The sequence below is a fragment of the Artibeus jamaicensis genome, unplaced genomic scaffold (assembly GCF_021234435.1).
Source record: "Artibeus jamaicensis isolate MK-2021 breed Jamaican fruit bat unplaced genomic scaffold, CSHL_Jam_final contig_387, whole genome shotgun sequence".
In the NCBI taxonomy this organism is placed as follows: Eukaryota; Metazoa; Chordata; class Mammalia; order Chiroptera; family Phyllostomidae; genus Artibeus; species Artibeus jamaicensis.
In genome coordinates, this window is record NW_026521812.1 from 22,663,085 (window position 1) to 22,907,321 (window position 244,237).

A 244,237-nucleotide genomic window follows, 5' to 3' on the forward strand; every position below is an offset into this window, starting at 1 on the left:
CTCACAGGGGGAGGACCATTGCCAAACGGCTCTTACTGTCTGGTTCATGGACACTGAGTTGTTTCCTGCTCCCCTACAACCCCCTGCCCAGGTTTCAGCTGTTGTGTGTGTGTGTGGGGGGGAAGCTGCTATGAACATTCTTGTATAAGCATTTTTTTAAATGGATATGTGCTTTCACTTTTTTTGGAATGGAACCGCTGAGTGAAAGTGCAGCTCTCCATGAATTGTATGGCATGGTCGAGCCATTTTCCAGCGTGGCCGTACCACTCTGTGGTCAACGAACAGCACAGGGGAGCCCCAGGTGCCCCGTGTCCTTGCTAACATTCCGCTTTATCAGTCTTCTACATTTTAGTCCTTCTGGTGCCTCTTTGTGGTTTTAATTTTCATTTCCTTGAGGGCTAATGAGGTTGAGCTCGTTTGTTCAAATGTGTTGCCTTTTGAAACAAATTTGGTTATTCATTTTTTATTGTGAAGTTGGAGGAGTTATTTTATATATTCTGACACAAGATCTTTGTCAGATACACATTTCGTGAATATTTTCTAGTCTGCACTTTGTCTGCTCATTTTACTAATAATGTCTTTTGACAAGCAGAATATTTAATGAAGGCTAATGTGATAATTATTTTCTTTTATGGTTATTACTTTCTGTGACCTGAGCAGTTTTTGTCAAATCCAAGGATGTAAAATATTATCCTGTGTTTACTTGTACATGCTTTGTGGTTTTAGCTTTGGTTTATATCTATAGTCCATCTCAAAGTAATTTTTGTGTATTATGTGAGGTCAAGGTCTGTTTTTAAAATGTGCACATCCAGTTATGCCAGCACCATTTTAAAAATTCTTTCCAGTTCTCATTGAATTACTGCAGCATCTTTGTGAAAAATTAGGAGACTGTACCTGTGGAGCTCTATTTCTGGATTCTGTTTTAATTGTTATGTCTGCCTTTATGCGAATACCATGCTGTTTTTATTACTGTAGCTTTACAGTGTATGTTTTTTACAGTGGCTACAGGAGATTCCTAAAGCTACCACAAGCTACCATAGCAAATTGCCACAAACTTAATGGCTTAAAAGCAACACACTTACTCACTGAGTTTTCTGCAGATGAGAAGTCTGAGGCAAGTGTTAAGGGGCTAAAATCAGAGTGTTGTCAGGACTGCTTCCGCCGGAGGCTCCAAAGGAGAATCCATTTCTTGCTCTTGCAGCTTTTAAAGGCTGTGGGCATTCATGGGCTATGGCACTGTGCTCTCTGCTTCTGACATCACATCAGCTTCTCTGACTCTAACCCTACTGCCCCTCCTGTAAGGACCCTCATATTCACCCTGCCAGCGGATTGTTGAGTTAAAATTTCTTCTGTCTTATAATCATGAAATATATTGATCTTCAGCTTTCTTTTCTGCTAGTGCCTTTGTCAAATTTTGGTATCAGGGTTAATGTTGTCCGCCTGAACGAAGATTTGAAGTAGTATTTCTTTTTCCTCTTTTTCATAAAGGATTTTGTCTAAGGTTGGTGCTAATCTCCAGAAACTATGTATATGTTCCCTTATTTGGCCAAAGAGACTTTGCAAGTAAATTTAGGGTCTTGAGATGGGAGAATATCCTGGGTTACTCTGGCAGGATTTCAGCCACCCCTGAGCAGCGCGCAGGCTGGGAAGTTATCTAAAGCAAAACGCTGCTGCAAATAGCAGGCCTCACCAGGGTAGATTCTTGTCTAGTTTCTCTTGGCCTTTGCTTATTCTTCAGTGCTTTCTAATAGCCACTTCTATTAAATTTTTTTTCTCTAGATAGCATAGTTATTATTTGGGAAAGCTTGTCCAACCAAAGTATTCTCTTGCTGTTGGCTATTATTTTAACATACTTTCAAGAGATTGGGAATTATATATCGAGAAACTCAACATCACCTGGATGCTCATATCTGGAAACTAGCTGTGCACAGGACAACGTACAGCACCCTTTGGCTTCAGCACAAAAATGGTGCATGGAGTCTATGCACCTTCACAAGGGGCCCCCCTTCACAGCTGCGGCTGACACTTCACTCCCATCCACAAGTGACACAGGACAAAGCAGTCTGTGGCAGGTGGCGTGGGCCATAGAACTTTGGAGGGGTGAGCAGTGTGTTCCCCACATCTAACCCCTTGGCACGGCCAGCCAGCCACCAGCTCAGAGCCTCCATGAGGAGACAACACATTCAGGAGTGATGTCCGTGGTGGCTGGGTTGGGAATGATACATGCGCATACACCAGAAGCAGGCGGGGTGGGCAGAGCAGTGCTTTTAAGGACATAGAATTCCAAGCACGAAACCAGTGTTAACCAAGTTTACATTTGACATAAGAGGGAGGGTGAGTGATAGAAACAGAGGGAAGAGGAAGTATTCCTATTACTTTCATGTCCAAATTTCCTAAAATAACTTCTATTGTTAGTCCCCTTTATGAATTAAGATTCAGGCTTAGAGAGGCAACTGGCTTAAGTAACTCCAGCATGTTTCATGTACCACCACGATGATATTATAAATCACAGGTGGCAAACACAAGGCCCGAGGGCCGAGTCCAGCCCTCCACCTTGTTTTATCCCTACGGCTCCTTGTTTCCACCTTGCAGCAGTGCCGAGCTCCTTGCCCCTAGTTAAGGAGTAGTTACATTTATACAGTCCTAAAATTGTATTTGGCCCTTTGAAGGCAACCGCAAAGCTGATGTGGCCTCTGGTGAAAATGAGTTTGCCACCCCTGTTATACATTTTCAGAAGTGAGAGGTCAGGTAGTTAAACCCTTTGCCTTTGATGGATGATAAAGTCGTCACTGAAGACATACAAGGGACACAGAGAAGCTGCCGTTGTTTGAAAACTCTAACTCTCCTCTACACGCTCACTCAGAATCTATTAATCAATCAATCCTCCAGTCAGTTAATTAGAGTTTTAAGTGGGTTAAAAAGCCACTCTTAAAAAAATAAAGCCTATTTCTGGGAGGCTTATATATCAGTCATGCACATCATTGTATTAATTATTTTACTTCCATGGCTTTCCTCCTAATGGCTATTTGAGAGAGAAATGTGTCATATTGTTTCTTTCTTCGGAAAGGGAAGAGAGGCGCCTGTAGAGCCAGGGGACTCGGCCGAGGACCCTGGGGGAGGCAGGGTGGGCTTTAGGAACCTGAGAATATCATGGTTTCTGGAAGGCAGGAAGAGGAAAGATGCCAATTTTCAAGAATATATCAAAGCCTCTTTTGCCTGTTGGGACCTTCCAAGGTCCTCTGTGGGGGGCACCTCTGACCACTGTGACCGCCTCTGCCTGGCCCGCCGGGGGCGCTGCTGCCGCGGAGGACTTCTCTGCTGGGCCTGCCTTCCTGCCAAAGCTATGGGTCCACTGAGGAGAATAACTCGGTTTGCAATACATACGAATATCAAATCAATATGTTGTATGCCTGAAACTAACATAATATGTCAATGATACTTCAGTGAAAAGTCACTATAAAAAAAGAGGAAGAGTGGGCATTGTGCTTGCAGACAGCTGAGCCACAGCCCTGACCTTGGGTTCTCTGGTGTGCTAGGCTTCGAACACGGGCGGCTACCCCAGCAGGCGCAGGGCTAATCCTAAACAGAGAGAGCGACGGAGATGCGGGGCTCAATATCTGGGATGCGACACTAAGGGACTAGGTTTTGATGTCAAACGCGCTGGGAAATTGGCAGGCAATTGTGTTCCCTTCTTAGCTTGGGTCCCCAGGAAGCTCACATCCAAACTCAGAAGTTCAAGACTTTCTGCCATGCATTTCTGTGCGCTGACTTTATCCTCGTCCTTATCGTACTGCCCCACCCATGTTTTTGCCCTGTCAGTGTTTGTGTTTTGTTTGCTACATTGTGTAGATTTCTACAAAGCCAACTCAAACCCCTCTGGGAGTACGGTAGTGAAATAAATAAGCAAGGCCCCTTTCAGATTATCTTTCAATAACAGCCTGAGTGTGCCTCAATATTTGGCCAGCCCTGGAGCTGTTTGCTGACCTTTTCAAATGAGTTATGGAGAAGTCACAGCCGGGCTTTTAAGAAGGAAAATACAGTTTTTAAATGTGCCCAGTGGTCGAGTCTCCTTTCTTTCTTTCTTTCTTTTTTTTTTTTTTCTTCGCTCCCTCCTATCCAGGCCAGACTGGTCTGCTAGACTTTTTACAAATTCTGATTTAATAACTCTCCAAGTTTATAAATAGTGTCAACTAGCTTCTAACTTTATGAAAGTTAAAATTGGAGAAAATAAGGAAAATTGATGAAACATTGTACCCCAGTTTGACAAAATAATTAAGGCTGAAAACAAAAAAGAAGTGATGAGATTAAAAAGTGGGCTTATCTGTTAGGTGGTGGAATTCTGATCTCCGTGGCTTACACAAGTACACAGACAACTTCCACAAACATTTTTGGCATAATTCTCTTATCATTGTCATTACAAAAAATTTGACCCACCATCAAGTAACAAATTTATCAAGTGCTCAAGATGTTATTCTTCACACCCGAGAGATTGCAGAGATAAGGAACCCCAGTTCTTGCCCGCCAAGAGCCCACTAAGAGACTAGGAGGTGGTGTGTGTGGAGGCATAGACAGCCAGTGAGTAAATACATGTTCTGTGAGATAATGAATGGACACCACGAAGAGGGACGAACATTTATGAATGCAGAAGAGGGTCTGGTGTGGGGGCCAAGATGAGTGCTGGCTTCCCAGAAGAAGGTTGTTTCCAAATGGGGAACCATGAGAAAGGGCAAGGGAGGCCCCCCGAGAGCTGCCATAGTGATCCTTGTAGTCAGGGTAGAGCTGTTTCTTCTCAGTTTTGCAGGAAGGGAGGAGAGGACCGAAGATCTGCTACTGGAGAGCGGTATGTTTAATCTGACAGCAGAGAAATCTCTATTTCATTTTATTCAGACACCAGATTGGGTTTTGTGACAAAACCATAAAACTACTAAAAAAAAAAGTGGAATGAAAAGTGTAAGTCCTGACTTTATACTCCTGCCAACTGATAATGAACCACTTTCTCCCTGAGCTATCACAACCTTGTTTTGATTTTACAAGGTACATAAATAGCTTGAATCACAGAGAGAAGTAACCAGAAGTCAAATAGCATGCTCGGGAGGGCAGTTCCTCTGAGCCAGGCACCGTGACATTTTAACCTCCCTTCTTTCATTTGGATCGCCTTGGGTCCGCCTCCAAGATGGGTGCTGACATTTTAATAGGATCCTTACACAACAAGCTTCCTTTGATTTTGCCGAATTTTCCCTCTGACTTGCAGCTTCCCTGGCAAGACCAAATTCCCTGTCAGGAACAGCCCTTGAACTGACTTGCTTCCTTCACTTCTCCAGCTCCTAAAGTTGAAGAAATGAGATACCTCTAGTTTCTCTTTTTGGTTTTCATTCTCGAGTTAAATCTTCTGCTCTTGTCATATTACTGATGCAGCATTTTATGTCCCCCAAATGCCTGCATGGCTTGCTCGTAAAATAATGCCTCTATTAGCAAAAAGGGTCATTTCAAGGACAGTTTCCTCAGCAGACGTTTTATTAGGAAAGGGAAAAATAACAGAGAGGTAGAGGGGAGATAAGCTATGGAACTAAGGCCAGGAAGCTTGGTGGAGAGAAATCATTAAATGAGATCTAAAATGTTGTCACTTGTATAATAATATATATATCCAGGAGTCTCAAGGTCAAAGACAGGCAAGGCAGGGACAGATGTGAGGAGGAAAAGGAGGTGGTCTGCCTGTGGCTCCGGAAGTGAGAGCCTGAAAAAGAGGCACAAGTTCTTCCTCTCATTTCTCTGGCTCTTTCGGGCCAGGCCCAGTCCTGCTGGACCACCCTGATTGCAGGAGCAGAGGACTCCTGGGCTGGGGCTCCCTGTCCCAGGGTTTCCAACGGGCCAACCTCAGCACAGGCCTAGACTCTGGAACGGGAACAACTGCTCCCTTACCTACTGAGACCTACAACCCTGTGAAGGAGAGAAAAGCCTTTCATTCTGGGTAATGATAGGAGGCGTACAATACAAAGCGTGGCACGGAAACATTTTTGGTGAAGACTGGTGAATATGCCTTCCTACAGCCAAAGGGGGCTTCAGGGAACTGGAGACTCATAGAGGTGGGCTATTATTGAGTGAGAGGGGGAGAGAGAGGGTGAAGGGGGAGGAAAGAGAGCGAGCGAAGGAGCACTTGGAAACTGGAGAGTCTACAGCAGAAGAGAGACCTGGAAGGCTTCGTGACTTTGGGGAGTCACCCTGTTACCTTCAGTGACACCAAGACAGAGCAAGCTATACCTGGACTAGCCCGAGAAAGGCAGTGCTGGGTCACATGGCCCCTCTTTGCTTTGTCACATGAGGTCACCCATTTATTACAGCTGGCAGTGTTTCAGCGGGGGAGGTTCCACTGGTCTTTCAATCCTCCAGTGCTCTGAGGGCTGACCACTGTGCTGGTGGAAATGAGGATGTCGGCCCGGGCACCATCGACCGCTCTTTCATGCGGGTTTCCCCACGCCAGAGCCCACATCTTGTCTCTTCACCTTGATTTTGCCACAGAAGAATCGAGTGTACTTGACATGCAAGCAGAGTTCAGATTTCTTCACCATTTTTCTGAGAGAGGCACCATAACCAGTCCCAAATCTGCTGGCCATCCAGATCTTCTGGTGTGTTCAGCCACATCCCTGCAAGCAGACTCCAAGCCCAGAGGAAGTGACCCCCTTCATTGTAATGTTGACCGATTATTGTATAAATTGACTTCATCGCCGGGAGATTAATTAAGCTAACATACAATTTGTTATTTTTTAAATCACTTATCGGCCAGAGAGTGATATTTCAATCATTGAAATAATATCAAACTGGGTATGAAAAGGCAGAAACTGGGCACATGTCCATTTCAGGGTACTGAATGTGGGCAGGGTCAGGATGAGAATTCTCACTTCTATTCAAGATGCAGGCATAGGTAAACACAGCTTGCCTCCTCACACAACCACATCAGAATTACAACTAAAGTATAGAACAACCATCACTCAGAACCATCAGAAATAAAATTGAATGGAAGTCTCACAACTATGGAATTAAAGGAACCACATCCATTCAGACTGGTAGGAGGGGCAGAGATGTGGAATGGGTTGGTCCCACATCCATGTATGGTAGACACAAATTTGGAAGGGATGTCCTGAGAGCTAGGAGTCCCAGCCCCACACCAGGACTCCCCACCCAGGATTCCAGTACCAGGAAGATAAGTCCCCTTATGGTCTGGCTGCAAAACACAGTAGGGATTGAGTCAGCAGAAGAAACTTCTGGAGTCCCAAGCAGTTCCTCTTAAAAAACCTACACATGGACTTATTCAGACTCACTCCCTCTGAGCTCCAGCACCAAGGTAGCAGCTTGAAAGCCACCAGTGGCATCCAGGGAAGAACTGAAGTCTCTGGCATCAAGGCCAGAGCTGGGGGACAGCTTTCTCTCAGACAGAAAGGCAGGCAGATGCCATTGTCCCTTTGTTGAACCCTCCCCCACACAGTGCCAGCAGGTGGGTGCCATATCTTAAATTCCATCAGCTTGGCTAACATTGTTTGCCTCACCCTAGAGATCCCCTGAGGCTCCATCCCACCCAACATACAGGTCCACCCAGCTGTTAACAGTGGCTTTTCCAGCTGTATGAATGGCTGGTCTTGGCTCATGCTTCACAACTTCCTAAATCCTATCAAACAAGCAACAGCCAGCCTCACTGAGTCTCCAGCACCTGTACCTCCTGTTAAGTGATCCAGCCCTGGCACTAGCAGTAGCCAGCCTAGGTTCACAGCATGGATTTGCCTGTGTATCTCCAAGCCCAGCACCAGTAGAAGCCATCTCAGATTGCTTTATAACTCATGCAGGGGGACTCAGGAAAAACATGGGTGGGGACTGACCTTGGCCTGCACCACTTGGGAAACCCAGAGCCTATGTACCCAGTGGACAGCTATAGACCACAGGGGAGCACCACCAATCTGGCCCTGCCAGCTGATCCTCCATGGAAGAAAAGGGCAGAGGTTGGTGGTCAGTGGTCACAGGCAGTCCTTGCAGCTGACTGGCCTGGGTAAATCCCTCCCATTGATCTGCCAACAGCAATCAAGGCTCAGCTAGTAAAGGAGGGTGTGCTCATCCCACATGAAGGAGGCTCCCCAAGTACCCAGTGTGGGTGATAGGGGAAGCTGTTCCACAGGACCCTATAGGACACCTACTACATTAGGACACACTACCAAGACAGGAAGTTCTAGAAGTTCTACCTAATACACAGAAACAAACACAGGGAGGCTGCCAAAAGGAGGAGACAAAGAAACATGGCCCAAATGAAAGAACAGATCAAAACTCCAGAAAAGAACTAAACAAAATGGAGACAAGCAGTCTATCAGGTGCAGAGTTCAAAACACTGGTTATAAGGATGCTTAAGGAACTTAGTGAGGACCTCAGCAGCATGAAAGAGACCCGGTCGGAAACGAAGGATGCACAGTTGAAATAAAGAACAATTTACAGGGAAACGACAGAAGAGTGGACAAAGCCGAGAATCAAATCTATGATTTGGAACATAAGGAAGCAAAAAACAACCAGTCAGAACAACAAGAAGATGAAAGAATCCAAAAAAAAAAAACACCAAGGATAAGCAGCTTCTGGGACTACTTCAAACATTCCAACATTCACATCACTGGGGTGCCTGAAGGAGAAGAGAAAGAACAAGAAACTGGAAATCTACTTGAAAAAATAATGAAAGAGAACTTCCCTAATTTGGTGAAGGAAATAGACATGCGAGTCCAGGAAGCACAGAGAGTTCCAAACAAGATGGGTACAAAGAGGCCCACTCCAAGACACATCATAATTATAATGCCAAAGATTAAAAATAAAGAGAGGATCTTAAAAGCAGCAAGAGTAGTTACTTACCTACAGGGGAGTTCCCATAAGACTGTCAGCTGATTTCTCAAAGGAAACTTTGTAGGCTAGAAGAGATTGGCAAGAAATATTCAAAGTCATGAAAAGCAGAGACCTACAGCCAAGCTTGCTCTGCCCAGGGAAGATATCATTTAGAATGGAGGGGCAGATAGAAAGCTTCTTGGACAAGGAAAAACTAAAGGAGTTCATCATCACCAAACCATTATTATATGAAACGTTAAAGGGACTTACTTAAGAAAAGGATAAAAACTATGAACAATGAAATGGCAATAAATACATATTTATCAAATGAATCTAAAAAACAAACCAAGCAAACAAGAACAGAGACAGAATCATGGATACTGAGAGCATTTTGATATTTGCCAGACAGGAGGGGTGTTGGGGGGATGAAGAGGTGAAGGGATTAAGAAGTACAAATAGGTGGTCACAAAATAGCCCTGGGGACGTAAACTGCAGTATGGAAATGGAGTAGCCAAAGAACTTACGTGCATGACTGGTGGATATGAACAATGGTGTCTGGATTGCCTGAGGGAGTGGGGGGTGCTGGGTGGAAGGGGGAATTGGGGGAATTGGGGGAAACGGGGGAAATGGGGAAAATGAGGAAAAATGGAACAATGATAATCAGTAAAATATAATTTTTTAAAAAGACGAGAATTCTCAAGGAGCAATCCCTGCACCTTCTGTTTCATCAGCCCAAAATCCTGCTTTCTTCTACATACCAGCTTTCCTGCCTCAAAGTAGGAGTCTTGCACTTTTCGGGAAATCTCACTCACTCTCACGGCATCTCTGCGCGGTGTGTGTTGTCCTGGTTAGGCAGAGGTCAAGACCCTGGCCTGAAGCCACACCACCGTTGAGTACAGGGCTGGGGATGGAGCTGGGCCTGTAAGACTGGGGAGACCACACTTCTGACCACAGTACACACCCCAGGACCTCCCCTGTTCCTCCAGGGCCTGAAGAGCAGCATAGCCATCTCTGGGAGAAGTCTACCCCACCCCACAACACTCCCAGCAAGTTTAAGGCACCAGCAGAGAGAGGGTCAGGCTTGCATCTTGAATATCATTTGTTTCCCTGAGCTGAGAGATTTCCCAAAATCCTCATGTGTCTGAGGGCAAAGTAGCCCTGCAGCCAAGCCTGTAGTGGGAACAGGCTGGCTGGGGCTGAGAGGGAGATGGGGCAGGCACTCAGAGATGTCTGTGATGAGAGAGGCAAAGGGGAGCTCAGATACACAGGGAGGTGCAGTGGGCCCCCAAATAGGCTAAGAAAGAGGACATGAGGAGTCCATAGGCATCTGAGAACAGCTGAACACCAAACCAGCCCAACCATTGCTTGGGGGTTGAGAAGAGCATTCACACACACACAGACCAGCATGAGGCTCGGGGCCCTTTCCCCCTCCCGCCTGCCATGACATCCTGCCACCCCATCCACTGGACACCTTCTAAGAGAGAAGGGAGCAGGGACCTCTGAAAGACTGAGCAACTGAACCATGGAAACTGAAGTCACTTCTGTCATAAACTGGCTGGACTCATTCTGGCTTCTTTTTATCACCATCCAGTGGATTGGGGACCGTGACAGGCATTTAGTTTGCACCTGTGAGTGTACTTAGTAAATCAAAAGTCCTGCTACTCATTGCATTTGCTCCTTGGGCACCACTGAAGCTACACTTGGCAACCTTGGGTCTTGTTTATTTTCCATAAACTATGTCACATGCCTCTCCTAAAGGGGGCCAAGCTGACATCTGGGATACTGTGTGGGTTATCAGGTCTTCCTTGGTGCCATCTTCAGGATTGGGGTGGATGCCAAATTCTCTCAGGGTCCTTATGCTTCCCCTTTACCAGATTATATTTTCAACATGTGGCCTCATCTGAGGCACTAAGGCTGCTCAGTTTACCCACCACCTGGGTTTCAACAGGGCTAGAGTGGAGGGTGGAGAACAACTCCAGGTTTCAAGGCAATTAGCTGTAGGAGGCACAGAGCACCAAGAATTCCAGACCTGGAGACCTGCAGACTGAGAACTCATCTAGTCCAACCCCCACGGTCTGAGGAAACAGGAAACGAAATCAAATCCCGAAGCCCATGTTGGAGACTCCCTGTCCTCTGCAGCTCTCCTGGGGTACAAGACGGAGCAAGGGTGGTGGCCCCTGAGGGGGGTCACGTGGAGGAGACTAATTCTTCTCAACTTTCACTTTCCTTCAGGTCATCCTTGACAGTGAGACTCACTCAACTGTTTCCATTTTGTTCATTTGTTAAATTGAGTTCATGAGGGTGACATTGTTTTAAAAAATCATATAAGTTTCAGGGATAGAATTCTGAAACACATCGTCTGGGTACTGTATTGTGTCTTCACCACCCCAAGTCAAGTTTCCTCCCATCACCATTTATCCCCTTTACCCTCTTCTTCCTACCCGCCCACCCCTTTTTTTTTTTGGTAATCACCATCCTGTTGTCTGTATCCATGATGGGTTTTTTGTTTGGGGTTTTTTTTTTTGCTTAATCCCTTCACCTTGTTCACCCAGCCTCTCAACCTCCCTCCCTGCTGACAGCTGTCAGTCTCTTCTCTGTATCTATGAGTCCATTTCTGTTATGTTTGTTAGTATATTTTGTTCATTAGATTCCACATATAAGTGAAATCATAGTGTATTTGTCTTTCTCTGACTGGCTTATTTCACTAAGCATAACATTCTTCAGGTCTATCCATGTTGTCCCAAAATTTAAGGTTTCCTTCTCTTTTTCACAGCTGACTAGTTATTCCATTGTCCACAGCTTTTTTTTTTTTAATCTACTCATCTACTGGTGGCACTTGGGCTGCTTCCAGATCTTAGATTTTGTAAATAACACAGCAATGAACATAAGGGTGTTTATATTCTTTCAAATCAGTGTTTTTGGTTCCTTCAGATATATTCCCAGAAGTGGAATCTTCGGGTCATAAGGCAGCTTCATTTTTAATTTTTTGAGGAAACTCTGTCCTATTTTCCACAGTGGCTGCACCAGTCTGCATTCCTACCAACAGTGTACAAGGGTTCCCTTTTCTCCACAGCCTCACCAACATTGTTGATTTATTGATGGCGGCCATTCTGACAGGTGTGAGGTGATATCTCATTGTGGTTTTAATTTGCATTTCCTTGACGGTTAATGACATTGGGTATCTTTTCATATATCTATTGGACATCTGTATGTCCTCTTTGCAGAAGTGTCTATTCAGGTCCTCCATCCATTTTTTAATTAAATTGATTTTTTTTGGTGTTGAGTTGTGTAAGTTATTTATAAATTTTGGATATTAACCCCTTATCAAATGTATAATTGTCAAATGTTCTCATACTCAGTGGGTTGTATTTTTCTTTTGTTGACAGTTTCCTTTGATAAGTAAAACTTTTTACTTCGATGTATTCCTATTCTTTTATTTTTTCTTTGTTTCCTTTGCTTGAGGAAATATATCAGAAAAAATACTACTATGAGTAATGTCCAAGATTTTACTGCCTATCTTTTCTTCCATGATTTTTATGGTTTTGAGTCTTAAATTTAAGTCTTTAATCCATTTTGAGTTTATTCTTGCATATGGTATTAAAAAGTGATCTAATTTCATTTTTTTGCATGTATCTGTCCAATTTTTCCAAAACCATTTATTAAAGAGACTACCTTTATCCCATTGTATGTTTTTGCCTCCTTTGTCAAAAGAATGTATACTATGCTGCTTTGGGGTGAAATGCTCTGAAAATATCAATTAAATTCATCTGATCTAATGTGTTCTTCAAGGCCATGTTTTCCTTGTTGATTTTCTATCTGGAAGATCTATACGCTGATATCAATGGGCTGTTAAAACCCCTGCTATGACTGTATTACTGTCAATCTCTCCCTTTACCTCCATTAAGATTTGCTTCATATATTTAGGTGCCCCTATGTTTACTGCAGAAATGTTTATAAGGGTTATATACTCTTGTTGAATTACTCCCTGTATCATTATGTAGTGTTTTTCTGTGTCTCTTACTAAGCCTTTGTTTTAAAATCTATTTAGTCAGATATGAGTACTACTACCCCAATCTTTTTCATTTCATTTGCACGAAATCTATTTTTCCATCCCTTTCTAGTCTGTGTATCTTTTGTTCTGAGGTGGGTGTCTTATAGACAGCATATATATGGGCCTTGTTTTCTTATCCATTCTGCTACTCTGTGTGCTTTGATTGCAGCATTTAAGCCATTTGCATTTAAAGTGATTATTGATAGGTATGCATTTATTGCCATAGTATTCTTTATAACTATGTTATTGCTGTTGTTGTTCTTCTTCTCCTTTTTCTCCTCCTACACCTCCTATTCCTCCTCCCCCTCCTCCTCTTCCTCCTTCTCCTCCTCCTCCACCTCCTCCTCCTTCTTCTTCTTCAAGATGACCTTTTAGCATTCTTTGTAATACTGGTTTGGTGGCAATGTACTCCGTTAGTTTCTTATTGTCTAGGGAGCTTTTTACTTGTCCTTCAATTTTAAATGATAGCCTTACTGGGTAAAGTGGTTTTGCTTGGTTTTCATCACTGAATATTTCATGCCAATCCCTTCTAGCCTGCAAAGTTTCTTTTGAAAAATCAGCTGACAGTCTTGTGGGAGCCTCCTTGTAGGTAACTGACTCCTGTAGCTTTTAAGATTCTCTCTTTTTTTTCCCCTGCTAAGATGGAGGCGTAGGTGGAAACACTTTGCATCCTCGCACAACCAAATCTAAAAACAATAAAGTTTTAACAACAATAAACGCAACCAAACCACACAGAAAATTGAACAATACAGAGTCCAAAAACAAGGAACCACTCAGCTAAACCGGTGAGAGGAGTGAAGCCAGCAGCGGAGCGGGTCAGGCAAAAAAGATCCCCGACCCGGACCCAGGCGGTGTGCAGGCAGCCAAGGGCGAGGATCCCAGGTGCGGGCTAGCTACAGGCGGAACCCAAGGAAGAGGCGTGGCTAGCTGTCTGCGGTTGGTCGGTCGTGCATTTGCGCACAGATAAACCAGTGAAGAGGCGAGCATTGAGACAGATCATGCAGGCTCCGGTGGTGCAGGGCAGCGGGCTCGCACATTTGCGCTCAGATAAACAGGTGGGGGCAAGTGGTGAGGCGGACTGGGCAAGCAGACAGGACCGCCATTGCTCCCTCTCTGACCTCGCACCCACATACAGCATCACGAACAGCAACCTGGGTGGTTCCGCCCTGGCGAACATCTAAGGCACCTCTCCTCATACGTAACAGGCACAAACAGATCAAAACATGGCTCAAGAATAACTCAGAGCCCCAGAGCCAATGAATCTAAGCGATGAAGAAATAGCCAAACTTTCAGATGCACAGTTCAAAACACTGGTGATCAGAATGCTCACAGAACTGGTTGATTTTAGTCACAAATTAGAGGAACATATAAAGGCTAAACTAATTGCAATGAAGGGAAATGCACAGGAAACCAATAGTAATGGAAAGGAAACTGGGACTCAAATCAAGGGAGCAGACCAGAAGGAAGGAAAAAAATGACCAAACAGAAAAATATGAAGAAACAAGAATTCAAAAACATGAGGAGAGGCTTAGGAACATCCAGGACATCTTTAAATACTCTAACATCTGAATTATAGGGGTACCAGAAGGGGAAGAGGAACAGTCACTAGTGGAAACCTTATTTGAACAAATAATAAAAGAGAACTTCCCCATTCTGGCAAAGGAAATAGACTTCCAGGAAATCCAGGAAGCTCAGAGAGTCCCAAAGAAGTTGGACCCAAGAAGGAACACACCAAGGTACATCATCATTATATTACCCAAGATTAAAATGAAGGAGAGAATCCTAGAAGCAGCAAGAGATAAGGGGACAGTCACCTACAAAGGAGTTCCCATCAGACTGTCAGCGGATTTCTCAAAAGAGACCTTACAGGCAAGAAGGGGCTGGAAAGAGGTATTCCAAGTCATGAAATCCAAAGACCTACAACCAAGATTGCTCCATCCAGCAAAGTTTTCATTTAGAATGGAAGGACAGATAAAGTGCTTCTCAGATAAGACCAAATTCAAGGAGTTCATCATTACCAAGCCCTTCTTCTATGAAATGTTAAATGGATTTACCTAAGAAAAAGAAGATAAAAAAGATGAACAGTGAAAGGACAGCAAACACACAGTTATCAACAACCACACCTAAAACAAAAGCAAATTAAGAGGACAGCTAGATCAGGAGTGAACCATAGAGATGAAGATCACGTGGAGGATTAGCAACAGGGGAGTGGGAGAAGGATAAGGGGGGAGAAGGTACAGAAAATAAGTAGCATAGACAGTAGATAGAAAATAGATAGGGGGAGGGAAAGAATAGTAGGGGAAATACAGAATCTAAAGAACTTGAGACACATGTTCATGAACTAAAGGGAGGGAATGATGGGGGAGGGGTGTGCAGGGTGTAGGAGAATGGAGGGGGGAATAGAACAAATGTAATGGCATAATCAATAAAATAAAAATATATATATTAAAAAAAGAAGAAGAAGATACAAATAAATGAAAGGTTATAACTTGAAAAAAAAGATTCTACTCTTTTTCTTGAACCTTTGACATTTTAATTATGGTATGACTTGTTGTGGGCCTATTTTGGTTCATCTTGTTGGGGGCTCTCTGCACTTCCCGAGCTTGTGTCTTTTTTTCTTTCACTAGGTTAGGGCAGTTTTCAGTTATTACTTCTTCAAATAGGTTCTTGATTCCTTTCTCTCCTCTCCATCTAGTACCCCTAATATGTGGATATTGTTACATTGTATGTTGTTCTAAAGGTCCCTTAAACTATCCTCATTTTTAAAAATCCTTTTTACTTTATGCTGCTCTAATTCGGTGTTTTCTGCTACCTTGTTTTCCAAATCATTGATGATTCAATCCTCTGCTTCATCCAACCAAGTGTTTTTTCCTTGAAGTGTATCATTTCAGATATTGTATTTTTCATTTCTAATTGGTTTTCACTTATGGTTTCTATGTCCATTTCTATGCTTGCTGGCTCTTTGTTGAAATTCTAAGTTCCTTGATGTTCTTTTTTATTTAAGGAAAACTTAAAATGAACTTTACAATGCTAATTAACCTTTTCCAGTGTTTGGCATCATCCTAGTTCCTATGCTCTGTATTTCCCTTACGACAGTTCATTCTGTTTGCCTATTGATCGCCTGTAAATCAAACCTTTTACAGCTTATTAAATCATACCAGATCGACAAGGTTGTTTCCACAAAGTCAGCATTTTGGACAAACATTGTTTTTCCTTCTTGTCCGTCAGCCTCAGAGAGGGGAAAGATTTCCCCATGGAGGGTTGTGGACATCAGAGATGACCATGTTTAAGGTTCCAGGCTAAATTTAGCCCTCCAAGCTAGTTGTTATTCCAGAACTAAGTGTGGGCTTACCCAGCTGAATTTTAAGCTGAGCCCCAAATTTCCCTCTGTTTGGTTTTATGTTCAGAAGGATTTGGTTCAGTCACCAAAATTATAAAGAATTTTCTTGTGGTCTTTCAAGTAAGTATGTTTTAACCAGTGAGGGTGAGGACAAACTGCCTTGCGTGGATGAACATGGGAATTTGTGATTTGAAGGGACCTGCTTGGCTAGTAGAGGACATCCTCTGACCACCCAAGTTAATCTTCTGAGACCAAGAAAGAAGGAAGGCCATTACTACTTTGCATTTAGAAAGCTTATTACTGTTTTATGTCATTTATTCTTCAATAAAACTAAATTTTTAAAAAAGCCTACAGTTCAGAAGCACTTTCAAAATTTGCAAAACTCTGTGCTTAAGTACAAAACAGTATACGTAGTATGCTACCATCTATGTGGGAAAATAGAAAATATGTTTGTATTTGCAATTATATTTCCAGAAACATTTACAAGGACTGGCAATGCTAATTGCCTCTGGAGAGAAAAACTGAAGGGCTGAAGGCCAAAGGATCATGCTAGAGTTTGTTCCTTTGTACTGGGATTACTTACAATTTTTATGTTTTAAAAATGTTTTATTTGGACAGTGCATCTTGTACATTGACATGTAAAATCATGGCTTCATTATTCCATTATTACCAGAGCAGTTTGTAATGTAATACCTTCCTACTCAGAAACACCAGGGAAGAACAATCAAAGAGCCCCAAATGCATGAGAAGTTATCCACAGTGAGTTCACAGTGTGCACATGTGCACACACTGACACACTTCATATTTTTAGCATAGAAGTGCACCAGTTTAGTTTTAAAAACAGAGTATTAAGTTAAAAGGCTGGAAGCAAATAAGCCAAAATATTAATAGAACTTAATTTTACACTGTGGGAATAGGTGTCATTGCGGTTTTCTTTTATATATTCATGTGGAATTAAAAAATTTGAGTTTGAAGTTTTCTCTTAAAAGTAGATTCTAACCATGCATTTTTAAAAGAAGTATCTTGAGACTTCTGGTCAAAATGGCAGCATAGGTAAATACAGCTAACTTCCTCATACAACCACATCAAAATTACAACTAAAGTATAGAACAACCATCACTCAGAACCATCAGAAATAAAATTGAATGGAAGTCTCACAACTATGGAATTAAAGGAACCACATCCATTCAGACTGGTAGGAGGGGCAGAGATGTGGAATGGGTTGGTCCCACATCCATGTGTGGTAGACACAAATTTGGAAGGGATGTCCTGAGAGCTAGGAGTCCCAGCCCCACACCAGGACTCCCCACCCAGGATTCCAGTACCAGGAAGATAAGTCCCCTTATGGTCTGGCTGCAAAACACAGTAGGGATTGAGTCAGTAGAAGAAACTTCTGGAGTCCCAAGCAGTTCCTCTTAAAAAACCTACACATGGACTTATTCAGACTCACTCCCTCTGAGCTCCAGCACCAAGGTAGCAGCTTGAAAGCCACCAGTGGCATCCAGGGAAGAACTGAAGTCTCTGGCATCAAGGCCAGAGCTGGGGGACAGCTTTCTCTCAGACAGAAAGGCAGGCAGATGCCATTGTCCCTTTGTTGAACCCTCCCCCACACAGTGCCAGCAGGTGGGTGCCATATCTTAAATTCCATCAGCTTGGCTAACATTGTTTGCCTCACCCTAGAGATCCCCTGAGGCTCCATCCCACCCAACATACAGGTCTACCCAGCTGTTAACAGTGGCTTTTCCAGCTGTATGAATGGCTGGTCTTGGCTCATGCTTCACAACTTCCTAAATCCTATCAAACAAGCAACAGCCAGCCTCATTGAGTCTCCAGCACCTGTACCTCCTGTTAAGTGATCCAGCCCTGGCACTAGCAGTATCCAGCCTAGGTTCACAGCATGGATTTGCCTGTGTATCTCCAAGCCCAGCACCAGTAGAAGCCATCTCAGATTGCTTTATAACTCATGCAGGGGGACTCAGGAAAAACATGGGTGGGGACTGACCTTGGCCTGCACCACTTGGGAAACCCAGAGCCTATGTACCCAGTGGACAGCTATAGACCACAGGGGAGCACCACCAATCTGGCCCTGCCAGCTGATCCTCCATGGAAGAAAAGGGCAGAGGTTGGTGGTCAGTGGCCACAGGCAGTCCTTGCAGCTGACTGGCCTGGGTAAATTCCTCCCATTGATCTGCCAACAGCAATCAAGGCTCAGCTAGTAAAGGAGGGTGTGCTCATCCCACATGAAGGAGGCTCCCTGAGTACCCAGTGTGGGTGATAGGGGAAGCTGTTCCACAGGACCCTATAGGACACCTACTACATTAGGACACACTACCAAGACAGGAAGTTCTAGAAGTTCTACCTAATACACAGAAACAAACACAGGGAGGCTGCCAAAAGGAGGAGACAAAGAAACATGGCCCAAATGAAAGAACAGATCAAAACTCCAGAAAAGAACTAAACAAAATGGAGACAAGCAGTCTATCAGGTGCAGAGTTCAAAACACTGGTTATAAGGATGCTTAAGGAACTTAGTGAGGACCTCGGCAGCATGAAAGAGACCCGGTCGGAAACGAAGGATACACAGTTGAAATAAAGAACAATTTACAGGGAAACAACAGAAGAGTGGACGAAGCCGAGAATCAAATCTATGATTTGGAACATAAGGAAGCAAAAAACAACCAGTCAGAACACCAAGAAGAAGAATCCAAAAAAAAAAAAAAAACCACCAAGGACAGGATAAGCAGCTTCTGGGACTACTTCAAACATTCCAACATTCACATCACTGGGGTGCCTGAAGGAGAAGAGAAAGAACAAGAAACTGGAAATCTACTTGAAAAAATAATGAAAGAGAACTTCCCTAATTTGGTGAAGGAAATAGACATGCAAGTCCAGGAAGCACATAGAGTTCCAAACAAGATGGGTGCAAAGAGGCCCACTCCAAGACACATCATAATTATAACGCCAAAGATTAAAAATAAAGAGAGGATCTTAAAAGCAGCAAGAGAAAAGAAGTTACTTACCTACAGGGGAGTTCCCATAAGACTGTCAGCTGATTTCTCAAAGGAAACTTTGTAGGCTAGAAGAGATTGGCAAGAAATATTTAAAGTCATGAAAAGCAGAGACCTACAGCCAAGCTTGCTCTGGCCAGGGAAGATATCATTTAGAATGGAAGGGCAGATAGAAAGCTTCTTGGACAAGGAAAAACTAAAGGAGTTCATCATCACCAAACCATTATTATATGAAATGTTAAAGGAACTTACTTAAGAAAAAAAAGATCAAAACTATAAACAATGAAATGGCAATAAATACATATTTATCAAATGAATCTAAAAAACAAACCAAGCAAACAAGAACAGAGACAGAATCACGGATACTGCAAGTATTTTGATGGTTGCCAGATAAGAAGAGGGTGTGCAGGAATGGATGAAGAGGTGAGAGATTTAAGAAGCACAAACAGGTAATCACAGAAGAGCCTTGGGGATGTAAAGTACAGTATAGTAAATGGAGTAGCCAAAGAGCTCATACGCATGACCCTTGGACATGAATAATGGTTTTAGATTGCCTGAGGGAGTAGGGAACTGCTGAATGGAGGGGGGCAAAGTGGGGAAAACTGTAATAGCATAATCAGTAAAGTATAATTAAAAAATAAAAAGCAGTATTTAATACAGGAAGATGGTAAAGGAATAACATAGCAGCAATTCTCTGTGTTTTATATGCAGCCTCTTATAAGGAGCTTTGGGAATTCTCCTTGTTTTCACATATAGTCATGTATCCCATAGGACATTTTAGTCAGTAATGGATCACACATACAATGGTGGTCCCTTTAGGTTATAATAGAGCTGAAAAATTCTTATGTCCTAGTGAGCTCACAGTAAAATTACTGTACAATGCGTTAGCTCACGTTAACTCCTGTTTGTTGTGATGCTGGAGTTAAGAAATCCACTGTAGTGCCAGTCCTAAACAAGGACGGCACGTACCATCACGTACAGTATATGCCACTTGATGATGATAACAACCAACAGTGTTACTGGTTCATGTATTTACTCTATTGTACTTGTCATAGTTGCTTTACAGTGTGCTTTCTACTTATAAGAAAAGAACTTGCCATAAAAGAGTAGATGTACTTCATCACCAGCAACCTCATACATCTTGTGTTTTCCATGTCTCTCAACAGCATCGTTTTTCTTGTGCTTGATTTAATCTCATGTTGTTTTGTACAGCAACGCACTGTACAGGCTTGTAGCCTAGGAGTGGCTGTACCATATTCCTTCAGTGTGTAGTAGGCTGGACCATCTAGGTCTGTGTACATGCACTCTATGATGTTTCCACAACGATGAAATTGCCTAAACATTTCTCAGAACGTATTCCAGTGCTAAGAGGCACATGACTTATTTGACATCATTAAGCAATGACTCATATTTGCTCATGTCTCTTCTTTAGATAAGCTCATTTCAACTCAACAAATTCTTACTGAATGCATAGTATGGGCCTTTAATGGGCTGGGTGCCAGGGGTACCAAGATAGATGAAACCTTCATAGCTCTGTTTGTGTGGAAAATACTACCCTTTCTCCAAGAGTTTTCGGAAGCACGAAGACTTTTACATCGACTCAGTGCTTTAAATAAAATACTTCTCAGTTGTCAGCGTTTCATGCTGACTCCTTCTGAAGTCTTCCTACACAGGATTATTATTGCTGGTACCTCGCTGGAAGGAAGGCAGTTGGACAGGACAACCTTCAAAGGCCGTGAGGCCTTTCTCTTTTATTGGTCTAGCCCTATTCAACAGCATAATACCAAGACCAAGTGACGGCATGGTAAAGAAAAAGACAACCGTTAATCTAGGAGGCTGACAATCAAATTCCTTAACAAACTAAGCACAGCATTTTCTACTTCAGCATGTTAACCTCCAAGGTCAGTGCATTGACTGTCAGCAACTCACTTTAAACTGTATCTATAATGGGACTAACCAACAAAAGGAACTTGGTAAACACAGTCTGGGGTAGAGGATGGGGATAGACACAGGTGAGAGAGGAAGCGTTGATGAGAGCCATTCACAGAAAATGTTTGAAGGCAGGGAGGGGAGCTTGGGGCCTCTGTGGGGGGGATCCAGGCTTCACAGAAAGAGCTTCTGTTTCACAGTGTCCCCATTGAGGCTGTCTGGAAGCCCTGTTGGAACCTGTCCCTTCATCTTGGCAGAACGCTGGCCTTCACAGAGCCAGGCCAACTCTGACTTAGTTTGGGTAGTTGGTAAAGCAGGAATGTGGAAGTAGAAAATAGAAAAATGACTCTGAGTCACTTGAGTGGTTTTCTTTTTACCTGTACTATACAGACCCCAACCTTTAACACACCCTTTTAATGCACTCTTGACCATGACCTTTAAATACACCCAAGCCTGGGCCAATCCCTCCATCCACTGGTTCTCAGATTGAAAACAGGGCACCATCTATTGCTGGAGCAACTCATTTAACTGCCCACTGGCTCCACATCAAACCCACACTCTGCAGTCTGTCTGAGCCCTCAGGGCTGTTGAGGAGTCACCTGCTCAACCTATGAGCTCCCTCTCCTCGTGACAAACACTTTTCCCCCACATCCTCCATTTTGGCTCCTTCTCTCTCAAGGGGTGAGCCCATCTCCTTTTTCACTGGGGCAGGGGCCATCTGCTGTGTTTTGGCTCCCTCAGTTTCCCTACTTTGTATTCAGGAGTGGTCATTTCTTCCATTTCCTTTTGTCACTAGTAGATTCTAGGTTGACTTCCAGTAATTCCTGCCTCCTCGTATTCGGATCCTTGTGGAATCTTCTCTCCTTGGGTGTGAGAGGGGCCTGTGACTTGTTTCTAACCCACATAATATGGCAAAGGAGATACCAGTCCTGTGATCACATGACATGTAACTTCAGTCTTGCTAGCAGGTTTCCTTTACTGACTCTCTCCCTTTCTGGCTGATGGAATAACCCACCGCTTGGAGAGGCCTACTGGGCAAGAAACTTGGGGAAGGCTCCAGCTGACAGCTGACAGGCAGCAGGGGAGTGAGACCCTTCGTCTGATAATCCACAAGACACGAATCCTGCCAACAATAAAGGAGCGAGGCTCATCCAAGCCTCAGACGAGGCCCCAGTTCTGACCAGCTAACTCCTCGACTGCAGCCTTGGGAGAGACCGTGGAACAGAGGACTCACTAAGCCATGCCCAGATTCCTGACCCACAGAAACAGTGAGAATGAAGGTGTTTGTCTTCAGTTTCCACGTGTATGGTAATTTTTACACAGCAGAAGATAGCTAATACACTCATTCTCTCCTTCCTCCAAAATCATAAACGTCTCTCCAATCCCCTTCCAGGTCCCTATTCCCTCCACACCTGTGCTTGATCCTACTTCTTTCTCTCTTTCAGGTTATTTCTCCAGGTTCTGAGTTCTTCAAATCCACATCTCCACCCATGCTGCACACGCATGCCCACAGTGGGGACTAATACACAGCTCTGCTGATCATTTTACTTAAATGCATTACCACTGAACATAAGTGCTGGCCTGATGTTCCGAGTATGTTTTTCTAGTCTCCTTATTCTCCTAGGTCTTGTGTTCCGCATGTTTTCCTCTCTCCTTAAACCTTCAGTGTCCCTTCCCCCATTCTATCTTTGAGCTGATGTTCTTTGCTTCCTTTTTCCCCCTCTGGGAAATGAAAAATATCAGTAGAGAACATACACACATAACACCCACTGCACTCCCACCACTGCATCTGCCAACTTACCTGCACCTGTGTCCACACACTCTGTTCCCCATCTTGTTTCTCTGAGCTACGGACTGGAATGGTATCTAAGATCAGTCTCTCTCTGTGTGCAGGCGATCCTGCTTCTTTCACCTGTCCATGTCCAGAGCACCAACATCCCTGTTATTTCTCCTGTGTCATCAATTTGCCCTTCTAACGGATTCTTTCCAGCAGTATAGAAACATTATAATTTCTTCTATATTAAAAAGGTAAGATAGAAAATATTTTCTTGGACTCATATCTCTCTCTAGTTACCACTGCACGCTTCCTACTCTTTACCACAAAGTTGCTCCCAACAGTTGCTTAAACCCACTGTCTCTGATTCCTCTCACCTAATTCTCCTTCGAACCTCCTCAGCCAGGCGGTGCCACCTGCTCCCCACCCCCAGGACACTGCTCTCGTCAGGTCGCCCATGCCCTGGCTAAACCCAATGAATGATCCTCACCTCACTTGACCCTGCAGTAGCAGGTCTTCCTCCTTTGAAACACTTGCATCATCTATCTTTGGGACACTGCTCACCTCTGCTTCTCTTCCTGCTTTCTCACTGACCACTTATTCATTCTCCTGTACTGAGTGACCCTTTTCTCCCTTGCTTTAAATGTTGGGAGTTGGGGTGCACCAGAGCTCAGTCCCCAGACTCTTTTTCTCTCTGCATTTAAATTCCCATGCAATTTCCTCCTTATTCACTACTGATTTGCTGAGAATGCTCAAAGTATGCATTCAGCCTGGATCACTCCCCTGGGCTCCAAGCTTGCAATCCTAGCCAACTATGCTACATTTCCACTTGGGTATCTAAGGGCATCTTAAAGTTGTCATGTCTAAAAGTGACCTCCTAACTTCTGACTCCAAACTGCTCCTCTTGTATGGCTCCCTTTCAGCAACATCCAGTTTTTAACCCCCAAAGCCATGATGTTTCCTTGACTCCTCTCTTGCTCTCTTATATCACGTGAAATTCATGAGTACATTATGTTGGCTGCACCTGCAAAACATAGCAGGCTCCAACTTCTTCTCATCTCCTCCACTACCATCATTCCAGCCCGAATCGTCCATCCCTATTACTGAAATAACCTCCATAATGTTCTCCCAGCTTCTGCCTTTGCCTTTCATTTATCCATTATCAATATAGTAACCACATTGGTCAGTTTACATTATACCTCTAATCATTCATTTATCCATTTGTCCATTCATTTATCCATTATCAATATAGTAACCACATAGGTCAGTTTACATTACACCTCTAATCAAACTTTAGGGGCTTCCTGTGTCACTTAGAATGAAAGTCGAAGTCTGCCGATGAGGCCTTACGTGATCTGCCCACCACCCCCGTACCTCTCATTACCCCTCTGAACCTTTCTACCACTGACCCCCAACTCATTCTGCCCCGGCCGCACTGACCTCCTTGCCATTCCTCCAAACACAAGCATGTTTCTACCTCTAGGCCTCTGCTCTTTCCACTTTCTCTGTCTGGACTGTTCCTCCCCTGTAGTCACAGCTATCTCGTACCTCTTTAAGGACTTATGCTCACATGTCCTGTCCTCGGCAAGGCCTACCTTGACTTACCCTGTTGAAAATCCCAACACCCAAAGCCAAGCATTTGTTTACCTTCTTCCATGTTTTATTTTTCTCTTTATAACTATAGGATACACTCTTTATTTTACTTATTTGTTTTGTTACTTGGTTGTTGTCTGCCTCCCACCTTAAAATATAAACTACTTGAGGGCAGAGATATCTGAACACTTCTTGTTCACTCCTATACCATTAGTGCCTGGCACATAGTAAGTGCTCAATAAGTAATTGTGGAATGAATGTTATTCTTGAAAAGTACTTAGCCTTGGTTTGGAGGTGACAGTTAGGGGTGGCGGGGACAAGAGGGAACCAGAGAGCCCATGCTGCCACTCCCCACCCATAGATGGGACCAATAACCTTTATTTGAATGAGCTCCACATTTATAGCTCTGATTTCCAACTTCATATTTCTGGTGCCCAATTAATGTGTCTATGAGAAACACAGAATGCCCACATTCTGAGTTTACGTTCCATGTAGTCCTCTTTTTGTTTTTCTCATCTTCCGAACTACCGGTCGTCCAGATGAGAAACTGTGATGGATTCCACTGTGCTAACACGGGCTGAGGACCAGTCCTGTGCCGCCCAGAAGGCCAGGTGCTCATCTCTCAGGGCAAGGCATGTGGCCCCTTCCCTCCAGGAGCCAAGTTTGGTGCAACGAGCACTGTGATAGAGAAGTGCAGGGCCTGCTGTTTGGAATTTTTTTCCAAAGGGCAAATGTCTATTTTTTATGATTATTAAAATGTTATACATGTATTATAAAAATTTGATTAAGTAAATAAATGAAGTAGGAAATGAAAATTACCCATAACCTCACATTCAAGAGAGAACTGTTTTTTTGAACAAACAAAACAAAAACAGACTTGTGGAAACAGAGGCTAAAGGGATGGTTGCCAGAGGGGCGAGGTGTGGGTGAGGGGTAGGCTGGCGAAGGGGAACATAGTCATAGTGCTGTGATAAGGTCGTGTGGGAAATACTGGAATTAGTGGGGTGAGTACGCTGTGAGATATAGAAGTGTCAAATCATGATACTGCACACCTGAAACTAATAGAACCAGTAACATTCTGTACCAACTATACTTAAATTTAAAATAAAAAAAGAACTGTTTTAACAGGTTGGTGTGTATTCCTCCAGACATTTTTCTATGCAGATTTAAAGATAGCTAACATTTCTTGAACTCTATCTATCGACTAGATACCCTGCAGTGTGCTTTAAAATCAATAAATTTTAACCTTGCAGTGATCCTCTGAGGTAGGTACAATTAATATCCCTATTTTATAGACAAGGAAACTGGGGCTAAAAGAGGTCAAATAAAACCCCACTGGTTATAAGGCATCTATCATCACTCCAGGCAGGCTGACTTAGGCTACAGTGCCAACATCAGGGGCTGGCAACAACGGAGGTCTGCTTCTTGCTTGCACCAATGGACTACGTCAGCCTGCGGCTCTGCTCCACGGTGTCTGTGTTCCAGGGCCAAGCCGAAGCCCGAGGAGCAGCCTCGGTCTGGGAGCGAGCCGACCACCCAAAAACGAGGAAAAGAGAACATGGCAGAAGCCAACGATGGCTCCTGAACCATCTACTCAGAAGGGGCAAACCTTATTCCTGCTTTGGTTTTCTTAGCCAAGCAGGTCACATGAGCAGCCTGGTGTCAATGAACAGGAAAGAATAACCTTCCCTAGGAAGAGACAGTGAATATTTTCAAGAATAACACAATCCACTGGGAGTGCTAAGCTCAGATTTTTAACCCAGTCTGCATTTAGAACCTAAAAGCTCAACTACTGTGTGTGTGTGTGTGTGTGTGTGTGTGTGTGTGTGTGTGTGTGTGTATTTAAAGGTAGGAACTCTGCTTACATGGTCAAATAACCTCCTCTTAAATTATATATATACATATATATGTATATATATATACACACACACAATTTATTTATTTTTAGAGAGAAGGGAAGGGAGGAAAGAAATATCAATCAATGTAAGAGAGAGCCCCAACCAGGCACTGAACCCGCAATCCATGCAAGTCCCCCAACTGGGAATCAAACCAGCAACCTTCTGCTTTACGTGACAACATCTAATCAACTGAGCCACACCAGTCAGGGCCAAACAACCTCTTTTTAATGTAATCTACATTGGACATCTTCTTCTGTTTGTTCAAACAGACTTAGAGTCTTCTTCTTCTTCTTTTTAAGGTCACGGGCTCTCGTATGGGATATCCACCATTCCACCTGTTGAAATCCTCCTCATCCCAAAGGTCCAGCTTGGAGGCCTCACCTGGGGAAGGACTGCACCTCTCAACACTCTGGGTGCATTTGGCAGACGCCTCCCTTCTGTGCTGTACGTGCCTTGTCTCGCAAGTGCTTGTGTGCATGCCCACTTCGTTCCCAGGTTTTGAGCACCTTGCAGCAGGGATCACGTCCACCAAGAGATAAAGATTTTTGCCCTCCCATGCCTGGGCGTGCTTGACAGAGGTGAGATACTGCCTGCTGATTGGGCAATATTGTGGAATTATCCTCTTTTCTCTCTCTGTCACGTTTGTTACCTGTGCCGGTTCTTTTGTATTATTTACATTTAGTGACCCCTTCAGAATTCGTGCAGCATTTGTTGGTTAAAGGGGTCCTCAAATGGTTCTGCCTTCTCACACTTGTTAAAATTCCAGCAGCAATAACAACGTTAAGGAAACAAAATGGCAAATAGATGTTCATACTGCCCTTCTTCTTCATTAAAGGAAAACTATTAGAGTAGAAACACAACCCAAATATAATAATTGTTCCAAATTCTTATCATCACCAAATTTTCCCCTCTGCTCTCTACAGCAAAAGTTACTGAATGAATGGCAGTCTTTAAAAGGGAGCTGTCGAAACCATGCTGGGCGCAGGCCGAAAGCAGCGCCCAGGTGCCAGGGGCATTTGCTCATTATCAGAGAAGAGGGTCTTGCCATATGTACAAACATGCACGGCACTCTCTGGGTTGAAAGGCTCCCTTTCTGGTGCCCAGAATGTTTATTTTTTAAGAGTGGCAAGTCAAAACAGATTCCTAATCTGCATGGCAAACAGGGGGCACCAGACTTTGAAGGAGGGCCCTTCCCTGAGACAAAGGCCATGGCCATCTGGAAGAAAAGCCACCCTGCGAAGCAGATCCGCCGCGGGTTCTACCACACTGGAGTGGATTTGCCCGGAAACAGGCATCTTGCCATTATTAACTTACTCTGTCATTAGCAGTAATCAGTGTGTCCTCTTCATCTAATTCTTATTGAGCACCTGTGTAAGTGGCACTGCACAGCCTCTCCACGAGAGAGCCTAAGGACAAACTGCAGCCCTTCCCGTCCCCAAGCCAGCTTTGTCTACGGGAGGTGCTTTGGAGAGGGTGTGAGCAGAGCCCCAAAAAAACAAGACTGACACAATTTTTAAAAACATGATAAGAGTTCAGGTGGACTGCCAAGTCCTTCGTGGTAAGAAGGTGCTCTCGGGGGCCTCACCCACCTTCCTCATGGTCTGTCCCCTCCCCAGGCCCCTCAAAGGCATGACCAGATTTCCGTTGTCACCCTGCATTCTGTAAGGCTCCCCAGCCTCGGTGCTCAGAGGCTCCTACCCCAGGGACTCAGGCTCGGCTGTGACAAGCTCTCTGCCCGGCCTCAGGGGCCCTTATCACCACTCGGCATGCCACTTCCTGTCACGCATCCTGTGCCAGTGCTGTGTCAAGCCCATCGGACATTTTTCAAAATGTCTTTAGCATCATTTCCTGAGTCTGAACATTTGCTCGTGCTGCAAAACGGCATCCAAGCTGAGAACGCTCTGTACAAGTTTCCCGCAGGGTTATTGGAACCCCAGACTTACAGAGGCAGAAGCTAACGCTTTTCTCTTATCAGTGGGAGAGAGACCGCCCAGCTTTCCTGTGGAACCCAGCAGTTTGCAAACCAGAGCCGGTCTGTGTGTTTTTATCTAAGTAGAAACCTACTCTTCCAGTAAAAAGAAAAAAAATCATGTAAGAATTACCCTCTCCCCACATAACTTAGCATCAGATTATTGTGCACAGCCATTCCTCCTTTCTCAAGGGCTGGGAGGGGGCAAAGTAGACGCACTAGGAGTTTGGCCCAGGGCACAGGTCGTGGGTTCATCAGTCTCTGCTTAGCCTCAGCCCAGGTCTCTGCATAATGCTGCCCGACAAGATTGCTCCTTCCTTCAGCTTTTTTCCTAACCCTTTCAAGCCTCACTTGCTTACATCATCCTGGTTGGATTTAAATAGCTAACTGTGCCATGTTCTCCTGGATACAAACCACCCATTGGCCACCGCCCCACCTGGCCTCTACCTACTGAAAGGCAGGAGGTAGAGCTTTGGGGCCAATGGCTGCCAGAGCTCAGCTGCTGCTGGAGTCCAATGGGTTTTCTGTCACTACGGAAGGGAAAAAATGCAGAGGCACGAGAGGTCTGTCCTGTGCATGGCAGGGTTTGCCTGCCTGGGCAATAAACTGCACTGTGCTAATTTTCACTATGACCTGGGCATAAAAGGAAACAATAGTGCACATCCTTTGTTCCCACTTGTTGAACTGCAAGCAAATTATAAAATCAAACTCAGTGGCTAACTAATGGAGTCATTTTAACTCAAAGAAAAAAAGAATTAAAAGACAGATATGAGATCTCTGGAAACTGCAGTCTTTCCCTTTTCATTTTAAGGGCACGTTACCTGCATCCTTGGGGCAGTGGGATGTGGTATAAATAATTAGGCTGGGTTGAGCTACATCGTGTGCAGCACCTAACACTTAATTATTCTAGTGGTTTTTTTAAAGTAATAAATTATGAGTTTAGCAGTCTGCTAGGCTGCAGTCATCTTCAATAAAAACTCTTATAAGAAAAAGGATCTAAGAGAAAACTGAGGAAGGTAAGAGTGAGACTAATGTAACCCACTGGAATCATATCATTCTAGAATTTTAAGTAAGTAAGTGCACTGGAAACCCATCTACACAAACAGCAGGCTAAAACTCACTAGGCTATGGTTAATACTAAAATCAGTGTTCAAAGGAGAACTGGAAAACCGTATGTGTGCAACCAGCAAAGAAAGGGAGCCGCTGGGAGCAGGCTCTGGAACAGAGAGAACCCTGGCTTCCTGTTCAGAAAAGCATTACCAAAATTTTTGCAGAAGGTATGAAGTCTGTGATAAAGTGCAACAGAGATTATACATACACATATCATACACACACATGCCTTTATAAAGAGATTAAGCCGCCATCAACTTAGAGTTAAGAATACAACTGAACGCTCATTCCACTGTATAAGAAACAAAACATAGCCCTGTGAAGTCACTTACTCACACGGCTGGATACTTGGGGTGGACTCCACGTGGTTTGGGCACTCGCTTTTTAGCCAGCTCACCTCTCTTTCCAGCTCTCACACCTTTTCAGGCCAGACCTGGGTACTCTCATTGTTTAGGGTCAAGCATGCCAAACAGTTACCATATTTTGCTGTGTATAATGCACACCTTTCTGGCCCCATTAAAAAAAGATTTTATTTACTTATTTTTAGAGAGAGGGTAAGAGGGAGAAAGAGAAGTAAAGAAACATTAATGTGTAGTTGCCTCTCATGCACTTCCCACTGGGGACCTGGCTCAAAACCCAGGCATGTGCCCTGACTGGGAATCGAACCCTCAACCCTTTGATTCACAAGTCGGCACTCAATCCACTGAGCCACACCAGCAGCCAGGGCAGCCCAAATTTTTTAGGGGAAAATAAGAATGCACATTATACATGGGTAGTACTAATTCTGTATCTATATGAATATTTTTTAATTCTTTTACTTATGCATTAAAAGTGTAACTCTAAAAGGCAATAACAATATCTGTATGCAAAATAATACCCTAGAATACGATAATACGAAAAACAATTATCTAAATATAAATTACTAAAACATTGAATTAAAAAATTTAAATGAAAGATTTTTTTCCCTGAAAGTTTGGACCCAAAATGTGGGTGCACATTATATGTGGCAAAATATGGTATATTCAGGAACACACAGTGAGGGGTTAGAAGAACAATCCACCTGGACCTCACTGAGCCCACTAGATACTACACCTTACAGTTCTGGCAGCATTTGAATTCAGGCTCCCATGTCTTAAAGTAAAATTAGATAACCTCCTTATTCCAGATGGTTAGTACATAGACGAATGAGCAACGTTACATGTTAATGCTTCCTAAATGAAATGATTGTCCTTGTGGAGGTGTGCTAATGCTGGGTACAGTGCTACTTACGTTATTCTTTATACTTTTGGTTTATTTAAGCTATTTCACATCTTTTTAAAAAATTATTTATTTATTTTTAGAGAGAGGGGAAGGGAAGAAGAAAGCATGGGAGAGAAACATCAATGTGTGGTTGCCTCTCATGTGTCCCCTACTGGGGACCTGGCCTGCAACCCAGGCATGTGCCCTGACTGAGAATCAAACCAGCAACCCTTTGCTTCACAGGCCCATGTTCAATCCACTGAGCTACACCAGTCAGGGCTTATTTCATATCTTTTAAAGTGTGCATACCATTTGACCCAATGATCCTACTCACGTAGAAATTTATTCTCTAGCTATGCTTCCATACAAGCATTGTTTGAAACAAAGAAGACTGCAAACAACCTGAAAGTTGTTTAAAAAGGACTGGTGTGGACAGCACGCCATGGCCACGCGGGGAAACTAGGCTGCTCATCAAGAGAAACAGGCAGCGCGGACGGGAGCAGACTTGTCTGGCTCCAAACACATCATTAGGAGACAAAGCAAGGAGCAGAGCTGAGTGTCCAAAATTCTGCCATCTCTCCTTTTTTTTTTAAGTTTATACACAGCATGCAGGAGGTTATCTCTGGACGGCTACACCCCACTCACTCCCTCATTCCGCCCTTCAAATAAAAGGCAAGGTGGTGACCTCCAGAGAGGGTCGGAGTGGCTGGAGGATGGGAATTGCTTTTAGTACCATAACCAGTGTTTTCCGGTTTAAGTCAGCTTTACTGACATACCATTTGATGAGTTTTGATAAATGGATGTTATACTCTTTGATTCTGTGCATGTATTACAAAAATAATTTAAGAAAAAATACCTTCTTGAGCAAATTCTTCAGAAGTTTATGGAGTAAAGTATTAATGTAAGATACCTCCTTTGGTCTAGGAGCCAGTAGCAGGAGGTGGCCACTTTGGGAAGATGAGTTATTCTGATCTTTCCTGAAGGTAAATGCCCCCCTTCGTAGTAAACTGCCTGGAGAGATATGAAGGCCCAGTCTGCGGGTGAGGGAGGGAAGTGACCAGGAGAAGAGAGAGCCAGGGGTCTGAATGCTTTTACTTCCAGAAGCTAAGACACCCTCATCTGTGCTATGATCTGAGTGGTTGTTTTCCAAAATTCTCCCATCAAAACCTAAGCCCCAAAGTGACGGTATCAGGAAGTGGGGCACGTAAGAGGTGATTGGGTGTCCAGGAGGTAGTGGGGGTGGAGTCCTGTGATAGGATTGGTGGCCTTATAAGAAGACACACCAGAGCTTCCTCTCTCTGTTAAGCATGAGGACACAGCAAGGAGGTGACCATCTGCAACCAGGAGGAGAGCCCTCACCGGAACCCAACCAAGCTGGCACCCAGACCTCAGATTTCCCACCCAGCAGAGCTATGAGAAATTAATTCTGTTGTTTAAGCCTCCCAGTCTATGGGACTCCGCCATGACAGCCTGAACAGACCACATCAACATTCTGAAATGCTGAAATGCTGGCTTATGGGCCAATGTTTTCAGACTCCTCCTAAGGTGTTAATTTATAAGAATTAGTGTGTGTACTTTAATGTATAACTCATGAATTAATAACATTAAAAGCCAATTTAATGTTCTGATTGTACCTCTGTCCCCCTAGGAGGTAGGTTTTCATTTCACCCCAAGTAGTGTGAAGTTTATGATGTCAACTTGGTCAGAGTACCTTGGCCCTACTCACCTAGGAGGCCTTATGAGGTACAAGCAGCAAAGTAGGGAGGACAGTGGCAGAGTCAAGGCAATGAACTGGGAAGGCCACAGAGTGGGGATGTGGTGTGTTAACTCCATCAGAGAGAGGCCGGCTAGAAGCCAACTGTGTGTGAAGAAGAGGCCAAAGACACTGAAGTGGAAGGAAAGAAGGAAGGAAGGAAGAGGGGAGGGAGGGGGAGGGCAAAACTATTGCCTAAGTGCCAGTGGGATTGTTAAAGTAAGTAAAAGGCAAGGTAAACATAAAATTTAAATTAAGCAGAGCTAACATTTATTTAATACGAGCCTTTTGACAGTATATTTAGAAGCATTACATGCTAGGCAGATGGGCAGGAGTGCTGCTCCAGGAATTAGTGAGCACAGAGAGGACAGCCCTCCGCACCTTCGGAGGTCTCCTCCCATTCACAAGGCGAAGGTCAGCGACTTTCCTGGCGAATCCAGTTCCACCACCACCTAGCTGTGCACCCGTGGGCACTTAACTCCTTCTGCTTCGTTTTCCTCAACTATAAAATAGGTCTAATCGAGTTCCTCCCTCACAGAGTTACTGTGAAAACTGAATTTCATATTTATTATATGCATGTGTTAATAATACACAGTAATATCAGGCACACAGAAACCATATAGTATATATTAACTATATTAACTATAGTAATTATTAATATCACTCAACTACCTAAGGTTTCCCTACAGCTTCCCTAAGCCTTCCCCATTTAAAGTAGGGAAACCTTAAATTGTTGAGCAATGTGAACAATGGGATCACCATTTTGCCAATGACTCCAGCATTCTCTGCTCTGGGGAGTGAAGACAGGTACGATGGTGCGTTGCAGATAATAGAGTAATTATAATAATGATGGGATTTGTTCTACATTCTGGTGGCTGTTCAGTGAAGAAGCTTATCCGTGGAAATGCCTGAATACACTACACATACAGGGATACCGGTCACTAAATGTGCTTACAGGAGAAAGTCCCATTTCCTGTCACAATTACCACTAGAGAACAGATTCGTGAGAACGTCCTGGCAAGAGCAACGCATGCCGTCACGCCCCAAGCCTGAGGCACCTCCACCCTTAGGAGACAGAGTGTCCCCACCAAAGGCAGGGTCATTCTGCATCGATGCACTAAATTCTTCCAATGAACTCATCTATCTTATGTGAATTCAATTTAGAGGATTCTGCCAGACAGAATTAAATATATTTGTTTGAAAAATTACAAGGGGCAGGGGAGGCTGGGATGGGAAAAATAGACAAAAAACTACTTGAAAAAATAACTAAATAAAATTTAAAAATAAATAAATAAATAAATAAATAAATAAATAAATAAAAATCCACCTTAAAAAAAAAAAAAAAAGAAAAATTACAGAGAGGGCGTATTTAAAACAGTTCCATTTTGGTTGAATCCATTTTCTAAGCCTTTATCTTTTAAGAGTTCTAGAGTCTGCATTACAGGATATGCCTCCCAGATATACTTTGCATTATAGTATCTGTTGCAGGAAAGGATCCCAAAATGTTTTATTTGGGACCTCTGATAGCTGTCCAAGGGGACCTCTGTGGAAGAAAAGTATGTGAAAAATCACCACAAACATTCCCGCAAGCAATTGTTCCATCCCCTACCTGGAGGATTTTTTAATCTGTGTACTCTAGGGATATCAAAGCTACAGCAAAGGGATTGTGAGGGGACCTCACCATGAAGAGACCTCAGATACTATATAGGGATAATGGACGTGATGTCTTCAGTACTGATTAAGATTCTTATGCAGGAAATGACTGTCCCTTATGAAACACCTGCCACTGGTCAGACTTTGCACAAGGCACTTCACGTACACCATATCACTGGTTCTGGCTGTCAGCGTTGAGGGGTTTACTTTTATAGGTGATGAAATTAGGATGCAGAGAGATTCAGTGAGGTTAAAGTAAGGTGCCCAGGTCATAACTGGTTAATGGCAAAGCTGACATTTGAACGCAAATCTGGTTGACCTCCAAATACATGCTTTTGTATCCTAATGACCTGTCAGTGCCAACAGGTAAAAGTGTGATGCATGTGGTCTTTACCCCACCACCTTTTTCAGAGATATTTCCTTAGCATAAATCCAATAATTAAAAAAATACTTATTTAAAAAAACCATCACCACCTTAGAGATCATCCTCTACTTTTAAAGGATATGATTAGAGAAGGCATTTTTTTGTGGAAATTTTTCCCCTAGATGAAATCTCAGTCCTCCTTTTGAGATTTAATGTTCTTTATGAGAAGAGTTAACTCCCTTACTTTATATGAGAGTAGAAGGTGAGGGTGGGTAGGGTGGGGGAGAGTAATGGGGGAAAATTGGAGATAACTGTATTTGAACAACAATAAACAAACAAAAAATAATTTTTTAAAAGAAAGAAACCCACCAGTATAAAGGAAGATGATCTGGAAACATGCAGACTGTTCTTATGTTGGATATTTGACTGATAAAATTCTCTCCATAAACTTTTACAGAATTCTTCAAGAAGAAAAAGCAATAATCGCAACAATGAACTAGACTATAGGGTGGAAGAACAGTCAAAATAAGATTTCACAATAAGATTTTTTTAATGACAGAAAATAAAGAGAATAAAAAAATAAAATAACAAAGTATAATATTTACAGAAGTTCTAGAAAAAATACTAGAGCGAATCAATATTCAACTAGGTAATAGCTGAAAATAATCTAAAATTAACAAAAAAACCCCAAATCCTCTGATTGAAGAGGCACAACAAACATCGACTAGAATAAATCAAACGAACCTCAGATATACATGATAAAACCATGTAACCTCAAAAATAAACTTTAGAACAACTTAAAAACAACCTGTAAAAAAAAGGCACATTGTCTGCAAGGAAAATTTGACTGAGAGTTGACATCTCAACTGCAAAAATTGAGGCCAAAATAAAATATAAAACTTTAGATAAGAGACTATCTTAAAAACTGCTGGCCTACAGTTATATACCCAGTTCAATGCTCATTCATCAATAAGAGTGAAATGAAGACACTTTTGGACAGGAACTGAGAGAGTTTCCCACTCACAGACCTTTATGGAAGAAGTACAAAGGGATGTACTTCAGGAAATAGGAAAAGTGAGAAAGAATTTATGAAGGAATAAATTAGCAAAGAACAATCTGAAAATAAAATTAGAAAAACAATTACATTTATTACATTTACTAGCATAAAATAATAAACTACTTAAGAATAAATTTAACAAAAGTACAGAGCTTGTACTCTAAGGATTACAAGACATTATTAAAGGAAATTAAAGAATTCCTAAATAAATAAAAAGACATCCCATGCTCATGGATTGAAAGACCTAATATTGTTAAGATGGCAATACTCCCAAAATCATCTAGATTCAGTGCAATGCCTGTCAAAATCGCAGCTGACTTTTTGTGCAGAAATTGAGAAGACAATACCAAAACTCATATGTAAATACGAGAGACCCAAAGGAGCAATCTTGAACAAGAAGGACAAAGTTGGATGGCTTACACTGCCAGATCTCAGTTTATTACACAATTACAATAATAAAGACAGTGTAATACTGGATTAAGAACAGACATATAAATCAAGGGAACAGAGCCCAAAATTAAATCCTACATTTATGTTCAATCTTTTTAAAATATTTTATTTATTTATTTTTAGAGAGAGGGAAAGGGAGGGAGAAAGGGAGAGAAATATCAATGTGTAGTTGCTCTCTCATGCCCCCTACTGGGGACCTGGCCTGCAACCCAGGCATGTGTCCTGACAAAGAATTGAACCTGCAAACACTTTGGTTCACAGGCTGGTACTCAATCCACTGAGCCACACCAAACAGGGCTAAAAATATTATGTTAAATGAAAGAAGCCAGTCACAAAAAAGTATATTATGAGACAATCTCATATCTATGAATGTCCAGAATAGATAAATCAATGGATATAAAAGCAGACTAGTGATGACCTAGGGCTGGTAGGATCGGAGGAAAACAGGGAATGATTGCTAATGGGTATGAGGTTTCTTTTGGGGGTCATGGAAACGTTCAGAAGTTGATTTGGTTAGTGGTTACACTACTCTGTAAATACATGGAAAATCATTGAGTTATAAACTTTAAATGGGTGAACTGTATAGATGTGAATTATGTCTTAATACAGGTGTTTAGAAAAGAAGCAATGGAGAGTAAAGAATTTGATAAATATATAGTCGAATTGAAACAAACATTGAATGTGTGAAATAATAGGACTAACAGGAGTTATGAAATAAGATGGAACTAAATAAAATACTAGAAATTATATGTGGCAAGAGAGAATGAATGATTACAAAGTATCCCACGGTCCTTATTCTCTTTAAAAAGAAAGCAAGGGATTGATTAATCTAGGAGACTGTTGAATGGTACGCTTACTAAATTTAAAAGTAAATATGCAAAAATAGAAAGATAATCATTTGAAGAAAGAATATTGATCAGTTCTATAAAAGGAAAAAAGAAGAAAAAAAGAGCAACATGGTGAATGGAAAGCCTAAAATAAGATTAAAGAATAAATTCACCACAGAATGTAATTACTATAATGGAAATAGACTAAATTCACCAGTTAAAAGGCTGAGACTTGGATTTAATTTAAATAAATCTAACTATATGTAGAGTTTTTTTTTAATTGCACTTTCTAACCATTTGTTCCTGGTATTTAGGATGAAATTGCACTTGAATATTTTTCATTGTCTTTTTCCTGACTTTAAATGGGATGTTTTTAGGCATTCTGTTATTATGAATAAGATTTAGGGCTTTAAATAGATACTCTTTTATAGATTATGGATTTTTTCCTTCTATTCCTAGGTCACTAAGAAAAAATATATTCAGAATGTTAAGGGAAAATAGCTGTCAACTTAGAATTCTGTACACAGTTAAACTATCATTCAAGAGTAAGGATGAAATAAAGGATACAGCATTTACTACACTATGAAAAAAAACTATATGATACTCAGAAATAAATCTAACAAAAGATGTGAAAAACTTTCATGAAGAAAATTCTAAAGCTTTATTGAAAGACATAAAAGATAACCTGAAAAAATGAAGAGATATAACATGTTCATATGTGGGAAAACAATAGCTTACCAGTAATTTTCCTACATTTATACTACACATTTCATAAATCCTATTAAAAAGCCCTGGGGAGTTTTTCACTGACTTGGATAAGCAAACCACAAAACCCATTTGGAAGAGTAAAGGGCCAAGAATAGCTAAAAACTATTTTGAAACAGAAAAAGAATTGACTGTTTCAGGTATCAAGCCTTTTCACAAAGTTATAGTAATTAAAATACTCTGGTATTGGCATTTGGTAAATAGATCAATGAGACAGATTTCCTGAAAAACCTCAAAACTCTAACCCATAAACAGAAACATAACATATGACAGAGGTGATATTACAAATCAACAGGAAAAAGTGACTACTTCATAAATGGCACTGCGGCTATTTGTCAATAATACTTTCCAAGGGAAACATTAGATTCATACCTCATAGGATGAACAAAAATAAATCTCCAACATACTAGTGGAAAGCTGTAAGCATTTAGAAAGACTATAGGAATATATATATATATATATATATATATATATATATTCATCATATATATATATGACATCCTAGAGAGCACAAAGCAAAAGATTATTATGGAAAAGCAAAAAATTGAACTGCATAATTTTGTTAAACTCCTCAATGACAAATAAAATCAATTAACAAAGTAAAAAGACGATCCATGCTTGAAGAAAATATCTGCTACCTACATTTCCAACCAAAGAAAAATCCAGAATACACAGTAAGTTCCTAAAAATAAGGGAAAAAAAAGGGGGGGGGAAGCAACCAAACAGCAAAGAATATGAAAAAGTAATTAGCAGAAGAGAACTTTTAATGGTCAATAGAAACATGAAAATGTGGCTGACTTTACAAATAGGGAGATGCGGATTAAACACAAAGATACTATTTCACACTTATTAGAGTAAAATGAAAATATTAACTCTGACAATACCAACATTTGGTGAAAAGGGAGAAATGGAAACTTTCATCTGCTGCTAAGGGGGAGTGTGAAATGATACACCCACTCAGAGAGCATTTAGCAATGCCTGGTAAAATTACTGCATAACCTACGAGCAACACTTTCTCCCTATGTGTCGAGAAGTTCCTAAGAGATACAAAAAGAATGTTCTTTCCAACACTCCCTGTAATAGCTGAAAAGTGAAAACAAGCTAGCTGAACTTAGGAGTAAAATGGGCAAAGAAAACTGTGGCTTATTTTGGATAAAATCCAAAACACATAGTGATAAGCTAAAAGGCTGCAAAGGAAATATTTATACATGTTATCTACAATATATAAAATTTAAAATAAATGAAACAATAGTACATATTATTTACTAATACTTTAAAAACACCCAGATCTTCCTAGTTATGATTACACTTCCAAGGTGTAGAGAGAGTCTCCTAATCCAGATGTCCTAATACTACAACATCTAGCGAGTTCCTTGAACTTATGTGTCATAAAGGATAACAGAATTTTCTGAGAATGATCGAGCCACTAATGAGAACTCAGAACCATTCACGTGCTGTGTACGAAGAACCCTAGACATCGGGTGTGTTCTGCTATCAGGGCCTCGCTCCTCCTCACTAAGGAACTGATGACAATGACCCTCCACCATGGAGCTAAGAGAATGGTTCTGGCCCAGCCCTCTCCTTCTGCAGGTCTCAGGTTGTCCTCCCTCACCCAGCCCTCTGTGCACTGAGAAATCCCTTTCTGCTCCAGATGTGTACATTCCTGTGCTTCCTTGGGCACTCACTGGAAGTGCGGGCTAGCACCCCAAGTTTAATCAGCTGATTTCTGTAAGAGCCTCTGCAGCCCAGCTCTGCCTCTCTGATCCATGCCCGGGGCCTGTCCTTGTGCCAATTCAGGGGGTGCTGCTGCCCTGAGTGGGCTGAGCTTTTCTCTGGGAGCCGCACTATCGGACAGGAGGCCTTCAAACTCCATCTGGCTTAGAGTTACAGAACCATAATCCTTCCACACACACACACATATGTACACAAGCACACACATTTTATATACACACATTTATATGCACATACATACACATGCACAAACTTGGACACACAGAAACACACACCTACATCGCTCTCCTTTTCTGAAATAGGAATCAGGGCTGTTTTATCACACGAAATCCAATATTGTGTGGCAGATCTGATTTTATAGTGGAAGGCAGTGGGAATAACTGAATTTGCTATGCACAAACACATAGACCTCAAACAGCAAAGGACAAGTGTGTGACACTGTTGGAACCACTATAACATAACAAACCCTCTCACCCAAGTTCAAGTCCCCTGAGTTCTTTTTCACTTTGGGAGCATGGTTGATTCCATTATCCTCTTCAGTTCTTATGCAATTACCCCTCTCTAGTTTGTTTCACTTTATTATAATAATTTCCCCCATTGTGCCTGATTCCACTCTCATTCCCCCGCCCTCCCACTGCTCACGGGCTTTCGCTGTAATGTGTTTGATATCCGCCTGATCATCATTTATCCCGCTGTGTCTTGACGAGGGTAGCACAGCAAATGGTGTTTGTCTCTGATTCATTACGCTGATTCACTCTTATTAAGCAGCCGTAATAGATTAGGTGTCATGTGGGACTGGCACCTGCTGGAGCACCTAGCAGACAAATGATGTGAACATCTGTTTGGTGGGACGGCGGGTCCAGAGGCGTCTGTCATATTACTTTCTTTGTACAAAGAACTTGGCTCATAAGATTGCACTCTAATGAGGGAAAACGTTCTGTCAGTTGGGAAAATGCTCATTTGTCATGAATGTGTTGAGTGTGTCTGTAGGTGACTGACCCACAAAGACTCCTTCAACGCCGAGACTGCGTCTGGCTGGCTGGACCCCACCTGCGGGCGCCCCTGGAACCTGGCCCATAGGTGGCAGTCTCCCTTCATCATTCCTGGACCGCAGGCCTCAGAAGGACAGCCTGTCATTTCGGTTTCTTTTGTTCTTTTCTTTAGGTTTCCTAACATCTAATGTCCACAGGCAGGGTAGAGGCCACCTTACAGGGGTGGGCGAAGGGCACAGCAAACTTTGTCTGGAGTCAGAGTCAGAGGGCCCAGATGTGCCGCCTCCAGGCTCTGTAAGTGGCCAGGAGAACAGTCTTTAACTCTAAACAGGAATAAAAGCCTTTGCAAACTGTCGTGTTTTTCAAAGGCAATGATGCAAGTATTTCTCCTCTGGTCCTGTCTTGCCCCACTCCTCTCTGCTAATGCGTACCCCCAGATTTGGGGTTGATCTCTGGGAGTGGATTGTCGTTGGACCTTCTCCCCCAGAGGTGCCCCAGCCCTCACACAGCCCCTCACACAGCCTATTCGAAAAGTCAGGCAGAGGGACGCGTGTGCATGAGACACGTGTGCGTGTGCATGTGTGCGTGTGAGAATCCTCCTGCTCGCTTCTGTGCAGAGAACTCTAGATGGGGAGTCAGAGGAAACAAGAGATCCAGAAAGGAGGCACCACCTTCCTCCCCTGCCTCCCCCTCCCCCCAGCTCCTGCACTCAAGGACAGAAGGCAGGTGGAACAGGAACTCACCCGGGCCCCTTGGGAAAGCCTGCCCAATGGGCTTCTAATCCGCCAGCGCTGCACGGCTGCCCGCCCCCCCCCCCATTTATGGAGCCAAAGGGAGCTCCACAGGGTCAGACTGCACGAGGACTCTGCTGGACTGTGATGCCAAATGGAGTGGTTCATTAGCGACTGCAAAAACCGCCTCAACCAAAACTGTCAAATCCAGTGCTCTGGGTAGGTTTTGTGTATTCCACTCGAATTAGCAAGTAGAATACCTTTCTAATCTTGTTAACTCCTGGATTCTGAAAAGCACTTCCACTAAAAAAAAAGGGGCTTCCTTGTCTGTGCTGAAAGGAGGCTTTCCCTGCTTCTACGTGCTTCTCTGTCCCAGAGCAGAGACCTAACTAGATGTCCTGTCCCTCTTATTTCTCCAGAGGTGGGTAGGGCTCAGAGCCTGTGGCTCAGGCTTCGGGACAACAAAGACAGAGGATGTCCCTCAGAGGTAACCAGTGGTCAGCCTCTTTAAGAGGGGGCCAAATTCATGTTTCTCCAAAGGACCAGAGCCTAGGGTAGACGGACTGTGAGTGTGCGAGGGGGAGGGGAGCAGCGGGTGGTAGAGGAGGGGGTGGAAAGGAGGGAATGGATGCGAAGGGGGTGGTGGGGATGGGGGCGGGGTGAGAGAGAAGAGGGAAGGTAGAAGAGACCTGGCAAACACCTGGTTCAAGCTGGAACTTTACAGAACAGTGACCCTGACGGGCAAGCCTCTGCCACCACAAGGAGACTTCTGTTGTGACACTGTCTGGGGTGTTTGCCACTCTGTGGCACACACCTGGAGCCACTGGGTGTGTTTCTGAGGAGCCACAGCTGATGTCTTCTTGCTAGGCTGACTTGAGGGGAGACAGGCCCTCCGGTCCAGCTGGGTGGTACGCAGATGCGCCTAGTGGTGGGGAGCCTGTGAGGGGGCAGGCAGCGGGGAGCACACACCCACGAGGGAGCTGAGGTCACCTCACCTTCAACCCTAGTTATTTCTGAGGTGGGAAGCCCTGGTCACTCATGAGACACACTCTACCAGAAAGGTCTCAGTGGCCATGTTAATTTAAGACCCAGGAATCATTAGTTGAAACCAATATTGTAAAGATGCTGCATTGTAAAGAAACAGGATTTCGAGTTAATTTCTGTCAAGCGGATCTTAGTTGATTAGAATTCTGGGATAATGGCCATTCTGGATCTCCCGCTGTATACCAACATGGGGGATGGATGCAGAGGGTCTGACATCTTTCTTCTCTGTAGGCCCTTTCCCTCAGAAAGCTCTACAAATTCAGATTTCCTTTTCTCATGTGGAAGAAAAAAAACAACAAAACCCTGCTTAAAAGCACCACTAGGTCCTAAAATCTAGAAAATAAAGCCTCAGCAGGACGTTTAAATTCTTCTGGAACAGGAGCCCAGCAGCCCTTCCCACTCATCTCCCACCACTGACATTTCATTAGACTCGACCCCCTTCTTCTCGAAAGACAAAGAGTCTCTGCCGTCCTTCAGCCCGCGTGTCCTCCTGTCCGGCTCCTCTTGTCCAGATCCTGCATACTCCCCACGGCCTGTCTCAGATTTCACTTCCAGAGGCCCGATCCATCTAGAATCAGTTACCCAGCCCCGCTCTGTGCCCTCAGGGCCCTGTGAACCTCCGAGGCACCTTCAGCACACACAGCCCTTCAGCGGGCTGGCCGGGCCTGGGCCTGCCTTTCTCCTCCACAGCCTTCAGCTTCCCACGAGCGTCAGCCGTGCCTCAGTGTGTCTCCTTGTGCTGCTGTGCTGCCCAATTAGTTGGTCTCAACTTCAGTTGATAGAACCTGCAGTCAACTGTCAGCTTGTAAAAATAAACACAAATGTCAGAGCTAATCCAACCCCATTCAGTGTAAGAGGTACCACAGATTTACTTTTAACAGAAAAAAAGTAGTAATTTAAAACTGGAAGTGAATTAGCTAATTAAGAGAAAGACAAAGAATGTTCAGCCTCTCTGGAATTCAAAGAGTTGTTTGTGAAAATAAGGAAACGCCAAATTTGGCAAATCAAATTAACAAATTTAGAAGAAATTACAATGGTCATTGTTGCCAGAGTCACAGTGAGACACAGTCCCTAGGGCTGCTGGCAATGCAATCAGGGTGGCCTCCCTCAAAGCAATTTCACAAAATGTCTCAGGAGCCTTAAAACCTCCATTCACTTTGATTCGGTAACTCCAGCAAAACTGCAAGGACACAAGCTGTGATGCAAATGAAGAGCTGTGCTTATTACTGCATTCATTGCAGCCGGCATGATTTCCGATGCTGCAAAGCTAATCATAACCTAAATATCTAACAACATGGAAATGGTTCAATAAATAACGGTGGATCTGTAGAACAGTTGCCATGCATAAGGATGACTTTTAAAAATATTTATTATCATGGGAAAATGCATGGTATATTAACTGAAAAATAAGTTCTAAAACTGAATATGTATTGAGATCTCAGATGTGATGTTACATACACCTGTATGTGTACACACATATATATGTATGTACCTTTATATGTGTATATGACCTGTTCTATCTAATATGACAGCCACTAACCGCATGTAGCAATTGAGTACTTGAAATGTGTGGCTTGTCCAAAGTGAAATATGCTGTAAGTGTGAAAAATACATCAGGTTTTAAAATATTGATTACATATGGAATAATATTTTAGACATATTTGGTTAAATAAATTATATTGTTAAAATTAATCTCACCCGTTTCTTTTTACTTTAAAATGTTGCTACCAGAAATTTTAAAATTGCAGATGTGACTCACATTCTATTTCTATTGGACAGTGCTGTATTAGGCAATTGTATTTAAAAAAGAAGAGGAAGAAATTGCTAGTTGAGGTTATTCCAGGGTTTTAGAATTACAGGTGATTCTAGTTTTGTTCTTCAAAGTCCTCTGTGCTCTCTGTTGTCTCAATGAGCGGATGTGTCCAGCATTTCCCTTCTTGGGGAGAGCCTGCTCCAGCTCCCGGCCTGGTGTGAGTGGTATTCATGGCTCCCTACGCTTTTCTCCATCACATGCAGAGGCTGAAACTACATGCGGTCTGCTCTTTCGATTCATGTGCGCCTGCTCAGCAGACCAGAAGGTCCATAAGTCTGGGACCAGTGACTTTATTGCTCACCTTTGTGTCTCCAGCACTTAGCTAAATACATAGTATATAACTAAGTATTTCGTAAATACTGGTTGTATGAATGAGTAAACAACTTCAGAAAAAGGACTTTTCAAACCCAGAAAAGTCCAAATCACTACAGCTATAAAAGCAAAGTAAGTCATCACGTGAGAGAAGCCGTTGCAAACTTTGCTACAGGGAGGGTCAGGAGAGATGTTGCAGTTGCTGCAGTCCACGGGATCTGAGGCAGGGAGTGCCGCTGATCTAAAGCCTCAGCAGCCTGGCTCTGAATCCTTCCAGTCGGGAGGCTGACTCTCCAGCTCTGCTGCCGCTAACCTCTGCAGAGAGAGTAAGGCACACCCATTCCCTCTGGAGGCAGGACTCTTCTGACTGGCGGCATTAGCTGGAGGACTCTTATTGGCCTTGTGCGAACTCACTTCCCTCTCTTCTTCTCAGGGGTCAATAGTCAGCAGCACCTGAGGGCTCTCCCTCCTGCCTGGGGCTCCCTCCCCATTGTCCCCAGTAAATCACTTGTTTTCCTACTCTTGTCTTGGGGCTTGCTTCTCAGGAAACCCAAACAACACATTTGCTTCCAAAATTTAAAAATATATACATTACTTACTTTTTGGAGGGGCATTGCGTGCATCCTGTACAAAATTCAAACAGGACATTTTAAAGGAGGAAGGATTATCAAAGAAGAGTTGCTCTCACATCTTTTTCCTCCAGGCATTCAATTACCTTCCAAATTCCCGTTTCTCTCCCAGAGGTCAATCTCTGTTTTGCTCTTCTATTTTATGTATATGTTGTTCTCCTACAGGGTTTTTGCTGCCTAAGAGTATGTCTTGTCTAGACTTCCACGACTATATACATTATGCCTCCTTCTTGTTACTGCTCTTAGCAGTCCTTTCTATTTGACTGCTTCTGCACTGGTGAACATTTAGGTCCTTCCGATCTTCTGCCATGGTTATTGTGCCATTGTATGTTGTCTCCTGATTCATGGACAAGTGCATCTGTCCATGAACTCCTAGAACAGGACTTACAGGGTCAAAGTGTTGCAGGAAAATGAAGCAACCAGACACCGAGGGTTTCTGGAATACGAGGTTTTATTAACGTGTATGGGCCCAGAGGAATCAGTATCCAAATTCTGAGCCCCGAAAAAAGGATTCTTGGGGGGTTATATAGCTTAGGGGTCTTCCTATCTACGTGACAAAAGCGGGATACACAAGCAGAATGTGATAATTGGTTCTATCAGCGGCGGTGCTAGTCCCAGTCCTACTGACTATCCAGCTATTTGCTTTCTCAGACGGCCTTATCATTCTCCTATGGCGCCTGGGGTCTTAGGTGAACAAAGGTTTTCCAAAGCTTCCCACATTAAAAGGGTTGAGCGATGTTAGATAGTCCTGCTGAAACAGACTTTGTAGAAGTTCAAGCTGTTTGCACCCCCACTGGTGTGACCTCACACACTTGGAAAAACAACGTCTCGTTGGTCTTTTCTTCTTTGCCTATCAATAAATTAAAAATTCATTGCTCTTATTATAAGCCAAGTCAAGAATTGTTCATACTTTTAAGAATCATTTTATTCCTTTTCTGTGAACATCCTTTGCTCATTATGCTATTGGATGCATTTGCTCTTTCCAAATTGTAAGAGTCCTCTACACTTCAGGGAACTGACCCTTTGGTTGCGATGTCGTTGTATTGATGTGTTAGAAATTTCCCACTTCCAATGTGACTTTGACCTTACTCTGTTATGGTGTTTTGTCAGAAAGAATTTTTTAATTTTAAAATTAAATTTATCATTCTTAATAGCATCTACATTTTGAGTCATTTATACAGACCTTCATTCTGAGATTTTTAAAAATACTTTCAAAGATATTTCTGAAAAATATTTTTTACTTTTTAAATATTTAAAAATATATCTCCCATATTTTCTTCTGCCTGCTGTCCTTCCTTTTTTTTTTTAAAAAAAAGTTACTCTTTCTTCTTCTATAATTAATTTTGGTGCAAGATGTGAGTCAGAAATTTGTGGGAGAGACTGACTAGTTATTAACCAAAACCACTTCTCCCTCCTCTTGGACACACAGCTGGACTGTACTTCCCTCTTTCCTGGCAGTTAGGTGTGGACATAGGATTGAGTTCTGACTGATGACATGTGATGGAGGGTAACACGACCCTCCTGGCCAATCTCTGCCAGTCTGTTCACCACGAAGAAGACTCTGGGATCTGGAGCAATGCTGTCCAATAGAAATAAATATGAGCCATAACAGCCACACATATATAAGTCATTTTAAATGTTCTAGTGGCTGTGTTAAGAAAAAGGAAAAAAAGGTGAAATTATTGGTATTAATAAACTTTAACCTGCTATATAGAAAATATTATCATTTTAACAAGTTAACACTATAAAATGTATTAATGAGATGTTTACATGCTTCATGCTATATCTGTGAAATCTGATGTGCATTTTATACTTACAGCCCAGCGTTTTTGCACTGGCCAGATTCCAGGTGCTCAGTCACCATGTGGGAACAGTGGCCAATGTATTAGACAGTACAGCTCTAGAGAATTTCAAGATGAATAGAGTTAATGTTCATCAATGAACATGAGAAAGATCGTACAACCAGTATCAGCCAATTGTATTTTTTTTACAGTTTGAACTTCCTATTTTTAAAAAATATATTTTATTGATTATGCCATTACAGTTGTCCCATTTCCCCCTCTTCATTCTCCTCCACCCTGCACACCCCCTCCCCTACCATTCCCCCCCTTTAGTTTATGTCCATGTGTCACAGGTTCTTTAGATTCTGTATTTCCCCTACTATTCTTGTCTTTCCCCCTATTTTCTACCTACCGTCTATGCTACTTATTCTCTGTACCTTCGCCCCCCTTATCCTCCTCCCACTCCCCTGTTGCTAACCCTCCATGTGATCTTCATTTCTATGGCTCTGCTCCTGATCTAGCTGTCCTCTTAGTTTGGTTTTGTTTTAGGTGTGGTTGTTAATAACTGTGAGTTTGCTGTCCTTTCACTGTTCATCTTTTCTATCTTCTTTTTCTTAAGTAAGTCCCTTTAACATTTCATATAATAAGGGCTTGGTGATGATGAACTCCTTGAATTTGACCTTTCTGAGAAGCACTTTATCTCTCCTTCCATTCTAAATGAAAGCTTTGCTAGATAGATCAATCTTGGATGTAGGTCTTTGGATTTCATGAGTTGGAATACTTCTTTCCAGCCCCTTCTTGCCTGCAAGGTCTCTTTTGAGAAATCAGCTGACAGTCTGATGGGAACTCCTTTGTAGGTGACTGTCCCCTTATCTCTTGCTGCTTCCAGAATTCTCCCCTTCATTTTAATCTTGGCTAATATAATGATGATGTGCCTTGGTGTGTTCCTTCTTGGGTGCAACTTCTTTGGGACTCTCTGAGCTTCCTGGATTTCCTGCAAATCTATTTCCTCTGCCAGATTGGGGAAATTCTCCTTTATTATTTGTTCAAATAAGTTTCACACTCGTGGCTGTTCCTTTCCCCTTCTGGTACCCCTATAATTCAGATGTTGGAGCATTTAAAAATATCCTGGATGTTCCTAAGCCTCTCCTCATTTTTTAAAATTCTTGTTTCTTCATTCTTTTCTGTTTGGTAATTTTTTTCTTCCTCTAGTAACAAAAACACAACTAAAACACAAAAAATTGAACTGCATGGAAGTCTGACAACAACAAACCATTCATCCAGACCAGTAAGAGGGGCAGAGTCAGCAGCTGGTGGAGTGGGGTCATGCAGAAAAAAGTGGCCAGACCAACCCAGGCACGCAGGCAGTGGTTGGCAGATCCCAGGTACGTGGTGGCGATGGGCAGGCCCAGTGAGGGTGCAAGGCAGCTGGCTGACCAAAGTCATACATTCGCCTACAGATAAACCAGGCAAAGGAGTGAGCAGTGAGACAGACCACACAACCCAGGGCCCTAGTGCTGGGAAATAAAGCCTAACAGCACCAGTTGGAAAAACTTTCAGGGGGTTGAGGTGCCGGGAGAGGCTCCCAGGCTCACAGAGAGTTCATTGGAGAGACCCACAAGGTCCTGGAGGGTGCACAAGCCCACACATCCGGGAACCAGCACCAGAAGGGCCAAATTTGCTTGCGGGAAGCAGCAGAGGGGACTGAAATTCAAGAGAGAGCTTGGAACAAGCGCCTTTGCCCCTCTCTGACCCTGCCCCCACATACAGAGTCACAACCCAGTGACTGGGTTGCCCCGTCCTGGTGAACACCTGAGGCTCCGCCCCTCATATGTAACAGGTGTGAACAGACCAAAACATTATGGCTCAAGAAGAAGAGCTCAAAGTCCCAGAGCCCATACTTCTAGGCGACCAAGAGATAGCCAACCTATCAGATGCACAGTTCAATACACTGGTGACCAGGATGCTCACAGGACTGGTTGATTTTAGTCACAAATTAGAGGAACAAATGAAGGCTAAACTAAGCGAAATGAAAGGAAATGCACAGGAAACCAATAGTGATGGGAAGGAAAGTGGGACTCAAATCAATGGAATGAGCAAACTGTATTTAACATACACAAGAATCAACCTTAACTGTTTTAAATCATTGAGAATTTGGGGGTTATTTGTTAGAGCATTTGGCATGACTATGTATAACAGATATAGGTTCCTACTCTACTCTTTTCAGATGGCTTTAGTCCCCTTACACCCCTCCCCCTCACCACACTGTTGTCTGTGTCCATGAGTCCTTTGTCCTTTTTGCTCCATCCCTCCTCCCCTCACCTCCCCACCTCCAGCGCTCATCCTGCTCTCCATCTATGAGTCTGTCCCCATTTTCCTTGTTAGTTCAGTTTTTTCATTAGATTCCATATATGAGTAAAATCATGTTACCTCTATATAGCAAGTTTTTAAAATAAATTTTTATTACTTATAATAGATTTTAGTTGAATCTCTTAAATTTTTCAGAAAAACAATATTATCTTAAAAAAGTAATTTTAACCTTTGAAGTTTTTATGAATCTCTAGTATTTCCAATACATTATGAAATAATATTGTTAACAATACATATTATTATCTATTTTCAGACTTTAATAGAATTGTTTCTTTTATCCTGAATTAATATATCAATATTCAGAGCTAATACTGGGCTATGATTTGACTCACTTTTGATGCCATTTTTGCTGGGTTTTAACATCAATGTTATTCTGGTTTCATAAAATAAATTCATACTTTTTTTCTTTATTCTAAGATAATTTAAATAGCATTAAAGTTACAAGTTTCTTAAAAATTTTGCAAAATTTGAGAAACTATTTAGGCCTTTTGTTACTGGGGGATTAGCTCATTAATAACATTTTCTAATTGCTTTATGTTAATCGGTCTGTTTAGATTTTCATTCTGTTCTAACCAATTTTGGCAATTTATATTTCCAAAGAAAATACGTGTTTCACCATTTATTTCCATAGGCATAAGAAAAGCAGCCATTTCTGATTCAATTTTATTTTTCTCCAAATGTGTGGCCTCATGGTGTCAGGATGGCTCCTGACATCACATCTCTGTCTCAGGGAAGGAAGAAAAGAGGAGAAAACAAAACACTAGACTCAGAACTCCCCCATAGACTTCTGTTTATATCTCACCAGTAATGACTGTGTCATGTGCCTCCCCTCCCTCCAATTACAAGGGACACAGAGAAAGTGAATGTCTAGAATTTCCTGGCCTCAAAGTAGACTTCAGAGCAGCAGGAAGAAGAGAACACCTGAGTGAGGACTTGCAGGGGTTGGAAGAGCTGCATGTGTGTCCTGGAGAGGACGGGAGTACAGCATGTGACAGTGTGAAGGGACAGGGTCACAGTGCCAGAAGCAGGGCCCCTGATGTAGCCTTGGAAGACCAGAGCAAGAACCATGCTCTTATGAGTAAGTTGGGTAGTTATTACCCAACTTACCAAGATCCGAGATTGGTGTGGCCAGGGAAGTGAACACTTATTCTTCTAGTTGTCTAGCATCTGTTCTCTTTCCTCATGGTAACCACGCCCCAACTCCCTGTTTAGGAGCTACTACTAACCCTGTTCTCCATCTGTGGATTTCCGGAGGAGCTGAATCTGCCCTGGCCCTCAGGAATCGGGAACCTGGCCTGGGCCTAAGCTAATCACTTCATTAAATTTCCCTAGGCAACGTGATTGGTTTAGGAATAGGCAGCAACCCAATTAGAGCCAATGACATTTTCCCAGGTATTCCAGGACAAAGACACTCTCTTCTTCGGGGTATGGACCTGGAAGGTATACAGTCCCGAGAGCTGCTAACAGTCATCTGAGGGTCATGAGCCTATTTAAGAATGGCTTCAAAATTCAACAACTTAAATTTCCCTTCACAGAAGAAGTAACAGAAGGCATAGCAGTTACTTTTGCAGATGGTATTGATTGGAGTAGGGGCATGAAAAAGCTCAGTGTGCTAAAAATGTTCCACGTCTTTTTCTAGGAGGTGGCTACATGGGTATAGACCATATGTAAATTTCACTGAGCTGTACACTTAAGTTTTGTGCACTTTGTTATATATGTATTATATAATAACTTATTTTTCAAAAATAAAAAGCAAATATCCATATGGAAGAAGGCTTGCATATAGGGTACTCAAAACTGTTCAGTGGGGTCTAATTTATATATATACAGGTTGGGAACAAATATTCATTGAAGCTGGATAGCCTGTAAACTAATCTGGCCCTTCTGTTAGAAAGGTACTGTTCAGTTCAATGTGGATGGTATTTTGCTGAGCATCTGCAATGCATTATGACGTTATGCGAGGTGCTAGGGATACTAAAATGACAAAGCTGCAGTTTGTGCCTCAAAGAACTTACAGTCTATCTGGGAGACAAGCTACCAAATAACATGTATGATGAGGTTAAGGGTGAGGGTACCACAGGAGCACAGATTGGGACGTCTGACCCTCTCTGGTGTGTGGTAGACTGCAACAGGTCACAGCAATCCAGTGTTCTCTTCTGCCTGCTATCCGGAAGTCTTAGCAAGGGTAGGGGCAGGAGTAGCAGGAGAATGAGATGGATTTCATTTCCTCCTCCTCATTTTCCTTTCCTCTCATTACCCCGTTAATAGGACAAGAGTCAGATGATCAGACTTAGCTTTTTAACTTGACCATGTACTGCTGTGATTTTGAAAAAGTCTCTTCACCACTCTGAGTCTCAATTTCTGCAACTGCAGATGGGGCTTACAATGCCCACCTTACCCTCTTCCAGGCAATACCTCTTTCAGAAATTGTATAAGAGAGAGAGGTGGGAGGATGGACGGCCTGGAGGCTGCATCTTTTTGGATGGCTGTTGAATGGCTGCTGAGGTTCTGCTAGAGAAATCTTAAAATGTAGGCGGGGCTGAGGGGGGCGAGTTTCCAAGCATTTCAATGATTGTGAAGGTTAAGTAAAATATTTTGGAAGTGTTTATAGAATCTGAAGCTCTCAAGAGATGCTGAATTGTATTTGGGGACCCAGACAGATCATTGTAAAGCTCTTGTTTGACTGCAAGTGTTGTTTGTATATAACATTCTTTGAGGGTTTCCACCCTAGAGAACAAAAGCACAAAAGTTTCACTGAAGTCATCTGGTTTAATCCTCTTAAGAGTTATTGAAGCCTCTTTGAATTGATCCAGAAGTACTCAAGTACCTCCTTAAAACTGGAGGCCCTTTCAAATTTTCTTTCTATTTCTTGTTCTGACAAACCCACTCAAGCATTCCTGCTACCCATCGCTACTGCCCATACGGCAGCTAGAGCCAGAGATTTTGTCCAAGATTACAGGGCCAGAAGTGGCCGGACAAGGATTTTGCCAGAATGTGCCCTAACTCCACATGGCCAGAGGGCGCTAAGACTGCACAATCACGATGAAGACAGGCTGTAAAGCACATGAAAAACACAGATTTTGATTGCATCCTGCAGAAAGAAGAGGATAGTGTCTGAGTAAGGACTAGACACATAAGAAGTGGCAGGCTCGGAAAGGGAATCGGGAAGATCAGCTCTTAGACTGGTGCTGGTGCATAACCCAGGACTGAACTCCTGAGACTGAACGCCTCGATGACCTTTGCCTATGCAGAGACCATAAGCGCATGCCTGACTTAGTGGATGTTGAGCTGGGCTGATGGTTGGGGCGGAAAGGAACAGATAGACTTAAGAGATGACCTGGATATGAGGCAAATAAAATTTGTGAGTGGTTGAATGTGAAGCATGAAGGGTAAAAAAAGAGTCAACTATGGCTTTGAGTCTGGGGAACTGGCAGACAAAGGGACATTCGGGTGGGATGATTAGGAGTTCAGTGTATAGTTTAGTTGGAAGCCATAGTAGGTCAGCCATAGAGACCCTATTAGAGATTTTATAGTGTGATGTGATTTCTTAATCAAAAATGTATGGGAAATTCTAATAGAATTTCCCCATAAAATGTAAGCCAGTAGAATGTTTCTCACAGAAACATTCCTTTAGACATAGAACATAGGCTACTACACACCTTTCCCCACTTTTTCCTTACGAATGGATCTCTAATTTCGTCCGCGGCAGCAGTGAACTAGGCTCAGTATTTCCATATTTCCACCTCCCCTGCCAGATGAGCGTGGAATGAAATCTAGCCAATGAGACATAAGTGGAAGCTGTTGGGTGGGACCCAGCTAACTGGCACGCACATTTTGCTCTTGGCCCTTCTGCTTTTCCACTTGCAGTGTCGACCTGATGGCTAGAGTTCCTACAGCCATCTGATGACCATGAGGATGGAAACCACATGCTAAGGATGGCAGATGGAAGAAACCTGGGCCCCTCGTGGCACTGTGAAGCCACCACACCAAGCCTTGGATGCCATCCTAAGATTTCTGTGCAGGATGAGAAATAAAGCTTCTAATATTTGTTTCTGTCTCTTTTCAGGCTTCTGTTATTCACAGCCAAATGCAATTCCTTGTTGATTCACCATCATCTTAAAAACTATGAAAAGACCTTCAATATCAGAATAAGTTTGAGTTTCACAAAAGAAATAGCAAGAATAAGGCATTAATCCCTGATTCAAAATAATAAGCACCAACCCTATAAGCATGTCTATCATTTAAAAACCTGAAAGGAAGCCTTTAGGAGCCTTGTGACACTCGTCACTTCTAACACAGCCCCTGGCCTGCTTGAACCTCTTTTCTAAAAGGGCAAGAGAACAGCAGGACTATCAGTTTGAACTTAAAACTACCTACACATACTTTTAGTGCCAAAAACTCTTAAGAAATTCAAAGAACATCTGGGGTTGTGGTGAAATTCTGTGAGAACACACTAATTCTTAGCAATCATATCCTAAGAAAATCATAGTTGCCGAGGGGAAGGAAGAAGGTACTAGGTGCCCATGTCTACATCAAGCTCCCTCTTAGTTCTCATAGCTGTTTGATTGAAAGCTCATGTCAGAAAATGGATGTTTCAATCCTGGCTCCACCCTCAAGCCCAGCTAGAGCCAATGACCTGACTGGCCGGGCCTAATGCCATTTTCCATGAAATAGTCTCTGATTGGTCCAGCCCAATTTCTAGGTGGGTTCTTCCCCCACCCCCTCTAAGGGATGAATCAGAGTTTTTCCTGGGGGGTGGAGGATTTTGTTTATTTTTTAAATTTTTTTTGAATGGTTCAACATATTTCTTTACTTATTTTTTCATACATTTCTTTTTGGTTCAGGAGTGCACCCCTATAGGTTTGGCGGGGACAGTAGCAATTCTTGGAGCGAAGGAGACTGGGCTGGATGAGGGGAAGGAATCAAGATGAAACCCAGCTGTGGACTATTAGGAACACATGGACCAGGTGTGTAGGCCAGAGCTATTTTCCTAACAAATTGCAAATGCACCCTTCGTGAAGGTACCTCAGTCAGAAGCCTATCTGGTTTCATCCCAGAAGATTTGGGCCTCATTTTTACACTATTCTTGGCCTAAGAGGACAGTTTCATTTGCCAATAATTTTTATTGATTACCTGACTAGTTGTTTGAAGGAGAAATTTCTTTTCTCCAGGTTAGTTCAGCTAATCTATTAGATAACTGACAAAGTGGGGAAAAAAACCTCAAAAAAGAAAAAAAGAGAGAGAAAAACCTCAACCTTTAATTCTACGGCTCCCTTGAAGAAAAAAAAAATACCATCCCCCCTCCAAAGGCAAGCTCAGAAAGCCGCAGCTCATCTGACGCCCCTGAACAGACCGCAGGCTCAAAGGTGGGCCCTTTTGGAAGCTGCCTCTGAATTTCTTCCCCACCCTAGAGTCTTTGGTACTTCCATGTCCTCAGTTGTGAAATGGAAATAAAACACACTCAAAGTCTTGGCAAAGCAACATCCTTATCTCCAGGCACATTCAGAGGGAGAGTGGAGCCTAGAGACAGACCCGAAGTCTGGTAAAGAAAGAGTGCAGACAGACAGACCCTTGTGCCCCTACCTGGGGTCGGTGGACAGTGTGTGCTGATGACATTCCTTTTACGAAGCATTTAGAGTCCACCTCACACACATTCTCTCATTTCCTAGATTGCTGGTATCGGTCAGGTGACCTGCCTCAGCTCCAGTCCCTGCCAGGAGTTCAGGCTGCTGTGCATCCAATGAGAAGTCACTCACCACCTCTCAAGGCCTCCCGTTCCCACTTCCACAACTTAATTCTGCGTCCCTTAGTCCCACTCATGGGCCGAGGCTCTGGCTTGACAGCTCTCCATGTAGGTTATGCACTTTCTTGTCCTCCTGACAATTACGTAAAGATCACCATTATGTTCCCCCACTGAGTAGTCAGTCCCCTTACAGCCCATACAAATGACTTCCCCACCACTTACCCTGGCTCCAGTTCGTCAGTGACCCTCTGAAAGAGCACCCTCGTGAGTCCAAGGCTCACATGGCCGTGCATGCAAACTCAAGGCAGGTCCCTCCAGGCCCCGCACCTCTGTCGGTAGAGCCCATTCTTGCAGTAACTTTTCTGTCAACCCCTAGACATACTGAGCCTCCAGAAAACTAAAACTCATAAATCTTTTCTGGCCCAAACATGTATCTTTAGTGTTTCCAAACTCTTTACAAGAGTAAGAAAGATGTCAATCAATAACTAGTGCTGCCACTGGTCCAATTATTGGTAAACCCAAGTCCAAGTCTGTCCACTTACCTTAGAGGTTGCATTCCAATGTTCCAACCAGTTTCAAGACCTTCTAGAAATCTGTTCTGTCATTTGTCATAATTAGCTACACTCTCCAACTTTGTGGCATCCACAGACTTAATAGGCCAGCTTTGTATTTCTTTATTCCAATCACTGCTACATTGCAATAAAAGTCAGCTGTGTATACCAGGAGTTGAGCAGATGTGATCAAATCTGTCTTATGAAGGGTTTGTTCAAGGTCACATGACAGACTTATGTAGTGGAGCTGGCACTGAAAGCCCAGTCCCCTGAAGCCCAGGGTGGAGATTTTCCCACAGTGCCGTGGGGCTGCTGCCTGGAATGCTTGCCTCCCCCAGGGCCTGCCACACCCAAATGATGTTCACTGCCCACTCCGCAGGCAGGGTCTCTACACAATTTTCAGGGTGAAAGACTGTTTATTATTTTGTGTTGACTGACACAGAGGACTGTAGTTGCTTTCCACTCATTTTCACTTCTAGACTTCAAGGGTCTTTGATTGAACCCAGCTAGATCCTCCCCCTCCACGGACCTCCCTATGCCTGCCCAGCTCACCACAATGGGACAGACCTGGTCTGACCCCGGCATTATGAGACTCAGGCCTTCATGCCCCTTCCAATATGTTTAATTCTTCCACCTGCTTTGACAAGCCATTCGGCTTCCCAGAGCCTCAGCTCTCTCACCTAAAATGCGGACGATGCCACCCTAACTTACAGGGTTGACTTTACCACCAAAGAGGAGAATGAGTATAAAGAATTTGTGAGAATTCTCCAAAGCTTAGTGGAGCACATTAGTATTATAATGGGTACAGAAAACTCCAAAATGTGTCAGTACCTAAAACTTATTTTTAAAGGAGCTCATTGTATCCTAACTTATTTATTTGTTTCTCTTTCTTTTACATAAAGTCCCAACAAAAACCAAATATTAAGAATGTTTGTAGGGAGAGCACTGAATACAAATTAACTATGCAATGTTCTTTAGTCACTTTGGCTGGGAAGTGATACACCTATTAAAACACACCAGTCAGGGCAGGCACGTACTCTGCTGATAACCCCAGCAGGCAACGACCTTGGCACCATTACAAGGGCAATATTTTCAAATGGATGAACTATTCCTGAACAAAGTGTCCAGTGTACTAGGAATAAACAGGCTTTTCATCAACCAAGCCTGTGTGTTTTCTACTTCCAACAACCTTTCCCCAAGACATTGTTGGGTGGAGCAGGGGACCAGGAAACAGCACCTCCCAGTGACCTGCCCTGTCTTGCTCATCCCTCCTTAAGAATCCTGTGACTGAACAGACCTACAAACCTCCACGAATTCTTCTAAAGATTTCTTGATTTCTTGCCTGCACTTCTTCAAAAGTAGAACCCAATGCCACCCGTTGCTGTCCTGGTCACACCTCAGGGCGTTCCTGGTAGAAGAGCCAGTGCAGGGGGGTCAGATTTTCCCACTGTGTGGAACAGAGCTCTGGGGCCTCACGAGCAAGAACCTGTGCTGGAAACTCAGGTACAACATCACCCGGTGTCTGCAAGGCCAGCTCTGTAAGAGGGTGGACGAGTGTCCTCACACAGTCCCAAATAGGGTGCATGAGAGGCTCTGAAGACAAAATTCTTTGGCAGAGCAGGAGAGGACTAGATTCACCAGAAATGAAGTGTGCATGCAAGAATCAGCGGGTGAGACCTGCTCCCTAACCAGGGCCAAGGAGCCTCAGTTGGCCCATTTAGGGAACCATTCTTTCACTCATTCTACAGATGTTTTGTTTTTTATTGAATTTATTGGGGTGACACTGGTTAACAAAACATACAGGTTTCAGGTGTGCAGTTCTACGACACCTCATCTGTACACGTCATTCCAGCGATGTTTGATTGAGCACTTGGTGTGTGCCTAACATTGTTCTATGTTCCTCAGACACAGAACAAACATGACAAAGTCCCTGCCCTCCTTACATTCTGGTAGAATTAGGCAAACAATACGCAAACAGGTAAGTAAACAGATAGCGTGCCAGCTGGTGATAAGTGCTGAGAGGCAGAGGGAGTGAAGATGCAGGTGAGGCTGGGTTTCTATTAGGGAAGGCCACACTGTGTTAAATAAGTTTGACCAGAGGTCTGAAGGAAGTATTTAAGAGGGGAAGCTACTCCTTTCTGGGCAAGTGTGCTCCAGGCAACAGCAGGCCTGAAACAGCAAAGGAGACAGTATTTGCAGGAAGGGTGCAAGCCCAGGAGAGAGTCAGAGGAGACAGAGTCAGAGAGGTATTGGGGATCCAGCTTATGTAGGGCCTGAGAGCCATTTGAAGGAGTTTGGTTCAATTCTGAATGATCTAGGAAAATACTGTGTGTTGGCAGGAACTGGGGGCCTGGAAAAATGAAGTGTTGGCAAGAAGAGCAAGATAATCTGATTTCCGTGTGTAAAGATCTGGCTGTTTACTGAGGACAGAATGTAGGCAGGAAAGAATGTGAGCAGGAAGGCTGTTGGGAGGAAAAGGCAATAATCTAAGCAGGAGACGGTAGTGTGGCTGGGACCACGGCAGTAGCCATGAAAGGGTAAGATGAGGATCTGGATATCTGCAAGGCAAGACCTATGAGTATGATAACAACAGCATGTGGGAAATAAAATACAGAGTCAATATGAGTCCATGGTTTTGACTTAAGCAATTGGAAGGATGGGAAAGATTAATACTTTTCTGAGATGGTAAAGATTACAGGTGAAGCAGAATTAAAGGCATTGGAAGTATAGTTTGGCTATACTAAGTTTGAGATGACTGTTAGATGCCAGGTGGAGGTGTCTAGTAGACGATGGACAAGCAAATCTTGGGTCCAGGCTAAAGATGTAACCTTGGGAATCACCACTGTACAGAGGCATTTAAAGCCAAGAGCGAGGATGATGTTAGCAGAGGGGTGAGTGCTAATAAGAAGGGATGCAAGGGCTGAGCCCTGGAAAGAGCTAACACAAAGGAGAATTAGCAAAGTATATTACACCAAGTTTAAGAATTAAAAAAATAAATAAAAGAAGCCTAAAGAATGTATGAAGAAGAAGAACAAACTCCCTGGGCTGGAAGTCTGGCTCTAAACTGAGCTTCAGTTTCCTCACCTGGAGCACAGCTATTCTCCAGCGATGCTTTTTTTCTCCTCCCACGGTATTCCCAGTATTTTGTGACATAAAACAGTGGTAGTTGTCATATCATGTTAACTGTGTATTGGTTAGCTGAGTGGTATGCTATGATTTGATTCTGTTTTTATATGTTTTTTATTTGCTTTTCTCAGAATTACAAATTTGATGTTAAAAAAAAAAAGAATGTGTGAAGAAAATGTCTCAAGAAGGAGCCATCAATCAACTTTGCCCAACACTGCTGTTTGGTCACATGTGGTAACAACTGAGAATTCACTACTGGGTTTAGAAATGGGGAGGTCACTGGTAGTTTAAGTAGGTAGACTTAGTTCTGTAACAACCCCCACATCACTGACTTCACACAATAAAAAGCTTGTTTCTCACTCATGCCACAGTCTAATCGAGTGTTTGGTGGACAGACTTCCATGTGGCACTGGAGGTACTCCCCCTCTTTCCATCCTCAGTGTGTGGCTGCCATGGGCACCTTGGAAAGGAAAGGGACAGTCGCCCTGAAGCACACCCGCACGCCCTTCCTCAAACGCCCAGCCTGCTGGTGGCATATTACCCCCTTCATGTTCCTATGGCAAGAACTAGCCCCATGGTCTCATTTATATGTAAAGAAATTGAGAAATGTCATAACGTTGTTTGCCCAGAAGAGGAACATCTGGTACCACCTGGCCAATTTCTGCCATGACAGAGGGAGCAAAAGACTGATTGAGGGGGTTTAAGACACAAAGGGACGGAGAAGATGGTAGCTAAAGGGAGATTTGGAATCAAGAGATTTTTTTGTTTTGTCTCCAGTTAGTTTGTATGACAATGAAAATGTTATCCAGTGGGGTGGGGGGAGTGTGATGATGCAGAAGAGTGAGGGGACAACCCCTGGAGAGGTGTCCTTGGGTTGGGGAGGGAGAGGGGATCTAGCTCAGAGCATCCTAACTTCACGGTGCATAAGAATGACTTGGAAAGCTGATTGAAACCTAGGTGCCCAGGCCCTCCCTGAGATTCCGATCCAGCAGGTCTGGAGTGGGGCTGCAGGATGTGCGTTTCTGATCATCTTCTGAGCGATATTGCTGCTGCCAGTCAGAACTGAGGACCACACTTTGAGTAGTGCTCATGGAGGCCTGGGAAATTCATCCTGCACCGAGGGAAGGAAGAATGGATAGGCATGGATGAGGGTGGGCAGTGGGTATGGTGATGGAGACACAAAACATGTCAGCTGGTTGTTCTATCATCTCAGGGAATCAGGAACCAAGATCATCGGCCGAGAGTGAGGGTGGAGGGGGAGTTGACAGTTTGAGCGGGGAGGAGGAAATAAGAAGTCATTGTCTTGGAGAGTGGGAAGGTAAGTGGAGTAGGAAAGTGAACTAAAAATGGTAGGCCCACCTGGCAGCCATGATATGAACTTGAAGTAAGAATGGGCAGCCACACCCAGCTGTGCTGGTGCAGACAGAGTGAATAGGGCATAGATGCAGCAGGGGCCACAGGGGCCAGGGAAGTGCAATGAAGGGAAGGGTCTCGGGGAGCAGTCCTAACTGGCAGGAGGATAACAAGGGGCCATAGAATCTAAGTGGGTAAGAAGTGCAGTAAGGACTTGAGGGTGGGTGGGTGAGGAACAGCGAAAAGGTGGTAGATCAGTTGACTGTAGATCTCAGTGAGGTTGACGAATCATTGGAGAGAACAGAACACTGAGCTGGAAAAAGGAATTGTGACCGAAAAGTGGGGTCTTTGAAATTGGGATTATGGAGAGAGCATGATTTTTGGTATCACAAGCAAAGTCAAGAGCATAACCATGGGTATAAATGCCCAAGATGCCATAAAGGACAAGATCACTGGAGCAGAGGAAGCTGAGGGACTGGATGGCTGCATGTGCAAAGGGTCATGTTTGTGGATGGTGAAATTACCAAGGATTATCATCAGGAGTGTTGTTGAAAGCTTACTGAGAGCTCTTGTTTCCAGACTCTCCTTATAGAATCTAATGCTCCAAGGAGGGTGAGATATTCTGAAATATAAATTCTGGCCCCCAAGCAAAAATTTCCCCACAAGTCTCCTTCTGGCACTAATTGCAAAATAAACAGATAAAGCAGCAGGGGCTGCTGGGGAAGAGGCTGAGCCAGCAGAGAGGAGCCTCACACGGGCGGCTGGTGTCAGCCTCAAAAGCGCCCAGCTCTCCCCGGCTCTTTCCCTGCCTAACTTGAGAAATTAAGTGTGACGGCGAGATGCTGAGACACCTGAGGTGACTCATCACGGCCCATGGATGCTCATGTCTCTCCACACGTTGGATATAGACTAGGAGGCTGCTAGTTTACGGTGCCTTAGATTTCATATCTAACTACTGTGAGTGTTCTAGTGCAGAAAGACTAAATACAGACTGAGAGTTAGGAAATCTAGAAAGAATACCAGAGCAGCATCAACGGTTAGGGCTGGAGGAGCCGTGAATTGGAGTGGGGGACACTGGGGCAAGAGGATGGTACCTTAGCCTGAGGACCCCACTCCGTCACGGGGGTGTGTCAAGGGAGAAAACAGCCACTTCAATACATGACTGGGAACAAATACCCTTGTTCCATCACTTGCCTGAGCAGAGTGGCGGTTCTCTGCGTCCTCGCTGTGTGGGAGCCACAGTGACTTCTACCCGCACCACGGACTGGCTCCTCTCTCCCCTGTGTCAGGCCCGCTCCTGACGCAGAAGGGGGACCAGACCCCCAGCTGTCTGCTCCCTGCTGTCTGCTCCGTTTACCCTCCAGGCCTGAGGATCCAAACACAAAATGTGACCACTTCCCGTGTGTGAGCAATCACTGCACATCAGCGTGGGGGCGGGCGCAGGGGTGGGGAGATGGGTCAATACTCTGGCCACATGAATCCCGTCTGGGACCTTCCACTGGGGTATGTAGCTGTGTATGAAACAAGAGCTAGAGAAAGAAAGGAAGGAAGAAGATTTATATCCAAAGCGGTCTGTAATTATCTCTGGGGAGTTGGGTTATGGATGACTTTTCCATATTCTATTTTCTCATCTGTATTTTCTAAAAGGAGTATGTGTGACTAATATATGTGAAAAACTCCTAATAAATGTGCTTTGTTGTTAATAACACTTAGTTGGATGGGTTTGCCTTGATGGTGGGGTGGGGCAGGGCGGGGGGCCACACAACCATACAAGACCAGTCCAGGCAAAGAGCTAGAGACTCACCCTGCACAATTAGAGTGAAAACCCAGCACTTGGGGTGCAACAATGAAAAGTTAAGAGTTTGGTGACTCATTGGTGACATCGCCTGACAGGCACGCCCTTCCACTTGCCCACTTACAGCAGCCAGAGCCCTAAAACCGAGAGGATGGAGAAGACAAAGTGTGGACAGAGGTGGTGGTATTCTCGGAGGGACAAGACACTTCATGTCCCCTCCAGTCTGTGATTCTCCATCTGGCCCAGACTGTGTGGACTGGAGCGTCCTCATGAGATTGACCTGTTTATGAGCCAAGGGCACATTCCACCGCAGCTGGCCCCAAGGGGGGACTTGGGCCACCTTGCCTGAAGCGGATTTCATTTTGCCCACCTGGTCTGGGTTGTCTAATTCCTGAGCAATACCCTGAATGCCACATTAGCTTTGACCAAAGGTTTGAGGTCAGGTTCAAAGTCCTGTGGTCTAGAATAAATACACAATGACTTCAGTTCAAGGGCAGGCCCTAGATTAAATTGTTAAATGAATAAAATGCATCTTTGGATATCTCCCTAAAAGGGAAAAGTGGCTACTTTGTACCAGGGCACCTCACTTTGTAGGGTCCCCCGGGCAGGTACCACTGCAGTCCTTCCCCACCGAGGTGCCATCCCACAGGCTCACTCCCTGGACAGGCTCCCTAGTCTGGGCGACTCACACACATGCTGAACTCAATGTGCACACACCTCTCACCATGTGGAAACTGTTTAAACTTGGGCCTCTTTCTAGAAAGGCATGGCCTTACCAAATAAACAAGATGCTAATGAGAAATTTTAGATTGGCCTGTAAGATACTAGTAGAGGAGAATTTGGGGTGTAGGATGGAGGTCAGGAGGCCCCCTTAAGTAATGATACCTTAATTATACTTTAAATGTGTATCTTTCAACAAGAGTATTGACTTACTGGAATAATAAGCTACCTTAAATCCTTTATGGAGCAACAAGAAATTTTTTAATGAAAAGAACAAAGGCAGGAAGAGAAAATAAGGAATTAGTAGAATGAAGGACTGATTCTTAGAACACATATCCATAGTCTTTCATGTGCTTTTCTTCCTTTGTCCTTTACAAGGGGGAAGATGATATTTAGCCCCACAAAAATGTGCTTCAAGTCTTAGTTTTAAAATATGATTTTCTAGGACAGCAGTTCTGAAAGTATATTCCAGGGAACCCTCAGGTTGGGAATGGGGGCTTCAAGACCATTTTAGGTGATCCTTGAGGTCAAAACTATGTTCACAGTAACAAGACACAATTTGTCTTTTCCACCCAGGTGACATGACTGTATCAAAGAAACTTCTGTGGTCTAAAAACCTTAGCAAATGCTTTTAGACTCTTAGAGAATTTATAATGCCTATTAGTATATTAAAGGATCTGGGAAATTCTGTAGTAAAAAAGAAAAGAAAAACTGTTTAACTTGGTTTAATACAACATTGCAAATTTATTTGACCATGGAATTTATTTTTGTTTTGATTAGTCTATTTAACACCTGTTGCTATCAGGTTTGGGGAAGTGTTTTTCCAGGGGTAAGATATTAAGCCAGTAATCCTCTGGCCAAGGAATTTATTGGAGATTCCTCAGCTGGACCCGAAGTAAATAGTCAAGGACAGGTGTTAGTATGCAGTATTGTGTAGCAGTCAAGAAGAGAGCCAGACTGAGTTCAAATCCTGGGCTCTGCTGTTTACTAGCTGTGACTTTAGGCAGGTTACTTAACCTCTCTGTGCCTCCTAATCCTCATGCATAACATGGGAAAGATTATACACACCCATACCATACATTGATGCCTTACACATGGTAATCACTATATAGGAATTAGTTATCATCTACTACTGTGCCGAACGTGCTGGCCAAGGGTCAGGACCTAAAGCTAGGCCACCAGCTCGTGATACAACCTGAGGCAGGTCACCTCTCTGCCGAAGACTTCAGTTTGCCCACGGCTGAAACAGAAAGTGACACGAGGCAGTCTCTGAAGCCCCTGCCTGGTAGGGCTGAGAGTCTCTGATTTCACACATCCCTGGTGGACGGTGGCACTAACCTGGAGCACAAGAGAAAAATAGGAAGGTAAAGGGCGGTGGGTCTAAGAGCCCTCCGGTTCTGGGTAATATCAACGGGGTGAAAAGACCCCCCAAACAGAACGGTTGACTGTGGAGGGCAGGGTTATCTGCTCCGGAGCTCTGCCTCCCACCGACCCAGCCTCTTACTCCTCCCGGGTGGGAAGGAGAAAGAAAGTGGGGGCTGCTGTTCATACCACCACCACCTCCAAGTGCCCCTCTCCCACTGCACTGGCTGCTTGAATGAGGGCCTGGCTACAGAGAAGCACAGGCTCCTTAAAAGAGGTTAAGAGCACATGAGGCTCTCAGCTCAATGGGCAGTTTTTTCTGCCCTCTACTTAGGACCCTCTTCATCACCCCAGCCCCAGAGAAACCTTTTGGATACCTACCCCTGATCAGGGGTAGGCTGATCACGGTGGCTGCCTCTGTAAAAATTCCTCCAATGCGACTTCACCACGGTTGGGAATGAAGAGAGTGCACAGTCTTAAAAAGCGGAAAATGTCTATACAAGAGAGAGCTTTGAATTGCTGGCAGCTGTCGGCCAAGGTAGACGCGCCCAACATACTGCTTATGAGGCTAAATTGGGAACATTTGAAGGCTTGGTTTTGTGCTTAAAAAAGCAAGTAGCAGCTCAACTGCCAGATGTTGGAGTACTTGAATACGTGGCTTGCGGACCTGGTATCAGCAATGCCTTTGCAGGTGACCGCACATCAAAGGGAGTGATGACTGGCTTTCCTAAAACTGCTTCTCCGGAGGGAGCCCAGTGACTTTCGTGTTCCACTCGCACTGAAGAAGTTAAATTTGGGAATACCAGAAAAGATCTCTCCTAACTCAGAAAAGAATGACTCTGGGGCATGTCAGCAAAAAAGAATTTCTGAGAACTGGGGTTTCATAAGAGCTTGGCTCCCTGTAACTAAGGCCTTTGAGTAATCCCTGGACTTCTTTCTAATACCTGCTTTCTAATTTGGTGTATCAGAAATTGCTTTTGGTTACTAGTCACAGAGAACTGACCATAGTGGCTTAAATGTGGAGGTTTTGTTTGTGTGTTTGTTATGAGAAATGTGCACACGGGTAAATACCAGCCTTTGTTCAGTGGCTCAAGTAGTTAATGAGAATCAAGAAAATCAGGGCCGAGTCTTTGTGATTCCTCTAGTCTTTTCTTCATGGCCTCAACATGGCTGCCGTGGCCCCAGCTATCACACACATCCATACCCCAAACCACAGAAGGCAGGCAGGGTGGAATGGCAAAGAGGGCTTTTGCAGAAGTATCATCCAACAATGTCTGCTTTTGTCTTCTGTAAGACAGGCATGGAAACATAGTCTTATCACGGGATCCATGCCACCTAGAATAACACTGGAACTCTCTTACTGAAAGACAATGGATGTCGAAGAGGAAACTAGCCCAGTCTGTTTGGGACTTTAGAGAGATGTGTTTAGACAAGAAGATGCTGCCTAGACTGGTCCTTCTGGGAGAGCTCGTTATATGAAAGAGCAGACATCTGAGGAAGCCTCTGCTGACCCCTGACACTGACTTCTGAACCTCTCTCTCAGAGGGGCAAAGCTGGCTTCCATTCCAGCAGTGCCCCTAGCTCCCAGCACAACTTCGTTAGGCAGGGAGAGCTTCAGAAAACAGGGACATCTCAAAGGCAGCAGGTTCTTTTGGGGATCAAAGGCAGTGTGCTCAGCACCGGGCACTCACACCTGAGTGTGTGCACTAACCTGGGAGGCACTCGGCCACCACTTGGTGGTGGAGTTGTGGGGGGCAGCAAATGAAGAAACATGGGAACTTGACAGTCAGAGAAGCTGCTATTTGCATTGCCCCCCAAATTCTTATGTTGAAACCTAGTCTCCTTATGTGGGGAGGTGGGGCCTCTGTGAGGCCTTGTGATTAGGTCACAAGGGTTGAGCCCTCAGGAATGAGATTAGTGCCCCTGTGAAAAAAGAGCTCTCCCTCCGCCCCTCCGCCGAGGGAGGACACAGCAGGGGGACAGCTGTCCAGGGGCCAGAAAACGGCTCTCGCCAGACGGGGATTCTGCTGGCACCCTCATCTTGGACTTTCCAGCCTCTGAAACTGTGAGAACAATTTTCTGTTGTTTGTAAGCCACCCAGTCTGTGGTGTTTTTGTTATAGCAGCCTGAACAGACTGACGCAGAGGCTTGGGGAGACAGCACCAGGCACAGAGAAGGAAGTGGTCGCCACCACCAGGACATATGGGATGTGTTGGACATTCCATAGCTGAGAACCAAAATACCAACTTCTATCACAGCAGGGGAAAACTCTCCCACCGATGTATGGGGAGAAGTTGAAGAGAGAGGGGTATTTTGCCCCGGCCTTTCTTCTCAGGCTGTCTTTAGGTGTGGGAGCCAAGTGGCTAGCAGGACAGCTGCACCCTAGAGGTTGCAGGAGAGGGAGACGCAGAGGGCGGGAGAACAACAGTGGCTTGTTTTGTCCTTAGGTCCACACGTTTGTCCTGTGCTTCCTGCAGTTACCGTGTGCTCACAGATTTTAAAATCATAATAAACACCAGGCTGAGCTGCCGTGAAAGAACACTCACTTTGCTCATTTTCCGGCGCTCCCCATCAGACTGCTCTCTCCCCTGCACGTCAAGGCCACGGCCGCTCTGCATCAGTGCAGTGAGCAGAGCCAGATTCACTCTCGTGGGAAGCTGGAAGAATTGCAGACTGACCACTGAGCTTTGGGTAGGTGGTGAAAGTTTTAGTCAGGAAAGTTACTTTTTCCAATGGTTAGATCTTTAAACTACTGCCTCTGTCTAGGGGCATCTTTTAATCATGCAGATTATCACAGGCAAACCAGAGCAAAGACCAATTCCATCCTGTCCTCAGAAGAGGCCGATAAACCTGAGAAGGGATGCGTGCAGTGAGGCTGGACGCAGGCGATCTGAGGGCAAACCCCGCTGCTGCCACTTATTCATGGTGTGAAACTGGGCATGTTGTTTAACCAGTCTGTGCCTCGATTTTCTCATTGGTGAAATGGAGCTAATAACACGGAGGTGTTATTATGAGGGGTCTACCTCAGTGTTATAACCCTGGAAGGATTCAATGAATTGACCACCGTAAACTGGTTAGTGCCAGGACCAGATGCCAATTATCATAATTAAATAACGCCGTGAACATAATCGTGTACTTGTTTGCCCATGTGGTTTTTAAGCATTGATCCTCACAGGCTAAGTCCTGCAGGGACCTGCATTGTGTTTGCCCCGTTAGCTGCTGGGCGAACAAGAGGCCTGGGGCGCCGCATACTTCTCTCTGCCCTGCGCTGGGCCTGCCCCAGTGGGCATCCTCTCCAGCACACAGAGCAGGTGTGCTGGCCAGAGCGCAGGCCCTGGCTCACCTGCGCCCAACAGGAGAGGACGAAGAGAGACCAAAGGACAGCACAGAACTGAAGGGGACAAAAGATGTGTCCTCAGCGTGGAGCTTCTCTTTTTACTTTTGGGCGAGCCTGGTGGGGTAACCTGACACCGCGGCAGTCTGTCCGAGTCATCCAATTATTTGTGCATCTGTTTGAAAAGCAGCCTGCTCTTGGGGACAGAGACGAGCGAGCGGGGCTGGCCCAGTTCCTCATGACACCAAACAAGCTAGCACTGCTTTTGGGAGCCCTGCCCAGCGGTCTGGCCTTGGAGGAGCTGCCAGCTACCCAGAGAGAGCTGGCTCTTTTCCATGTAATGAGATTGACCGAAAAAGAACAAAGTTGCTCTCGACACCTGCTCACCCTCTCACAGCTATGAAGGCCAAGAGGGGAATGGGTAACTGCAGACCACAGACAATGAAAGAAAAAGGGAAAAACATCAGCAGCCCTTAGTGCAGCATCTTCCCCACTGTCTTTTCACAGGAGGAGGTCAGTGCAGAGGGTCTCCCCAGTGGAGGGTGGGGCGGGGGCGGAGGGGCACCGGGAAGCAGTGGGATGGCTCAAGGGGCGGCCGGTGGGGAAGGATGGAGGGGTCTGGGAAAGCAGCCCCACAGCAATCTCCCTTTTGTCTGATCTAGCTTAAAATGGGTTGCTATGACTTGCACTCATTCTCATTGGTAATACATTTTGTGAGAAATGCAGTATGAACCCCTCTGCACAAGCAGAGTAACCTGGTCACATTTCAGAAGAGCTGCAAGGTGGCTTCAGGGCCCCCCATGGCAACTCACTGGCCTAGCTCACAGTCGATGGGGCCCTCTTTATCTACTCTGTGTGGCCTGAATGCCCAGCCAGGGCCAGCTTCCACAGAGCTGACGTGGAAGAAGTTACGGAAGCAAAAAAGACAGGGATACTGTAAAAAGAGGTTCTTATGATCACGCCTGACTCTTCATTCACTGTTGTAATCACATCACTAGAGGCTGTCATGATATTTGTAGGAGGCGCTTCTCTGGGTACCTGCCCCGCTCAGTCCCACAGGGATGGACAAAGGATGGCTGAGTTCGCCCTGTGTGCCCACCCACATTCATGACTCATCAGACCAGGGGTGACCCCTGGCCCAGGCCGAACCCATCTGATTCAGGACCGAAGAGAAAAGTCTGGGCTCCTGGCTTGAATGGAGGGATTGTAATCACAGTGGTCATGGGTGTCACGTGTGGTCCGCAAGCCAGAATGACAGAAGGCAGACTGCAGGCAGAGGGAAAATCAGAACAGGTAGATATTCAGAGAAACCCAACGGCAGCTGCTGCCCAGGGTCCCGGCTCTTCAGACACCATTTCTGGATCCAGCCTTCCTTCCTGCTCCTGGTTTCTGAGAGGTTTCAGCTCGGTGCCTTCCTCGCCGCTCACTTACTGGGTCTCTATTACAGGCATGCAGAAGAGCTTCTGCGAAGGCAGTGATTCACAGTTTACTGAACGCTTTCACATGTTTTCCCGGTCGGATTTTGTTTCTCACACCGCTCTAGGAAGAACGCGAGGGAGGTATCATCATCTACATTTTACGGCCGAAGGAGCCCAGGCGATGACCAGTGCATGACGGGTCAAGGTCTCCCAGGCAGAGAGGCAGTCTGACCTAGACCCAGCTTTGCCTCCACCCTGCCCCCTTGAATTGGAGGGGTGCTTCCAGGAAAAGGACCTCTGGCCCAGGTATAAGCACAAGCAATCTGCTGCATTCCTAAGCACAATCAGATATTTGAAGAGGAAAATAGAATTTCTGCTTGATCATTAGTTGCCACACCTTCGAGCCTCTGTTAGCAGAGCTAGCCGTGCGCCTACCTTTGAAAACAAATGACACACAGAAAGCAGAACCCAGAATGAACTTTTTGGTGGAGAATCCTCCCTGTAAAAACATATGAAGCCTGAGCTATTATATTATTTTGACATTTATTGTACTGTACTTCCTTCTCTCTTATTCTGTAAACAATGGGCAGATGCATTACGTTTCTCTTCCTTGCCCTTGTCTAGTCCTCACTCTGACGTTTTCCACCCAAAGGAGAGTAACTTGGAAACTGGCAGTATCCCCTGATGGCATGCATGTGGGCATGCAAACACACACATGCCTCATGAATGCCATTTTTAAAAACAGTTTTACTGAGCTATTCAGACACCATACAGTTCACCTGTTAAAATTTACAATTTAAACATCATGGTACTGGCATAAAAACAGACACATAGATCAATGGAACAGAACAGAAAGCCCAGGAATAAACCCAAGTCTACGCAGTCAACTAACATTTGACAAAGGAGACAAGAACACACAGTGGGAGGAGCACAGTCTATTCGATACATAATTTGGGGGGAAATCGGACAGATCTGTGCAAAAAAAGTGAAATTAGACCACCTTCTTATACCATATATAAGAATAAACTCAAAATGAGTTAAAGACTTAAATATAAGACTCAATATTATAAACATTCTAGAAGAGACCACAGGCAGTAAAATCTCAAACATTTCTCATAACTATCTTTTTTCTCCTCAGGCAAGGGGAACAAGAAAAAATTTTAAAATGGGACTATCCTGAACTGAAGTTTTTGTTCAGCAAAATAAGCCATCAACAAAATGAAAAGATAACCCACTAAATGGGAAAATATATTCACCAATGATACACCTGATAAGGAATTAATATCCAAAGTTTACAAAGGTCTCATACAACTCAACACCAAAATAACTAAACAATCCAATTGACAAATGGGCAGAGGACGTGAACAGACATTTCTCCAAAGTGGACATAGAAACGGCCAATAGACACGTGAAAAGATGCTTAACGTCACTAATCATCAGAGAAATGCAAATTAAAAGCCACAGTATCACTTCACCTGTATCAGAATGGCTATTGTCAATAAATCAACAAATGACAAGTATTGGCTAGAATGTGGAGAAAAAGGAACCCACCCCTTAGCACTGTTGGTGGGAATGCAGACTGGGGCAGCCACTGTGGAAAGCAGTGTGGAGATTCCTCAAAAAATTAATAATAGAACTGCCTTAGAACCCAGCAATTCCATTCTGAGTATATATCCAAAGAAACCCGAAACACTAATTCAGAAGAATATATGCACCCCTATGTCTATTGCAGTGTTATTTATAATCATCAAAACAGGGAAGTAGCCTAAAGTGCCCAGTGATAGACGACTAGATAAAGAAGATGTGGTGCATGTACGCACTGGAATATTACTTGGCCATAGAAAAAGAACTGAATCTCACCCATTGTGACAGCACGGATGGATCTGGAAGTCATTATACTATGTGAAATAAGTTAATCAGAGAAAGACGAACACCATATTGTTTCACTTATACATGGAATCTAATGAATAAAATTAATGAACAGACAAAACAGAAATAGCCTCATAGATACAGAAAACAGATTGATGGTTGCCAAATGGGAGGCAGGTTGTGGATCTGGTGAAAAAGGTGAGGGGATCGAGGAGCACAGATTGGCAGCTACAGAACAGTCACGGGAAGTAAAGTGCAGCGTAGGGAACACAGTCGGCCATGTTGTGGTGCCAGTTGGGTACTGGAAATATCAGGAGGGTCACCTTGTACAGTAGTTACTTGTCTAACCAATATACTGTATACCTGGAATGAATAATATTGAATGTAAACTGTAATTGGAACATTTTTTAAAAAGAATAAACAAATAAAATGTACAGTTTAGTGGTTTTTGGTACAGTATACTTTTTTAAAACTGTGGTAATATATATATATAATATAAAATTTGCCATTTACCCATCACTGCGTATAAAATTCAGTAGCCCTAAGTCCATCCACTGTGTCGTCCCATCATCACCCCTGTCTATTTTTCACGGACACCATTTTTTTAACATCCTCCCCCTCTCCCTCTCTCCCTTCTTCCTTCCCTCCCCCCTTCTTTCTTTTTTGAGTTGAAGGAGACAGGGAAGCTTCCTCCCACCGCCGCCAGCCCGGTCCTCCCCATGCAAGCAAGTCCCCTCATTGCCTCACTTCACAGCCCTGTTTAGACGACATGAGCCAAACCTCAGAGGCAAGATATTCACTTGATCACATGTGCACCTCTGCCTGCTCTCAGGTCTCCACATCACAGAGAAACATCCTCTTCTGGGAGGTTCCCCGGTTGCCAAGCTCGCCTGCTGAAAGGGGGGCTGCCTGAAGGCGGGGCTGTGTGAGCTCAGTCTGAGCCCCTGACCTGGCTGCCAGGCTCGCAGGTCCGCAGATGCCCTTGGGCCCTGCAGCTCTCCCCAGCCCTGGCCCGGGCACAAGCACTCACTCCTCCAGCCACTTCTCCTCAGCTGAAGGTTGAATTCCAAATATTTTCTTCCTTCTTGATCACTTTCGCTGCCTCCTGGTACTTCTTACTTGTCCTAACTGGCGCGAGAAGAAAACCTTCTGGAAATTCAATCTAATTGGATGTTAACATGGACTTGGCATTTTGATGCTCTCCCTTACAGCCGGGGAGGGGGTAAGGTGGGTCCTGAATGGGTGTTAAGTGCTGGATCCTTATTTCTAGGCACTGGCAGCAGGTACCCCTTCCTATAATCCACTCAGGGAAGAAGAAAAGGAGGAAGGATGGTGGGTTTCCAGAAGGGAAGACACAATTCTCAAGTGAAGCCTTAGGCTGTCTCTATGCAGGACTGACTTATGAACCTGTCTGGCAACTGCCAATAAGCCCCATCTCCTCCCTGACCAAAGCCACCCTTTGGGGATGTCATCACTGTCATTCACTGTGCTTGTGGACAAACAACAGCTGAGTCTCCTTGTGAGGATCTTTATGGAATTAAATATATAAGCCTGACAGCCCCCCGAAGGGGAGGTCATCTCCCCTGGGTGTAGAATGGCTTTTCTCCAGCTCTGAGTGATGGCAGTACTGTTGCTAGGTGCCTATTTTTTGCCTTTCAAATGCTAAGTAACAAATACGGCACATCTCATAACACATCTGCAAATATGTAGCTATTCTCATACTTCAATGGCCTTTGAAATATTATCTGCCAGCACGTGGACTATGTGCTAGTATGCAAATTAGGCAAAGTAAAGGGAGTTTTTTGCTCTTGAAAAGTTGTGTTTATAAGGTTAACGAAATGGATATATTACAGCAGGGAACCAAGGTTAGAATGCAAGACTTTCAATGTAAGACTTGGCAGCGATGAAGATTCTCTGGTGTTTTCCCCGCACGAGATCAAAACTTTCATCTGTGCTGAGGTTACTGAGATGAAAAGAATTCCCGCAAAATCAAAACAATAGAATCCAACTTCAGGAACAAGGCAGACATTGCAAGTTGAACGTTTTTGATTGGTAGCGACAAGAGCAGGAGCAATGTTTTAAAAACACTTTGCATTTAAAAAAATCAAGTTCAATTAAGTATTTCAGTGAGTTATCCATTTAAGCTAGGAAAGTGGGCACTTTTATTTGGAGGATAAGATGGAAAAGACCAGAAAAATTTACTCTAATAAAGGAAAACACACAAACAACGGGAAACACACACACACACACATGCATCTACACCCTTTCTAGAATTATGAACTACTCCATAAACAGACAGGAAAATAGTTGAACCCAGTCTGGTCAAAAACTGAGGTGTCAGGAGTTAGCAACCATTGTGATTGTAGGGTACCACCCCGATCCTATGGCGCGTGCCTATTACTAAAATAGAAGCAGAACTAAGTTTGTACTTGCTAAAGAATCAGATATCAGCAAAATATATTCAATACTAAGACACTTACAATGATTAAGCTATCAATAATGACACCAAGGGCACATTAGGATCTTGCACAACTTGGGAGCCCTGTCACAAACATGAAGTGATAACTGTCTTCATAGCCATGCACCAGTGCTGAACGGCAGAGTTCCAACGGAAAGGTTGTCTGATGAGGCAAATTTGGATGTTCTGGGGAAGTTTCAGGAGGCCGGCCTCGGAGGGCCCACCCAGCACACCGAGAAGAGGGCTGAGCCCAGGCCAGTTTGGCTTCACCCTGGGCACACCTGCGCGTGGTCCTGGGTATGAGGCACATGCTGGGGAAGTGTTTGCTGAATAAATATTGTGACTGAATAACAAAGTTAAACTGAATTTTGTCTGTTAATAACTTCTGCTGATGCCCAAAGCTGAGATGAGCAACAAGCAGTCTCGTGTTCTGAAGAAAGATGCAGCTTCCATCCCAACAAGACTTGTGGAGAACTGGTCAAATCAAGAGCTATAAATATAGATTTGGATGGATTGTATTGAATTTCTACCCAGTAGTGTGCATTTACTTTCCTTTCCTCTCACTGGGGGAGTGCTTCTCAGACCGATGGGAACGGCTCCGAGAGTACCGCTGTGGGGGGTGGGGGCGGGGGGGGGGGGGGAGGGGGAGTCGGCCGGGCCACAGGTCTTGCTGGTCTGCTTTGAGGCCGCTGCCTTGGGGAACAAAGCTCTTGGGCAAGACCTGCACTTCCGGAGCCTGCAGGACAATGGACCCACACGGCCCCTGAGGATGGGAGCTGGGCTTGGGTGTTCTTGACAGGACCAACCGAGGGCCCTGACTGCTAGGGAAAAGTGATCTTATGATAATTGCCATGGGGGTATCCCATTGGCACTGGAGCTGAAGGAGGGTCGTAAGAGTCAGCCAGAGAGGGCATCATTCCAAGTCCAGGCTCTGCAAGGCCCTGGCCTGGGTTGGGTGGGTGGGGTCCGAGGAACCCGCTGAAGCCCCTTACAAGACAAAGAACCAGTGCCTGAGCATCTGCATTCAGAGGACACTGAAGGCTAGATTCCAGCAGACCTGGCTAAGTAAAGACTTTGGCTTCTTGCTCTCTTCCATCCTGCCTTAGGGAGTCAGAAGCAGCTAGTGAAAGGCAAGAAATACAATAATAAAAGACGGTAGTTCGATCTTTTCGTGTTTGGGTCAGGCCTGAGCTGCAAGGAGTGGATTAGCTTTGCACTTGATGGGAAATAATTTTAAATGTATTTTGGAGTGAGCTTTTTTTAATACTCCAAGATGAGGACAGTCCCTGAAAGGGGCTGAATAGTTATGGGATCTGCCTGAGATGTTGACCAGCGAAAGATCGGGTAGAGCAGTGCAGAAGGGCAGTAATGAGAGAAAGGAGGAGGGAAAAATAAGCTATTTCCTGGCTAGGTTGCACCAGGCCCAGCTGAATGAGAGAACGCATGCGTGCACGAATGGATGAAGGAAATCGCTTCTGTAGAACTGGTTGGCAATGTGGCCACCGATTCAGGGCCCCCTGCTTACCCTACCTATGACAAGAGTTCAGATGACATCCTCCCCTTAGCTGCAGGCAGGTGAGACCTCTCCACCAGCTTTGGGGTGCGGCTGGGCAGGTCACTGGGTCAGTGAGTCAGGGGAGGCTGACCTGCCACTCCTGACTTCTCCCAGGTGTGCTGTGGGTTGATCATTCATCATCACCTTATCAAACACTGTAAATGCTAAATGTTACTTTGGCCCCAGTAAGTAACGACTTTCAGTGGGCAAGTGCCCAGATGTGACACCGCCCTATGTCTGGGGTGCTTTGGGCTGCTCAGGGCACTCCCTGGACGATTGGCTGAGAAGACAGTAAGAAGTATAGAATGTCTCCTCCTGGGGTTCTGTGTGTCATGGAGACCGAGCCTGTGGGGAAAGGGTGAATGGTTTCTGCTCTGACCATTTCTCCCCAGATGAGCGCAGTGCGGGTTCTTGCAGCGGGGCCAGTGAGATTCACTTGGCAAGATCCCTTAAAATCCTGCCCTCCGAGTGGAGGGCTCACAGCGCTTCCCACAGCAGCATCCCTGTTTTTCTTTTGTAACCCAATTGCATTGCCCTAGAGCTGACCCATCACTTGTCTGTCTCTTCTGCTAGGGCAGGAGTTTTCTTTTATTGGTGATTCTACCTAAGTTCTGGGCAAAAGAGACTCAACAAATGCTGGCTCGGTGAATGAACTTGATTGGCTCTGATGGTGCTTCCTACAACAGGTGGACTTAGGTAGCAGACCATTTTCCAGAGGGACCCCTGGGGTACAGACCGGTAGGGTGGCTGAGCCATGGTCCCAGGTGAAGGAGGGTGAGGGGCCTCTAGAAATAACCACGAAGCCACATATCTCTGCAAACACAACCACAAGCTAGTTGCCTGGAGGCCAGGGCAGCCTCTCAGAGCACAGGGCCCCAGACCATCATCAGGCCACCACCTCCGCTTCATGGCATTTATAGATTGCCAGATGGTTTCCCAGCCATCAGCTCTCTTACCCTTCAAGGCAAGCCAGAGGGAGGTGGAGCAGTCATTACCGTCCATATTTCACAGGTCCAGAGAAGTTAAATGACGTTCCCAAGGGTGCCCAGCTACTCAAGGGGGGTGTATGATGACTTCAGGTCATGTGACCCCCCAGCTCTGTGAGTTTCCCACCAAACCTGGTCAGACCTACCAAATAAGAGCACACAGGACCCCCTTTTAGTTGCAGTGCAGTGTGAAGAGAGATGTATCTCCATTTGCATGCATCCTGTTGAGGTTCCTTCAATTCTGCCCTGTAAGGGCTCACAGGGGTTGGCAGTGCTCTCACTCCCAGGAAGAGCCATGCCATAGTCCGTCCCGCTGAGTCCCCATGGTGGCCTGAAAGCCTGTTGCAGAATCCAGTTCCAGGTGGGCCTCCACAGCTTGTGCTGCACCTGGGCAGGACAGATTGCTGAGGGTGGAGGTGGTTCTGGAGCCAACACACTTGCCGCATGGGAGAGGCTGCTGGGCCAACACTGTCACGCTCCACGGCATCAGCTGCTAAGTGAGACCGGCTGCACTCTTCCCTTGGGCCTCTGACCCTCGGTCTATCGTTTCCACAGGCCACAGCCAATCTATTCGTTCTCTTTGGGGGTGCATCTCAGCACAAACAAACAAGGCTTGTGAAATTTGGCATGCTGGGGGTCTGATTTGCAAAGTTGGGAACAGAAGACAGAACAACGTTCAAGGATGTGTTCAGATCATTAAAAGAAATGCCACAAGACGTCTTTCTAACGTTTAGTTGGCATCACCTTTTAATGTCGACACCAGCTGGGTGCTGAAGGTAACAGGCAGCGCACTGTCAGATCTTGCCCAGTTAATTTCTGAAAGGAAATTTAGGGGCAGGGCCTGAAATTACTTTTCTTTTTAATGACAGAGCTATTTAGACAGACTAAATGTGGCAAAAAATAAGTAAATATAAGTTCAGAGACTTTGATTTACCAAAACTCATTTTCAAAGCAAGAGGAGACATGAAAGGCAAAAAAATTCTACTAAAATTCAAATAGTTTCCAAGGAAAATTCCTGTAACCTTGAAGAATAATAAAGGCCCATGGATATATTTGGAATTTCTGAATGGTAGGACTGTTTCCCGAGAGCATTTTAAACATCCCAAGTGAAAAATGAGAACAAGGCTGAAATTGTTTGGTAAAGAGCAAAGAAGCCCTTGGTTTAAGAAAAAGCAAGGGAGACACTAAGAGTCAAAAACACTGTTGGGGGCTGGAGTTTCACATGAAATATGAACAACGGTAGCTTTTTGCCAGAAAACTCTTTACTCAATGTCATACGCAAAGAATATATACTATGATCATCTATTTTTATTTTATTATATTAATCCTCACCTGAGCATATGTTTTTATTGATTTTAGAGAAAAAGGAAGGGAGAGAGAGACATCAATGGGAGAGAAAAGCATCAATCAGTTGCCTCCCATACACGCTTTCACCGGGGTTGAAACTCACAGCCCAGGTATACACCCCGATTGGGAACCAAACTTGCAACCTTTTGATTTATGGTCCGATACTCCAACCTACTGAGCAACCCAACCAGGGCTATAATCATCTATTTTTAAAATCCATTTCATGCTGTCTTGCAACCTACGAGTTTTCCCTTTGCATTTTGGACCTGCACCAGGTGTCGGGGTGGGGGTTCAGCCCGCCGGGCACGCAGAGCCCAGCGCCTCCTGAGTTCGCAGGCCTCCAGGCATCATGGTAAACAGCCCCGTCTCTGCCCAGATCCCTGCCAGTCTTGAGGCAGTTGGGTGTCTCTGCCATTATTATTAATTCCCTCTGGCATTTCCTAAACCCCCTCAGACCTCAAAACTGGACATTCCCCTGCACCCTATGGGGGAATACGTGTAGGAGTGAGGTACCTGCCTGTCCTCGAGTTGCTTAGACTCCATTGGTGTGGACAAATGTTACGTGGACAGATGTCAGGTGGAGGCACAATAATAGCCAGTACCGTCCAACAAATATAACAAAGTCCAAGCACTTTGTAAAATGCTAAGGAGAGAATGTTCACTTCTATCCGAGAGGGCTGGGGGAGACCTCATTCATACCGAGGCAGTGCAAGGGAAAGGTGAGGGCCGAACTGGGGATTGAGGGAGAGAGAAGCAGACACGAGGGACGCAGGCCCTGGAGCCCGGCGCCCAGGACCTCCCCCACCCCCACATTCTCTGCTCCTGGGACCAAATGTGCACTGCGAGAAGGGGTTGAACACCATCCTGAGGACTCAGACTTGACTCTGGAAGTGAAGGGGGAACAAACCACTGGGAGCGATGAAATTATGCAGTGTTCAGGGACCCATGGATGGGCTCGAGGGGCCCAAGAAGCCTCTGAAATTGCATATATTCCTGTGCTCTGGAACAGTATGTGTGGGCGAGCACATCTGTAGCTTTTTCTAGTTTCTCAAAAAGCCTCTTGGCTCTGAGGCCAAGTTCAGAGGCCATGCTGGAGAAGAGTTTCACTGGCGCCCTTCTCCCACCTCCCCATCTACATCCCACACACGGCACCAAAGACGCCTCGAACACTCCGTCTCCTGGACACAAACCAGCCATGAGAACAGAGACCCGGGGGTCTCAGCCTTGTGGGCCCCCTGGTGCTCTTCTGGGACCTCCTTGTGTTATTGAATTTCCAAATTATCCAGGGTTGTTTATTTATACCACATTTTAATGTCAGATGAACAGAGAATTGCCGAGAAACTGCTGCAACAAGGTTCAGATTTCGAAATCTCCCCCTTTGGCAACATCACCTCAATTGTTTAAAGCAAAGCAGCAAACTCTACTCACGGTTTTCCGGTTACGCAGGCTCCCCCAGTGGCTCTGGACCAGACCCCGGCCCTTTATCCCATGTTCTCACTCTCACCACCACCAACCAGCTATCGCGAGAACTCCACCAGACCTTCCCAATTTTGTATTTAGTGAGAGTCAATGTGGCCTCCTCCCCTTCGCCTCGCTCCTCTCACACTTTCCTTAGTGGGCCAAGCTGCAGGGCCCTTGGCTCTATAGACTGACAGCAGCGATGGAGTTTTCCAAAACAAAGCCCAGGCTCCACCTGAGCTTAATTTTACAATCCCTGCTTTATCACAACCACTATGGCTGTGGCAAGGCCCCTCGGGCTGCTCGTGAGAAGCCCTGTGCCTCTGGAGCCAGGGTGCTGGGTCTCCTCCACAGGGGCTTCTGGGAGTGGGAACCACGGAATCTGGGGGAGGAGAGGGGAGCATTTGTTGGATCCGATCCAAGCCCCTTGTGAAGACTGGAGAGAGAAGGGCCACACATAATACAGCTTCCAGAGCAGTTTGGCTAGTTTTAGAAGTATGGAGTCTAAAAAACCCAAAACACCACTCAAATGAGTCTTTCTTGGATTTAAAACACAGAAACTCTACCAACAAGCATTTCTTACTGTGCTCTGAGTGCTGGGTCAGACTCAGAGACTCAGTAATGTGTGCCATCTGTATACCTTCGTCACCTGCACCTCACTTCCGCTTGCACCCCAGTAGCTGCCTTTCCTCTCCGTCACCTGACTGTGACCTTGTGAGGCGTGGGTACCCCAGTCACCTGTGGATGTCCCTCTCCCACACACACGCTCACGTGCTGGCTATGGGTCTCGCGTATAGAGCGTGTTCCTGACTGCGTGCTAAAGAGAATTTCTTGTTCAAATGTTTGTTGAACTCTCATTATGTATTAGACTCTACATCAAGCCCTGAAGACAGGCTTGGATAAACGAAGCCAGGTCCCGTAGTCCAGAGGACTTTATAGTCACCACAGGCATGAAGGGAAGAGCTCACATTTAGGGGAAATGACCTCAGAACTAAACAAAGAAGGAAGTAAACAAAGGAACAGGCATAGAGTGGGTCTGGCAAAACTAGGCTTGACTGGCAGGGCAAAACGATTCAGGCCACCTGGGACTTGGGCAAGGACTCGTTCTACTTACTTCCTCCCCTTTTGGTAGCACCAAAGGGAAAAGAAAATGACATTTTGCCCTGCACCCCACCTTCACCCCCACTACCCGCAGAAGGAGAATGTGCCTGGAAACTAGCCCCTGACCCTCTTCTCTCCCATTTCATCCCATCTCTGGCAGCTGGGATGCTCACCACCGTGGCTTTGTGCAAGAAAACAGAAAGGCCAGGACACCCCAGCACTAACACAGGGGGCGGGTGACTTGCAGGGAACATTCAGAGGTACAACAGCTAGTTTTCAGAACTTTCCAAAAGTTACACACACACACACACACACACACACACACACACACACACACACAGTCTATTTATCTATCTACCCAGCTGTCCATGTATCTATTTGCCCACCTACCTATTGCCTTTTCCACTTTGCTTTTAGAAGTAAAAATAAAGAAAAAGGAGGAGTTACGATTTATGGGATGAGAGGAATTGGGCACAGTGGGGCGGGAAAGGGGGTGAGTGATGGGGTTCCTGTTTTAATACAAACTGTAAGCCAAGCACCATAGCTCTCTCTCCTCACATTCTTTCTGGGAGTAAACCCCACTTTGCTCTGCTTACAAATGCCCCTGGGTTTCATGAGAAAAAGAAAACAAAACACATATTACAAAATCTGTATAATTCCATCTAATTTGAGTTTGAGTAACTCATCAGTCCTACACTCATTGCCACGCTCCCCCCCCCCCCCCGCTTCTAATTTTAGACTAAGAGCATGGAACTCGACACCGGACATGTTTCCATTTACCATGAAAGGCATGTTTCTGCACAAACAGCTGGAGGGCAGGCTGGGAGACAGGCCCGAGACCGGCCGTGGAGAGCGTGGGCTCCGGGCTGGCAAGTCTCTGGAATCGCCCGTCATCCCAGCAAGGGCAGGAAGTGCTCAGAACGAATATGCGTTCTGGCTTCTTTCAAATGAAATTATTCAATTTTAAGAGTTCCAATTCATAAAAGAGCCCCAGCTAATTTTCCAAGGAAAATGAGTGTATTTTGTTTTTCTTCATTCTTCAAAGAATATTTGAGCTGTGAAAAGAATTTATACAGAATTTCCTTAAAAGGCATAACTGGGCAATGTTCCCAGGACCTTATAAAGGAATATAAAGGGGTGAAAAAAGCAAGTTTAATAGGGATATAAACTTTGTTTGTGATTTAGAAATTAGAGATCAGTTTAGCCCCTGTGATAATCACAAATTTAAAAAAAACTAGAAAAAATTCTCTACATGCTGTAGTCCATTTCTGTAGTTTTATAGAGTTAGAAGCTATCATCTCAACAGAAGAAAAGGCAAAGTTTTCAGTTCTGAAGCTGACATTTTTATATCTCTGTGGGTATCCTCTTTGTCCAAACTGTAGGTTGGGTCCTTTTATTGCCCCATATGCAATAAAATTATCAATATGTCCCTTTAATGGTCATCTTATAAGAGGAAAGTAGCAAACGTTCTCAATATAGTTTTTAAAAATCACAGAGAACACCCGCCTGTTCAGTCCCCTGGTCACCTGGCTCTCACCTGCCCTCCCTGTCCATCACCTGTCCTCTCAGGGGGCACACGTCCCCTGGTCACAGGCCCTGGGCGTTTGCTTGGCCAGCTCACTTTTTCCTTCCAGAGCCGCTACTTCTAACAAAGAGCACTTTTCTTCCCCTGGGACCAGATCCTGGGCAAGGCACAGTCTCCCCAACTTTTACCTTCTACCTCATGGCTCAAAACAAGCAAGTTGGCAATCAGTTCCCCTCTAATTTAAAGAGTTTACTGCTAATTCCTCTGTGGAAATGGATGGTGGGCACCGAAAGTAACAAGCATGAGGAAGCTGTAAAAGCTTAAGGAATCTCCTGGGCTCTCCAAAGCATTTTCCTGATTGGCCTGACTTCCTTCTCATGTGGCCTCAAGGAGCTTCTTTCAGTTGGTGTTGGATGTTGGGCAAACCTGTAGACATCGAAGGCCAAGTTAAATTTGATCTGGCTTCTCTGCTGGAAAAACTGATCAGCAGAATTCTTGGCTACTGTCTGAGGTGCACCTACCCAGGATACCAGACACAGCTGCTCCTGCATCCCGTGCCCGCAGCAGACTCGGCTCAACAACCACAGATCTACTTCCCAGTGAGCCTGGGCGCTGCCCCAGAGCCCTTCCTAACAAAGTGTTCTGAGTGGTCACTGGCAGTTCTTTGCATTGGGCATGTGAGTTGGACTTATTTGTCATTCCTGTCCTACCTTGCCTCATATCCTAGGTATTCTGAATGGGACACAAACATCAGCCAGTGACAGAGGTTTTCTCCACCTTACAGTAAAGCTCGGCTTCTTTGCCCCTTGTCTTAAGGAAGGGTCATCCAACAGACAGCCATTTGGCCTCTGTGCCCCCACTCCCCTGCCAGGGTGTGTCAGCCCTGAGGTTTACAGCAAATCTCAACATTTACCCAATTACAGGCATACCTTGGACATTTTGTGGGTTCAATTCCAGACCACCGCAGTAAAGAGAGCATTGCAAGAAGTGGGTCATAATCTTTTTGCTCGTAGAGTGGCTAGCCTTCAATTTGTAGAAAAACACAACATCCATGAAGTACAATAAAGTTAAGCACCATAAAATGAGGTATGCCTGCAGTTAGTCCACACAAATTAGTCAGGGGCTAACTACCCAGCTATAAGAAATTTGAGACACTTGGCCTGATACAGAACGAAGACCTGTTTCTGATTTAAAACACTCTATAGTTCCTGATGCACGGTTGTGATGCAGATGGAACAGTTTATTCAAGTTACTAGGAAGGGCAGGTGCGCCCCCTTCTACTGGATCCTCATCAGAAGATTTATGAACCTGAGCAGTCAGGCTCTTGGCAGGTGGGGAACATGGGAGGAAGTGACTAAGGTGGTGAGTTTCCTTCATGGTCATGTCCTCCACTGAGTTTGTTTATGGGCACTTGGAAGAAGTTAAAGCAGAGTGTACACATTCTGTTGATTTTTTTATTATTGACACGATTGCAGATGTCCTCAATTTCTGCCCCTTTGCCAACCTCCACCCAGCCCCGCCCTCCTCCCTGACCTTCACCCCAGGGTTGTCTGTGTCCATGGGCTATGCATATTTGTTCTTTGGCTAACCCTTCACCTTTTTTCATCCAGTTCTCCCCACTCCTCTCCCCTCTGAGATCTGTCAGTCTTTCCATGTATCCATGCCTCTGGTTCTATTTTGTTCTTCAGTTGATTTTAATGCAGGCAGGTGGCTGGGTTGTGGAAACTTGGAGAGATTTACTATGTGGCTACCCCACGTCCAGGTCCCGTTGGTGCTGCTGTGCTCTGACGTGGGCAGAGCCCTCTGAACACACCAGTTTGAAGCTGCTGGGGGAAGGAGAGCATTTCTCCTGCGTGAGCACGTGGAAAGATGGGCGTCCATAGTCACATCGGTGCGTGGTTTGAAAAGGAAACAGAAACAGCCTTGCTCTCCACTCCTGAACTTCCCTTTGTGCCACCAAGTCACAGCACTGAACCACGGCAGAGCTCTGTGGTGGAAATGAGGTCACAATGTAAGAAGAGACCCATAGATCGGACGACGTGGCTGCCTCAGCCTGGGGGGGTGGCTGAGTTTTCAAACATCTGACCCATGAAGGTGCCTCAGTGTTATTGGATGGACCACCTAGATGACCTGGTATTTCCAGAGCCTTGGAGCGCTCAAATTATCTGTGATGAGCCCAGCGCTGTCTCACTTGTATCATAAACCAGCTGGAGAGAGGCTAAAAGTCAGCACTCTACTAGTGGCAACCTGCATCCAGAATTGAGGCACGTCTCTGATGTCAAACACTCCATAGTTCTTGAAGTTAGTTCAGACTTCTAAATACAGTACTCTCTTGACTGCATCTGATTAAAGACTAATTCTAGGCTCCTATGTTCATACCTGAAAAAAAGTGCTTTGGACAATTTTTTTTATTTATGATAAATATCTACATGTTTGAATAGCTAAAACCATTAAAAAATTGTGTGCAGCAAACATGCACCACAGAAGGATTTCAGGTGGAATAGCTTACGAATGAAAAAAGAAAAAAGTTAAACGCGCTCCTCTCTTAAAGTAATGCCTGGGCCTGACTTCTCTCGATTCTATGTATTCCATGTATTCCAAAATCTGTAGCCTTTCACTTACTTTTCTTTCAATTTCCAGACAAATAATTTTTATTTAAATTCAATCCGTCCTCAGGCTTAGGTTCATAATTCCAGTGTGAAAGAAAGATCCTTCTAGGCTCGCTGCCATTTGTCCGGCCGACGTGACTGACACATCCTGTGACTAAGGAGGGCCCGGTCTGTAACCTGTTCCTGACCACGGCCCCTCCCTCACCGGTCCCTCAGGTTTTCTGAAATGACTCAACCGGGCCCCCTGTCCTCACTGCAAGTGATCCTTTGAAATTACCATTTTATTGGATAAAAATAGAGGAAAAAATGAACTTTCCCACCAAGAGGACTCTTCTCAGCACTTCCTTAACAGAAATACCTCCACCTTCATTCGGGAGCTCCTGAGGACGTGGAACCATTCCGGCGGCTCATCCCCTTCACCTTCCCCATCCTGCCCTCCATTTCTGGACAACATGGAGCCCTGACCAGGGGACCCTGCATCCTCCAGCTGGGCTCTCTGCCACATGGGTCTTGAGTGTCCACAAAATTTAGCATTTTTCACCTTTGGTAAAACAGGAAGAATAAGAACAAGAGAGATGCACTGAAGAAAGAATCCCAGGCAGGACATTCCTGGTTCTGGCCCTAACTCCCTCTGAGGCGTTAAGAAGGCCACATCCCTTATCTCCAGTTTCACTTCCTCATCCCTCACGGGAGGTGTGGTGGGAGCAGAAGCCCTCGAGGCCCACCCAGGTCTAGCAGGAGAGAATCTGCCCTCCCTCCACAGCCCCGGAGAATGGCCTCCACGGAACTGGCCCTGAGTGGCCGTGCTGGCAGAGGGGCAGGTCCTGCTCCATGAACGGGCCAGGAGGGGCAGTAAGACGGAAGAACAGAATTCCAGAAGTTGGTGGGGCAGCCAGCTCGCACTTTTCATAAAAGGGCAGATAAAACAACAAGGAGGGAGAAAAGACAAACACTGTACGACCTCACTTACCTGGGGAAGGTAAAAGGACAAGCTCATAGAAGCAGAGGACAGATGGTGGTTGTCAGGAGATGGGGGAAGGGGGGGAGAAAATAGATGAAGGCAGTCAGAGGATACAAAGGTCCAGTTCAGTGAGTCCCAGGGGGCGAAGCCCAGCATGGGGACTGTAGTTAGCAGTACTGTATTGTAGATGTGGAAGCTGCTAAGAGAGTACGTTTCTAAAGTTCTCGTCACGAAAAAAAAAATGTAAAAAGTACCTGTGTGAGGTGACAGGTGTGTTACTAACCTTATTGTGGTAATCATTTTGCAGTATTACATATACAAATCACTGCACTGTAACCTTAAACTTACACAACGGTGTGTGTCAGTTATATCACAGTAAAGCTCAGGGGGACGATAAGGAGAAACATTTGTATGGCACTTCCCAGTTTAGAAAGGCTTTCACTTACATTACCTCATTTAAAAGTGGAGATGCACTTTGAGTACAATCACTGTTTTACAGAAAATCCAACAGGCTCAGAAGCTACATGAGCTGTCTAAAGTCATGTGACTGGAAATAGTACAGCAAAGCCCACAAAGCTTCCAGGACGGCCTTTTAGATACCTCCTTGACCTACCAGGCCTCAGGGTGCTTTGTGGGAACGATTATTTTTTGGATATCTTTTTACTCTAATTTACTATTACTCATGTTGCGTAATCCCACTCACCAAGCTTCTTATCCCATCCTTGCAAGTCAGTCTCCCCTTTGTAAGAAGAGTTGTGGCTCTTGCAATGGGGGGAGGCAGCCCACACAGTGACAGCTGTGGGAGTCCTGGTGCAAGACAAGTATTCACTAGGAATTAAAGGGGACAGTAGAAATAGAGCAGCATTTTCTACACTTAAGAAGCACGTCTCTCCTGACCAGTGTGGCTCAGTCGGTTGGGTGTCGTGCCAGGAAGCAGAAGCTTGCCAGTTGGATTCCTGGTCAGGGCACAGCCCGGGTCACGGCCCAGGTCCCAATCGATGTTTCTTTCCCTCTCTTTCTCCCTCCCTTCCCCTCTCTCTAAACATAAAATAAATAATTTTTTTTAAAAAAAGAAGTATGTCTCTCTTTAAAAAAGCAAACGACAATCCTCAAGCCCCTTTAACAGGTGTCGGTATTCTCAGCCAGCACGGCGGGCAGCTATCGGATAGGAGCAAACCTCTTCCGGAACAGGAGACTAGAATTGCGAATGCTCTTGCCCCTCCGTGTGGAGGACGAGTTTCAGTTTAAATGATCTTCACTGTTTCTTGACTGTGTCCAAATGAAATATAAGCTATATATGAAATTTACTGAAAACATGTTAAACTTTATGGCTTATAGGTAAGTGCCTGGTTTTGCTGAAACTGCATTGCCAATGTTGGATTACATGAGATTTAGTGTGAGTCTGCCTTTGTGTCTGCATTTGACCTTCAGAGTGCCATTAGCGGAAGGTGCCTGCGCAACAGGTACATGGTGAGAAATGGCATTAATGACTGCAGGGCTTTCTGGCCACTTCAGGTTGTCAGACTCATATGTAACCCCTGCTCTGCCAGGAGCAACCCCTGAGTGCCGGCCCTAACTGCAGCTAGCGGAGACCTCTGCCTTTTCCTCTCGAAGATATCGTCCATGTCTTGCTGGCCAATTCTGCCGTGAGACGTTACATTAAAAATAAGGTGAAGACACGATGTGTGTGATAAGTCTACAGGCACACGAGTGCGGACCTTTGAGTCTGGCAGGCTGTTCCCACCACACACTCTGGGAGGCCCCCGTCTCACACCTGACCAGGGGCACTGCCTTCACAGACACGAACGCAGGTGCAGGCCCTGGAAGAGCCCAGCCGCACTCAGGTCTTGGTGGCCACCCAGATGACCCAGAAGATGCCCCCGTAATGGTGGGGTGGGGGCGGTGTCCTTAGCGCAGAAACGCAGTACCACACAGACCCGTCCCGGAGCAGCGGTGAGGCGTGGGGATGCCACGCCTCGGATTACAGTCCTACTCCTGCCCTGGGACGACAGGTCACTACCTAATCCCCCTGCACATCAGTTTCTTCATCTAAAATATGGAGACATTAAGAACGCCTGCTCATCATGTCCCAAAGGATTGCAACCAGGCAGCGGTTTTCAAAGTGCAGGCAGCATCAGCAGCCCCTGGGAAATTCTCTAAAAATGCAAATTCTCAGGCCCCAATACAGACCCATAGAATTGGCAGCTGTGATTTTAGCCAGAAATCTGCGTTTGAACGAGCCCCTGGTAAGCGCAATGCCCCTGAGCCCCTGAAGTCTGAGAAGCACTGCAGAGAGCAGAGAGACTGTGTGCCCACGATGCCTGCGAGCACCTCACTTTGAGAACCACAGCCCTACCAAAATGTTGCTCACTCTTTTAACACCCAGGCTCCCACTGAAACACAAATACCCCTGAGGTGAGCAACACTTTATGCTTTAAGGGGTATTGTTATTCTCAACAAGCACAGCAGGCAGTTAGTGAGGAATAAACTTTTCCAGAATAGGGGGTTGGCATTGAGAATGCCCTTGCCCCTTTGTGTGGTGAACGAGAAACCAGGGCAGGAAAGGAGGAGTGGGGCTGGGAGCCACACAGACAGGGTATGTTCCCGCGGCTGTGTACCAGCTACGTGACCTCGGGCAAGCTACTTAAAGGGCATCCTAACAATGACCATGACCTCTGTGGGGTTATTAGGAGGAGTAAATGACACCATGCATGCAAAGCATTCTGTGAAATGTACAGTTATAGGGATTCAGTAATTGCCCATCACTAGTAGCAGGGTGTCCAGGCCACCGGAAGCCACCTCCCTGCACCTGTCCTCTCTCCTGCCTTGCTCACTGCTCCTCCATCCAGTCCCATCCCATCTATTACTGTTTTTATTATCAGCAGCAGCAACATCTTCACCCCTTCTGGCTCAGTGCTTCCTGACCTTGGGCTTAAGCCGGCCTCCCCAAGTTGTCTGGGGAAGGTTAACCACCAAGGAAGGGAAGGGGAGGACTTCCTGGAGGCGGCACGGGCGTGGGCCTCATTTTAAAGCCTAAAAGATGGCAGACAACCAGAGGAACAAGTCCTTCCTCTATGTCCCTTCACTGCCTCGGAGGTGTGGCAGTCCAGCAGGGGCGGGGGTGGGTAGACAGGGCCACAGCCTTTGTCCATTGTTCACCACTGGTGGGTTGGGCCCACCCTGATATTATCTCTCAAGTGGCTCCAGGCACCTGTCTGTCCCGGTTCAGGCCTCTAAGATGGGTCACCAGGGCTTGGTTTGTCTTCCCTGGGATGACTCAGGGCCTGCTGGCCAAGAGTCACCTTCAGCTCCCCTCCCAATAATGACAGAGGTGAGATTCTTTCTGACTTAGTAAGGGCACTCCTTGAGGCTGCCTTTAGTCACCTGTCCATGGTGACTAAAGATGTCTCCTTTAATGAGCAGTGAGCCACACACCCTGCCCCCAGAATGGGGGTGCGGTGGCTTTACAGGTGGCATGTGAGCAGGGCTGATTACACAATGGCCGGCCCACAGGTGAGGGGCCAAGGGCAGTCTGGGCAGGACATGGCCTCGTGGACCTGCTTGGTCAGCCCTCCCCAACCCTCCCACCCAGGCTGCAACTCCTCCACACCCCACCTGCCCAAACAGCTGGAGGGCGGTGCTGCTGCGGGCATGGGTGGCAGAAGAATGGAAGAGCCGGGGTACTGAGTGCCGGTGATTCCTGACCCAAACCAGACGAAGCTGCAGCTAGGCCAGGTGTTGCTGGACCACATCTGCCCCATCCATCCCTCCCTTTAGAGCCCTGGCAAAGCCTTAGCCCCGTGCAGTGCCCACAGCTTACACGCACCTTCAGGCACCGTCACCCAGCCAGTCTGAACCTTATCTGTAGCCCAGGACAGCTAAGGCACGTGTCTGGGTCACATGTGGCAAAGGGAAGGAATTTAAACTCAATTCCATGAGGCCAGCTCCCAAAACCCATCAATTTTCTACTCCATCGTTGGCTTCAAATTTTTTTTAAAAAACAGAGTTTTTAACAGTTAAAGAGAATATAAAATCATATGGGCCTCTCTATACTATATTTTCAACTTCCTGTGACTCTATAATTATTTCAGAATAAAAAGTCTTTAAAAACCTGTGTGGGACCCCGATACAGAAAATCTACCAATGAGCTACAGTTGTGAGTCGGGAGAGCGGCCCCTGATCCGGGGGCTCCTGGGCTGGGACTTCTATTCTGGATCTGGTCGGTCCCACAGGTGTGTGCAACCTGTAAAACTCAGTCAGCTGAACATTTATGATCAGTGCACTTTTCTAAACAAATGGAGCGGGAAGAGGGGTTGGGGTTTGCTCAGCTCACCCCACCACCCCCCACAACCTTAAGCCTCTGGCATCCACGCTTCTGTGGAACGCAGTCTGGGGGCTGGGTCCCGACTTCTCCTCCCATCACAGGCGTGGCTGGGGCGAGGCCCCCGGCTCCCAGGCTCTGTGCTGACCGTTCCGTGGCCACTTCCCATGATCTAGGTACACACTGTCCCCTTCAGTTAAAAACCGTCATTCAAACGGGTGTGCAGAAGAGCTTAAGCCTGGATGTGATGGCAACCGGACAGACGCTGAGTGGAAGAGGGAAGAGCAGGCTCCGGGTCTCCCACAGAAACGCCCTGGTGTCCGCTCGGGAAGGGCAGCCTTACACAGAAAATACAAACTTAGAATGAGGGATTCCCAAAGGACACTGAGTAAAAAATAAATAAATAAATAGATACATAAGTATATATATATCGGCATGCCTGAGCGAGGCTGTTTCTCCCTCACGCTCGGGGTATGGTTAACATTTTTCCCTTTAATACACCAGGTAGTTTCCTCTGTCACCTGCCCACGACTGTACTTGGAATCAGCAGTTGCTGACAACACACAGCCAAGGGCAGAAGTTAGCCCAGTGTGAGGTTAATTGGACCAAATTGAAGCCATTACAGTTTAACAGATCCCCTCAGAGGTCTATGGGAGGAATGCTTACATGGGCTCCCTCGAAAAGTTTGGAAGTGAACTTGCTCTTTATTCACAGCAGCGAGAGGCCCCCTCTTCTCTGTGTCAAACAGCCATGCCACAGGCTGCTGTTGGAGGAAGCTGTTAGACAAAGGAGTTTTTTACAGACTCCAGTTCCTGGAAGAGGCTAATCCCCGGGAAGTTTAGGAAATGATAAAGACAGTGAATCAGACCAATGGCCCGCCAAGGAGCTGAGGGGAGGGAAGACCAGGCCTGCAGCTGTCAGCGTCTCCAACTTGGTGACCAGCCTTTCTGTGAGGTTCTTTCCAGTTCAGTAACAAACACTCCACTCAACCTCAAGGGAAGCGGAGTTTTGTTTTACTGAATTTTCAGGCTAAGAGGAAAATTCACTGTTGATATACCCTTCGTCACCCACCATACAGCCATGTTCTCCGTGATTCCAGGACTGTCTCTACCTTGGACCCCTCCTCGGAGGGATAAAGACAGGGAGGTTCCAGCTGGTCAAAGTGCAAGTAGCCAATGCCAGCACTTCCTCTCTTATTATGAAAGCCAGGCCCCTTAGTCAACATTAACCAAAGGGTTCCTGTAGCCTGGACAGTAACATCACGGTCCCTCTGTACTTCCTGGACATTGGTTTGTTGGGTGCAGTTGTGGGAGGCTTATTGGCATGCTAGAATTCTTCCAGAAAAGAGACCAGCATGGTAAGCTCTCTGGGAGCTGTGTGCATTGAACAGAATGGCCACGTGCAGCCAAGAGAAGAGAAGGCGCTGGGGTGGGGGCTGGCCGCTGGGGAAGAGCTCTGGCCTCTGTGGCGTGGTTCCACGCCACACTCCTGCACAGGCTTTCCCCAGGGCCGGACTTGGATCTGAACACGGCAGGTACTGCGAACTCACTCGGTGCTCACAACAGCTTCGCGGGCTCCTAACTCATCTCCTTCTTATGGATGTCCCTCTCTTTGGGACTTTGCCCAAAGGCACAGAGCTATCAGTGACAGAGCTGGAATTTGAACCCAGCCTTCTCACTAACCCAGGGTTCGTCAGGCTCTGCACAATGGACATTTTGGGTCCTTTTGGGCACTGGACTTCGTATCCGCCTAGGGGCACCCTCGCCTTAGATACTGATTTTTAACATTTCCAATATTTTCTAATTTTATTATCATTTGCCTCTATGCCCCAAAAGTCAAAAGCCATAAAGCAATGCTGACTCATTGAGGCAAAGGCTAAAGATTACTGAACACTTTGCATACACATCCTATCTAATCCTCACAATAATCCTACTGAGGTAGACACTTTTATCCCCATTGTACACATGAGCAAACTGAGACTTGGGAAGTTAGTAACTTGCCCAGGGTCATAGCTAAGAAGTAGTAAAGCCAACATGTGCAGCCAGCTCTGTCAATACCAGAGCCCCCATGCTTTTGGAAGGGGCAGAGATTAGGGCACATACATAAGCTCAGGCACACAACACTCACAGTGACATACCAGGACGTGAGTAGCCTAAACTGGAGGGCTGGAGGCAGGGACAAAAAGTAGGAGAACTGCTGCCTCCCTTCCAGGTAGACAGCTCAGTGTCACAGGCCGCAGTGATGGTGACGGGGCTGAGGCAGGGTTGGGGAGCACATTTGGGAGCTGTGAATGTGTGCCCCACCCCTTGTCCAGCTCAGGCCCTCCCTGACCTCTCTGTCCTGGGCCACCAGCCTCTTCTGTCTTCACAATGTCACCTCCAGTGCCCAGAGCAGTCTACTGAAGCCATCAGTCTGACTAAGTCGCACCCCCCCCACTCTAAATCTCCCAGGGCTGCCCTTCTCTCAGACTGGGAGCCCACGTTGTCCAAGGTGGACTCAGGAAGCCCTCTTGGCTCTTGAGCCTGTGTCTTCCACCCCCTACTCTCAGTACTCCTTGCTGTCCCTGAAATTCCATGCTTTTTCTCACAAGCCAAGCTCTTCATGTCAAACTGAGCTTTTGCATAGGGGATTTGTGAGTACCTAGGTCCTGCCACCCTTCTTCATGGTTTGAACCTCAGGGGCCCAGTCATCTCCTCCATGATCTATCCCTTTGAGGGGCCAGCACATTGCCTGTTACATTGTAGGACTCAGCTGATAGCTGCTGACTGCATATTTAACAAGCATGTAATTTATGTTCTCATCTAAGTCACTGATGAAAATGCCAAGCAGAAGTGGGCCAAAGCGGGGGCAGGTGGCTGCCAGCGGACATCGCCCTCCAGGTGATGTCAGGCCTTTAGTCTGCACCATCTGGGTCATTCAGCCTCCCAGTGCCATCCACCCGCATCTCCGCACAGAGCATGCACCTCCATACCCCCCGACCTCCTTCGCCAGGTGCGATGAGAGCACCTCAGAAACCTGCTTGCTCACGCGTCCTTCAGCCCGTGCCTACACGTTCCTTTACACCCCAAGCCACAACCCTTTATAAAAAGGAAAAAAGCCTGATCCTGACAGCCCTTTCTATCTTTTAGTGGTCCCTCTTCCTTCAACTCTCAAGTCTCAGTTATTTTGCTGCTTGGTGGTCTGACCCTTAGGAAGCTGGAAACAAACTCCAAACAAAAGAGTCCAGGACAGGTATAATTTTTCTCAACTTTACAAAAGTATAATTGGCATTCAATACACTGCAAAAAATAGGATTACACCAGTCGATGATTTATAGCAAATGTTTGCTCCCATAAAACCATCACCCCAAGCAAGATAATGAACATTCCATAACCCAGGATTCTCCGTGCCGTGTGCAGTCTACCCCCCTCTCCACCCCACACTGAGGCAGCCACTGGTCTGAGCTCCATCATGATAGACCAGTGTGCGTGCTTAAAAACCTTGCATAATAGAATCAGACATAGGTATTTCAAGGGGAGTTTTACGTAGTGATTTTAAGATTCGCCTGTGTTGTTGCATGAAGTGACGGCTTGTTCCTTTTGTGGCTGAGTGGCATTCCCTTACCTGCATCTACCCCAGTTCCTTTATCCATTCACCTATGGGTGGACATCTGGGTTGTTTCCCACTGGGGACTATTTCAAATAAGGCTTCTACGAACATTGGTGCACAAGCCCTTCTGTCGACAGGTGCTTTCAGTTCTCTGGGTAAATACCTAGGAACAGAATGGCTGGGTCACTTGGTAGATACATATTTAACTTTGTAAGAGAATGCCAAACTATTTCTCAAAAATAATTGTATCATTTGACATTTCTACCACAGAATGTAATTCCATTTGCCCCAAAACCTCACCAGTACTTGGAATGGTCAGTCTTTCCAATGTTACCCATTCTGATGGGGTGTCACAGTCTCTCCTAGTGATTTTAATTTGCATTTCTCTATGAGTAATGGTGTTGAATGTCTCTTTTTGTGTGCTTAATGTGTATTTTTATGTCTTTTGTCATAAAGCGTCTGTTCAGATATTTTGACTATTTTTAATTGGGTTGTTTGTCTTTTTTAAAATTTAGTTATAAGTTTTTATATAATCCAGAAACAAATGCTTTATCAGATATATTTGCAGTAAATAGTTTCTCCAGATTGTGGCTAGCCTTTTCATTTTTTGATCAATATATTTTGAGGACAAAAGTTTTAAATTTTGATAAAACCAATTTATTTTCTCATTTATGTGACATGTTTAAGAAATTTTTTCCTAGTTCAAGGTCACAAAGACTTCTTCCTACATGTTGCTCTAGTTTTAGGTTTTACATTTAGGCCTATAGTCCATTTCAAGTCAATTTTTTTATGTGCTGGGAGGTAAGGTTGATGATCATTTTTGTAATATGCAGCATTCAATTGCTTTGCACTATTTGTTGGAAACTTTCTTTTCCCCCATTGAATTGCTCTGGTGCCTTTATTGCAAATCTATTGCTATATGTATGAGTGTATGGCCAGATTCCTTATTTTGTTCCAATCACTCACACATTAGTGTCTTTTCTAGTACTCAGCTATTTTGACTACTGTAGCTTTATAAGGTCTTGAAATCAGGCAGAATTTAGTCCTCCAACTTTGTTCTTTTTAAGGTTAGCTTTGGTTATTCATTGTCCTCTACGTTTCATATATATTTTAGAATAAGCTTGCCAATCTTTATGAAAGATCTTCCCAGGATTTTGATGGAAAACATGTTGAATCTGTAGATCAATTTAGAAAAAATATTGAGTCTTCCTATCAACCAACTTACTATGGATTTCCATTTAATTATGTTTTCTTTAATTTCTCTCAGCAATGATTTGTAGTTCTCAGCATGAAAGACTTGGACTCCCCTTATTAGATTTATTTCTAACTATTTTATGGTTTGTGGTACTATTATAAATGGACTTGCATTTTCAAAATTTTACTTTCAAAGTGTTTGCTGCTAGTACGTAAAAATACAGTTGATTTTCTTATAATAATTTTGTATCCTGCAAACTTACTTAATTCATTCACTAGTTCTGTTAATTATTTTATAGATCCCTTGGACTTTTAGATGTAAACAATTATAACACCTACAAATAGGAACAGTTTTATTTGTTGCTTTTGATCTTTATGCCTTTTATTTCTTTTTCTTGCTTGATTACAGTGAAGAGGACCTCTAGTACAAAATGAAATAGAAGTGAAACAGGCATCTTTGCCTTGTTTCTAACCTTAGAAACCTTTCACCATTAAGTATGGTGCTAGCTGTTGGTTTTTTGTAAATGCCCTTTATCAATTTGAAGAAGTTCCTAGTTTTTCTAGTTGGTGTCATGAATGGGTGCTGAATTTTATCAAATGCTTTTTCTGCATTGACTATAATGTTCAGGTGGTTTTCCTTCTTTACTAAGTGCCTTAGTCCATTCAGGAAGCTATAACAAAATACCAGAGATTGAGTAGCTTATAAACAACAGAAACTTATTTCTCACAGCTCTGCAGGCTGGCAGTCCAAGATCAAGGCGCCAGCAGATATGGTGTCTGGTGAGAGTTCACTTCCTCATTCATGGAGGCTGCCTTCTCCCTGTGTCCCCGCAGGGCACAGAAGGGGTGAGGGTCTCTTTTTAAGGGCGCTGATCCCATCGTGAGGGCTCCCCCTTCACGATCTGATCACCTCCCAGAGGCCCCACCTTTTAACACCATCACATTGTGGGTAGGCTTTCACAGACAAATCCCCAAGAGGAATCCACAGGCTTCGGAGTTTCCCACACACATTTGATTTGGGATCTCTTTCACAAGTCACTGTCTCTTTGGTTCCAAAAAGACAAACTATTGGAAAGCCTGATGCAATTTTACTTATGTCTCAGTGGCATATTTCAAAACTTTCACCCCCGAAATAAAAAAAAATTTTTTTAATTCACAGCCTTCCATGGAGCCCAACCCACAGTAGGCTATAAATGAGTAGCTTTATATTATTGTTAGGTATGATTACCCCCATTTTACAAACGAGAAGAAGCCCGGGCTAGAATGCTAACCATTTCGTGTATTTCATCTACATTAGTCATTATACCAGTCCTGTAACACAGGCATCATTATCTCCATTGGATGGCAGTGGAAAGAAATTAAGTGACTTGTCCAGGGTCACACAGCGAATGGCAGAGTAAGACAGGCACTGGGGAAGTCAGTAAGAAGGTCATCCATCTGATTGCCTCCATCCACCCAAGGCGAGCTGGTCACTGGGACAGAAAGGGACTGAGACGCAGGTGCCAGTTCCTCCAGGAGCGCAGCACCAAGCAGGTGCCGCTGACTCACCCCCGCCTCCCCTCCCTTCCGGGTGGGGCTTGGCGGGGAGAGGAATGAATGTGTAGGTGCTCAGAACTTTGAACTTCCTGAACAAGAGGACTTTGTTTTCTGGAGAAGTCAGAGAGCGTAAGGACCTACTGTCACCCAGAACTGCAATTCTGGGCTCACAAACAGGACAGCTTTCAGCCTTGTAAGCCTTTTTGCCCCGCCCTTGTTGGCCTTTCTACTTAGATCCGACTAGTACATTTAGGAAGGAAGGAAGCAGAAGTCCTTCACTCAGAGGTTCGCTGAATAATCTTAACTGCCCCAGCCCTGCCCAGTTTTAAGCCGAATGAGAGTGGAGAGAGAGGAAAGCCCAAACCTTGAAAATTCAGGAAATCGTGGGTGAAGGGAAGTGAGGAAAATATTAACTTGACATTCAAAAATCAGAAGTTGTTCATAAGGTGGTTACTCAAGTGTATTAATTGGCAAGTAGGTGCCAGGGTGTGGGGAGGAAAAGGCCTCACCAGAGGAAGCTAAATGTTAGTTAGTAGTGATCCTGCTGAGACAGAAAATAGACACTATCCTCAGATGTCTGGAGACGGACTTCCAGTGTAATTTGTGGGTGCCTGGGGAACTCAGTGTGCCTTTATTTTGAAGATGCTGAGCATCGCCACACTAGTTTGGGTTTACTTTTGAAGGTTTCCATGTCAGGCAGGGGGGGAGGGACAGGCAATAGGTGTTAGCTTCCCAAAGGACTGATACTCTTTCTTTCTTAGCTATGAAAGCAGTTTAACAAGTCACCTTCGGTCCAGTGGTCCATACGCCAACTAGGATAAGGTGATGAAAGCAGCGATGAAAATGAAAAATTAGTCAGAGATTGCAGAAGTGGACCTATAAAATAAACGGCACCAAAAGTCCAACTCAGCCGTTTTATCTCTGTAAAAGAGACTCATCCCAGGGTCCTGGGTCTCCCTGGGCATCCGATGGACAGACACGAATGCACATGGCCTTTGTAAAGCTAAGGAGCTCGTTGCCCCACTGTGGCCCCACCTTCTGGGCACGCAGAGCATGGATTAAGAAGCCCTAATCTTGGCATAAACCAGCTTTAAACTGGCAAGTGGCATCATGAGTCTACTCTTTAGTTTGCAATAATTAGCCGAGACAACTTTCAGAGCTATCTTTGGGACTGCTCCAAGAAATCATTTCACTTAATCATCTGCGCTAGTCTATTAAATATTGGCTGTTCTGAAAAACTGGCCTGCAACCTGCCAATACCAATGACTTACTGCAATTGATAAAAGACAATCACCCACGGGATGGGTTTGGATCCCATCAACCCCTCCCTGGCTGTGGAGCAGATATTGAACACAGAGGTCTGGTCCAATGAGGTAGAGTTTGGGATGAGATCTCGAAATGCCACCCACTATTGATTCCCAAGGCATGGTTTTGTCTTTGGCAAAGCACACAGCAAGATAGGCTGTGACTTTGCTGTGCTCAGGTGGTGCTCCCCTCCACTTCCAGGCCATGGACCTCACACGGGCTGTCCCCATGGCCAGCCTCTGACCGTGAAACTGGTGAGCTTTAACAATGCATCACAGCTCTGGCTGCCTTTGCATTAGTCGTTCAAGGAGCGACGGACGGAGAGAGGAAGATGCTGACCAGTGGCGCAGTCTGTCATACCCACACGAGGAAGGCCCTTCTCCAATCCTTCCGATGCTGCCAGGCCGCTCAGGAGCAACGCCCTCCGAGATGTGTGTGGGTTGTCCTACCTGGACCAATTCCTCTGCCTAAGACCCAGTGTTTTCTGAAAAAAATCATAATGCCATAATGCCTCACCCAGCATTTCCATTAAGACTAACAATTTAAACCTATTTCCAGCAGTCGGAATGGCAGTTTAGTGTAGGCTTGCTGAGATTTCTTTCTATTCAGATTTTCTGAAAAATACTTAAAATGAGAGTTTAAAGCACTATTTTATTGATGGCTCGCTAGCAAAGAGGAGGTAACTGCTGGAGTAAGTTTTGGAGGCCAGAAGCCACCCTCACCCCCGAACTCTCCCTCCACAGGCTTCCCACACTGTCCCAACTGCTTCCCGGCACGCCGTCCAAGAAGCACCTCCAGAGGCGGCGAGGCCCACTGGAAAGGGAATAGCCTGGGCGTGAAACAAACCAGCTCAAACCCTAGCTGCTCTGCCGCTGGAGAATTATGTAGCCTCGTGGAAACCCAGTTTCCTCTCTACAGAAAGGAGTTCGTGTGCATTAGTCAGGGTCTGAATACCAAGACTGATGACAGATGAAATCGAATGATACCTAACAGTTCTCGATGCACATTGGTTTCAGGGTTAGGAAAACAGCAACTTCTGAGGATATAAGACAGGTGGAGTTTAATGCAAGGAGTTGATCACACAGATGATGGGAAAGGTTAAAGAGTCAACCAGGGGACTATGAGGTGTCCCAGAGATGAGCAGCAGCAGGAAGCCACCACCACCTAAGGCCGGAAGGACACAGGGAGGAGATGGCTCTCCAAGGCCAGGCACCAAAGTCACCAGAAGAAAACCAGCCCACAGCAGGGGGAGCTGGGGTCAGGAGACAAGGCAGCTGCTGCCAGAGGTGGCACCCAAGGCCGAGAAGGAGAGGAAGAAACTCCCTGCTTCCTCCCACCCACGTCCACCCTCCAATCTCTTGCCAAAGCTCTCCTAGGAGACACCTGGCCAGCAGCCTGCTGACCTGGCATCCTCGAAAGTGCAGCCTGCAGGGCCTGCTCTCTGTCACGCAGGGCAGCGGGGAGGCTGGGCAGCAGGCCGGAGGGTGAGCAGGCCCAGGCCCAGCCCCAGAGACCAGATGGCCTGACCCCGACACCCTGGCCTCCCCACACCAAAGCCTCCTCTGGGCTCAGGGTGGTGTTCTGGCTGCAGGCTCCAGGCATTGCCCTGCTCACTGTCACCATCCTCTGTCTCTCTACACTGACTCTGGGCTTAATAGACTGTCCTCCCTCTTTCTAAGCAAACACAGGGCTCTGCTCTAAGCCCATCCCGCAGGGAAGCAGTAATGTGGGAGCAGACAGGCCTCCAGGGCTAACAGATGCAGCGCTGCCCTCAGGCCTGAGCTGGGGCGTGCTGCTCTGGGCCTCACTCTGGAAAGGCCAGGGTTCCGAGAGACAAGGGGAACTGGCCACCCACTGTCCCCCCATCACCCCCTTGCTCTGGGTGTGCAGGACACCCAAATTCCCAGTGCAAACAGCCTGGAACATGTTTGCAGGGCCGACTGGTCTTTTCCTCATCTGTCCTCCAGGGCAGACCAGGCCTCCAGGGTGAGCACCTTTAGCCCTCGGGGACAATGCTCTGCAGGGCAGTGGGAAGAGAAGGGAGGGCCGTGAACACAGCTTACATATCACACACCTGCGTGTGACAGCCCCTCATGGCATCTGGGGTGTGAAAACAAGGGGGGCAGGCTGCGTGCCAGGTGCTGGGGGTTAGGGCCGTCTCCCCACATGCCACAACATTCTGGCACAGAATTTAAGGAGTTCTAAAATTAAACCTGGCCTTCCAGGTTGTTATGAAGGTAGAACTGTTGAGTTATGAGCATGGAACATATTTTTTATGTAGTAATCGTTAGCTTGATGTGTGACCTTCATGAATCAGGGCCTGCCACTGGCACTCCCACCACAGCCCCGACACTCGTCAAGGGCGGGCCTGGGCCAGACCGGACTGATTCCCAAACCAGACGCTGGGCTCTGAGCAGAGGTGGCTCAGGCAAAGGGGAAAGGAGGAGGTCCAGGCGCCAGATGCTCACAGGCCAGCGCTCTGTCCCCACTCAGCAGAGCTGAGTCTGGCAGCTGCAGCCCTCCAGAGAGAACGCTTTGCAGGACAGGACACCCTCTGATACTTTGAAATGAACATTTATGGAACATGGGGAATGTGGCCGACTTTGTCCTAAACACATTCAATCCCCCTGAAGTGGGTAATATTGTTATCACCATTTCACAGAGAAGCAAACAGACGAGGAAGTTGAGCAAACCTACCTAAGACCCAGCCGGGACTCAGACCCATGAGTCTGATTCTCAAGTGGGGCCCTTCACCGCACCCTGTACGGCCTCCTCCCACCCCGTGAAAACCGTGCGTGTCCAGGGTTTCCCTGAATACTCAGAGGACACTGACCCCGTGCCCCAGACAGTGAGGGGCCACACGCTGCCATTCTGCCAAACATTTAACAGCAGTTCTCACAGCCCCATCTAAGCCTCCACTTTTCCTGGCAGAACATTCCATCTGCTTGTTTTTCCTCACACGACAGAACATCCAGCCTGCCCTTTAGTGGAGTCCACTCATCCTGCTTCAGGTGCCTCTCTGGAAGTGTGGGACCCAGACCTGAAACCCACGTTCAGGTCGTCTGACCACACCGTGTGGGCAGAACAATGATTCCTGCCTATCCTGGTCAAACACGGCAAAGACAGACCTTCACCGCAAACACTGGTGGAGCATCTACTCTGTGAATGGGAAGGCGCTTGTCCTCGGAGTGTACTGTGCAGTGAACCAGACAGACGGGGACTTGGTCATTTGAACAAGATGTGGAGAGCGCCAAGAGGAGCAGGGGTAGCTGGGCTTTCGAGAGGCTCCACCCAGGCAGAGCTGCTCGACTGGATCTGAAAGCTCAGGAATCCGCGGGCGCGCTAGAGGAGGAGGAAGTGCAACAATGCACGCAGGGTTATGAGGTGTGCAAAGACAAGGCACATTCCAGAATCTGTCAAGTGACCAGCTGCTGGAACACACCCGGACCTGATCCTACGGCAGGACATGGTCACAGGCAGAGGGGAGCCATGGGCCTCTTATTACCATGGCTTGATTCCTATTGACTAGATGGTACTGTCAGTCTCCTAAAATCCTTAAGTCCTTTTCACCTTGTGTCATTGATTTATTCAACTGGAGTCCAAAACTCTTCATTTATTCCAATTAAGTTTTGCTCCATTAGATCACAACAGTTACTTCAGTCCGCCTGGGCCCTAATTCTACAACCAAACCAGTACCCCTCTCAATGTTGCCTCGTCTGACCCTTATGCTATTGACAAAAATATCCAAACTAGCAGGCCCAGCCCCACAGACCTCCTCTGTGTTACCACCCATCAGCACTCCTCAGGGTAGGTATTCAACTGGTTATAAGCTCTTCTAAACAAAAGCACGTCTAGTTCTCACATTATTCCAGTTGTGTCTATAAGGTCACAAGAGACATTATCAGCTGTTTGACTGAAGTCCGGAAATACCACGTCATCGACATCTCCCTAATCTACCAGCCCAGCACCCCCATGAGAAGAGGAAATAAGGGGTGACTGACATGACATGTTTTGAGTAGGCCCCTGTCACTCTGTAGTGACCTGCGCACCTATTTCTAAGGAGTGCAAACCGTTTGCTTAGTACCATGCACTATCATAGACCAGTGTGGGTAGAGTCTGCAGAATCCAAAGTACTCTCCCTTTTGGAAACGAGGACTTTGGCTCACCCAATTCTTTGGGGCTCTCCCACATTGGCTATGGTCTGTGAAAGATTAACAACAGCCACAGAGAGGGGTGAACTCCTGTGCTCTCCCTGGCCCTGGTCAGGAAGGGCACTTGGACTCACTTCCAATGCCTGCAGGCTCCTTGGCCACCTTCTCACCAACCTTGGGCTCCGATTCCAACTCAGGAGGGTTATTTTTCCATTTTAGTCCAAAGATCACTCCTGAAAAAGAAAAGGACAATGGGACTTTGGTGCTTTGTGTTGCAGGCTGCAGTTTGAACTTGATCTGGTAAGTAAAGAAGTCACCGAAGATCTTTTGAAAAAAGGAGTGTCATGACCCTATTTTAGGTGAAGAGTTTTCATGTTTTGACTGTTTCATATCATTAGTGCATTGCTCTTAGCATCAGCATTTAACACTAGCAATTGCCAATAAGTATGCCAGGCAGTGTGAAATACACCAGCTAAGGTTGATCAGTTTATCTTCAGTGTGAGGCAGAAAGGGGAAGTGGCTATGAGTCAGATGAGGACTCCAACAAACCTGGCTTTAAATACCAACTCCATCATTTAAAGTCAGGAGGCCTTAAACAAGCACCTCACCACCTCTGAGCCTCTGTTTCTCATCTGTAGAATGGGAATAATAATTTTACCCACTTCACAGGGAGGGTGTGAGGATGGAGATAATGAATGTAAAGTGCCTGCCTCCACTGACTGCGTAAGTGCTTAATAAGAGGTCCTGCATCTGAGTCCTTTGTCTGTAGAGGTTATGGTCACCTTGAAGGATTCCCAAGTTCCCCAAGACCAGGCCCAGACACCTGGAGCAGCCTGAGGTGAGGGGTACCCCCAGATGTGGACTCCGGGAAGCAGCTGCCCCCCAGACCTGGACGCAGCGCCTGCTTGTGGCATGCCTCTGTGCTGATGGCTGCCCAGGCCCCAGCCCCTGAGGGAGCTGCCGAGGAGGCTGGCTCTGAATTCCTAGAGTCCTGATCTTCCTCCACCCTAATTAGCCCCACCTGGGTACACAGTTTTGTCAGGAGTTGCAGGGTTAACAGCTGGAAAAACAGGTTTTTAAAATGTGCCCTCAGGAGTTAGTCTGGGTGATTCTTCAGTGGAGACTGGAGGCTGCGTGGAGGCTCCAGGCCCCCCAATTTGGCATGTGTCCCAAGGCCCTGCCTGAGGTTCTTGGCTGTTTCCTGCACTGTGGCCCATCACCTCGCACACACCTGGGCCACCCCCACCCCAGCTGTGGGTGTGTGGAGAAGGAAAATGAACTGTGCCTCGGGAAGCATGGCTGGGGAGGCACCCCCTCCCCCGTTCCACCCTAATTCCAACCTGCTCCCAGGTTGGCCTTCCCAGGCTGAGCAAAATGGTGTGGGGTGAGAATGCACAGCACCACTCTGCTCCTGACCTGGGAAGGGTCAGCTCAGGCCATCAGCTGATGCTGGCCGGAAGTAACCACATTTTCCTTCACTCAACACCTTTCCACCCAGATGCCCACTTATTTTGTTGCACCATGAGTTCTCCCATCAAAGCTTCCACCCGGTCAAGGGTCCCCGAACTTCTCAAACACTAATGTAGCATATTGGGCAAAATGCTAAGGGCTTCCACAGGATGACTCGCATAGCCCTCACTCTGTGTCTGCGATTAGGTGCTGTTCGACCCCATTTTACAGATGAGCAAACAGGCTCTGGGAAGCTCAGGTACTTTGCCTGCAGCCACATAGCTAACTACGTGGCAGAGATGGGAACTGGACCCTTAAAAGCTTGGTCTGCACTAGATTCTATTTCCTCTCTTGTGACAGAAACTTGGGGACTTAGACACCTGGCAGCGAAAACCACCAGCCTCTGGGCCCCAATTTATTTCCTCTGTGGGCCTCGTCTAAGTAAAAATAACCCCAGACTCTTTAGTGACTGGTTAATCTTGATTTCTAAGACCTCCCCTGTTCGCACTGCCTGTCTCCATCCTCCCCTCATGTCCTTGACCACTGACACCTTAACTCTTTTTTTTAAATTGTGGTAAAAAAATAAAACATGTAACATGAAATTTACCACCTTAACCATTTTAAGTATATGGTTCAGTAGTATATTCACATGGTTGGGAAACAGATCTCCAGAACTTTTCAACTTGCCAGTCTATAACTACATCCATGAAACACACTCCCCTGTTCTCCTGTCCCTTAGACCCTGGAAACTACCATTCTTCCTCCTGTCTCTCTGACTTTGACTTTTCCAATACCAAATGTAAGTGCAAGCACACAGCACTTGTCGTTTTCCGACTGGCTTACTTCATTTAGCATTCTTGGTCCTGGAGCTGCTTCCACGTTGCAGCAAGTGACAGGATTTGCTTCCTTTTTAAGGCTGACATCCCATCGCACGCCCTGTCTTTCGATTACCCATCCATCTGTCCACGGACCCTTGGGTGGCTTCTACCTCTTGGCTATTATGAACACTGCTGCCATGAATGTAGGTGTGCAAATAACTCTTTGAGACCCTGCTTTTGGTTCTTTGGATACAGACCCAGAAGTGGGGATTGCTGGACCACATGGTAGTTCAATTTTTGAGGTTCCTTCACACTGTTTCCCGCAGAAGCTGCACCAGTTTACATGCCCACCGACAGGGCACAAAAATGGTTTCTCCACATCTGTGCCCACACTCGTTGTCTTCTATGTTGAGAGTGGCCACACTGATGTGTGTGAAGTGTGGAGCCTTAACTCGTGAGCACAAAGTCCTCCACAGACTGGCCGGATGGGCCTTCCCATGCCAGGATGAGACTCGCACGTGGCAACCAGAGTTCCCCTGACATCTTCCCCTGTGGCCAAAGAAGCCGAGTGATTCTGTCTGATGGCTGGGGATGCGCAGGCCAGTTTCAGCTGAGTCTCAGAGAATCCCTGAGGAAACTCCGCTGGCTGGGCAGTGTTTGCAGGGGAGTGGGTGCTGAGCAGACATTGATGACCGTAGGATGTAAGCTCCATGTAGGCAGACACTTGCCTCGGTCATCTCTGCATCCCCAGCATTTGGCACATAGTGCTCAATTAGTATTTGTTGAATGAGCGAAAAAAAAAAAATGGGTAGCTTTCTAACCCTGCAGAAAGTGGTCCCTCTAAGCTACCGTAGTCCGTTCTACAATGGAGGCCCTCCGCACGCGGCTGGGTCCTGCCTCCTGGCTCCCGCACTATTCCGTGAGTGCCCCGCTGCCCCTCCGTCCTTGCTGAAGCATTGCATGTCTGGCTGCCAGACTCAGGCCCGTTCCTGTCACTCCTGTATCTCCAGAAGGACTCTGGGCTTTGTCTGTCTGATGGTGCTGACAAGGAGAGAGTTTTAAAAGTTTGAGAAGTGATGCCTCAGAGGGAGGTGTGGGCGGGCAGTAATACATAGTTAGCTTTCATTCGGGAAAGAAAAGGGTACCTCTCCTTACTCCTCACAGGGGAGAATTGAAGGATCTCGGCACTTTTTTGTGCCAACACTGAGATGTTGCAGTTCACCGACCCCACCCCCAGACACAAAGACACTTTGGTGAGGAATGGGAATGAGGGGGGTTCAAAACTGATACAGACCAAGCCAAATTTGTTTCCCCCAGTGTGGTATGAGGAAGGGGCGACGATGGGGAGGAGCATTTGGGCCAGCCCAGTGCTGCACTCTCTGTCACAATCCGTAAGAATTCAGGGAGAAAACTCCTACTGTGTGTCTGGCACTGTTCTGAGTGCTTTACACAGAATAACTCATTTAACCTTCCCACCGATCTTGAGAGATGTATAGTGATGTCATACCCATTGTACAGATGGGAAGACCAAGCTCCTTAGACGTGAAGTCACCTGCCCACAATCACAGAGCTGGCTGGGATTTAGATCCAGGCATGTGGATTCAGAGTCTGGGCTCTTACCTGTGCTGGCTCTCTTAGTCATATACCAATTCATTTGTTAATTCAACAACCACTTATAGAGCTGACTATGGCAGGCACCAGCCCCGCAATGAACAAGACAGAAGCCTCGCCCTCCAAGGACGTCAGTCTATCAAGGATGCTCCTACCTATGTCCTGTCTGTGAGAGTGAGTTGGGGAATGTCAGAATCCAGACCCACAAGTCGCCAGACTAAATTCAAATACAAGGGGGACATCCCCCCAAAGAGGAACGATCTGCTGAAGGCAGGCTCCTTGTGGCACAAGCTTTCCCTGCTAGGTGAGCATTCTAAGAACCCATCTGTATCAGTGTACCAGCTGGTGTTGTTGTGAGAGGCTGCATTCAGCTACAGCGAATTTTGTTTGAAGACTCTTTTAACACGTTTGCCCATTTCATGATGGGTGATTTACAAGCTCACCTGCGTATTCAGCACCACACTGTGTATTCTACAGTTTTTGACCAAAAAGTAGCATGATCCCCATGCTCCCACCCCCCCCACTCACCCGATCTTGCCCCTATTTTTTGTTTGTTTACCCAGATGAAATAAGTCTTTAAACAAAAACGTTTCACTGATGTAGAAAAGGTGAAACAAAAAACAGAAGCACTAAAAGGCAAAATTGACGAATTAAAAAACTGTTTTGAGCAGCAGAAAAAAAAAGTCTTGATAGGTGAATTGCATCAAATGGAGAGTACTTTGAGGGTGACTGAAGTTTAAATGTGTGAGAATAAATACACAATTTTTTATAAATAAATTCCAGGTTTTTATGGGTCCCCCTTGTACAAAACCAAATTAGTGATCAAGGATCCTGACGAACTATTTCTAGGAGTCAAATTTTGTCTTCTTTAAAGAAAACAGCTCCAAGTATTTTACAGATGCCATGGGCCCTGGGAAGGGGTTTGAGAACATCGAAGCAGGTCAGGGAGCTGCGGACACCGCGACAGCGCCCTTCACGCAGGGCTCACCTGCCTGCCAGAGAACCAAGTAAAGCAGAGACTTCTTCATGAAATTTCAAATGAAAGCATTAGTAATACCAACTGAAATTAATTTAATATCAGCCAGGTTCCTGCAGGATCAAAGGGGCTTCTGAGACAGCCTTCTCAGCCTCTCTGCGGACCCCCCCGCCCCCCGGAGCAGCACTGCCTCGTCAGTTCAAATAAATCCTGGGCTCTGAGCGGGCACCTTAATACCCAGAACGGCGGGCACCCTGCAGCCCACAGACTCCCGGGGCAGAAGCAAGCACTTCTGCGTGTCTGCATGTCTCCGCTCTGGCCGTGGGGCAGTCAGAGCACCAGCCTGGGTTTAATCCCGGCCAGGGGCCCACTCGGTGAGTCACCTTCGACCTTTCAGTCTCCACATCTATAAAACAGGACTAGTAACGAATAACCGTACCTTCTGGGTGGGGTGGATGTAAGGGTGAAAGGAGAGGATCCTGCAGAGAACTTGGCACCGGGCATGGCCCCCCAAAATCATGCGTGTTAGCTATTGTTATTAAACAATCTTATTGTGCATTATCTGCAAATAAAGTCATCATTTACAAAAGTCACTGCATTTAAATAAATGTGTAATGGGCACTTCATAGGAGTGTTTTTCCTGCATTGCTCAAAGTTCGAGCATCACCCCGTCAGACACGTCATGAGGCTGGGCCCATTTCCTCAGTTTTTGCCACGGCCATAGCAGCAGCACCCACAAGTCCCAGCCCAGGCTCTTCCCTTCAAGTTGCTCACACCTCCTCCCTTCAACCCTGGCTTCCGTCTCCATTTCACAACTTCAAAATTGGAGGGCTTTGCCCACCCCATTCCTCAAGACTTCCAGTTCTGTCTGAGGTTAACTCCCTCCAGAAATCTGACTTTGGGTGCAAGTAATTTATCAGGGAAGTGTTCCCAGAGGTAACCAGTAAGGGGGTGGGAGAAAGAGAGCAGGGAAGGAGGGAAGCCAAACAAGGGCGCAGCCTCAGCAGTCCCACGGAGGGCGGCTTAGGACTGACCCAGTGGGGACGCCGCACAGGTGCCAGAGTTGTCCCTCCCTTCCTGATGAGGAAAGGGCAGGCGATGGGTGGGAGGGCCCTGCTCATCTTTACTCCCAGCGACCTACTTGGGGAGAGCCGCGTTCCCTGTTGCCATCATGGTATATTCTGTGGGTCTCGGGACCTCGTTCCCAGAAGGAAGACACCTCTACCAGGGACTCAGAGAGCACCCTCTATGGCAACCACTCGGTCACCCGGGGGCGCCTCATGCTGGTGGACCATCAGGCAAAGACAGGAGCTGCCATGCTGGCTAGCTCAGGCTGATCATTAACAGGAGGCGCTGTCCCTCTGCCCTGAGCCCAGAGGGAGGGCGTGAGGAACTCTGGGGCTCTAGGTTACTCTTTTGCACGGTGTCCACTGTGACCTGGCAGTTACAACGACCACACCATGGTGACCAGGGCCCCCGCCAGGACTGTGGGCTGGGTCATGTCAACTGGAAACCACCAGGCAAGGGTGAGGGTAGAGGAGGTTCTGTGTGGACGGGTTCTGCCTCCAGATTAGCCGCAGCAGGTAAGGGCTAGGAACTGCCCCGTGAACCCTCCCCTTATGTATTTTCCCCATACTGTGGCCAGTCCCCATCATGAAGACACTGCAACAGGATGGCGTGAACTTGAACGTGGGATGCCTGGTGAATGTCTGTGCTTGTCCGGGTCCTCCCAGATCCCTTTTTCTGGTGTGGTTCACAGGTGGCTTCATGGGATGGCTTGTGTCCCAGCCCCACTCCTGAAACTGCTGTCTTAGGTCAGGGCCCCCATAGCTGGCCCCAGAGGAAGATTTGTGTGTGTGTGTGTGATGTGAGGACACTGGTGGGGACTGATGGGGACAGGACAGGGCCTGGGAGGAGTGCAGGCCAAGGCTCCCAGCCGGTGGCCTCTGCCTGACCCTGCGTGCTCCAGCATGAGGTCTCCCAGCGTGAGGGTCTCCCTGCACACAGCCAAACCAGCTCCAGGGCCCCTGGGGGCCTTTTGGGCCAAAGCACCACAGGGCTGATTTGGGGATTGGGAAGCCCATCAGGGCCTGCGGTGCACGACAATGGTAGAAATGATCAGGGGACAATGAGCCCTGGCATTTGCTGTTACCAGCTCTACTACACAAATGTTCTTGGAGTTGCTTTACTCCCAATAAGAATGAATTGCGGTAAAAAAACGGAACCAAGAGAGGATAGCAAGCCTGTTCCAACAGAACGGATTCTCTTCCTTCTACCGGAAGACCACACGTGCCCGGCCTTACCTCTGAGGGCCGGGGAACAAGGAAAGGCAGAGGCACAGATCTGCCCTCCCCAACACCCCTTGGGCTTTGCAGAGGAGAAGCCACCTGTGGACTTTTGAAACCACAGCCCAGCAAACCCCCGGGAGGCCTATTATTACAGGGGAGAAGGGAAGTACCTGCCCCTGGAGATTAGAGACTTGCGAAGTCACTCTGAACCCAAGAAATGAAAAAACAAATCAAAATAGACAGAGAATTGGCATGGCCAAGTTCAAGACTCGATTTATTTCTTCAAATTACACTTCCTTAAGTTTTGCTTGGGCTCGGAGTTGTTTGCAAGTCAGGCAGATTTCCAAGGGTCTAACTCTGCTCTGAGAGCAGCTGCGTTCGCAGTTCATTCATTGTGCCTTTCTGTGCACACGCGCCCAAGAGATGCCTGCTGCACAATCAGGCCCCAGGCTGGGCACGGGGTTGGTGACAAAACAGACACAGGCCCTGCCCTTGTGCAGTGTGCAGTTTAGTAGGGGGGTGATGGCTAAATAAATACATACACAGGTAGATCTGGAAGTACACATAGGGAAGGGTGTTTTGAAGGAAAAATGTACAAAGCCAGGAGAGGGAGGAGCAGCGTGAAGGAAATTAAAATGTCAGGGGAGATTGCTCTGGGGAAGTGGCATGTAAATTGAGGTTCACAAAATGAGTGGGAGTTCAACCCACGGAGGGAAGGAAAGCGGGTGGGGGTGGGGCGGCCTTCCTGGGCAGAGAGAACAGCCTGTGCCAGGGCCCAGAGTTGGGAAAGATGGGGGCCGACCTGAGAATCCAATGAACCTGAACGGGCAGACAAACCGAAGCAGCCTGGTCTCCCCGAAGGATCAGAAAAAAACCTGGAGCATGCTCGCATGCTCCTTTCTGTACGTGTGCGTTGGGGTGGGTTTCAGGAGGGGATGGAGCCTGGAGTGGTGACAAATGTTAGCCCCCAAAACTGCTCTGGGTAGGAGACTCAAATCAGTTCAAAACGACGAAGCTTTCGATGAAAGACAAGGCAGAGGAGTCTCCGCTCTTAGCAGCACACAGCTCCAGGGGCCGCCCCGCACGCTGCCATCTCTGTGAAGAGCAAGCACAGCAGGCAGGGCGCAGCCTACGCAGCTGCAACGAGTCTGGAAACAGAGAGAGTGGGAAAGAGGCTCTGTGGAGAAGTCAGTAAAACGGGTGAAACGTTCAGGAGGAAGAGGAGGTTCACTGAACAGTTGAGTTTTTGTTTTCTGAAGAAGCTGGAGGCCAGCGAGGAGAGAGAGCAGAAATGGAAGTATGAGATGTGCTGAAAAGAGTTTCTTTTTTTTCTAGAACAAAAAATATTTGTGGAGCTTTCTGCTAGATGGATAATATTGAGTAAAACAGGTGAGATCCTACCCTCATAATGCTTACAGTCTTGTGGGGGAGAAAAGACTAACTTAAATCATACAAAAACAAGTGTGTGGCTATAAGTTGAGAAGAGGCGTGCAGGAGAGGGCCATGCGTGTGCCTGGGTGCGTGTGCCAGGGCCCCGGTTAAGTCCGGGTGTGTGTCGGGGCAGCTTCCCTAAGGAAGTGGTGTTTAGGTTGAGCTCCAAAGAGCAAGCGAAGGTCAATTAGACAAAGGGGGGAGAGTGGGGTCGGGGTGAGGACAGTCTAGGCCCTGGGAACATTCAAAGGCCCTGTGGTGGGGACACATGAAGAAAGAGAAGAAATCTGGCAACTGGGACACAGAACACAGAGCAAGGAGAAATCGCTGAAAGGTTTAAGGCAGGACTTAAACTTGGATTCTAAACTTATCCTACTCCACAGCAGACGAACAGAGGGGGCAGGAGAACAGGCAGAAAGAATAGTTAGGCAGGCGTTGGAATAAGACAGATAAGAGCTCATGGCGGCCCAGACCAGGGTGGTGGCAGTGAGGGCACAGGACACGGGACAGGTTTGAAATATAGTTAGGGTGGGGGAGGGGTGCGTAACAGGACTAAATGGTAATGGAAAAAGTACAATAAAGATTAAACGTTCTTAACAAGAAATATATTTAGGGTGTAAATTTGGCAGGAAATTGTGCTAGACTAAATGCGGAGCGGACTCCAAGAAGAAAGATTCATTTGATGTGAACCCCAAGAATACATTTACCTGATAAGATGGACTCCCCATGGTCAACCAAGGGCCTGAATTTTATAAACAACAACAGCTTAGTGGCCATTTGCTGATGGGCTCCTCACACACTCTGTGTGCCAGAAAGAACCGCAGCCCGACCTCTGACCTTCCGCATTATGTCCTGCTCGTCCATCTGTGGACCAGCAATGGAAATGGGGTGGGCGGGGGTCCTGATTTAGTCTTTCTATTGATGCCAATGGGCTGAGATCTGCCCATTTAATCGCTCTGTCAGCCTGCTCTGTAACGACCATTTAGGACACACAATCATAACCCATCGGAAGTGTATGGGTGTGGATAGTTATGCATAAAATGAACCCAACTGTGGACCTGGGCAGAAACTTTCCCTCTAAAAGGTATTATCCTCCCCTTTGTCTCTGTGAAACACAAGTTAAGTTGCTGCCTGAGTCTGTGTCTCCTTTTGCTCAACTAAATGCCTTTATTCTTTATTACAATCTAAAATTAATTTTGGTTTACAGGGGTGTGAGCGATGCAGGGAGAACAGGTATCAGAGTTTCTGCCTAGTGGGGCTGAGCAGATGCTGGACCATTCATCAAGTTGGGGGCCCTGGAAAAGACCTCGGTCAGGAATGAAGGGTATTCGTTTTGATTTTAGACGCTTGGGACAGACAGACTGAATTGGAGATGCTCTTAAGACACCTAAATGGAAGCAACTGGATGAATAGATGTGGGCTTCAGGGGAAAGGTCTAGACCAGAAATATCAGTCGGAGTCACAGGTGTTTGAGGATTTTTGAGGTCTTGGGCGTGGATAAGACCACATAGAACGAATACGGAAGTACAACATAAACGTGTATAAAGATGTGACTTCGTCGGTCAAATTTGTGTGGAAAACGCTGGGTTAAATGCACTTACACCTTGCTGCAGTGTTTCTCAAGGCCTTTAAAAGACCAGTGAGTGTTTGTGTTTCTAGAGAGGGGCAGCTAAGGAGCCCTGGGCATCTCTAAAGGCACTGATACCTTAATTCAGAGATTCCTAAACTTTTCTGGCTACAGGCTCCTCCTGTCCCGGGGCCTCTTACTGCCCTAGACCAGTCCTTCTGACAGTTACCATGTTTTGCCGTGTATAATGCACGCCCACATTTTGGGCCCAAACTTTCAGGAAAAAAGTCTTCAATTTTAATTTTTAAACTCAATTATTTATTTATTTATATTTATATACTTGTTTTTGTATTATAAAGGAATTTTAGCACTCATTTTTTAACTTGTTATGGTAGGAGAAATTGTATGCAACAAATAATTACACGACACAGGAACAATACAAGGGTATAAAATTTTAATTGGCACTCCCCATGCATAATGCACGTCCTCATCTTCCCCTTCCCTCAAAAGTTTGGAAAGAGTGTGCGTTATACACGACAAAATACAGTAAATATGGTCCCCAGAGCACTTTTTTCCCCTCTTTGAAAATAAAACCAATAGCGATAATTGAACAATGCATTGCACTTGACCGGGTGTTTTCATATCACTTCTTTTTTAAAAAAATATTTTATGTATTTATTTTTAGAGAGAGGGGAAGGGAAGGAGAAAGAGTGGGAGAGAAACATCAATGTGTGGTTGCCTCTCATGTGTCCCCTACTGGGGACCTGGCCTGCAACCCAGGCATGTACCCTGACTGGGAATCAAACTGGTGACCCTTTGCTTCACAGGCCTGTGCTCAATCCACTGAGCTACACCAGCCAGGATATCACCTCTTTTTCAACTCCCAAAACAACCTTGGTGGGGTGGTCTTATCACCTCTACTCAGAGACAAGGCTCAGATACCTTCAGCGGCACCCCCAATGTCCAGGGTCTCACACATGCTGAAGGGCAGACCTGGCACTAAAGCCAGGGACCACCAAGTCACCAACTCCAAAATCATGTTGTTTTATGACTCTAGCTGCTCCCACATACAAACACACAGTCCTTAACAATATTATTAATTTAATAGCAGGGAGGCCAATGCTTGGATCCTCAGAGCCTCCAACTGGTAGCTGAGGAGCCTATGCTTCTGACATTCCTTCTCCTAATGAGCTAAGAATGGTACACTGAGTCAGACCTGAGGTCGCCCACGGGGGAAGCACACGGCTGTCCCTTCCCGTGGAGGTCAGCTTTCAAGCCTGCAGCCACCTCCCAAGCATTGCCAGCTTCTCCTTGCTTAATAGTCAGTTATGGGTTTAAACCCCACAAACTTATCTGAAACTTTAAAAAACATATTGATGATTTAATCTTGCACTACCACTTGGGATAATGAGGTCTATGGGTTCACTGTTCCTGCGGTAAAACCTTTTTCAAGCATTTATGTATTGATTGAAAATTAGGCCGTTGTAAGAAATACATTTCTCAATTAGAGAGAGGATGATCTTTAGAGGTGAGACAAGCCCAGACTACCTCCTAACATTAACACAGGGCTTATATTCTGAGAGAATTAAATATATGTTCCCGTTAGTGATGTCCTTAAATGATACCTGGGTATTTCTTTCCTACTCTATTACACAGGTATACAATGAACACCTCTTCTTGGCAAAGATGTGTACTGGCTGTAGCAGGAAAATACACACTCCCCATAAGGAATTTTTGATTTTTTCAATATGTAAAATTTTACTAAATTATAATACATATTCAGAAAGGTACACAAATCATAAATTTTTACAAAATGTAACCTCCACCCAGATTAAGAAACAGAATATCATCAGCTCCCTAGAAGTTACCTGTGCTGCACCTGCTCTCAATCCTAAGGTAAGCGGCGTTCCACCCTGTATCAGTTTCCTATTACTGCTGTTACACAGGCCCACAACCTGAGTGGCTAAGAGCAGCACATGTTTATTCTTACAGTTCCGGAGGTCAGAAATCCAAAATCAGTCTCGGGGAGCTACAGGCGACGTGTCAGCAGGGTGGGGTCCTTCCAGGGGCGCTGGGAGGGAGTCTCTTTCCTTCCCTCTCCCTGCTGTCAGAGACCACCTGCATCCCCTAACTCCTGACCTCCTTTCTACAGCGTCAAAGCCGGCATCACAGCATCTCTCCCCACTGCCCCTCTCTCTCTGACTCTGACCTTCCTGCCTCCCTCTTATCAGGTCCCTTAAAATCAGACTGGGTGCACCTGAATAATCCAGACACGGTCCCCATCTCAAAATTCTTAATTTAATCACATCTGCAATACCTCTTTTATCATATAACGTTTATCTGAAGGTTCAAGGGATTGGGATGTGGACCAGAGCCTGCTATCTAGTCCACTACACACCCCAACACCATAGATTCACTTCCCCTGGTTTCAAACTTCATATGAATGGGAACATACACTCCTTTAATTGTCTTCCAATTTTAAAAAGTTTTGAATTTCAGAGCAGTCAAATTTACCCGTTTTTTGCTTTAAGGTTAGTGCTTTTGTGTGTTTTTAAAGAAATGTTTGCCTACCCCAAACAATGAGGATAGTTTACTTCCTCCAGCGGGTGTATTGTCACACATGTACTTAAACCTGGAGCGTACCTAGAATGAGCTTGTGGGTGGTGTGAAGTAGTTACCACGAAGGTCCCTTCTGTCCTCATGTGGATGTGCAAGTGGTGCGGCCAGACTGTGAGAACAGTGTCTGCCCTTCACCGCCGGCACTGCCACTTCTGCGTCACTCACACACCTGTCTCAGTGCCATGCCACGCTGTCTTAACTACAGGAGCTTTAAAATAAATCCAAATAACCACCAGCATGAGTTCTCTCACTTAGCCCTTCTCCAAGATTATCCTGGCCATTCTTGGGTTTTTGCACGGTCATGCAGATTTCAGGATTGGGTTACCAGTTCCTTGGAATTTGCATGGGACCCCGATGTGTCTGTAGAGCATGTCTGTGGCCCTGAGTCCTCTAACACTTGAAAGTTTGTTCGGGGTTTCTTTACTTTGGCTCAATAAGGTTACTGTTTCTGCACAAAAATGCTGTAAATCACCCACTGGATTATTCCTAGGTATGTAATGTTTTTTATACTATTATAACACGATATTATCATTTTAAAAATTCATTTTCCAATTTTTACTTTTTAAATTTTTTATTTGGCTTCATGTCTAATTTTTATTCTGAAATGTAAAGCTCTTCTGAACTCAAGTACAGGTGACGCACAATATTGTATTGGTTGCAGGTGTAGAACACAGTGAGAGTTCACATCTATACACCTTACAGAGTGATCACCGCAAGAAGTCCACCAACCATACGGAGTTATGTGGTATTCATGATGTTATTAATATTCTGTGTGCCGTACTTTTCATCCCCATGACTTATTTATAAGTTTGTACCTCTCAATCCCCTTAACCTTTCTGCCTGTACCCCCACTGCAGGACCCTCTGGCGATGATCCACTTTCTGAATCTGGGTCAGTCTGTTTTGTTTGTTCATTTCTTTAGCTTTTTGGATTCCACACCTAAGGGGAATGATACGGTATTTGTTTTTCTCTGACTCAATTTCACTTAGCGGGATGCCCTCCAGGCCTATCCATGTTGTCGCAAACAGCAAGACCCATTTCTCGGTCCTGGCTGCGGAGCATTCCAGTGGGAACGTGCAGGCGCTCGCACACACCGCGTCTGTCTCACCGCTCATCTGGTGAAGAGCGCCCCGGCAGCCTCCGTGCCGGCTACTGGGAACGAAGCTGCTGTAAACAGAGAGGGGCACGTAGATTTTTGAATTGTTCCACTTCTGGGGGCTTCTCTGAAGAAAAGCCCCCAGAAGTGGAGTTGCTAGGTCCTTCTTTTGTCTATTGTTACATAGTCTCTAATTTCTATTTTCAGTGTATAGAAATACAATTGATTTTTTTATAGTGATCTTACCTCCAGCTACCTTGCTAAATTCATTTACTAATTTATATAGTTTATGGATTCTTTTCTATTTTCTCTATGTAGCTTTATCTACATAAACAATATGTATCTACACACACATTCATATACATTTTTACACATTGTCCATGATGCTAATGAATAATGGCAGTTTTTTCTTTTTTGTCCTGATACCTGTTTATTTTTCTTGCTTTGTTGTACAAGCTATAAACCACAAGTTCAATGTTGAATAAAGTCATGATAACAGATATTCTTGTGTCATTTCTAAACTAGGGTGATTATGCTGTTTGCTGTGGACTTATTTATAGAGACCCTTTATAGGTTCAAGAAAGTTCCTTATATTTCTAGTTTGCTAAGAATTACTTTAAAATCATGAATGAGTATTAACTTTTATAAAATGTTTTTCTCTATCTGTTTCAATGATCATAAGATCTCATCTTTTATTCTGTTGATGTGGTTAAAGTACATCAATTGAATTACTTTAGTTTTTTTATTTGAAATAATTTTAGGCTTACAGAAGAGTTGCAAAAATAGTAGTTTCCTTATATCCTACACCAGCTGCCTCTAATGCTCATTTGATATAATCATAGGACCATTATAAAACTTAAACAATTAGCATTGGTATAATATTTTTAACTATACTATGACTTTGTTCATATTTTTTAAACTTTTAAAAAATATTTTATTTATTTATTTTTAGAGAGGGGAAGGGAGTAGGGAAGGGAGGGAGAAAGAGAGGGAAAGAAACATCAGTGTGTGGTTGCCTCTCACACACTCTTTACTGGGGACTTGGCTCACAACCTAGGGATGTGCCCTGACTGGGAATCGAACTGGTGACCCTTTGGTTCTCAGGCCAGCACTCAGTCCACTGAGCCACATCAGCCCGGGCCTTTGTTTGTATTTTATAGTTTTTCCACTGATGTCCTTTTTCTGTTTCAGAATCCCACATTGCTTCCTGTTGTCACGTCTCCTAGTCTGCTCTGATCTGTGACAGCTCCTTAGTCTTTCCTGGCCTTTCGTGACCCTGACACTTTTGAGGAGCATTGGTCAGGTACTTTTTAGAATATCCTTTAATTTGGGTTTGTCTGATAACTTCATAGGATTCGATGAGAGTTTTTTGTTTTTGAGAAATGTACAGAGACGACATGCTTCTTCCCAGTGCATCGCGCTGGGGGTATGTGACACGTCTGGTGACACATGACACGCCTGGTGACAGCGTCCTTGATCCCTGCGTCAAACTGGTATCTGCCAGCATCCACTGCGTTTTGAATGTCAAACTTCCCTTATATTCTGGGGATAAACTCAAATTTGTTCTATTATATTTTCATATATTTTAAGTTGATATTTTCACTAGGTCATTTGCATCTATGTTCATACGAGTTTTGTCTGCAATTTTCTAATTTTCTTCTCTTTGTTGGGATTTGGTACCAAGGTTATGCTGGCTTCACGAAACAAGATAGTAGCTGTTTCCTGTTTATTCTTTGAGAGAATTTATGTTTGTATTAGGTATGTGGCTATTTCTTCCCTAAATATGTGAAGAATTCATCGATGAAGTTATCTGGGCCTGGAGTGTTCCCTGAGGGAAGGTTTTAAATGACTGAGTAGAGACTACATTCCTATTTGTTCTGGTCTCAGTTCAGCGGTGTCTTTTTCAGAGAAGCTACCACTTCATACTTTCAAATGTATTGGCAGAAAGTTATCTTTGTATTCTCTCCCCGCTCCCAAGGATTCTCTTGTAGTATCTGTATGACCTGTGCTGAGGTGCTCTTCTTCGCTCCTGAAAGTGATGCTGTTTTCTTACTTTTTTTAAAAGAGGTTTGTAAGAGGTTTAACCATATTATCTATCCTTTTGTAGAACCGGCTTTTAGTTTTGTTGATTCTCTCATTGTACATTTGTTCACTATTTCATTCATTTTCTGCTTTTATCCTTATTATGCTCCTCCACTTTCTTGGGTTTCATAGGCTGGGTTTCCCACCCCCTAATTTCTCGAAACAGATGCTCTCATAATGGATCTGCAGGCCCCCTCCTCTCTGACATGCGCACTGGGGCTGGGAAGGGCTGCCGGCCACCAAGTGCGGCTTTTACCGAATTCCACGTGTGTTCGTGTGTTGCATTTTCATGATCATTTAGTTAAAATATTTCCTCACTTTTCTTCAATCTACAGATTATTTAAAAGTGTATCACTGGACTTCTCGAAAGGTTAGGATTTTTAAAAGTATCTTTTGTCATTGATTTCTAGCTGAATTATACTGTGTTCATAAAACCATGAATTCCCCCAGAGAATAGAAAAGAACATTTACCACTGATTTTATAAGGGCAGTTTAACCTTAGTACCAAACCTGACAAAAACACTATGTGTGGGGAGGGGAGGAAGAGAAGATCATGTAAATCCTCTAGAATTTGTTCAGATTTGTTTCATGGACCAACATATGTTCAATCTGGGCAAACGCACTGTGTGTATTCAAGCTTTCAGAAATGTAGCTGGTGGGCAGCGCGGCTGGTTAGAGCGCCGTCCCAGCGCACAGGGCTGCGTTCTGATCCAGGGCAGTGCACAGACAAGAACCAACTGGTGAGTGCGTATGTCGGTGAGTGGAGCAACACACTGATGTTTCTTTCTCTCTCTCAAAATCAATAAATAAAATTTCAAAAGTGTATTCTGCAGTTGTGTGCAATATTCAATAAATGCGAATTAGGTCCCAGTCACACCTGTTAACCATGTTGTTCAAATCTTTGATGCACCTGGGCTTTTTTCCTGCTTCTTATAAAAGGGGGTGAGAGCAGTGAGAAATGTATTAAAGTCTTTATTGTAATTATGGATTTTTTTTCTTTTCCTTTGTAGTTCTGGTCAATTTTTGCTTCATAAAAATTGAGGATATATTAATAGGTACAGTTTGGAATTGTTATATCCTTCAGATGAACTGACATTTTTATCGTTATGAAATGTGCTTCTTTATAAAAGCTACTTGCCTTAAACATTATTCTGTCTGATATTAGGGCAGACAAACCAGTTTTTTTTTTCCACTTAGTTCAAAATGCATTTTTTTCCTTTTCCTTTTATTCTTGTTGTATATTTGGGTGCAGCAGTGTGTTTATTTAGAATCTAGTCTGATCATCTTTGTCTTTTAATTTTAATTAAAGGACTTAATCTGTTTACATTTAATACGCTCCCTGACATATTTTGTGTTTAAATCTACCATTTTATCTGTTTTCTAGTTGTTACAGTTGTTCTGTTTTCTTTCCCCTCTTTCTCATCTTCTTTTGGATTCATCAAGCATTTTTCACTGTGCCATTTCCCTCTTCTATTGACTAGTTGTTGATGCTTTTATTATCCTTTTGTCGGTGACCCTAGATGTAAAGGTTACAACGTGCATCCTCCCCTTATTGGAGTCCAACACAAATTAGTGCTTTTTTCAATTCCCAGGGAATGTGAAGGGCACTGGGATACTTTCACTCCTTTTTCCTACTTCTTACATTTTCTATATTGTTGCATGTTCTCATTCTACATGTATTCTAATTTTCTCAAGATATTATTTTATTCTTTCATAGTCAATATTAATTTAGATTTGCTCATATGTTTATGCTTTATAGTGTTCATTCCTTTCTGCATCTTCCTGCTTCCATTTGGGATTCTTTAGCTTCTACATGAAAAACTCTGTTTAGTTTTTCCTTTAGTGTTGGTTGCCCAGCCATAAATCACCTCGGTTTTTATTCAGCTAGAAATATCTTTATTTCACTTTCACTTTTGAATGATATTTTCTCTGGGTATAGAATTTTAGGTTAGCAGTTATTTTTTTAGCCTTTTAAAGATATTATCATATTATCATATTTTGGCTTCCATTGTTTTTGTTGAAAAATGAGAGAGAAACATCAATCAGTTGTCTCTTGTACACACCTGGACTAGGGACCAAACCCACAACCCAGATGTGTGCCCTGACCAGGAATCAAACCCTCAACCTTTTAGTTTATGGGACGACACTCCAAGCAACTGAGCCCCACTGGCCAGGACACTGTAGGGGTTTTTGCCAGAAAAACTGTAGTGACAATTTGAGAGGCTGGATATTGTAATCTTCCTCCAAAGAAGATTTACTTTGTTTCTGGCTGACAGTTCACTAGAAAAAAAAAAAATCTTCTTAACGTAATCTGAGATTAAACTGATCCAAATCTGAGTTTCTGTCTCTGTGAGTGCTGCTGGTCTGCTTCCAGGCTTGCTGAACTACCACCGTGCAGTCCTCCAACAACCCAGCTGCAAGGCCGGGATGTGGATGAGGACTCCTTTTGGAAAGCGCTGAGCCCCCGTTTTTATCCACACAGCCCCGTGGAACAGCCAACAGTCCTGCCCAGCATCTCTGTATGCATTCAGCATCAGCATCAGCATCAGCATCAGCATCAGCATCAGCATCAGCATCAGCATCAGCATGGTGGGGAATGGAGCTGCATATGTTAAGCCAACTTGCCTGTCTGTGTGTCTTTTTTCTCCAGCACCTTAAGACCCTATCTTAGTAGCTTTCTGTTGCTTTCAAATAAATGTTTCTCACTCTTTAAAAATTTAGTCTTGGCCCTGGCTGGTGTAGCTCAGTGGATTGAGCAAGGGCCTGCGAACCAGACAATCGCGGTTCGATTCCCAGTCAGGGCACATGCCTGGGTTGCAGACCAGTTCCCTGCAGGCCAGTTCCCAGCAGGGGACGCACCAAAGGCAACCATACATTGATGTTTCTCTCCTTCTCTTCCCCTCTAAAGATAAATAAATAAAATATTTTTAAAAATTTAGTCTTTATTATATTTTTATCTGCTACCATTTAGTCCCTTTTGACTCCCTCCCCCCAGCCATCACCACACTGATGTCCATGTCCATGAGTCCTTTCTCCTGTTTCTCCCTTTATAAAAATACAGCGTTTTCTCATTGTTCTCTGATGCAGGATTAGTCTGATGCCTGCTAGTCCATAAAGACTAAAGGCAGAAGTCATCCCTGATGGAGTTCATAACTAAGAACTGCTCTATTTTATTACTCTCGGTTCCTGTCCTTGAGAAAATTTGCTCTAAAATTCTGTCCCAGCTGCTGTAGTTAAAACAAAGAAAAGAAACTCAGTCTAAAAAAATTTAATTCCTTGGATATCATTATTTTCAAGCAATATTGTTTATTCTGGACCCATATCCCAGCATCTTACATGCATTAATTCATTTAATGGGATGCAATAATGTCTAATGCAGTCCATATTCCTCAGTCACAGATTTTGACCAAGGGTGAGCCATGGGTGAAGATGACATATAATTCAATACACACAGCCAGGGCCCAACTAAGAAAAAAGCTTAGACACTATCTAGGCCACCAGATTATAGGGAACACACAAGCAAGAAGGTAATTTATTGCACAAGCCTCAAACTACTTCCCTGCTAGTCTTTTCCAAGTGACAACTCCTAAAATAAGTCAACGGACAGCAAAAGACTAACAATGAGCAAGTTTCCCTTCTACTTGTGGGCTTCCTAGTGCAGATGATGAAATGTCAAAAGTCAGTACTGGACAAGAAGTAACAGGAGGAGAAGAGAGAACAACCAAGGTCTATGTCCACTGTCCTTGGGTATCAAGAATCAGCTTTATTTGTATTCAGCAGATACTAATGATTGCAGACTTGGGCCACACAAATGGATCAAGGGACAGATATAAGGACAGAGGGAGGTGATATGGAACGGATGGTCCGAGACCCTGCCAGAGAGAAGTAAGGGGCTTGTTTCAGCTATTTACACTGAATGCCGCACAGGGAGCACAGAACATGACAATCCCAAGCCAACTTCAGCTCTCAGCCAGACACTCCCTGGGGCCTGGCGCCTCTTGCCCTTTCATGCCCCTCAACCTCCGCAATAAATGGAGTGAGTTGCATTCTTGCTGTCGGATGAAACCCTATTTAGCTCCTTCTGTGCTCCAGTTTCATTTCCAACAGTGGAAGCAGTCTGGGGTGGTTGAAGCCTAGGCCACAGAATAAGCCTGCCTCAGTCCAAGTCTTGGCCCTAATTGCTACCTGGGTGACCTCGGGCAAGTTATTTAACCTCTCCGAGCCTCAATATCCTCATTGTGAAATAGGGATGATGATAATAATAGTTATCAAGATGCTATGAGATAATGCTAGTGAAGTGTTTGGCAAAGAAATAAAAGCAAAATAAATGTTGGCAATGGCTATTGCTTCATTTAGGGCCCTGCCATGTACAGGAAGGCCTTATGCTGTTCTTACCTACTGCGTACCATTTGATAGGCAGCCTCAGGAGTGTTGTTGGAGGGGAAGGAAGAGGCGGAAAACACAGGGGCTTCCTTGGTTTCACACATTTAATCCAACAAGCACAGTGCTCCTGAGGCCCATATCTACTAGATCTTTTTGGAGACCTGTTGCAAAATGTATTAATGTGGGTGGTCATCAGCCAGGTTTCCTGTCCTCACTCTTCCCTGGGAGGCAATGGGTTCTATTTCAGAGACACCAGAGATCTCCACTCCCCCCATCCATTCTCCTTCAGAAATACCAAGGCTGGGGTGGCCCTAGGCCAACCAGGCATAGACGGTGCCTCCCAGTCTAGTGGTCAGAAATGCTCCTCCGGAAGCTCAGGGGCCTCTGCTCACCCAAATCTCTTCTCGGCAGAGTATTAAACATCAATTACTTAGCTCTAAATGTGAATTGAATTAATGTGTCTTATCCAAGCGAATTTGCAATTTATGCCTTACCTTCACTCTGGAATGAAAGGCTTGTGTCCCTACAAAAGTCAAGGAATAGCAAGAAGGGGACAGACAGCAGATGGCCATCCTGTGAGTGAGACGACCCCCATCCCCACTTCTGCCTCTCCTGTGTGGCTTTGGGCAGTTCAATTCTCCTCTGCTGCCCTCAGCATCCTCACTGAGGGGTCGCTGGAGTCCCAGCTCTGCAAACTGTCTCTAGGCAAGTGGTTTTTCAGTTGGAGGCCCTGGAGCAGGCCCGGAAATCCCTGCCAGGTGTCCACAGTCATCCCTTGCCCATCCCGAACCTTTGAGCACACTCAGTGTTCCCTGTCAGCTGCCCCTCCCCCAGCCCCACATGTGTCCCCCCCCCCTCAGGATGTGTCTCTCCAGAGCCCCGCTCTCCTGAGCGGGGTGGTAACCCAGCCCCCAGTCCAGCCTCACTGTGCAGCCCCCTGCCCTGCCCTCCCCTCCAAATCCCCACTTCCTGTCTCACAGATTTACGATGCAGTTCAAAGAAGGAAGGATGATATAACAGCTTCCCTGCCCCCTCCCTCTCCCAACTGACTTATTGGAAAAGTCAGTTTAACTGGCTGGGGGCCAAGCAGTTTTGTCCTCCACGGCCTCCCAAGTGTAAAAATACTCCAGGCCCCAGCCCTCCCGTCTGTGACAAGGCGTCAGCGCCCAAACCCACTGGTCAGGCTTTGCTCGTGGGCGGGAAGGAGGCAGCCCTGCCCCGCACTGGAGTCTAATTAAGTACTGAGGGAATAAACCATGGGCTTCAATTTTAGCTTTAAAAATAGTTCGGGCCCAGGATTCCTCTCTCTGGTTTGAACTATGAGTTCACTGTGTCCTGTCACTGTGTCCCCCTGCACCTGGGCTTCGAGGGGAAACTCAGTGGGGAGGAAAGGACAGGGCTTTGCAGGGCAGAGGGACCCCGTGGAGGCTCGGGGTGCAGAAGCTAGTGGGAGAAGCAGACTTCAGAGGGAGGGAGATTTGAGGCCAAGGGGTGGATTACTCTGCGCCCTCCATCCCTACTCGGCATCCTGCCTCTAGTGCACTGGCTCTCCCCCGCCCCCTCCCCCTCCCCCGCAGGACATCCAGGGGGTTGGGGTCCTTCTGAATGTATCGCCAGAGCCCCACAAGGCCAAGAATGCTAAGCTCTAGCCAAGGCTGAGGTAATTCTCCACCAAGATAATAGAATGCACATCACAGTTTTGTGCATAATCAGGCCTCTTGGGCAATGAGGGTGAGGAAAACATCAACAAGTGGAAAGAAGAGCTGCAGGTCAACTGAGTGTCTAGCTGGCTGGCGTTGACTCCTGAGCCTCTTCCCGCCCACCTGCTTCTCCACGTGGAAGGAGAGAGGCCAGCCTGCTGAGACGGGCGGGCAAAGAACAGCTGACCAGACCAATGGAGGTGAAGGAGGGGGTGGTCTGTGTGAACTACGGGATGTCCAGAGGGTCATCAGATCTGCCATGCGGGTTAACTCCGTAGTCACTCACTCCATTCGAACTCTCACACTGTATCATCATTAGCTGTCATTAGACCATGGTCAAGGGGTTCTATGTTGCTTCCTCCTCTTCCCATTACCCAACACGGAGCAGGTGCCTGGCTTAAATGAGCTCCTTTCTGGGCACCCCTTTGTAACATTTCAGCTCCGAATCTGCTTTATGTTGCTATGAGTGCCCCTTACCTCTGCATCAAAGGGGCACAGTCAAGAACAAGCTAAGTAAGTCTGTGGACAAGCTTACCCCACCTGCCTCCTGTGTACCTGGGCTGACTCAGAGGGGATGGCAGAACTGGAGTGAGGCCCCTGGCAACACTGGTGGCTATGAAGACCAATGTCACATGTACCTAACACGAAGCCAGTACTCACTGCTCCTGGGAAACAGTCAGAATGAAAAGGAAGAAGCAGCTCAAAAGAAATCGAACTCAAAGGGCAAGAGTAAGGGCCCCTACCCGACAGTCCTCCGGGAGGGTGTTTCCAGCAGGGAGCGTCAGCTCATTCTTGGAGGGAGATGCCTTCAGAGCTCCTTCTTCTTTTCGGATTCATTCAATCACTCCACCAGCGTGTTTGAGCAGCTACCGAAGCTGCACGTGGTAGGTGCAGTGGGGGCACCGCCGGCCAGCAACACCGGTAATTACAACACTGTTACGCCGGGGAGGGGACAGAGGGCCGAGGGAAGCCGGGCGGAAGGCACCTGGGGCTGCCTGGTGGTCATGGGAGGCTTCCAGAGCGAGTGCAGGCTCTCGGGCCTGCCCCCTCCAGCCCACTGCCCTTCTGCTTCTCTCTCTCCTCCAGTCTGGCAGCTCCGCCTGGGAAGGGGCCCTGCGCGTGGGACACAGGCTGTCAGAGGGCACCTGTGGCACGCCGGTCTCCTGCTTTTCGGCTTTCAGGTGCCTCTACAGGGCCCAGCTGTGCCTAACACGGCCCCCTCTTTTGGTGGAGTCGGAGGCCAGAACACGGCAACGCTGGGGCAATAATTACACTTCTGAGAAGGGGCAGGGGGCGAAGGGGCAGAGAAGCACCGCTTCACCCTCAGGCCCCACCCTGTGGGTGACTGTCTCAACCCCTAACTGCGCTTGTGGAGGCGCAGCTCATTGTGGCCAAGCCACAAAGTCCCCACTTGGAAGATCCCATTTCCTAACCACCCTGGCCCAACATCAATAGCAATACTGCCCCACAAGGAGTGGCAAGCCATTTACTGCAGAACCACCAGTGCTAAGGCTCAAAAGTCAAGTTCAGATATGAAGAACTCCCCTCTGGAATGTAAAACTGAGCTCAGAAATAAGAAAAACAAAGTTTCAGCCCAAGTTTCCTCCAAGGAGACACCCTGGTGCCCCTCCTCACAGCTGCCTGGCCTCCTTCCTGGGCTGACCCCTCATTAGGAACTAATGGTCCCCAGCTGTGCCAGCTTCCCGGCCTCTGCCTTAACCCCTTGGTTTCCTCCGCTGCCGCCAGAAAACAAATCAGCGCTGAGAGGTAGAGGCGCCACTGCCCTGAGTCAGGGGTGTGCACGTTCTGTGGTTTCTCCCAACGAACCAAATTGGTAACAGTTGCCACCGGGATGCCTTACGCGCTTGCATTGTTAGCTCTTCGGTCACCTTTCAGCTGTGCAGTAACACAAGGGGGTAGGAACTGTTCCGCCCACGCAGCTAGGGAAGGGAGATGTGATTTCAACTCGGGTCTGTTCTCCTTTGCCCACCCTATCACTTATTTTGAGCAAGATTTCATTCTCAAATGTGCTTTGTTCATCTGTAGAGGTTTGAATACATTAAAGCCAGAATATTCTAGGTTGGGAATGGAAAGAACCGGGTTTTCTGCCCAACCAGGGAGGCTTGTTGACCTTGGACATCTACCAGCTTCCTTGAGCTCCTACAACCTTACCTTCAAAATAGGGCAAGTAAAAATATCTGCCTTTCTTCCCTCCTGGGCTTCTTGGAAGATCAAATGGAGCCAGTTGGGCAAAAGCATCATAAACTTTTTTGTGAGGAAGGACAATGACACCCGACGACTCCCTGAGGGACACAGCACATTCCACGGGCAGAGAGGCTCACCCAGATGCAGTCAGACTCAGTTCTGGAGCCTAATAGTCCCAGAGCCTTTTATTTCCTTTGTGAGACACTTGGGTTGACAATAGCCACACAGGGTAGGTGGCAGGGGTGTCCAACCTGTGGCCCAGGGGCTGAATGTGGCCCAGAAGGGCTATGAATGTGGCCCAACACAACACTGTAAATTGACTTGAAGCATTAGGAGATTTTTTTAGATTACGTGTTGCAGTGTAATTAATGTGTGGCCCAGAGATGCCCAAAGGTTGGACACCTCTGCAAAGGGTCCAGGGCCCCGTCTGCAAATGATCCCATGAATATGGAGTTGTTTTGGTTCGGGTGTTAAGCCCACATCTTGAGGCCCACTATTAGGCCTTTCCTTACTGTATGGAAATTAAATTCTTTTGTGAACAGGCCTTTTTCATGCTTGTTGTTTCCACCGGTAAAATGGGGACAATTTGCGAGTCTCCTGCTTCACAGCGGTCTGAGATGGGAGGACATTCGGTACATGTCGGTGGCGCCACGAGGTGTTACCTGCATTCCGGCGGGCTCCGCAGCATCCCCGGCCTGGGCTGCAGCCCGAGCGTCTGTTCCTGTCACCTGCCATCTCGGAATTCACTCCACCTCTTCGGAAGTGGTAGCTGAGCCTTCGGGGGCATGTTGTTAAGACAGCACTTGGTCTTTGTGAAATCCTTGCGTTTTTCTCACAGAAAGAAACCCAGGGCCAGAGGCATGACCTTCTTTGACGACTGTATCCTGAGCTCTGGGACCATTCAAAGAGAAGACAGAGTGTGAACCTGGGTTTGAATCTCGGTCCCATCACTTACTATTTGTGTGATTTAGGGCATGTACTTTTATTTCTTAGAATCTTAAATTCTTACATTCAAATTCTTCAGGTGTCAACTGGAGCTGGTAACTGTATTTACTCTGCAGAGGTACTGTGGGGTTTGAGAAATACATGCTGAGGCATTTATTTATTTTATTTTTTTTTATGAGAGAGAGGGGCAGGGAGGAAGGGAGAGGGGGAGAAACATTGATCGATTGCCTCTCATTCACGTCCTGACCAGGGACCAAATCAGCAACCTAGGCCTGTGCCCGCCCAGGAATCAGTGTATGGAACGACGCTCCAACCAAGCCACACTGGCCAGGGCGCCTGCTGAGGTATTTAGACGTGAAGCATTATGATGGCTGAACTTCAACAGTTTGGCAGAAACAAAAACATACATAAATATATAAAGCTAACATGGCAAAATGTTAAGAATTGTTGAATCTAGGTGATGGGTATATGGATAATCACTCTTTCAACTTTCCTGAATGTTTGAAAATGTTCATATTCTTCAGGAAAAAGAGACAATACAGGGGCCAGCAGAAGTCATGCCTGCTTCAGTGTGATTGGCAGGGTAATAACATGGGCGTCATAATTTATAGTTTTGATTTGAACGTTTCACCTAAAATGTCATAGGGTGTGCTTGAGTGTGATACTGTGTTACAGAATGGCATGCTTATGATTTTGTAATAAAATGGGGCATTCTCTGTGCCAGACTCCATATGTCAGACCAGTGGCACAGTGCCTGTCACTCAGAAGGTCTCAGCAGGTCAGAGAGGAGGAGGTGAGGAGGGCGGGGCAGGGGCGGGGCAGGGGCGGGGCAGGGGGAAAGGGCTGCAGGCTGGTCCAGTGCAGAAGCCCACGGAATAGTGAGGCAACAGAAGCCAGGGACCCAGGAGCCCGGGCAACTGCCACCCTCGGAGGGTGTGGGTGTAAGAACCGCCCTTCATGCTCCCATCTCCAGAGAATCAGGGTGTGGAGAGGTGTGGGAGAGGGGTGCCCCGCTCCAGTCAGGAGCTCCTGGCATGTTTCTTTCTTCAGGGTTCTGAGGAGAACCCACTGGGCCACTGCCAGGTACTCAGACCCTCTTGGTTAGGGTGGGAAACATGGTAGAGACCCTGGAGACCTCCAGATTGTTCGCGGTTCACAAACTCTAAGCCCCGCCCTGACATCCAAGAGTCTTGCTCCACGGCTGTCCCTGCACCAGAGTATAAATGAACAAGGAACAAAGCCATGAGGCCTGCCCTTGAACCAGGCAGCTGGCCCCCTTCCTCAGCCCATGGCTAGACCTTGGGGTTCTTCCAGATCCAGTGGCATGAATCCGACCTGCTTGAAGAGAACACACTTGTTTCCCGTTGGTGCTGTCACAAATCACCATAACTTAGTGGCTTAAAACATCACAAATTTATCCTACAATTCTAGAGATCAGAAGTCCAGAGGAAGTCTCACTGGGCTAGAATCAAGCAGAACTGTGTCCTTTCTGGAGGTCCTCGGTGAGGTTTCGTTTTCTCATCTTTCCAGAGGCTGTGGCCCTTCCTCCCTGCAAAGCTCCCCTGTCCACCTCACGACGCCATCTCTCTGTCCGGATGCTTCTGTCCCCTTCTCCTCCATCAGGGACCTTGGGATTACAGTGGGCAGATGACCTCTTACTTTCGAGTTCTCTAAGAAGCAACCTGAGTTCCCCTGGCTTATACTCTAACACACTCAAAGGTGCCGGGATTGGGACACGGAAACCTTCTGGGGGCTATTATTCTGCCTACTACTGAGGATGCTCCTAAATGGATGAGTATTTTTACCCTTTACTCTGGGGGATTTCGAAACTTTCAAGTACTTTATAATCATGGACAACAAAGGCGAATTTTCAGCCCCATCAGATTCTGACTCGGCTCCTCTGGACTGGACCCAGGGACCTGAATTTCCAGCAGGCTCCCTCCTGTCCTCCTGATACCTATGGCCCAAGGAGCACGTTTTTTAACAGTCTGCTTTCCTTGCTCTTTGGATCAGGGGTAGGGGCTGCATTGCAGAAATCCAATTACAAACCTGTAAGCTATGATTGATGGAGCAACTCCAGTGTTCTAATAAACATCCCTGAGTTTAGCAAGCATTGCCATGTGCCAGATTGTTTTAAGTGGGGTCCATGTACCACCTCATCTCCTCCTCATGCTACTACGACCAGGTGGGGGTATCAGCATCTCTGTTTTGCAGATGAGAACGTGGAGGTACCCACCCGAGGTCACACAGGCCAAGCCAGACGCCTACCCGTCTCCTTCCCTTTTTCTAAAACCTGACTTTTTTGACCACCAAACCCAGCACAGGACAGGCACACAGTAGGCCCTCAATAAATATATGTTGACTTACAGAGTGAATAAACAGGTGTGCATTTTGTACTCTTTCACCTCAATCCTCCTAAGAATCCCAGAGGGAGGTGTTATGACTGTCCCTGGGGAGGAGACAGTGACGGAAGCTTGGAGACATGAGGGCCCCTCACTGTGTCTCTCACTGGCCTCACAACCAGTCGTCCAGGTGTTCTTACAAAGGATATTTTTCTCATCATGCATTTATTATTATAAAAAATTTTAGTGCTATAAAAGTTAAATTGGCTTTGAGTTCTGCAGTTACCAAGTGGCTTCTATCAATAAGAACCTAATGGTACCAAATCAGGCCCGGTGGCGGCTCCACCAACAGGAGGAAGATTATTATCATCCCCCAAAGATGGAGCTGGGCAGAGCCAAGGTGGGGGAGGGGGCAGGAGCCCTTACACTCGGGGAGGTATGCGCAGCAACGAAAAGCCTCAAACCACCCAGGTACATTCTCTTTCACTCAGTTCTGCGGACGCCTAGCGGGGCTGCCGAGTGCCGTGGGGCCAGCAGGGATCCACCGAGGCAATGCCATCCTGCCCATCCTGAAGGCAGAAATGTCAGAGAGCTCCCTCTCTCTCACACACAGCAACCCACCAAGCAACAGTGTCATTATGTGGGCGGCTTCCAGCCTGTCACCTTCCCTGAGCCCTGCAAACCAGCAGTAAGTTGCCCTGGCCTTGGACAGACGCTGGAGAGACTCACTGTAACGCCAGCCACGGTACAGGGCCGACGTCTGTGCTGGGCACACCACCTCCTCGGCCACGGACACCGAGGAACAAAACGCTCTTTCCCCATTCCCCGCCACACCCACCTCCCGATCCTTCATTTGTCTCCCTTGTCTCCCTGCCACATTTTCCCCTTCTCCACCTCTTCAGTGGGTGGCTTCAGAAACCTGGGGCAGAAGGGTGGGTTTCAGCAAGAAACCATGCACCTGGAAGCTCACTTTGGACTGTGCCTTTGTTTCCCTTCTGGAGAATCAATGTATCGACACTTGCCAACTTCCTGACTCACGGCAGCATCTGTGGTTCCGATACTTGCTTTGTGGTCCGTGAAGCGTGTGCCCCATTTCTGGGCTTGTCATGACAGCCTTGTGAAGCACAGTGTTTCAGAAGCAGACTTTGCAGATGAGGAAACTGACGCCCAGGGAGGGAAATGACTCACTCAAGGCCACACAGCGTTCATTCAGTGGCAGAGCCGGGACCAGAAACAAGTCTCCCAACCCTCTCTGACCAGGACACTGGAGTTCTTTGTGATGACAATTGTATGGCACACAGCACAGAGGACACGGACTTTGAGTGTGACGTCTACCAACAGGTCACGAAGGACATTAAAGAAAATGGGAGAACCACCTTAATAAGGTGGTTACCTTATAAGCTTAATTACTATGCAACCTAATTATACTGATGGGGCTCATCAATGGGTCAAACTTGATGCTCTTATATGATGAAAAGCCAACACCCCCAATGTGTGGGCCCACGGTTGTGTACAAAGGCCTGAGAAGACTTGGGAGAGGGCTAGCCGTGAACTTGCTGGGGTGTGCAGTGCTTCCGGGGAGCTCAGGAGACCCTCGCAACCCGCAGTCCTGGCAGCCTCGCTCCCACTTCACAGGTGGCCTGGCCCGTGGCAAGGCTGGGTTCAAACCCAGGTCTCGTTCCAAAGCTGCGTTTCCCTCCCACAGTGCATGATGCTGGCCCCCCACAGACACACAAAGGGCTTCTCAGTGAGATGACTCGGTTTCCTCTTCTGTCACAGCCCCTCTTGGTTTCTGTGTTCGCTAACGAGAGGCCCTCCTCTACCCCAGCTGCCAACCAGAATGGCACGGCAGAAGGCTGCCTTGTGGAGTGCTAGTTTTTTCTTTAGAGGAGCACGTTTCCCCCACTTTGGGGGAGAAGCCAGTGGGCCCTCAGGTCCCCGAGCCCCCAGGGAACAGCCCTGTTCAGCAAACTGGAAGCTGCCCAGGGGCAGCACAGCCCTCCCCATGCCCAGCCGGGCCACCCTCCAGCTGGTTGTGCAATCTTGCTATGAATAGGTCTAGGTGTGTGGTTTGGTGCCAAAGAGACCAGACTTGTTTCCTTTGGGTGACAACTCCCCTCTGGAATTCTGGGAGGTGAGGGAGTGCAGCTGTGAGGTCGGGCCGCTGACCCTGAGGCTGGGCGGTCCAAGCCGGTGGCGTGAGGGGAGGAGCCTGAGGCCAGACGGGATGGACAGGTTGGCAGCAGGTCTCCTCTACGTGCTGGCACAGGGATGGGCGTTCAACTTTGAGTGCCCAGGGCTCCTCCTCCGTCCCTAGCAGCGCCCAGCTACTGAGTCCACCTCCTCGGCCCCTCCCACCCCCCACCCCTCACTCTCACCAGGCCCTCACTACCTTAAAACAAAGGAGCTCAGAGAGAGGGGCTGGGAAAAGAAACGGACTTGCAATTTCACTTTTAAAACATTAAAATTATGAGGCTGTGGGAAGTCAGAGATTCTCATACTGTGTTGGTGTTGTGAGTTGGTACACTGGAGGGCAATCTGGGCGATCTCTATCAAAACTGGAATTGTACATACACCCCCTGACCCAGCAATTCCACATCTGAGCACCAAACCCTACAGATTCTTGCATGTGTATGTAATATAAAGTTATTTACTGCAGTGTTGCCAATAACAACAAATGTTTAAGTAAACAATTCAGTGTTCTTATCTATCCGTAGGGACCCACTGGTTAAACGAAGTACGACACATTAGCACAGCGGAACACCACACAACTAGAGAAGCATCTCCTCCATATGTGAGGAAATCATCAGTAAAGCAAGATGCCCCACAGGGTGTATGATGCTGTAATGCACAGGGTGTATTATACTGTTTGTGTAATAAAGGGGGGGGAATTAGAATCTGCATTTTTATTGATTGTAGGTGTATGAGAAATTCTGGAAGGATACACAAGAAACTTTGGAGTGGGAGGAACTGGAGAACTAGACAGGGATGGGAAGGGAACATTCCCTGAGTGTATCTATATGCTTTCTGGCTTTTGAATCATGTGAAGGCATTATTAGCTTTCAAAATATTAAAAACACAGTGCAGCAAAATGAAGATACTTCTGAAAAATATTCCATAATCCAACTGCTAGACTATAATGGATATGTCCCATGCAAGCACCCCTTTCCTACCCAGGGAAGTTACCCAGTGGGTGCATCTTGGTCGGAGGGAGCCTCTGCTCCCCTACCAGGGTGGGCCATGGCTACTGATGCCCCTACCAGCTGGGGCTGGGCAGCAGGTGGCTCCAGCGCTCTGACTTTGAATGTGGACAGAACGACTGAGGAATAGTTACAGATCATTCATGGCAGCAACACTGAGGTCCTGAGTCCAGTGTTAAAAAGCCCAAAGTGTCCAGGACACAACAATTATTTCTATTTTTGCACTTTACCTCTTAGTACCTCTCTCCAGCCACAGTTTACACAGGGTGCTCTATTTCCATCCTGCTTTTTATTCTTTTTATATCAATATATAAGGTTGTAAGAGCAGTAGAAAATTAGACTTCTAAAAGTGTAAACAATATGAGTATTTCCTATGCGAATGGTTTTCAGAATTACTGTTTTAATAGACATGTATTTCTTTGTTCTGATTAGGTATTTCCTACACTATGATAATCAAGATGTTAACATTAGACAACCAAGGAAACTGAGTTGTGAGGGCACAACTGTGCAATACTGTTTGTCCTCCAGGTTCCTTGTTTGTAGACAGAGGATGGAGTTTGCTCGTGACCTCCACTCTTTCCCATCGCTCCTTACCCCCTCCAGTCTCAGTAGAGGCGGAGTAAAAGCTAGCCTCCCCACTTCCGCTTTTTCAAAACTGCATTTATGAAAGTAACACACTCCCACTTTGGTAAATTAACATAGTACACCAGGTGGAACTGAACGGTCAAGTCTCTGCTCTGTCTCCCAGCCTTCACCATTACCAGGTTTCGTGTGTGCGCGCGTGCGTGCGTGCGTGTGTGTGTGTTTCCTCTAGATAGGGACTTTGGAACTTGCCTGGAAAGTTACAGGGGTGCTGAGTTCTGGATTCCCCAGCTGTGGGGGCAGCCTGCAGGGCTGAGACCTGGAGCAACTTATTCATGTGTTTATATGGTGTGCCATATAAACATCATCATTTTCTGTGGCTAATATGCTACAAAAATAGTTCTAGAATAACCATGACTTCTCATTTCCTCAACATCCACCTCCACAGCGGGCCGAGGGCCCTTCCCAGGAGCCCACTCCGATCAGGTCTCTGTCCCACTGGCTTCTCCGGGCGGACTCTGAGCAAGCTGGTCTGGAAACCTCTGGCAGCTTCTCCCTCTTGACTGACTTCTTACCTGTTTCCTCTGACTCTTGAAGGCCCAACAAGCTCACTGTTTCCTGAATACGTTCCAGTCTTTCCTGCCTCCTGCCTTTATCCCTGAGATTCATCGCTGCAGCTGGAAAGGCCCAGCCTGTTTCTGCCTTTCTGTTCCAACGTTCACTTCCTCGGTGCTACCTGGGGGTCGATTCCTCTGTTCCGCCACCAAACGCATGGCAGCATTCACAGGATCCACTCACTCAAGAACTCGTGCCAGCAGGCCTCCAGCCCCCGGCCTGCCTTCCTGGGTCATAATGGGGCGCAGCATGTAGTAGGCACTGATGGGATGAACGGAGGAGTCACAGAAGAGGGCCTGCACCCATATAAGAAGAATATTGAGATTCTTCTTCCCCGAGTGGGAATGGTGATGTTTGTACTGTTCACGGCAAGTCCTCAGAGGAAGGAGGCAAGAACGCAAGGTTTGAGCCATCACTCTGGGACAGGGACAGGGCAGGCGTGTGCATGAGCACACACCTCTGACAGCTTTGGGTCTTAAATTCTAATAGTCTTCTCCTAAGAGAGGAGAAAAACCCAGGGGCTAGGACCCCTCTTCTTCCAGTTCCAAGTGTGTCTAGGTCTCGGAGGCCTGCACCGTTGCTTCCCTCTGACGAAGAGGGGGGCAGAGCTGGAGTGGGTGGGCCCTTCCCAACCGCTCCCCTCTCCACCTCCTCGCTGCATGCAGAGTCCCTGCTGGTCCCCACCACAGGCCCCTCCCACAGCTGCCAGTAACCATCCCTACCTTTCCACGTCCTGTATGGCAGGACAGGACTCCACCTTCCTCCCCGCTTCACTGCCATGTTCCAGCTTGGTGTGGGTGACTTACTTGGCTGATACACATCACATTCGCTGGTTTAAAGGTTTGCTTTCGTTAGGTGAAATCTGCAAAATCAAATCCCTGAAGTAGAGATTAGCCCGCATTCTTCTTCTCTCAAACATGAAAGAGGCGCAGGGGCAGGAGTCAGTCAGAACCGGTTCTTTATTCCTGGAGGAGCAGCGGGGCGCACATATGACCCCTGAATATGACCCCCCGGAGGGCGGGGCCCAGGTCCTAGTTCTCCTGGCGCCCAGCACACAGGGTCTGGCCCATGGCACACTTGAGATCAACTCAGTAAGTGTTGATTGTTAAAACTCTGATTAGTTTAGTCTTTACCTGGTTTGGGAGCATTCTCTACTGAGAAGCTTGTGATAGCTAATGTTGAATTTCCATCTTTAACCTTTAGAAAGACAATCAAAATTGGGAAGCAATCTCAAATGAAATGTTCTCCCAGTTGGCTTGGATTTAGAAGATGGTGAGGCTGTGCCTGCACGGGTCATTAAAAGAATGGTAAGGACCACCCAATGGAGGCATGTCTGCACCAATGTAGATGTTATCCCAACAATAAACTTCGGTATCTTTTTTACCTCACTGATCTAAGAATCCATCATGTGGGCTTGGGATTCTGAAACCAATCCTAGGGGGTTTCTAAAAGCTAGATAATTTTGATAACATGTCTATCAAAAAACATAACCCAGGCTACTAGAAATAGTTGTACGATAGGGCGGAGTCCCCTTAACTTGACTGAGAGCCCCCCCACACTTACATAGAGGGGATATTTATGCTGTCCTCACCAGATGCCTGAAGGATTGTGTTTGACTTTCAATACGCAGGTGGGCACTGTCCATGACCGATGCTGACTGGCTAGGCCCACGTCAGGACTCTTGTTAAGGCCAAAACTTTGACAGTTCAAAACCTCCGACATGCTGAAGGCGGAGAATCTAAAACTTGCCTCCCCACATAACAGCCCCTCCAGGCCATGTGACTCGGCGAACACCACCAGCCACCACCAGCCGCTGTGAACTACGCCGCAAATCTGCTTTTATTCAATCGGTAATCTGTGGAGGTCAAAAGGGAGCCAGAGAAAAAGTTCGTTAGCTTTGCTGAGCTCGAGATGTCATGACAGAGCCGCTCAGCCTCGTGCCTCCCCCGGCACGGCTGGGAAGGCCTTCCAGGGGCGGACCCAGAGATCAACTCCCTTCGCCTCTGGGGTTAAAGAAAGGGGGAGGGGGAACAAAAGACTTCTAGGAGTATGACAGAGTGTTCATTGATGCTTTATTTACATGCGTCACCATCTCTTTTACAAACTAGGTTACTGCTTTAAATGGAATACACAAGGCAATATCTACAAACACCAAGGAAAGTTAAGTACTGCATCTCTATTTCATTTGGAAAGGGGAAGATTCCCAAATCAAACTGGCTTTGATTCTTGAAAAGAAAGTCGGTAGAGTTAATTCATGGCAACATAGGGTTGGACAAAATCCTCAATAAAAATGCAATGATAGTATCCACTTTGAAGGGAGGATGAGGCGCTTCGAACCAGGGCACTGACTGCTCGACTCGTGGGTGTTGGAATGTGGCCATGCACCGGATTTAATTCTAGTTGTGTGGGGTATGAGCAAGAAACTGAAACAGATAAGACTGTTTTACAGATACTGTATACAGATTTTCCCCCCATTCATGCAACTTTTTTTCTTAAAAAAGTTCAACGTGTGAAGCCAAAATGCACAATACATTTTTGAAAATATGAACTAATTTTTCTGGTCCTCCTTCACACCTGTTTACATTTCCCATGTACATAAATGATGTGCTCAGACAAGTATCCGAGAGAAGACTGATTGCCAGGCAATGAGATAATTTTAGAGAAATAAGTGACCAGACAAGCAATTTTTAAAAGCAGCCACACAAATACTTCTGAAGTGTGGTAGAGGCCTCATCACCAATCATTTGTCAAAGAAAAATACAAATAAGATTAGACAAGAGGAAAATATTTCATTCACTCAGAATGCATAAAATGTTACCCATGAAAGACCTGGATAAAAAAGAATACACTCTTCTTCATTTCGTGGGCATCCGCTTTGAGGTCCTGTCTGACAGACGGGGCTTCAGGAGGACTTCCTTCCCTTCAGGGCCCCGCCTCCCCCGAGCTCCAGGAGAGGCTGGCTTCTCTGTACCTCTGAGCCAGTGATTGCATTTCTGTCAAAAATTTTGCTTTTGTCAATTAAAAAAAATAACATTATGCCTAATCATACAATGTTCCCCAAATACAGCCAGAAGAAGGAAATCAGAGTTCAGAGCTGCCAGGGTGTTGCTTCTGCATTCGAGCCGGGGATAACATTTGTATTTCCCCCCACCAGCCGTGGCTTTCAGTGCTCCAATGGAAGGGGCTGCTTGGCTTCTTTTCTCTCAACAGTCGTGAGGTTCAAAGGTTCCTTATTCTTTAAGTGGAGGGTCCATTAGGCAGCGGTGAAGTCTGTGCCTACCGTCTTTGACAGGTTTGGAGACCACCTGAGATGACACCCTGAGAGTGGGCATGTCTGTCCTGAGCAGCGAGCCCAGAGGTCCTCTCCCCGGGGAGGGGAAGTGACACACAGGCGAGGCCCAAACCCAACCCCGAACACACAGAGTCTGCCTGTATGTATGCATGGCATTCCCGTTGACAGGAAAGAAACTCCTGAAGTTTTTAAACATGTGTTTCAGCCATCACTGTATTACAGAGGATGCGCTTACAGGAGACGGACCTCAGCATCACTCACAGTTAACGGGGTACACGGAACCCGGTGGTCAGGGCCTGCACCAGGACAGCAAAAGCCTATGACGTGTCATGCTTCCCATATCAGTCAACCTTCCAATGTCCCATCAGAAAGTGGAAGGCTCCCTGCAGCAGCTTGTTTTGAGGCCAAGGGCTGCCTCAGGCAGTTCTCTTCCGAATGCAAACACGAGGGCAGCCAGGCCCCAGAAGCTACTAAGCATTCTGCCGAGATGTGCCCGATCAGAAACTTACTTTGAGGAACCCATGACACTCAGGACTCCACATGGTGGCTAACAGGTGGTCCTTCCTGAAAGCAGATCTCAGTATGGGCAGCAGAGGGCTCAGGGCGAACCTCTGTCTAGTGCGCCCACTTCAGAACCTGGCCTGTGGGTGGGAGGCCAGTCGAGCAGAGCCAAGGACAACGGAGGGGCTGCTATGATCCTGCACGAGCCTAACTGTTCCATTCGGACCCCTCCTGGGACTGATGCTGGCACCTGACTTCACCCTGACCTCAGTGCTCCACAACTCTCTATATGGAGATGCTGTTATTTAAAAAGAAAAAGAAAAAAATCACCTGGCTGGTGTGGCTCAGTGGATTGACTGCCAGCCTGTGAACCAAAGTGTTGCTGGTTCAATTCCCAGTCAGGGCACATGCCTGGGTTGCAGGCCAGGTCCCAAGTGTTGGGGGGGTGGGGGGTGGGGGTGGGGTGAGGGGTGCTCAAAAGGCAGTGATGCATTGATGTTTCTCTCCTTCTCTTCGCCTCTCTAAAAGTAAATAAGTAAAATCTTAAAAAAAAATTCAAAGCACCTCTTCCCCTCCATTTTCCTGTCCTGCGGCTGCCCTGCTCTCATATTTAGTCAGTCCCTCCCTCAGGTCCTTTAAATTATAATCTGATTCTGGAACATTTTGTAAGACATTCTGCCTGAAATCCAACAAATACTGGGGGTGGGGGAGAGAATAAACGAGATGTCACATGTCTGAAAGGAATGCAACATTTAACGTTGAAAACATTTGAGGGCTGGTTGCCTTTCTTACTCCCGAAGTAGCTCCCAGGATCTATAAAACTAACTGTAAAAGCAAAAAGCTAGTTTGTTAGTTTGCTCATTTCTTTGAGCTTAGGAGAGAAACTCTCAGCGCCCTCCTGTTGGAAGCACTCTGGATTCTCCTTTGTATCCAATACCCCCCATCTCCACAGGCTGCTGCTGCTGACTCTGAACTACAACCCCATTCAGGGCAACATTGCTTAGGTACCCAGAGAGGCAGCCCTCTCGCCGATACTGGACAGTTCTTGTATGAAGCAGGCTACCAAAGAATCAAGGAAGTGGCTAGCATCATATAAAGAAATATAGTAAGCAAAAGTTTGTCTCACTGACAAGCAGACCATGTGAATAGAATATATATTTAAAAAATTATACATACTTTAAAAATGAAAATTATAAACTTGTAGCAGTTTAGAAAGGCGATACGCTACGTGTCTACTCTAACCACAACTGCACAACAATTTACAGGTTCAGCAGAAGGCAGGATGAAATCAACAGGGCCATCGCTCAAACGTGACAACCCAAGCGAGGCGGGAGAGGCGTGTGACAATACCGAATGGAACTCTCGTTATGCTAGGAGCTGTCATCACCACCAATATTACTCCGGAGGGATTATAAAGCACGGTGCACGAGGGGGCCCCTGGGGGCCGGTGGCGAGCGCAGGGGGTCAGGCGGCACGTCTGTCTTGGTGGAAGGGAGCCGGTGCCCACTGCGCGGTGCGAGCGCCAGCGAGAACTCATGCAGGGAGGTCTGTGCTGAAGCACTAGCCTGTGTTCCTAACGTCCATGCAGAATGTTCCATTTTTGTACTGTACATGGTAACATATATTTATACATTTATATGCCTAATGCATTTTATGCAAAGAAAAGAGTCTTCATATATCACTTTGGAGAAGTATGCATATGCTGTGCTAATCAGAGCATCGTCACACCAGTTTCACATGTACCAAAGCTGTTCCCAACTATTCTGTCTACCGAAGACGGTAGTAGTATAATCACACGTTCCAGGTTAAACAGAAAGCACCTATACAGCACCGTGACTTTTTGAAAACAAAACAAAATGAAATCCATAGAAGCAGGAAAGTAGGGGGGGAAAGTCGAAACTGCCCCATCTTGTACTCCATTGTGTCACTGGTACAATTACAATCTAAGATTATAATTAAAAAATCAGTTTGTATGCTACTGCCTCTCACTCACATCTAGTAGATCAGATTATACACAGCAAGGCTGAAAGAATCAGGGTGTGTCTTTAGGAAAACGGTGAACCTAGAACTCCCTCCACATTGACTTGGGTTTGTACTTTTCACAGGTTTCTCACTGTGGCCTTAGTGCTCACCTGCAAGTTCATTTTTTTCTGCAACGTAAAACAGAACTCTTTTTCCTTTTCTCCCTAAAACTAAATCTTTTAGTGGCATTTGGCAATCAGTGGACAGCTGAGCTGATTTCCTTCCTGAAAAGATCCTCATTTCTAACCACCACAGCATCCCTGCATTAGCTGAGGGGACTGGCAGGAGGACACTAAGCCCACAGACCCGGCCACCGCAGACCAGGTGCTGGGGTCTCACCCCAGGCCCCCGACTCAGAACTGAAACACTCTGAGTGGGGGGCCGGGTTCCATTCGTTTTGCCCGTGCAGGTTCAGTCCTGGCCTGGTTGGCGTAGCAAACAGTTGTGCCATTGTTCAGTTCTTAGACAAGGATAGTTTTCTACTGAACAGAAGAAGAAAGAACATCCCCCTCTAGTTTATGTAATTGTTAGTTTATGGAGTTCCACGGCTCAAACCCCTGTGATGCCCAAAGCCAAAATGGTAACTGGTACAGTGTCCTTCTGTTTTTAAATCTGCCAGGGGAAGAATGGTTAACATATCAACAGAAAAATACCGCAAGTTAATGCATGTGAAAAACTCGGAAAGTCAAAGGAAAACAAACACAAAACACCACTCAAAACATCCCATAAACCACTGCGATATGAAAACACCACACGATTGCCAAAGGGGGCTCACGGTGTGCTCTGACGGAGGGTGGGCGGTGCGGTGCTGGCAGGACGCTGTCCTTGGCTGGCAGGTGGCGCATGGCCCCGGACAAGGAAGATTTGCATACTTTAGATACAGAGTTCTGTTCCAAGGAAGTGCTTCACCTGGGGTAAGGGGCCATTAACAGTCTCTGCTGGGTCAGGAAAATGGCATGGGGTTCACAAAGGTGTTAAGCTGTAAACAGTATCACTGTCCACTTGTTGAGAGCAGATTTGGCAAAGGGTTTTCTCTGTAGGTCTTGTGTCAGTTTGAGGGTCTACAGGAGGAGAAAAGAAAACCAGAGACGGTTAAGGACATTCAAGTGGCGAGAGGGGGCAGGCACCTCGCAGCAACACGTCATCGGCCTCCCGACTCCTCCCCCGCCTCCCGCCACAGGCACCACCAGTAACGCTGCTCTGGCCTCACCAGTTTCAAAGGTCTCAGAGCCTAAGGACAAAGCATGCAAGTCAACTTATCTTATTTCTCTGCTTGATTACAAAATGCTGTCAAGTTAAAGAAGCTCAAAAGAAATGGGGTCATTTACTTTGGGAGATTAAAAAAGAAGCAAAATTGGGGGGGTTCGTGGGCCCTTTTGAGTTAGGGGCTCCTAGGATGCAGGTGGGGTGCTGCTCTAGATTTCTGGACCGGGGATTTCCTGGGACACTGGGCTTTTATGTGAAAACCAGTGAGGTGGTCACCCTAAGCAAAGGAGCCTGTGCTCTCTGGTTCTCTCCCACCGGCTACATGGACCGACTGACTCTGCTCACCCGCCTCCCACTACTGCCCCAGGGGACAGGAAACGGCCATTCCCCACAAGGCTCAGTAGGCCTACACTGCTGGTTGGGGGTCATCTCGACTTCCCCCACTAAAAAAGAAGTAATCTATAGGTGGGCTGTCTTAGGAGTTTGTTTTTTTATATTTAAAATCTGCAGAGGAAAAAAATTACGTCACACACACATATGGCAAAAAACCACCTCTGGTGAAACAACGACCCTTGAACAATGAACATTGCTGTTTCGCCTGTAAAGGTGTTCGGTGCTAAGGCACACGGGAGCGCCCCTCAGAGCACCTCACTCGCACGGGTCTTATCAGACTCCACGTGACCACTGAGCCTGGAAAAGTCAGAGGAGGTTTTTAAAAAGTACGGCTGACCCCTGAGCAATATGGAATTCAGGGGTGCCAAAGCCCTGGCACAGTAAAAAATCCACATTTGACTTTTGACTCCCCCGAAACTTACCTACTAAAAGCCAGTAACATAAATAGTAGATTAACATAGAACTTGTAAGTTATATGTATTATATGCTGTATTCTTAAAGTCAGCTAGAGAAAAGAAAATGTTATCAAGAAAAGTATAAGGAAGAGAAAATATACACATGTATTTTATGTACCCATGACATAGCTTTTAAATTCTTTTTGCCATTTCTGGGCTATCTGTAAGTTTTTTCAAATTGTAGCAAATCTCCAAAAATGTTTCCAATATATTTACTGAAAAAAATACACATATTACTGGATCCGCGCAGTTCAAACCCACGTTGTTCAAGGGTCAACTGTATATTGGTAGAGATGCAGCCAAAGGGACGGACACGACAGGCCCCGGACAGAGGACCTTTTGTTCGCGGAGACAGTGTCGGCTGTCAGGGCAGGAAAAAACGGCTCCGGGCCAAGAAATGGATACAGAAGTGGTGGTGAGGCAACACGAACTCCCGATCTGCTCACCAGATAAGGTGAACGAGTAATGAAAAATGCATCAATAAGCTCTCTCACACATATACGGACATCTGCTTCCCCCTCTTCGGAGGAGATAGCATCGGGAGGCACACACGGAATTTTCACAAGTCCACCCGCGACCTCCTCTCTGCTGAGGCTGTACTGGGTGGCGGTCTCACCTTTCACTCCCGAAGTTCAGGAAGAGAGCGGCGCTCCTTGTCGGTCATGTTACACAGCCGAGGTCATGGCTACTCTGGTTATAGCTCTAAATACCAGAGCTGAGGTTGTTTCGCTGGCAGCAGAGACAAGGCAGGAAAAGAAGCCCCTCCTTCTCCTATCCCCAGTATTTTGTTTCCCAGGACGATGCATTTTTTGGAGCTATGCTGTGCTTTGTAAGGATATGAGACCATGTATCCTGGACCATAAAATAGTGGCCTGTTGATTTCAGAGGGAGAAAGGCTAAACTAGACACCAGATCTCAGGATCTGTAAGGAGCAGAGCCTTCGAGAGCCCGTGCTGTCCCAGCACCTCTACCCTGGACCCGAGGCGCAGATGAACAGGGGTGCAGAGAGGGTTCTTTGAAGGGGATTTGGTTTTTTCCTTCACAATAACACTTAATAAACCACAACCTAACATCACTATGCAATTAGTCATCAGGGGACTTTGGTCCCCAACTCTCCATCCTGACTTACTGAGAGCGCCAAGGGAGAAGCGATGAAGTATTACCTGATTCAGACCCTATCCCCCGGTTCCCATCGGTGTTAATTATTCTGCTGTGGAACTAGGATGGTGACACACTTCTTCCACAGACACACAGGCCAAGCACACATCTTGCTCTGATGCTGGGGCTGCCTCAGCACAGGAAGGAAGGAGGCAGAGGGCACTAGAACCCCCAATATGCCATCATTCTAGGCAGGGCAGGGTGTCAGCCCTGAAACCAGGGACGGGAGGCCTGCACGGGGCAGTCCAAAGCAACAACCAACAACGGTCCCCAGGCCGAAGGCCCGTCCCCTCTTCAGAAGGTCCAGAACCTTCCTGAAGCATCATGGTTGAAGAGGAGATGCACTGAACATCACTTTCCGTTTCTGCACAATGGACTTGGAGCGCCTGTGGCACTAAGTCCCGGAACTGCCCCAGAGTCTCACAGACACGCTTCTCATCTCAGGACTCGGACCGCCTGTGCCTGGAGGGTACGCCACAGAGGCCCAGGCCAGGTCCCGGCCGAGAGGCAGCTCTCAAACAAAGTTCATACAAAAACTCCTCCACAGAACAGAAAGGCGACTTGTTTTCTCTGTGATGGAAGGCATATACATTGTAAAATAACGTGAAAACATACAGGAACTAGGTAAGTGTCAAACAGAACACAACTATCCTTCTAAGAGGAAAACCGGAATCATCATTCATTAGGAAGACCTTATGATGAAAAACAGTCGTAAGGAAGGCGGCCCCTCATCTGCCTTAGATTTATGACCAGTCTTTGGGGGCTCGATGTTGGCACGTTTATCTGACTCCACCAAGCACCGAAAGAACAGAGGGAGCAGCACATGGAGTGAGCGCAGCTACTGAGATGGGACCTTAATGATACTTAGGTTGGGTACAAGTCACACAGACTTCAATGAAGCTCCTACCATTCTTACATTGTTCAAAGTAACATGTTTTAGTTAGCTGTGAGGTTCATGTATATATGCTAATGCCCTGCTAAGTTTAAAAACACATCAGATTAGGCAAAACTTGGAAGGACAAGGAAGCACACAGCTGAAGGGAATTACAGCTATCACTTTACAGTTACTAGGCAACAGGCCAACTAACAGTAAATACGAAAATGCCCCGTCCCATCAGTGACTTTCATTAATAGGGAGAAGGGCCCCTCCTTCCCCTTCCTCGCCCAGTAAGTAAGTTTGAAATCAGGCTGCGATGCAAAGAAAATGAAATGGGGAGACCGAAGGACGAAGCCCACTCTGAAACTGCCTGTGGATGCTGTCATCGGGTCTCTGGTGAGAGTAAGTCCCTGGATAATCTTGGCATCTGTACAGAAGACAAGTTTCTGCCTAATTAGCAACACTAAATCACATGATGTTCTGAGAAAGGGCAACGCCTCCAAAACTCTACACAAAACATAACAACCCCAATCAACTTTAATCTGGGAAGAAAAACATAAATGTTCCCACTGCTGTCCTCCTACGACATGACTCCATGGTGACAGACTCGGAGTTTGCGGCAGTGTTTTTATCTTCTTGGCAGAGAAGGAAGGAACAGGACCTCAACACCAGATATGTCACGGAAGGAAAGGAGCCAGTCGGATGAAACGCTCCCATCCACGAACCCGGGAAGGCAGAACACTGCTCTCCTGGCTAAAATGAAAGGATGTTTGGAGAGAAGGCCTGAAAAACCAACTCAAAGTGAACACAAGGGCAACTGAAGCCAAACCTGCTGCCCTGGGGCAAGCGGGGGACTAAATGTGGACGTTCAGGGAAGACAAGGAAAAGCATCCATGGTCACACAGTCTGAGAGGGGAAGCCTCACTCGAGTTCAGAGAACAGGGGAGGGTTTTAAAGTATAAACCTTTCTGTCCCCGAGGACAGAGCCAAGCAGTGCCTGCCTGCCTCCATCTTGGCTTTGCCCCAGGAAAATCTAAGGGACACCCAATTCATCATGAGCCACAGCCATCTGCCAGCCCCCACCAAGGCTTTTGCAGCTGATGTCACCCCAGGAAAAACAGCCTTTTGGGGGGGTCTCAGGTCGGCAGCCACATCTATTTCTGGAATGAAAGCAGTTCCCTTGGAGGTCACCTTCACAGGCCAAATTTGAAGTAGCTCCAGAAAACATGCTCATGGACACAGCACAGACTGGCTGAATGCGGTAATTTGTCACTATCCTCCAGGTTGGAAAGGCAACAGAGAATTTAGGGAACTGCATGAAAACCAGCCTGGCAGTCACTGACAGCAAGAGCCGGACAATTAAAATCCTGCCTCTGCCCGTGATGAGGGCCCGGCAGAGCCATCCTCCAGGACTGCCAGGGAGGGGCGGCTCCAGAAAAGTACAATTTGCAAATGCTGTCAACTTGCCAGTTTAGACAGCAAAATGTTCACCAGGGAAAGAGAACAGGTACGGAAGTTCTGGCCTGGCTGGAAGCCAATCTGTATTCCACTGAGGAGCCTCCATAAACGGAAAACATACCCACCTCAACCAACTTTAATCTGGGGAAAAAAACCATACAATGTCCCTGGCTGCTGTCCGGCCAGGAAACATAGCCTGTAGGTTCTGGTGCTCTCTGATGGGCAAGGAAACGCTTATGAAGAAGGTGAGGATGTTATAGGGAAGTTTAAAATACGCGTCTTGGGGCAAAAGGTGACGCTCAGGAAGATACTGCAAAGATATTGATGATACGCACTATTAAAAAAGAAAGCTTACTTTGTGTAAAAGAAAAGCTTGTTGTGTATAGGTAAGTCCTTTCTGCTGTCTCCTAGTAACTTCTGGGCTTTTCAACAGGGCAGGTGAAGCTCGTCTGTGCAGGCGGGGAACAGGCCTCTGTAGAGCCTTTGCCTCCAGATGCGTCCAGACCTAGATATAGCGGGAATGCCCGCCCAGCCAGCGCTGGTGCTGATGTTGTGCTGATGAAGCACGGGGGGAAGCAGCCTCCTGGGCTTCACCGCTGGGGGGACAAAGCGCAGAAATGACCTGCACAGAGGCACTGACTTTCCTGTTGCTTAAACTGCAGAAATTACTGATGTTAAAATAAGTTTAACTTAAGAACATCCTACCTGTCTTTATGTTGGAGCAGAGATACATCAACAAATATTCTTTGTGTATCAAGTTAAATGTGCTGTTTGACATGGCAGAAATATGTGTTAATCTACTGTCAATAACAAAGCTGCAGGATTTCATATTTTCTTGATTCTTACATTTTCAAACCACACAGAATAGCATGGGAAGTTTCTTACTATGTTCTATGAAAGAACCATTTTAAAGGCAAGTGCCTTTAAAGACACTTGGATCCTCTCTGGACTACGGCTTATGGAACCTTCATTACAGCACCCCCAGGCCTCGGTGACCACAGGCCTGTGTGGTCAGGCCCCGCCGTGCTCACCCGGGCTTTGGGGACAGGCCCTCCTGGCCCACAGGTCAGGTGCAGTCACACCGCATCTGGTTTGCTCTGCCTGCCCCTGTGAATCACGCCACACGTGCAGCCCCACCTTCCCCAGGTTGTCCTGTACTAAACTCCTAAGCCACTCACCTGACACCTAATCACACAGTGCCCAGAATGGTTCCTTTCTCATAGACATTAAGCTCCTGAAACGCTGAATTCCTTGAAAACAGAGCCAAACCTTCAAGCCATGCCCAACAGTGATGAAGCACCAATAATTTCAGGAGCACTGTCTGAGGCTCAGTATTTGCCCTCAAGAAGCATATATTCTAGTCTGGGAAACCAAACTGTCTTGATGTCCTAAGTGGCCTGCAAAGCTGAAACACAGAACAGCTGTGCGATAAATGTTGGCCGACTAAAGGAATGAACCATCCTTCTGAATAGCCCTTCTCCTCTGCCAATCGAATACCACCCTCTCGGCATTTTAGGCCTAATCACATTGACTAAGACTCAGGTTTATTGGAATCCAGGAAGACACCTACTGCTTGCGGAACAAGACCTAGAATTTTAATGTCTTTTCTGGAAGAAGATGGTTCCAATTACAATAAAGTTTCTAAAACTCATGAACCTTCCTGAGGATCAATACAAGGCACAATTTTAACATTCAACTAATTTAATCTGAAAAAATTACAATATTAACTTCAATAATTTAAAATTGTAATAGTATTTAATAAAGACTGTCTTCTCACACCTTTTCTGTATATCTCACCATACACATTCTTTATTACCAGCCCCCAAGTTAAGAGCCTGATTTTCTAACTCAGAACGCTGTCCTCGCTGAAGTGACTCCCCATTTCCAAACAGAAGGGAACTCTAGTCCAGGAGGAGGTGCTTAGTTAGAGCCACAAACCAGGACCTGAAAACCACCATGTTCATATTTGCTGGCTGAGGCCCCATCCTGTGGGACCCTACACCGTGTTTACTTGCTAGAGGGGGCAGGGGACCAGCCCAGCAGTCACCCCTCCAGGCTAGGATGCCTTAGGACCCTAGGGGCTTGGTGCGAGTGTGGTCAAGAAACAACAGCCACAAAACAAGGGAAGGAAACCATGAAGGGCCTTAAAGGAGCGACATAAGGATGAATCATGACTGACAGAGAGGCAAAGGACCATCCTGACGTCAGCAGCCTGGCCAAGAGTGCAGAAGGTATTTCTGCGGCAAGCATGACCCTCACCTCCTCACCGTGGGGTCCCCATCCCAGCCAGCAGGGCAACCTGGACTGACGGGCTGGGCAGGGACTGCTCTGGCTGGAGGCACTCAGGAGGCAGGCAAAAGGGACACTGTCTAACATGTCTCTCGGTCAACACATATTTTCTGATTATTTATAGATAGGTTGGGCTGATCATTTCTAAACACATGAATGACCAATGAAAGTCCCAATTAATTACAGTGACATGGGTACAAAGGGAGGCCCAGTGGGTTTCAACCTTAGGACAACCTCTGGCCTTCTTTTCTTGGCCATTAATTTCCCCCAAGGAGTCAAATGAAACAGTCCACAAACAGGACTACTTAAAAAAAAAATCTCATGGTCCAAACTTCTTTCACAAGAGAGAAAAGAGAGGAAAGGGAAGTGGAAGTGGAAGGGGTGGGGGAAGAGGGAGGACATGCTGATATGCAAACCTTCAATCAAGCCAAGACTAGCAATTAAACTTTTATTCTTCAGGGACACTGAAATTACTCTCGGAGACCTTCACAACTAAGTAATTCTCATTCTTTAATACATGAACATTGCAGATTTCAGGAAAAAAAGGTTATTAGGAAAAAAAAACAGTATTGGGGGAGTGAGCTGGGATGGAAGTAAAAGACAGAAAACTATACTTGAACAATAATGAAATAAACAACAACAAAAACCAGTATCTAGAGAGTCAAGTCCACATCTATTAGTGGGAAGAGAAAGAAATGCAACAAAACCCCTGCAGCCAAGAGCACAGGAGCTGTGCATAGAGGGAGCTCTGCACAGAGGGAGCTCTGCACAGAGGGCTACACGTTGGTTCCAGGCTGGTCCTGCTTCTGATGCCGTGAATCAAAAATCCTCTCTCTTCAAGAAACCACAGGGCCAGGGTTCGAGGGAAGCCCCTGAAGATCCTGCCCTAGAGTAGTGCTGAAAAAGGTCAACGACCCTTTTGAGAACTGTGCATTCTTCACCTTTCACCCTTGATTCTTGCTGAGTTTCTGTATGCCCATGTCATACAGCTCTTTCTCAGCCACGGAGTGGGTTCTACTGCTGGGTGGGCTGCCTGGCAAGATGGCGGGCCCGAGGTGGGTGCAAGTGCTCAGGAAAAGCCTGAGCTCATTAAACAAAATTCACTTTTGTGAATTTTCCCCTGCAGTGCGCTGGGCACAGGGGACAGAGGTCAATAAAATAGGGGTTCCTGCCCTGGCCAGTGTAGCTCCGTTGGTTGGAATGCTGTCCTGCAGACTTGAAGCAAAGGACCCAAGGCTGTGCAGCAACCTTACTACACTTGGTTTCCAGGCACAACCTTACTTTCAAATGTCCTATTCCATGATCACATGGTCTCTCTTTGGGGGATAAAAACATAGTCCCTATACAGGAGTTCCAGAGTTCCATGCTAATAGGCCAGGGTTCAGACTAAAACCAGATGCTGATTTCTGTAAAAAGCCCTCAGGACACTTGCTTTAACTTCTGCTTCATTTCTAGAGCTGGTTCATCACAGCTGGACACAAGCCAGCCACCCACTTCAGCTCACTGTCTCTGGGGCTCTGCTCTGAAACATTATTTACAAGATGTTCAATATTGAGCATTATGAACATTCTAAAAAGAGCATTTAATGGGAGCTTAAAGTTTATAAGAATTTCCAGTAGTAATTCTGGTGAATTTCACCCCATTTATTGATGCTTCAATAAATCTAAGCTCTTTGACCAAAAGAGACCTTCTAGAATGCAACTTAAAAAGCAACCGCTTAAAGTGAGAGTCACGCAGGCTCTGTCCCCATGATTAGCAGGCTGGCCACAGGCGACCACAGGTGCATTCAAAACTCTCATGCCCTGGAGGAGCAGCCTTCAGTGCTAGACGCCCCTGCTTTCCAGGATCATGTACCAGCCCCTGCACAGAAAACCCCTTTTCACAGCTGTCTTAATTTTCCTTTACTGTTGTCAATAAGATCCACTGTCAAAAAGACCCAGACAGCCATTCTCTCCATGAATGACACTTTAGATTTGGGGCTTAAGAATAGAAAGCCCTGCAGATGCAGAATTCTTAAGGCTGGCTTATGGAACCAAAGACTAGACTACAGTTACAATGCAAAAACCAGAGTGTATTCTCCATGTAGTATGCACAGATTTGTACCTGCCGTGTGCTACAGCCCTGACAGTGAAATACCTACAGCAGGAAGAAAGCGTGACATGAATGGCCTAGATAGCCTATATTTGGTCAGAATTAGTCCTGTCTCCCAACATGAATATTTAAAGACTCACAGCATTCAAACATAAGTCTAACAAGTGTCCAAGATTTGCTCTTTTTGAGCACAGCCTCGATATAAATTCTAAATGGCCCCCAGCCCTGGCACCTGCTGTTTCCACACTGGTTCGCCACCATTTCTTCACATTTCCTATCATCACTACCGCTTATCAGGGCCCTTTCACAGACAGGATGTTAGGCTTCAGGTTTAAAATTATAAGTACATTGTACCTTTAAACTCTATGATTTTGTCCTCTTTTGACAAACAAGAAACCTACCATTCAAAGAGATTCATTAATGATGTGACCGGTGACAGAAACAGAAAGAAAATGACCCTTTTCCTCTCCATCCAGGCTTTTCCTGGTTGATGTTTTTCCAATCCTTATCTCAAAGTAGTTTAAAACAAAACTGAATACTGGACTGCTCCCTAATGGGGGTCTTCAATGCCAAAGGATGAAGATGAATGAAAGAGCTTGTACTGACATAGAAACTACAGCCAGATTGATGCCGCCTTCCGAGAGTACACATGTCCAGCTCCGGAGGGCTTATTAGATAGAAGCTCAGCCCTGTGTCCACTACGCTGGCTCACGGACATCTCTGCTGCCAATCTGTGTATTTCTTCACCAAGTTTTACGCATGCCTGAGAGATGACAATGCCCTTTACACCCCAGTAGCTGGCACTCACATAAAGGTACATGGTTTTTTTTTTTTTTCTTTTCTTTTCCAGATAGATCGACAGGTTGAAAGATTTTACATGGTCTAAAATAAATGACATATGAAACTAGCAGCCCTACAGAGAAGCATCTCACCACAGTTCTCCAGCATGGCTGCCCATCAACTGCTCTGTTAACTATGTAACCAGATGGCTCCAATTCAGGGTCACATGGCCGTCAGTTAGCAAGTCAGGAAGTGAGTCTGGAGAAGACCAAGACTTCCGGTTTGAAGAAGGCATTACAGAACAACTCCTGGGATGCCTGGGTGCTTAATTTGGGGGAAGTGAGGTCTGACGTTGTGACCTCAGGCCTGCTTTGTGAATTTAGAAGAGAATCTTCAATAAGGTGATGGCCACAGGGTTAAAAGTAAATACTTAGGCCACACCTACTGGCTGATAAGAGGAGCAATTCATTTCAAAGCAAAATGGAAATTCTAAACCCAGAATCGGACTTTCTCAGAGGAACCCCCTTCCTGCACCCCCCAGGCCTTATGATGTTCCTTCTCTTGCTCTGGTCACACATTTTATTTTCAGGAAAATTTGGTGACTTTATGTTTTTAACTGAAGAAATATCTTCTCAAAGCTACCTCCCCCAAAATGTTCTTGGAAAAAGGTGACTGAATGACCCTCAAGTTCCATCAGAATGTAGTAAGTGTGTTTTTTATTAATGAAATAATAATTCGTTAATGTTTTAAAAACTTAAAATACTTCTATCTCCCTTAAAATACTTTTATACAATCTTTTAGAATTATACATACACAAGAAAGGCCTGTTATTTAACTCAAAGGAAATCCTACACTAAAAAAAAAAAATCAGACAAAAACTGATAGCACATTTTCCTCTGAATTTAGTCTTTCTAATGAAGCAGAAAGTGGCCTCTTTACAGCTACACCAGAATTAAAGCTTACTTGTGTCTTTTGATGCTGAAATTGTGTTCCTCTTCTTAAAGGAAGACAAACTGTTTATTCTTCTAAAAGTCGAGTTCTGGTATGATCTGAACCGGCTGGCACGAAAGTGTGTCACCCTCTTTAGCTTCCATTACAGTCTCTTTACTATCTCAGCGGCTATTAAATGACTGAAGACAGATGTCTGAGTCCCATTAGGGCCCTGCGTATGCCTGGGAGAGCTGGGAGGCTTTAGCTTCACAACACTTGGCATTCCCCTTTCCAAGATGCCTCATGAGCTGGAGGGAGCTCACCACAGGAGACCCTTGTAATTCCTTCAGCAGGGCAGAGGGTTAAACAAGGCTCAGGTTTTTATGCTTTGAATCCCATTTTTCCCTTACACCATTTAAAGAAGGGTGTAAGAAGCTTTAAAAAAAAATCAGCTGAAGCACAGAGCAGAGCCCTTCACCATGGAAGGGTCCACGGGTACAAACCTGTTAGCAGAAGACCTCAGGGCTTCTTGAGGAGGTGAGTTTTGGGAGAAGCTTATCTATTTTCCGCTACTCTGGCTCCAGTTCAAAGCACTCCCCAGTTTTTACTATCCAGATAAAATTATAAAGAACTATTATGGTTCAAGCCATTCAAGAAATACGGATTCTGGGTCTAGCTGTGTGACCCTGGACAAACCATTTAACCTCTCTGAGCTTCCTGCTTACTCATCTGTCAGTCGGGATATTAACCTAATTTATACAGTACACATTTCAGCCCACTCAGTTTTACAGCGCACTTTCACATACCTCAGTGCATTTGATTCTTGCAATAACCCTGCGAAGTTCACAGGGGCTATCAGCCTCGTTTTCTAAAACTGGAAACGGAGGCCTGGGGGTGAAGTGACACACTCTCCATGGCAGCCAGAGAGCAGGAGAAGGGGACGGAACATTCAACTTCTGGCTCCAATCAAATACTTTTCTTATCACATCATGTTGCGTGATCTTTCTAATTCCAACTCTATTAAAATGCCACAATTAGAAAGTCTCTGTCACTGTTCACAGCCCATGTCACTCTGTTTAGAATCTGACATCATTCATACATTGAGGAACATGAAGCATATGAGTAAGTGTTCTTACATAAAAAATTCTCCTTCCGATTTAATTCTTTTGCTCTTTTAAATGTTTAGAGGCTGAACACTAATAAAGATGCTTAGTACTATGGTGAAGAATCTAACAGATCTTGCTTCTGGTGGAAATAATCATGTATGAAAGAGTGCAGAATACATATTCTACAGTTAAATTAGAGTATCTGCAAATCATTACTTTAATGGAAAGAAAGATAAAATGATAATACTGAAAATCGACAGTGGCAGTGTTGGACTTGAGAGTCTAAGCAAGTCCTCTGCCTGGGTCCTCAACCTTGATGTTTGTGTGAGCTAAGGTCTCACCTTCCTCCCTTCCACCCTTCCCTTCTGTCCTCATCCATCCATCAAGTAAGGGGACCTGCGTCATAGGTTAGCAAGGGCGACTGGATATAAAGAAGAATGACATCTATGAATGTGTGTGTTTCTTTTTACTGGTAATAAAATTCCTGCGCTGTCAGCAAATTCTGGGGAGGGGCACCTGACAGCCCTGTTTGTTCTGCAGGTAAAACTTGGGAGATGAACCAGTTGGCAGCCATGTTACCACACACCACCGCTTCAACAGTTTGCAGTTTCTCAATGTGGAGTCAAGTTCAAACTACTGGTAAATAAAATACAGCCTCCCCCAATCACCCCCACTTTGTTATGATTATGCCATAGCATTGGGCACTGACCTGCTTTGCCCACTTCCCCTTTCCTCAGTGATCCTTCAGCCTGGCACCCAGCTCTGAGATGAGGCCTGCTTAGCACCAGTGAAGCTCCCCACGTTCAAACCAACAACGTTCTGTGTGGAGATGAGGGAATCAAAGTTAAAATCCAACCCATCAGCATCCATGAGTTCACTACGAATAATGGAGTCCATGTCACATTCCAAGCTCCCATTGAACATGTCCAGGTCCAAGTCGCTGGGGAACTTCTCGTGGCCCATGACGGAAAGGTTTGCACTAGTTGAGTACAAGGAGGAGCCTGAGAGAGAGTCCGAGAGGGTTTGCATAGACTGGCTGATGGGACACTGCTGCTGGTGTTTGGCTGACCCAAGGCTGCTGGAATCGCTCAAGCCCATGCTGCTGACAGAACTCGACAAGGCACGGCTGCCACTGAGAGCACCCTGGGTTTGGTGCTGGTGGTGAAGCAAGTTCTGATTGACCAAACTCCCCTGGGTAGGCTGGGCAGCAAAGGACATCATCGGGTCATTGCGAAGCATCACGTTCCGGCGGGAGTTCTGGGCAGACACAGCGGTGCTGGCCTGAGACATCAAGGGGTCCGACTGGGTCATCATGACATCGCTGTGGCTGAGTGAGTCTGAAGAGAGCAGGTCCTGGAGTGTCTGGGTAAAATAGTGTGACATGGAAGAGAAGGTAGCTGGCTTGTTCTCTTGGATGGTCTGCATGGGAGACTGGCGCAGGGAATTCAGAGACGAGGGGCCAAACACGCTGCTGTTATAGGAGCTGGTCGGGGAGCCCAGGCCAGAGCCCTTGGTGGTGTATGGGAAGCTAGAGCTCCGCTGCATGAGCCCGCCGGTGGGGGATGGCTGAGACGACGGGAGTGTGATGTTATCCAGCAGGTCATCCATGAGGTTGTCAGCCAGCCCATCGTTCAGATTCATGGTGCCGGTCATGTCGGTCAGCCGTGGCAGCTCCACGGTGCACGGCTTATTTCCAGAGGGCGAGAGGCTGGCTGAGCTGCTATAGAGCATGGGGGAGAGTGGCGCGTCATCATCCTGGACGTCATCTAGCTCTGTGCTTGCCAGGATGGGCGACAGGCGGCTACTGACTGTGCTGGCATTGGAATTGGTGCGCGAGCGGAAGTCCGTCCATGCATCCAGCTCATCGCTGCTGCGCGATGTGGGGCTCCCAGGCCACTTGGAGAGCTGGGAGGGACTGTCGTCTGCTGACTCCGGAGCTGTCTGCAGGGCTGCTTTCTTCTTAGCTGCGCGGCTACGACTCTTGGTGTACTTGTTGCTGTTGTCCATGGATACAGCCCGCCGCCGGGGCGCCTTCCCACTCTTCCCTCCGTCAGGGTTGATGATCCACCAAGAGCTCTTGCCGGTTCCCTCATTCTGGACCCGCATGAACCGGCTGTGCAGTGACAGATTGTGCCGGATAGAGTTCTGTGGAGAGAGAAGGGGAAATGCGAACATGAGCCAGAATGGTCCAAACGCTGAGCACCAAGAAGGAATAGTTAATCAGACTCATTTTTAAACACTGGCATGACCCTCCTTGGCCTGGAACTAAATGATGTAATAAATGGCAAGTTCCATATTTAGAAGGCGGGAGATGGTTTCATATCCAGGAGATGCTGGGAATGTGTAAGTTCACTGACACTGTTTTTCACAAATTCCTATGTTTTGTTATCCTTTCTGTAATTGTATTTCCTATACTGAAGTTCTCATTTGCAATTTATTACACCACTTCCCCCCTGCACTTTGCAACAGCCCTCCCTGGTTTTCTAAGAGTAATTAACCACCTGGGGGGCTATTTTACTCTCTCGCGGTCCCCTCCTCCACCACTGTAGAGGCGGCACCTACATTCCTTAACCATCTCTAATGAACTCCGGACTGGCGTGGATTCTTCCCGATGACTCCATCTCCTCCAGCTACAATGTCACACCTGACAGGTGTAAGAAGAAAACTGCAGAGTAGGATTTGCTGAGCTGACAGAAGTAGGCAAGACACTCCCCACGCAAGGAGACGTGGTCTGAGCATAGCAACTTCCTCCCACAGTGCACAGCACAGGAAGGAGGAAGCAGAGTAACCATCGTGGAAAAACCTGACAAAGGTTATCTGAGCCAGATGATCGTGGGCAACACCAACAGGGAGGGATATCATGCTGGTAACGTCTATGCTTGGTGTGGCGTGATGAAAATGCGGTCTTCCTTCCCAGATCCACCATCCCAGTCTGGTCATGAGAGGAACATCAGAGAAATCCCAATTAAGGGACATTTAATGAATGCTTGTCCAGAGCCACAAGGAACCTAAGGAAGTGTGATGTGGTGTAGTGCCCCAGGTGGAATGCTGGAATGGAAAAAGCACACTGGGTACAACAAAGGCAATCTGAATAAAGCACAGACTTTAATTAATAATAATGTTATCGATACTGGTTCATTAGGGGTGACAAATGTACCAAATCTATACAGTATGTTACCAATAGGGGAGACGATGATGGGTATATGAGAGCTCTCTATACTAGCTTTATAACTTTTCTATAGATCTGAAAGTATTCTGAATTTAAAGGTTTAGTTTTTTAACAAGAGAGATAGGGCAAAATATTCCCAAACACTAATGATTATGCCCATCTTGCAAGAACTCCCCTGGCTTGGTAGGTAAGCCCAGCTGACAAGGATGACGGGGTCACAGCCAACCATGTGACCCCGAGCAAATCATTAACCCGTCTGCAGCAACTTCAGTTCTCCCTCTTCAGTACAGCCATCATAACAACCATACCACGCCCCCGACAGACATGACGTAAGGGTGATTATATGATAACACACCTCAGGAGCCTGTCAGGTGACTCGGGCAGGGTGTTCTTCCTGGTTCTATCAGGTACAGAGTCCTCGGTGGACACCACCTGGTGCTGGCTCATTCTAACCTGTAAAATGCCTCACGGACCATAAAAGAGAGAAGTGGGTAGTATTCTCCACATCTGAAACAGCACCCGCAGGCCTGATGAGTGGATATTTACAGAACAAAATACACAGGCTGATGCTATATATTAAATATGAACAATCCTAAATGTTACCCTAGTTTAAAAAAAAACAAAACTGGCAATCACCAAGTGTATTTATGTAGAGGATACAAATACATGTGTTCTGCCAAATGTTTTTAAAACACAACGTCAGCAGCCTCTACCATAATAACCCAAAACACACAGTGTTCCCCATGCATATGTTCCCATGCAAGGAGGGCCCACAGCTGAGGCCGGGCATTGAGCACCAGCAACCACGGTCATGAGTCAGTGTTTCTACCCCGGCCATAAAGACACAGCTGAGAAAAGAACACATGCTGAGTATCTGATGAGACAACTCTGCCCAACGGACTGCACATCCTGCTTCCCTTTCACTCTTATGGTTTTTAAAAGAATAATGACATGACTACTAATGGTTCAGAAATTACATTTCTTTAAAAAGGAAAACACTTTCTCAATAAAATAGATATAAAGCATGCTCTTGAAACTCATTCTGCAGTGCAAGGTGGTTCTAATCCTGAGTACTCAGATGAATAGATACTTAAATAAAAACATCAACTCGAGCTTCTTGGTGAAAACACAGGCAGGCCCTGAGGCCATGAGCGGGCAGCGTGCGCCCTGGTTCAGTTACTCCTGCCCTGGCCAGGCTCCTTCGCTGCGGGATTTTGAAGAGTTCCTACCAACACCCAGAACCAACAAGCAATCATACATATCCAATTATCCCTCTTTTAAAAAGCATTTAGGGAAACAATCTCTTTTGAACTGCATTTGTAGTTCCACCAATTCCAAATCAACTGGGAAAAATGAAACACTGTACAGACCAAAATGTCCTATACGGATTTTCTAATGATCATCTACCACTGCAACTCTCAACCCCAACAAATGCACGAGAGTAAGTTTATAAAATTACAAGCCAGTGCTGGTTAATACTTGGAAATAGAAATCAAGCTTCTGTAAGGGCACCGGTGAAGGGGCCGGGATCCACCCCCAGGACAAGAACCGCAGGGAATCGGGGCCCAGGCCCCTAACTGCAATGGTGAAGAACCAAGAGCCTGCCCGATTCCAGCAGTGCGAGGTACTGGGTCACTGGTTTTCGGTTCATTGTCTCGAATCCTCACAATAAACCTGCAAAGCTGGTATCAGTGCCCTCCCAAGATAGGAAGTCTCAGGCTGAGAGATCTTAAATAACTTACACAAGGTCACGCAGCTAGTGTCTCTAAGAACCCAAACCGAAATTTGTTTTCTCAACTCCAATCCAGTGCTTTTCCTCACAACCTTTGATAGGTCTCTCGCCGAGTTATTCGGGTGTCACCATCTACCTGTGCTGACACTGAAAGAAGGAAACTTCTAAGAAGGAAGGATACGAAGGCACAATCTTATTATTGTACTTTTGTTTATGAAATAGTTAGGGGTAATAATTTGGCATGTCTTTCCTACATTTTTCTTTAATTTAAAAGAAACTATTTCTGAAGAGCAACCCTGAAAGGGAAGGCTCACTCGAGAGCCCATGTCCGTGTTTCTTCAGAGTTGGCTGTCGCAATATTCATTCTGAGGAGAAGACAACCCAATGTTCACCACCACCATACAACCCAGTGTTAACTTTCCTTGGATTTCGAAGCAAAACCCAACTTATTACATGGGTGATTAGCTTCTGTGTCCAATCTTTGCTCCGCTCTGCTTTTTAGGGGTTGTCGGTAGCAGAATCCAGTTCCTAAGGCGTGCCGCCCACACAACACTCAGACAGGCTCTCCCAGCTCCACTGCTAGGACAACACAGTGAACACCGCACCCCACGGCCTCGCAGGCCCACAGCCGCACGGCCGGCCCGCCCTCCACTTATAAAACCCACAGTCTGAAGGCGGAGCACTGACAAAGGCCAACGACTAAGGCCTCTCCGTCCATTCCCTGTTCCAACACCCCCACCCCTGCCAAGGTCAGATGCCAGACATGTATTCTGATCTTCTTCACAGGTCATGATTCAAATCACTAGCTTCTCTCCCTCAATTTTGGTGGAGCACAAAAATGTAAATAATTAAATGCCAGATAAAATGTCAGAACTGCAATATTTTCCCAACTTCCCTGACAACAAAAACTCCCCAGGGTGAAGAAATGATATTTATAAAAACAGACAAACCAACTGGAAAATCCTCTTATGATCCGTAGTTTAAGTTCTCTTAAAGACCTCTCCATTAGGGTCTGTAAATTAGCTCCCAATTTACTGTGTGCATTTTAAACTATAAAACTACCATTCATAAGATTCTATGATTTTTCCATGAATTCATATATCATACCAATATTCCAAATTTATAAAATTTTAATCAGTGTGGGGGTTGGGAGCTGAGGTAAAGGAGTAGCACTCTGACAGCACCAGACTGATTCTTCTAGTCACATCTCTGCGTCCGTCTGCTTTGGAATCCCCTGTGAGGCCAGGCAATGCTGACTGGCCGAAGCACTAACTCTGTGCTTTCCTCCAGGCTGAGGGGATAAAGTAAATACTACCACCCAGGACTCCCACTGTCACAGCTCAGGCTACTCTGTCATTACACTTACTTTTACTAAAGGAGCAAAGAAGCGATTATAGCCCCAACCCCGAAACCCTGTGAACAGTCCTGGGTATTTAAATCCACTGCTAAGAACCCCAGACACTGATGAATTGCAGGAAAGCAAACATCTTTAGGAAGAAACTTTAGCATCAGGGACAAACATGCCAGCTTTTCTCCCAACTTGGGCCCGTAGACATAGGGAACCCTTAAAGCACATCTATCACAATGTGCCCCAAAAAGGAAAAAAAAAAAAAAAAACCAGATAGCAATACCCTTCATTTTATTTTTATGTCAATCGTATCTTTTACTAAACGATTTACACTGAAGCAAGGCCCACACGGGTGCAGAAATGCTGTAGGGTGGTTAATTAGTAACAAAACAGGCAACTCTGTGTCCTGCGTGATTGCAGTTGCAATTGGGGGCTGCTCCTTTAAGGAGACATGTGCAGCAGGAGTGTGGGGGAGGGAGCGTGAGGGAACGCACTCGTCACAGTGCTGCTGACTCTGGTGGTGTGGGCCTAGAGGGGTCCCTTTGCTTCACCCTCCTGGAAGAAATTAGTATCAAGGTAACTGTCCTCATCAGAATCTGTCACTTAACTTTTCTTACTATCCTGAGGACAGTTTTCTACTGCATGATACATTTGCTGCTAATGCTGAAGTGCATACAGTCACCACATAAATGCCACTGGTTTTGGAGACATAGGGACCCAAAACAGATGAGATTAGTTATCAGAGAGAAGCTGCCTGGAATGAAGGAGTATTCCATCCCTACTTCACAAAGGAGATAATTCACACAAGCAGTTTAAGGTAGCCAAGGAAGGCAGGGAGGCCGTGTGACTCTGGAGGAAGATCCCAGGCTTTGCTCTGAGCCAGCTCCTAGTCAGGATCCAGGCCCTGGCATTTGTCTTGTGACCTTGGGCAAGTGACTTAACTTTGGTTGGCCCTTTCAGAAAATGTGGATAAAAGCACCCTCTCTGTTACACTCTAGGGTCTCTGGGAAGATTAAATGGAATTACGAATGCAAAGTACTCATCTGTGTGCCAAGCACAAAATACTCTCGACTGTCTGATCCCACACACGGAAGCAGTGACATCACAAACACTCACTGTTTTCCTAGCATCATATACTTGAAGCCAAAAGGTGAGAGGGTGGCTCCTTCCAGGAAAAGATTTCTAACTCTGAAAAGTATTTCAAAGGTGCTGTGCCAGTCGGGAGTAACTGGTAACTTCTAACTGTTGCTACCCTATGTTGGCTCCAACCCCTTCCCAACCGTGTTTACCTTGTGCAGACTGTCCACTAACCCAGACACCAGCTGCATGTGCTTCCCCGGGAACACAGAGAGGGTTTTGTCTGGAGGCAACATGTGGTATCAATTTATCTTTCTCAGCAACGACAACAAGGAATCCACTGAATTTAAAAATAAAAAGGGAGTTGTGTAATTTAACTCTTACAGGTCTGTGCCTTTTTTATTTTTTTAAGATAGCCTCTTCTTCTCCCCCAAAAGCAGTCAAGTGAGAGTTACAGTTGCCTGCTCCCCCCCCCGCCCCGCCCCCCTGCAGACTGCAGGCGTCTCCCTGGTCTGCACCAGGAAGCTCAGTGGGGACGCTGGCAAAGGGCTGCCTTTGCATGCTGTGCTCCCCTGCCCTGAACACAGGACCCTCACTTGAAGGAGGTCTCCCTGCTTTGACTTTGGACACTGACAATTCAGAAAGACTGCCCAATGCCTACAACCACACGCGTGTGCTGAACTGCAGAAGAGAAAGGTCACGTACCAAGTCCAATGGTAACTGCGAGTCACAGGTAACAAGGAACGCCGGGGTGCAGTGCACCACAGCAAAGCAACCCCACGATACAGCTTTAGGAGAGGGTCTGGGAAGCTGCAGTGTATCGTGACAGGTTCTTTCACAGGCAGTTCTCTAGGAGAGGCCCTGGTTTCTCTTAATACTAGTTCTTCATCCTGCTGCCCACTAGAAAATCACCTGGGGAGACACCAAACACTTCCCCCCACACTCCTCGAGATTCTGATTCAATTGTCATGTGGAGGGCCTGGGCAGACGGACATTTTCAAAGCTGCTCCGTTTAGTCTAACGTGCAATCAGAGCAGAGAACTGCCGGAATGTCCCTCTCCTGTTTCCAGGGACCGAGAATCTGATGCCAGCCTAATGATTCCCGGTCTTTCCTGGGTCTGGTGACACAGCACAGGCGATGTTCTTTCCATCCAAACTTCCACCAGTTAGAAGCTCAGGGTGAGAACTTGGGTCAGAGATTGTATGTGCCAAGTAAAATGGACAGTTAGAACAATTTGTCAGATCACTGGGGTTAAGATACTTTTTCTTTTAAAAAAAAGTAAGTAAAAGACAAAGGGTAGGGGGCGAAGCGTCCTTGACTTTGCACTGTCTTGCAGACAGGCACCCGTTCTGCTCTGTGCCACTTCTCCACCCAGCATGGATGGCATGGACAGAAGAGAGGATGGGCGAGCACAACCACTGACCCCTGTAATTTTCAGAGGCCTCTCTGAATTAGCATGCAGTCTCACACAATCCCTTTCACAGACCATCCTTCACGCAAACCCCAAAAGACTGGGTAAAAATAACCACTGAAAAAGCCATAACCCAATCCTGAGGTACTTATTAGCTTCCATTATTAGGAATACAGCAAAGTATTACTTCATGAACTTCCCTGAGAACCAAAGCACATATTCAGAGAGCCTCAAGAACAAAAATAACAACCACGCTATTTCTCATTCCTGGGCTCAGGGCAAGGACCCCGGGGGCTGCAAAGGCCTGGCCTCGGCACCATCGGAGGGAGCTGCGGAGGGCTGGGCCTAGACTTTATCTACTTTGGGGCTGGCTAACTTGTTCTTTAAAAGCAAGTATATAAAGTATTATGGCATGAAACAGACTTGAAACCAGAAAAATTATTATTTCTAACTATATGAAATACCAGCTATAATAGCCCAACAAGCCTTTCAGACTCAGAAGAACACTTAAAATAAACACTCACATAAAAGATTGCACAATCGACCCTGATGTGTAAGACAAGTTCCAGGCTGGCTCTCAGTCTTATCCTTGCCTAAAATACTAAAAGTTTAAGCCATTAAGGGAGTTATTTAAAAAAGATGATGTTCTAAAATAAATACTGTCGGGAACTTGGCTGAAGGATTAAATTTCCAACTACAAACAAGATTTCCGCTAAATTTGCTGACAATAATCCTCTACTAACAGAGATCTCCTTTGAAAACTAGAATTTGTTTCAAGTTTTCATGTGGTAAATGACAAGCTCTGGCCCCTCATTAGGAGAACTAAACTAATCATCATCTTATGATCAGCAGAATGAACCCATTTTCTGTCCAAACAGTGAGACACATGAGGCTTTCTCAGGAGAGGAGAGGAGAGGAGAGGCTGGGCAGACAACCTATCAGGCCCCAACTGAAAGAAAGAGACCCTAGGTGGAAAGAAAGTTCTCTTAAAGAGCTCTCACTCTATTACAAACAGTTTTGTTGGGTTTTCCAGTGTCGGCTTTATTTTCTTATTAATTTCTTTTTTCATTTAGCAATCTTCTTTTCAAGTGCTTCCACAGCTGTTTCTGCTCTTGGAGGGCAAGAGGGAACATTCCATTCCCCACAGCCAAACCTGCACTTCCGGCACACTGAGAACCCTGGCAGCCCTGCAACCTCTGCCCACACCCACTCCCTGCAGCACCCTCCCCTCCCCCCACACCCTCCCACTTCCACCCTCACATCCTTTCCCCCACAGTCGGAGGAAGCAGCAGCTAAGGACTTGAAATCAACGGAATCACAGTCTCCAGAAAGCAGGTTAAAGCCGCAGCCTTTGTCCCACCACCTTTCCCCAAGCTTCTTCCCTGATTTTACGCGGTCTGTTTCTCCTTCCCAGAAGGGATCAGCAAACACATGCTATTCCAATTCCCTCTGAAGACCACAATGGGTGGACGTACAAAGTGGATGCTTCAAAGGGTTAAAAGGCCATGAAATTACAGAACATTGTTAAAGCTGATCCTGCAGAGTAAAACAAAGCAGGACACTAACGGTTTCATTATTAACAAAATTTTCACTTAGATTTAAAAAAATAAATCTGCAAACTCTTCCAGCTTGAAAACTTGTGGGCAGAAACAGAGAGAATAAGAGCACACGGTAAATCTACATCCAGAATTCAGGGCTGCATCAGAGTTTTTAATCACTTTCATGACATTATGTAAGTGACATGGGTAGGAAATGCAGTAAAAAGTAATGGGGAAAAGTGGAGAGGGTTATGAAATCCTAGCAGCTTAAACTTTACAGTGAAAGAAATTGAGGACCAACGAGATACATACCTGAATTCAATCAGCTAGTAAGTGGCAGATGAGCTGAGACAAACTCAGACCTCCAGACCTCGAAGTGTAACAGTAACAGCACTCACAGCACTAACCCCAACACCCAGATTCCCATACTGACTGAAAGGATAAAGTGCAGGGAGCACAAAGGATGAATACTACGTTCCTTCCATCCCTCCATTCATCTTCAGTCTGCCTTGCTTTATAACTTGAGAAAATACTGAATGCCTCCTCTACCACATATTAAACTCTTTAAAACCAGATACTGTACTTCTTAAAGCTTTAGCACCTAGCATGGGGCCTGGTACATAGCAAGTGCTCCAAAAATATTTGTTCCAATCAAGGGATTAATGGGAAGGGGGCGCAGCTGAATGATCCTTTTAAATGAGATGTTCTAAAACATGATCCCGTGACAGATCCTCACGTGAGTGAAAATGGAAGAACGCTTCCATTGTAAACTGTAAAGTAGTAACTAGGTTGTTTTAAAGTTGACAAGTTCCATCCTTGGGTATTAACTTCAACTATGCAACCCAATTTCCAAAACCAAGGCGATGTGGTCTAATAAGTAAGCTTCAGGTTCTCTACAATAAGAGAGGGGAAGGGCAAAATGACGGTGTGCAGGCTACTTGGTGGAAACAAGGACTTGGCAGAACTATCAAGCGTCCATCCAGGGTAAAGAGCCGATTCCCTTCCCATCTGGGTAATGAGGCTGGCCCAGAGCCCTCCCAGGCATACTCAAAACCACAGACAACAAACACATCTTAGTTTAAAGTTTCCTCCAAGCAAGTGCATAGGGAACAAGAGGAATACAAAATAGAGTCTGTTTCACCTGCAATCTAAAGGAACTTAATGTGTTGGGTGTCTACCAGGGCCAATGCTCCGAGCTTGACCTATCCAATCACATTTTATTTTCATGACAAGCCTGGAGGGAGGAAACTGAGGGGCAGAAAAGTTAAGTAACTTGTCTCATAGGGGTTGGTGCTAGAAATCAAGTCAGAGGCTAACTCCAAAAGCAAAGCTCCCACCACTGCACTGTGTCCCTCTGAAGTCACCCAGCTGCCTAAGGAGAGAGAGGTACCATTATCAGGTGACTAGGCAACGAGAACCTTTAAAAACTGGTAACAATCGGTTCCTGAATACATGTGCCCACCTCTGAGTCTCTGCACACTGCCCTGAAGACTACCAGAGGGAGGGAGAAAAGGTCGAAAAAATGATGAGCCATGAAGCAAGCCTGGTTGGAACCAGATCATTTTTTAGAAATAAAACCTTTTTTCTCAGACACACCCCAAAAGGGACACCACTGGCATAGCCTAACTTGACCTGGGATCACCTGTTTTAGGAATGACCGAACAAGATTATTGCCACAAACTGTTAGGTATCCGGGCCTTCCCCAGTGGCATGCCTGGCGCCTTCTGTGCACAGGGAGCCCCGACCCGGGACTGAGTCGGGCCAGTACTACCTGACAGGCCCTCGGACAGCTGGCAGCGTGCTCTGCGTCCTCCGGCCAGAGACATCAGGCGAACGTCTGCTTTGGCCTGGACCTCGCCATTATGAGACTTAATCTGAAACAGGAACTTAGCTCTATACTATTTAATATATGTAATTAGTTTATTATTGAGCCAGAAAAGATGAGCTTGCTTTAAAACTATGTGAATTTTAAAATATGATGCCTCTGCCTGCCAACTGACAGCATGACCGGGATGCTTCTGTTTAACCTCAATCAAAAATTCTGGTAGAAAATTGCTCTAAGGCTGCATGTACATGCGATTTTATTATTTGTCTTCTGGCATCAAAACACGCAGACACAGAAACCACTGACAATGCAACACATGAAAGGGATGAATGTGGAGGTGCTGAGTGGGTGAGTGAAACAGCCTCAGAGTTGGACATCTGAGATCCAGGAAAACTGCTTTTTCTGTTCTTAGTTTGCAATCCTTTCCTTCACATGAAATTCACTGGCTTAAGTACCACACATACAAACACAACTGCTTCCAGCTCTTCGGATGTTACAGCTCAGAAAAAACGTTCTTCTTTGTCTTGTTATTTTAAGAGCAACTCATTTCTTTTTGGAGCTCTAACATATACGCCAATGTGTGGGCACAGTCACACACAGGCCCACACCCTGGAAAGACTGGGAGGGTTGGAGGCACGTTTTTCCGGTGAGGGAAGGAAGAAGTTTGGGCCAGCATTTACAAAACAGGTAAGTGTGTATGCATCCGGAAGTAGGCTATCCCCCAAGTGTCCATGTTAATTATACTAACAGCCACCCAAATCAAGGTGTTACTGATGAAAGAAACAAAGAAAGTAAATGCCACGTAACCGAGTATCTCATGTTGGCTACTGCAAACAAAACAACTGATGGACTTTCTCTTTATGGGAATAAAAAATACCGAAGTCAACTGTGCAAAATGACCCAGGCCTACAGAAGCCTCCAGGCCCCCATGAAACTCAGCTACTAAGAAGCCTGCTGAGGAACCCCACCTGCATGTGCGGCAGCATTTCACTTTACTGGTTTTGCAAGATTTCTTCTTGTTTAAAACCACAGGATGCAAAAGTAGCTGATGACCAATACAATGATATTGCTAAATGCCAAGTGAACCAGCCATTTATTCCAGGATACTCTGAGCGCCAATTACTCACACAGATGAGCACCAGACAGCTCAAACGTCCACACAGCATGATCAAATAAGGAACAGAGAGGACGTTTCCAATGACTAAAGAAGCAGACACTCTGTTTTTCTGAAAACAAAGAAGACAAACAAACAAAAAACTTACACACACATTCATTGAGTCATTCAGACACTAGCACATTTCAATTTATAATCTGGATGATCCCAAATGTGCAAGTTAAACCTAGCACTATTCTAAAAACTATAATGAATGAAGAAGGTTAAAGGTGCATGAGATAAACCGATTTTTCTAAAGGAGGTGACAGGAATGCAGTATTTTAGTACTAATCTGTACTGGGCTCTAATCTACGTTATGTATACTACCAGGTAAGCTTCAAAGCTCTTAAGAGACAGGCAGCTCTAGCATCAGTAGTAACATCTCTTACCCAAAGGGCAAGAATAGACACATACGAGACTATAGGGGCTGAATATACAGCAGGACCAAGAAATTCCTGTAACTGAGAGTTTTGAGGGATAAAGGAATTTAGGAGACAGATCTTTCAGAACCTGTCGATGGCTACAGGATGCTTTAGGAGACAGAGGGCTTAAGAGGAAGAGATCAAAGTATGGTGGAGTCGTGGGTGGGGACAGGGAGCCCACTCCTCAACCAGCAGGGGTCACGGTGCTCCAGGACTCAAGGGTCCCCACACACTAGCTGCCAGCGATTCCAAGACGGCTCCTGAGGACGTAGGACCCCCTGGCTTTATGGCTGCCTCCTTGGTTGAGTCTGACTTGGCAGGTTTGGCCCTTAGATTTTCTCCCTCAATTTCTGGAGCCCACATTTCCAACTCTCTCCCCTTAGCCAGTTTGTTCACTTGCTAAAATAGGGTATGTGTGTGTGCGCGCTCGGCACAACGACGCGGAACAAATCACTGTATATGGGGATCCACTGAAATCAAATCCTTCACATCAAGACAAGGAGGGAAAACACAACTTAGATGTTGCTAAGCCACTCTCAGGCTCAAAGGTAACTTCCAATAACACACTTCCAACTCTGAGGCATTATGTGGAACAATATTACCCTGTATTAGCTGTTTTTCCAGAAATAAGTTAATCAGGTTCCTTCAAACAGCCCTGACCTCAGCAGTTTTCCCAAAGAAGAAAGACAGCTGAGCCCTGATGTTAATCTGTGGTTAGAAAAGTAAGTTGCGCAAACTTCTTACGAGGTGAACAAATCCAAGTTGGGAGATAATTCTCCACGGGTCTCTAGTGTTTCCGCACGTTTTGCAAGCAAAGTACTGATGGTCCTCCATCCGGGACTATCTTTCAAGGATGCTTGGCATGTGAAAGCCTTGAAAGATAGTGTCTCCCTCTAGAACAAAGGGCAGATATGCTTTTTTTCCTACTCAGGTTTCCTCTCCTGAAACAGAGAGGGACCTGGGCATCAGCCACCTCTGTCACACCCGTGGGACCTGGGGGCAAGGAGAGAACAAATGCGTAATATGCTGTTGTTAGTGCTGCTTTCTGTGACGTGGGTGAAGGATAAATTCCTTTGTCTTTCACCCAAAGCTTTGTTGCTAGTAAAGGTCAAATCTCAGACCCTTGCAGGTCCAGACAGTCTATTGCCACTGGACTCCCCTTAACTGCAAGAGATGAGACTGGGGGAGTCATCTCTACCTAGTTTTTTTCTCTATCCCCACAAAAATGAGACGGAACACAAGATAATGGGAAAGGAGGAAGATGAGGTCACAAGTAGGAGAGGCAGAGACACTCGGCTCCAGCACTTTGAATGTTCTGACCTGGCTCTGCTGAAGACCCGTAAGGCTTTATGAAAACAAACCATTCATAAAAGAGGTGGTGGCAGGGTGGCAGAAGAGCTCCCTGCCGCAGTCACTTCGCAGTGTTTCATCTGCGTCAGTCACCTTTTTCAGCTGTTGCTCCGTGTTGCGGTTTGCTTGTGGAGAGCAGAGCTGAGTGACCTGTGCGTTTAGATTTGTCTCTTCTTGCCTTCCTGGTCTACCAGACACAAGAGCACTCCACGTTACGCCCACCCTCTCCATCTCCCTGCCTGTCGTGCAGTAGGCCGCTCTGTAACCTTTGGTGTCTTTCTGCAGGACCCAGACCTCTGCTGTGGAGCCCTGGGCCATTCTCAGGGATGACATTCTCCTTGGTTCCCTTCACTTGGCAATGGGCTGCCCCAAATTTAACCCGGGTACAAATGCTTTCAAGGTCTTTCTCCTTGCCACGAGTTCATAAAGACAGCACTTTGTGATTCTGTTGCTGTCCTGTGTGAAAAGTCAGGATTCCCTCCATTATAGCTCTCCCACACACACTACCTTCATTCCTCTGGGAGTATTTAGTGGCATCAGACCTTCAAAAATGAAGACGGACCAGGCGGTTCCTATGAACCCAAAATAAACACATGCAGGTACACATTTATAGACTCTCCAAGTTCCCAAAAGAAGAGAATTAATTTTCTAGCTTACAAAATATGAACCGGCAGACTCTACTATGAAACATAAAAACCTTACAAGACTTCACGCTCTATACTTTCTAAGTACCAGCCAGACATGTTCTGGTACATAGGAAACTGGTATTTTCTTCTCCCTCCCCTTGCCTCTTGGATAACCTACCTCCATTCTTGGCAAAAAGAGGCATGTATTTACTATACTGTTCACATGCACCTACAGGCCCAGCGCTCCTGGAATGCTACTGGATTGTTGCCACATGGCCAAATAATGTGCTCTTTGAGAAATAATTATCAATTAGCATGCTATAAAACAGGCCGGCAGTTCTACTCTGCACACACTGTGTGGTATTCTGGCCACCACACACAGCCATCTTTCTTCGGTTCTCTTCACATCAATCAGGAGCTTACATGAATGTGCTCTGATGCTAGTTGTGGACATACGTGGAACAGAATGCAGGCATCCATGAGTAGATCAGTCAACTCACCCACTTGGATGGTAGGTGCTCCAGATACTAATATTTTACGGTGACCCCAGTCTGGGCTGGGTGGCAAAGGCTGCATGAAAAAGGAACGATTAGCAATAATCTGCAAGCAATCAATTTTTAAGGCTTCAGTCTAGGGTAGCTGCCAAAAGATCTTGGCAAAAGCCATCATTTGAAAAACACCACGTCAAGCGACAGTGAGGTATTCTCACTACATTAAATAGGTTTTACTTTGTCTATCTAAACCTATAAACAGAAAAAAATAGTGGAAAAATAGAAAAAATAAACATTTAAAATGTAGATACTACTTGGACATTACCAATGTCCCATGGCCTCTCGTCTCTCCTGACCGTTCTTTTAGGTGGTGCTATGTTTGGTAATGATTACTCGAGTATTTCTCGGGGAGAAAAAGTTCATAAAGTTATTGAGAAATCACAAGTTCACATAAGAAGAAGAGGGAAGCATTAAATAGTAAAATAAAGCCCAACTACATCTCTTTTTGTACGTGGAAGGTGCCTGACACATGGAAGACTCTCGATACATTTTCCTGAAAGGATAAATGACACCCCCCACACTTTATTTTCTCTTTTGAACTAAACCATGCTGAATCAGGTTAGCATCTGAAATTCAATCCAGGAAGTCTAGCGTAAAGAGGCAGACATTCTCCATTCCCAGGTTCTCCATCTCCAAGGAAATCCACCTTTAGCATTGAAAAGTCACACTAAATAAAGTATCAGATGGAAATAAATTAAGTTGTCTGCCTTGAACTTCAAAAGCACTTGAAAGGTCAAAGTGTGTATTTTATTAATTAGGAAACATGCTCATGCTTCATGTGGACTACACAATTCAAATACAGTAGAAGAGAACATTTATTTTAATTAGGACCCAGCATATTTTGATAATTGTGGGGAAATAAACATTCAGATTAACTGAAGAAAGTATCAAGTGGGTGAAAACTTTTAAAAATAATAGTAGTAGCCCTGGCCAGGTAGCTGAGTGGGTTGGAGCACGGTCCAGTACACCACAAGGTTGTGGGGGCGATTCCCAGTCAGGGCCTGGCTTGCTGGATTCATTCCTGGTAGGGGCCCATAAGGGAGGCAACCGATTGATGTTTTTCCTCTCACATTGATGTTTCTTTCTCTGTGTGTCCCTTCCTCTCTCCCTCAAAGAAAATTCAGTAAACATATCCTTGGGTGAGGATTAAAAAAAAACCTACTGATACTAAAATTGAATATAACCTATAACTTAGTGGCAACAGTTTACTCCATTGTCCTCCTCTTCCCTATTAACACAATGTTGACTTTTAGCTTGGCACATGGCAGCCCAGAAAAAGAGACTAAATTCTCCGGCCTTCCTTGAAGTAAGAGATGGCCACGTGACTTAGTTCTGGCCAAGGACACGTAAGTGAAAGAACTCCATGAACTCTCGGGACGACTGTTTAAAGGCAGCTGAGAGATGCTGAGTCCCTTTGTTCTGCTTTCTTCTTCCTGTTGGCCTACGTCGAGACAGATGGGCCATGAGGACAAACACTGCCAGGTAAAGCAAGGGGGGATCCCCCACCAGAGCCTTCAGGGGGGCGCAATCCCGTCAACCTCGTAATTTTGGACGTCTAGCCTCCAGGACAATACATTTGTATTAAACAAACAAACAAACAAACCAACAAACAAACCCACTACCAGCGATGGTGGGGCACAATATAGGATCCTCAATCACTCCTTCAAGTGGCCGTTTCAGCCCCGGACTTCTTCACATGAAAATAATTCATAAATTTGGGCTTTCTGTGATATGGGGCCTAACCTAATCTGAACTGATAGATCCACCAGCTCTATTTTTAAGGGTTAATCTTATTGACACACCCCCTCAACTTTTGTACATATGAGAGTGTAAGAAAATATCACTGATTACAAAATTTCAAATATTAATAATGGTAATTACAGTTTTCCAATCACGTCAAGTAAATAATGGAAGAGAAACGTCTAGCAAGGAAGGCCCCCCTGTGCCCGTCTGCCATCTACCTTGATGCCTCTGCCCTCAGGTCCCGCGGAAGTGCCCCTCGTGAGTGACTGCCTGCGCAGGCCACTAGGGACAGGGACCCAGGAGGTGTGCAAGCACATCTGCGAAGAGGCTGCGTTATACTGAGGCTTTTAACACTTCCCTCTTTTGAGTCAACCTGGATTTCAAGAGAAAGAGCACTTCTGGGGATTCGAGATACAAAAGAAATCGTAGGAAGAATGGCTTGGAGATACATGGGGTCTCTCCCAGGAATTAATTTTATGGCACAGGGTATAATATAAAGCTATTTCTACCAATCATGGGAATTATGCCTGAGCCACTGGCTTAACAGTAATTTTCACAAAACTATCAGATATAACACCAACAGCCAATGAATAAAGAATATCTAGAACACCACAGTGACATAATCCGGACAGAGGCTTGCTTACGCTTTTCTAACTTTGAAGCAACGTGAAATGAGTGGAAAGTAAGCGAGATGTAATGACATACTAGTCTCTACTCAAGCCCAGAGCATCAAATCCAAAAAATAAATACGCTGCCCAGTAAGAAAACCAACAGTGTCGTATCTGGACACTGTGGCATAGCATCCAGTAAGAGTATTTTTACAAAGTTCCATAATCCCACTGAATCAAATTATGGACAGTTACCCTTCCCTAAAATGAATTTCCAACAATCAGGAAATGAGGAAACCAAGAACTCTGTCATGAAGCTACTCCAACACTCTAAAAAATTAATGCTATACAAGAATAAAAACTTTATTGTATTAAGATACTATGTAACGGTCTCCACTTTTCACGTCTATAGGCTAGATACTAAAAACACTGTCTACGAGGGCCTAGTGGGCAGGGCAGGATGCTGTGTGTTTAACTTAAGAGTGAGCACGCTGTGGGGAAAGCCCTGCATTTTCCTGATTAGGTAAGCACCTGCTGCGTTGTAGTCATGCCTGTTGGTGAAAACAGGACCACCACCCCCAGGAGAAGAAGGAAAAAAACGGGCAACTGATTCAGAGGAAAGGTGGTTACTTAGTAACTGATATCTTACATACATTTCACTGATAAATACTACATAGTTACTGCCCTAAATTGGTGTGAAATAAAAAGGACTTATTTCAGAGTTTAAACTGTCCCTTTTGACATCTTGATATGCTATGGAGTCTACCCTTAACACTTCATAAATAAATCGGTCTGGGACCAGAAAGGACCCCAGCGGCACCAGCCCCTGCTAGGGGGTGAGCCCACCCGGCCAGGACAGCCAACTCTTTTGGTCTCTTCCATGAATCCCCCAGCACACGGCCCAGCATTCCAAGGACACTCTTTTTCATTAAATTACAGCCACACTACAGGAAACTTCGAAAAAAAGAAAAATGCTTCGAATCACAAAAAACATTTTATGGGCTAATAGCTTTTTTGGAAAGTGATTTTAGTTTATTAACATTTTGTCCTTAGGTATAAATTTCCTACATCAAGTCTCAATTTCCTTTTGCTTAGGGGTTTAAGCAAACCACCCAAGATGCTACTAATGATGAAATGTGATTAAGTAATTCAAAGATATCATAAGGAAACTAAAATCAGCTAAAACAATTCTATCACAGCAAAATACTGAGGTTTTGTTTCTAATCAATTGATTTGGCCCTACTACTGTTGAAGGCCGGCAGCCCATGTTGAAAACCAGAACTGTCTTACACTGGGTGCTTTGCAGTTGTATGCAAGACTAGGCTCCAGGATCAAGGAGTAAGTTTCCATCTCTTTCTGCACCTCGGAATGAATGGCAGAGTTTGGTGCATGCAGCGTGGTGTTCAATATTTATGCTAAGGACTGAGACCACAATGTATTGATCATCCAGGTACTGTCCTCTTAAAGTTGATATGTGCTTTTCAGGTAGAGTTAGCCCACACTTAATTTAGTCAAATTAAATATAAAAAGAAGGTACAGTAGTTGCAGTAGCCATATTTGTGTGTGCATTGGGGAGGGGGGTTGGAGGGAGGTGTACAGGGAGAGTTAAGCTCAACCTGAGAGCAAACTCAAACATTCCTGACGCTGCACTGGCTCCTTTCCAAAGGGCCGCCCCCCAACAGGGCCTCTCCCCTCTCCCACTAAACTTTACCAACCACGTAAAGCAAAATTTTCGAAAAAGTCAAAAAACTAATGCTTGAATGAACAGTTTAGCTAGAGGTCTAGTTCCCTTCCCCACAGGGCTCCCCGTGAGGAGATGAAGCTTTGCATGTGAAAGGAAGCAGGATCTGTGCCTCGGCTGCCCTGAGAGGTGCGGCCTGAAGGAGGACACCTTATCTCCTCTCAGGTCAGAGGTGCCTGGTGCTGGGGCTCCAGGTGTTCCCCGAGAGAAAGGACAGGTCTTGAGGTTGCCTTTCCTCTTGGTCATTCATACAGCAGGCCTCCGGTCACAGACCTGGATGTCGGCACAGCCTCCTCACCCCAGTCCTGACAGTGGGACACAGCAGTGGGTGAGGACTGTGCGAGCGAACACCCTGGACTAGTTAGCCAGGACAAGGGGCCACTTTGGGCCCTTTTCCTACTGTCGACTGGAATAACTTTAGGATGAGAAACATTACTGTATTGTTTTTGCCGTGTATAATACACATGCACGTTTCTGTGCACATTATACACAGATTATATCCACGGCATGTGATCATTATACCCATGTGGAATGTGTATCTTTATTTTTCCCTCAAAAATTTGGGCAAAAAGGTGTGCATCAAACATGGCAAAATATAGTACCATCTACTTTTTCTAAATACACCAGACCTTTAATCTGAAGAGGTAAAAATCACCTCTAACTGCAGCAATGTATACACACTGCTGAGCTGGCTCCTACCGCTCCTCATCCCGACCACACAAACCAACTAGATTATAAACCCAAGGCTAACAACCCGAGCCCCGCAGCACAGGGGGTGGCAAAGAAACCTGCCGTGCTCCAGCCCAGGGCAGCAGACCGGCTGCAAATCACAGCCTGGGTTCCGGGAGTTCCTTAGTTTTTGACTCCACCTGAACAGGCTCCTAAAATGTCAGAGCTGGAAGGGGGCTTGGGACAGTGCCTCCGCTAATGCGTCATCTCAGACGGAACACCAGCGTCCAGAGGACTGACGTGACCTGCCCAGAGTCACATGCTCTTAGTTAAGTGCCGGGCAGGGCCTGTGCCCAGGTGCCCTGGCTCTGACACGGAGGCTTGCTCCTTCCCCTACACCAGTGGTTTTCCAATCTGATCTTCAGCAATACAGTCTTTTCCACAGATTCATTATCCCCCAAATAATGAAATTTCCCACACGCCCAACCTTCCTCAGGGACTTGTAGCCCCTCTGAAGACCTCTGGGGTCCCTCAGGATAGTCTGTGAAAACTACTACTGTACACCACACACCTTAAAATACCCTGAGGATGTGTGTTGGGAAGAAGGGTTAAATATAAACATGCATATAATGTTACTGAAATGTGGAAAACAGGGTAAAAAGTTGCTCATCTCGACCACCCTACCTTAACCATTGTTGAAAGTTTGGTATATATTCATTTTTTTCCTAAGAATAGTTGTTTTACAAATTTGTAAACAATTTTCTGTCTTGTTTTACTGACTTGACATTGGGCATATATTTCTTAACAAATTAAATTTTTATTAACACTCATGAGGATTTCAGAATGTTCTTTTTGATAAATGGCTACTTTTAGAAATACATCAGAAAACTTGGACATTATCATCATTCAGCCTAAGTGAGGGTGAAAATATTTTAATACAGACACCAAAAATCTACTGAAGAGGAGACAGGAAAGACCAGGATAAGAGGAAAGGACATACTTCGACTTCCACGCGAGGAGAAAATTTCAGGGGGTACACAGATTGCTTGTCTCTTGCTCACCTCCAACTGGGGACCTGGCCTGCAACTCAAACACGTGGCCTGACAGGGCACTGAACCAGGGACCTCTCTCCATTTGCAGACTGGTACTTGGCCCACTGAGCCACAGACGCCAGGGCTAATTTCAGGGGAAGAAATGCTAAGAAAATTCTTGGTCCCTGACCAGTGTGGCTCAATTGGTTGGGTGCCATCGGGCAAAGTGAAAGGTCTCCGGTTCAATTCCTGGTCAGGGCACATCCCTGGGTTGCGAGTTCGATCCCTGCAGCACGGTTCAGCGCAGCAGAACCGTGCCTGGCGCTCAGAATGCCCTCAGTCTGCAGAAGTCTGGACCTCCCCCTTCATTCCTGCATGTCAGTCAGACTTGCATCCATTCACAGGGCTGCTCATTTAGAACAGTGTGATTTAAACAAAGCAGTTCAATGTGACCGCCTGGGAGGAAGCTGCAGAGCTCCCCTTTCCTGGGGTCCTATAACCTCTCAAATTCTCCCAGGGAACATGAGTTGGTCCTCCCCAGGAACAGTGCTCTGGTGGGCGGCTGTCTGTGTGGGTAGTCTTTACCTCCCCTGGCTTTTCACCTGCCACACACCAAAGGGAGGTCCCTTTCAAGTGGTGGGTTCACTTCAATCCTCACCCTCAGACTTTAGAACACACCCTTGGGATCTCCATCCCTACTTAAGGGAGTGGGCCATTTTCGGGGCAGCCTGGTGTTGAAGGCCTGGTCGGGTCTCCTAGGCTCCTCCCTTCTAAAACTCTAGGATACCAGCACACACGTGTTAAAAGTAGGGTCTCTGAGATGCTCAGTCTCCTGCCCCATATAGCCCTTCCCCCAGCTCCATGCGGGCTCAACACAGGGTTTGCTCTATCAGCAGAATATTTAACCTGCAAGGCACGTGGGGTTTATCCTTTCCCTCTGTTAAATGAGTTCTCTTGAGCACAGGAAACAGTGATCTCCTATTGAGAGGTTTAGCGGGGGAAAAAAAAAACAACCAAAGACGTTAACATCTCACATTTGTATTCCCCAAGAGATCAAGTTAATGTTTTACATGTGCATACTGCAGATGCTCCCTACCCCCAATATCTATAAATATATTAGTCACACACAGAACGGAATAGGATTACTCTCATCTCCGAGTCTTCCTCCCCAGAAAGAGCAGGTAGGCGAGGCACGGAGGTGCCAGTCATGTTTGGAAGCAGGCCATGGACCAGGACTCGGAACAATCTGTCTTCTCACTCCCCAAACCAAGAGCTTGCCTTCCTAGGCTGACGAGATTACCATACTGACAGCTAATCAGCAGTAGAAATAGCTTGCTTTTTTTCTGAGAAGTCTTTATCGAAGAAACCAGTTACTAAATTATATACAAAAGCTGTACTTTTAAAACAAAGCTCTTTTTCTTGTTGTCTATAAACATGCAAGTCATTCTAACTCACTCATCCCCCATGACTTAGCCCAAACCTTCTGATGAGGCAACAGGTCAGCATGTTCCATAAAACACTGCCATAGCTAACTGCTTTTAATTCTGACCTCCTTACCTCCATTCTACTGACCCTGAGTGGCTTCTCTCCTATCGTACAACTCCACGAGGGCCCGCCCGTTTGGTCGCCTCTGCTGCAACCTGGACACCGGGATGTGCACCTGGAACAGGGCGGGCGGGGAGAGGGAGGCACCTCTCCCCGCCCCTGCAGCTTGGCTCCTGTAATGTCTACGAGCCCTTCTTGCTCCAGAATTGGAGAGCTTTATTGTTAATTTTACTGTGATATATTTTAAGGAGACAAAAATAAATTACGCAGAATATAACAAACACCTGCATACCCTCTGCTCAATTTTAGCAAATCTTAGTATTTTGCCATATTTGCTTCAAATAGCTTTCTTTGAAAGAAAGAAAACATTACAGACACAGGTGAAATACCCTGTGTATCCTCTCCTTGTTCCACTTCTCCTCTACCCTCCTCATGGGTAACCACCGTGCTAAAGTTCGTATTTATTACTCCTGTAAAATTTTTTACTACATAACTACACATACCTAAACAATATATAATAATCTTTGAATGCTTTAAAACTATATAAATGGCACCGCACTGTCTATAATGAAGCAACTTCCTTTTTCTGCTAAATTTTCATAAAACTTTCTTACAGAGTTTCGAACACAGGCAAAAGTTGAGTGTTACTTTTTTTAAAATATTTTCTTTATTTATTTTTCGAGAGAGGGGAAGGGAAGGAGAAAGAGTGGGAGAGAAACATCAATGTGTGGTTGCCTCTCATGCGTCCCCTGCCGGGAACTGGCCTGCAACCCAGGCATGTGCCCTGACTGGGAATCGAACCGCGATACTCTGGTTTGCAGGCCCGCGCTCAATCCACTGAGCTACGCCAGCCAGGGCAGTGTTATTATAAATCCCCATGAACTCGCCATCTGGCCTCAGGACCAGCCTTATTGTTTCCATACACAGATTACGTCCGTCTGCTACCATGCATCTTCCTACAGACCTCTGATCACTCTGAGACAAATTCCATGCATGCAAAATTTTTAAAGGTCTAGTTTCTACTGAGCTGGCTGCCAAGGCAAAAGGGGAAAAAAGCAAAAACATGACCTGGTTTTAGCCACCCTAGGCATGAATTATAGCTCAAATCATTAGCAAACGGATCCAATGGGGCAAAAAGACTTGCCGGCGTTGGTTGGGGCCCAGCAGTTGAAGCATGACATTGTCCTTTCCAAGTGGCTTTGAGGCAGGTAAGAGGTCATGGCTGAACTTTCCCATTGCCCACTACCTTCACCCCCAGCTCAGTCTTACCTCTGAATACCTGAACTGCTGAGCAGAATGTCCTCTGGGGGAAGAAAAAAATCCTATACTCACCTTCCTTCACATACTACGTACATGAACTGCATCTCTCAATAAATTTACACATACAGAACAATGGTAGTTGCTAATGTTTATGAAGAGCTTTCTTTAAGCCGGGCTTTTTTTTCCCCCACTAACTAAAATTTAACAAATGAGGAAACTGTGTGTCACATAGCTAGTAAGTGGAACCACATATTAAACATAAGTGGACCAAGGCTCACATACAACACGCAACAACCCACATTGCCTCCTTAGCAAAAGGACCAGTTCCCAGGGGAACACAAAGCCCCGTAGCTGTTTGAATGCTTGGAGGCAATCAAAACTCTACTAGCAAATTATGTGATAGAAATCGCTGGAGTAAGCGAGCCGGACTGAAGGCTGTGTGTGGACTGCTCTGGGCAGTTGGTTCTTAGCTCTATGACATTCAACTTTCCCTCTTAAGAGCTCACAAATTGACTTCTGTGTAAGAAAGTAAAAAACAGTACAAAGGTAGACAAAAGCCATTCATTCATTAGTCCAGCTACCCCCTTCAACTTTACCCTCAATGGCCACTTCTAGCAGGGAACCAGAAAAGGGTAGACCCTGCTCTTAATGCCCCCAAACACGTGACCTTCTTTTATCTTGAGAATGTGGCATCACAGCATCAAAGAGCTCATTGTACTGCATGCACAAAGGGGGGAAGCACTGTAATGACCTAACTATTTGACCTTCATGCAGTAAATGCATCAAAGCTTGGTCCATAACCATTTTTCCTCATTTATAATAGAAACTGGATTTTAAGGAAGAAATGACATTTTTCTATTAAGAACAAAATCCAGAATTTTCCTCAGCAGCTTTTTAGGCTGTGTATCTTAAATGCTGTGCTCTTCATAAACACACAACTTAAAAAAAATCAGCAGATAAGATAAATCCTTCTATTTGCCAATTCGCCCCCCACAAACTCTCCCCACCCCCACCCCCTAGTGTCTGAGTCAAAGTCCCTCATCTAAGGTGGCTTTCTTGCTGTGATTACACTATTTACTTGCAATTTCCAGATAAGAGTCAACACTACTGCCCAACCCTTCACTGTATCTATCCAGTCAGTATTTATTGAGCAGAGTAACCAGCACTGTGTTAACTATTGAAACACAACAGTGAACAAGATACTCCTCAGGGAGCCTTTTATTTTGTATAGACAGAGGAATTTTCTCTTTTGTGGAAGTTCTTGAATTATGAAGCCTCAATTGGGAGGACATCTTCTAGCTGAAATTTTATTTCCTCATGGGAATATAAAATTTGCATGTAAAAAACTATAATATGGCAACATTATTTCGATGTTTTTAAAAATAGTTTTATTGCGGCCACAGAAACAGTTTTAGTTTCAGCTTTACTCTCGATAAGGTATAAACTTCTCCACAACATGTCCCCAACAGAAGGGAAAGAAGGAAAAGAAATGCTCGGGTGTCCCCCAGGAAGCTGGGGCCCTCACTGTACGTGGGTCGGGCAGGAGCAGGAGGAGAAACAGAGCCGGCTGACCCTGGTGAATCGCCAGTTCAGACGTGGTGCCGGCATCCTCTTTCACCATGAACTTCACTCGCCTTTGGTGCGTCTCACTGACTAGATGTGGGAAGTTACAGGAACGTCTGCAGGTCCTCCCCTGACCCAGGTGCACTATAGAAGGCATTTAAAGCAACGTCACAGTGCCTCAAACTACACAATGCACAGTGGGTTAACACAGAGGGGGAAAAGGCACCCAGGAAAGAATTATACGGAATATAACCAGTTGAGGAAAAGCACAGCTGCTTTTGCATAGGAGAAAGCACTACATCGCTGTTAACTTTTTTGGAGTGCTAAAATTTCAAAGGCTTCCAATCTCTCCTGATACCAGCTATTTACTGACTGGCTAACTCTTGACCTCCTGGGCCCTGGCCACACAGTCACTGATCCTCTGCTGCTGGTCACAGTCGGCAGCCAAAACAAATTCGAGGCAGCTGGGCCTACGCTGCGTTCATCTCTGCAGTCCCCAGAGTGCCTAGCACGGTGTCTACACCAGACTCAGTGTTCACTAATAAGAATTTTTATTTAATTAAATTAAGGGGGCTTTCCTTGGTGTGAAGCAACGTGAAGCAAAACAGCACCGCGCAACTAAAAAGGCTGAACCTAAGTCTAATCAAGCCTCCAGAGCTAATTTCCAGTTGGGGAAAGTGAGGCGATAGAGGAACAAGGTAATGACACCAGGAGAAAACAGATACATCCAGAATGTGGGACAGTCTGCAAACAAGGAATCCCAGTTTCGGCAAGTCACCAGCATGACAAAAGAGAGGGGGAGGGGCCTGGGGACGGCTCTGGCTCTTGATTAAAAGAACCGAAACTTCCAAAATCCCTGTGTGAACCGTGTCCAGATTCTGATTCTAATATAACTATTAAAACAACTCTTTTTTTCACAATTAAAAGATAATTTTTTTACTAAACTGGGCATTAGATGATACCAACAAACCATGGTAATACAGGTGGCATAAAGGCACAATGGTGTCAGAACACACCGACAGCTTTCCAAGGGGCACCTGAAATAACAGGTGAAATAACAGGCCCAGGAGTTACTTTAAATTTCTAAAGAAAAACAACAACAACAAAGGGATAGATCATGTAAATGAGGCAAAATCTTGATAGCTGCTGAATATATCCTTTATTTTTTTGACTGTTTGCCCTTTTTTTCATAATTTTAAGGGGCTCAAACCAATTAATTTTAAAATATTTTATGCATAAGCTAAGCAAATATTTCCAACCCTCTCTGGCCCTATTCTCGTACTTATCAGTAATGCAGTCTGAGTCAGCAGAATGCTCACAGTTCCTCACACTGCAGACACTGACGGAAGGGAACAGGGGCGTACACAGGGCGAGAACGTCAGCTCTTTGACAGATGGCGGGAGTCCCCTCAACAGTCAGTACCTGAGGGAAGGTCTGCTCCTGAAAACAACCACAAATGAGACATGTTCGCTTCAGAACAGCATCATCTGACAAGCAAAATCAGCTTTCTTGTCTGATTACCTCTACTAAATATTTTCTGTAAGGACAAACTTCTACATACCGTCAAATGAGTAATAAAGAGTAACGATGTAAGCAGTAGCCACCCTCGGACAGTCTCTTCGGCAGCCCACGGGCACGTTCCCATACCAGAAAGGACAGTAATAAACAGCAATAAACTGTCATTCTATAAGCAGTATCCATCCTTAGGCATTGCTTCTGCAGCAGACCCCTGGTATGTTTTCTATACTAGAAAGAACCTGGGACCCTAGAAGCAACTCTGAAAGAGAAACGCGGATCAGAACAAAGTGGACGGACGCCAGGCAGGACAAGAGAGCGTCAGAAAGTACTGCCCGGCCACAGTACCATACTTCTCATGTGTCCATCATCTAAAGATGCTCAAAGACGAGTGCTACTTTATTCTTTAAAAAAAAAAAAAACAAACCCTAAGAAAACCACATAAAAAGTAAATTTTTCAGCGATTTAATATCTTTTGTAGGGGAAAAAAGTGTTTTTTAAAGACTATAAAATAATCATTTAGAGACTAGAAAAATCCTAGACCAACACACCATCCTGTCTTTATGTAAATCAACATATACCCCCAAAAGTATACACTGACCAAATGTGTGTATCAGTCAAGTCCCTAAAAGGGAGTAATACCCAATTCATCTGCAGACAGACTGACAAGACAGGCACACTTTCCTTCCTTACCAGTCTGCATCGTCACGCAGAGTTCACAGACTAACCGCTAGCAACCGCGACGCCCTAGGTGCCCAGCACTTACCATGGGGGTCAGCAAATGTAGGTTTACAGTTTTGTGTACGTAAAACAGAGTTTATTCTTGTACTATCATTTATTCTTGTATTATTTTCCTTATGAACAACTATAAGCCTACTTTTGCTCACCCCTGTATACATTCTAATGAATGTATCCAGAGTCCTAACTACTTCAGTTTTCTGTGTTCTCAAAACCAGAAGCACAAAAAAAATTGATGTCTATGATGATAAACTAAGTTCCACAGATTTAGTTTAAGAAAGCAGTATCTTTCATATATTTCAAAAAGACTACTGTCTGAAAGAAATGGACTTGGGCACTTATACATGCCTACAAACCCCAACAAGCCTCTACCCAATAGAAGGAATAAAGGATCCTAAAATTCATGATTATTTTATGCATTCTAATCAATTAATTAACAGACACAGCCTTTTTGTAATGGCTCCTTGAGAAGGAGGACAATGATCCTTGGAGACAGTGGGCGAGAAAAAAGGAAGAAAGGATAACAGAGTTTGAGAAAGTCCAATAGAGCTTTTTCACCTTCTTTTTTAAAGTGAAACAAGTCATACAGTTAGTTACAGAGAAGTGCTCTAACTCAGAGAAAGAAGGTGGAAATGTAGAACTAGGTGAGGCAAAGATAGATAGGTCTTAGTCACAAGACCAGGAGAAGTTACCATTAAAAGACACACAAAGCTGCCTTCTACTGTTCCTCTCCACTCGAAAGCACAAAAAGTTCAGGCATTCCCACTAGACACACAAACGCCCAAGCGCTCCCCAGATCGACCAGGTCCCCAATGTCACTCTGGACATCCAAAATGTTCAAATTCCCTTGAAAGCCTCACAGCCACAAAGGCATACCCAGGACGCTGTCTCCCTCAAATCAAAAGCATCCCCTCCTCCACCCCCACTTCATCCACAGCGACCCTTTCATCTCAGCCTCGTCTCTGGCCACCCCTACCTAATGACACTCACTCTCCCTGTCCTCTCTGGGTTGTTCCTTGTTCTCTATTTTCACCATTCTGCCCTCTTCCTCCCTTCTTCCAACATGCTCTTCCTTCTTTTCCCTCTTGTCCCCTCCTCTTCATTCCTTTCTCACTCTTTGACAATGATTCCCACTCTCACTTGTATTCCTGACTCCCCTTGCCCAAAGTTCATTTGGTACCTACCCCTTCCTCACCTGTCCACTCTATACCTGTAAGCGGGTTTCTCTGAAGCCACCTGTCATTTATGACCAAACAGAGGAAGCACTCTTCCCTGAGAAAGGGCCAACATAAAGTTTAAATCAATATAATATTTAAAAATTGACCATGTTAAAAATTTTTAAATGTCTTCCAGGATCGAAGTGGTAAAAAGGTTCCCAAAGCTTAAGGCGGGCTTTTCCTATTTCAGGGCAAGAAGTACAGCATCTGTATCATCAGGCAAATGTATCTAAATCAATCTCCTGGCCTGTGTTTCTAATCTTTTTATCATGGGTTCACAGTTAAGGCCACCGGGATTTATGGATGAAAAAGATCTCTTTTCATGGGTTTATTATCTAAATTCCTATCAAAGGTGCTTAAAGACAAGTGCTACTTTATTCATAAGAAAGCCTGAGAAAAGCACATAAAGAGCAGATACCTCACTTATTTAATGTCTTCTGTCAGGGGGGAAAAAGTGGTCTTTGTTAGGATTATAGAATAATGCTGCTGAAAGAGATGTTTCAACATGAAGAAAAAAATATTACTAACTAAAGCTTTTATTTCCTCCCAATCCCCTCGGAAAGGTGGAATTGAACACTTGCTTATAACATCCTCATCCTTTGACTTCATGATGCCATCAAAGTACAACACGCTGGATAAGACAGTAAGAGGAGCGAAATAAACAAAAACCCCCTCCAAAAAGAAACCTCTCCCTACCGGCAGCCCCCCACCTGACTGCCCTTCCTACAGAACTGAACTGGAAAAGGCCTTACCCGGAAGGTCCTTCACTATCTACAAGGCGACTTTCTCCCCGCCCCCTTGAGAGGGCTGCCTGCTTCCTCTCCTACCCTCTTCGCACTTGATTGCTGCTGGTGATTACTACCATTACCACTACCAACAGTGATGGATAAGTTTTAATTTACTTTTTGCTGGGAACTTGATGGAATCCTCCATTGGTATCTTACCTATGAGAAATAGGGGTGCTTGCTCAAGGTTCTCAGCGGGCAGTCAAGCAGTTCTGATTGAAACCCAGGTCTGTCCTAAGGCCCAAACTCTAAGCTGTGACACGACCTTAAGCAAGAAGGATCCTTCATGCCTGCATCCCAACTCCAGAAGTTCAAAGGCCCCTAGAAATCAACCAGAAGACCACCAGCACTCACTGTGTAAAAACCCTGTACCCTCCCTCCCCCAAAGTTTCTCCCACCTTTGCCCTTTGTCCTGCCAGTGCCTAGCAGGGAAGGAGAGTGGTGCACCACCCCCCCCCCCCAGTACTGTTCTACTTCTTCCTAATTACAACGGGCTGGTAGTGTGGGTTTAAACTCTTTCATCACCAAGGAACCTGCTCAGAATCTGATGGAGACTTCTTCCTCCTATTTGTCCCCACTCACGCCCTGGATGAAGCAAATGAGCCCGGAGAATCACGCACTGAGCCACACAACTCCGTGGTGAAACACCACTCTCCCTTCCCACCCTCCCAAACCTTCTGGGTGACATGCCCCTCAAAGGACAACCAAAATGCCCTGTGCAACTGTGGATTAGCTGTTAGAATGCCCTATCAAACTAATGCATTGTCTTAGTTAATACTCAAATATGCAAGCCAGAGATTTCAAGTTCATACAGAGCTACTGGAGGAGGGAAGAAGAGTACATAGAGGTAATTCGGACATTTTTCTTGGCATGGAGCAGGCCTGATAATAAACACATATTCTGGATTTTTTAAAATTGACTTTGGATAGAGAGAGGGAAGGAGAGGGAGGGCGAGAGAGAAACATCAATTTGTTGTTCCACTTATGTACAATTAACTGGGGATCAAACCTGCAACCTTGGAGTATCGGGACGATGCTCTAACCAACGGAGCCACCCAGCCAAGGCCTGACACATAATTTCTACTGAATAGTAGATTCTCAAACTGAAAGCAAAAACGGATGACTAAATATGCAACGACTTCCCATATTCCTGTGGAAGGAGAACCAACCGAATTTAGACCAAGGGGCAAGGATCACATAGTAAGAAGGATAACAGTTACTGCACACTGAGCTCTCGGTCTCTGCCAGGCTCTGTGTTAGATGCTTTCCAGGCGTTTCACTCAACCTTCATGATCCTGTGAAGTTCTTACCATGAAAAGGAAACTGAGGCTTAGGGACTCTACCTGCAAAGTAATTACAGCACTTCCTGTGGGCCGAACTCCACTGTCAGCACTTTGAATGCGCATCAATGGACTCATTTAACCTTCACCTCAGCTCTGCCAGGTAGGTGAGCAAACAGAGAGGTTGTCATTAAACCACATGCCCCAGGCCACACAGCTGATAAGGAAGAGTTTAAACCTGAATACTTAGGCTCCAATTTCTATGCTCTTGGTCATGAGCTATACTGCAAATATACTCCTGGGGTTTTTATTTGTTTTGTTTTATTTGTACCTATGTATTTACTGCTGCTATTTTTCCAACCAGACTGCAAGTTCCAGGAAGACAGGGACCACTTTTCATACCCCACGCAGCAATCAGTATGGTGAACCAGCTACGGCAGAGTCATCAGTAAATAATTGAGTCTGGTGCAACACCTCGAGGGATCTGCCCACTGGGAGTGTCTTGCAGTGCCACTGCCCTGGCACAGACTCCAGGACCTCGCACCTTGACAACACCTAGAGACCCCTGACCAGCCTGCGGGCGTCCACCTTGGGAATATGTGAAAGCAGACTGGTACATACTGAAAATGGTCTAACATAAAGACTGGATTCCTTTACCCGCCATTTCTAAAACTGAAGAGCAACTCAAAGCGACTGGACTGACGCATCCTGCCCCAGGTCCGTAAGACCTGTAAGCCCTCCTTCTTCCTAGACCCGGGAGTGACCTCAGAAGCCACCATCGGTCAGCATGTCAGCATGCAGAGGGGCACCTACCAACCACCCCTGTCCTACAGCATAAAGAACAAACCGTTTGGTCTGACATTCAAGGCCGCCTGCAGGCTCCAGCCTACCTTTTGGCAGATGAGTTCCCCCATCTACTCTTACCTGGGGTTGCCACTGCTCAGTCATTTATTCCTTCGACAACTACCCACCATATATCAGGCTTTCTGTTAGGGGCTGGAAATACAGGTTGAACTAAAGACACAGAGTCTTTGCCCTCATGGAGTTCATCCATCATTATTTACCTAAAGAAATTCTGGTCATTATTCAAGGCTCAAGCTCACATGGCACCTCCCACTGACACCTTTAGAAATATCCCTCGTTTGAAGTATAAATCTGGTTAATAGTGAATTCTGTAAGAATATACAGATTTTAAAAATCACTTAAAATCCTAATAAAAATACTGGAATGGCCAATTGGGGAACAAAAATTTCCAGGTTAAAGAAAGCAATATTGTCTTTGCAGGACATTCACTCTGAAATATGTAGAATGGTAAAGGTTTAAAAAAAATTAGAAATCTGGCCCTGACCAGTGTGGCTCAGTGGGGTGGGCGTTCTCCTGCAAGGTGAAAGGTCATCATTGGCTTCCTGGTCAGGGCTCATGCCTGGGCTGTGGGTTCCGCACCCGTTTGGGCATGTATGAAGCCATTCTCCTTTTCTCTCTCACATCAATGTGTCTCTCCCTCTCCTTCTCCCTCCCTTGTCCTCTGTCTAAAAATAAATAAATACAATCTTTAAAAAAATAAACCCATGAAATCAACGACTGCTAGGAACAACAACAAAACCCGAAAAGGCAGAGAACCCCGAACCGCTGTAACTTATGAACTGATTTAATCCTTACCTCCCTGGCTATATAGTCATTTTTTACCTCAAAAATCAATGGCCTATATGTCTGTTTCTGATATCTGTGTTCAAGTCATTAAGTAGCCTCGGCCCATGGATTAAAATAAAGAGGAGTGCCTTAAGGTAGTGACAAATGTTCCAGAAAATTGCTGGGAGGACAAGGTGCTGGAAGTATCTGGGCTGGCAAAACAACCAACGAGTTCTGACACCTCAGGAAAGACAGCTAGCATCCTCGGAGATTACACTGTTTCCCATCCAAGTACTAACCAGGCCTGAACCTGCTTAGCTTCTGAGATCAGAGGCGATCGGGCGCATTCAGGGTGGTATGGCCATAGACGAGATTACATTGTCAACAGTGATTTAAATGCTACCCAGGCCAACTGATGCACCCTACCTACCTTTTTCCTTTTTTTTTCACTTAAGGACATTTTTCATTGCTTTTAAAGAGCGAGGAAAAGAGAGAGAGAAACACTGATACGAGAGAGAAGCATCAATTGGTTGCCTTCTCAAATGTGCCCAGATCAGGATCTAACCTGCAAATTTTCGGTTATGGGACAACGCTCCAACCAACTGAGCCACACGGGTCAGCACCATACCTTACCTATTTTGTACCACAGGACAATAAGGGGATTACACAGAAGTGCAATTTTCAAGTAACCAACACTTACTTCTCAATGCCAAAACATTAACATGGTAGCCATTCTGAAAGACTGTACTAGGTGTAAGTCTGGGGGATGTCCAGGGTCACACTGCAGTGTGTGCTCCTACACTAAACAGAGTCCGAATTACTTCCTCTCCTTCAGGCCTGTTCAGAGCAGCTTCCTCTCCCCACCCCCAGCCCTACCTCCTTCTAACCGGCTGTCTACCTAGGAAGAACTGAAAGGAAAAGCAGATAACTAAGATTATGCAACACACCAGCTGAATTTAGACATAATTCTAAGTCAGTTCACTCTGGCCTCCCTTACCAGGAGATAAGAGGCAGGGGAAGAAACCCTAACACACTAAGGACCTGTGGCAGGGGAGGCAACCCCTCCACCCCCCCACCCCCCCGCCACCTCAGCATTCTGTAATCTCATTTAAGCAACCCAGCACACAGTAATGCTATTTCTATTTTCAAGATAAGGTAAATGCATTGTTCACTCACCCAAGATTGCACAGCTGGCAGTTGGCAAGGTGGAGCCGTGTCCCAGCTTCTGACCCCAGGTTGCTCCGACCTTGCATTATAGCACAGCTGAGTCACAAGGCTTGAAGGTCTTGCCACAGGACCCTGACACAGGCAGGAGAGAGCACAGAGTTCTTCCCACCATGGCTTCCCAGGGGAGGGCTTCTTTAGTTTTGGAGAAATAAATCTTCTTGCCACTATATATATATATGTACCATCATATCTTTTACAACTTAACATTTATCAGTTAGTGCAAATGATTAATGCAATGAAGAAATGCAGACAAGTATCACATAGTAGTCACACAGATACACCTTTAGCTGTGGTCCTGTGAGCAACCTAGGATCTTCACTGGGCAATAGCAATAAACCCAGAGGACGAAATTAATTGTTAGCGCTATGCAAAAGGGGAAACCACTTATCTGATAACCTAACAAAATTATTACTTGAATCATTACTTTAAGATTAAACAATCAAACTCATCAAAAAGCATGGAAATGTTAAGAAACTGCAGCTTTCCCAGGAAACTAAGTAACGATTAGTAAGAAAGCCATGACTGCAAGTACATGCTAGCTCATGAGACACAGTTTTATCAACACTCCGGCTTAAACTATAGCAAACACCAGATGAGATGCTTAATCCTATGCACATGGCATGTGTCTGGTGAATACACTTTTTACTGAGTCTTTAAAAATGTCAAGTCTCTACAAAAATAATCATGCACACGGAAAATAACAGCACCCACTTTCACTTGGTGAGGATGCACTTGTGATCTCTTTCACCTCCGCTTTTATGTACAGAAATACAAAATGCATGCCAAGTTTTGTCAAATGCAGACTAACTTTAACTTTGCATTTTGATTATTTCCTTCAAAAATGAAGTGGCAATTTAAATTCTTATTTCCAAGCCCACCTATGAGATGTGCCCTGTAATTACAAACACTCTTCTCTAACAAGTGCACTCATCCTGGACCCGGGACTTTATTCTTGCCACTGTTTATCAGCCACACAACCTATTGGTTCCACAGACATGATAATTTCCCATTCTCACTTTGAAATATAATATAAAACTTAATCCTCACTTGTGCTTCCTTGGATTTGTGCCCAAACAGCTGTATCTTTCTAGAGCAAACCCAGAGGTGTATTTTTTAAACTATTAGTCTATCCTAAGAAATGTCTCATCAGAATAAGGAAGAGGATCCACCCTAAATTTCATCATCCAGAGGCTTCTAATCTTTCAGCTGAGACACAAGGGAAGTCCTTGGGAAACCCAGGGTACAGTCTGACTAGGGCCTTGTTCTCAAAGCGTGAAAGAATTCCTTCCTCAAAACTCCCAAAATATCAAACAGGTTCATGGGAAGAATAAAATTCCCTCGTCTCCGCTGCCCCAAGACTATCTTATTTATCACGTTTTCATCGCAGTGTGCACACAGATGTCAGAAGCTGGTGGCACAAGCACTCCTACCTATCCAAAACACAAGCTCTTCCACAACTGAAGTCCAGGCCCAGGGACCTGCAAAGGGGCTGAGCCAGTGTCTGTCTGGCCCAAACCTGAACAACCCTGAGCTATGTCTGGGGAGGATCCTGGAGGCAGCAAGCTTCTCTGCCCAAACTGAGGTGAGACATGAAGGAAAGATTTACATGTTCAGGTGGACTCGCAAAAATCTACCTGCCACAGAATCTTCTACTCGCCCACAAAACATCCTCCAACTCCCACCCACACTCACCAATGACCCAGAAATCCTGAAAGAAGCCATCGTATAAGTTCATCAGAGAGGGCTCCTGAGGACTTGCAGGGCCAGGACGTCTGCCCTGGGCCTTCCAGAGGGCTAGCCTGGGGCACCATGGGCTTCTCCCACAGCAGATGCTGGAAACCCCCAGCAGACTCTGGTCCATCTCTGAGGCTTTCTGTGGTCTTCGAGCACATCCAGGACGAGAAAGGGAGCTGTGCCACAGAGCAAGGGTAGGCACACAGCACCTGGCCAGGCTCAGGCCTCCTTTTTGGGATCTCCCACTGTCCTGGAAGGGGCCTACCTCCAACTCTCCCCCACCACCCCGAAGGCCCTCTTATGCATGATTCTAGAACTCCACAGAAGTAAGTTTCTGAAAGAATGCCTGAATGGGGGCACAACACACAGGAGGCCCAGCAGATAGACACCACACAAAATGAGTCACTTCATCTACATCTGCTGCTGGTGCTGCTGCTACCCCTGCTCTGAGTAAGCAGGTAACCAATGGGTCCACATGGGCTCCGTGGAACCCGGACCCTAAGACTGTCACAGCCACGGGGATGGAGCAGCCCAGTAAGAATGCCTGCTTCCACCACACAAGCTGGCCCTTTCCCTAGAGAACAGAAAGGCTCCCCTCCATGTCTGGGTGCTTTTGGGGAGAGGGGGAAATACCAGGAAGGGGAAGGAAGGAGATGTTGCAAAAACGAACAAAAGTGAGTAGGGGGAAAAAAACTCAACTCAACCGTACCCTCCGTAATTCCCCATGGGGTAGGGGCTCTGTCCTCCAATTTGATCTCAAATGGAAATTATCTGGGTAAGGCCCATTTTCCTTCTCCTGGCCGATTCAAGTGAATACTCAGGTAACAAAGCAAACCCCAAGATAGAAAGCTCCTACTCTCCCTGGCTCTCTTACTCTCCCAGAGGAAAGCAAGGGGAGCTGCCATAACCATTCTCAAAGCTTCAGAGGCCTCAGCTTTCTTCCAAAATCTCCAGACACTCTACTCCTCAGTGGTATTAGGACCACAACCATCCCTAGCATCACCTAAACATGACCGAATGAGAACTGCATCCAGCACATCCTACCACTAGGCCCTGTCCACGTGGCAGGCACATAAATGGCCTGACTTATAAGAGGAGATAAAGATCTCTTGGCCTTAATTTTCTCTCCCACGCAAGTTATAAAATGGCTTGTACCCATGTCAGGCTTAAGGCCTTGCACTACTGACACTGGATCTGGAGAATTCTCGGTGGGGACTGTCCTGTGCAGTATGGTACACTCAGGAGCACCCCGGCCTCTACCCCCTGGACTGCAGCAGCAGCTCCAGGTAGTGGTGCACACGCATCCCCACCCATGTTGAGAAACACTGGTTAAAGACATCCATCACCTCTGCATATGCTCTTTGTAAATTTCCATATTCTTGGAGGGAGAAGAGAGAAACAAACTGCTGCAAGCTACTGAGACTTCGGTGTGAATTAATCTTTGCTGAAAGGTAAACAGCTGGACAAGGGCATGATTACATGGAGAGGGCTTGACCTTGGCAGCGAGGGCTGAGGCTGAGGTTGGAGTGGGAACGGAGAACGCTGCCAGTGGGAAGGAAACCCACCACAATTAGAAACAGCTAACCCACCATTCACAACACAGGGCTTGAAGCCACCTTTCCCCCTCTTTACGAGGGAACAGAACCCAATTCAAGCCTGTCTTCTCTAAGCAATAGACCTGACACTGTAAGAACCTACAGAACCTTAGAAGGACTGAATCTCACCAGACATCCATGACTGAAGGGTCTAACTGGACCTGGCCAATGAAATGGAACCCCAAACACCAGCATTTTTGCCTGAGACATGTTTCTAGAAGCACTTGACAAGCAACTTGGTGGTCCACACAGAAAGACCGGAGTAGGGGAGACACAAGCCTGTGATGCACAGTGATGCTGTTGGTGGCCTCACAGTGACGTGGGGCCACATGGAGAAAAGCAACCAACAATTATCATTCTAGGAGATGTGGATGATATGCAAAAAAAACCCCAAAACCATGATTCCTACCTTCAACTTGCTGACAATCAAAAGTTGGGGAAAGAAAAGATTAACTGCACATTCATCAACATCCTCACCATCTAACAACAGCAGCTAAGATGAACTGGAAGCTCATAATGTGCCAAACTCTATGCAAAGCAGCACTTTACAGCTATTACCTCTTTAATCCTTTCAGAAACCCTATAATGTGAGTATTACTATTTCCATTCTATAGTTGGAAAAAACTGAGGTTCAAAGAGATTAGGTAGGTGACTGGCAAAGTCACACAGCTGATGAGTGGTGGAGCTTGGATTCCAATAGATTCCTTTAGTTCCAAACTCGTGCATGACCACTGTGCCACGCTGTGCTAAAGGCGGCACTGCAGGAGCTGAAAGGGCCAGAGTTCAGGGACCTGGGCGACCACTGGGGTTCTCAACAGAAAGCCAAACATCGGGGCTGGCAAAGGGGAAGAAAAGTGTTTCCCAGGCAAAGTTCTTTACAAATTAATTAGCTCCATGTCACCTAGCAGCCTAGCCAGCTATTCAAAATACCACTGCCCACAAGGGAAATCAGTCTTTCCTTTAAAGGATGCAAAGTTGGAGTGAGTGGGTGCTTCACACAAGCACAGATATAGGCCCATAAATACTCCTTTTTCTTCCAAGGGTATCACCCTCTCTATTGGGTCTAAAACTTGAGCACAGTCTTTACTACCTGTCTCCCTAGGTCAGTGACTCTTCATCTCGTGGAGCCATGGACTCTTCTGAAAGTCCACTGAAGCTACGCACCCATTTCCCCGAAAAACGTCTATGTGCGCATCCCCCTGTGTAACGTTTTAAGGACACTTCGAAGCTTTTGCACATTACAAAGTCAGAAGGATGTAAACATCTCATTCGGGCGTAGGTTTGGATTTCACTTTCTCAGGTGTTTTAATGATTCCTCTACTCCTTCCAAAGTGGGTTTATACCAAAGAGAAACTGGCCACGGTGGTGGGAGATTTATTATTCCACCAATTCAGCGATGCTCACTGCAACAGCTGAACACCAGACACCATACATACACTTAATTCTTTCTTCTGGATGTTGCCTTGTTCATTATATTTTGAACGAGACTCCTGCCATAGCATGTAAAATGACCAGAGAAAGCCCTGGTTTGGCTGGATGGCATCTGATGCCTTTGCGACTCGCAGAAGCAGCCAGCCAGCCAACAAGGCCGTGGGCAGGGGGCTCACGTGAGCAGGGGGCTCCAGGCGTCACCCTGATGCCTGACCACAGCCTGGACGAACTGCTGTTCCTCATGGGCGACTCCTCGCTTTTCAGGTGGAGCAAGGACACACAGCCTGGCTTCCAAAGCGCCTGCCGGTGATCACACTGGTTGGGTGATTAACTAGCAGCACAGGATGTGCCCAATTGCGCATTGTTTTTTTTTCCGATCTTATTTCATAAACTCCAATTTCACAAGAACATAGATTCTCCATCTAAACAAAACAATCCAACTTGAACAACTGAAATACTAGTCCTCAAAATCTTTTTGGAAGTGAGAGTATACATAAGACATGATTTTAGTAAGCATTCAAATTTTTTTGGTTGTGCTCTTCGAACATTTTAAAAGTGCCTACATTTGGAATATTGCGGTCACAGGCACAGAGAGAGAACCATTTTCTGAGTGTTAGTAATAAACACTAAGTGATAAAGACTCCAGACAGGTCCTCTATCAAGTAAAACAATTTTTATATTAGTAATATTAATTTTGTCTTCCCTACTCCAACCCCAGAAAAAATACTACAATTTGAAATCTTTAATAAGAAGCTGCCAACAAAAGTTGCTCTTGAAAATAAAATTCTTATTATAAACAAATTATTAGTTCTTTCCAAAATAAATAACAAGTTGGTGCTTTCATCCTCAGCTTCAAATGACCCTAGTGCCACCAGAAAAGCACCATGCCCTGAAATACACGCAGCCCCTTCCCTCTGTAAAGTGCTACGGGGAGAAATACAGGGTGGCCTGTCTGCAAAGAGCAAGCAACTTCAGTTTTCAGGGGAAATGTCTGTATTCCACATGCGACAAACTGAGCCACTTAAACCACCACCTATTTTCCTCCTAAGGAAACTGTCTCCCTCCCATGTGAGGAAAAGGACAAACAAAAAACCATGTATTACTAACTGTGTTGAGGACGAATGTTTCACACACACACACACACACACACGAAATCAAAAGGCAGCATGAAACCACGTAAGACCTCTAAAACAGGCCCCAGTCAATCATGCTGTGTGCTTCTGGGCTCCTGAATACAAACACGGTCTGATTTTCTGACACTAAAAATACAATGAGAGGATTTAATTAAGGTAAAAATCTTACAGAGGACACTGTCCGAACTGGTTTAGGAAATGAACCACGCTCGCTCTTCGGCAAGGAATGCTATTTAACTATTCTGCTTGAAGCAGGATCTGTGGAAATTCCCTGTGACTCCTAGCAAACTTGCTCCTGTAATTTAACTTGTAAGGAACCCAGGCAGGTTTAGAAAACGAGGCCCCAAGAAGCTGGTGACATGTCTTAGCTTGGCATGTACGAAAGACTCATTTGTCAGGCTTTGCAACCAAGCTTAAGTGAGATTTAGGAGTAAGACACGCCAAATTAAAACTCTTAAGGACCATTAATCACACCCTCATGACTTCAGATACAGCAATACAACAGATGCTTATGTAGGTCTGGTCTTTATTCTTAATCAGAGGTATTAGCTTCCTACTACACCAGCCTATAGGAAGAATTGTTTCAAAAGTGGGACAGGCATGGTTCAGCCCATTCATTATTTTCAGTAATTAAATAATACAGATATGGCTATGAAACTTTTGTTATTCTTGGACACAAATAAACATATGGCCAGTAAGGAAATGAGATCAACTTTGCAGCTGAGAATATAATATATTCCACATCCAGTTTCTGAATGTCAATGCTTAGGAGATAAATCCAAGAATCCAATTGGTAACCAGAACTGGCAGATTATTTTTATTTCATTTGTTTGGCATACTCCGACTGTCGAGAAGTGCGCACAGGAGAAGTAATGCCTAGCTAGCAAAGCACCTAGTACCCAGTGGGTATTTGTTAAATATCACTCAGAGGACTAAAAGGATAATCATTCAAACAATGACTAACACACTGAAAATCCAGGTGTCTCTTTCAAATCACAAACGCCCCAGATTAGTATCAGTAAGTGAAGATACCATGTCTGTGCTTTTTAGGCAGAAAGCTTCCTGCCTTGGCCCCACGGTTACACAAACTCCTTTCCCCCTCCATATAACAGCTTCTGCTTTAAACAGTGACTATAGAAGGGGATTTGGGCACTGACATCACATTTATCATGGGCAGCTCTAATGGAGTAACAACAGAAAAAATACATAAAACAACTGTTTTTCAGACATTGGATAATAGGCAGCATGGGACTTAATTCCTGAGAAGAGTACAACAATGGAGGCGAGCCCTCTAATTCCCTCCACTTATTGCCAGAGGCAGTTTCCATCCAGCAGCACCAAGAAGGGGGAGCTCAGAGCAGGCGGGCCATACTAAGTTGAAGGGGTGGAGGCCAAGACAGCTGGTACCGGCAGGGCAGCACACCTGAGAGGAGGGGCTGAGTTCTCATCCGTGTGAGAGGAGACACCCTCAAGTTAGGGAGAGAAGCATCAGAAACCAGTTCGTCTAAGAATTCCCCGAGTTCACACAGGGCTGGAAATAGTTTGTTTCCACAAGCAAAAGTGGAAATAACTCATAACACGCATGGCATCAGACAAAATCCTCAGAAAAGTATCACCTTAGTATTAAAGCTAAGTCATCCGGAAACTAATGGCTGCTCTGGACCCATCCTAACAAGGCCAGAAAGCTGGCTTCAAAATGATACAACTAATTCCCAGTAACTTAAACTGCATGCCAGAACAAAGTCCAGGACTATTTAAAGGACTACGACAAAATCCAGCACCCATCAATGTGTGTCTGGTATCCAAGCAAAAATTATCAGGCATGCAAAGCAAGAAAAAATTATGACCCGTAACCAGGAGAAAAATCAACCAATAAAAACACACTCAGAAATGATAAATGATCAGCAAACATGGGCATTAAACAAATTATTATACTGGTAGAGCATCTTTGGAAAACAGTTTGGCAGTTCCTTGAATGTTAAACAGAGAGTTACAATACGACCCAGCAATTCCTCCTGAGTGGAACCAAGTCCTCACTTAATATCATGGATAGGTTCTGAGATTTTAGACAAAACAGCATATAATAAGACCAATTTTAACACAGGTTAATTGACATGAACAAGAGTTAAATTCCTAGACATCTCACTAGCATGCTAACAAAGTGACATTATTCAGGGACCTAGGTCAGAAAATAAAGGTACTGTGTCTCTGACATATAAGTGGAACAACCAAGAGAAATGAAAATATATGCCCACATAAAACATAAGTGTTCATGCCAGTTGTATTCATAATAGCCAAAAAGTAAAAGTTATTCAAATGTTCATTAACTAATGATTAAAAGGCGGTATATCCATGTAATGGACTATTACTCAGCAATAAAAAGGAATGAAGTCCCAATACAACAATGGATAAACCTTGGAAACATTACACTAAGTGAAAGAAAACAGTGAGAAAAGACCACATATTGTACGATTCCATTTATATGAAGTGTCCTCAAGAACCAAATCTATAGAGACAGAAAGATCTTTCTGGGTTGCTTGGGCTAGAGGTGAGTGAGAGAGATGGGGGGTGACTGCCAGTGGGTACGAAATCTCTCTGTGAGGTGATGGAACTGTTCTAAAATCACACTGCGGTGACAACTGTACCAGTTTTCTCGAAGTACTAAAAACCAATGGTTCATACACTTTAAAGCTTAGCAAACCCTAAGCAGATTAAATATTTTTGAAAACACACACACAAAGGCACACCACATCAAAACTAGTGATAAAGAAAAAAAGAGAAAGTAGTCAGATAAAAAGATATTAATTAAAAGGAATAAAGAGAGGCTAAGAACAAACTGCCTTTAAGAAATTATGCAGGACAGAAGACAACAGAGAAACATCATTAATAAGGGAAAGATATCATCCTAGAATGCTACACCTTTCAAAAATGAAGATAAAATACTTTACAGATGAATGAAAGCTTCAAGAATTTACTACCAGCAGAGATGCAGTAGAAGAAATGTTAAAAGTTCAAACAGCAAGAGAATAACACTAGATGGGTATTTTAATTTGAACAAAGGAATGAAGAGCTGGAAATGGTCCATATATAGATAAATATAAAGATTTCTTTTTCACATTTAACTAGAAAGCCAGGAATAGAAATAACAGGGATTCATTTAACTGACAATAACAACTTAAAAGAAAACAGAAAAAAAAAGAGAGAAAAAGAGGTAAAGGACTGATAGTACAAATAGGAAACTAATAACAAGTTGGTAGAGTTAAACCTAAAGGAATCACTATTATATGAAATAGTCTTTTTGTAAAGACCTCCCAATTAGAGGAGGAGATTGTCAGACTGAACTGAGCAACAACAAAAACAAAATCCAATGACTGCTGTCTGCATGCACCTAGGCACCGACAGGCTTATGAATGGACAGTAGAAGTATAAGGAGAGAAAAAGATACACCATACAAACAGTAATCAAAAGAAAGTTGAAGGCACCATGTTCATACCAGCTTTAATAAGGCAGATTTTAAGACAGAATATTGCCAAGTTGAAGAGGGAGATTCCACAATAACAAAGGAATCAGTGAATCAAGAGGATGTAACGATCTTAAATGTTTATCCACCAATAACAGAATTCAAAACACACAAAGCAAGAACAGAACTAAAAAGATAAGTAGACAAATCCAAAATTACAACTGGATAGTTCAAAATTTGTTTCAAAGTACCTGATAGAATACAAAAGGAAGGTGACCAACTAGATGTACTGGATAATCGGTGTTTATAGAACACACCGCCCCAAAGAGCAAATATACATTATTTTCAAGTACACATGAAACATTCACTAGGACAGACCGTATTATAGTCTAAGCCATGAAGCAAGTTTTAATAAATTTAAAAGGACTGAAATCACACAAAGTATGGATTAAGTTAGAAAATAATAGTAAAAAGGTTATATGAAAAGACTTCCATGGACTTGGAAATTAAATAATTCACTTCTAAATAAAATATATGTTAACAAAGAAACCACAAAGTAAATCAGAAAGTGTTTTTAACTGAATATGAAAACACTGTTGGATGTAGCTAAATCAACTGTTAATGGAAAATTCATAGCATTAATTTTCATAGCATTCATAGCTTCCTTCCTGATGTTTACATTGTATGAATGTTTACATTAGGAAAGAAGGAAGGTGGCGAGTAAATGATCTAGGCTTTCATCTAAGGTTACCAGAAAGAGAGCAAATTAAACCCAGAACGAGCAGAACGAAGTATGAATTATTTAAGGGAACTAAAAACATAAAAGCAATAGAGAAAGACCAATGACTCCAAAACTAGTAAAAAACACATCATCAACATAGGGAATGAAAACAATCACTTCAGATCACATACATATTAAAAGAAAAATAAAGGAATATTGTAAGCACCTTTATGATCATACATTTGGCAACTTAAATGAAATGGATACGTTTCTTGAAAGATACAAATATCAAAACCCACTACAGAAAAAGCAGAAAAGCCAATATAGCACTATATCTAATAAATATAATGATTTAGTAGTTTAAAAACTCACAAAAAAAAACATAAAAAAACAAAAAAACAAACTCCAGGATGTGAAAGATTCACTATTGAATTCTACCAAAAATTTAAGGAAACAATAATACAAATTCTACCAGAAAGCAGAAGAGGGAACAATTTCCAATTTATTTTATAATACCACCATTACCCTGATACCAAAACCAGATAAAGATATTAAAAGGAATGTACATGATCAATATCCCTCATGAAGATAAGCACAAAAATTCTTAACCAATTTTCATTAACTTGACTCTAGCAACACAAAAAAAATTATCTTTGTGCGACCATGTGGGACTCACCCCAGGAATGCAAGGTTGGTTTAACACTGAAAATCAACCAATATATTTTGTCACATTAATAGACTAGAAAGAATCCACATGATCATCTTAATGAATGTGAAAAAAGCCTCTGATAAAATCTGATATCCATTCATGAGTTTAATAAAGAAAAATAAAAGTACTCAATAATGGAATTAAAGAAACGTCCTCCACTTGTAAAGGGCACATATAAAAAACTTATATTAACATCATACTTAACAGTGAAAGATTCAATGTTTTCCCTTAAGACTGAGAACAGAGAAAGAACCTTGCTCTCACCACTTCTAGTCAATGGTGTATTAAAGGTCCTGGAGGTGTGTGCGTGTGTGTGTGTGTAACAGATATTTATATATTTACATTATATATTAATATATAAATATACACACACAGTGCCTATACATACATGTGTATATATGTATATACACACATATAGGAAAGACATAAAGCTCTCTATTTACAAACATGATTGTTGAAGTAGAAAATTCTAAGAAATCTATATAAAAAGTATTAAAATAGCTGAGTTTTGCAAAATTGCAAAAGGTCAATATACAAGAACCAAATATATTTCTATATACTAGAAATAAAAAATTGGAAACTGTAATTCTAAAAATACCATTTACAATAGCATCAACTGTGAAATACTTGGGTATCAATCCTACAGAAGATGTGCAAAACCTGCACTCCGAAACATGAAACGTTGCTTAAAGAAATTAAGAAGACTGGACCTAGAAAAGTCCAAACTATTTTGAAAAAGAGCTAAGCTATAAGACTTACACTGTCTGGTTTTGAAATTTACCATAAAGCTACAGTAATAAACACAGTATGATACTACTATAAGAAATATATGTAAACCCTGGTTGGCATAGCTCAGTGGATTGAGCGCGGGCCTTCAAACCACACGATCACGGTTTGATTCCCAGTCGGGGCACATGCCTGGGTTGCAGGCCAGTTCCCAGCAGGGGACTCATGAGAGACAACCACACATTGATGTTTCTCTCCTTCTCTTCCCCTCTAAAGATAAATAAATAAAATCTTAAAAAAAAAGAAAAGAAAATAAATATATGTAGATTAATAGAGTCCAGAAATATATTAAAATGTCAAGATGATTCAATGAATAAGTGAACAATATACTAATATTAATTCGAAAGGGATCAGAGGCTTAAAATTGAAAGCTAAACTATGTACCTTGTTGGAGAAAACATAGGAAAAAATATAACTTTGACCGTGGATTACACAAAAACTTCTTAGGGCACAAAAAGCAGAAACAAAACTTGACTGAAACTTAAAACTTGCTCTTTAAAAGATACTAAGAAAATGAACAATCAATCCACAGACGGGGAAAAAATTGCAAAATTTATTTCTGAAAGATTTGTATTGAGAATACATAAGAAACTGAGTAATATAAACACAAATATTTGTTTTTTTTAAAGACAAAAGATTTCAGAAGACGTTTGACCAAAGAAGATACACAAATTATAAATATGCACATGAAAAAAATGCTTCACAGCATTAATTACACAAACACAAACTAAAACCGGGAGAGATCCACCACTACACACTCAGGACATTCTACAGCAGGTAAAAGGAAAATGACCAACAGTTACAAACGCTGAAGAGGATGGAGGAACAGCTAGAACTCTCACACATGGCTGATTCTGCAGCCGGGGGTTCGGCAATTTCTTCTAAAGTTAGGAAAACTGTCCAGATGACCCAGCAATCCTGTTCCTAGATGTTTACCCCAAAGAAATGCAAAAATACACTCCTAAAAGACTTCAACGTGAATATTCATAGCAGCTGTATTCATAACAGTAAAAAAGTGGAAACAATCCAAATGTCCATCAGTGGATAAAAGTATTGTACTGTATTTATATAATGGAACATTCATATAATGAAGTATTTCTTAACACTTGAAAGGAATGAACCAGTGAAAAAAGACACAGATGAATTTCAAATGCACTATGCTAAGTGAAAGGCGTGAACTCAAAGGCTATACATACAGTGTGACTTCATATAAAATTTTACAAAAGGCAAAAAGCAGCCCAGAGGTTGCAGGGGGATGTGAGTGGAGGGAGGAGATTGAAGAAGGGGGGCACAAGAACACTTTTTCTAGTGATGAAAACGTTGAAATGATTGTTTTATCATAATTGTGGTGTCACACAATTGTACACATTTATCAAAAATTAAAGTTTCCACTTAAATTAAGTTGTACTGCATTCAAATTATACAACTCAGTAAATTTGATTAAATTCTTCCACAGGTGAGTTTTTTAAAAAAAATCACCACAGTTCTGATTTTTAAAGTGAGAGAAAACTTTAAATATTTCACTGTAAAATTATCCAAATACTTCAAACATCAGGACTGTAGGAAGACAGTCCCTATATTCTTATTCTTTGCTCTACAAATTGGTGGGGCAGCAGTACAGGATGGCAGAGAAGGCATGGACAGGAACAAACGTGCAGGGAAAGAAAAACGTGGAGATTATCTGAACTGTTTCAACTGCACTGATATGTGTTCAGATTCTGCCCAACCCCTACCCATACCACTTACTATAACTATTTGTAAAGACCACAGAATAGGAATGTGTTCTCTTTCTCTCTCTCTCAAAAATAAAAAAACCCACACTCGCACACCCCCCCCCCAGTACTTTCACTATTCTTTTTTCTTTTTTGGCTCAGAGGCTCAGCCTATTACGCTGAGAGGTCCAGTCTCATGATTCTCATTTGTATAGACTTAAGCATAACGAATCCTCCACTGAATGCTATGGTCTTTCTTGTGGGGCAAGTTTCCCTGAAGCTAATGGACTCTAAGTTCCTGGTCAGGAGGCCCCAGTTAGAACCTAAGCAATTCCCGCAACTCTTAGATTCAGCCCTTTTAAAATTATAAAAACCATAACTGTAATATTAAAGAATACTAACAATTTTTAAGGAGAGTTCTCCAACCAGTTAATAGTTACATTGTAAGTCCATCCAATACCTGCCCTATTAAAGTAATAATTTAAAATAATCATTATAAAGCCTATGTACAGATAAAAACAAAACACAACAAATAAAGAGCAGAAAAATATCTCAATGCACATAATGGCTCGTGCATATGACCAGATTTGCAAGAAACTCACCTAAATTAAGATGAATTATAATAGGGTTCTCCCAGTTTTTTTCTTTTCAGAAGTTTATGAATGTGTGTGTATGTGTGTGTTCTAATTGAATGTGCGCATCTCCTGAGTTTAACAAAAGGACTCTCGCCTAGGCAACAAGCAGCCCTGTAGTCAACAGCTAAGTGTGCTTGGCATGGTACCAGCACAAAAGTATGTGTGCTGTCAGGCCCTAAGCTACACCCAAAGAACCTGCAATGAGGTGCACCTCGACCACAGAGGTGTGGCATGAAGAGACAGGTGAAAACACAACTGCCTTCCAGCTTCAGAGGTCACATCCTTGGCCCAGAAAACAAAATACTTAGTCCTAAAGATGATCCGTGCTGTATTATAGAGAAGCAGTAAGAAACAAAGTCACTTGGCTCCCCAGTACTTTGCCTCCTACCTGCCTTAACAATAACACCTCTAATCTCAACACTGTATTTTCATCACCACCTTGAAAGACGTAAACAGGACAGACAGTATTTTGACTAATTTTAAAACTAAACAGATCAAGACCCAGAGCTTTACAACTTTGCTCAAAGACACTCAGGTACCAAGTAGCTAAACCTGGACTAGCATCTGGGCAGGCAGTTCCCCGGTGCCTCTCCACGAACATGGAGCATTACCCTCAGTCAGCACAACCAGTCCCACCCACGGCCTTCTCCTAGGAGCAACTCCTGGGACCATCAGTATTGTCCCTAAGCACTCCCTGAAACAAAACCTTTTGGAAGTGACGTGACGATTCACCATTCATTTGGGGAGAAAGGCTAAAAATAGTCAGGCTTAGAGATAATCCATTTACTCAGCTTATCAGTTATAAACCATCTCTTTACTGAATGTGAACTACAGTAGACTGATCTTAAAGACATTTAAGAACTAACCTCCAATAACCTCTTCTGCGTCGTGTCCTCTAGTAACTGTCCATTTGGACTGAGGCAAGGTCTTGAGGTCTGTCTGATGAACCTCTGCAGCTGGGGGAAGCGCCCTGGCTACCTCGGTGTTAGCACAAGGAACCATGGGCTACAATGTGGAACATTAAATGTTTAAGCAGCTACCTTGAAGTTGAAACAAATCTGTCCAAGGAATTCAGGGTCAGTTTTCTGACCCTGGGATGGTAGGTGTAAAAAAATTTTTTTTAATTAAGCTTTTTATTTTTTTTCTCCTTGAAAATACCGTATTTCTCATCACACTTTTAAGACTATTAGAAATACTAAAACCTATAAAAGTACCAAAGCCAAAAAAGGACATTTTAAATTGCTTTCTACTTATAAACATACCGGAATGGTTTTCAAATAAACCCAAAGACAGCTAAAAGGGATCCTAAATGGTACACTCTGTTCAGAACCGCCAGAGTTGGCTGGCAGGTAGGGTATTTGGTTTCCTGATTTCTGCCACGGTGCTTCTGTTTCTGGATTTTGTTCTTGATAGAGAAATTGCAGTAGCATCAGAAAAGGGCTGGGTGTTGGGTTTTGTTTGTTTTACCCAACAGGTTCTGAAAAGTTCTTTGAGAATCCTTATACTTAGTTTGGATTGTTTCTCTGGTGCATGTTCCATTTCCCTCCAGGGGGAAGAAAGCAGATTCCCAGTGAGAATAAGTCCCTTTGGTATAACTACTTGTGATGCCAGAAAATAGGTCCGTGGTAGCCAATTCTCAATCATCTTCAGGCAGGGCTGTCGATTTACCCACGTATCAGCTTTCCAAGGGTCTGAACTAGAGATTTCACTCAACTTAAGCATTTTAAAGATGATTCTGAGTATGAAACAGACACTTAAGCTTTACACAGAGAAACTTCATGTGATCTCGAGGACTGGGGGTATGCAAAAGAAGTTCTGCATGATTCCTGATGGATAAAATGAAGGAACTGTACTACAGTGTCTACATATCTTTCAACTACGACATCCTGTGATCCCAAGGTCCTCGGAAAATGACTGCAAACAGGACCAAACTAAAGGGCAGGCCTGCCATCAACTCTTCAAACGCTGCTGTGCTGAACAAAGGAACTGGTAATGACCAAGATCCATTCTTCTAGGATAACCCACTATTAAAAAATATGTACTTCAGTGCTGGCATGCAGTAGGCATCACTAAACGTTTACTGAGAAGATGAACAAATTTCTTCCTTTTAGCATTTGTAGGTGAGGCATACAAAGAATTTAATCTGTGAGCCCCAAAAGGAGACTTATATCTGACTATGTGTCAGGATGGAAGAAAAATAAGAATATGGGCACTCCTTTGGGCCTTGGAGACAGAACTCATCCACCATTGCCTGAGTATCTGAATAATGCAAGACAAACAGGGTCTGAAACAAATGCATTGTCTAATTGCATTTTCAAAACATCTAACCTTACCGGAACTAGTGAAGCAAGTTTCTGAAGGAGAGAGTAGAAATTATTATTGTTCTATAGCACTGGGTTGGCCAAAAAGTTCGTTCAGGTTTCCCCCATAAGATGGCTCTTGTAATGCTTAGTTGTCTTTAACTGTATTTGAAACAATTTTGGTAGATTGTATTGTGACAGCTGCCATATTAGTGTGCATTTAAAGAAACGTACCAAAATTGATTAATTTTTGAGTAGCCATTTTAACATTGAAGATGGAAGAAAATAAGCGACATTTTCAGCATATCATGCTCTGTTATTTCAAAAAAAGGCAAAAGCACAACTGAAACACAAAGAAAGATCTGTGCAGTGAACAGAGGAGGTGCTGTGACTGAATGTGTCAAAAGTGGTTTGCGAAGTTCCGTGCTAGAGGTTTCCCGCTGGATGACGCTCCGTGGCCAAGTAGGCCAGGTAAAGTAGGTAGTGATCAAATCTAGAAGGTAACTGAGAACCGTCAACCTTCTAACACGAGGAAGACAGCCAAATATCCAAATCAATAAAGTTATTAGTGAAAATGAAAAATGTGTCTTTTACGTGAAAAACCATACAGACTTTTTGGCCAACCCATTACCTCAACTAGGGATAAAATCTTTCCTAAGTACGGTGCACCCCTTTGAGTATGAAAGACAAAACACTGAAGTTAATCATTAGAAAATCCAGTTCTAATCTCTGTGAGTCTAAGAACCAATGACAACACCTTGCTCCTAAATACTCTAATATTCCGGCGGGGGGGGCGGGGCGCAGTTAATTTGTTTTTTAAAAATAACAAAACCAAAAGTGAACACAGGCACTTGCTGGTTGAACTGGCATTGCCTTCTTCAATGTACTCCTGTTGAGACACCTTGTGGGGAAGGATGTCACCCCCACCTGCCATGTCACAGCAACAGGTAACAAGACACACCAGCAGCCCTAGAGCCAGCTCTTAAAACAGATGTAGGACTAACACGTGCTACACATGATCAACACACACATTTTAACCATTCAGAACATGCAGACCAAGCCCATGGTAAAGCCCTAGAAAAAGACCATTGGCCCTCTGGCTCTCTGAACTTGCCTGTTCACAAGGCTGCTTCCTGGGAAGGGGAAGAAAGTTGTTACTGGGGTCTCCTCAATCACAGGGTGGCAGAACTGTACAGACACATCAAATGTGAGAAGACTTCTTTCCCTCTTCTCCTTCTGATTTTTGTTCTACCAGTAGCACTGCCACTGTGCATCAAGAACCCAGAGAGTTTAGTGTGAGGGGGAGGAACATCACAATTGCAGAGGCCCGATTACTATGCAGAAAACACCACCCTACCAGACAGACGTGCCAATGAACCGCCCTTGGGAAGAGGAGCCAGGGTATAGTTAGTGGTGGTGAACAAAAGGGCTGATGTACTGTGGAATTAGTTTCAAAAAGAAGTCCTCATCTCCAGATAAGGGCTAGAGCAACAGTTAGTCATTAACTGAGATGAACACCGCTGACAAAGAAGAGACTCTGATCAGCCTCCTGTCAAACCGAGTGAGTTGTTTTCTGGCCTGGCCCCACCTCATATAAATTTATAATTGTCCTGCTTCAGGCCAAAGTTGCTTCGTGCCACAAACCATCTTACTTTGCTTGTAATTCTTACATTAATATATCCAAAACATTTCACCAACGACAATTTGCAAAGTGATTAATTATCAAGTATCACATACTCACGTTACAAGATAAAAGTTTTTTTCTGGTCTTTAGAGTGACGTGAAAGTACTACATTTTACAAAATACTTTCATCAGTGACTTTTCCCTTCAACCCAACTTTCTAATTTCCTGCCCTACCTCTTCCTCATGCTCCATTTCCATGCTCGCCCCCGTCACCTGTCCTGGTCTCCCATTCTATCTAAGCAGGTAATCTAAACAGGAACACCCCAATATTCCTTATGCTTAACTAAACCAAACCAATCTCTTTCTAGGGTGATTTCAATCATTCCTGAACCATCTGTGAAATTAACGTTATTGGCTCTGAAATCCTACCCCTTTTACTTACTATAAGTACCAGTTTGGATAAGTTTTTTTTTTTTTAAGATGTTATTTATTTATTTTTAGAGAGAAAGAGGAGAGGAAAAACATCAGTGTGTGGTTGCCTCTCACACCCCCCCCCCCCCACAGGGGATCTGCCTTGTAACCCAGGTATGTGCCCTGACTGGGAACTGAACCGGCAACCCTCTGGTTCACAGGCCAACACTCAATCCACTGAACCACACCAGCCAGGGCCCAGTGTGGGTCAGTTTTTAACTGATCTAAGCCTGTTCCCCTGTCTGAGAAATGAGAAATATTATATATAAAGGGCCTACCACAGCATCTGATACACAGTGTGTGTTCAAAAAATGAGCAGTAGGTAAACAAAAGGATCCCCATAATAAGACTGTGACTATGAACTTCACTTACCTTAAATAAAAAGTTTATTTTGACCTACATGACATCTTAAACTTAAAAATAAAAATTATAAAGTCAAGAAGCCATGTCCCTGTAGTACAGCATGAAAAAAAATCTGCAAAATGGAAGCATCTGGTTTTAAACACCCTTTTCTTTGGTCTCGTTGAGCCGTTCGTTATTAATCCATGGGTGAGCCATCTCACAACAAATGGGAGAAGTCTCAAACTCACCACCCACTCGTGACTTCAGATATGGCATGTGAGGCCTCTCTCCAGGGATGAACCAGAGGTAGGACAATTCTCCAGATACTAAGTAAGGGTCCAAACCAAACCAACAAAAAGGCAACAACAAAAATGAACACTCGGAAACTTAAGGGAATCTGAAACATCCAGGCTGGCTATTTGGGGGAGGACGGGGGAGGAGGCAGGGGGCAACTGAATTCACAAGCTATTCATTTCTAGCAGAGACCCTAAACTGTAATAATAATTTGTCACAATGAATGTGAACTGACTACTTCTTATTCACAAATAGGTCCATGTTGAACATAATATTATGTAGTATTAAATTATATGAAGTCTACTCTTCAAGATAGTTTTAGAACTATTCACTCACTCCAGGCAAAGGCCCCAAACCAACGAAAATATAAAATGTGTTGGGAAGTTCTCCCAGAGCCATACAAAGGTATAATAATCCACAAAATCTTAACCTGTCACTGAAAAGGACAAAGGAATTTTTTTTATTTTCACCTCATTTAATTTTACCAAGAATATACTGTTGTCTTTCAGTTCCTCTTTATCATATCCAGCATACTTCTAGATTTGCATGAGCAAAGCTTTCCTGAAATATATATGCAATAAATCTCATTTGTTGAAAGTATAAGTTCTTACATCTGCTAGTACCTCAATAAGCTAATTTTGCATGATGCTGACTTGTCTCCTAAAACTACTCAGATTAGAATCAAACATCACCATTTTAGTCAATGCTGCTTGCATTTCATCATCCTCAATACCATATTCTTTCAGAGCAGCTTAAATCACATTCCTAGTCAATTTCACAGTCAATTCCCTGGGGATGTCTTTGTCCATGGCACTAGCATAGAACCAAACACAATCTCTTCTGAAATCATGCAACCTTTCAAAGGAGTAATCTGTCATTCTAAGAGTAAAACAATTTTTACCGAAATCATCTTAAATATCATAACACAGATAAAAGAGAAAACTGCAAATCTTGAAACACAAAAAGAAAAAAAAAATCTTATATTTGGAGGAATGTGTGCCATATTCAACCAAAAAGTAGAACTCTACCCAAGATTTACTTATCTCAGAAAACATAAATAAATACATTTTCCAAGTTTTGATACTTCAGTCTGGTCAAGTCATTCCTGAACTCCAGACAAGTGCAGACACTGACAAGTGCGGAGTTTCCAAGCTATCCTGGCACTGACAAATCGACCTTGGTTTCCTCGCAAGAGAGCAGAGTGGCAAGCAAGTAGCGAGTACAGGGCTTGATGAATTCTGAAGTTGAGGAGCACTGACGTATGACTATATACAAATATTTTTAACTGTATTTTATTGCTTCAAAATCACTGCCTAGTCATACAGAGAAACACTGAAACACTTTATTGGAAGGAAGAGGGGAAAAAGGCATCTTACCAACTCTGCCTACTCTCAACATTTCCACTAAAAGACCATACTTAATGCCCATCTCTCAAATGGGCCACTACACTGCGTAAGACACACATCCACTCTCACCTATACTGTTTATATTAATCAGCCTTTATGTAAAGCAAGTCACCTCCCGAAGGTTTGTTTTTCTTTCTTTAAGGCTTTCTTCCTTGCCCACTTCTCCTGGAGAAGGCAACACGGGGGACAACACACAGGAACAGGGGGACTCAGTGATTTCTTATAATTCTTTGTATCCACCTTATGCCGAATCCTAGAGGCTGTAACAAAACCACTTCAGCGGAATCACAAACGTCATGCAAAAACAAGATTGTGATGGTATCTCTGTTGTTCTGAAAGATTTTTCTTAGGCAAAGTGGGGCTAGAAAACTAACAGTCAGGCTTAAGTACATGCTGCTACAAGGCTATGACAGATGTACAAATATACAAAGATTTTTAAAGTAATGATGCTCTGGGTTGGCAAGGGTGTGAGAAATGAGCACTTCCACACATTGCTGGCAGGAGTTTAAAGTCTTTCCTGAAAGAAAGAAGAGAATACTAAGGGAAAAATTAAAGCTTTAAAGTTATGCATACTCTGAGGCACCAATTTTACTCTTCTGGAAATAAAACATGTACATTAACACTTACCTATAGGATTCTCATCAGCGATATTTATAACTGCAGAAAAACTGGGGTGAGGGCAGGAAAGAGGGGTATAACGGTCCATCTAAAATTAACAAACTAAATAAATGACATGTTTATTTCACACAATAAAACACTATTATACAATGAAATACTATGCCATCACTCAGGTGATATCACTGGTCATTTATTCTACAGAAATGAAACTTATGTTCACATAAAAGTTCATAGCAGCTTTGTCCAAAACAGCCAGAAAGTAGAAACAACCCAAATATTCATCAACTGATAAGTGGATAAAGTGTGATATATCCATAACGGAATACTACTCAGCGATGAATAGGAACAAACTATTAATATGGGTAACAACTTGGATAAGCCTCCAGGGAACTAGGCTGAATGAAAAATGCCAATCTCACGAGGTCACATATTGTTCGATTCCACTTATTTAACATTCATGAATAAATGATAAATTATAAAATGAAAGAGCGGATTAGTGATTGCCAGGGTTCAAGGTGGACACAGGGGAAAGAAAGCAGGTAAGACTGTAATGAGGCAACAGGAGAAGCCCTTGTGTGAGGGCAAGGCTCTGTGTCTCGACCGTCAGTGTGGGGACCTCAGTGTGTGCACTGCAGTTTTGCAAGATGATACCACGGGGGCCTGGCCTGTGTGATGGTTCAGGGGACCTCTCTGTATTATTTCAACACAACTGCATGTGAATCCACAATTATTTCAAAGGTGTTCATTTTTAAGTCATTATTATTTCATGACATGGAAAGTATCTGTAATTCCACCCCTTTATGAAAATTAGTTAAGACATAGGATCACAAGGTTCTTGATAATGAAAGGGGAAACCAGGTTTAGGAATAATACACAGTTATTCCTAAAGCCAAAGGAATAATACTTAATTCCAGTCAAAGAAACAACCAGGAAATAATCATGATGCAATGCTAACAATAAACTAAAGAACTACAGGTAATTTTCATGTTCTTCATTTTTGCAACCTGTAACTTTCAAATTTTCTTCAGTGAACACGTATAGTTTAATAATAAAAGGAAATAAACTTTTAAAGACTTGTATCTATGGAACACCAATTTGTGTTCAGTTAGTCCTCCCAGGTAACACGACTAGGTTTTGTCAGTAGTCTGTTATAGTGAATGGCTTAAAAAAACAAAACAAAACTGTTAACTACTTGTTAACAGAGGTTAACTAAACTTATTGTAGTAATCACTGTTCAATATATATCAAATCACTATGTTGTATGACTAAAACCAATACAATGTTATCTGTCAATTATATCTCAGTAAATAACAAATAATTACTATGGAAGGGAGAGAGGGAGGGGGAGGGAGGGAGGGAGGGAATGGCTTAACCCTCAGAAATCTTGAAAGACAGGAAAACCTAGCAGTAAGTCAGCTGGGCAGCAACTCAATTTTGCTCAGAGGGCTGATACAGATTTAGATGGGTTTTTAAGGAAAAAAGCCAAGCCATCCATCCAATGCTTTCTTGTCAAAATGTGGCTACATTTTAAAAATAAATTTGAAGGGACAATCCATGTCCACGATCAAGCACAAATGGGACAGAAAGAAGAGACTGGAATTGCCACGAAGAGCAAAACAGCCCTTAACAGAAACAGCCACATAAGTGGATAAGGAATAACAGTTAGTTATTTCACAGCGTTTAGAAGTCTGCAGGTCAGATTTTTAATGTACTGAGTTGTTAGTTTTTTTAAAAAATCAATTTTAGAGAGAGATGAGGGGATGGAGTGGGAGGGGAAGGGGGTGGGGGGAGAGACAGACAGTCAGACATCGATTTGTTGCTCCACTTGTTTATGCATTCCTTGGTTGTTTTTTGTATGTACTCCCACCGGGGATTGAACCTGTAACCTTGGCATATGGGGGCGATGCTCTTACCAACTGAGCCACCTGGCCAGGGCTAAGTTGTTTGTTTTTAAAGGAGGGTGGGAGAAGGGTTTTAGAAAACAAATCCACTGAACTGCAATGAAAAGTTGGCACACTGAAGCTTTCTGTGGCTGATCTCAAGAAAAGACCAGAGTGTCTTTGTAGAAACATGACATTCCCACTGGCTTCCAGGGCAAGGCACACACAGATTGTGTGTGAGGTCATAATGCAGAGCATTACGAACAGCCTACAATCTTGAACTATTTATGCCGCCTTCCAAGTCAAATACTGAACATCACTCAAATAAAAATAATTATATTCAAAACACGAACCCACAAATGACAGCTGTGGTACGTATACACACATGCACCTGGAGGCACAGCTGAGCACACACAGGTATGTAGACGCTAACACATATTTTGGTCCTGGATTAAGCAACAAAGCATCTAGCAGAATTGTATCTTTCTCTTTTATATCAAATTGCCCTGTCTTAAAAGAAAATCCTCATTAAAAAAGGTTATGTCTTTAAAGGACATTCACAAACCTGTTTCCACTCAAAAGGGTCGTTTACTTATTAACTGGAATAGTAACAGGGTAAAAGGAGGTGGAGAACAGGGACTAAAAAATAACCTGTACTCGCAGTTACTCTGGTCTAGGAATAAGCAAACAGGCTGCATACCATTTTCTAAGAACTTGGCTTACATCTCAAGTTTCTTATATAACGATGGTTGGTGATCGTCTTACTAATTACATCTAAAAAGAAAGGGGAGAGAGAAAGAACATTCACAGACAAGAAAGAAATTCCTTCCTGGCCATCTTAAGAAGCCAAGAGTGAGAGAGACAGAGGATCCAATGGAGGCGGCCCCTGCCCTCGGCCGGAAGTCTCCAACCCCCACGGGTCCTGGTCACAGGAAAGGAGACTAGCAACCGTCCGCATCTTGCTATACAAATCCGGCTGGCATTCTTGAAAGCCATCTGTCTGCCAAACCAATCTCACAAATGGGAGCCTTCCCAGAAGGTATTCAGAATTCTTTCCCTAAAGTTGTTTCCATGATGGTAAATTTCCAGTAAGTCAATCACCATACGATGAGTGACACTCCCCTTCTCCCCCCACCACCAAATCTGGACAACCCCAAACCTTTGGAATTACGCTTCTCACTCATGTTCTACTTAACAACTCTATTAAAGAGAGAGCTCTAGATTTTCCGTTTTCCAGCAAGTGGTTCAGAGCAATGGGGGCAATGCGCCCCAGTGGCTCTTCTCTTTGCATCCTGCTTGTGGTTGCCTCAGTTCAATTAATCACTCAGCAACTGCTTGGTAATCCCCTGTCATCCCCACCCTACACTGTTCGAATCAGCAGAGTTGGGTAGCAACAAGTCAGCAAAAGTCAGCCAACCCTTTCTCCTCTGGGACTGAGGTGGCTCAAGGGACTATGAAGAAACTGCTGAAAAACACAATTCCAGGGAAGACTGCTTCAGACTGAGAGAAGCAAGGGGGACTTTCCTTCCCTGGGCAAGGGAACGCAGAAGAGATAAAAAGAAGAAGGTAAAGATGAAAGCAGAGAAAACCTACAATTGTATATATTATGAATTTCACGGGAACCAATCCTTAAAGGAAAACACATGCCCCACCATACAACTGGGAACCTCAAAACTCCATGACGGGGAATTATGTTTATATTTTTACTTATTTTTACTGTTTTTTCTTGCTTGTTTTAGTTTGAAGGTTCTCAAATTCTAGCCTAGAATTTATGGGCTTAGAAGAGGTTATTTAACAAGCATGGATGACTATAAGTTTCAGCAAAGGAAGCAGAATCCCTAATTTTAAAAAGCAAATCATGACTTCTAATTTTAGTACCTCTTTAGTACTGTAGTAGGTGGCATGTGATGGACTCTGTGATACATCTCTAGAGTCAGGCAGATCTAAGTGCTTATTAAAAATTAGAGGAAACATGAGGTTTGTTCCTGAAATAGCTCCCTGGCTATTGCGCACACTGTGCGGGAGTCAGGTCTACAGTATGAGCCACCAAAGCCTATTAAAACTGCAGAATAATTGTGTTTAAAAAATCCTGAAACATATTAAAGTATGGGGTATCTAACCAAGAGAATGCTGGGCTCAGGGGACCGATAACAATGCATAATGGAGTCACAGTACCCCTCTGCTCTGAACTGCCAGCTTAAATTTAGCCCACAGAATCCCTGATTTCACATAGTCATTATCCAGAATGGATATAAATACCACAAGGCAGCATGAAGATGTCCTGATCCAATTAAAAACAGCACAATCATTTCATTTGATAAGAAAGCAATTTCTTTTAAATGAGCGTCCTCACAGCTGAAAAGAAAAATGCCTTCCAGAATTACAAGCAATCTTTCCTGCCCAAGCCTATTACCCAGACTCAGCCTGGTGGGCTTCTGGACGTAATGGGAACAGAGAAGTTGAAAGAGTACACCTTTAGGGGGAAACTGTTTTAATGGCGCAGCTGGATACTCTCAGATCTGGCTCTCTTTCTCATCTAGCCAAGAATTTACAGTCTGTGAGATGTAAGTCTCTTAACATTGTCCACCGACATCACCCATGCCCTAGCACATCCCCTTTGGGACAAGTGAAGATACAACTGCATGGCCTAGTGCAGAGTCAGGCAGAATGATAGGGAACTGGAATGTTGAAATACCTTATTTTTTGACCTATTGATGTAAAATCAATTCCCAGAACTATGAAGGTCATCACTAAAAAAGTGAAATGACAGGCTGGCATGTGGACACCAGCAGACCCTTCATAATACGTGGTCCTCCCGAGGCCACTGTGGTTTCCTGTGTCCCCAGCCCAGAAGCTGCCTCGGCACTTACTGTAAACAGAGAAGCAGGATTTATCCTACAGTCTCAGAAGCAGGAGACGTCGAAAGGCAGGTACTATAAAATTTCTTTCATTACTCCTTTCTTTTCTACAGTAAATAACCAATCTTTGGGATTTTAACAAACTTGTCTTCCTTCCAGAAAGACATACTGCTAACACAGAGATCAAATAATGAAAAATTACAGAAACTATAAAAAGTTATTTAAATGATTGCAGTGAAAGGACAAAAGGGTCTCCAGTGCCCAACAGCTATTGTGTTTTGTTTTGTGATCCTCACCCGAAAACATTCTTTCATTGCTTTTAGAGAGAAGGGAGAGAGAGAAACATTGATGTGAGAGAGAGACATCAACTGATTGCCTCCCGTACACACTCGGACTGGGGATTGAACCCGCAACCCAGGGAACTGAACATGCAACCTTTCAACTGTAGGACGACGCTCCAACCAACTGGGCCACAATGGTCAGGGGGTTTTGTGGGTTTTTTCAGAAAAACAAAAATCTATGTTGTATTGCATACTAAACAGTGACCACCATAGAAAATGAATTAAATATAATAAGCACCAAAGTTTTTCTATATCATTAAATTCAGCTTAAGAATTAGAGAGGTGACACTGACCATGAAAAGTGTTTTCACTCTACTTCCTTCTTCAGAAATACTTCCAGTATTCTTGAAAACTCAATCTACAATGCTCATCGTTACCTAAAAAACACTGTAAGTTCACACCTCTCACAAATGCAACAAAAATAAGCTGAAGGCTTTTGGCCTCAACAATTCTTGGCTTGATAAGAGTTTGCATAACCTAGCTGCTTGGGGGAGGGAAGAGTAGGAACGGCGGAAGCCACGCCTCTAAAAAAAATCCTTCCAAATCTTTCCTTGAGCACAGCAGTAAAATACCAGGAGGATAAAGAGAACTATTCGTTCTTACTAGTGTTGTTTGGGGAAACACCATGAAAATACCTTGGATCATGAACATCCCCCAAATCAGTGTTCCTGACACCTCCGGCCTCCTATCACACACAGTCTGAAACAGTTTCTGTAAGCACATGAAGGGAGAGAGAGCCACCCATTACGCACACAGAACCGGTCAGGTGAAGCCCATTCTTGTCTCACAGCACAGGGGACTGACTCAGTTTGGAAATTGCTGGAGCTCTGCCAGAGTCAACAAAGCCAGATTTGGGGATGAAGCCCACCTGACCTGACCAGGTCACCGCAACGCACCAGACCCAGAGTCCCAAAGGGCTCCAGGGGGAACGAAAGACCCAGGCCTTCCCTGGGGAAACAGAGCCCGAACCGGCCACCTATATTCTTAGAGTTTAGAAAGCAGTAATGAAAAAACATGGCCCAAGCCTGAGGAAGGGAATGCTAGAGGGAGGCCAAAGTGGCTGAGGTGGGGAAGAAGGAAAGAAAGTGCTGAATGCCTCTCAACTCCCAGAAACCCCTGCAGAACTTGGATGCTGCTGTTGTGGTCCACGAGACTGTTCCGTACCTTCATTCTATTAGTGAGAAAACAAAACCCTAGCAACCTGACGGCTTTGTTTATTTGTTTGGCTTCTAAATCTTCGGAACATAAAAAGCAGGCTTTTGACATTCTATATCTCTCCCAAGAAGGGGAAGGAGGAGAACAGGAACTCTCCTTTTTTCTTCTCTAATGTTTTCCAAACCTCACCTGTTTTCATCTTTTTATAAACATGTGGCTTAAATCAATCTAAAAATCTCAATCTGGCCTTTTACCCTTCACTTCTAATTAATCTGCTAACATTTTGGGGGTAGAAAAAAACAAGAGAGGAGGAGGAAGACTACCAGTGTACAACTTCATGCTGTCTTTTTTCTTTTTTGTTTTGTGGTTTTTAAAGACAAATCAGTTAACAAAACACATACAAACACAAAACCAAAAAAAATGTCCCAAAGAAACACATGATAAAGAAAAAAACATTTAGTTCTCCCTGCCCTTCCCCTCAATTTCTAGCTTGCCTTAGGCACAGTTAACCTTCAGATTCAACCTTTCCTCACTCTTTCAGGCTCATCTATTTAAAAACATTAAGCTCTAAAATATCTACACACCCTATTTCACAATCAACATGTTTGATAAACCAGGAAATAAAAGAACATCTTGTTACTATAATATGTAATCCTCCCGTCTAAGAAAAAACACTTGTACCAAATCCAACAAACATGATCCATTAAGAACGAGCTAGTTTTTTTTCTTAGAGGACAACTCTGGCTATGAGGTCTGTCCAGAAAGTATCTAGCCATGTACTATGAAAGAGAGAGACATGTATTGAGATACAAGACACAAGAAACATTGTACATAGGACAATGTCGTCTCATTGTAGGCACCCCCCTCAAAGCAGGCACCTTGGGACCTCACACAGTTCTCCCAGCATCTCTTCCACTGTTCAAAACACTCTGCTACATCCTTTGTTGAAATAATCAGCAGCTACCCCATTGTATTTTCCTGCATCTCATCAACGGTATGAAGTTTCTTCCCTTTCAAAGGTGATTTTAGTTTTGGGAAAAGCCAGTAATTTCTGGAATCCCCAGATCAACTTCTAGTTCTCACACTGTCAGTTCTGATCTTTGTTGATTCCAGCTGTACACGTTCAACATTCTCAGGTGTTCTGCTTGTTGCAGGCCTTCCAGAACACGGATCACTTTCAACAGATTCTTGACCATCTTTGAAGCATCTGTGCCATATTTTTATTTGTGCTGCACTCATTGCATCATCCCTGAAAGCCTTGTGAATCATATGAATAGTTTCTGTAGAAGAAAGTTCAAGTTTAACACAAAATTTGATGCAGATTCATTACTATATTCGCCCAGGTGTTTTGAATGCAACAGCCACACAGTACACATGCTCATTCAGTGGTGTCTACCACCCCCACGGTGTATGAAGTTATCACTGTTCATATACACTCATTCCAGTCCATTCTCCTTGGCTGGCAGGTTACATCAATGTCACTCAAAACATTCTTGTTATATTAACAATGGCCAGACTTTTTCCAGATAGACCTCCATAAACATGGAGGACTTGAACTTTAAAAACAGATACTCAATAATATTCCCAATACTTAAATGTTCAAGTTACACACTAAATTATACATTTCTAAGCAAGCATCCATTTCTCTGTGGACACACTAGAAAAATGCCTTCTCTGATTTCTAATGGCACTGAGATTGGAGAGCAATGAAAACACTAGAATCCTCCTCCTCCTCCCCTTACCCCCTGAATTAATCCAGGCAGGGACCATTCTCAGCACCCTCTCAACAAACGGCTTCTCAAAGACTCTGAAACCACAACAAATGTGCAACCCGAGGCACCAGCTGGCAGACAAATGCCAGCAGCAAAGTTCACGGCACACTCTGTCGGTGTTCACACAGATGTTTGGACAGGTGTGCGGAGCCACCACACGATCACATGGGGGACATACACCCCCCCAACACGTACACCCATGCTTCCATTCCGGAAAACCATCAATGCATACCAAACCTATTTCCTGAAAAATAATTTAAGTGAATTTAAAGCACACTCTTGCATTCAACTAACAAGGAGTCTAAGTTCCTAAAAAGAAAGAATTTCTACTACTCAAATCAGGAAGCAAGGAGGAAGGCAGAAGAGCTGGAGAACTATAAGTAATTGAGAATACAGGAATCACTCAAGGAATGTGAAAGCAAAGGGCCTAGCCTACGGTGCTTAAAAACTGGTCATTGTACTATTTGTTCTTTGAGTTACACAAAGAAATCCAACCATAGCCTTTTATAAACTTTTTTTCTTTTTAAATCAACTTTTTTGAGGTATGATTTATAAACCAAAAAAAAAGTGCACCCATTTTAGACATACAATTAGACGAATTTCTGACACATTTGTACCAGTGTAACCACCACAATTAAGATACAGAACATTTCCATCTCTCCAGAAAGTTTCCTTACGTCCTTTTTGCAGTCAATCTTCCGCTACCTTCTCAGCCCCTGGCAATCACTGATATGGTTTCTGTCATTGTGAGTTGGTTTTGCCTTTTCTAGCACTTCATACAAATGGAGTCAAATAGTATGTACTCTTCTTCTGCACAATTCTGAGGTCACCCATATTTGAATTAGTGGTTCGTTTCTCTTTATGGCTGAGTAGTATTCCCACTATATCAATATACCAAGATTTTCCATTTTTTTTAAATAAAAAGGTGGCAATGGTTAACTTTAAAACATGTACATAAACTTTTTAAGAACACTATTATTTCTTTCTTTCAAGGTAACTGGAACCTACAAGTGACTGTATAAAAAGATGATCCCAAAAACCTTGGCTGCAGGAATACAAAATTTTCTTTTGTTTCACCTTCCTATACAATAAAACTTGCTCAAGCACATGAAAAGAAAAATGATAACCTGAGATTTTTGTTTACTGCCAACTCAAGATGCTATTTCAAGCTGCTGAAGAACTATGAGGAAACTGTATCCAAGCGCACTTTCACGTGCTGCTTCCTGAATGCCTGACCCACGTGTGAACTTCGGGGCCCCAGGGTGACGCGGTTCTGCTCCTTCAGTTCTGCTCCTTCGGCTTTTGCCTGATGAGTCAGAATTTTGGAATTCACGCGGACTCCCACCACCAGAAGGAGGTGACGGGGCTGCCCCTGAGAAGGGGTTGCCTGGAGAAGTCCTGTTCGTTTAAGCTAAAGATCATAAAGCCTACTACTGTTTCTAAGGAATATAAATGGAGAACATTGTTCCGACAGATGAAACGTGTACCCCTCCCCTGCTACCCAGCATCAGGATGCTTGTGTCTCTGCAACAGGCGTGGTTATTCTGGATGGAAATGGGCCACCCATCATGAACTCCAGCTACACCCACTATGGCTTGTGAAACTCATACCCCAGAAACAGCAAAAAGAAATCTCTGTACCCGCAGCCCCCAAAGACCAGGCTCCAAGCAGGTCTCTGTAGCCGTCACAGAGGCAGGCAGCCACATCTTCTATTTAGAAGGGCATGCGGCGTGAAGCCGATTTTCTGACCATTCTGAGCCCACCCCCATTTATGGGCCTCGGTCGCTCCTATGGAACGAGGTGGCAGACCCAGCATGAGCTCCCATGTTCCCTTCAGTCTGAAAGCTGTAACACGAGTCTCATAAAAAAAGCAACGAATGCAAGACTAAATTGAGAAAAGGTGCCTATGTTTTGAACCATAACAGAATGTGTGAGCATGGCATCCAAAATTCTGATAGAAACATCAGCTTCAATTCTCCATTCATAATTCTTACCCATTACTTGAAATAAGTACTTTTGTCTATCCATTACCTTTTCCCTTCTAATTTGACTAGGATCCTTTTTTTAAAAAAAGATTTAAATTAAATCCTGTTAATGAGTTGCAGTCTTCACATTTAACGATGTGCCTGTTTTGTCTGAATACTAATGTTGAAAAGTTTTTTATTATGACTTATTGTATGGAACATGATATCCTTTGATTATGAGTATCTTTTCTAGAGGGTAAAAGTGTCCTTGGGAAAAAAACATACCACTTGATTTTTTGCAACAGTTTCAGCCTCGGTAACATGCTTTTGTTTTGATTATTCATGAGCTTGCAAAGGATCACTTAAGCTTGGCTAACGCTCAGTACAAAACAGCTTTTTTAAACACTTGGAATTAGAAGGCCTTGTCTTAGACTCCACATTAACCAGCACTGTGTCATTCAAGAGCCCCCTCAAGTTCCTATAAGCACCCAAAGAAAGCATCGTTTTCCCAACTACTATACACTGGACCTGGTGCAGCACTGCCAGCCCCGAGCTCTAGCAAGATCCACCCCCTCCGACTCCTCCTCCTGCTCTTCGTTAACAGCAGCTAAGGCGGAGGTAGCACCACTGGGCTAGAGTGCAGGGTCTGCACCAGAACGTGGGAAAAGGGGCATGGCTGGGAATAAATAATGCCAGCACTCGAAGAAAAGCAGCCTGCCGCAGGATGAAGTGCTTTCCAAGACAGGCAGGAATGGCGGCGCAGAGAGTGGACGCTGGCAGGAGAGCTTGTGCAGGCACTCAGGCCACAGGACTGAATGTCCCCAAAACTTGGAGAGGAAGTAAACAAGGATCTGGCTGCACACGTGCCTGTGTGGCCAGGTCCAGTCTCCCGACCCAGTCAGGGGGCGCGTACAGCACGGGGCTCCAGAATGCGGGCTGCGCGTGGCCAGGAAAAATTACACAGGCCAGTTTAAATACAGCCTCTGTTTCTCTCTACCACTTAAACTTTCTTCTTATTTTCAAAAACAATAATCTTCTGAATAAGGGAAGCTGGAACACGGAAAATAGCTGTGTGGAGAACAGTATGCAGGCACCACGGTGCCATCCATTTTTCTCCTCAAAACACGTCTGGATCAAACTACCCCGGGCCCGCCGGACCAAAACCAGGCTGTGCAGTGTGAGGAAATATTCCCAGGAAAGTCAAATATCAAACGTTCCACTGCAGAACCTACAACACTGTGCTTACGTAACAAACGTTAAGGAACTGAGATATTATCATTACTTTCCATAAAAAAAAATCATTAAGTATTGCTGCAAACTTTTCCATTTTCCAGTCACACCACAACAAACTGTGTTTTTATTTTGTTCTGTTTGCTTAGGTGCAAGAAATAACCCCAGCCGAGCAGAAAGCACCCTGCTGAGGCTCCAAGTGAGAGAGGGCAAGGCCCCAGTCGGGTCGTATTTTCTGCTCTCCGCCGGCCACACGCGGGGAGGCCCAGGTCAGCGTTTCCCAGCCAGGGGGACACTGTATCCTGACTCACCGCAAAGACACTCCCTGAGGACCCTGATGTTCTAAGCTTCCACTTAGCCTCTGCCTTTGGGGGGATGAGGGAGGAGACTGGGAGACAGAAGGTAGAAGCAGCGCTGACCAGAGGGAGGAAGAGAAAGCCCAGTCTGTGCCCCTGCACACAAGTGGTACGAGTGCATTCTTATAAAGCCGACTGTAACTCCGTTTCTGAAACCTGGTTTTAAAAATGTTACAGTTCATTAACGAAAGAAAATTTTAATTGTATAACAATCTCAGATTATATCTTTTTATACATCTTAATTTTTCAAATCGTTTGGCTTAAGCAAACAATGTTCTATCCAACGGCCCATGCAAAAGAATCAGCACACTAGCAAAAAGAACAAGGCCCAGAGCTAAGGAAAACAGGAACCAAATTTTTAAAATATAGTCAAGAATATGTCAAAAGTAATTTACTCAAAAAACAACTCACACCTATTATCTCCACCTTTGTTGAATTTATCAGTTTAAAAACTTGAAATAAAACATATTCTTTTAATCCTCACCTGAGGAGGTATTTTTTAGTGATTTTTAGAGAAGGAGGGAGGGAAGCAGGGGGAAAGGTGAAAGGGAAACAGAAAAAGGGAGAGAAACATCGACGTGAGACAGAAACATCGACCAGCTGCTGCTGTGCGCGGCCCTGCAGGACTGAATCAGCAACCTAGGTCCGGGCCCTGGCCACAGTTCAAACCTGCAACCTTTTGGTTCACAGGATGATGCTCCAACTGAGCCACCCAGCCATGGTGACATAAAACACGTTTAAATGAGGTCACGAGCAATGCAAATGGTTAACAGATTGTCACAAGAACTTAGAGTTATCTTCCTTTTTAGAGGAAACCTCACATAGAAGACAGGTCCCTTTTGCCTCACTGCAAACAGGAAGTACTAGGAAGGACGACAGCGAGGCTGGCCAAACGCTAGACGAGGAGGGAGGGGCGGGAGGCAGTCCTTCTCCACTGCGTGTCCCAGTTAACGTTACTAGTTTCAAAACACTGAGTCATCTCAAATGCAGGAATCCTTAAGTTTTCTATAAAAACATTTTGTGCTATGCAATACGAGTGGTCCAAAGGAAAGCTCCAGGTTCCAGAACTTAATGTACCATCAGGCAAGTGGATGAAGTACAGATAACCTCTGAGAGAAATTAAACATTTCATCTAGACTTTCTGATGACAATGCAAAAGCAGGAGAGTACATTGTACTTTAAACAATGCCTGGTCTGTTTGTTGAACATGGAGAGGCCTGAAATGGACGGGGAAAAAGGACAGTACTGAGCCAAAGCTTTGACTTTAAAGGCAAAGTGTGGAATCTGTGCTCACACACACACAAGTATATGTTATTGTACAAACTGGCAAATGTACGTACCACACACGGACACACAAACCTCCCAGTGCTGCCAGACGCACGACTCTACCAATCCCACCTCCAATGCCCTTCAATGGGAACCCCCCTGAACAGTGTGGGAGCCAACCCTGCCCCGGAAGCAGCAGTCTCAGGGCCCCTGGTCTGCCTTCCGGAGCCGAGGAGGAGGAGTAGGCCCACTGGGTCTGTCTCTGCTCTGCCTCAGCGGCTGGGTGAGCTCTGGCCCACTGGATGCACCAAACACCTGCTGGGAACCAATCAGGGGCCAAGTCCAGCTTTGAACCTCAGTTTCTTCAGCAATTAAAAAGGAATAAACTATCTTCAGGTTTATTGTGAGGATGGTACTCGAAAAATGTTAATCCAGTTTCCTTCTCAGCTTCCTAGCCCCCTTGCTGAGGGCAACTTCCTGAGAACAAATTTAGTCTCCCACCCCTAGTCCTGTTAGACGCTACAGACCACACCGGCTCCCGGGGACTCCCTAAACCCCGGCCCCTTCTGCAGAGCTCCTCCTAGACTACTCCTTGGTAGAGGCAATTCCTTATACCAAGACTTCTGCCTCCGGTTCACCTCGTCTCCTTCCTCAGTTCCCCACCCCCGCCCTCTTGTCGGTTTTCTCTGTTGGACTGCCCCAAGAACATTCCCAAAGAACCTAATCCAATTGCTTCAGCTGTAAATCCAGGTCACTTCCTAATCTGGAGCTGTGCACACCCAACCAAACTCCTGGTATGTCAGAAAAGGATTTATAAGGCCAGACAGATAGACGGACACAGACGTGTCAGGGAGAAAAGAACACTGGAACAGACGGACTGGCTCATGACCTTAGGTAACCAAATTTCAAACATGAGAATGCCATCTATTAGATCGGTGTCCTCTTTATGATGTCCTAAGAGCAAAAGCTTCTAGGTAACAGAAAAAGCCAAGCTCCTTCAGTGAAACCGATCTGTTTTTATTTAAAGGCAATTACACATGTGGAAGCTGATCTTATGTCCCTTTTTGCTTCAGCGGCTATGAACTCAAGAGCCAAATGTGTGGCCTAATCTAGCACCTGTCAAGCACTATATTGTCCTTACCCTTAGGCTTCATCCTTTTGTACTGCACATATTTTTTATAAGCTGCCACTATAATACAACAAGGGCACAAACATAAACTTGAAATCTACATCTTAGGCTAAGGCGGTTGCTTTCTCGTAGGCTTGTGTCCATCCAGGAATGGCAGATCTGTGTTGGTTTTTAGAAATAACAACATAACAAGGAGCCTTCTGAGGATGCAAAATGGGAACAAGGTAGGAGCACAACTTAGGTCCATGCCTCTCTCCCATGTACCTTTAAAGGACGAGTAAGGGCAGAGCCAGAATGCAGGGCACAGATGCCCAGGGAAGCCCAGCCCATCACTCGTGGAAGGCAATTTTGGATGCTAATGAGTCCGATGTGTATTTAAAGTGGTGTAGATTTTTGGTTGGCTAAAACCTAGGAGTCGACAGACTAATAGAATAATAATCGTGATAGCTTTTCCTAAGGCGGCCTGAATAACCTTAGAAGCACTAATGGGAGGTAAAAGGCGTTGCTACAGTGGAGAAGAGTGTGGGGCACACACTGCAGAGGCTTTCGGCCGTCCTGGGAGGAGCAGCCCAGTCTCGCTCTGCGGAAATGCGGAGGAACTGCAGAGGGCACTTCTGGAGAGAGATGGAGCCATGGAGGCACTGCTGCGGGGCTCCCAACTCAACAGTCAGTAGCTGGTCCCCAGGCCAAATGAACTGTGAGCCCTGAGCAGCTTTGTGATCCATCTGGCTTAATTTGGGCATCTCCAGCAGAACTCAAACTCCAGGTGGGAAACTTCTGCCCCCAGGAGCTGGGAAAATAAGATGGCAAAGATTCTTCATGACTTGAATACTCTGGAAATAGCAACGCTTGATGGGCTCAGAACAGGTTTTCCCGAGCCATGTGCTACTTTGGCATGCAGATTATTTTGAGCTCAAGGCAATGGAGACCCTACAGGCTCACAGAAACTTCTCCCCCTTCTGTAACTACTTACAAGAATCTAAACTGAGGGCCTTGCCCAGAATGGGAGTTATCACCAGGGATAAACTTTAATGACCTAGAGTAGAGCAAACTTCTAGTTACTGGACATCTGTCACTTATTGTCCTGCAAATGACCTTCCTCCCTCCCCTCTGAAGCCTGAGGTGCCTTACCTCGTCCCTCGGGTCAGAATGCCACACTGCACCTCATTTTAACTTTCTGTCTCTGAACCTTTCGTGCATGTGGGGTCTCGGACTCTCTCAGGTATGTGGGGCTCCAGTATGTACGTTTGTAATTAAACTTGGTTATTTTCTCTTATTAATCTGCCTCATGTAGATTTAATTAGATCAGCCAAAAGAACTAGAAGGGTCGAGTAAAGGTTCTTCTTCCCCTACATGGTAAAGCTAGAGCCAATGCCACAGACTGTGAATTCAACTTCTCATTTCCAAAAGGACAGCTCTGTGACCCCGTGCAAGCTACCACATCTGAATTCCATCACCATGAAATGAAATAAGATTCCTCTCCCTTCTACCTCTCATTAGAGTGCTTCTGAGGCTGTTCAGGGGACCTTGGGAAAGCCATTATTTTTATTATTCTATTAGTCTACAACCTCTCAGGTTTTAGCCAAAAGAAAGTCTGAACCACATGAAACACACATTGGACTCAGTATCATACAAAATTGGCTTTGCATCCTAGTAAATGTGTTTCCAGATGGCAGGATTCTAGGTGAAATCATCAAAAGACTACATAAGTGCCACATAGCATTACGTGCCTTCCACTCATTAATTCACCCAACACTCTGCAAGTTCGGGTGAGCCAAGTTATCTCTTTACAAAAAGCAGGCTCAGTATTCTTTCACTGTTACACAAACAAGTAACAAAGCCAAGGCAAAAGGAAGGGCAACTCCCTCCTCCCTGTACACTGCCATCTATCCAGTGGGGTTCTGTGTTTTATCATGTTTTCCTTGAGGGTTGCAAAACTTCTACAAGGAATCCTTTGATTACTGCAATACTTTCATCGACACCAGAAAACTTAGATACTATACTGTCAGAAATTTCCTTATCAAAGGTGAAAATGACGAAGGATGGGCAGAAACACACCACAATGCACACACAGCTCATCATCAAGTCTTCCTTTCTTTAGAAGCAAGGTAGGTGCTGGGCCCTCCCAAGAAACGCTGCAAATTCCTGTGTGCCCACCCCTGTCACCGCTACACAGTAAACTCACCAAAGGCAACGCCCACTTCTACACCCATCGCTGCCTTCCAAGCATCACCACAGAGGGTAATGTAAATGCAAAAGATGAACGAATGATCATGGCCGTGGCCCAGACAGCGGCAATTCCCATGCCCTGTCCCCAAATTATCATGTCATGTGGGTCCTGGGGTTAGGCCTGGACTCCAGCCCAGGCTACAGAAGCATGTACTACTGCCATCAACCTGCTGCTGAGGAACCAGAACTTCCAACCATTTGTGTGACTAAGAGAACTTTGTTCACAGGAGTTTTATTCATATAATTTGCTGTATTTTTAGTTCACCTTTAAAGCACATATAGATTAATTCACAACAGCATTAGAAATCCCATTTTACAAACCTCGAGTCTCCAGGTAACATTAAAGGTGACTAGAAGTAGCACTTCTGCTCTCAATGCCAAAGCCAAAGAAACCGCTTATTCCAAAGACGACCATGCTTCTCCAATGCCTACAGAAGAGCTTAACACTATCGATCAGACTGTCACAGTTACAGAAAGCTGCTTTGGGGATTTAATTCCCAATAAGAGATCCCAGTCTACCAAACAGTGCTTAATGTATGGACTGCCCAGCATGAAGACCGGTATAACTGTACATTTCCCTTGCAGTAAACTGCGGCCAAATAAAGCCACTGATCCAGCTAACTGCGCCCACTCCTCTGGCACAAAGTAACTAATTCTTGGAAACATTCCTGTGGTATATAACTCTTTCCTAAAGTCACAGCCTCAAAGTTACAACCACTCAGGAAACTCAGGCCCCAACATTCTGGGTATAGTGATGGGGCCTGATACTTTGCCCCCAGCTAATCCTTATTCCAGACCTGGAGGTTGTATAAGGCAGCCTTTGGCAGCCTAAGGATGTCTCCCACAGGTACATGTCCACAGAATGTCTCCACGCCGGCCACCACCAGATAAAAAGCCTTGCTCTTCCTCGGAGAATAATGCAGTGGTGTCTGAAGTGAGGCGCGCGCGTGTCCAGACAAGGGTGGCTGTGTTCACACATCTTCGAGACAGAAGAGTGAATCTCCCTCCACTAAGGTGGTGGTGGCTGCCGTGACCGCCAAGCCAGGTCACAACCAGGAGTGGCCTCTCACTGTGCACTTTCGGGCAAGCTCCTCTGCACCTCTCGGCCTTAACCTCCTCATCCAGACAGTAACAGGTCAAATCAGATGCCATTCAAGACATTCAGTTCCAGAACTCAGAGGTTACATGATCAATTTAGCACTGAATTGCTTCTCAAGCCAGTCCTTCCCCTAGAAAAATCCCCCAGGATACAGGGCCCAGGTGAGATGGACAGAACACAGCAGCACACACAGTGGGGCTGCTGAGAAGGGTGGTCTAGGTGTTAAGAGTCAGGAGTACTGGGCAGGCAGATGTGGGGCCAGTTACACCTAACACAGGTAGTCGGACTGAGGGGTAGACTGACCTACGGAGGTATTTTTTCTGGGTCAGACTCAGCTTTCCTATCTTTATACACAGGAAGCAAGAGAAAGTAAACTATCAAAAATCTGCCCTGAAAATTATCTCCTTAAAAATAAACAAAATATACACACACATATACACATACAAATACACAGATAAATATATATACATACTCACCCTTTAACATCAGCTAGGAATCACTTACACCTACATGACAAAACACCAACTGACCAGTACTAAGTTATACAGGATAAACACATTATCTTACAAACAGCTCAGTTATTTTCTTCTAGTTCTTTTAGGACATCTCTGTTTACATGCAGAATGTAAAATTTTCACTTAAAACAGTCTAACCTCTTTTTAAAATACTGTTCATCAGTGACTGAGTAAAGAGACATTCCTGAGTTCTTACAACCAGATACAAAGACTCCTGTGTGACTTCTCAGGTAAAAACTGTCTCTCACTGGAACACGGGCTGGGAACCTGGGGCTTCTCAGCACACGCTTCCCCTTCACTTCCACTCACCGTGAGTCTTAGGACAAGCCACAGGCCTGCTGGGCCTGCTTCCCACATCTGGAAAACAAGATGTTCAGGATGATCCCTATACTTAATCTAAAAGCAACTGGTAGGCACTTACTTAAGTGACTACTAAATAAATGGCCTATTCCAAAATAACGAAGCAAGAAGGTTATTTCCCCCGTTTCTCTGTGGGGGTTAAGAGTGCAAGGAAAAACATTTTGCCCCTATGTGACAGTTAAAACTCTCTTTATGTAATATTCCAAAAATAGCCTAGGTTGTTTTTAGGGCTTTTTCTTGGAGAGTGCACAGCCTATATTCTGAAGTATTGGGAAAGTTTTATCTTTATTGTTAATCTTATAAAAAAACGGAGACCCTTTTTATTTTTCATGCAGATGAGAAATACCAGACAACCAAGCCCTTTTAGCAGTCTTGGCAGTCAGCTGCAGATGATTTCTCATAAAAGGGTGATAATGGAGAAAAGATGAAACGTGCAGTTTCCTATTTCTTTCTCCTCATATCTTTGCCCCCCAAACACGGGGGATTTTGGGAGATTTAGTTTACAGACAGAATGCCTCTCCCATTTTGACGAAGAAGAAATTATCCATCCTTCTAAACTCCTTGGAAGACACTATCAAAATGCAAAACATGATTATTATTTTTTTACTATTCCAGAACCACAAAATAACTCTGTTTTCTCTTCTTTTTCCTTCCAGAGTAAGAACTGCCATGGTTCACTTTCCTCCCCAAAGTGTCTCAATGGTTCCATGGCAGAGACTGAAGGCAAACTGTCTGCACTGTAGTTATAAAATGTGCTCATTAACGATGCCATTTAACTGCAAACACGTATGTGTTGTTTGATAAGGCTCTCTGAGTAAATTACATCATGGTGCAACTGTCCTAAATCCAGCCATCGCCCCTGACATTCCCTCACCATCACACAACCATCGCCCTCCAGCTCCTCTGCCCAGTGTTTCTCCTGGGCCACTACCCGGTGCTGCAAGGTCCCTCTCTGCCAATCACGCAGTCCTGCACAGCTGGCCGCCTTTTCCCAATGCTGCCATCATTCAACACCTGTTCATGCCAGTGCACCTTCTGAAACCATTGCACGCCATGTCCTAAGCCTCAAAGTGTGAGGCCAACCCAAAGAAAAGAATGAAAGTGAGACCTAAGTGACCCTGTGGCTTCTGAAACCAGAGCAAGCACAAAGTGGCTGTTCACCCAAAGATGGCACACACACAATCAGGCCGCTTCCGCTTGCACAGGGCAGAGGAAGAGAGGGAAAGCAGGGACCACAGGGAAGTTTAGATGCAGTTCAGAGTGAAAGCATCCCGGTATCTCATTTCCGAATCTGCAGAACACAGCCTGGGCCACCTCCCCGGGAACGTGCACCTGCCCTGCCGCCTGGGGAACCAGCCGGTCTGGAAAGCACCGTCCTAAGAATAATTACACTTCACAAAAGGCTTAAAAGCCTTCTGTGCTCAATACGAATGCTTGTCCACCGCCGAACACTCAAGTCTGTTCTTTATGGCTTTTGAAAGAGTGACAACCAAGTAGAACACCTTTAACAGACCATGCAAACTCCCTCCCTTCTTTTCTTTTAAACCAAAATGAGAGATGTGATACATACAGCCCAGTGAGGTCTCAGGCAGTGGTGTAAAATCAAAATTTCCCTAAAACTTGAATAAATTAGTAAGTTTAGAGTTGATTTCATCAAAGTAGAGATATACCTATTCAGCCATGCCACCCCTATCACTTACCAACTGCCTGGCCTTGGCTAAGTCACTCGACCACACTGCACCACAGTTTCCTCATCTGTAAAGACGGAGAGCTAATAGCTTTAACAGCTCTCAGCAGTGTCTGAGGCACATAGTAAATGTTCGATTAACAGCAGCTTTTAGTTTAGGCCATGGACATGATGGGTAAACGGAAGGCTGTGACTACACACATCACACCTGTCCGTGGCAATGCAGAGTGCAAATATGCTGGCTTTTGCCCTTCTGGTGGGAAGGGAATAAAAGCTTCCAACTTCAACTACAATGCTTCCCGGCTCATCATTGTGCAGAAGTCGAGACACAGGGACCGTCTTCTCAAAACCAAAGCCCTCTTCCACGGCCTCCTACAGGGGATCTTCAAAGAAGGTGAGCAGACGGACATCCCTCATCACCTCTTCAGATCCGGGCCATAGGAGCTGAGGACTCGGATCCCTCTGATCCTCGGGCTGGAAGCCAAGCCTTCTGGACTGCTGCCAGGCAGGCTTTTTCTTACGAGCCTCATTGTTCTTAAGGTACTTTACTCCCCTGGAAATGCATCCTAGATACCAGGTTTTTCCAAGACACCCTCCCCTCCATGTCCCCCAAATACGCAAGCAGTGACCCATCCTTTTGGAAAACCAAAATGAAAGTGAACTGACCTGTTTATGTTTCACCTGCCAGCAGCAGCCGCTGTGCAGAGCATCCCACCGTCAAGTTCCCACCAGCTGCATCTGACTGACTTCGGCTCTTCACAGTCCCCAGTCCTCTCCTGGTGTCCAAATGTGAATTCTGTGTACGGTGTTAATGGCACAAGACGCAGGTCTCTCCTCCAAACTCGGCCCAGACGTAAGTCTCCCGGTACAGCTTACCCCACCAGTGCAATAACCCTCTGGTGTCCCAACGCCTGGACCTGCCTTCTTGATCCTTCTCAAGAACCTCTGTGAATCTTAGCAGAATGGTCTGCCTGCCCTGCCCATTCCCATGGAGAAACTCCTCTGAAGCACAGCACCCAGACACTGTCACCTCGGGCAGGACCTCATGCAGGTAAACGTAATGCTACTAACAGCAGAAGAGTCTGTAATCCAAATTGGGGTTTTTGTTTATTTGTTTTCTAATGTGTCAGATATAAGAGTATTTATGAATCTCAGGCAACATTCTGAAGCAGCTGCTAAGAGGTCCTGAAATGAACTTTCAAGTCCTGGCCAACCCACTGTTCTTTGCACTATTTTTATGCCTGAAGCCATCAGCTATGTTTGATACGGCTGATCATGAGGCCCTGCTTAATGGACTACAGAATCCAACGGTACCGACGACCAGCGATCACTTGTTTTGATCTTTGCCTGGCTTCACCTTGTGGTGGGAGAGGCTGCATGCCTTTCAGGAGCCTGAAAGGCATCCAAGACGAACGCCTCTCCTGACCACGGCCTCGCCTCTGCCCTCATCGGGAGAGCTGCATCACTTTCCCCTGCACTTCACTCACCCTCTCAGGCCGATTACACCCAGCACATTTTAATCTTATCTTTCTCCCACATGTCCCACGTCCGTCTGCGGATGAGTCAGTACGACTACTCCCCTGTCTGAGGCTGGTCTGAAAACTAGGAACATTTTCCAAAGACCAAAGCAAACGAGTGAGGGGAAAAGATCAGAAAACAAAAAGATCAGCTACACGCAAATCCTTGAGCGCACTGTGCGCACCAGGACAAGCACTTGGCTTCCTCTGTGCACCTGAGCAGGTCCTCCACACCCAGCAGGGAGGCCCGTGCCCTTGGCCTGCACAGAAAGCTACACAGCAACAAGCATGTGCGGGAAGCCTAGAGGACCCAGAGGGCTGGGTCTGTTACGTCTCAGCAGACACCACCCAACATGGCTGTTTACCTTTGCCCACTCCTGTCAGGATTCTGACGCTAAGATGGCATAAGAATTTTGATTTTTGACTCCTACGCTGTCACCGGAAGAATTCCAGACTTAGCAAATGACTGAAAGCAGTGCTTCTTGAACTTCAACTTGCAGAATTACCTGGAGGCCTTGAGATAGCACAGGTAGCTGGGCCCAAAAATCTGCATTCCCAGCAGATGCTTGGATGTTCCCGGGCGATGCTGCCACTGCTGATCTGGAGACCACACCTAGAGAAGCGTGGACCTAACGCACCACTCCAGGGCAGACCCCGAGCAGACTGCACAGAGAAGAGATACTAAGTTTACGTGTCTCAGTTTTCAAGTCTTACGCAATGACTTGAAATAGCACCATCTCTCCTTACAAATTCCTGAAAACTTCAAAATAAGTTAACTGGGGTCCAGTGAGACTAGAAAAATAAGTGGGAGTTGGAAACTTTAAAAAAAAAAAAACCACATTCATTTATAGGAAAGGAAGTATAGAAGGAGATCCTAGATAGTTTGTTAAGTACTGATGCCCCTGTCCTAGAAGCCAATTGTTCTTTATTTTAAATTTTTATTTACTGATTTTAGAGAGAGAGGGAGAGGGGAGTAGAGAGATGGAGAACCGGAGAGAGGGGAGTAGAGTGGGAAACAATGATTTGTTGTTCTACTTATTTATGCATTAATTGGTTGATTCTTCTATGTGCCCTGACTGGGGATTGAACACACAGCCAACTGTTCTTTTCGATCCCAAATTGACAGTGCTCCTTCTTATACGGAGCTTCTAGGGACCAAACTCCACCTCGCAATCTTCCCACGTGGGAGTGTGGAAATACATCCAAAAGTTAGCACAAAAATAGTGGATGACTTCCACAGCCAAACTCTCTCATTTTTCTAAGACAATGGTTCTCAATCCTAACTATACACTGTAATCACGTGGGAGCTTTAAGAATATAGATGCCCAGACCCCACCCCTAGAGATTCTGCCCGAACTGGCCTAGGATGGGACTGACTGTTTTAGACACATGTGTTTTTTAAAGCTCACTGGGCAGTTCTCAAGTGCAGTGACTCTGAAAACCACTGATGTAGGAGAAAAGTCACAGAGAGATAATAGGTGGAAGGGAAAGAGAAGCTGCCTTCTTTACTTCTGATAATGTCTAGGAAACATAACGGAAACAGGAAAGAATGGCGGGCAACAACGAGGACAAGAGAAACCGAAACTCTTAAAGTCTGAGGTTGATCCTAAGATCAACCAAACATCAGAAGTCCTGGATTCAGCCCCCGTTGGTGTGGCTCAGTGGACTGAGTGCCAGCCTGGGAACCAAAGGATCGCTGGTTCAATTCCCAGTCAGGAGACATGAATCCCAATGTGGCATCAGGTAAAAAGCAACCACACACAGATGTTTCTCTCCCTCTGTTTCCCTCCCTTCCCCTCTCTCTAGAAATAAATAAATAAAATCTTTGAGAAAAAAAGTCCTGGGTTCAAAATCAGGAATAGCCAATCATGGCAGTGCCCTCATTTGTCAAAGACCTGGTAGCAAAGACCTACCAGGAAACCCTTTCAACACGATGTACTGTGTTTTCCCCCAGAAGAGTTAATAAGTAGGAACTTGAGGCAAAGAGCTGCAACTTCTGACAAACCAATCATCTAAAGGTTCAACTTTGAAATCATGTATCAGAGAAAACAATAAAATGTATCCCTTAGCAAAATTAATGTTTTCTTTCTTTAGAGGGAAGGCAAAAAGAAAGAGACTGGAGAAGTAATTCTCAGAGCACTTGGTAATTGAAACTATCCTCCTAGTAACCACACTGACAAGTGAGTTTTCAAAGCTGTAAGATCACATGATACAGAAGATAAAATGGAGATGGTATTATTTTCTTCTCTTCCTTCTTCAGCAGCACAGATGCATGAAGTAACAAGCTGGGATAAATGTTTGAAAGCCTTATGATCCTGTTTAAGTCAGAATGATGAACACAAAACAGACCAGGGAATCTCAGGGCAGGTAACATCGACATCAGGTGAAATTACCTCTGCTCATATAAACAGGGTGAACTCCGGGAGCCCAGGAGAAAAATCCACAGGTATTTCCACTTCGTTAATAATTTAAAATAATTCATCAAAGTTTTTATTTGATTAGAAAACTAAACTGGACAAACGTACATCTTAAAAATTGATAATTTTTTTAATAAAAGCACTCATTTGTCAAGCAATGACTTTAAAATTCATTTAGAAGACATTAGCTTTCACTAGCACAAGTTAGCTTTCCTAATAACACGTGGTACTTCACTTATTCAGTAGTAACTGCCCACAAACTGGCTCAAAGCATTTCCTGATTTTATAAGACTATAGGAATAAACACATTCACTCAATGGTGCCTACAGTCAAGTGCCAAGTTTCACCTTAGCAACTGACATGAAGGTAGAAAGTGGTGAAGCCTAAAATGTGGCCCAAATGACCTAGACTTTCAGCTTGAAATAAGGGTCTTCATGGAAATGGGGGACAGGAAATAGGCCTGATTTCGATAATTCAGTTCAGCAGAGGACATGCATCTTTATTCAAAAAGCAGGCGGTCAGCTTATCTTTATTGGACAGGATTGGAGATAGAAGGTCTGATCTAGGCCACTAATTGCAAGAAAAGCATACTAGCTCCCCTAGGAAGTTCTCTATCAGGAGCTTTGGAGCCCAAGTGTGCCAAAGCAAGCACACTCACACTGGTATCAGCGCAAAGATAACTTTAACATAATCAGGCTTATGACATTGTCAGAGCCCATTCCAAGCTTCTCAGGGTTACATAAATGACTCACCGAATCTAACTGATCATTATTCTTTTGAAGAAGTTCATAAAAACGCTTGGACTCAGGGTTCCAATTTTAGTCCACAGGCCATTATTTATTTGAATGATAGGTATATTCATACATGGCAAATTAGTCTGTTAACAGAACTGTACGCCCCTTCTTGTTTTTTGCCAACTGGCAGGTCGGGGTCAGGGTGGGGAGCGAGCCGATACAGACTAAGTCACAAATGTAGGAAGTGTTAGACTAACAAGTCCTTCATGTGGGAAGGGAGGCTGGGAGGAAGCCCCATGACAGCTCTTGTGTGAGGTGAAAACTGGAAGAGCTGTAGCAACACTGAGTTTTAAACCAGGTAAGTTTTTTTTAGGAATTTACCAACATGAAAGGTTCTAATGGAGAGATCGAGAGAAAGCATTTTACTTTATAAAGCCATTAAATAAAGTGTTATATTGAGTTTTTGAAATATATAAGTAAAATAAAAATAAAAAAGAGATAGAGGAGAGGAAGGTGAGCCAGAAGCTTTAAACATAACTCAGCTGAACTTAACATGAAATATGAAACAAAGGCAGTTATCTAGATAATTTATGATGAAAGAAATACCATTTTTAAAATCAATTATTAGGACAACTTAGGGGAAGGAATCAGTCAAGACTTGAATTATGTGACTTAATGACTTGACTATCCACTGGATCTCTCTAATGCACTACCAGTTTTCAAAGAGACATCTCACAAGCTGTACTGGATATAATTTTATGCCATCCTTAAACTTCAGGCTCACGCCCAGATTTGTGCCTTTGAAAGTCCACTGTGGCCACCACCCCCTTCTGCTGCATGGCCTCCAGCCCCATCCCCTCCCCCCACACCTCAGCTGCCCAGTTATCGGGCAGAGCAGCTCTGTCTGCCCCACACTTATCACAGGGTTTCAGTGCCTCTTCTGGATGCGATCCAGGCCCTGCTCACCCATCTACACTATGAAACTGAGAGTTCTGAAATTTTCTCCAACACACACACGAGGTTAGTGTTCTGCCAGCCACATTTTATCTTAGGGCACAAAGGTTCTGCATTCCCGTGGCCAATTAAAGCCATTATTTCAGGTCCTACTCATACATATTTTTACCTTGAAGACAAAAGCAGTACACCCTTCAATAGAAATAAACACTTGAACCCGGCCAGCAGCTTACATTATGCAACACTGCTTGATTCTGTCTTGGCAGCCTGCCTTTAAACCCTAGTAACTGCATTGCAAAGAGTCAACCACCTCACGAAATATTTTTAATGCCTTTAATTATGAGATCTGATCTGGCAGCCAAACTTCTGCCAGAGACTTCTTGTAAACTTCTTCCCCGAAATCCGTTTTTCTTGGTGGTGGTGTCGTCTCCATTCATCTACCTACCTGAAGCCCATGGAAGCGGAGATAGCCTGTTCTCCTAAGTCAGAGATAAGGGTCTAACCCAGAGGATTTCCACACACAATGTATCACTCCATCAGTTCTAAGTAAAACACTCTGTACCAGACCCACGTGTAAACCACTATCACGCAAGTCAGTGACCAAACAGAAATCAATCTCCAACCCAGCAGGTTTCTGAAAGAATTCTAAAGCCACTCTGCTCCCCCACGAAAAGCCCAAGCACTGACTCAATTTTTATTAGTTCATGCAAAAATCAAGGGAAGGAGCCTAAACCAGGGACCCAAGTCCACTTCCCCACCAACACACAGAGAGCTGTCGGTCACCCTGAGTCAGCTACATGCGGAAGATAAGCATTCAAGACAGCATTCCATTGGATCGACGGAGGACTCATGGCAATATACGTAAAGAATGTGGCACACAGCAATGTGTAATTGGCAGCTTTTTAAAAAATTACAAAATTCCAGTTATAAAATACACAAGTCATGGTATATAATGCACGGTATGGTGACTGTAGTAACACTGTATTTACATATTTGAAAGTTGCTATGAGAGTAAATCTTAAAAGTTCTCATCGCACACACACACACACACTCACACAAATCTGAACCTGTGTGGTGATGGATGTTAACTAGGAGCTGAGGGGACTCCAGACAGATTCTGGATTAGCCTTACCACCATTAACGAGAATCATGAACCTGAGAGGGCTCCATCTTCTCGAGCCCTGACAGGAACAGGGAAGAGGGAATTCTTCAACACCATCCTTACACTGAGGACCCTAGACTCTTCTCCCCCCCCCGAGGACTAACTGTTCTAGACCAAAGCTGTCACCCAGACCACACGGCCTTAGTGTGCATCTCAAAGCCCATGCTCCATGAGGAGAGACACACCACCAACTTCCCAAACTAGGCCAAGACACAGAAACTCAATGTGGGGAGTGGAGGAGCCTAGGAGAAACTAGTAGAACTGGGAGGAAGGGCAAAGTGCTAAGAGTTCTAACTAGGAAATCAAGGAGAATCAAGAATCACATCATCCCCTTTCAGTGTCAAGCCCCAGAACAGGGCTAGCCTCGTGGGCTGAGGACATGGTGACCCCAAAGCAGCTCCAATACCAGAAACACTTGTTTGGTAGATACATCGCTCGCTCTCAAGGCTCTGACACTGTACTTGGGAATGCACAGGAGTCACAGAAAAAGGCCAAAAGAAACAGACAGGAGTCAAGGGTGGGCTGGGAAGGGTAGGGTGGACAGAGCAGGCTTTTTCAGCACGGTGAACCGGGGTGCTGACGGGGAATGCAAAGAGAGAAACGCAACGACTCTGTGCGAGCTGGCCTGGGGGAGGGGGAGGGGCCCGGAGGAGGGCAAATGAAGTAATGGTTTGCAGAAACGGAGGCACTGCCACGAACAGCTGTGAAACCACAGTGGTTAGCAGCAGACATTACAGAAGAGCGGTGCTCTGGGCTCACGAGGACACACTTAACTCTGTTTCTTCACTTGTAAAATAAAGTAGTTAGAAGAGCTCTAAGGCCTCCTTTAGTTCTTAACTCGAGGCAAGCACCCATGCAGATGAGTTGTTTGCATCAAGGTTCACGCCCACTCCAGAGGGAGGCCAGTCCTAAACCAGGCCCCTCCAGGGGACACAGAACTGGAGACCCCAGGTCAGTCCAGGACCCCAGTGTGCTCCAAACTGGGTGGATCTGGGGAAGCTCCAGCTCTCCCAAACAGGCCCAAACTACAGCAGCCATGTTATAACGGCCTTGCAGCCCCAAAGCAAGCTGAAAACAATCTGCAGAGAATTAAAGGCCAGCCCCAAGCCAGAGCTCAACACCCACTTTGCCATTGGCAGAGCTGAAACACTAAGGAAAGCAGAAGTACACACGCGAAAAAAGGCAAAGAGGATGGACAATAATGACAAGTTCATACAGCACAGATTTACATGTTTATTTTCTGTCTTCCCTCAACAGAATGTGAACTCCTGTGAACTGGAACCTTATTTGTCTTTGCTACTATCTAGATCCCTGGGGCCAGCTGAATACTCTGCACACAGTATGCCTCTCATAAATATTTGTTGAATGAATGAAATGGCATGTGATGCAAATGGGGGAAAGGGTTTTTTCTCCTCCCAATCTCTTACTCATTCACTGCACCCTGGACGTAGAATGCCCACTGACACACACCTACCTATATGTGTATCATCCCAAGTTGCTTCTTAAAGAAACAAAAAGCCAAAGTGGATCTTCAGAACCCCTCACTTTGTGCAACAAGAAAAGTGAGAGGAAGAAATGAGGAGTCAAAAACAGGATCGAGCCTGTTCCTTACAGGCAAAATAGAGTGGGCATGAAAACAAAATAAATCCCATACTCTCTCCAGTCCTGGGAACCCGATGTATCAGCAATGGGTCGGTGCGGTACCTCACCAGAATGCACGGGCCTGAACACTCTTATCTTTGCATTTTTAAATCGACATCTTTGGATGGAGTCTGCTGAACTTTTCCAGAGTGAGTAAATGACCTTTTAGTGGGACAAGGGCTCTCTCTATTAATTTTCCAAATAAAAATATCTTGCACGTTTTAAGAAGGAATCACAAGTAAAGTATTACAAAGTTTAACTACAAGATGTTCTTGTATGGTATCATTCTCTTAAAATAGAACTCTCCTAAAATCTCCTAAAAATAAGTCTGCATAGTTTCATTTCATTTTCTAAGAAGGAGACAAACATATCAAAACAAACAGGTTCTTTATTAAAGAAAGAGTCTGTCTCCTACATGGGGCTCGGAGATCAAAGTCTAAAGGGCCAATTTCTTCACTGCATAGGTCGATGACACAGCTCTGAAAAGAGGAAAAGCAGTCCCCCTAGTGTACCGCTGCTGTAGGAAGAGGAAGTATGTTAGTTGAGAATCACTGACAATGACAGTACTGCAAAGGAAATTACAAAATAGCATTTTGGCAACATGGGCGAAGCAGAAGAGAGATTCCTCACACATGACCATAACTGGCCCTTTGGTGAGTTACTCCAAAGGTGACTGAGGTCAAAATTATGAGCCAGTAGGGAACTGTGACAACTTTGTCATTTTCAAAATTTAAATATGTATATTTTTAAGTATAAAAGTTGCAGTGAAAATATCATTTTCTTAATACAGTATGTTGAAAAGGAGGTGGATGCATTAATCTAAAAAACTAGAACAGTGGGCACATAAACAAGTTTTATGTAGCAGGTCAGCCCTCACCTCGGCAAGTCGCGCTAAAAGCGCACATTCTCATAAGAAGGCAGACTCGGTCTGCTGAAGAACCACCCTCTGTAGGAGCAGCAGCAGAAGTCATCATGGAGTGTGCTGCATTTGTGAAACCGTGGGTCCCTCCACAGAAACCTGTGAGCCCCCAGCGTCTCTGTGCCCGGATGGGGGAATGCAGGCATATGTGTGTGTGTGCAGGAAAGTACGGGTTCCACAGGCCTTACAAGGTGAACCGTGGAGTCCTAGAGGTGTGCCAGGACAGGAGGAACTGAGAAAACTCACCCGTTTAGTTAGGGGTGCAGGTGCAAGTGAGCTTAACATGAATTGAAGGAAATGTAACCTTTTCCCCTCTTAACCACATCTGATTATTCATTTCTACTTTAATGCTCGAGGTGAGGGAACCTGTGAGATAGCTGTCGCCATTCCCCTGGTACAGTGTGCATCTGGCAAACCCCTAACTTAACCAGGAACTTCCTCTTTCTGTTAAAGTGCTCTCTTTTTTCTGCCACATTTATCACTCCACAGTTCCCAAACACAAGTCCTGCTGGCACTGGGCAGCAACACAAACACGATGCACTCCCTTCACCTCCGCCGACACTCACTTGTCTTTCTGATGCTGAAGTAATAGCTGAGACATTTTTAGACTGAGAGGCAAATATGTTTTTCAGGAAAGCAACTGCTACTATGTTAAGGTTACTTATTACTTAGTAAATAACCTTTTAAAAAGACCAATTTAAAGAGAAAAACAGTGTGATTAAGAACAAAGACCTCTAGAACTGCGGCTACTAATTACCTCTGTATTAACTAGCTGTGTGATTTTAGAAAAGCCATCAACTTGAAGAATCAAGTTCTTCACCGATACAAAATAAGGGGGTGTAACTAGATCAGCAAATCTCATCCTGGCTGTACATTAGAATCACCTGAAAAACTACAAACCTCTCTCCCTCCCCAAACTACAAACACTAATCCACAGATCAACACAATTAAATCAGATTCTCTGGGTAGCAGTATTTTTTAAAGGTTCCCAGGTGGTTCTAACATGCAACCAGGGTTTCAGACCACTAGTCTCAATTCTGATTCTCCAAGGCCTCTTTTCTAATTCGTTCATTTTATGGTCTTAGGGTGATAATTCTGGTTATAGGCTCTCATAATGCAATGGTCCAAAAAGCCACAAAAGAAGTAAGGCCTAGACCCTACGTACTGTGCCTAAGTGCACACATGACCAGGAGACATTAACCTGAATTCTAGACAATTTTTAGAGGTTAAATACCTGAATGCATAACTCAGAATGAAAGTGGTGTGGTTTAAGTGTTCGCGTATGCTTCCAAAATGACTAATCACAATAGGAATCAACTCTTGAAACCTGGACACATGAACGTGGGTCACAATTAGCTCCTGACCTCTCTCCCTTTTCCTCTTCTTCTGCCTCCACTAAACCACAAGCACAAAAAGGGCTGGCTGTTAGTCATAATCGGAATATGAAACCAGCCCTAGTTTCAAAGGGCCCTCTCCATCACCACAGGTTTGGAAGTTTCTGCACGGCTGCATCTTTTGAGAAAGGTCGTCTTGCAAAAACTCTTTTAACTAAAGTATATCTCTATTGTCTTCAAGAATTAGTTACATAATACTCAGAAATGGAACTCGTGTAAAAATTCACAGTAAGCATCACTAAATGCATGTCTTGTAAACATATTAAGGCTTGAGAGTTTCAATGTACAGTATTTAATAAAACTTTGGTTAAAGATAAATAAGACAGCAGAGAAGGGAAAAAAGAAACTGAGACCAAAAAATGTTTAGGGAATAAAACCACAAAGTTTATGACTAGGCCCAAAATCTCTACTGCAAATCCTGCAAGCTGCATGAAAATAGAATTAGCCCAGTCTCAATTCATGGTTACTTTTGACAATACCACTTTCTCACACAAATCTTTTTAAAAATGTCAAATGCTATTAAACTGTTATTATTTTAACTAGAGGCACAACAGCAAGAAATGCTATTTGTGAAATTAAATTACTTTTATAATCTTAAAAATCATAGGGAAGGTGAAAGCCCTGCCTATGTTAACTTTTTCAAGTAAAGGTTGCTAACTTTAACAGAGTCTGCACACCAAAGCCAGAACATGCAGGACTAACTTTCAGGTGTGAGGAATTTGAACAGTATTCCAAACCTCCACATCTAGCTCCTTAGAGCCTGTACACTGAGATTAACCCTTGCTATCCACCGGGAAACCCAGTTCCAAAAGCTGTCACATTAGTACTACTCTGACACCGAACTGAGCCTTACTGAAAAGACCTCTCATCACACTCTCATCTCACACAACTGTCATTCCTTTGCAAAGCAATAAAATTAAATCAAATGTAACATTCCTAATGTCAGCATTTGTTAAAGGAAATGAAAGAGACTTGTGGAAAAACATCAATGCAAACATTTTGCTTTTAAAGTTTGTTTAATCTAAGCAAGGCTGAAATCTAAACAAGGCTTCTCCAATACTGGCTATAAATTTTTAAGGCACTTACTTTTAAGCAAATTAAGACAAACACCAAATTCTTTAGCTTTTCATATACAGTCTCCTCCCTCATGCTTCAGTTCTCCACTAAGGTCAAACTTTTCTTATTTTATACACCTACTGGAACCCAGAAAGATACAGGGCTCCACAAAAATGATAAAGGAAGAGATGGGAGGAAGCAACTACCTCTTTAATTTAAAAAGAAAGCTAATTGCAAATAGAAGCAAGTGATAAGCAATTTCTATCTCCAACTGCAGGACTCTCTTTTGCCTGGTACTGACACGTTCATATCTTGAAGGACGAGGCCAGGAGGAGCAAAGCAGCTGGGTATCAGCAGGGGCACAAAAGCTAATCTCTTTGGATGCCCAACTGCAGGAAGTCATTACATCATAGGCCTTTCCACACCTCTCTCCCTACCACGTGTCCAGTGCCCCCAAGAGGCTGAAAAGGAACAGTAGAGAGCCTCTCTTCAGGTTCACATTGATAGAAACCATTACAGCCCAGCCCTGCCCCCAAACCTCCCTCTCAAAGGCCTGGGTGAGGCACCAGGCCTCCAGTTCTCCACATCTGGACCCCACCTCTCAGAACGCCGGAGTCCAGGCCTCGGTCGGCGCAGCAGGTGCGGGCCAGGCTGAGTAGAGGCGGCAGAGCTGGCCCGTTCCAGGCCCCAGAACACCTCAGAGGCCACTGAAGCAGATTTACTGAAGAGACATCTCTGAGAAATAATGTCAACAGAGAGACGGCCAAGAAAAGGTTTGCAGCCACTGCTTTTTCTAATGATATCTTTATGCCTGTGGGAGTTAACACCCACAAGCCTGAAAGTTGGACTCAAGGGTCTCATCCAGCTAGTGACAACACACCATGCTCCCGGAAAACACAAATCCGACTCCTTCCTCCCCTTGCAAAGCCCCAAACATCCCACTGCCCCTCACTCCCCCTTCAGCGTCATGGACACACGGCCACTATGGTGACTTCTACTCCAAAGTTGGCACCGAACCTACCTGCTCTGCCATGTCTCTGAAATCCAGCAAATGCACTCCTGTCTGTCCTTCCCCTGCCGCAGTCCCTAGCCCTCTCTGCGAACCTGATCATGCCTGAGACTTCCCAAGGAGCCACCTTCCCCCGTGCTGTCCCTCTCCAGCTGTCCCCAGGTACCCCTCCTCAGAGGTCATACACAACCCCCAAACCCTAACAGCGGAGGCTCTATGCCAACCCCTCTCCTCCGCGCCAAGAGGCGCGCTCCGAAGAATCGAAGGCGTCTCGCACTGCGCAGGAGGCCCAGCGGGTCTCATCACACGCCCGAGGGGGGTACGCACCTTCCAGCCTGCAGAGCTGTTGCTGTCGCCCTTATCCTTGAAGTAGGGCACGCAGCGCACCATCCACTCGTAGATCTGGGACAGAGTGAGCCGTTTGTCGGGGGAACTCTCGATGGCGCGTGTGATCAGGTCGGCGTAGGACAGGTTCCCCCAAGCGTTCCGCCGCGACGAGCACTTCCTCGGCTGCCCGGAGCCCCCAGCCGCCCCTGGCTGCGGTGGTGGCAGTGGCTGCTGAGGCTGCAGCGGCGTCTGCGTTCCCCCGCTCAGCGCACCCGCCGCGGCAGCTGGCCCTGACCCCGGGTCCTGCCCTCCGGGAGCCAGCAGCCGGGCCGAGTCCTCCAGGAGCAATCCAGTGCCGAGGGTGCTGCTCCCACCGCCTCCGATCGCCATGGCTGAGCTGGCCCTACCACCGCCTTCCTCGTCGTCTTCATCGTCCTCCTCCTCGGGGATCATGGAGTCAGCGGCCACCTCCCCCGAGGGTTTGGCCGGGCTTCCCTGGAGCTCCGGCCTCTGCAGGGGCCACGTACAGGAGCGCGGCCGGCTCTGAGGCTCGAACTCCGGGTCCAGCTCCACTTCGAGCGGAGAGAGCGGGGCCGGGGAGGCCGGCGCCTCTGCCATCTTCGCCGCCCTCCCGCGGCTAGGGCTCTCGCGCTCCCTTCTCTGCCCGGGCGGGGTGCGGCGGGGGAGGGACTGGGACACCGCGATGGCTAGAGCTCCCGGGCGCCGCCGCTACTGTTGCCGCGCTGCCTGGGGAAGCACGAGAGGAGAGAGAAGGGGAGTTGGTTATCCCGGGCTGAAGCCCAGTCCTCCTCGAGTCCTCACCCGCCGCGGCACAGCGCCTGCCTCCCAGAATCAGGCAGACCTGGAGACGTGCGTCCCGCGAACCTGGCGCAGCAGACACCGCCCCCTGGCCAGGCCGCTGGGGAGACGCGGGCGAATCCACGAGCTCGCACGGGGCAGCCCCCTCCCCCAGCCGACGGCCAGATCCGCAGGTCTCTCCTGGGCTAGGTGGCTGGGCGGGGACGAGGGGGGAGGGGCGGGGGAGGGGCGCGGCCCGCGCCTTTAAAGCGGGCAGCGGCCGGAGCCGGCGCACCCCAGCCGCGGTTGGTGCCCGAGCTCCGGCGGGCGTGCGTTTGTTTATGTTTCGCTTGGGCCCGTTCTAGAGCTTCCCGCGGCACCGCCGTCAAAGTACGTGGCGTCTTCGGCTGCTCTCCCCTTTCTCATTCCTGCCGCCTCCGCGGCCCCCTGTCACCAACCCCCCTCCTAGCGGAGGGACGTGAGCCCGGGCAAGGCGCGGGCGGCTCCCGTCTCCCCTCCTGGCCCGCGGGCCGCCAGGGCGAACGTTAGTTGGGGCGCAGTCAGACCCTGGTCACTTCCAGAAAGAAAGAAAATACGGGAAAGGGGACAAGCAGCTCAAAGAGTGTTCGCAAACGGTCGAGCTGAGCAAAAACGGTTACTTTAGGGTTTTGTGTGGTTTATTTTCTCACGGATGTTCTGCCCTCCACCCCTTCCCCTGTAAAGGACGGGGGGAGGGGGCAAGTCAGAACACAAATCTTCCAACAGGTCGGGAAGCGCTATCTCTCCCGGGCCGCCAGAAAACCCGGACCAGTATGTTCATCACCTCCTTGCTCCGGCTGCTGCCATCTTGACAGTTTTCCCCCCTTCGCTCAAGTCCTTTAAAAACACTAGCGGGAAAGAAGAGGGGCGCGCACACCGAGTCACGGGGAGAGAAAAGGGAAGCGCCTGGCCCAGCTCGGAAGCAGATCCGGAGTCACCGGGAAGGTGGCCGCCCCGTTGCACAGCTCCGGCGCCTACCTCTGTTCCTTCCCTTTCAGGGACGAGGGGGGAGGACGCACAATCCCGCGCGGGCCCGGGGCACGGCGAAGAGGGGGCGCGCAACCTCGGCGAAGGAGAGGCACCTCGGCCGCCGCCGCAGCCCGCCTGAGGAACCGCCTGTCAGCCTGCGCGCCGCTGCCTTCCACATTCCTCCTCCTCCCTTCCACGAGCAGGGCGGCCGCCGCAGCAGCACAAAGTTATAGACACACGCAGGGTGCCTCAACCTAAGATGACGGCGGGCGGGTCCCCGCCCAGGGGGAGGGCTGGGCGGCTGGCCGGGGTGTGCTGGTGTCCGTGCGTGTGTGAGTATGTGCACTCGCGTGCGCGCTTGCGCGGCTCGGCTCCTCCGGGCTGTCGGCGTGGGTGTCGGCGCGCGCCGCGGGCAGGACTCCGCGGGCTCTCGCAGTATCCCCGCCGGGCTCCTCCCCCCTCCCCAGAGCCTCAGACAACAAAGCGCCGCGCTGGCTCTGGAAAAGAGGAAGATGGGCGCGCAGAGCTCCAGACGCTAGACGAGCGCATTGGAGGGGTCTCCGGGTCTCCGTGCCTACGGGTGGGGTACCTAGCACCCGGGGTCTCCGGCAAGCGCGTCTGTCTGCTAGGCTCTGGGCCTGCCCAGGTGTCCGGTTCCCATTTAGAACAGGATACCAGTTAACACCTGAGATAAGATGCTGACCGCAGATGACAAGGGTTACCAAGGCGTGGAAATACTGACAAGCGAAGATGTTGGTGCCTTTAGGACTTCGATAAGCTGATACCCTCCGATTTGATCGGGCACCAAGAGGTTTGCACTGAGTCTAACCCAGGACGCTTGACAGCAATCGTTTTTCACTTTTCATGATTTTATGGCAAACGACGGGAGAAGTTAGCTAACTCAGAAAAAAGCAAATTATCCCCCCATTCCTAAATGCAGAGCAGATTTTGAACAATTGTAAATGGGGAATCATCTTATTTTAATTTGGAAATGACTGCAAACATCTAATTGGGCATTTTGACTTTTTGTTTTGTTTTGTTTTAAAGAGCCACCTTTACAAGTCTTTATCCAATCATCAGTGCCCATATCACTCATCTATGTACTAAGAATAGGCTACATGCTACATGCACACCAAAACTCTCTAAACACTTTGTCTTATAAAAATCTTTTTTTTCTCCTTTAAACCCTTCCAGGTCACTGGAGATATCTTTAGTGTCTACAGCGGGGCCCGCACCACCCAGATACACAAAAAAAGTCCAGCCAAGCATATGCAGAAGTCCGCCCACTCGGCTAACTCCAAGCTCCGGGCTTTGCGCGGAGCCCGTCACTCAAGTGACGCGTGGCCCCGCCCCTGCACCAAGCTAGTTCGACGCGTACAAACAGATGATGTCATTGTATCCGCACGCGCGTGACCTGGGAGCTCCATACCGCGAAGCCATTCGCTACGCCGCCTACTCGTCAAGCCACACCGCGCGCTGACTGGCCGCTGCCACAAGTCTCCAGGTCCCAGACGCCCCTCTCCGTCCCCCGCACCTCCCCAGAAATAATAAACAATCGAGTAAAATTCTAAGGAGGGGTGGAAGGGAGGAGGAGAGAAACCGTAAGCCAATCCTTCACGCGCGGACGGAGGAAAAGTTAATAGGAGGGGGACGTGAGAGGACCGGGGTGGTGAAGGGTGGGAGAAAGCAGACCTGGGGTGTTGGGTCCCGACGCGATGAGGTGTCATTGGGGAAGGAAAGTTGGAGAGCACTCTGCGGGGCGCGGCGTGCCCAGCCGCCGAGGGTGGAGCTAGGTCCCGGGAGCTTGGTGTTTGGAGGGCTCGGGGGCAGCACGCGGCGCGCCGAGGGGGAGGAGCCTGAGCCCCAGCAGAGCGGCGCAGGCGGAGCCGACTGACACGTGCCGGCGGAGGGCGGGCGCGCGCAGCCCAGGCTCGTCCACGGCGCGCGGCTCCGGGAGCCGCGCTAGCTTGTTTACCAGCGCACGTGGGTGTTATTTTTAAAAGGAAGGTAGTGCTGGATGCACGGCAGAGTGGTGGGAGGTTGGGACCGCGGGCTGTGGCTAGGGGACGCGGCCGGGCCTGCTCCACGGCTTCCCAGAGCGCTGCTCGCGAGCCATGGAGGCTCTCCACACTTGAGGCTTCCCGCGCAGTCAGTCGGCAGCTCGGGTCCGGAAGCCTGAGCGCGAGTTTCGCGCTCTGCGGGAGCCTCAACGTAGATTACACGTTCCCGTAGCAGAACACTGCCTTCTTTAAGCCCAGCTCAGCCCCCTCATTCAGGTTGCAGGAACAAAGCCACCTTCTTCTCTTCGACCTGGAGGCTGTGCCAGACCAGACATCCCGGCCACTGGTCCCAGAGCAGATTTCACAAGCTCACATACTCACTAGCACACAATACCCTGGCCACGAGGTGAATTTTCATCACCTTGCGTGGTTTGTGCCCTCCCTCTCTTGCCCCAGTCAGTTTGTCCTTGGGTTTACAGTTCTGCGCACATGCAAAAACGCTTCTGCTACTTCCAGTTGTCTTTAAAGGGGGATTTATGGAGAACGGGCCTCTGACTGCTTCCTGGGGTTGCTCTCTTCGAGAGGGTCCTCAGTTCTGATTGTGGGCCTGCCCTGCTGAGAAGCCTTGAGTTTGCATTTGGTTTATAGTATGGTGGTGCAGACCATGCTGTATCATGTCTGCTTCAAGTGCCCATGTGGTGGGCGTGGAGGGGACTGGGCGGAGGGTGTGGGGATCTAGAGCATATTGCCTGGACTGGTGTTGAGCAGCATTGAAGGGAGGCCTGGACTTTACACCCCGATACTGCCTAAAATTTAAAGAACTTCAGTTGCTTCTTTTGAATATTTTAACGCTGTAATAGAAATCCACTCTTTTTCT

The 244,237-nt window shown here is 45.4% G+C and overlaps 1 protein-coding gene across 4 annotated transcripts; it reads right to left on the reverse strand.

The window, feature by feature from the left end:
* Positions 1–134,356: 134,356 nt before the first annotated feature.
* On the reverse strand, positions 134,357–243,170 carry FOXO3 (forkhead box O3). Of its 4 annotated transcripts, none has more exons than XM_037158972.2 (4): positions 243,053–243,170; positions 239,555–240,301; positions 151,569–153,004; positions 139,089–139,177 (listed from the first exon to the last, which is right to left on the reverse strand). In XM_037158972.2, exons 2-3 carry the CDS (start codon positions 240,170–240,172, stop codon positions 151,604–151,606), a joined length of 2,019 nt encoding a protein of 672 aa, XP_037014867.2. In that variant the 5' UTR covers positions 240,173–240,301; positions 243,053–243,170; the 3' UTR covers positions 139,089–139,177; positions 151,569–151,603. The 4 variants fall into 4 exon arrangements, with proteins under 4 accessions (XP_053520773.1, XP_037014867.2, XP_037014865.2 ...); XM_037158970.2 differs by lacking the exon at positions 243,053–243,170 and adding an exon at positions 241,370–241,553; XM_053664798.1 differs by lacking the exons at positions 151,569–153,004; positions 243,053–243,170 and adding an exon at positions 241,370–241,564 and having other exon boundaries at positions 134,357–139,177.
* Between the last annotated feature and the right edge of the window lie 1,067 nt (positions 243,171–244,237).

Coding starts and splice junctions, on each gene's coding strand:
- FOXO3 (XM_037158972.2), bottom strand. CDS start 240,172: ATGGCAGAGGCGCCGGCCTCCCCGGCCCCGCTCTCTCCGCTCGAAGTG. Junction 153,005..239,554: donor ACAGCTCTGCAGGCTGGAAG/GTGCGTACCCCC, acceptor CTCTCTCCACAG/AACTCTATCCGGCACAATCT.